Consider the following 244,610-nt stretch of genomic DNA (forward strand, 5'->3'; position numbering starts at 1 on the left):
TGCCACAGTCTTCTCCCACCCACAGGCAGGCAAACTTGACTTAGGAAGTTTCCAGCCCAGCTCCATTGATATGACATGCTGGTTGTGTCATTTCCTCCCTTAATTATGTTTGTTTCTGTTTCACTCTGTGATTGGACTGGAATGGGTTGCCTAGGGTTTGGGCTTCCCACTTCATTTTCTTCTTTCAGTTTGGAGGAAATTTGCAACTTCTCCTTATGGTGTGATGTGGATCACAATTATCTTCATGAAAAACTTCTTATAGCCCTATTCTGCCTTAAACCTCACTAAAGTCACCAAACTAGATTTGTTTATGGTTAATTATTGGCACAGAGTGGAACAGCTTCATCTGGAAATGCAGAATAGCCAGCAATCCTGCAGTTCCAGCATCACTGGGGAATTAAAATCCCCAGTCTGCCTGATTTGGAGAGGGAGCTCAAAGTAGGTCTTTCTGTGTGGATGCCCCCGTTCTGGCAGGGTGAAGGCGTCTGTCCTCAGCATTGAGGATAATAAGCATTAGACCAGGTTTGGCTCAAGACCAGAAGAGTGGGAGCATACACATATAATGCACAGGACAAAGAAGCCAAGCCAAAGAAAGCCACAGAAATCAGAGCTTCACTTTACTTTGCCTCTACCCTATCCACATCTGATCTGGCCACTCTTTGGCTGCTAGCCTGAGTCATCCTGGGCACATTTCCTGATGGAGCTGGGCTTCTCTTTTCCTCTATTTGTGCTCTGCAGCTCCTGAGGACAAGTGGCACCTCTTTTGTAGGGCTTGCCACCACAGGCACTGTTGTGAGACCTCTTAACGTTATCCTAAAATGCAGAACAGCCTCTGTGGAGGCTGTTAGTTGCCTGTAGAGACTTGGGATGTGTCTGAATGAGCTTGGGAAGAGTTATTGTAGGAGTTGCTGAAGAAATGCTCTTGCTGCTTCCTGAGCTGAATAGCCATCTGGGTGTCTGGGTGCTTTGCTGGCAAGGAAATGTGACATTTGCCTTTTTTCTCTTTAACAGATTTGGCCCTGGGGGCAAGAGACGAATGCTGTGATTTCTGCAGTTGGTGATTAGTTTCCCAAATCCCCTGGCAGACAGGCATAGCTACATATCTACTCTGAAATGTGCTGATGAGGTCCTGCTCCATCAAGGTGCTCTCAGAGAGTCAAGATTTGCAAAATTCTGGTTTTAATTTTACATTGTTTGAAGCAGGAATTTTATTTTCCCTTAGATGCATCCTCTCTTAAAACAGTCTCCACATACAAAACAGAATCCTCATTTTGAACTCCAGAAAGGGAGGGTGGGGAGGAAATCAGTCATATAGTCATAGTTGTACACCACCATTAACTCAATTTTCTGCAATAGCCAAAACTTTCCAAGAAACAGCAGTTGCAGAGCTCAGCCAGATAAACTTTCTCATTCTCAACTGTTAGATGCCACTGAGCACTGTAGAAAGAAAATATAATTCAGAGGGGCAATTCTGTGATCCAAGAAGAAAATACTTAGAAGACTCTCTTAGAATGGCTAAACTTCATCCATCACACAGAGAAAACCAGAGAAGGGGCTTTTACTCCCCATCCACCAGAGAAGGATATTTGTTTATCATAGAATATTATGGGTTAGAAGGGACCTCTAAAGATCATCTAGTCCACCCCACTCCCCCACCCCCCATCAAAACAGAATCACCTATGGCAATCTACACAGGAACACATCCAGGTGCGTTTTGAAAGTCTCCAGAGAAGGAGACTCCACAACTTCTCTGGGTGGCCTGTTCCAGTGGTCTATCACCCTCACAGTAAGCACGTTTCTCCTCATGTTGAGGTGGAACTTTGTGATCCAGCTTTACCCCCTGTTCCTCATCCTATTACTGGGCACCATCAAAAGCAGGCTATCACCTTCATCTTGACACCCACCCCTGATATTTGTAGATGTTAATAAGATCCCCTCTCAGCCTTCTCTTGTCAAGACTGAACAGCCCCAATTCTCTCAGTCTTTCTTCAACAGACAGATGTTCAAGTCCCTTAACCATCCTCATAGCTCTCAGACTCCCTCCGGCAGATCCCTGTCTCTCTTGAATTTGGGATCCCAAAACTGGATACAGTATTCCAGGTGTGGTCTCACCAGGGCAGAGTGGGAGGAGAGCCTCTCTAGACCTGCAGGACACACTTTTCTTGATACACCCCAGGACACTATTGGCACTCTTGGTCACAAGGCCACATTGCCATTCTATGAATAATTTGCTGTCCAGTAGGACTCCATGGGGCTGCTTTCCAGCAGGACAATCCCTGGCCTGTATTGGTGCCTGGTGTTATTCCTCCCCAGATGCAGGACTCTACACTTGTCCTTATTGAACTTCATGAACTTATGAAATACTTGCAGCATTGAGGGTCTTAGTATTGCTACTAAAAGGCTGAGACTTGTATCACTTTGCATATAAACCCCTTGACTAGAGCAAGTGGAATGGTAAATTCAAAACGGCCAAAAACTCTTGGCAGAGCCACAGGATGTTGCTTTGTTTGGGAAAAGTCAAGGACATGTGGCCTCAGGGTGAAGGGAGCCCAAATTCCTCTTAGGGAAAGGGGCAGACCTCTAAAAGCTCTCAGCACAAATACAGCAGATGACTGAACATGAAACAGCAGAAATAGCTTTCTGGATGTGTTTCTAGTCACAAGCTTTCCCATGATCTTTTTTGATTATTGAAAATCCCCTGAAAAATCTGGATTAGTTCCTAGTGCTCAGCCTAAAACTGCTCTGCAGGCCTACCTGTGACACAGCTGACTGCAAAGTCACAGCATCAAACACACACAGATGCTCTCCCACCATTGCTCTGCAAACAGACAGTGGAGGAGCCCCAGTCACTGTTGAGTCCCCATCATCACACACAGAGGTTCTCTGGTCTCATGGGTGGGAAAATACTACTCCTGATGGTGTTTGGACTTTCTGCAGCTCCAAGGACGCTTGTGGTGTTATAAATAGCAGCGGTGGGGCTATTAAAGAGTGCAGGGCTGTGACTAAGGCTCTGTTTGAATTGTGTGCTCTCTGCAGAGGATTTGGGTTTATTTCAAGAGTTTATAATCTTCCCTTCCTGGAGTTCAAGATGAATTTGGAAGGAAGAAGCTTTGCTTTCTTGTTTCATGAACTGGAATGAACCTGGTGCATTGAGCCTGTTGCAAATCTCTGCCCCAATGCACACCATGGTGTAAAGCAGTGTACTTCATACTTCTCCTTTTTTCTTTATTGCTTTAAAGTGTGCATTTCACCAGGCTAGCCTGAGTGCTAGTTCTCTGCCACCTGTCTCTGACTCTTACTCTCCTACATGTCATCTCTGTGTATAAAGGAGTCCCTTCCTCCTGAGAGCTGGAACAAAATCATGGAATGGTGGATCACCTAGTCCAGCCTTGCTGCTAAAGCAGGTTCTCCCAGAGCAGGTTGCACAGGATCGCATCCAGGTAAGTTTGGAATGTCTCCAGAGGAGACACTACAACCTCTCTGGGCAGCTTGTCACCCTCAGGAGAAAGTTCTTCCTCACATTCAAATGGAATTTCCTGTGTTCTAATTTGTGTCCACTGCCTCTTGTCCTATGCTGAGCACCATTAAAAAGAGTTTGGCCCCATCCTCTTGACTCTCACCTTTTAGATATTGATGAGCATTGGGAAGATACTCTCTTGGTCTTCTCCAGGCTAAACAGTCCCAGATCTCTCAGCCTCTCGTCAGAGACATGCCCCAGTCCCCTCATCATCTTTATAGCTCTCTGCTGGACTCTCCAGTATTTCTTGGCTCTCTTGAACTAGGGAGTCTAGAACTGGACACGATACTCCTGATGTGGCTTTACCAGGGCAGAGTAGAACCTCCCTCTTCTTAATGCACCCAGGATACTGCTGACTTTGTGGCCACAAGGGCACATTGCTGGCTCACGGCAAACTTGTTTTCCACCAGGACTCTAAGATCTTTCTCTGCAGAGCTGCTTCCCAGCAGGTCAACCCATGACCCATAATGGTGCATGGGGCTATTCCTCCCCAGGTGCAGGACTCTATACTTGCCCTTGTTGAACTTAATGAAATTTCCCTTTGCCCAGCTCTCCAGCCTGTCCATGTCTTGCTGAGTGGTGGCTGAAGGGAAAGAGGAAGAAAGCAGGAAGCTGAAGGGAAAAAAGCCTGTGCTGGAGGAATGTCTGAAGTTGGAGCAGGTGGTGTCTGATCTGCAGTTTGTGTCAGGTCACACTTAAGCATGGGAAGGTCTGAACTCCGTGTAGAGTGTAGCAAAGCTGCTTGGTGTCTTCATAGCTGGCAGGGTGCAGGCACAGATGCCATTGCCTTTGCAAGAACTCCCTGCAGGGGCATGCAGACCTGCTATGGGAGATGCATTAGAGAAGGAAGAAGTGAAAACTAGGATTTCCCTGGCGCACCTAGGAAGGCCTGGACCCTACCGGTGGGTGACACCAGCATCATGCTGACACTGGAGAGGTAAAATGCTGGGGACATGCCAGCTCTCTCCTGCCTCAAATGGCTATTGCCCCAGATACCTCTTTGAACAGTAAGCTCACTTGACAAGCAAAATTAGGAGGAAAAAAAACCCAAACAACATCACATGACAAAATCCAATGTAGAGGAGCTGATGCAGATTAGAGCTCAGCATTAAGTAAAATATTCAGCAAGAATACCTCCTGCTGGGTTAGCTTAAAAGTAAGAGGGGAAAAAAGCAAGTGTAAAAGAAGAGTGCAGATTTGCATATACAGATATGTAGATTTGAAAGACCTCTTTAAGGAGGACTCTAGGGTGATATGTGATATGTACAGACTGAAATGTGGACTGTTGGGAAGCTATGCAGATGTTAGTGTCTTTAAGGATTGGACTTTGGTAAAAGGTTTACTTATGTTTTTGTAAATATGTGGAGCTGAGAAACTCTGTTGGCAAGGATCTGATCTAGTGAGAAACAGCCAAGGGAGGAGATTCTGCCCCACTGCTCTGCAGTGCTGTGTCCAGCTCTGGAGTCCCCAGGACAATACAGACAGGAACCTATTGGAGTGGGTTCAGAGAAGGCCACAAAAATGACTGGGAGACTAGAACACTCTCTGTTAAGGAGAAAGGCTGAGAGAGTTGGTGTTGTTGAGCCTGGAGAAGAGAAGTTTCTAGGCAGCCTTATTGTGTCTTTCAGTATTTAAAGAGGGCCTATAAAAAAAATGGGGACAGTTATGTTAGCAAGGCCTATTGTGACAGGACAAGGGGTGGTGGTTTTAAACTAAAAGAGGGAAGATTCTGACTAGATATAAAGAAGCAATTTTTTATGTTGAGGGTGGTGAAACACTGGTCCAGGATGGCCACAGAGGTGGTAGATGCCCCATCTCTGGAAATGTTCCATGTCAGGCTGTTTGGGGCTCTGAAAAACCTGATCTACTGCATGTGTCTCTGGTTGCTGCAGGGACGATGGACTAGGTGACCTTTAAAGGTTTCTTTCAACTCAAACTATTCTGATTCTTCACGTTTTGATGGCTTTCAATGAAGCTCTCAAACCTTAGTAACCAGAGTAGAAATACCCATCATAAAACATAATCCTCTCAAACTAATGTAGAAATCCTCCCTTCTTAGTGAGATCAAAGCTGGCCTTTGAGGAAGCAAATAGGCATATTGGAAACATTTTTGACAAGCCATCAATGACTTTTTCCTCCAGTTTTACTGATGTGTTTCACGTAGACACTGTGTTATTAATGTGGCATACAGATGTTACCACTTGCACCCTACAAAAGCATGTCCAGTCAAGCAGAAATCTAGTTTACATACCTTGCCTGCTCCTTGCTGTGATTGTTTTGCTCTCTATTAAATGCTTGGTTGGACTGCTAATTAAAAGGCAAAGAGAGACTTTCCATTTGCAGTCGTTTCAGGGCCTTAATTTCCTTGGAGGCCTAATGGTGTGTGCTGTGGATGCAGCTCAGGCATTCACATCTCAGTTATCCTGGAAAAGCTCTGCAAATATGACAGTGAACTTAACACATGGAGCAGCATGAGAAGTCAGAGGGGCCAACTCCAACTGGTGGAGGAACATGATTGGCCTGAAAACATTTGTTCAAACAACCGCTACTGTGGCTATCCAGACATCCTCCCTGCTTCAGCACTGCACTTGCTCACAAGGGAGTGTCACCAGCTCAGGTCATGTCCCACAGCCTTGCAGGATGCTGAGCTCTGGGAGCATGCTTTAAGGTGGCAGCTGGTTCTGCTGCAGATGTGGGAAGTGAAATGAAGTTGCAGGAACTTGAAAGTGGAGATCACCAAAGGAAGTTGCTCTCTGGTAAAAAGTATATATCCAATGTGCTTGATTTTGTCTTTACTGTGCCTCAGTCCTGAGGCTCTTCTGTTCCTGTCATCACACAGGAGGTACTCCTGAGAGGGCTGCCCCTGAGCCAGTGGGATATCCCATGGGGGGAGGCTCAGTGGAGAAAATCAGCTGCCGTTTAAAGCTCTCAGCTTCTCTGCAAGGTTCAAGCACAGGCTTCAGGCAAGTGAGATAGTGACCAGGTTTGAGGGCAGATCCCAGTGCTGGAGGATTTTAGATAGGCACTTGGTGGCCTCCTTGTGTCCTTAAACATTGTGAAGGGCTCTGGAGGAGATGAGGAGTCTCTGCCAGTCTTGTTGATCGCTGTCCTCCAACCTCTTCAGTAAAACCCATGTGTCTGATCCTGATGCTGAAGAAAATCTATGTTTGCTCTCATGATGCAAGACAGGTGAGATCATTGCTCAGGGAGTGCCAGATAGTGCTGTAATAGCCTCATATATTCATCTTCTGATGTGCTAGTTTTGCTTAAGCTTCAGAAGACGACCTTGTTGTCACCTCCAAAGGAGTTTCTTTCAGAGAAGCTGTTGCAAATGGCAATATGATTTGCCTTCTGCTCTTTGCTTTCCAGGTAAGTGATTTTTAGATCAGGGCAAGACCCTACAGGCAGTCAAGCACTCCAGTGCTGGACTGTGATTTCTGGCTTGAGGGCTGCCTGCCACTGCCACCAGCTCTACCTGAGGAGGGCTGCGTAGCCATCAGAAAACACCTCAAATCCAAGCTGCTCATATGCCTTGCCTTCTTTCCAGCAGGGCAGAAGTGGAGGTGGGTTATAAGCAGAAAGGGAATGTATTCTGCCAGAGCAGTGCCAATGCTGGTTGGAATAGTTATTTGCTGGCCTTGAGATAACTGAAAATGTATTCACATTTCCTTGAGAAAAATGGTCTTGTGAGCAATGTCCCACTTAATGTCCCAGCTTCCAGGCATCAGAAGGGAAGGTAGAAAGATCCCAGTGGTCACACAGTCACCTCTAGGCTGGTGGCCGTCACTTCTTCTTGGTAATGCTCGCTCACTTCCCCAAGGACAGTGCAGGTGTCCAAGACAGTGGCCAAATGCTCTGAGCCTCTGTAGAAAGAGGGAGCAACAACACTCCTTCCCTCTGTGCAATGTTTGAGGCATGGGGAGGAGAGGCAGAAAACGTGGGATCTGCTGATGAAGAAACCGTCATGAGGGACCAGGGTATGGGTGTGGCCAAGCTTAGCTCAGGTTCCAGCTCTGTAGCCAGGAATCAGGAATGACAGATGTTCATTTGTGAGTACAGCCTCTATGCCATGTTCACGCTGATTCCAGGTCATTGTACAGATTTCAGCCAAATTTATGAGAAAGGAAAAGCTACTAATCATGCCCAGTTTACTTCATGCTATTCTAGTTTTGTTTACTACTTTGAAATAATTCTTTCCACTAGATCACTTTTGCTTTCCCCAAAAATAAGAACCTCCTGACCAGGTCACACATTTTTCTGCAACAATTACTGAGTTTGTTGCATTATTTATTTAGCTCTTTTTTTTTTTTTTTTTTTTTTTTTTTTTCTTCTATGTTGTTCATTCAGCTCCAAAATTTACATCAAGGAAGTGAAAAACTCAAGAGTATTTTTACCCCCCTACCTTTGAACTCCTGAATGCCAATGCAGCTGCAAATTTCTGTTTCATAAAAACAGATTCAAGGTAATGCAGCATGTAACTTCCTTTGTGCTAGGCTTAAAGTTAATGGAATTTCATTGTTTCACTCTCTTATGGTTATAGAAGTGCTGTCTTACATTGTAGTCTGCAAAAGCACAAATAAATCTGTGTGTTTATACCCCTAAGTCTTTCAGAGGGGAAAAAAAAAATCTTCTGAGGTTGCCCTGTCTGGGTACAGGAAATGTGGACTGAGTAATGCAAGTTAAAGAAGCAGCAAAACAGCAGTTCTGACTAACGTGATCTAAAACATCAAATGCAGTAGTAAAGTGGGCAAGAGCAGAGGGTTTAATCAGTATTTGTTCCAGTGTCTTGCAATGGATAATGTCACCATATTTCAAACTGTAATTGCTTTTGTCTCTGTTGAGACACATTTTATCATGGCACAAGCATGAGTAAATACTGTACTGCAGGTGATCCCCTACCTGGAATGTTTGTTAACCAGCTTTACCGGGTACTTGAGGATGTGTGATTCCTGCTGGTCAGGCAAAAGGTAAGTGTAAGAATAATGCTGCAGTCCTGTCTGAGCTGATTTACTGCACAAGTGAGTCTATCACTAATAATACAGCAAATGAAGCCAAGGAGAACTGTAAGACAAAGCAGGGATTTAAAGCAGCCAGGAAGAGAGAGAACTGCAAGTTGCAGCATAATTAAATCTTAATGTCAGATACAAAGCATTAAGGGAGCTAACCTCACAGCACGTGTCCATGCAGATTCATACAAAATGCTTGCCTGTTTCTTAAGAGTTTTGTTTGGCAGCTACCTCAATGATCCCCAAACACAATCTGAGCAGAGATCAAATCCAGCAAGTCCTTGGATGTCCCCAAGGACATACTTGGAAGTTGAGAGCTCTCAGCATCCTGCAGTGCCAATCTCCCATTTAGGATTGATTTGACTACTCAAACCATTAAAAATGCTTTGTTAATCATAAATCATAGATTAGGTTGGAATAAATCATAATTTAGGTTGGAAAAGACCTTTAAGATCATGAAGTCCAACTGTTAACCCTGCACTGCCAAGTCCACCACTAAACAGAGTCCCTCAGCACCACATCTGCATGTCTTTTAAATCCCTCCAGGGATGGTGATTCTACCAATTCCCTGGGCAGCCTGTTCCAGGGCTTGACAGCCCTTCTGGGGAAGAAACTTTTCCTGATATCAAATAGATCCATTTGGATAGATGAGCTTCATCTACTAGACGGGCACTCTTCCTGCCATAGGAACCTTCTTAGTTTATGCTTGTAAGCTGTAGTGTCACTGGAGAAGACCACATGTCATGGAGGATTTTAAAACAGAACAGTTATTAGTGACTTGAAGAGTAAAAAAGCCATTTCAACAGACATTTTTCTTCCAGAACTCCATTGTCACCACTCCCTGTTACTTAGCATCAGGACAGGACTCTCTTTAACTCCTGTATTAGGCAAATTGAATGCTGGTTTCTGATCTCCGGTGTGGCACTGCTTGAGGCCACTGGCTCTTGTGCTTAGGGTGATCCATGCTGATGGAGTTGAAAAGAAAGAGCCTTTAAACATGCCCACTTTCCTCCACATATCTTTGGGGTTTCTCTGTTTATTAATTATGCTTGTAGAAAAGGAATGGCTTTTGGCTTAATTTCCTGCTAGGAAACAAAAGTGGTTGCTGGGCAGGGGCAGTCTGGCTACTACAGATGAGAGCAAATTAAAAAAGTATTTGCAGGCTTGGAGAAGCATTCAGAGTTGGAAAAAGAAATAAAGACAACACAATAGCAATGCATGGACTTAAAAGCATAGAGTCTGTCTCCTTCAGAATGTTCACTACTCTCAGCACTAAAAATATTGTTAAAATAAAACCCCTGCTGCTGCCTTTGGAGGATGGTGTAGGGAGTGGCATGCATCATGGGGAAAAATGGGCCACAGGACCAAGCCTCTTAGAGTCATGGAATGGTTTCAGTTGGAAGGGACCTTTAAAGGTCACGTAGTCCAACCGCCTTGCAGTCAGCAGGGACATCTTCAACTATATCACGTTGCTCAGAATCCCAAACAATCTGATCTGGAATGTTTCCAGGGATGGGGTAACTACTAGCTCTCTGTCCATCCTGGGGCTGTGTTTCACCACCCTCAGTGTAAAACATTTTATTCTTTTTTCTTCAGATGTAGTCTAAATATTTCCTCTTGTAGTTTAAAACTGTCACTCCTTGTCCTGTCACAACACACCCTGCTAAAAAGATTGTTTTCATCTTTTTAAAGGCCTCCTTTAAGTATTGAAAGGTTGCAATTTGGTCTCCCTGCAATCTTCTCCAGCCAGAATGACCCCAACTCTATCAGCCTTTCTCCATAGAAGAGTTGTTCCAGTCCTCTAGTCATTTTTGAGGCCTCCTCTGGACTCACTCCAACAGGTCTGTATATTTCCTGTGCTGAGGACTCCAGAGCTGGACACAGCACTGCAGCTGAGATCTCACTAGAGTGGAACAGAGGGGCAGAATCCCTTCCTTTGACCTGCTGGCCGTGTTGCTTTTGATGCAGTCCAGGATGTGGGTGGCTTCAGGTGCAAGTGCACATTGCCAGCTCACGTGCAGCTTTTTACCCACCTCTTGTCCCTGCTTTTATTCACTATCTGAACTCATGTGGATCAGCCAAGACTAAATATAAAAACCTGCCTTAATGTTAAACCCCCATAGCCAACCACAAGGTTGATCTCCAGAAGCACTGAATCTTTGTAGCTTCTGTGGGAATCTGCTTTGTTCTGGTGTGAGGCAATCCCACATTGCTCAGCAAGGCTGAAGTTACTGATCTATTTTTGTTGCTGCTTTATGTCAATTCCCTATAAACTACTGAGTAGGACAGATGCATGAGAGCTGTGACTGAATCTCTGAACTAACAGAGTCCTACTCTAATACCAGGTCTAGTCAGAGAAGCTGCTGAACTGAAAATCTTCCTTGCTCAGAGGAATTAGATTGGTGATGTCCTGGCCAAAACACATTTGAATTATTTTTTTCCAGGTCTCCAGAAATAATTTTGTTTAAAAAAAACCCTTAGCAGCCATGTCAGCATTTCTGACCACACAAACTTTATCTAAGTACCTTGGCCAACCATGGCTTACATCAATGTTTCCCTGCTTGAAAACGAGTAGACATGGCACTTCAGAAGGTAGCTTAATGGGCATGGTGGTTTTAGCTTGGGCTCGATGATCTTAGAGATCTTTTCCAGCTGAACCAATCCTATGATTCCATGCCAAAAGGTCACCTGATTTGAGTAGAAACCATTTTATCTATTTTAAAGCTATGTTATTTTACACCAACCACAATAGTGGCTCTTTCTTTCCAGCAAGCAATTCTGAAAGATTTATTAGGTCGACTTCACCTGGGCTGTGCATCCCAGATAATTTTTCAACGTGATCCATGCTATCTCCATCCACAAAGAAGTTTTGTTACTGTAATAAATTCTTTTGGTTTCATCTTCTTAGAGTATTTCACTTGAATATCACATAGAAGAATTTAATCTGACATTGAATTTGGGTGTACCTGAATTCATTATACCTGTCTAATTTATATTTGATATAAAATGACAATAGCTTGAAGTTGTATTGACAGATCTTTATTGAAGATAATCACTCAACAGGAATCATTCTGAATGAATTAATCAGATTGAAAATTTGCTTCAATTTTCCAGCACTCCAGCTGTAAGAAATGTAACTCTGCACTTTTCCTTGGCTAAATTGTAGCTATAATTTTGTTTGAAACTCTTGAGTTCTTTCAGGTAAATTTGAGCTCCCCAGAGAAGGCTGTAACACCTAAGCTCAACTTCTGATACTGGATTAATTTGCAATTCAAGAGGATATTGCTACAGGCAGATGTCTCGCTCGTTTCCCTGGGATGGCAGGCTGACACCTGTTTCAGGGAGATGGTTTGGTGGGAGAAGCGGCCACCTTCCCTGCCATTATCAGGAATAGGGATTGTTCCCCATTTCTGGAGCAGGTGGGAAATATGGGGCAATGTCTTTCCCCTCTGCCCAACCCCAGGGAGGAAGTGAAGGAGCCAGGTTGCACCCTGAGCCCCTTTCCTCTAACTGTTTCAGACACTGACCTTCACTAAACCAATCATAGACTCATGCTTGAGCGTCTGCATAACTTGCTTTGGGATTTCAGAGGCCTTATGCTCAACACTTTGCAGAATCAATCCATAGAAATGAAATACTGCTTGTAACTTCAGTGGCTACATGCATTTTACCCTGCAATAATGCATTCTCTCACTTTTGATCTATTTCCACTATACTGAGTTGGCATGAGTGGAAGCTTAAAATATTCCTTCTATTTTCTTTATCAAAATTCATTTGGAAACATATGGTTGCTCTCCATTGTTTATTCTTTGTCTGGAAATTGCTGTGTTTGCTTTGGAATTCCCATAACTACTTCTAAAGAAATTTTCTTGCAATTATATTTAGCCAGGATAGTAAAAAACAAAACAGACAAAAAACCTAAAGGAGAAAAAAATTAACAGTAAAACAGAGTGGGGGAAGGGGAAGGGAATAAAGATGAGAACACAGCAATGCATCTGAGATGTGGTTGTGATGTGCTCACACAGAGAAGGAATTTGGTGGCCACAACAGCTTATATATGCCTGGCCTAGTAAGTGGTGTAATTGCCACCCAGACATGTTGAACTGGTGTTTATTTCATGTCATAGTCAAAAATTAGTTGAGTTGCAAAAGTGAGAAATGAAGAATAGGGAAGAGAGGAATATAGAGGTAGAAGACAGACAAAGAGGGAGCTATCATGCTAGGAAATCATATTGAGAGTGCTATGGGTAAGTTAATTCTTTCATAGACTATTAATTAAAGGTTTATTTCCTTGCAGAATTGTTATCCCAATGCCTTAGACAGATAAGATGGAAAGGATGGGGTAAGTGTAATTCACCATCCTGAAAGAAAAGCTGCTTTATATAATACAGTCCTTCCTCCCATGTGTTCTGTCTCTCTTGTCTCTCCCAGTAAAATGGTTCTAGATTCCACTCAGCATCTTGGAAATCATTTATATTATTGGGCTTCAGCTGGTGTATTTGTATTCATTTCCCTCTTTGCCAAATGGGATTGTTTATTAGGAAGCATCACAGCACATCACTGTGTAGTCATGTTGTTTTAGTTTGGCTGTGCTTGCTTCCAGCAAGTCTCAAAAATTTCCAGCTGCTTGTTCAAAGGGTCTGAGCCAGCAAATTATCAGTACCTACCTTAACATTGATTGCTAGAATTTTATATGACTCTTCAGAGATGTGCACCAAAGGCTGCCATAAGTTTTATATTACTGTTTGTATTTATTGGACTGGCCCTGCAAGGCTTTTCATGAGGGACTCCACATGCCAAGTGCGATCTCTGTGGGGAAGAGAAGAAGGTTGCCATTGCCTTGGAAGCCAAGCAAATGTTCTTTTCTTGTTCTTCACCCCCAGGATGCTAGGAGCAGCTTCTCTGCTTTTTCTCTTGTTTTGTTCTGCTGATTCAAATTAGGTTCTCCTCATTCATCTCATTGTGAGAGATAAGAGGAGCACTGGTCTTTTAAATCCACGCTGATTCCAAACCTCCTCTTGCTAGCACCACTTGGATGGCTCTGTTAATTTTATGATGATTTAAGTGAGAAGATAATCAATCTTGCTACTGCAGAAGTTGATAACAAATTTGCATTACCTTCTATCAGATTTATTTTCCTGTCCCTGTTATAGCATTCCTCTCCTGATTTAATTTGGTTTGGCAGAATTTCCAGTAGACCCTGATAAACCAACTGAATATATTTTGCAAATTTGCTCAGTCTTTCTAGGAACAGGAAAACATTGTGTAGGATAATGCAAAGGGATTTTCCACATTTAGCCTAAGCACAGGAGGACCATGGCTTCCAAAAGCCAAGTCATTCCTGTCTATAGAGAGCCTCATCCACTTGGTCTTCCTGATCGGGTGGTCTGTAGCAGAGCCCCACTATGATATCACCTGCTCCTACTTTGCCTTTAATGTTGAGCATATGCTCGAAGAGAGTTCTTCCTTGTTCCCCAAAGACAAAGTTCCATGGATTCCCCCTGGTCACTGGTGTAGAGAGCAACACCCCCCTTCTCTTTTCCCCTGCCTCTTGTTCCTAAAGAGCTTGCATCCACCCATTCCCATCCTCCAGACATAGGACCTGTCCCACCACATGTCAGTGATGCTGATTATGTCATAGCCCTGTAGGCTTGCCTGTGTCTCTAACTCTTCCTGTTTGTTTCCCATGCTACAAGCATTAGTATGGAGGTATTTAAGTTGGGTCCCCCTTGAAGCATACTGGCTCAAATTCCATTCTCATCCATTTCAGGTGGTCTGCTACTGGTCTGTGATTCTTCTTCAGGCCTAGGCCATCTGTTACTGGCACTGGACTCCGAGTGGTTGCAGTGGGATGGATTGAGGATCCCCTCCCCCATCTCTCTAGTTTAAACTCCTCCTCACTGAATTGGCAAGCCTGTGACTGAAGATACTCTGTCCCTTTTGAGAGGTGTATCCCATCAGCCCCCAGCAGACTGGATTACTCAAACTGAGTCCTGTGGTCTAAGTAACCAAATCCCTGGATGAGGCACCACTGCCATAAGTGTTTCTTTTCCCTCTTCTCCCCCCCCCCCCCCCCCCCCCCCCCCGATTTGTCTGGCCCTTCTGTGCCCCTTGTTTTTGACCAGAAGGATCAGTAAAAGGACTGCCTGTCCTTCACCACTGCTCCCAGTGCACAAACTGACAGCTCCAAGCACAGCTGCTTTTTCAGCTATGAACGTTCCCCCAAAAGAGCCTCTTGCCAGATATTTTTGTCTCAAATCCCTTCCCTGGTGTGGGTTTACCTGCCACTGGAGCTGGTCACTTTGGCAAGTGACCAATAGTGCTGGCTCTACCCTCACCACCTCAGCAGCCTGCCCATAAACTGACGGCTCCAAGCACAGGCCTGCCATTTTTGCAGGCTTCGAAAAGTCTTCTGCCAGCCCCTTACTGCCTCAGATCCTTTCCCCAGTGTGGGCTTACTGCCACTGAAGCTGCACTGTAGTGGTGGTTTCCTTTGGGTTTGGTATTTCACAGAACCATTCAGGTCGGAAAAGACCCTCAGGATCACCAAGTTCAACCGATAACCCTACTCTACAAGGTTCACCCCTAAATCATATCCCCAAGCACCACATCCAAATGACCTTTAAACACATCCAGGTTTGGTGATTCAACCACCTCCCTGGGCAGCACATTCCAATGCCTGACTGCTGTTCTGTGAACACTTTTTTCCTAACGTCCAGTCCAATCTACCCAGTCGTATAAACTTAGAATAAACTTTATTTAGAATAAACCAAACCAGGTTGGAAGAGACCTTCAAGATCATCGTGTCCAACCCATCAACCAATCCAACCCACCCAAACAGCTAACCCATGGCACCAAGCACCCCATCAAGTCTCCTCCTGAACACCTCCAGAGATGGCGACTACACCACCTCCCCGGGCAGCCCATTCCAATGGGCAATCACTCTCTCTGTAGAGAACTTCTTCCTAACATCCAACCTGAACCTCCCCTGGTGCAGCCTGAGACTGTGTCCTCTTGTTCTGGTACTGGCTGCCTGGGAGAAGAGACCAAGATCTGCCTGTCTACAACCTCCCTTCAGGTAGTTGTAGAGAGTGATAAGGTCACCCCTGAGTCTCCTCTTCTCCAGGCTAAGCAGCCCCAGCTCCCTCAGTCTTTCCTCATAGGCTCCTCTTAGCTTGAGGCCATTCCCTCTTGTTCTATCTGTAATTACCTGTGAGAAGAGACTGGCACCAGCCTCTGCACCATTTCCTTTCAGGTAGTTGTAGAGAGCAATGAGGTCTCCCCTCAGCCTTCTCTTTTCCACACTAAACAGCCCCAACTCCTTCAGTCACTCTTCATAAGAGTTACTCCCCAGGCCCTTCACCAGCTTCATTGCCCTCCTCTGCACTGGCTCCAGCACTTCTGCACTCACTCCAGCTTCTCCATTTGGTGAAATGAAAGTCAGGACAACCCAGAATACTTCAAAAGATGGACAGATCTTTTTTTAAACAGGTCAGTACTTGAGAAAGCAGTACATGACTGCGCTTTTAATTTTCTCCATGCTCTACATGTTTGTTTGAAGTGAACCACTTTACAATTTAAAGTGATTTTAGAAGAACAAGTCATGAATATGCCTTCACCAGGGGATATAGTATTGAGTTTTAGGTACCCTTTACTTGGAATGATGCAGCACACAGATTTCAGGGAGAGAAGATGAAGACAGCTGAGTTTTAGCAAGAATATAGATTCTCCTTCTTCAGGATATGAGGGAACAGCTGACTGCTAGAGCATTGGGAAAAAATTCCAACTACCTTCTAGCAAGGCAGCCCTTAGCTCTTCACCACAGAATTTCTTGTGTGATGCTACTCATGCCACAACAATACAATTCCCAGTAATTCTAATGGAAAACTTTAAGTCTGCATATTCTCACTAAAATATAGTTTATGCTTCAAAGAAAATATGTGACAAAATGCAGAGATTGAGATTTTGTCCTTTAAATTTTAGGGCTTGGCCTGTTCCACTGTGTGCTCAAGTTGAATTTGCCAGGATAGGATCTGAGTTAGAATAGAATAGAATAGAATAGAATCAACCAGGTTGGAAGAGACCTTCAAGATCATCGCGTCCAACCTATCACCCAACACCACCTAATCAACTAACCCATGTAACCAAGCACCCTGTCAAGTCTCCTCCTGAACACCTCCAGTGACAGCAACTCCACCACCTCCCCGGGCAGTCCATTCCAAGGGCAATCACTCTCTCTGTGTAAAACTTCCTCCTGACCTCCAGCCTGAACTTCCCCTGGCGCAGCCTGAGACTGTGTCCTCTTGTTCTGGTGCTGGCTGCCTGGGAGAAGAGACCGACCTCTGCCTGTTTACAACCCCCCTTCAGGTAGTTGTAGAGAGCAATAAGGTCACCCCTGAGCCCCTGAGTCTCCTCTTCTCCAGGCTAAGCAGCCCCAGCTCCCTCAGCCTCTCCTCATAGGGCTTGTGTTCCAAGCCCCTCACTAACTTTGTTGCCCTTCTCTGGACTCGTTCCAGCAAGTCAACATCCCTCCTAAACTGAGGGGCCCAGAACTGGACACAGGACTCGAGGTGTGGCCTAACCAGTGCAGTGTACAGGGGCAGAATGACCTCCCTGCTCCTGCTGGCCACACTGTTCCTGATGCAGGCCAGGATGCCATTGGCCCTCTTGGCTGCCTGGGCACACTGCAGGCTCATGTTCAGCCTACCATCAACCAGCACCCCCAGGTCCCTCTCTGCCTGGCTACTCTCCAGCCACTCTGACCCCAGCCTGTAGCACTGCATGGGGTTGTTGTGGCCAATGTGCAGAACCCGGCACTTGGATGTGTTCAATCTCATGCCGTTGGACTCTGCCCATCTGTCCAGCCTGTCGAGGTCTCTCTGCAAAGCCTCTCTACCCTCTAGCAGATCAACTCCTGTCCCCAGCTTGGTGTCATCAGCAAATTTACTGATGATAGACTCAATGCCCTCATCCAGATCATCAATAAAGATGTTAAAGAGGATGGGGCCCAGCACTGATCCCTGGGGGACTCCACTACTGACTGGCCGCCAGCTGGATGTGACACCATTCACCACCACTCTCTGGGTTCAGCCATCCAGCCAGTTCCTAACCCAGCTCAGAGTGCTGCTGTCCAAGCCATGGGCTGACAGCTTGGCCAGGAGTTTGCTATGGGGGACGGTGTCAAAGGCCTTGCTGAAGTCCAGGTAAACTACATCCACAGGCCTCCCCACATCCACCAGGCGGGTCACCTGCTCGTAGAAGGAGATCAGGTTGGTCAGGCAGGACCTGCCCTTCCTAAATCCATGTTGGCTGAGCCTGATCCCTTGGCCATCCTCTAAGTGCTGTGTTAATGCACTCAGGATGACCTGTTCCATGATCTTGCCTGGCACTGAGGTCAGGCTGACAGGCCTATAATTCCCTGGCTCATCCAACCAGCCCTTCTTGTGGATGGGCACCACACTGGCCAGCTTCCAGTCCTTAGAGCTTTCAGCCCTATCTTTCAAGGTCTGTGATAAAAAGCTGGACTTAGCAAGAATCCCTTGCATCACTATCTGTGTTTGAGGCAAGTCATTTGTGGCAGTGTGGATAGAATTCCAATTGATTTATCTGTGAATTTGCCTCTCGTTTTTATTGAAAAGAGCATTGGAATCATGAGGGTGGTGAGACACTGGGACAGGCTGCCCAGGAAGGTGGGAGTAGCCCCATTCCTGGAGGTTTTTAAGGCCAGGCTGGATGTGGCTCTGAGCAAGCTGATCAAGTGTGGGGTGTCCCTGCCCATGGCAGGGGGGTTGGAACTAGATGATCCTCAAGGTCCCTTCCAACCCTAACAGTTCTATGGTTCTATAATCAGCTTATGTTCTGAAGCATTTTATTTTGTGTTTGAAAACTGGACTTTGGAGTTGTATGTATAGTTTTGCTTAAACTCATACTACACTGTGCATGGACTTGCTGAGCTACTTTTGTGGTGATTCTGTAATTGGCAAATTGTTTTAAGTTAAATTTGTGAGATTCAAAATTATTTCAGGTGTTCTCCCTCAGACAAGCACATTCATACTGATAGAATTTAAGGTAATTTGAGTGATTTAATTGTAGAAAACCACAACTGTTGATCTGATAATGTGCTGGGCAGACAGTATTTCTCCAGATTACTATGGAGGCACTTTTTCTTACCTTGACTTGTACGAAGATGTTCCAGGAAACAGAGGGTTGATGTTGAGATCAGATAATATGAGGGATGTGTAACTACGGCACAATAATTACTTTCATATCAAATAAAGACTTACCAAGAGAGCAAAGGACATCTGTCTTGGAAATGTCCTATGACCTGATCTGGGATTATAGTACAGCATAACCTGTTAATCTGCATCTTTTTTTCCCAATGCAGTCACGCCAAATTATCAGACTGAAGTATACTGTTTAGTGGCAGCCATCAGAGAGTGTGCTAAAGATGTATTAGCTCTGAGGACTATACTCCATTAAAAAAATAAAATAATCAAACAAGCTAACAAAACCACCACCAAAACCCAACCAGGACTTCTCATGAACCATCCCCCTTACTCCTTAAAGAGGTCCAATCCTTTATTTGTCCTCACAGGAGTAAGGGCGAATTGCCACCGTAGGAAATCTGGGATTGGTTTATGTATATGTTATCAACCTCCTCCCACGCTGCCTGAAATGATCCAGTAGCTCAGTCAAGCCTGTCTGGTAGCCGAAACTTATGAGTCAGTTTTGCACTACTTGACCCTGACACCAGCAAATAAATCCCACGAGCTGCAAGGGACAGTTGAAGTGAGAAGAATACAAAAATGTATGACCAGATGAAGAGAGTTGTCTGGTTTGTGAGCTGAAGAAATACACCTTCAGGTTTTCCCTCTTGCTGAGAATGCAACTCTTAATCTTCCTGCTGCCACAGAAAAGCTTGGTCACCCTTCTCAGATAAAGCAGTCTACTTACCTCATCAATTCCCACTCACCCATTATTTATTTCACAAGTTTGAAAGCTGTCAGCATTGTGTAAGAACCATCAGCATGAATATTTGATGACCACAGCTGCCATAAGCATAACAAATCTGATAGACTGCTAGCAGTCTATTAAATATTCTGTTTACTCCATAAATGTACATTTTTAGAAATCTACTGAGAGACACTGTCCAAGGAGATTTGAAGCTGGGTAGTTATTATGCATCTCAGTTTTGAAAAGAAATGGTACACTGCTCTGAGAGTCTAATCAACACTTGCCTCTTCGGTGCATATTTCTACCTGTAATGAACACTTAGAACACGACATCGTTCTTCCTGTGGACTATTTATGGAATCATAGAACCTTTAAGGTTGGCAAAGACCTTTGACATCATTGAGTCTAACCATAAACCCAGCACTGCCAAATCACCACTATCTCAGTATCACAGTATAACTAAAGTTAGAAGAGACCTCGAGGATCATCGAGTCCAACCTATCAACACAGACCTCATGACTAGACCATGGCACCAAGTGCCACGTCCAATCTCCTCTTGAACATCTCCAGGGATGGTGACTCCACCACCTGGGCAGCACATTCCAATGACGAATGACTCACTCTGTGAAGGACTTTCTCCTCACCTCGAGTCTAAACCTCCCCTGGCACAGCTTGAGACTGTGTCCCCTTGTTCTGGTGCTGGTTGCCTGGGAGAAGAGACCAACCCCTTCCCGGCTACAACCACCTTTCAGGTAGTTGTAGAGGGCAATGAGGTCACCCCTGAGCCTCTTCCACTAAATTATGTCCTGAAGCACCACATCTACAGGTTTGGTGTTTTTGAACACTTTTGTGAATGGTGATCCCACCCCTTCCAGGCCAATTCCAGGGCATGACAACCCTTTTGAGGAAAGACTTTTTCCTACTATCTAACCTGGAGCTCCCTGGCACACCCTGAGATGGGTTCCTGTCATACTGTTGCTTGTTATCCAGGAGAAGAGACTGACCCCCACCTCACTACAACATCCTTACAGGTAATTGCAGAGAACAAAAAGTCTCCCTTGAGCTTCCTTTTCTCCAAGCTAAACAACTCCAGTCCCCTCAGCTGCTCCTCATAAGACTTCTGCTCTAGACCTTCTAACAGCTTTGTTACCTATCTTTGGACATGCTCCAGCACCTCAATGTCCTCCTTGTAGTGATGGGCCCAAAACTGAACCTAGTATTTGAGGTTTGTCCTTACTAGTGCCAAGTCCAGGGGAGATGATGACTTCCTTAGTCCTGGTCCCCACACTATTTCTGACACAAGTCAGGATGCTGCTAGCCTTCTTGGTCTCCTGGGCAAGGTTCAACAAAATGCAATGGCTTTTCAGTTTCTACTCTACTGGGATGCACTTGAAAGTCACTGGAATGTGCCTGTGCTTTAGAAGTTACCAGCATTTGAAGAAGGTAAAATAATTCCAAATGTTATTTCATGCAATACTTGGTTGTAATTGCATATTTTTGCGAGTCTTAATCCTGTTAAAACTTTAGCAGCTTTACCTTTATGCAAGAAAATCTCCCTGGATTTGTAAATGGAATTCTTCATGTTTCACTCTCTCTGTTTAATGCAGCCAAGATTCCATCTGCGCTGTGAATAACCAGCCCTTTCTCTTAACTTTTTGGAGTTACTTTTAGATATCAGAAATTTGCAGCCTGATTTCAGTTGTTTTTACTTTTATTACAAAACTCAAAAATTTGTTAATGGCTTCAATCAGAAAGCTACTCAGGAATGTTGGTAGGGACTGGTATTCAGCTCAGGGGTTATTTAAGATGCCAAACTGGGACAATGGGGAGAAGAAAGTTTGTCACTAATTAATTCTCCCCTAGAGAAGCTGTTTAGCTTTTTTGAAAACCATTACTGAAGTTGAGTGTTTAGTATTTCTGAATTTATTTATTCTGGCCCCAGGATGAAGAGAGCTTGCACAGGAGTCTGGGAAAGCAGGAATTAAAAATGGTCAGTGTACAGTCAGGGAATCGGAGCAGGCAGAGTTGGTTTTCCAGGAGTTACCAACAGGAGTACCATGCACAAATTGGTAGTTTGAAGTGATGTCCACTCTTCCCATTCCCATGGGAAAAGCAATAGCATTCTCTGATGTTTCTCTAGGGCTTTTTCCTAAAATCTACAAGACAGAAAGAAAAAAAAAATCAGTCTGGTGAAACTTAACTTGCAAGGTAAATGCTCCTTCAACCAATGGTTTCATGTTACAGAAAGACATTCTTCATCTAACGTCAGACTTTTCTGCACGACTTCCAGGTGAAGTCTCGTTTGACTAACTTGCAGTTAGATGTATGCAGTCCAAAAGCGCTGAACAATGGGCAGAATTTCCTGCACCTTGTTCTTGGCACTCAGCAAAAGAGATTAAAAGATTCCCTGGTTCAGCTGTGTCTGGCAAAAAGCAGGGCAGCGTTGGCAATCGGGATCCATCGCAACGTGTTACCTCTCTGGACCATGAGCCTTTTCTTCTTTGCAGACAATGGCTGTGGATCTCATTGAGCTGGATACTTTAAATCTGCATCTTTAGAAAAGAATGCATATTGACACCATTTTAATAGGGAAAACAATGTGAAACATTACAAAATTACAGTGAAGTACCAGTTGTACCTTTTAAAATGTTGGGATTTTTTTTCTCTCTCCTCCTCACCAGAGTTTCTAACATCACTCCAGGAGTCTGAAATTAAACCATTTCCCTGTTGATTTGGGTTGACATTTTCCAACTGCAAAGAAAGAAAAGAATGTGCTTTCCTTTTTTCTTCTTTTCCTAGCATTGCAAAAGCCCTGCAAGGATTCCCTTCAAAGAAATCTGATCAGTGAGTTAACACAATATGAAATGTTATGTAAAAGCACTGAGAAATATTCTCTCAGAAGCCATTTGGGAACAAAAAAGAGACAAAACCAAACGTTTCAGCCATCATTTCCAAAGGGGGATCTATCATTTTTATGATTATTATTTTTAGACTCAGTCTTTCTTCCTCATTCAAGTACATGAAAAATGGACTTTTCATATGTGTCTTAGGCCAGAGCCAAAGCTAGGAACAAGGTGCCTGTTGGCTCTTCAGCATTTGTTTTGGTGTTGAGGATCCTGCGGGAAGGAAGTAAGGCTAAAAGCAAGATTACACTTCAGAAAAGCAAGCTTTAGGGATTGACTTGGAAGAATCCTACAGAAAATGTTTCTGGAGAGAAGAGGGGTCCAGGAGAACTGGTGGATTTTTAAGGATTGCCTCTTCTCATCTCCAGAATGGTCCTTATCGATGTGCAGGAAATCAAGCAAAGGACAAACAAGGAGACCCTGACAAAATCGAAGTGTATAAAGGAAGTATGCAAGAGCTGGAAGTAGGTGCAGGTGACCCAGGAGGGACATAGAGCCACTTACTGAGAGTGAAGGGATGAAGAAAAGTCAAAGCCCATCTAGAGCTGAGTCTGGTGAGGGACATGAAAGAAAACAAGAAGAGCTTTTTCAGATACATGGTTAGGCAAAGCAAGATTAGGGAAAATATGGGCTTGGTGCTGAAGAGGGCAGGAGACCTGGTGACAAAAGGCACAGAAAATATTGAAGTTCTCAGTGCCCCTGAGATCAGAGGGAAAGTCCAGGATAGGGAAGACTTTCCCTCAGTGGGGGAGGACTAGGTTAGGATGCATTTTAGCAAATGACACAATCAAGTGAGATGCACTCTGGAAGCATTCAAAATGCAACTGAATAGGGCTCTCAAAACTGGGCGTGGCTGCCCTTACTTTGAGCAGGGAGGTTGGATTAGATGGTCTCCACAAGTCCCTGCCCACCTCAACAGTTCTGTAATTTCAGTGACATCAGTGTAATTTGGGTGAAGTACAGCACAAGTTGGAAATGCAAAATATCCTCCCATGTACTGTCACCTACAGTTGCCAAAGGAATTGCTGAGTGCATCACTTGCCTCTGAGGGAAGGAGCAGAAGGGGTAATGAGGAAGAGCTGCAGTCTGCCACCTTGTTCTGGCCTACAAGCCAGGGCAAGGATGTTTTGGTAGCACTCTCAGGGTTGGTGCTGTACTGCAAGCATCAGTGGAAACCTCCTGACTTCTGCACACCTCTGCCCCTTGCCCTGCCCCAACAACTGCCCAGAGGAACAGCTGCCCTGGGTGTTGCAATGGAAATAAGACTCGTGTGCAAGCAGTTTCCACACTCTGCAGAAAGTAATGCAGACTTTGGAGACTTTCAAGACCCATCTGGATGCAATCCTGTGCAACCTGTGCTAGATTCTGTGGCCCTGCTCTGGCAGGGGGGTTGGACTCGATGATCTTTGGAAGTACCTTCCAGTCCCTAACATCCTGTGATCCTTTCCCTGGCCATGATACTTGGTCCAGAACAGGTCTGTCATGAGGGAGATCAGGAGCTACTGAACAGAGTCCAGTGGAAGTTACAAAGAGGGTGAGGAGACTGGACTATCTCAGTGAGAAGGAAAGGTTTGGGAGACCTCAGAGAAGACTGGAAGAGGATCTAAAGGGCAAGTGCCTAGAGCATGCAGCCAGACACTTCAGTGGTGCCCAGAGACAGGACAAGGGGCAGGAGTCAAGAACTGGAACATGGGAGGTCTCATCTGAACATGAGGAAAAACTTCTTTGCTGTGAGGGTGATGGAGCACTGGAACAGGCTGCCCAGAGAGGTTCTGGAGTCTCCTTCCCTGGAAAGATTCAAAGCCCATCTGGAATGTGATCCTGTGCAGCCTGCTCTGAGTGACCTTGCTTTAGCAGGGAAAGTGGACTAGATGATCTCCTTGAGGTCCCTTCCAACACCCAGCATTCTGTGTCCAGCAGTCCTTCACACCCTCTTCCCATCCACCAACCAGGTTCCTCTCTACAGGCATTCCACTTTAGCACAGGGTAAATATTATTTAATCTAGTAAAATCCTTCCCAATAGCTCTAGACTAAAAGAAAGCAAAAGAAAGCCTCTGGCTAATTTTGCACAGTCGTTACTGAGAGAGTTAAAGCCATGGGGGATTTCATTGGCCTGCTGGGATACAAGTTAAATATAGGGGCACTAGGAATTTCCCTTCAGGCCAGATAAGTCCCACATAAAATACTTGAACTTTGCAGGCATGCACACCCCATAAGGCAATGCTGAGCATTTCATCCAAGTAATAACAGAGGGACCTCTTTCCAGTACTGCAGCAGCCCTGTGTGAGGGGGGCTGATTCCTTTCGTCTGTGTTTTATTCTTACACTGCTATGCATGAGGCCTGTCCATCATCCCTCCTGCTCCTGTCTGTGCATTTGATCCTTCCCAGCACTATGGGACAAGACTCACACTTAGTATTGTGTGTAGAATTACTTCAGAAATGCCACCTGGGTTACTCCATTTTCACCAGCATACATAGTATCATAGTATCAGTCAGGGTTGGAAGGGACCACAAGGATCATCTAGTTCCAACCCCCCTGCCATGGGCAGGGACACCCCACACTAGATCAGGCTGGCCACAGCCTCATCCAGCCTGGTCTTAAACACCTCCAGGGACGGGACCCCAACCACCTCCCTGGACAACCCATTCCAGGGTTTCACCACTCTCATGGTGAAGAACTTCCTCCTCACATCTAGCCTGAATCTCCCTGCCTCCAGCTTCATTCCATTCCCCCTAGTCCTATCACTACCTGAGATCCTGAGAAGTCCCTCCCCAGCCTTCCTGTAGGCCCCCTTCAGATACTGGAAGGCCACAATTAGGTCACCTCGGAGCCTTCTCTTGTCCAGACTGAGCAGCCCCAACTCCTTCAGTCTGTCCTCATAGGAGAGGTGCTCCAGCCCTCTGATCATCCTCATGGCCCTTCTCTGGACACCTTCCAGCACCTCCATATCCCTCTTATAATAGGGGCTCCAGAACTGGAGGCAGTACTCCAGGTGGGGTCTCACCAGAGCTGAGTAGAGGGGGAGGATCACCTCCCTTGACCTGCTGGCCACACTTCTCCTGATGCAGCTGTTACAGTTTGAGCTGGGTGCCAGGATCTGATTGGCTTTGTGGGCTGCAAGTGCATACTGAGAGCTCATGGTGGGCTTTTTGTCCACCAGCACCCCCAAGTCTCTCTCCTCAGGGCTGCTTTCCAGCCAGTCACTGCCCAGCCTGTATTTGTGCCTGGGATTGCCTCGACCCAGATGCAGGACCCTGCACGAGAGAGAATGACCTGAGAGAATGACCAGTTTATTACCCTATCTTTTAAAGTTCTGGAGTTTACTCATTCCCTAGAACTCTGGGGGAGGTGTTTATTCTGCTTGGTGCTCAGTGTAAAGTTAAATGACAAATAATTAAAGAGAAAAAGAAAAGCTAAAATAACAAAATAGACAAGAAAAAAGACTTTTCAGCTATATTTTCTGCTCCTTAATAAAGCAACCACTTGGTCTCTCCTAGCAGCACTCCTCTGGATAAATCACAGACCTTCATTCCCTGAGCTGACATCCAGAAGTCCCTGGAAAAATGTTACTGTTCCAGAGAAATTACTACATCTATGTAAGTATTCATGGATAGATAGCTTGCAGCCTGAAGAGGAAGGGAACAAAAGATGTCTGGTATGAAAGAGCAGGTCAGTGGAATTATTCCTAGAAACTTTTCAGATGTTTTTAAAATGAGGTCACTGTGTTAATTACTGCTTCTTGAGTTTTGTGTTTGTGCATGCTGGTGGGGTAGGGGAGGAGCCAGGCACTGTACACAGTACACAGTACTGGTGTGGCCACATCTTGAATACTGTGTTCGGTTTTGGGACCCTCACTACAAGAAAGACATCAAAGTGCTGGAGCACAACCATAGAAACTGACGCAAAGCTGGTGAAGGGTCTAGAGCAGAAGTCTTATGAGGAACAGCTGAATGGAACTGGGTTTGTTTAGCCTGATGAAAAGGAGGCTCAAGGGAGACCTTCTCACTCAGTATCACAGTATCACCAAGGTTGGAAGAGACCTCAAAGATCATCAAGTCCAACCTGTCACCACAGACCTCATGACTAGACCATGGCACCAAGTGCCACGTCCAATCCCCTCTTGAACACCTCCAGGGACGGTGACTCCACCACCTCCCTGGGCAGCACATTCCAATGGCGAATGACTCTCTCTGTGAAGAACTTTCTCCTCACCTCGAGCCTAAACCTCCCCTGGTGCAGCTTGAGACTGTGTCCTCTTGTTCTGGTGCTGGTTGCTAGAGAGAAGAGACCAACCCCTTCCTGGCAACAACCTCCCTTCAGGTAGTTGTAGAGAGCAATGAGGTCACCCCTGAGCCTCCTCTTCTCCAGGCTAAACAATCCCAGCTCCCTCAGCCTCTCCTCATAGGGCTTGTGCTCACTCTGTACAACTGCCTGAAATGAGCTTGGAGCCAGGTGGGGATTGGTCATTTCTCCCGAGAAACAAGGGGTAGGACAAGAGAAAATAGCCTCAAGATGTGCCAGGGGAGGTCTATGTATCGTATATTGGGGAAAATTCTTCTCTGAAAGGGTTTTCAAGCCCTGGAACAGGCTTCCCAGGACAGTGGGGGAGTCCCCATGCCTGGAGGTATTAAAAAGACATGTAGATGCTGTGCTTAACATGGTTTAGTGGTGACCTGTCTGTGCTGGGTTAATGGTGGGACTTGATGACCTTAAAGGTCTCTTCTAACCCAAATGACTTTGTGATTCTGCTGAGGGGTTAATGGAGATCCCAGATTCCACCGGACAGATGTGTATTGCTCCAAACAGCACCTGTCCTGGTAGCAAGATAGTAAGTGGATTAAGTACAGAACATTTCCCAAAGGAAGGAGTATGCTTGTAAGAAATGGGACTCATTAAACCTGATCTTTCCAGGGAATAAAGACAGACAAACAGTTCCATTAGCTTTCCCCCCTCCAACACACACATGTCACAGTGAATGAAAGTTCACAAGTAATTAGATACTGTAAGGACGAGGTGAAGTTCCAAGAGGATATTGATTATTATTTTTTTAAGTAGCAAACATATTTTCTTGCTTGCATTATTCAATACTCATTTACTCTTTTCTGACTGCAGAAAAACATGTTGGAAGCATATTTTTATTTGCCTCAGCCATACTGATGTGAGCAGGGTGACACAGTAGTGAGGTCTACGCCTAATGCAAGCACTTGGTTTAAGGACAGGCTGTAGGGCTGGGGCTCTTGTTGTAAAACTGCATCTGGAAAAGGAGCATTTTAGAGGGCTGGAGATTTTAAACAGGCTGGAACATTCTGTCATTTGGTACCTAAAGAATTGTAAAAGGATCTAAAATTTAGCAGGTTAATTAAATAAAACCTGTTTGAAATCTGTGCTCCTTCTGCATGGCTCAGAGGAACAGCTTTGTGCCTCAGTTCCTGTAGATAAAGAATTCCTTCCAGGGAGACATGTTTCTCCCTTTTTTTTTTTGGTGGGGATGTTGTCCACTTTGTCTCTGGGGGAGGTAAAGTTAATTAATAACATGACCAAATATGGAAAATCAAAATAAGCTAGCAACACCTACAACAAAGACAATGTCTTTGTAGAGTTCAAGTCAGGATTTCTTCCTGATGTGAATGTGTGGAAAAGGCCATACAAGCCTTTGGTCTCTTTGCTTTCTAAGCTGTATTTCTTGAAATGCATCACATAAAGTTTATGCTTGTTCTCTTTTAATCTCATTCCAGTAAAGTAAAAGCAAGTATTTTTAACCTGTCTTTATGCCTCCAGCTTTTGGTACTTAAAGGGAAGTGAGCTTAAAGTAATCATCTTGTACAACAAGGGAAAAGTTGTATTGTCTCAATCATGTCTTAGAGATTTTCTGTTTCAGAAATAGTACTCTGCAGCATTCTCCCTGTGCCTGCAGATATTAATAACAGTGTCCTTCAGAACCTGTCTATCAAATGCATTTACTGAACTAGCTGCAGAGTAGAATTAATTGAACCTTCCCCCCCAGTCAACTATCTTATCACCCATATGCAGTAGGTAAGTTGGGCAGCTGCTGTGAAAACTGAAGCCATCTGCATGTGTTCAGCAGTGATAAACAGAAGTAATGATTGTGCAGAAATGTTTCATGGAATCATACAATCATAGATCCATAGAATGGTTTGGGTTGGAAGGGACTTTCACAGGTCATTTAGTCCAACTCCACTGCAGTGAGCAGGGACATCTCCAAGTACATCAGGTTGCTCAGAGTCCCAGACAACCTGACCTGGAACGTTTCCAGGGATGGGGCATCTACCACCTCTCTGGGCAACCTGTGCTAGTGTTTCAGCATCCTCAATGTAAAAAACTTAATTCCTTGTATCTAGTTAGAATCTCTCCTCTTATAGTTTAAAATCATCTTCACTCCTCCTGTTAAAGCAGGCCCTGCTGAAAAGACTGTCCCTGTTCTTCTTATAGGCCACCTTTAAGTACTGAAAGGCCACAATGAGGTCTCCCCTGGAGCCTTCTCTTCTCCAGGCTGAACAGCTCCAACACTGTCAGCCTTTCTCCTCATAGCAAAGGTGTTCCAAGCTCTTGATTTAATGCAACATTCATTCATACTCACTTTATATTTCTTCTTCACTTGGTAACTCAGATACTTCTACAGGTGAAAATATGATGATTAAAACAGATGAGCAGACTAGAAACAAACCTGTTGGGCACCTTGCAGCCACCTTGTCTGCTGAGTGCAAGGGGGCACGTTGCAAACTTCCTGCAAGTGAATATGGAGTCATCAACAGCTCTGAGGTGAGCAGCAGCACATGCTGACTGGAATTATTGCAGTATTACTTGCCTCAGCCTGAAAACATCACAGCTGAGAGAACCAGGTGTCTGCATGTGCGTTCTCACCACAGTTTAGTTTGATCAGGTGCACCCAGAAGAAAACAAGCAGCATGTTAGCATGACCTCAGCAGAGAAAGCATCAGGTCAGCATCTGATCTGCACACCATACTATATGATGTTTTGCTGCTGCTCTGCCCAATTTGTTCTCTTCACTGCCTTCCTGCAGAAGTGCAGATGTCAGTTTTGCAGTTAATTGTGTCCTTGGAAGTGACAGACCAGGAAATTCTGATTACGATGCTGGTTTAGGAGGCTCTTCTCAGTTACATGCAGTCTGCATCAATCAGGAAAGCTGTGCCATGAAAAGTCATTTCATTTCATGGAGAATTTCAATATTGCAAAATCTGGTTTCATTCCAAGTTGGAATGAAAGCCAAGTTTCAACATTTTCCATGAAAGGGAAAACCCTTGGGGTCACTGCATTTCTGTCAGGCTGCTGGAAGCCTCCAGTCTTTCATCCCAGGGCTTTCCATGTGACTGGTAGGGCTGGGACCAGTGGGCTTGAAAACCACAGTATTTCTCACTTTCCTGGGAAGCTGCAAGGCTCAGAGATGGTGACTTAGTTCATTGTTCCCCAGCAGCCTGCTCTGTGATCTATGGAGAGCTTGGTGCTGTCACCCCAGCTCTGCTCTCCCTCCTCTGTGTGAGTTAGTCCAGTCTGTTGCATCTGTTTGCTTCATGGCTTTGGATTTCTAGAGGCATTCCCAAAGTTCAGAGCCTCTCTGAGCATTCCCTTCTGAGACCTTGGTATCCAGCTCTGTAGGGGTTTTGGAAGTGAGTGCCAAGTTTATGTGCAGAAACAGTGTAGCTCATTTGTCACTGGTGCCAGCTCAAGTCTTTGTCAGGGCTGAACTTGACCTCCATCTAATGGTTTGCTGTCACTGATGTAGATCCTGAGACTGGTGTCAAATCTCAGAGATTCCCTGATGGCTTAATCAAACCCTTTCCCAGGGCACCAGTTCTGTGGCTATTCTGGCAGATTGCCTCCTCAAGGACACATGATAACAAGATAACTGTGCATGAGCTTTCCAACCACATTCCCCGAGCCTTTCCCCCTCCCCATCCCTGCCATCACTGCCCCCTCAACACTGTTTATTTTAGGCAGCACAAGGGAAATACAGATCTAGGCAAAACAATACCATGTCTATGTGCCATATCATGCTCCAGTTTTCTCATCATGCTGGACATTCTTGAGTGCTTACTGGGGCTGTACTCTTAGGAACACAGAGCTCTCTGGACCTGACCCTACGACACAGCCCACAGCAATTTTCCTATCCTTTTTATGAGCTCTAACCCCTTCTTTCTTCCAGCATTAACATAAGAGTGATACTCATTGGCATTATTTTCTTTAGCACATCTAAATGTATTGAAAATGTCAGTGGCACATCAAGTGTCTTACCTGAAACAGACCTTCATCTCTCTTCCACATATACACACACTCCATCCATCCATCCATGCATCCATCCATCCATCAACTAAGTGCTAGCTCTGGTAAGTCTCTGAAAGCATGAGGTCATGTAGCAATCAACAATTGGGTGTTTTCTGTAATCAGTCTCTTCGTAGAATTCAGTGGAGATGAGTTAACATTCTCCAATGGACAGAAAATACCTCCTTCAGACAGATTCTGTCCACAGAGAACTATTCAATGATGTACTTTTGGTGCACTCCAAGAATGAGCTTCAGCTCCCAAGTTGAAGTGACTGGAAGAGGGGAAAATCTTTCTAAGGATGTGAAATGTTGTCACCATTCTCAATTTTAAATGTGTCTGAAGATAAGAGGTGCTCTGTTAGAATATCATGTGGACATAGACATACGCTCCACCTATTTCAAGAGCCAATGCCATGCTTTTAAGAGCCTTATCTGAGCTTCTTCAGCTTCACCTGGTCTCAGTGAGGGTTGATGGTGCTTAGCATTTGTGAAAAGTAGGCCTAACATGCCTATTGTTGGTTGTGTTGGTGTTTAGCCAGGAGTTACAGCCTCTCCCCCCTGCCTGCAGCTTTGGGCCAATCTGTTTTCTTACAACAACACAGAACAGTACTAAGAATGTTTTGTGAATGGTGGCAGACATTTGATGGAAACCTCCTTACGTAGGTCTGGATACAGAGCTGTTTTCTCTTTTCCCCTTTGTTGTTGTTGTTGTTGTTGTGTCTCATTTGACCATTGAGAAACTTTCTGTGGGAGGAAACCAGAAGAATTTAACTTGTTTACTTTGCCAGAACCCTGCAGGTTGCACAAGCTTATGGAAGTGGTTTATAAGTACTGGGAAAGCAAAGAAAAGATCCTTAACACTGAAGGACAATATGAGAGAAGAAAAGCTTGTGCTGGAAAAGAGGTGCTTCTATAGGGACAGTATTAATTTTTAGGGGAAATAATAGAGCTGTCTACCCCCTTCTTTTTAAAGACAGAGCTTTATAATTTAGTCAGCTTCAGATACAGTATGTCTGCTAGCCACAGCAGGGAACAAAAGTCAAACACCCAGAAAAATCTTCCCAGCTCTAAGGTCTTACAAGTATCCTTTCTGCAAGAGTCTGGGTTATTGAACTGATAAAAATCTGCCAGAAGAGGAATGCTATTTGAGCCTGAGCCTGCTCACCCTGAATTCAGTTGAAAATTCAAGCAGATTATTTCAGGATAATTATTATTGTGTTGCTTGCTTAGCTGCAGCTGGGATTTCCTTTTGCATAGTGTCGCCAGAGCTTTGCAGAATGTTTCCCAGCACCTTCTGTGATAATTGACAGCTATATGTAAACCCTGCTTATTGTTTCAGATAGCACATGTTCTTGATTGCATGGTTCAGATTAGAAGTGGTTTGAAAAATGGAAAAGACAACTAAAGCAATAAAATCTTTAGACATTTTTTGCTCATTCATTTTATATATAAAGTGTGTGTGTGTATATATATATATATATATATATACACTTTATACATATACAGTTTATATATATACACTTGGGTATATTCTCCTTCTGTCACAGGCATGGGAACCCAACTGGTGTTTAATGGAAGCTTTGTGAAAAAGCTGAGAAAAGACCATACTCCTCCAAAATTCAAGGAGTACTTTGACACTGGGGTATATATAAGCACATGAGATATTTTTTCTATCCAAAGGAATATTTTCTGTCTTATTTCCTTTGCTCTATTATCTTTGTTTAATAAGGTGAGGGCTAGGTTGTGCCACCTACATGGAGTGGTGTGGAGGAGTCTAATGACTGGCTTTCCTCAAAAAAATATTCCCTCAAGCATGCAGCCTGCCCCTAGATGACCCTTGCTGGGATGAAGTTTGAAGAGACAAACAAGACCTTTGAAGAAATTTTGCTGTAGGAATAAGAAGGGCAAATAGTTTCTTAAGGTTTTAAGTTCTAGGAGACAATGAAATTGACCTACAAAGACATAACAGCATTGGTCAGGGCTCCATGAGCAAGCTACACCACCTCAGAAGCAACTGCATAAGTTACCATACTGCTATGGCTAATCCCCACCTCAATTACCACAATGGAGGCTTTGCTAAAGCAGGTTTGAGGAGAGCCACATAGAGGCATGCAAGTAAGGCAGCAAGGTGACATGAGGAGCAGGTAGAGATGATGGAAAGATTGGGATGCAGACTCCCTTTCTTCATTAAAAGGATTCTTTCAAAGCAAGCTTGAATGGAGGATTGAAGGACTTCTCTTTTTTTTTTTTTCAAACTGGAAAACAAAACAAAATTTGAAACAGCATCACTAATGCAGCAGACCAGCAGTAATCAGAAAGCCAGAGAATACAGTATGACACTGGAAAAGGATTTATGCAGATGATGTCATTCTTTCTTTGAATGAATGCTATTAATCTGCATCTGAAGCATAAAACCATGAGGTAAGGGAATACATTAATTGCTGCAAGCTGCCAGTGTCTCTAGGTCACTGATTACCAATGTTTTTAGAGCCAATCTCTTAGCAGTTTTCCTCCCAGCCTTTGTTCCTGGTGGATAACTTCCACCTTTGTCCACTGGTTTGGTGGTTGCTCTCTTTTCTCAGGCAATCACTAGCAGAACAAGAGGACACAGTCTCAAGCTGCACCAGGGGAAGTTTAGGCTGGAGGTGAGGAGAAAGTTCTTCACAGAGAGAGTAATTGGCCATTGGAATGTGCTACCCAGGGAGGTGGTGGAGTCACCATCCCTGGAGGTGTTCAAAAAAGGATTGGATATGGCACTTGGAGCCACGGTTTATCTGTCATGAGGTATTAGGTAATAGGTTGGACTTGGTGATCTCTGAGGTCTTTTCCAACCTGGGGGGTGATTCTGTGATTCCCATTTTGGCTTTCCACCAGCCAGAGCCTTTTCTGCTACTTCATCTCCTGTATTCCAGGTTCCCATGCCTCTGCTGCTTTTGTTTACTGCTGGCTCCAAGAACAAGACCACAGACCCCAGCAGAACTTACTCATTTGGCCACTACACTATGCCTCATCTTCATCATGGGCACACCTTGCTGGTTGGGAAGTCCTGAGTTGCCTGGCTTGTTTCCATAGAGCAGCTGCAATGGCAAAAAGGAAGGTGAATGTAGAGAATCTATGGCACATTTTTTTCCACTACAACTGATAAAAGTGTGTGGAAGCTCTTTGGTTCAGGTGGGAGCTCATTATTTTGTTCTTCCAGGTTCTCAGCTTTGGCTCAGGAGGGAGCTCCAGGGGATTTTTAGAGCATTGTGTAAATGACCTTACAAAGTAAGCAATTAGCATTTGCTGAGTATGTCCAACAGTAGTAACTTATGTGAAGGCAATAGCACTTCCATGCACGTTTAAGGGGTCTTGGGTTGTTGTTTGCTTGTGGGTTTTTTTGGTCTAATTAGATGTACATCCCCTGGAGCAGATTCTTCTATGTATAAGTACAGGGAGATAACTGTTGGTCAATACAGGCTTTGTAGTATTAAAAGGATGAAGAGTCTTGGCTATTTTTATAGCCCTGTAACAGGAACAGTGTGGCCAGCAGGAGCAGGGAGGTCATTCTGCCCCTGTACCCAGCACTGGTTAGGCCACACCTTGAGCACTGTGACCAGTTCTCAGTTTAGGAAAGATGTTGAGTTGCTGGAACCTGAAAGGGCAACGAAGTGGGTGAGGGGTTTGGAGCACAAGCCCTATGAGGAGAGGCTGAGGAAGCTGGGATTGCTTATCCTGGAGAAGAGGAGGCTCAGGGTAGACCTTATTGCTGTCTACAACTCCCTGAAGGGAGGTTGTAGCCACGTGGGGGTTGGTCTCTTCTCCCAGGCAGCCAGTACCAGAACAAGAGGACACAGTCTCAAGCTGCACCAGGGGAGGTTTAGGCTGGATGTTAGGAAGAAGTTCTATACAGAGAGAGTGATTGCCCATTGGAATGGGCTGCCCAGGGAGGTGGTGGAGTCACCATCACTGGAGGTGTTCAAGAAGAGACTGGATGAGGCACATGGTTTAGTTGACTAGATAGTGTTGGGTGATAGGTTGGACTTGATGATCACTGAGATCTTTTCCAACTTGGTTCGGTTCGGTTCGGTTCTGTTCTATCCTATTCTATTCTATTCTATTCTATTCTATTCTATTCTATTCTATTCTATTCTATTCTATTCTATTCTATTCTATTCTTTAGTAAGTGCTAGGTCTCTTACCCCAAGGTCTGGCTTGCTATTTCCTGAGGACCAGAGCTCAAGCTCTGTATCTTAAGTTGTAAGCAAGCAAGAGAATTTTCTTTGTGCTCCCACTCAGGCCTACATTAAGGGTGACAAAACCAGACTGCTGCAGGAGCTAAAAACCCAAAATCTTCAGAGTCCTTCTTTCCATTTTTGGTAATCCAACTACCTGCTAGCAGAAAAGGAGTTTGGAGAGACAAAAAGTTGCGAAAGAGGAACCAGGGACCACATTTTTAAGGGATGACTGAGATAGATGAAGCTAAGAGGAAGATGAGAAGCTTGATAAGGAGATAGAGCCTAATGGAAGAGGATGAGAATGGAAACTGGGAGAGAGGAGTCAGAAATGGGTCACCAATGTGAGAATGGTTGGAAAATCAGACTGTCAGTGGGACACGGAGAGAGCAAGGCAGAGATGAGGCAAAAGACTGGAGCTGAAGGAGGGGTCTAAAGAGAGACCCTGGTGGGCTGAAAGACTGTTTAGGAGAAGTTTAGGGTGGAGCTGGGATAGTCCTGGCAAGGCAGGAGAAGGCAGAGAATTCATCCAGGGGAGAGAGACTGTACAGAAAAAAGGTATGCTGGTGAAGGACTGAAGGGAGGAAGAAACTCAGAGAGGTGGAATCATAGTCGGGCAAGGAGCCTGAGGTGGGGATTAACCAGACAAAGGCAGGAGGAAGGGAGGAAGAAAGGGATTTGGCTGACAAGGGGAAATGGAGAGGACTGAGGAGTACAGCAACAGAGAATAATCAAAACAGGAAGATCATAGTGGGGTGGAACAGAGTCAGTCAAGCTTGAGAAGGAAAATCAGAAGAGTATGTGCCTCTTGTATGTCTCTGATTCATCAAATCCAGTGTCAGCAAATAGCACTGAAACCCATTGGCAAATTGTGTGTGTGTCATACATGCACATGTACACAAATGCACACAGAGCTCCTGTCAGATACACAGGGCAATGGTCAGACACGTGGGAATTGTCCTTTGGCTCATATGGTAGATGTCTTCAAGAACATTATGCAGATTCCTGTGTGCTGGGGTACTGAGCGATAACAGACACTCTTAGGGGCTTTCAATGTGCCTTTATAAACCTCGGCAACAACAGTCATGCAGTTTGGGTTTTTTTTCCCCTTTATTAATATATTTTTTTAAATGTTTAAAAATATTTAAGGTTGCAAAATCCCCTAAGCCATGAGACTTATACCTTTAACTGCATCATCCCCTTGGTATTCTTTGTTGCTGAAGGTGCAGGATAGATCTGCTTTGGGACAGATTCAATGTTTACAGGGTCCCCTGCTTTGTTCACTATAGAAACTGGCAAGGAGACAGAGGACTGAGAAAGAAGATTAGAGACTGTCAGACCTGTATCTTGCCCTGGAAAAAAAAAAGTATCCTTGGTTCTGTTCTAATTCCTATATGATGTTAGTCAAGTTTCAACAGTCTGACAGCTTATTAAGAAAGTGTGATTTCTTCTATTCTGTATCACAAATTTCAGGCACTGATGCTTATGTTTGCAACAAAAGTCAATGTAAGTTGTTCCTCAAACAAGTAAAGTGCTGTACAATGCTACAGCTTCTGAAAAAAATCAAAGTGGGCATTTAAAATTAATGAACAAATGGATATTTGTGATAGTAGAATGGTGGGTGTTATAGATATTAGTAAGACTGTCTCCACCACAGGGTTTGAACAGCACCATTACTAAGGCTTTGGTACTATGCCTTGAGCAATACAGTGAAGAAGAAATATTGAACAGGAGCTCATTAATGGTGCAATCAGACACAATGTTCTGGCTGCAGCAGATCTCGTCTCAGGGGTTGCTGACCCCTCAGATCTTCTGGCAGAATTGCACGTCTCACTGTTCCTCAGTTTGGCAAAAGTTATCTGGCTTGGTGGGGGAACTGCTTTGCCTGCCCTTTAAAAACATTGATACCCCTTTCTTCCCCCCAAAACAAGGTCATTTGACAAAATTTGACTTAGGAAAGGACTGCAGATGGGGCTGTGCTGGCAGATCAGAAAGTGTGATTATATTCCTGGCAGAGAAGGGATGGTGAGGAGCTGGTGATAGAGTCAGAGCAATAGGCTCTTACTTGGGATGAGCTGGGATCAAAATGTCTGACCCTGCTCTGCTAGAGTCTCACCCTCAGCAACACACAGTGCACAGGGCAGCCTTCACCCAGAGTTAGGGAGCAGGTCAAGCAGCAATGGTTTCAAATTACAAGAAAGTAGGTTTAGACTAGATACAACAAAGACATTTTTCACACCGACGCTGGTGAAACACTGGCCCAGGCTGCTCAGAGAGGTGGTAGATGCCCAGTCTCTGGAAACATTCCAGGTCAGGTTGTTTGGGGCTCTGACCTAATTAAAGATATCCCTATAGATTGCAGGGGGGTTGTACTAGATGACCTTTAAAGTTCCCTTCATTGGTGTTCATTACTCATAAAACTAACTACCGAGCAGTGAGCTTTACAGCCTGAAGAGTGTTTTCTGAGCACATTTCTGTGTATAAGTATACATGGAAATATATGTTACATAAAACAGATGTCTGTCTCATGTGTGTATGACTTTCCACAGATACTCCACTAAAGTTTTGCTACCTTTTCTATGCCATACATTAAGAAATACTAGGGGCTGATGAATCAGTCCCATGGCATGGCCAAAATCACTAGGAGTCTTATCAAGTGAGCCCCACAAGGAACATTTAAATCCCATAGGTATTTTGGAGACACTGGTGCTCCTTAAATATTACCAGCTGCTCTGGACTGTTGGGTGAATGTTTGGAAAGCTTTCTGTGCAGATCCATGACTTAACTGTGTCTCTGTTGAAAGGGAATGCTTCCTTTAATCAAATTGTTGTGTAACAAGTCTTTTTCACCATGGGGTCACTAAGTACTGTGGCCTGAGTCTCTGCAGCAGAATACAGAATTAACCAACTTGGAAAAGACCTCAGACATCATCGAGTCCAACCTATCACCCAACACCATCCAATCAACCAAACCATGGCACTAAGTGCCTCATCCAGTCTCTTTTTAAACCTCCCCTGGTGCAGCTTGAGACTATGTCCTCTTGTTCTGTCACAAGTTGTCTGTCTCAAGATGACCTGTTCCATGCTTCGTGCATTAGAGCGCATGCACTTCAGCTGGGCTGGTGGTTTCACCCCTGACTCCAGCTTATCACCCTAAGACTCCTGTCTGGGGGGACTCGTTTCAGCCCCTTCCCCCTTCAAATCTGGTTTAAAGCCCTGTCAGTGAGTCCTGCCAACTCCCTTCCAAGGCAGGGGAGTGCAAAAAGAGAAATGTGGGATTTTTTAACCAGCTCACATTCTGAATCATAGACCAGTGGTGGACTTAATCTGGAGTCAGAAAGCTTCCCTTATTTGTGCCAGCTGCTGGTGGCCCCAGGAACAGTTTGAAAGCAGAAACAAACAGGCTGAGTACAGCAACCAAGCATCAACTGTCAGCAAGGATATCCTTGTCTTAATCATAGAATCATAAAAGGGGTTTTGGTATCTTAGAGATCATCCAGTTCAAACCTTCCTATCATGAGCAGAGATACCTCCTCCTAGACCATATTACTCAATGCCCTGTGCAACCTGGTTTTGAACTCTTCCAGGGTTGGAGCCTCCACAACTTTTCTGGGAGACCTGTTCCAGTGCCTCGCCTTATGCCACCCTCAGAGAAAACATAAGGAGAGAGAAGGTGCTCTGCTAACTTTGTGATAGCAAGTTAAGCAACTCCCCCAGAGAGAAGCTGGATGACTTTCAGGACACTTTGGATTGTCTCTGTTATTCCAAAAGTGCAGATATGTGGGCTGAGCTGGAAAACCTGTCCCTCTGCTCTGGTGTTCCTTAAGTGATACTCATGTATAAAATGCTTCTGGTTTGACTGAGGAGGATATACCAACTGAAAGGAGGTTGAACATTGGCAGAACTATGGTTTCTACCACCTGGTACACCTTTTCTGCACTGAAAGGAGGATTGAAAGGTGGTTGCATCTCAAGATCATTTTATGCAATTTCAAAAGAGAACAAGAAGTGCAATGCTACAGTGACATGGGTGTTGTGTGCAGGTCTTTAAATGGCTTACAAGATCAAGAGAGACTAGGACACTTTACCAGTACCTAAATCTTCCCCTAAGGGAAGTAATTTTGCCTATTGGGAGAAAAAGAATGCATTCTTCTTTGAAACAGAATAACTGGATTTAAAAATGGAAATGGTCTGCTGATAACCAATACCATAAAGCTGGGGAAAGCTTCCTGTGGCATGCTGGATGTGATAACCTGGAATAAATCTCCCTTGAAGGGACTATTCACATAGTTACCATTCATGCCATATACAAGCAGTGTGATTGATTTTTGTAATCCCAGACAGAAGTAGACTCCTCTGAAGCATTGTCAGCCTATGAAAAGCTTCCAAACACCAAAGCTGCTGCTGCAAAGCCAATGGGGTAGCCAGCTTCCAGTTCGGCATCTGCTGCCAATGTTCCATCTACCTAAAACTGCCATTATAACATAGTTAGAAAAGGTGTTTTTCATTTCCTGCTCTGCACTGATGTGTAGAGTTACTGTGTGCTGTTAGCAAATAAGTCCTGGTTTTCACTTCAGAAACAGATACCTTTTATTGAAGGCTGGATCCTGGTAGCCCCTCCATAACTACAGAGATGGAAAAAGGTGTGAGAAGCTGCCTGGACATAAATGTGTATGTATCTTGCTCTTTCCATCAAGCTTGGTTTTCTTTTTCCACTCTCCTCAGCCTTAGTTTCTCAGATGTGAGTCTCCTCTCCTAATATGACCATGCTCATGGAGTGTGAAAAGCACCACTTGCTGCATCTCCCCAGCATGTGAGAGCATTCCTGGATATGCTACAGTGCATTCCCTGCCCAGACCTTCTTTTTACATGAAACTGTAGGTGTAAGAGCTATGGGCTGCTCCATAGTTTCTAGAATAGTCCAGATCTCTTCTATTAAGACAGGCTATGCCGCATCCAGTCTCTACAGATCAGAGCATGTTTGCCACTCAGAGTGGCCAGAGTTCAGTGTGACTATGATTCATTTTCTCTGAAGCTATTTCAGAAAATGAAACTGCCCTTGCCCTCTCCCTGGATAATCCCCTTCTGCCAGTGGCCATGAATCACCCTTAAATAACTCTTCCATAGAGATAGTTTTGAAGCTCTGCTGAGTCATCTGTGCAATCTGGGAGGGTTTGTTGGTGCCACACCTGCATTGTCCAAAACAATCCAGAGGGAATTGCCCTGTGCAGCTGCTTGTGGTGTCCCACAGTGGTCACATGCAATACCCTGCACCAGTCTGCTTTGTCACCCTCCTCTTTCTCTTCAAATCTTAACACAGCTTTTGCAGCATTCTTGATTTCCAGGTTCTAGCTCAGTCAGGTCACAAGCACAGGTTTACTTTGCAACTGTCTCTGCTGGTTGAAGAAATTGCCACCCCAAGGTAGCAGTTACTGTTCCTGTGCCAGAGGCCACCATTCCCCACCTATCTGCCAGCTGGTGGAAATATGTTTGCATACACTATTTGCTTCTTTACCTAATTAACCTAGTTAACTTAAACCATCAAAGAAGACTCCCTGAACTAGAGCACATGCAGTAGAGCAGCTTAGGAAGTGTCCATGCAATTCTTGCTGCCGACGGAGCTGTAAACTCCATGTAGGACACTAATGCACTCAGCCATAGCTGAGAGAGTAAGTAGAAGATATTTATCCACAGCATTAAAACCTAGCTGAGTTCAACCTGCTCCAGTGGAGGTGGTTCTAGGCAAAGGGTGGGATTTGGAATACTGAAAAAAAAAAAAAAAAAAAAAAAAAAAAGAATAAATTCTAACATAAACCAAATTAAAATCCAATTACACAAATTTGCCACGAAGAGGGAAGAACAAATGCAATATCTGAGCTCTGTTCAAGGATTTGCATTTATATGGGAACATTTGCAAAACTAAATGTTTTCAAAATTGTTTTGGGTGATTTGGCCAGGAATAATTATGGCATAAAACCAGCCTGTACATACAGAGAAAGCCAAATTAAGCTGGGACATGAGGTAAAGGAAGTTACTCATAAGAATAATTATTTTGTATCTAATATACTACTTTTTTTTTTTTTTTTTTTCTTCTTCTTTCAGCATGACTGAAATGTCTTAATGCAGGATAATTAAAACATAACCTTCTCCCAGGAAACCAAGCATCTACAAGCCTGATCCTGTGAGTATATGTCTGCTTGTGCACTCTTTGTAACAACTTTGTAACATCCAGCTGGCGACCAGTCACTAGTAGTGTGCCTCAGGGATCAGTGCTGGGCCCCATGCTCTTTAACATCTTTATTGATGATCTGGATGAGGGCATTGAGTCCATCATCAGTAAATTTGCTGACAACACCAAGCTGGGGGCAGGAGTTGATCTGCTGGAGGGTAGAGAGGCTCTGCAGAGAGACCTCGACAGGCTGGGCAGATGGGCAGAGTCCAACGGCATGAGATTTAACACATCCAAGTGCTGGGTTCTGCACATCGGCCACAACAACCCCATGCAGTGCTACAGGCTGGGGTCAGAGTGGCTGGAGAGCAGCCAGGCAGAGAGGGACCTGGGGGTACTGGTCAGTAGTAGGCTGAACATGAGCCTGCAGTGTGCCCAGGCAGCCAAGAGGGCCAATGGCATCCTGGCCTGCATCAGGAACAGTGTGGCCAGCAGAGCAGGGAGGCCATTCTGCCCCTGTACACTGCACTGGGTAGGCCACACCTCGAGTCCTGTGTCCAGTTCTGGGCCCCTCAGTTTAGGAAGGATGTTGACTTGCTGGAACGAGTCCAGAGAAGGGCAACGAAGTTGGTGAGGGGCTTGGAACACAAGCCCTATGAGGAGAGACTGAGGGAGCTGGGGCTGCTTAGCCTGGAGAAGAGACTCAGGGGTGACCTTATTGCTCTCTACAACTACCTGAAGGGAGGTTGTAGACAGGCGGATGTTGGTCTCTTCTCCCAGGCAGCCAGTACCAGAACAAGAGGACCCAGTCTCAGGCTACGCCAGGGGAGGTTCAGGTCGGATGTTAGGAAGAAGTTCTCTACAGAGAGAGTGATTGCCCATTGGAATGGGCTGCCCAAGGAGGTGGTGGAGTCGCTGTCATTGGAGGTGTTCAGGAGGAGACTTGATGGGGTGCTTGGTGCCATGGGTTAGTTGTTTGGGTGGGTTGGATTGGTTGATGGGTTGGACATGATGATCTTGAAGGTCTCTTCCAACCTGGTTTGGTTTATTCTAGTTTATTCTAACTGAACCAATGGCAAGGGCGAGTCCTGGGGAGGGAGATTCTTCTCAAAATTGAGGCAATTTCAGGATTCGGTGTGGGCTCCAGCCTCCTGTCAGAGACTCACTAGTGAGAGCAGAGTGAAGGCAAACAGCATGTGAATTAAATTTTCAGTTGATTTTTAACTTAGGAAGGACTACAGGTGCCACCAAAGACAACAAATAATTGAGAGCAGCTTGGAAATGTGACCCTTGTGGGATGGAAAGATCAAAGGAAGAATCAATTTGAGGAAAACAGTCTAAAAGCGAACATAATAGGTAGTAGTGGGAGTAGAAAGCTGTAATGCAAAGAAAAAGAAAAGCTGTAGGAAGTGCAGAATAACTCTTTCCACATTTATTTTCTTATTTATTATGATGATGACTTGTAGCCAGGCAAACTAAAGTCCTTGAACAGACTTTGAAATATCCCGGAGGTAAATTTAAGGGCAGGCCATACTATTTTCAGCTTAAAATTTTTGTTCAGAAGTCCTTGCAATTCCTTTACTGCAGCTGTGGCTTTCTTTAACTTCTGGGCCTTCTGTTTGCTGTGTGGCATCAGATAAATATTTAGAGCTAAGGTCCATTCCAGACTTAGAGGATCAAAAATCAGAAGCCAGATGCTTGGAAATGAAGAGAAGAGCTTTACGAAACAGAATGTTAACATGGTGATGTACACATCTTTATATATACAGACAGATACATGTATATGTATGTGTTATATAAACAAAAATGGTTTGCAATTTCTTTTTCTCATTCTATCAGGGCCTTGAGAACATTTACAGTTCTTATTGAACCTGACCAGCCACATGTGAGACCTCCACCTGCCCTAAAAGGTTCAGGTGGCAACCATCATTCCTCTCCTGAGCTACTTCAAAACATGTTGGTCTCTAGCTCAGCCTGACTAGGGCTGGTTTATGGGCAGTCCTTTTCCCTGGAACAAAATGTGTGGACTGGTTTCCCATCCTGAACTTGGCTCTGTCTTGTCACTGTGGCCCTGCCTGCATATCACTGAACCACACTTATGAACTGGCTGGATTGTGCATCTACCCTACCACCATGGTTTTGCCTTATGGTCTAAATTCTTGGCTGGACCTGGCTACCATCTCTGGGCCTGTCCTGCTTAGCTTACTCAGGGCTGTGGGGCTGGCTATGGGATTAGCTCAGCTCCTGGCTTGCCATCCCATTGAGAACAGGCCCGCACTTGCAGTTTCCTGACTCTGCAAGTGTGTGTGTCAGTTTGTAGTGTGGCCAATGCTGCCAAAATGACAGAAGATGGTGAGTTCTGTCCATCCCACAACGGCATTCTAACTGAAGCCACTTTTTGTTTAATGAAGAAGGATCTGCCTCCAACTGGTTCCTCTTGCCCTGGAGGTAGGAAAGTAGAAACAGAAGGCACAGGTAAGAACGGAAGACTCTGACAGTGTTGCTATGATATCTCTGACACATTTTCAGATGTGAAGATCTGTGGTTCAGATTTGGCTAGAGAACTTTGCCCACAAATATAGATAATCCTCTGTGCAATGTTTCACCTCATTGGGTTTCTTCTCCATGCCATTGCTTGTCTGTGTAAGAAATGTGCATTGATGTGGTTCATGTGAATGTTTCCAGAGGTTGGTGTTTAGGTCATCCCTGTGGTTTATCAGCCAGAGCAATGCACTTGCAATTTACAGGTCAAGAGGATTGGGATTTTGCAGCTGATGGTATTTCTGCAACAACCTCCTGGAACCAGCTTTTGATCACTTTTTGTCACTGCATCCAGTCAACTCCACAACATCCAGGAATGGTTGTGGTCTCAGCAGTAACAGGACTGGGTCCCAAATCTGAAAATGAGGAGCAGCCATTTGCACCTCCATGTCCTCTCTTTGCTTCTGGGAGCTGCTTAAGAGATGTATGCCAAATGGTCAGTCAAGGAGGAGGAGGATGACAGAGGAGTGAGAGAGGCTTCAGTCCTTCCTCTCCTAACCTGAAATTTCTCCAAATTTGCATCCAGATTAGGGCAAGGAAGGTGGAACACATGTCTTCTCCTGCAACTTGTGTAGGGTGAAGTTGGGAGAGAAGTAATGTGGAGAACAATAAAGAGAGAAAACACAAAAGGGTAAGGTGGGCCCTGGGAATAGGGATAGGGAATGACAGAGTAATTTCAAAATGCAAGTGAAAAGGATGTTGAAAAAAAAATGCTTATGGGCAGCATGGAGGAAAAAGGGGAGGTGCAAAGGTGGGTACTATGAGTTTGGTCTCCCTAAACCAAACCGAAATGCTTACTTCAGTCTACAGGCCATAGCAGTGAAATGTTTCTACTTCTCTTGGTTTGTGTGATTAAAATGTTCTTGGCATCAGCTGTGGTTTTAATGTGATTGGTTTTTAAACATAATTAGAAGGGGTTTTACAGCTTTGTGTATTTGTATTTAAGAGACAACAAAAGTAATGCACAGTTGTGGTTTTTAACCAGAGAAGGATGTCTCAAGCATCGCACCCAGAATGCCACTACAGTTTTGATAATAATAGCAAGCATGGAGGAGCTCTGCAGAACTGGTTCTGAATTTTTGCAGGCAATGCTTCTGACTCAAAAAGCACAACCTGTGGCTGGTCGGCCCCATTGATCTTAGTGCCTCATTGTGCAAGTTGCTTGGAGGATCAGATACAGCAAATGGAGCCCTAGATGGGGGGAGGAGGGGTTCAGTATTATTTCAATTCTCTATGAAGTTTTTTGATTCAGTAACATTCACTTTTTCCATTTGGAGTTTATTGTGGAGGCAACAGGAAGATCATCAGGGGCTGTGGGCAGAGTGGTTCCACTAAGACAAGGGGATAATTCACATGCTCAAGTGATCCCTGCAAAACTTGATACAAGAAGCCCTTAAGTTCTGGCTTTCTGAGGATGCACTAGTGGGACTTCACAGACATGCAAATTCTTTCCTGAAGATAGGCACAGGAAAAATTACTCAACAAGGGAAATACGTCTCTAGAGAGGGATTCACAGCTGTGCTATGTACTCTTCCCCCTCTCTGCACTCTGGTGCCTGAAGCTTTCAAGGAGCTGAGCTGTTCTTTGTGTGCTCCTCTCCTATCTGTGCTCAGCCTCTGCCTCATGTGGCTGGGTCTCTTTATCTCAGCAGGCCTGGCTTCCACACTGGATTTTTTTCTGGTTAAGTATTGACCCAAGCCTTTGTCAGCCCCAACAAACTCAGTATTACTGAGTGAGTGCATGACATATTTAGGAGTTTACAGGCTGGCCAGCCACTTGTCCTGTAGGATTTCTATGGCAATAATAGAATTTATGTAGCTCAGAGGAACTTTGCCATCTAAAGCCAGTGGTGGATCTGATGTCTTAACTTTCACTTTTTGTTGGGTTGCCACGAGCTTATCTGCAGGCTTAATTGTGCTTCGCTGTCAGATTTTCCTCTTCATACTTACAGGCACATTTAATTCATCAGTATGGCTGTTCCACAGTTTGATCAAAATAAGATGTGTGTTGTATTTCTGTGACATTAAAAAGTCCTTAACGCTTGCTGTAAAGACATGGCTGAGGAATGATTCCCCTCTGAAGAAAATAATGTGCTTTTTCTGTTGTACCACTTCTTAAGCCAACAGGCAGCTTTGAGGCCTGCTGCTAAACCCTAGAGCATGTTTTGATGTTGCCTTTCAAGACATGACAGTGTTTAAATAGAAGATACAATCAGTTGTGAAATGTCTTATCTCTTTTGGTGAGAATAGGCTCCAAATAGGATGCGATGAGTCCCTGGAAAACTTCCTGGAAGGAATGCAACTTGCAGCTGGACCCGAAGGATCCTGAGAAGAGTGCACTAAGACAGCTTGGACCAACAGCCTGGCCAGGTGGGAAACAGGGTTGGGTGTTGGCTGATCCATGAAAAGCCAAACTCAAAACTTTTCTCTCCTTGCTGCAGTGAGAAGCTGGCCTTGAACTATGGCTCTTGTTCATATTACTGCTGCTCTCCTGTGCCCAGTTTTCCTCTGTCTTGTATGCTACATGAGTAATTGTTTATTGATGTGTGAAAATGGGTATAGGGTGCAGTCATGCTGCTGTGATAGGGTTTTGGAAAATGAGATCCATGGCTTTTTTACAGTGTCAGCCTTGTGAAATTTGGGGACAGCTGCAAGACTGCACGTGCTGTGTTTTCAACTTGCATTCATTTACTACAGTGTGTTTTGAAAATTCTCTACATTCCTCAGTGGAGCCTGATACTTGTTAGCCTTAGTTTAAAAAGATTAAAAACAAAACAAAAACAAGCAACCCCCAAATCAACAAAACCCCCGAGTCACTGGCTGCAGCTTGAGGGAATGACTTTTCGGGAGACCCCACAAATTATATGGCACTATCATTAACAGAGAGGCACTGAGATCACTCAAAGTAAAACCATACTTTTAGTTATTGGAGCTGTTTGGATTTAAGGAGGACTGAAGGCCTTTAAATGACAGAAACAGCACAGCTTACAAATAGTGATGCACCACTCCAAATGTTCTGTATGTCATTTGAATGCCACTTTGGAGTCAGGGGAGCAAGGCCAAAGGAACCTGAACCTTTGTGTTGATGTGTGCCTAATGATCTGCAATATTCCTGGTAAAGTAAACATCCCAGGAAGCAAAGAAATTTTAACTTGCTTGAAATTTTTCAGTAGAATGGAGACTTTTTTTTTCCTTTTTCCCCTCTTTGTGGATATTTTGTATTCACATTTATACTAGAAGGGAGGCAAGGGAAAACATTTCCAGAGAACATGATGATGTTTTGCTCATTTCCTTTAAACCCTGCCACATTTAAGCTCTTAAGCCAATTTAATGTGCTCAGAATGTGATGCTTGAAAGACCCCTCCCATATATGTTTGTGGCAAATCTAAGACTAGAATGCTGCTGGATGGCAAGAACACTTGGGGAAGAAGGCATGGGATTAAAGGCATTCTCACCACTTCTATATGTTAAAAAGTTTATGATTGAATCTAGGGCAAAAGCATGCCACAGAAAGCACCTTGGTGAGGCATGTTTGTGTGAAGTGCACATGCATCTTCTGTTTCTTTAACAGATAAAATAAAAGGCTTAGCAAAAAAATGCTGGCAAACCACACTGTATTTAAATGAACAGCTCAGAACCTAGAGCTACAGAGAAAGAAAGATCAGAGTGAGCTGAGGTGAAGGGGAAATGCAGTGGAAAATGTGTGTAACTTCATTAAAAAGCTGAGAGATGGCAAGAAAGCTGTCTAGCTCAGCTAGGAGTGAAAATACATGGGTGCAAGGAGTATAGGGGCTGCAAAAATACAGAACCTGCTGACCTACAGAGAAACAGTTCTTTCTGGAAAGACAGAAGTGATTTTTTCAGTGGAAAGATAAAAATTTTGGGACTTTCTTTTCATTTCTACATTTATGCTAGCTTCAGAGTGCCAGCCCAAGCTCAAACTTGCCTCATGTTTGGGCACAAGACTGTGCTCAGGGCTTTGGGTGTGCTCCATCTCAGGGAGGAGGAAGTGAGTCTGAGCTGGTTTAGTCCTTTAATAAATCCCAAACAGTATCATATTCTGCACTGCAGATGAGCCTTTCTCTTCTCCCAAATGCTCCATCCCAGATCTCATCATTCAGTGTGGCAATTATTTCCCTCCCAGAAAGGTTTAATGTCACATCCCACAAAGCTCTGATAGATGTGTGGTCTGCTGAGTACAAGGCATTCATCACATGGCTATGGTCCATCCTGCTCTTCATCCTCAGCAGCAGCATGGGCACGGCATGTGTCAGCTACTGGGGCTGCTTCTTAGAGACAAAGGCAGCACTAGCTTAACCAGTCTGGTTCAACTTTTCCCCCCTTTCCCCTCTTTTCCCTTTGGGATACCATCTCAGAAGGTTTGGCTGAGCAGGCAGTGTGGCCAGCCTGCAGAGTGCTAAGGATGAATCTCTTGCTTCTGGCCTTGTCACTGGAGGATGGTGCACATTGTGGGCATAGCACTAGTCTCACCAGAGTTTGCAGTACCAAAGAAGAGATATACAAGTGACCCTGCAAGGACTTTCTCCTCAGCAGCTGCTTCTATGGCTGATGCCAGTCTGTGGTGGTGGTTTAGGTAAGGTGAGAATTGCTTTCCCTGCCTGGAGGCGCTGTTACCTCCCTGGACAGCCCATTCCAGGGTTTCACCACTCTCATGGTGAAGAACTTCCTCCTCACATCCAGCCTGAATCTCCCTGCCTCCAGCTTCATTCCATTCCCCCTAGTCCTATCACTACCTGAGATCCTGAGCAGTCCCTCCCCAGCCTTCCTGTAGGCCCCCTTCAGATACTGGAAGGCCACAATTAGGTCACCTTGGAGCCTTCTCTTGTCCAGACTGAACAGCCCTAACTCCTTCAGTCTGTCCTCATAGGAGAGGTGCTCCAGCCCTCTGATCATCCTCGTGGCCCTTCTCTGGACACGTTCCAGCACCTCCATATCCCTCTTGTAATAGGGGCTCCAGAACTGGACACAGTACTCCAGGTGGGGTCTCACCAGAGCTGAGTAGAGGGGGAGGATCACCTCCCTCGACCTGCTGGCCACACTTCTCCTGATGCAGCCCAGGATCTGATTGGCTTTGTCTTTGCCTGCCCTCAGGACAGCATCTGGTCGTTGCTGACAAGAGAGAGTTGTGAGTATCTGGGGTGACAGCAACTGCTGGGGGAAAGGAGAAAAAACTTACCTCCTCCCACAGCAGCGGTTGCTGCCCTATCTCTCCAGCCATGCTGCAAGAGCAGCAAGCCTCGGAAACACTCTGAGATCATAGCAGGTAAGCCAAGATCCTCTCATTTTCATCTGAAGTGTGCCTCATCTGAAGAGGCACCTCAGAGCACAGGGTGCTAATAGGCAGCAGTCCTTTCAGCGAAACCTTTCTGCTAATTCAGCACAGACTACTTACGGAATTTCCCTTCCCTGAGAAAAATCTCAGCTTCTATAGAGAAAACAGCACTTGGCCTTGGTGGTTTTGTTTTCTTTTCAGAACTTCAGAAATTCCCTCCAAAAAATCCCTGAAGCCTTCCAGTTGCATGTCAGGATGTAATGTACAATATAAAATTCTTCCCCTTCGATGCTCAGCACAGTTCCATTTACCACAGCTGCTTCACAGAATTCTAGCAAAATTGCATACCATTCAGTGAGAGATTGATCATGGGGTGCTTAACAATGAATTATTTAAAAGTACCTAATGTATCATGGTTTCTTGAGAGCCTGGGGGGTGTGTGTGTATATATTTATACATAAAATACCTGCGAGCCATTACAGAATGCCAGCTGCCAAGCGCAGGGGTTTCCAGCGTAAATCCAGAGGATGTTTAAAAAGAGTTGTCCCTCCTGAAAATGCAGTGGAGTTGTAGAAAGAAAAAAAGCCTTAATAAAATTCTCTGTCCAGATACACAGTCATTTAGAGGGAATCTGGATCCAGGAGGGCTCCTTTAAGGTGAAATTTTAGAAGTCTCCCAGTTTTGCCAGGAAGGATTTTATTTCTCTGTGTTGCAGACTGCTGTGGCATTTTAGATCTTGCTGACAACTTTTAGAGAATCTCCCTCATTTGCAGGTTTCAGAAGATTACTATGTGCCTCCCACTGGCAATCTTGTGTGATACTTTGGGAAAAGCACTTTACTGAGTGGGCATGCACTTCCTTTTTACTGATGGAAAAGCAGAAAAAGATGAAGCGGTTTGCCCAGGATAAAAAGCCTGCTCTGCTGCCTTTCCCAAGCCCTCAGGACTGCCTTTTCTACCTGGCCAGGGAAAGTGACATCAGGCTGGGCTGAGGTGGTTCTTCAGGCCCTAGTGCTGCTTACTCAAGTTGAGCAGGGTGAAGAGTGACACCACCAGCTCACGGTTGCCACTTAGGTTGCTTTTTCAGGTGGCCTTGGGAATAACCTCACTGGGCCAGACTTTCAGTTCTGCATTTTGGTCCCTCACCCAAACTGACTTTGAGATGACCAATTTTATGTTCAGGGGTGGATCAGCTGGCACTGTCTGACATGCTCCATGCTTCCCTGGAGACTTATTTCATCTTTGACATGTCAGTGAGCCATTCTTATTTTGACCTTTGTGCTTGTTTGCAGAGGAAGGGCACCTATTCTATTCCTGTGGCAAGAGGGATGGATTTTCACACTGCTGGATGGGATACAGTTTGACTTCTGTTAGTAGAACAACAGTTTCCTCTGGTTCCAAGGACTACTTTGTTGATCTTCATTTCAGCTTGCATGATAGAGGATCTGTTTCAAACTTATTCAGGTCATTGCAAGGAGATGGATGACCTAGCACTTCCTTTGGCACCAGCAGCAGCCATGGTGGGTCCTTTATTCTTTGGCATCTTGTAGAGAAGGGCCAGCATCTGATGCTTCCTCCCTGATGACACAGGTGACAACATCCTGTAGCAGAAGCAGCAGCCACATGCCATGTATTACAAAGGTTTGCAATTGATCAGACTTGGTACACTAAGCTTATAGCACCTGCAGGATCATGTTCATATTGATGTGTTCAGGCTAATGGAAGATGTGATAATTAGCAAGTCAGAACCCCGAGTCTAAAAGCCCAGAAGATAAAACAAGCACAGTCTCTGACAAAAGAATCATCATCTCTTTCCCTAGAGAAGTACTAATGTCTGTCCTGATGATCCACTTTGAGGGACTCATTTGTTGATAAATCTCTAATTCTGAGGTGAATGCCATCTCTCACTCTAACCATCAGGGTGCAAACAAGCCAGGCAGCATGAAGGCAGGTTGTGCACTTACTTTTGCCTTCACTGGAGTGAATACTTTTGTTTCTTCCAGGCAGGAGGCAGGACAGGTTACCCACAGTAGAGAACTTGCTGCCATTGTAAGCCACAAGTGTTCTAGAGGTATAATTTAAGTGAACTCAAGAGGAAAAATAGCCCAAAGACAGTGCCTGTGGCTAAAAAGCTCAGACAGAAAGGGTCTCATGTCTGCAGAGTTCTGCAATGAGCTACTCTGCATCTTCCTAACATAAGGAAAAGCTTGTTTACTTTGACAGGCTGCCAAGAGAGGTTGTGGAGTCTCCTTCTCTGGAGAGATTCCAAACCCACCTGGACATGATCCTGGGCAACCCGCTCTGGGTGACCCTGCTTTAGCAAGGTAGTTGGACTAGATGGTCTCCAGAGGTCCCTTACAACCCCTACCATTCTGTGATTCCTGCCTTTATTTCTCCCTTGTGAAATAAGAGTATTCATTTATCTTCTCAAAATCTTGTATTAATTAAATGTGGTTTGAATAAAGGCCCTGTGAACAACTGAGACTCTGGAAAAAGTGGTCATCCTCTCTTAAGGTATGGTGTGGTCTGGACACAAAACGTAAAAGGAAGGTTGCAGTATGGCCAAAGCACTTACAGCTGAACACAAGGGCTGTCAGGGGAGCTCAATCAGGAGAGAAGGAAGGATATGGAGATGATGCAAGAAATATTTAATTGGATTTATTTGCTAAAGACATCACGTGCTGGCTCCAAATGCCAAACCTGATGGAAAACCCAAGCAGCGATGAAAAACTGCCAACACCTCTTTGTCACGGAGTCTGGATAAAAAATAATTAAACCACAAATGTCCCTTTCCTCAGTGCCAGAAGCCCAGCTCAGGATTTCTTCCCCTCCACTTCACCCTGAGTTGCTGGAACACATCAAGAGAAGGGCAATGAAGCAGCTAAGGGAATTGTAGCTATTCTGCCTGGAGAAACAGAGGTTTAAGGGAGACCTTCTTCCTATTTGTAACTCCCTGAAAGGAGGGGGCTACTCTTTTCCCAGGTAACGATAGGACAAGAGAAAATGGCATCAAGTTGTGCCAGGGGAGGTTTAGGTTGGGTATTAGGAAAAATGTCTACGGAAAATGTTTGGAGATTGGAAGTGGCTGCCCAGGGAAGTGGTGGAGTCCTCATTCCTGGAGGTGTTTAAAAAGGTACAGATATGGCACTTCGGGGCATGGTTTACTGGGCACGGTGGTAGGCTGATTATTGGACTTGCTGATCTGAGGTCTTTTCCAACCTTAATGATTCTATGACGATGGGGAGGAGGCACAGCGTTTACCGGCGTTGGCCATATCTGCCTGCCTGGGGAAGGGGAACGTAGCTCTCGGACGGGCAGAGTTACCCGGTACAGAGCACACACCCTGCGCCTAGGCACACACAGCTAATGCAGGAAACTGATCTCCGTTGCACAGCCCCCCAACCCCCCGCCGCTAAAACCCCGCGGGCCCGAGCCAAAAAAGGGGCGCAGCGGCGGCGGCGAGCACGACGCGCCTCCTCCTCGTATTTCCTCCCCCGCCCACTTCCAGCGGCGGAGGGGCTCGCTGCCGCCGGCTGCTGCCCGGGATGAAAAGTTAAACCGCGGTCAGGATGCGCGGCGCGGCGGTGAGTTTCCCCGCCGGGGCGCGGCGGGCCGGGCCGGGCCGGGGTGTCGGGGGAAGCCCGGGCGGGGAGGAACCTCTGGGAACTCCGCGTCAGCCCCGGCTTTCTGCGTCTGTGTGTGTGTGTGTGCGCGCGTGTGGCCGTGCTGTGCCGGTGCCCCGGGGGCCGGGCCGCGGCAGGGGGGAGCGCGACGCGACGGGGTGGAGAGGGAACGCGATTGTAACTTTCTGCCCTTAGGGTGAGGCGCAGCTTCCTAGTGGGGCTGCGTGGGACCCCTTGAGGAGACTTGCCGCGCGACGGCGAGGGCCCCCCCACTCCACTCACGGCTCCGGGACAGTGGCAGTGTCAGGCCCGGCCGCAGGGTCCCGCCCGCAAGGCGGTGGCGCGTCTGTTGTGCCTCGCGCTATGCCGCTGTCCCTCCCTCCCTTCCCCCCACCCCCCCCCATCGGGCCGCGAGGAAACCCCCTCGGTGACCCCTCCCCCGACCCCTCCTCCCTCCCGCCCCGGGAGGGGGTAGGGGGCGTGGCCGGGAGACCCGGTGACGTCACTGCTCCGGCCCCGCTTCCTGCAATAGAAAGTGAGAGAAGGTAAAACACCCCCCGCCCCCCCTCCCCCTCACCCCTCCCAATCACGGCCCGCGCCGCTGCCTCGCGCCCCTCCCCCCCGCTAATGACCGGGGCGCTAAAGGCGGGGGGGGGGGGAAGGGGCGGGGCGAGGCGGGGCAGCGCGTCGCTCCCTGAGGGGAGCCCGGCGGATGCGCTGAGTCCGCCTGTGCCCGCCGGGCCCGCCCCGCCTGTCAGGGGAGGCTCCCTCACCCACCCCCCCCAGTATTGTGTGTCCTTTACCCCCCTCCCTCCCCCAACACACACTTCGTCGTCCCGAGGGAGGGGGGGCGTCTGGTCTGGGGTCGGTCGGCTGCCGTGTAGGACATGGCGGGGGGAGGGGTCTGTCGCGGTGGGGGGCTGTGGAGGGGGGGCCGTGCCGGGGGGCGGCGCCTTGGCCGGCCCGGGGGGACGGTGCATGGAGGAGGAGAAGGAGGAGGAGGGGTGGGTGTCGGTGCCGGGTTCTGTGTGTGTGTGTGTGTGTGTGTGCGCGCGGCCGGGCGCGGCGGCGGCGCTGGGTCATGTTTGTGTTTGAGGTTGTCAAGTGAAGGAGGATCCCGGCCCCCCCTCGCGTTCCCCCCCACCTTCTCCTCTTCTCTCCCTCTGCCTCCGCCGCGCAGGGGTCGCCGCGCTCCCCGCCGCCGCCATCAACCGCCGCCGCGCCGGCCCCTCCAGCCAGGTTTGCAGCGGGCCCCGTGGTGGGGGTTGGTGGTGGGAGAAGGGTTCCAGAGGCGCTGTGGGGAGGTGGAGGGGCGGTGCAGGGCGGGACGGGCGCTCCCCGCTGCGGCCGGTGCCCCCGCCACAGCCGGTGGCCCCCTTTGCGCGGAGCTGCGGCAGGCACAACACAATGTATGCTCTGCCGGCGGGGGGGGTGGACGGGAAGGACGGCAGGCCCCACTTCCCCCCCAACCTCGGGCCCCGCCGGGCTGCCGCGGGGACTCCGCGCTGTGGCTGCACCCCCAGCCCCAGGCGGGCAGCGCTCGGGCGGGATGCTCTGTGCGATTTCGTGTGTCCCCCCCATCCCCTTCGCCTGCAAGCTTTGCAGCCGAGGTCAGGCAAGGGGGTGGGGAGGGTGGGTGCTGTGGAGCCCCGGCCCGACTCCTCCCGCCGCCGTCTCCGCTGGGTGCCGGGCTGCGGCCACCCCCCCACCCCCCCCCCGGCTTTCCCCCCTCTCCGGCATGTGAGCAGCGCTTTGTTCGGTGCGGCGTTGCAGAGGGGTTTTCCCAGGCTCCTCCCTCTTTATTCATTCATGTTTTTTTTTCCTCTCTCTCTTCCCCTTCCCTTTGCAACCCTGCTCGCACATACCGACGGCTCTCCGGGCCCCGCGGCTGCCTGCCTCCCCGCCCCACTCCCTGATCTACATTTTTTTAGGGGGGGCGGAGGGGATGTGACCGCTGCGTTGGCAAAGGCTCCTTTCTCCCTCTTCCTTTTTTGTCAAATTAAGGAGGGAACGAGTTTTCCCTCGGGTCCTGCACGGTGTGGCTGCCGTGGCTTTCACACGGCTATCTCATTCTCCCCCCACACACACCCCGAAAGAATGAGTCCTGCTGGTGCGCGGGAGAAATTGGTGGTTTTAAAGCGTAAATAAGATGTCATTTGTGCTGCAGGGGAGCATCGGGAAGTGCTTGTGATTTACGGGTACCTCGGGGGATTTCAAACTCCTGCTCCAAATAACTCGCATAAAGAAGTGACGGGTTTTATTATAATCTTTACAAATCTCAGCCCGGCAGCACCCTGAGTGAAGTGGGAGCGGTTGTAGGGGATACTGGTTGCTTCAAGCCTCTTCTCTGCATCTCCAGTTTGTGTCTGAGAGCAGGAAAAATGGACCTTGTTAACATCAGGTTTTACTTCATTTCTCAATCTCCCTGTTATCCTTGCAGATGAGGTGGTACGAGTGAATAACTTGACAGGCTGTGTGCTCTGGGTTTTGGATTTTTCCGTGTTTTTCCTTTAACGTGCAGTTATGCCCTAGTGAAGAGCCATTAGTCAGAATAACATTTTCCAGCTCCCCTTTGTGTCAGTTGCAGTCAGTTTTTTCTCCTGTTTGGGTCGTTTTATGCAGCAACAGACAAAAGAAACATTAAAAATTAACGATTATGTTCTTCAACAGCCTGTAGACTGAAGGGGGTGGTTGCAAGGAGCCTATTTTGAGTTCCATTTTTACACAAACGTGTCTTTAAAGCAGCCCCCCTGAACTGATACTTAAATGCTAAACATTCAATATACTTTCTCCTCTGAGAAGTGATCCTTAATCAACTTGTCCATGTTAGGGGCTGTTCTAAAATGTGTAATTTTCTGTCAAGTTTCTTCCTAGTCTTTGCTAAAAAATTAATCTGCTAACATGAGGTAGTATTACTGTTAAAAACGTGCCAGTTTAGCAGAGAATCAGTGTGTTAGGCTGTTAAAAGCATTCTCTGTTCTGTGATGGTGATCTGCATTGGGGCTTTGCTGGCTGCAGCCTCCTGTAAATCCAGGACTGTGCCAGGGCAGAAACTTGCTGTGCAACACCTTGCAGGTGGGTCAAGAGCCAGTGTGGTTTGTGTACCCTGATACTAAAGCAGAAATATCCCTGGGGGTAGTTCTTCTCGACTTGCACACTCCATGTAAGGAGCCTGGAGGTAGCTGATGTTACAGACAGGGTGGATTATTGCTGATACGGTGTGTGTTTGCCCTCCACTCTGCTCTCCCCCCACCTCGATCAGTGTCTCAGAGCCTGATGTGAAATTCTGTTTAGCTTTCTGGATTTATCTGCATGGGACACGAGTTGTTGGAAGACATTTTCTGGCTAGAAAACAGCTGACAAATGTGGAAAAGTGTCAGTTTTTTTCATGCTTCCTGAGTAGTCCCAAAAGGAGTTTCCCCCTCGTGTAGTTTCCTTAAGTCATTGGAACATTTAACTCTCTAAAAGGATAGGTGCAGAAATATTTTTTGCTCATCACTAATTTCCATAGCAATTTGAGGACAAAAGGGACCAGATAGGTATCTTTATTCCTTATTAATGCACAGATCTCATAATTTTTCTTTCTCTTCTTTTAGCATACAGCTTAACTGAACCCTTTCACAAGTTCATGGAGCTGCTGTCTCTCTGCTTGCTGTACTTTTCACTTCTGAGAGGAGAAAGCGGTGTATGAGATTACAGGAAAATGCCTCGGACAAAGCAGATACATCCCAGAAATCTGAGAGGTAGGTAGCTCTCAGCCGAGAGAGAAAAGCTCTTGGGAAACCCCTTTGCAGTTTCAATTACAAGGTTAAAGGAATATGTATTTCAGAAGTCTGGTTTGATCCAAAAATAGTTTGCGAGCAAGTTTTGGGAGTCGTCCTTGAGATGGCTCAAATTTTGAGAGCAAGAAGTAGTAGAGTCTGTTCTTACTCTCGCAGTCTGTGTGCTTGACAGCAGTCTTTACATCCTCAAGCTTATAGCCATAACCAGCATGAACTTCGAAAATGCAACAAAGGTGTAGTTTGCTTACCAGAGATTTTACAGTTGAGATATTCAGGGAGATGGGAAACGTGTAATGTAGAAGCAGCTGGTAGTTGTTTTTCTTAATAGTAATCAGTTTGGCTTGCTTTTGAGGGGATCAGACTCTCCTCCCATGCCTGCCTCCTTACTGTTTATTATCTGTTCACCCATGCCGCCTCAGGCGTTGCTGGGTTTGACCTTGGTCGCCTCGCTGTCCTGCCTTTGCAAGGCTAAATGGTAGCTTGTTGGCTCTGGGAAGGAACAGTCAGGCAAGTGACCTACTCCACAAACTGGCAAGCTTACGTGTCCAGGCATTTCCTTGAACAAAATCCCAGTGCACTTAACCGAGCCCAGGACTGGCTGATGAATGCAAGAAATCTGATCCTGTGGTTATTTGTTACTGTCTTGGTAGAAGTGGCCCCGGAGGAATTAAATGAGGGGAAAAAATACAGGTCATTTGATGAGCAGACCTATATGTCAAGGGAGAACATGCTTCCATCCCCACCCTTGTATGCAGCTTTCAGGAGAACATGCTTCCACCTGTGTCCTCACACGTAGCTGTCATCAGCTTTTTTAATGTGAGTTTTACAGTTGCAGTAGGGAGACAACCCTTCAAAGAGCAAAGCAACGACAAAACCACAAACATCAACATGGTTTTAGGGGCAGCAACAGCTTCTGGTTCCAGTTGTAAATTTTCTGCCAAAATCCAACAAACATCTGCATGTGTTTTGGTTAGTTTACAGCCGAGAGGCTCTCAGGCGCTGGGGCTTACAGTTGTATCCAGGGCCTTGTGTTTGGGCACTGTCACCACAGCTACCTCAAACAATCTCGGCTAGAGAAGATGTTTTTGCAGGGGCTTTATTCAGGAAGTGCTGAGTAGCATTGTTGGGAGTGATGGGTAAGCCTCTATCGCAGATCAGAAATTTCATGTTTAAGTGATGCCATTTCCTCCTTCTCACTGATGGCGAAGCAATAAATTAGAGCCCAGTTTTTAATACTGCCGCTTACCAGGTTGCTGACATAGCTGAGCTTATTGTTTTCCGATCAAATATGAGAGTGATCTAATTTAGTACTCTGTCTGATATCTCCTCTTTTATTGCTTGAAACTCAATAGGAGTTAAGTCTGTTGTAAAGCTTTCTATCCACTTAAAGAAATGCATTTAAAATAAATAATCTAATTAAACTCTTAATTGTGGAAGAAATAAACCACTTTTATAAACCACTTTTCCCCCCCCTTGCGTAATTTCCCCAGTTGTTTAGCTTTTATTGTCCCCTGTAATAGCAGTTTTCATCAGTTCCTCTTATTCCACAACTAATGGAGTCCTTGAATGAATTAAGATGGGTTAAATGCTGAGAAGGGAAATAGAGGTGTACAGTGAGCCTGTAATTTGAAATTATGCTGGAATGGTTGAGTGTTAAAACTATGCAGGTACTGCAAACTTCAGCACATGGTGAGCATGGATTGCTACTATCACGGGTTATTAGAGATGAAGTGATTTGAAGAATCAGTTTATTTCTTGTTAGTTATGCCCTATTTCCATTTTTAGTCCAGATAATGAGGAAAACTAAATTTCAGGTTCTTTAGTCGTTTTACCAGGCTCTGAGAATATTGCAGAAAATATTTGCTTAAACCCTCTTTTTTTTTTTGGCTGGGACTTGAGGAAGCTGAAAGATTTCACAGGTCTGTTTTCTGACAGCTTATTTTTGTGTATGCAAAGTTAGACCTATCTTAAGATGACACTTTTAACTATTAAAACTTTAAAAAATGTGGGTTTCTTAGCGCTGTGATTTAATCCATGGTGATTAGCACCCATGATAACTAAAGCTGCAGAAAGAATAGATGTGGTTGAGTGTGAAACTCTATAAACTCTTACAACTTTTGGAAAGCAAAGATGTCAGATTAAGTAACCTCTGTTTTTAGGTTGAAAGATATTTTTAAGTTGTCCAACCCTGATTGTCACCTTTTGTGCTATGCACAAAGAACACTTCATGGCGTTACCTGGCTTTTCCCTTCCTTGTCTCAGCTCCTGTGGTTGCCCCATAGCAGTCAGATCGCCAACAGCTTTGACTGGACTTTTCCAGAGCCCATCAATGTTTAACTTTTTTGAGAGATCACTGTTGAACAACCCTTGACACTCCCTATCCTTTTGTGGGTTGCACTTGCAGTCCGAGTCAGCTTGGAGAATTAACAACCAAGTCCAAGAACCTAAAGTATTTTCCCCTCAGAAAAACCCTATCATAATCCCTCTCTCTCCCCCTCCAAAACCACACAGAAAAACCCCACCATAAACACTCCCCCCACACACTGCCATTAGTTAATTTGAGGTTTGCTTCAGCACAGAAGTAAGTGTTGAATGGTTTAATATTGCCTGTGTTTACCGTAAGCAGCCTTTTTGTCTGGGGGAAATGAAGTAGCATTGTTTAATATGGAGAGCTAAATTTAAGCTTTTGGCAGGAAACCTAAAGGCTGCTCTTCTTGCACCATGGCTTGAGTTTTCTCATTTTGTACACTTCTGAGAGAGCTGACAGCCTTTGGCAGATCAGCAGTGGCTCTGAAGTATCATGATCAGTGAAGATGTTTGGGTTGTGGGGTTTGGTTTTTTATGTGCTTAGGCCTACTTCCTTCTTGGGAGTCTTATGAGGAGTGGCACAGGGAACTGGCATTGTTTAGCCTGGAGAAAAGAAGGCTGAGGGGAGACATTCTTGCTCTTTACTGCTGCCTGAAAGGAGGTTGTAGTAAGGTGGGGGTTGATCTCATCTTCCAAGGAAGAAGCAGTAGGACAAGAGGAAATGACCTGGAGCTGTGCCAGGGAGGCTTAAGTTGAACATTGTGAAAAAAAATTTCTCAAAAGTGTTGCCAAGCCCTGGAACAGGCTGCCCAGGAAAGCAGTGGAGTTACCATCCATGGAGGGATTTAAAAGAGGTCTAACTGTGGTGTGCTGAGGGCCGTGGTTTAGTGATGACCTGGCAGTGCTGGGTTAAGGGTTGGGCATGATGCTCTTAAAGGTGTCTTCCAACCATTGCAATTCCATAACGGTCACCTCCTCCTTGGCTTTCACTCTCTGTTTATGGATGAGTCAATATTGTGCTTACTAACTTGATTTTACAGCAGGGAAAAAACCCTCTATCAAGAGGACAGGATATGAGAAGCATTATTTTGCAAATAAAACCCAAGTAATTAAATTAGTTGGCCATTTGTTTTCATGACTGTGTGTTAGTGACATGGCTTTACTGGCTGACTGTGGCAGAATAAGCATGTTGTATCTGAAAGGGACCAAGACGGCATTTGCTGTGCTGTGCTGGTTCCATAATGGTGTTTTGTCCTGTCAGCCTTCCCTGCTCCCTGCTGCAGTGGGTCCTTAGGTGTACAATGTTACCATTGCTAAGTGCACCAGTTTGGTAGGGGGAGTTGTGCACAATGTCAGGCTTTGTCTTTGGACTGACTTAACAGCTGTGGTCACTCCCACAGCAGGGATGAATGGCTAAAATTTGAGGAGTCATGTTTTGCAGGTCTCAAAAGGATATGGCCTGGATTCATATGCAAATTCTGCGAAATGCTTAGGAGTTTCCAAGGTGAAGGTCAAAGGCATGATGAGGAAAAGCCCAACATGGGTTACCTGCCAGCTGTATGATTGGAATGGTCTTGAGCTCTTACCTATTAAAAATGCATATCATGTTGCTAATCAAAAGCATTATCACTACCCCTCCAGAAAATGAGTGTGTTGCAGAAGAGGAAAATACCTTCTTCAGACATCCAGAGGATGTCTTCTCTTAATTTACTTTGTCATATGAAGCTTTAGCTCACTAAAACTAACAAAAAGACTGCTTTGCATGTGGTTACACCTTGTATTTATGTGTCCAGCTGATACATAGGTGTAACAAAACCTCTCCTGGAAGCCGTAATGTATTCCCAGAAGTACAGTTATGGTAGAGTGGTGCTTTTAGCAGGGCTAAGTGGGCTTGGTTTGTTGTCAGATGGTTGTGAGGATGTAGAAGGCAAGAGAACTCACGTTTTGTTTACCTACAGGTATCCTGTTGCAGAGTTGAAAATGAAAACCTGTTTATTATGTGTACAGTGTTTAGCACAGTGCTCTGCTTCCCCAACACAAAACTGTTCCAGAAACGTTTTGAACTTTGTCTCTTTCTAGATAAGCTTTTTGTCATTTTTAAGAAGACAAGTTGTTGCTGTTTCTGTTTTTCCTTCTCAATCAATTTTTTTTTTATTTGAAACAGATGTCAGACAGGGGCCACAAAGTTCCACAGCAGTCTCCAAATCTTTTGACACTTTGCATTTGATAAGGAAATGCAAGTATAGTACGAACAACTTTGCAGTCATCTGAAAAATGTGCTTAAGCTCGCTAGAAAGCTGGATATATTCTGGGTCTTAAGATGCCCAGTCCTTCTGGACATTGTAAGTTTGACTTCACAAAGAGTCTGCAAGTTGGTTTAAAATTGTAATGCACTTTCAGTATTGAAATAGGCTGATCCACACTGAAAGCTGACAAGTAGATAACTCTTTTTAGTGTTTGGTTGTGTAGTCTATAAAACTTGAGAGTTGATTGGCCTGCTGTGCTTTTAGTTCATGATTTGCATCCAATGACTTAAAACCCAAACCCAAACAAATGCTGAGAATTCTCAAGGCTTACTTCTGTAACTTGTGCTTGCTTGTTTCAAAAGAAATGTGCAAGCACAGTATTGACTTCTGGGTTTGGGTATAGTTTCTGAAACAAATAGTTTCTAATTCTCTACTAGAAGGTGTTTCTGAGGGTCTGTTGAGTGTTAGCACATCAGAAGTGCTGCTGCTCCATGCCTGTGGGCATCTGTAAAGATTCTACGTGTGTCTGGCTCTGGCCAGCCTGATCTAGTGTGGGGTGTCCTTGCCCATGGCAGGGGGGTTGGAACTAGATGATCCTTGTGGTCCCTTCCAACCCTGACTGATACTATGATACTATGATAATTTCTGGACAATGTGTGAGATGCAGAACAAGAAGTCAGTTTTGTCTCTGACTTTGAGAAATAGCCCTTGATTTGGCAGCAGTTCTTGGGTTTGTATATTGAATTCTTGTTTCTGTAGATCCAATAGTTTCATGTAACTTCTATGAACTAAATTTGAACCACAAGCTGTCTCAGGAAGGTAGGGAGAATGCATGGCCGCATTGGTGTGTCATCAGCTGAAGTACCAGCAGATCCATCTGTAGTGCAATGCATAGACTAGGTCTTTTGTTGACCTGAGCCTACAACAGACTTGTAGACCACTCTGTGCCTCCTATTTGTCATCTGGGATGTGGTGTGATAACGATTATCTGTTTTTGTTATACTTGTTGAGACTGTAAGATCTTTAGGCTGTTTCTTAGGGTGTGTATGTTTCAACGTCTCGCCCACTAGAGATCACCTTGGCTGAAGCACTTGAATTGTATTGAAATGTGAATAATGTCTACATTTATATGTGAAAGGATTGTCTAAAATACACAATGTAAGACAGGCTGGATTTAAAGCTGTAGTTTACCACCCCCCTCCCTTCACCCAGCCCCTTCCAGTCTTGTTTGGTGTTCCCTAAATTTGTGTGTTTTCAGCAGAGTCTAGTCCTGTTCATGCACAGGAGAGTTGGGGCCTATGTAAGTGGCCACAGGTTGCAAGAAGGGAAAGAATAGTAGGGCAGATAACACCATTCATTATTGTCCTGAGACAACTGCACATATTTGACAGGATGAGGAGTAGTGGCTGCAAACTGGAAGAAGCTGGATTTAGATCAAACAGTAGGAAGAAATTGTTCCCCTTGAGGGTGGTGAGGCACTGGAACAGGTTGTCCAGAGAAGTTGTGGAGGCTCTAAGTCTGGAAGTGTTCAGAGTCAGATCGGATGGGGCCTTCAGCAACCCGGTCTAGCAGGAGGTGTCCCTGCCCCTGGCGGGGCGTTAGAACTGGATGATCTTTAAGGTCCCTTCCAACACAAACCATTCTATCATTCTGTTATTAACTGTGTTTAATTCCTGCCTCTACCACTGAGTTTCTTTTGTGAGACTGGGAGATTCTTTTACACCAAAACTCAACCAACTGCCATTTTCTGTGCCCTGCATTTTGGCTGAGTTGAGATGCCCAGGCACAAGTTCTGAGTTTTTGCAACTGCACAATGTCCACTGTGGCTATGGTTTGAGCACAAAATGCTGCAAAAATGCTAAGTAACTTTAAAGAAGGGAGAAAAAAAAAACAAAGAAGAAGAAAGTCAAGATCTAAGTGACTAGATCCAAGATTAGCCAACACTTTATTGCTAATCTTTTAATCTCTCTATATTTTGTGCCTGTAAATTGGAGATGCTGGTACCACATCAGCTTCTAAGGTCTCAGAAGGTAAAGTTGTTGTGAAGCAGACACTTGGTGGCTAAATAATGGAAAAGATGATGAAGAAATTGGTAGTAAACAGAGCCAAGCAGTGAGCACAGCTCATGTTGTGCACTGGCTTGCGTAAACACACTTACTTTGGGCATTCTCCAACTTCCTGCTGCTTTGCTTTCACCATCTTAACATTTAAAAGGTATTCTTAAAGGTTACTTCCTAGCTTTTAAAATACCGAACTAAAACCCCAAGAAATTCCACCCTGTTGAACCACTGCACTTCTCCTGTGAGTCATCCGTGCCTTGGGACCTCAAGTTACAGGGCAGGCTCTTGCTGTGTGTGAGCTGTGCAGCACGGTGATGTACGTGGCACAGACCAAGCGCTGGAGAGGGGAGAAGGAAATCGCTCTGATCTGGGAGTGCTGATCATCCTGTGGCAGAGTTTTGAGCTGTTGCTGAGAAAGTCCCAACAGCCAGGAGGGAATACTCACTGTGGGGGAAGCCTCTAGAGAGGAACATCTTTAATGTCATCATTTCCCAGTTGGTTTCGAGACCGTGGATGACTTTAAGAATTTTAATGTACTGTTAAGCCAGCAGGAAACTGAACTGGTCTCAGCTGGCACCATGATTGAAAAGAAAAGAAAACACTTCTAAAATTTGGCATAGAACTTTCATTCAGAATGAACAAAATTGGGCTAAGATTTAAGCAATTAAATAGAGGTCCAGCAAACCGAACTTGATGGTAGCTGGCACTGACAGCTTTGAATGTGTATTTATAGATTTCTGCATGTGCACGTGAACTGTTTGGAAAAGAAAATGGGGATAATGCAAAGAGAGTCAGCTGGATACAGACAGTTGCAAAAATAGGTGCTTTCAGAGAGAGCTAAAATTACATGAAGAAAAGGGATAATGGAATGGTATTCCAGGATTGCAAAGGGCTACCTGCAAGATGATGAAAAGGAGAACTTAGTTCTGTTTTCTTCATGGTGGAAAACAGCAAATTGTATTTTTCGTGGAGTATAAAATCATTATCATTGCAGTTAGAATCAGGCTTGAGCTGCAAGAAGTTGGTGAAGGGTAAGATAAAAAAATAATAACTGAATTCATACAGACATGAGAAAAGCAGCAGTGAAAGCTTGAAAGCTGTGTGTAAGCCAGTTAGATTTATTCCAGAGTACAGTGAAGTGGAAACAGCACAGGCCTGTAATTCTGCCTCACCTTTACATCTTGTGTCTTCTTTATTGCTAATTGAGCGTGGAGTAAAAAATGCTACAGAATCTGGCATTTACTGAAGCATGAGCTCCAGGGTGTTAGGAAGGTCATGAAAAATGTAGCTGTGGAAAGAGAAACAAAAAGTAAGATTTCAGCAGTTGCTCTTTCAAACATTTCTATTAAAGCAGGCAGTTAGCTTGGGAATGAAACTGAGGCCAGGAACAATTGCCCTTTGTAAGATCCCAGCTTTCTTATGAGTATTTAGAAGAATACCACTTTGTGTTTGTTTGAAGTTCTTGCATCACAGAATAGATGTTGGTTTGCTATAAGGGAACTCTCTTAATGTAGAAGGTGTGTGTCTCTGTTCCTGAACCCGCCTTAAAAACAAACACCAAAAAAAACCCCAACCCATCCTCTGTTTCTAATATGGAACTATTAAATATCAACATGCAAATAGCAAACTCCTGGATAGGCTGGAGAAGCTTGGGTAAGAGCCTCTTTGCAGGTTTATGGCCATCTACATCTTAAGTGGCTGTTAAGAAAAGGGTGAAGGCTTATGGTCTTGTGTTTTCCTTAATTGATTGGTGGGGGCTGGAAGAGACTTCTGGCGATCATCTAGTCCAGTGCCCCTGTTTAAAGCAGAATCACATCCAGGCAGGTTTGGAATCATAGAATCATAGAATTAATGAGGTTGGAAAAGACCTCAAAGACCATCAAGTCCAACCTGTCACCCAACACCTCATGACTACTAAACCATGGCACCAAGTGCCACGTCCAATCCGCTCTTGAACGCCTCCAGGGGCAGTGACTCCACCACCTCCCTGGGCAGCCCATTCCAATGGCTAACAACTCTCTCTGTGAAGGACTTTCTCCTCGCCTCGAGCCCAAACCTCCCCTGGCACAGCCTGAGACCTTGTCCTCCTGCTCTGCAGGGGAGGAGACTCCACAACCTCTCTGGGCAGCCTGTTCTGGTGCTCTGGCACTCTCACTGGGAAGAAGTTTTTCCTAATATTTAGGTGGATCTTTCTGTGTTCCAGTTTGTGCTTGTTGCCCCTTGTTCTGTCACTAGGCACTGCTGAAAAGGGTCTGGCCCTGTCCTCTTGACTCCTGCCCTTTAATTATTGATAAGCATTGGTAAGATCCCATTTCTCATTTTGGTCTTCTCCAGGCTAAACAGTCCCAGGTCTCTCAGCCCTTCCTCCTAAGAGAGGTGCTCCAGTCCTCTTGTCATCTTTGTAGCCCTCCCCTGGGCTCTCTCCAGTAGTTCTTTCTCTCTCTTGATCTAGGGAGCCCAAAATGGGACACAAATCCAGATGTGGCCTCACTGGGTCAGAGTAGAGGGGCAAACAACCTTCCTTGACTTGCTGGTCCCACTTCTTAATGCATCCCAGGATACCATTGGCCTTCTTGGATGCAAGGACACAGTGCTGGCTCGTGGCTAACTTTTTCACCAGGACTCTCAAGTCCTCCACAGAGCTACTTCCCAGCAGGTCAACCCCTCACCTGTAGTGGTGCATGGGTTTGTTTCTCTGCAGGTGCAGGACTCTACACTTGGCGTTGTTGATCTTCATTAGGTTCCTCTCTGATCAGTTCTATCCCAATAAACTTTCTTAGAGCATTGCTACCATTTAACAATACCTTGTTGCAATGAATTCTCTGTAATTAAAAGGGCATCAAAGGAGCATAGTACTGTTTTCTTTAAACTTGTGTTGTGCCTTAAGATGCTTGGAAGAGTTAGTGTGATAAATACTTAGCTACTGCTCCAGGCAAGGGTTCTTGGGGTGTGGGGAGAATTCCCAGTCCTTGGCAGGGTGGACAGGCATGCAGCACCTTGCCTAGGGAGCTCAGTAACAACACAGGCATGTTGCATGTTAGGGGTAGTGGCTGTTGGACCTAATGCTGCAAAATGTCTGAAGAGGTGAAAACTGTCTTTTTCTAACCACAATCAGTTGTTATCACCAAAACAGTCCCCCTGAAGCCCACCTTGTTATACTTGGGAAGTGCCGGTTTTGAAGGTTGGTTGTTTTGATTGGGTTTTAATTCTGAACTGATTCCCTTTCATGGCTTGTATTTTGAGTTTCTTCTTGCCATCAGGCAATTTGATTTCAGATTGCAAACTGCTGTAAATATTTATGCTGGAAAATGTAAAGGGAACTTCCTAGAGCTAAACATTTTCAAAGAGCTGGTTATACCAGTACTTATTTCCTAGACTTGTTCTTTCTTTGGTGTGCTGGACTTCTGCAGTAAGCACTTTAGTTCGGTAATGGCTCATGAGCTTATGGAGGGAGAAACTCAGGCTCTTACTCAGTTGGAAAAGTAAGATTTTCCTTGCTGTGTTAAAACAGATGAATAAACTGGACTTTAAATTTCCAAATTAGAGGAGTTGGGTGATGCCAGGTTTTTCCCTCCATTTGTTTATATGTATCTGAACTCAGAATATTTACATTAAGAAGAAAGAGAGGAAAAAACCACTCCTGTGACAGATGTTTGAAGCCTTCAGTGACGCATTTGTGGGGGAAGTGGGGAAGCTCTAGTTCAGTGGGCAAGGCAGTACCATTTGTTTTTATACAAAAGCTTTTAAAATTCCCCTTAAAGCTTCTCTAAGGATGAGACTGTTCAGAGAATATGCTGACTTGGCAATTTCCACCTGACCTTTGGCGGCGGACTGAAGAAGAAATGTCTTCAATGATCCACAGGTTGTGAAAAGTGGAGTTTTTGTTAAGATAAAGTTGGAGCAGTCTGTGCTCTTTAAAGCTTCATCTTTGACTTAAGACTCTGTTGATAGTTCTGTAATTGAATCTGGTTGATGCAGTAAACTGAGTGTAACATCTTTCATTACCAGTTGAAGCAGCAAATAGAAAATAACTGTTTGCATGTTAAATACCTTGTGAAATTTCCCCCCCCTGGATTCCAGTTATTTAAAAGATGTGTTCCCACCAAGTCCACTTCATAACTCCTGGGGCAGACCTCCTGGGCTGAAATAGCACAAGGCTTGGACCAAGCTGTGGGGAGGAAAAGCGGTGGTTCAGCAGGAGCCTGTGGGATAGCGTCGCTACAAAACAACCATGTGTGTGTTCCTAGTTACCTATGAAATATGTGGCTTGTGCCCTGCCAGCTGTGCTAGTCATGGAATATCCAGAGCACACCACATGATTTCCTCTGAGTTTTGGCTTCATTTTGGGGTGTGGAAAGTAGGTTAAGTTAATGTTGAGTGGCATTGTTTTTAACTGCTGAGCTCTTCAATCAGATGGAAGACTGAACGCTTGCTCCTACCCTAAAGCTTGCAATGCAATCACAATAAGGAGCCAGGAAAAAGAAAGAAGTGTTTGGAAATGGCATTTAAATATGGTTGTTTTGCTGTTCCATTACCTAGAAGGAATCTAGACACTGTGCTTTTGAAGGGGAATGCATGTTCCTTGCACAGTAGATGCAGAGCTTCAACTTTTCTCCCTGCTTCAGGATTTCTAATAGAAAGCAGTATTTTTGTCTCAGACCTATGAGGGAAACACAATGGTGTATGTGTTAATTGTGTGTAAGAGAATTAATTGTCAAATTGTTACTAGCAGAATACCCAATATGCCAAAATGTTCCTGTAATTCTCAATTGTCAAGAGGCAGAGCTAAGTGTGTACACCAAAATAGTTCAGTACCTCAAATCTGAAAAGGGAATTGCTCTCTTCAGTGTAAGGGCAACATCTTTGTGCCTAAGAGGCAGGTGAGGAACTGTGAAATACTAAATTTGTTGCAGGGCTGATTTTAGTAATCTTCAAACTAATCTTTCTGTGGCGTACTCGGAGGACTTGCCAGGTTTGGCTCAGGTGTTGCATGCATTTGCAAGGGGAGTGGGAGACAGTGTCCTTTTCCCTGATAACAATTTATGGAACATTTTATTCCATTTTCCTCTGTTTGTTTGTTTGTGGGGGTTTTTGGGTGCATGTTTTGTTCCGTTTTGTTCTGGTGGACAGCCGCCTGAACATGAGCCAGCAGTGTGCCCAGGTGGCCAAGAGGGCCAATGGCATCCTGGCCTGCATTAGGAATAGTGTGGCCAACAGGAGCAGGGAGGTCATTGTGCCCCTGTACTCAGCATTGGTTAGGCCACACCTTGAGTACTGTGTCCAGTTCTGAGCCCCTCAGTTTAAGAAGGACATCGAAACACTTGAACGTGTCCAGAGAAGGGCAACAAGGCTGAGGAGAGGCCTTGAGCACAAGCCCTATGAGGAGAGGCTGAGGGAGCTGGGATTGTTTAGCCTGGAGAAGAGGAGGCTCAGGGGTGACCTCATTGCCCTCTACAACTACCTGAAAGGTGGTTGTAGCTGGGAAGGGGTTGGTCTCTTCTCCCAGGCAACCAGCACCAGAACAAGGGGACACAGTCTCAAGCTGCGCCAGGGGAGGTTTAGACTCAAGGTGAGGAGAAAGTTCTTCACCGAGCGAGTCATTCCTCATTGGAATGTGCTGCCCAGGGAGGTGGTGGAGTCACCATCCCTGGAGGCGTTCAAGAGGGGATTGGACGTGGCACTTGGTGCCATGGTCTAGTCATGAGGTCTGTGTTGATAGGTTGGACTCGATCCTCGAGGTCTCTTCCAACCTGAGTTATACTGTGATACTGTTCTTTCCTTGTAAACTCTGTATCTGTGCCAATGAAATATCTTGCATTTAATGTAGAACTTTGTGTTATGCCCAGCTCTGTGTCCAGAAGCATGTTTGAAACTAGTGGGTTTTTTAATGTGCTTTTTCAATATTTGTTTTGTTTTGTTTTCTTACAATTCTGGAGTGTAACCTGAAACAGTGATGAAACTTCTGGAGATACCAGAGGAATTGTTGGTCTGTGACAGGATGATTTTACTTTTATGGAGAGAAGGAAGCTGGGGGGAGACTTCACACTCTACAACTACCTGAAAGGATATTGGAGCCAAGTGAAGGTTTGTATCTTCTCCCAAGTAACAAGTGATGGGAGTAGAAGAAGTGGCCTCAAGTTGCATCAGGGGAGATTGAAATTGGATGTTAGAAGAAGCTATTTCACTGAAAGAGTTGTCACCCACTGGAATGTCTCCTCAGGGAGATATTTGAATCCCCATTCCTGTTGTTGTTTAAAAGATGTGTAGAAGTGGTACTAATGGACATGATTTAGCATCAGACTTGGTGGAGTTAGGTAGTAGTTGGACTTAATGATCTGAAAGCTTTCTTCCCACCAATACAATTCTGTGATTCTCTTCTCTGCCTGCTTCTGTCAGCCTTGTGAAACACAGTTTGACTTCAGTAAGTTTGGTACCAGGAGTGCTGTAGAACTCAGTACCATCCCTGTTCATGTGTATGAAATCCATTGCCACAGTGGTAGAAAGCAAGCCAGGTTTTGTTATTTGGCTGTTAAATACAGATCTGCTTCCCTGTTGAAACTGTCAATCATCTTTCTCTTAGGCTCATTAATTAGGCTCATCGTTAGGCTTGCTCAGGAGCCCTGCAGTCTTAACAGTTTATGATTTTCTGAAGATTTCAGTTGTCTTGGTGTGTCATCTGCATATGCAAAAGTACTCTCAGGGCAAACTGAAAATCCCTGAAGAAGCAGGCTGGAATCTCCTGCTTGGGGCTTTTGCTGGAGGGATCCCATACACTGGAGTGGCCACTGTAGGCAGACTGGGACACGTCATAGGGCTCGTGGGAAGTTTTCACAGGCATCCAGGTGGGATGTGGCCTTGGCACAAACCAAATTTTAATTATTAATGGTTTTCCAGTGTCTTAGGGCTGCCTTCTATTGAGCCTTTCCAGAAAGAAGTGAATAAATAGCATATTCTTCTTCTTTTTTTGCAAGTGATGTTTCCCTGTGCTTTTGGTGTTTGTTGTTGCTTTTGGGTTCATGTGTTGGTTGTTTCTTGTTATTGTTGTTTGTCTTTGTTTGTTGGGTTTTTTTAATGGGGTGGGGTTGGAGTGAGGTGAGGTTTTTTTAACTCCAGAGTGGCTTCCAGTTCTCACTCTCTGTGATTATTGCTTCTCTACCATTCTGCCTGCTAATGCAAATACAACCCCACAGCCTAGTGGGCATCTGGGAAGCAGGCAAATTCATAGTGTCATCTTATTCCCCCCTGATTATTGCTCTTGTTCTTAAGCCTCACAAAGCTTTGCTGTTGCTTACATCTTACATGCTTCAGTTTGCTCCCTGAGCAAAGTTGTAGGTATAAAGAGATTTATACTGAAGCAACCCAGAGTTTACATGATGAGGACTTAAAAAAACACAGTTAACCAAGTGTGTTCTTCAGGAGCAACATCTTTACAGTGCTTTGGGAAAGCAATACAAGAAACTGTCTAGAGAGCAGAATATTAAGAATCAAGGTTCAGAGGTTTGAAAAATGTGATACCTGTCTGTAAGACACTCAGGAAGCAATGCCCAGTAATGGATTTTGGTGGATCTGAAAGTTGTTATTTTAGGCAGTATTTCTGTGAACAGTGTCTCCAAGATGAAAGAACAAGTGTGAGTGCGGTTCCATTTCTCACAGGTCTATAGAAACATGTTCAGGACTGTTAGGAAATGCAGGGGAAAAAAGAATGAATATTAAAATATTTTCCTAGCTGTTACAGTAACTTTTGTATTTGCTTTCCTTTTTAATTTTGTTGTTTGGTAAAAGTCTGCCATTTCCCCATTTTGTAGGAGATTCACATTCACATTCTAGCCACTTTGTTTTGGAATGCTCAACCTCAGTAAAATGCTGACCAAGTTAGCACTTTAACTCTCTTATGTACCATCTTGGACTGTCAAAGGGAGCTTCAGTAGAGAGAGGGTGTGATGGGCAGGCTGGTGTGCCTCATGTGCCTCGCAGCCTACTCTGTTATTACAAGAGGACACAGTCTCAAGCTGTACCAGGGGAAGTTTAGGCTCAAGGTGAGGAGAAAGTTCTTCACCGAGAGAGTCATTCGTCACTGGAATGTGCTGCCCAGGGAGGTGGTGAATTCATCATCCCTGGAGGTGTTCAAGAGGTGCCACTCAGTGCCATGGTCTAGTCATGAGGTCTTGGGTGAGAGGTTGGACTTGATGATCTTTGAGGTCTTTTTCAACCTTGGTGATACTGTGGTACTGTGATTATGTCTGTAGCATCAAGGGTAAGAGACACATTGAAATCACTGAGCTGTTTTCTTGCGAACCTTAGTTTGTTGCCTGTGGTCAGCCTTATGAAATAAAAGCATATAAGTGCAGCTGGGGAATTTCTGATTTTCAGTTTGGCAGGGAAATCACAATCTGCACAGCATGGCCAGCGACAGGCCGAGCTGACTGCTGCTGGCCTCCTGTCGTTGAATGTATTAATTATACAAAGCTATTTGAAAATACTTAGGAACAGGGAGGAATTGGAACATTAATGTCTTATTGGTGGAAAATAATGGCCTGGAAAGGATGTAGTGGTCAGTGTTTTACAGAGCTGAAAGTTTTTGGTTAACCACATATTTCTGCAAGGGCATTCAGAAATTTAAAATGTTTTTAAATCTACTGATGCAAGGAAAAGGGGCAGAGGAGACCCAGCCTGATTTTAAGCTAACAGCAAAGGTTAATGGAGATGCACAATTATATATTGATGACCTGCAAGTTAATTTCAGTCTCTCATGTCTAGTAAACACCAGTGTAAAACAGCTCTCTTGAGCTGATGTTATAACTAATCAGCTTTTTATCCAAGAGTGTTTCAAAACACAGTTTTGGCAGCAGTAACTAGGATGCTGTTTTCCAGCAGAACCCCCAGTAAATGAAAAGGAAGCTGGGAATCAGTGTTGATTAACGGATCCCCATTCTGTTATTTAAATGTTTACATCCCGGTTAGCATCCATGCTGCCTTTAAACATGCGGTTTGACTGCAGCGAAATTCAAGGCATGAGGAATGGAGATAGTCTTTTACACATTCACAGAATTAACCAGGTTGGAAAAAGACCTTCGAGATCATCGAGTCCAAGCTATCACCCAACACCATCTAATCATCTAAACCGTGGCACTAAGTGCCACATCCACTCTTTTTTAACACATTTCCAGGAACAGTGATTCACCACCTCCCCGGGCAGCCCATTCCAATGGCCAATCACTCTTTCTGTGAAGAATTTCTTCCTAACAGCCAGCCTGAACTTCCCCTGGTGCAACTTGAGACTGTGTCCTATTGTTCTGTCGCTGGTTGCCTGGGAGAAAAGACCAACCCCCACCTGGCTACAACCTCCTTTCAGGTAGCTGTAGACAGCAATGAGGTCTCCCCTGAACCTCCCCCAGGCTAAACAACTCCAGCTCCCTCACTTGCTAAATGCTGAGGATGTAAGGTAAAAAACACGCAGATCTGCCAGCTCCCTCTGCCTTACAAAGTGATACCTACATGGCTGATACTTCTATTTAATTATGGGATTTTGTGGGGTTTCTTAAGCAGGAAAAAGTGTGTGTGAGAGAAAGTTGGCTTTATTTTGTTTTGGAGATTTTGCAAATTCTGCTTGGCCTGCAACAGACTTAAATGAAGGTTTAATGGAAAGATTAAGACTAATTGTCTCCTGCTCCTCCTTTTGTTAAAGAAAGCTGAGTGCATACAGAAGTTTGTGAGATTTTTCTGGATTGTTTTGAGAATTACCAATTTATGAGAGCATCTGATCATTTGAAAGCTGCATTTCCACTGTGATGTTTACTTCATATGTGTGTGGAGAACAGTTGCTATTTCTTACGTTGTTCATAGTGGTGGGGGGTTGGTGGTTTTTTTCTTATTTTCTTGTAAAAGCAGTGATTCTGATAACAGGTTTTAGGTACTAGAATGTAGTAGTTTGCTTTGCAGACTAATTTTGGCTTCAGAGTGGAGACTTTTGGCCAAAAGAGCCTGTACATCTTTCTGGGTTGCAGATCCTGGCTTCCTGAAAGACTTGACTGATTCACCAGGAAGGTTGGACTGCCACGTAAGCACACCATAAAAAAATGAGCATCTGACAGCTCTGTGGCTTAAAGCAGCGGATCTGACACAGGCATATGGAAAATTCATGCAACAGGGATACTGTACCAAAACAATTTCTGTAGAGTGGCAAAACCCAATCCTTTCCCTCCCTTCCTCCCTCCTTTGCTTTCCCATAACTCTGTTTTTGCACTGCTTGCTTCTCACCTTTTGCCTTTTAAATCATTCCTTTTAAAAAGCTGACAGCTTACACCAGGATCAAACAGTTCCTCAAAGCATTTTTAGGCAGAAAGATTGAATTTTGAAGAAGAGTGTTCACTTAAAGATAACATCAGGAAGGTGGGATGCTTTGTAAAAGCCCTGCTTCCTCTTCCACTTCTCCAAAAGGAGGGAGCATCCTGCACTCATGTTGGAAAGGGAATTCCTATCCAGGATAGTTTAACTTTCTTTTCCTTTCCACATACCTTTTCCTTCCTCCACCTGGTATATTTTTCTTGCTTTAGTTTTGATCTCCTCTGTGAGGTTTTGTATTAGTCTTCTACCTGGACTTGTAGAACAGAGAGTTCTGTTTCCACTGAAGGGTCTCTATTGTTGCTGAACTGGCAGAGGTTTTGAGAACTGTGAAAGGATAGAAAGTAAACATAGGCAAGCAACAAAACAGAGCAGTCACCCTTCCCTCACAGCAAGCAGGTCTGTAAGTGATCTTGCCAGCTTATTTTGGTTTTCTTTCTTCCCCTCCCCCTTTCCTGGCTCAAATATTTTCAAAACTGTTAGACATAAGCAGTACCAAACCCAAGGAATTCACAAGTGTCAGGTGTTCCCAAAGCACTTGTACTCTGTGCTTTCACTATTGCATTGGTGTTGGAATACCATACATGCAGCCAGTTTTCTTCTCTCTCTGCTAGAAGAAAAATGAAGAAAATAGCTGGAGCTGACTCAGACATTCATCCTGTCATTTTTCTCTGTCCTCCTTGGAGTCATCCAAAATCATAACAAGGCAACAGTAACATTTTTCACCAACTGTCATTGGAGCTTCCATGCTTTTTTTTTAATTTCTTTTCACTTCTTTCACAGACCTTTCAAAATAAGGTATTGCTGTTACAGCTAGCACAAAGTCAAGAAGCAGAGGCACAGGAGGATTGAGAGACAGCTTAACCAAGGTGTGTAGACACCTACTCTTCTAAAGCCTGAGGAGCTATTGAGCCCAAAGACTCCGAGTCAGGCCCTGGAACAGTTGTTTAGGGTCATGCTGAGGAATGAAGCCAGGTCTTTCCTGGTGGCTGCCATGAGTAGCAGTGGTCACCACTGACCCAATGTTTTCAGCAGAACCCTTTCCTAAAAATTTTCCTCCCCATGTATTTTTGTGTCATGTATTTGTGCCTGGCACTATGGATTGTAGATTAAAGAGATACAGATGTGTTTGTCCAGGGGGCTGTATTGTGCTGTGCCAGCAGGACATGGCTCTGAACAGCACCAACAGTTCCAGGAGCTGCCCAGTCTGCTCTTCCTTTTTACAAGTTTAATCTCAGGGAAGCTCTCTGTGGTGAATGAATTATTGAAATAAAGTGCCTGAAGATACAGTTAGACTTCCATTCATCCTGAGAAGTAATTAACAGTTGGGTGTCTCACTGCTGGCAAGTAATTCCCTTCAGTAGTGGCCATGTCCTCTGTGTCCCTGCAACTGCGTTTGTGTGTCTTCAGCTAGGCTGTTGCAATGATTATGGCAAACGTGTTCCTGAGCACACAGATCTGTGTGTACCATGTGCAGTGGACTAGGGGCTCATTTCTGAAGCATTATCCCAGCATGTTTGGGGAAGCCTGGCCCTAGTTATGCACATGCTGTACACTTCTGATCTGGCTGCAGCCTCTGTGAAGCAACTACCTTCCTGCCTGGGGAACCACACTAGCCTAGGAACCACAAAACATGAATCACAGGGATTAGAGCCTCATGGTAAAATAAAGAGAATAGACTTCTGGCTGTCTAAAGGTTGGAAAAGTTGTTCTCCATCACTGTTGCTGCCTCTGTGCCTAGGAGTGCTGAGGAACTTGTCATGACACTGCATGGTAGAAGCTGACTTGGGTTTATCCTTAATGTGTGCCTGCCTGAGAAAAGTGTGTTTGCTAAACAAATTTCTAAAGGTCTGGTTTGTTCCTTCTGCTTCATATGTAAATCCCAACGTGGGAACTGCAGCCGTGCTTACTTAGCATTTTAACAGTTGTGGAAGGCTGATGATGCTGCAGCGTGGGTGCGCTGCCTCACTGTGTCCCACCAGTGGTGAGGTGTGTGGAAACCATCCAGGAGGCTCCTCACGGGTGGAGGAAGGGACTGTGGCTCTCCCAGCACGTTACTCCTTTGCTCCCCTGGTAAAACTCTGCCGAGTAAACACATTGCTCTGCTTATTTTGGTGCTGTTACAAGCTATCCTAAATAATCATTTTAATAACAATGCAGACCTTTTACTTCAAAGTGCATTGGAAAAAAGCCAGCTGATTTCTTTTTCCCCAGAGACAAATCCAATTTTCCCGCCCATTTTCTCTCTTCAGAAGCCAGAGCACAGGAATCTCTACAGTAATGCTCTTCTTCATGGTGCTTGCTTCATCTCCCTCCTAAATAACTCTGCTTCTGTGGTGGTGAGGAAGTACAGCAGTGCTCCAAGCTCCAAATCCTCCATACAGTCACAAAAAAAAGCATTAGCCTGCAGTTCAGTGGATAAATACATTCCCCAAGGAAAACTTTGTCCATACCTGCCTGTGTCTGACACCAGTGTTGGAGTATGCAGCTGAGAGGAAGAGGGGGTAAATATTCCAGCTGAGTCAGCTTTGCTTCTTCCTGATTATTCCTTTCTGTTTGTGCTGAATGCCCTTAGAGGTTATTTTACCTGCCTTTTCAGTTTGATTTTATTTTTTAATACAGAAAAATGTTCTCCAGAGTATATTAACAGAGCATAGCTGTGCAGCTAAGACAAGAACTGGAAATCAGAAAAGCAGATTTGTGGCTTTTCACTCAGTATCGATTCATTTTACATGTACTCCTGTCCTGTGTTGAGCTGAGACTTTTACTTTGCAGGAAAAGAGTGGCATGCACTCATGCCAAGAGCATAATTCCTAGTTCTTTTCAGCAGGTGCTTAAACACATTTGTAAATTCCATCTTATAGCTGAGCAATTCGCCCTCTACCCTCTGTATGTAAATTCAGCGTGGAGGACACAATGAGGGGTTTGAGTGCATAAATGATACCTTTTTATTTGCAGCGTGGAATTCCCATTGAGAGGCCAGGCCTAAAAATATCAAATGTTTCCACAAACAGTTCCTGAGCACTGTGTGTTGAGTAATGCAGCTACAACCAGGGACACAGCTTCTGCTGACAATTTCCCGACTGCACACAGGAGTCCGAGCTGAGCGGGTTTATATATAGTTTTTATTACTGGTCATACTCTCTTACCAGAAATCCAGATGTGCTTGAATCATGCAGCAGATCCCTGACACAAAGTGAGTGTGGCTGTGGGATGAAGGGTTCTTTTGTGTACCCTAGAGGATATGGGAACTTCCAGTTAATGACTTGAAAATATTTTCTGGCATGCAAATGAGCAAGTTAAGGCATGTAAACAAAAGTTGTCAGACTTCTTTTCAAAGCAAGCATTTGAATTACATGCTATTGAAGTCAGAGAGTTGATTTAAAGAAATAGTTTTGTGTCAGTCCTCTCCTCTTCCAGTGGAGTGCTTCAGTAAATAGATACTTTAAAAAACCCAAACCATCCAACATTCTCAGTAAATGACAGGGAAAAGCCAAAGGGAGTAGAGAAACTTTAAGAGGCAAGCAGTGGTCCTTCTAAAATAGTAGAAAATCTTGTACCAGGGGACCTGAAGTGCTTCATTTTAGGAATGTTTCAACATAACAGAAATTTTTGAGTGGCTGCTAATTAGAAATACAAAGTTCAGCATGGAAGCTAATAAGCTTATGAGTTCAGCCATTTCTTAGTGCTCATAGCCAGTAGCTGTACGGGCATATTTATGCAGCATTAAAATCTGCCCCCTTCTTTTTTTACCCTGATGCTGCCATACTGTACTTGGAAAAAATCCAGGTGCGGTGATTGTGGAGTTTCACATCAAAGTATGCTCTCTCCAAATTAAATCCCTGCAGAAGCAGGTGAGTGGTGTAAGGAATCTGGGGTTTGCAGCAGCATACATAGACTAATAGAATGGTTTGGGTTGGACAGGGCCTTTAAAGGCCTTCTGGTCCAACACCCCTGCAGTGAGCAGGGACATCTTCAACTCGGAGCACCTTCCAACCTGGCCTGGGATGAGGAATCTACCGCCCCTCTGGCTAACCTGTGCCAGTGTTTCATCACTCTCACTGGAAATTTTTTTTTTCCCTAGCATCTGGTCTAAATCTCTGCTCTTTTAGTTTAAAACTGTCACCTCTTGTCTTGTCTCCACAGGCCCTGCTGAAAAGGCTGTCCCTATCTTTCTTACAGACTCCTTTTAAGTACTGAAAGGTTTCAATAAGGTCTCCCTGGAGTCTTTTCTTCAGGCTGAACAACCCAAACTCTCTCATCCTTTCTTCATAGCAGAGGTATTCCAGCCCTCCAGTTATTGTTGTGGCCTCCTCTGGATCAGCTCCAACAGGTCCATGTTTTTCTGTGCTGAGGACTCCCAGTCTGGACACAGTTCTCCAGGTGTGGTGTCACCAGAGCAGAGAGGCAGAATCCCCTCCTTCAACATGCTGGCCACTCTACTTTTGATGTAGCTGAGGATACAGTTGGCTTCTGGGTTGTGAGCTCACGTTGCTGGCTCATGTCACAATGAAGCTGGTGAAGGCTCTGGAGAACAGGTCTTATGAGGAAGAGCTGAGGGAACTGCAGTTGTTTAGTCTGGAGAAAAGGAGGTTCAGAGGAGTCCTTCTTGCCCTCCGCAGCTACCTGAAAGGAGGTCGTGATGACATGGGTGGTGGTCTCTTCACACTAATATTAAGTGATGGGACAAAAGGAAACAGCCTCAAGTTGCAGCAGGGAAGATTGGATGATAGAAGAAAGTTCTTCACTGAAAGGGTTATCAAACAGTGGAACAACCTTCCCAGGAAAGTGGTTGAATCCCCATCCCTGGAGGTGTTTGAAAGATGCAGAGATGTGGTGCAAACAGACATGGTTTAGCACCAGGCTTGGTAGATTCAGCTAATGGATGGACCTTAAAGATCTTTACCAACCAAACAATTCTGTGATTCTGTAAGGGACACTTTCTGAGTTAAGCAGTGGCTCAGGTAGGCTGGGGATGAGTGGGGCTGTTGGGCCAGAGGCACTGGTGGCAATGCTGGGCAAGGTCAGGTACCTTTAAGCCTTTGATCTCTGTGGTATTTAATGGCACTCTTTTAAATCCTGATAAAACTTACTGTGCATGATGTTTGTGCATACTAGTATTATATATATATTTTTTTTTCTTCCTAAAGGTAGTAAAGATGCTGATAGGTATTTCTTTGTTCCTGAGGCAGGCATAGTATTGATACAGAAGTGGTTTCTCTCGGGGCATCAGAGTCAAGCCTGATTTACGTTGTTTCTGTATTCATACCTATCCTTCTAGGCTTGTAATAGTATCTGGAATTCCCAGTTTTCTGCAAACAGCTTTATTATTAGATGTGGGCTTTCTGAAGTCTCTACTCTAGGTTATCTTCAATTTCATGGTGATATTGAGGGCACACCTAGCAGCCAGACAGCCCAGATTCTCTCTCTCTCTATATATATATATGTAGGGGAAAAAAAAAGATGGACAGGGAACAGAGACAGAACAAGAGGTTATGGAGGAGAGGAATCAGTCCTGGATAATTTATTTACCTACATGGGAAATTGTTTACATCTGGTTATAAATGAAACTTCCTTAGAGCTTTCTCCAAGCTTGATTTTTTTTTTTCTATCTGCCTGAAATAAAGACAATAGAGAAGGATAAAACATTACCCCAGAGACTGTGGAGTAGATTCTTGTAGAGGTACAGATGATGCTGTTCTGGTGAAGATTATCTTTAAATTACTGATACACTTGAATAGCAGCTCTGAAGATATGATGTAGAAGAAAAGGTAAGGATGAAGATAGATGCTTGATGAAAAATGAACCAAACCCCCAAATAACAAAACAAACCCCCCCCCCCCCCAAACAAACAAAACCAAGCAAACAATCCCTGCCCCCCAAAGCCCCCAAATTAGATCCAGATGGGGAAAGTGGGATCTGTGTTCTTGATATGGAAAGGCTGTCCCGTGGTTATCTTTGGGTTTTTTATTATTTTCAGCACAGTGTGAGGAGTTCTATGCTGCATTTATGTATTGGAAAGGAGAGCAAGAAAGTAGTAATGAGGGTGCTGCTGGCGTGTTGTGTTTGCAGTAATTTACAGCATGACTGCTGTGCTGCCCTGAAGGACAGAATATAGCCTTTGTCCCCCCTCAACGTTAGCAGAAGCAAGAGTGATGAATGCAGTTGGCAAAGGCTTCAACAACAGAGTTCCCATTCATGGCTGCAGAGTAGTTTGTGTTAGCAGTGTTACATAAGCCATTTGTGGTATAACTCAGGACATTGCACAGGATAATATTGGGCATGAATATCCATCTGTTATACTAGACTTTGAGAAGGAAAGAAAAAAAGATGTATTATTGCAGTCAGTTGCTGGTGTAGGGCTTCAAAAACTAGTTGAAGTGTTACAAGCCATTTCCGTGGTGACATTGTACGACAAGTGCTGGAAGCAGTAAGGAGCAGGGGGACCCACAAGAAAGGTGGGGACGCTCTTTTTAGCAGGGCCTGTTGTGACAGGACAAGGGATGATAGTTTTAAGCTAAAAGAGGGGAAATTCAGATTAGAAGGAAGAAATTCATGACACTGAGGGTGGTAAAACTCTGGCCCAGGTTTCCCAGGGAGGTGGTAGATGCCCCATCCCTGGAAGCGTTCCAGGTCAGGTTGGATGGGGCTCTGAGCTACCTGATCTACTTGCAGATAGAATAGAATAGAATAGACAGGTTGGAAGATACCTTCAAGATCATTGTGTCCAACCTATCATCCAACACCACCTAATCAACTAAACCATGGCACCAAGCACCCTATCAAGTCTCCTCCTGAACACCTCCAGTGATGGTGACTCCACCACCTCTCCGGGCAGCCCATTCCAATGGGCAATCACTCTCTCTGTGTAAAATGTCCCTGCTTGCTGCAGGGGAGTTGCACTAGATGGCCTTTAACAGTTCCTTCCAACCCAAACTATTCTATAATTCTTTTACTGCAACAGACATGCTGCTTGCACAGAAATACTCAGTTTTACCCTTTATGAACCTAAAGGGTATAACTGTTTTTTGTGAATTATGCACAGATTGGACTGGTAAGAGAAAGCTTTTTCTGACACTACTCTGTGAGTTACCAACCTCATGGTGTAATGGTGTTTTAGGGGGGGTGCAGGAACTATAAAGAAGATGAGATTTTTGTCATTGAGCTCTGAAAAGTTGTGGCCATTAGGTATTATGTTTCCTGGAAGTAAGCCCACCTGCCTTTCATAATTATCATTGTGCCCAAGGGTATGCAAAATACTGTTTAGGAAGATTTTGCTTGCAAAGGGAAAGGAAGAAAAAGAGCAAAGGAGGAAAAAGAGCAACTGAAATACATCAGAAGTTGGTGATACTGAAAATATTGCCTTGCCATCCTGACTATTGTCAGCCAAAGAAATAAATGCAGCTCAAGTGATGGGTCTTTGTTTTAAAGGACTTAAAGGGGGGAAAAAGAAGTGAAAGCAGGCATTTCCCAGAGTCCTGCATTGCCCTTGCCTTTGTTTTTTTCTGCCCTTTGCCAGAGAGAGGCACTGGATATTGCCTGCTTGGCAAAACATCTTGCTTTTTCTTGGCGTTTGATAGTGCAAGTCCTCAGTGTGACCTTGCAAAAGCAACTGGAGGTGCTGGAGAAACTTCAAGCAAAACTTGGTTTATTTCAGCCAAGTGGCGGGTTAGGTTCTGAGTTAGCACAAACAAAACATTTAAAGTGTAACAACAAAGTACAGACTCAGGGACTGTTGTCATATATTTTATTCAACCTGTTTCTCTAGGATTTTGTCCAAAGTGTTTTATAGTTACAGAAATCTGAGGATCCAGCTCTTTGTGGGTGCTCTGTGCCTTTATAATGCTTCCTAAGGAGGAGCCTTTTCTTCAATTAAAGGAAGAAAGTTTAAGTTCATATTTTTGTTGATTTTGTTGTTGTTGTTTTAAGCTCCTTTCTCCCCCCTCCCCCCCCCCCCCCGTTTTCTTGCGTTAGTTATATGGCAATCGAGATGCTGGCAGTATCATATTCTTTAAGCTTATCTAGGAATGAGTCTTGCTGATGAGGTGGATCCTTAAAATTCCTGTGTCTGTCTGTCTTAATTCAGCACATCATGTACTAGAAGAGTTTCATTGCATCATGTAGCACTTTGTCTTCTGGAGCTATAACACTTTATTACCATTATGCATGACATGAATATGTGTTGTTAGGTTTACTTAGAGACCAAACCTGATGTATTAAATCGATGACAAATTTGACCTTGGGGGGTGATATTTCTAAATTGTCTTCAGCTATCAGCTTCTTCTACAGTTAGTCACTTTTTGGGGCTCTGGCCATCACAGTGGTGAATTCGTGAAGACAATTTGGGACGCTGTTGTAACCACAAATAAATGTATGTGGGTGGGAAGTGGTGGCAAAAGTGCTAGTCCATTTTGTAGAATCATAGTTCAGGTTGGAAAAGACCCTTGAGATCATCATGTCCAGCCATTAGCCCTACTCTACCAAGCGGACCAATAACCCATATCATTAAATGCCACATCTAAATGACCTTTAAATGCAATCAGGGATGATGAGTCAACCACCTTCCTGGGCAGCTAGACCAGTGTTTCAGTGAACAATTTTTAACTAATGTCTAGCCTAAAACTATCCTGGTGCAGATTGAGGCCGTTCCCTCTTGTTCTATTGCTATCTTGTGCTATCTTGTTCTGTTATGTGTGAGGAGAGACCAGCACCTACCTCTCTATATTGTCCTTTCAGGTAATTGTAGAGGGTGGTAAGGTCTACTGTGTCCAGTTCTGGGCCCCTCAATTTAGGAGGGATGTTGACTTGCTGGAACAAGTCCAGAGAAGGGCAACGAAGTTGGTGAGGGGCTTGGAACACAGGCCCTATGAGGAGAAGCTGAGGGAACTGGGGTTGCTTGGCCTGGAGGAGACTCAGGGGTGACCTTATTGCTCTCTACAACTACCTGAAGGGAGATTGTAGACAGGTGGATGTTGGTCTCTTCTCCCAGGCAGCCAATACCAGAACAAGCAGACACAGTCTCAAGCTGCACCAGGGGAGGTTTAGGTTGGATGTTAGGAAGAAGTTCTATACAGAGAGAGTGATTGCCCATTGGAATGGGCTGCCCAAGGAGGTGGTGGAGTCACCATCATTGGAGGTGTTCAGGAGAAGACCTGATGGGGTGCTTGGTGCCATGGTTTAGTTGTTTAGGTGGGTTGGATTGGTTCATGGGTTGGATGCCATGATCTGGAGGTCTCTTCCAACCTGGTTTATTCTATGTATTCTATGTCTCCCTTCAGCCTCTTCTTCCTCAGACTAAACAGTCCCAGTTCCCTCAGCCACTCTTCATGAAACTCATTCTCTAGGCCCTTCACCAGCTGCTTCTTTGCACCCACTCCAGCAACTTAGTGTCTTCCTTTTTCTCGGTTTGGGGGCTGTAAAATCAAAAATACCTGCTTGAATCACTTTATTACAAAGCAACATTCATTCCTTGTACATACAACAGAGTCTTCTGTACTTAGGCCACACACACACAAAATAAAGAAAATAAGGGGGTTTTATTTTGCATTTGGAAACTAATTTTAAGTTAAAGGAGATACAAATGTAAAATTCAGGGAATACTGCAGATCTGTGGACCTCCTCTGGGACAAAAAAAGTACTCTGTGTCTGTTCAGCTCTGCTCACTTTTAAAATGGAATGCTTCATGGTGAATAGCTACTAGTTAGGCTTTGAGTGTGTGGAATTTGTGTGTCTTACTTGGGTTCCTATGGAGGCATTGCCCAAGTATTATTTCCATATCAGATTTCAGGCTGAATATTTCCAGTCTACTTGTTTTGCAAGCACCTAAAATTACTGTAACTGAGAGAAAGGAAGAAAGTGTAGTTTGTGCTTTTGGTAACAATATGTGTGTAATCAGCACCTCCTGGTTAATGAATTAGTTGGCTGTTTCTTTCATACAGAAATAGGAAGGAAAACTGCTGGGATAATCAGCAAGTATTGGCAGAGGGATTCAGCAACCTATATATCAGTTAATATTGCCTTTTAAATAGTTTTCAAGTAAACTAAATCAGAATTTTGAATATGTCCCCCTGTGTGATCAATTATTTTCCACAAGCTAAGGCAAATTAAATACTATAAAGTGTGCAGCACTTAATTACTTCCTTAAACCTGGAGGAAGCACACCGAATGGTTTTATTTCCCTTTTACAGTGCAGCTACAATCTGCAGAACAAACTCTTTATTTTAAAACACTGAACATATTTGAAGCCTGTGAAACCTCCCCAAGAAGTTTTCTGTGGTGTCAGTAGAAATACCTTCCTTTCTTAAATGGTGATAAGAATGGGTTCTTTGTATAGATATCTATTGTGATTGTAACATAGTGAGTAAGAAGGGTGGGGGTTGGAAGGGACCTCTGAAGATCATCTAGTTCAACACGCCCTTGATAAAGCAGAGTCACCTAGAGCAGCTTGCCCAGGATCACATCCAGGTGGGTCTGGAGTCTCTGCAGAGGAGGAGACTCCACAACCTCTCTGGGCAGCCTGTTCCAGGGCTCTGGCACCCTCACAGGAAAGAAGTTATTCTGTGTTACAACTTAGAGCTCATTGCATAGAGCTCTCCCATTGTTCAGACACTATGAAGTAGATCATAGAATCAGTAAGGTTGGAAAAGACCTCAGGGATCAAGTCCAACCTGACTACTCATGACTAGCAAGTCATGAGGCTCTGGCTGGTGGAAAGCCAAAATGGGAACCACAGAATCACCCAGGTTGGAAAAGACCTCAGAGATCATTAAGTCCAGCCTATTACCTAATAGCTAACACCTCATGACAACTAAACCATGGCACCGAGTGCCACATCCAATCCCTTCTTGAACACTTCCAGGTGGTGACTCCACCACCTCCCTGGGCAGCCCATTCCAACGGCTAACAACTCTCTGTGAAGAACATTCGCATTAGAAGTAGATCATAGATGCATCAGAAGAGAATAAATTTACCTTTGGTGATGACTACAAGTATTACATTCCAGCAGCCAGACTTGTCTTTAAACGTTGCCTTTTACCAGCTGAACTGAAAAACAAGCCAGAGTGGGCCTGGGGCTGTTCACTGAGCAACAAAGAGAGGACAGTGCATGGCTGGCCACCAAGTGATGGCCATCCCTTCCACACAGCAAGAGGTGGAGTAGGTTTGAGAGGAAAAGGCAGTGGCTGAAAAGCTGTGCCTCTGGCCCTGGTCCTCTGCTGGGCTTCCCAGCCCCATGGTTTTCTTTGGTGCAGATCTGCTTGTGTATAACCCTACATTTTCAGTAGAGGCAGGGGAGGGAAGTGCTGGCGAGGAAAGGAATTAGATGCTTCTAGGACAGGCTGGACTTCAGTATTGTGGGGAGAAGCAGCCCTCTGGAGGGAACCCTTGCAGGGGATGTTTGATACAAGCTTCCTCTTGTTGACATGTAGACAGATACTCCTGCTGCTGGCAGGGGCTTGGAGCTTTTGGGGTTTGGGTTTTTTTGTTTGTTTGTTTTGGTTGGTTATTTTTATTCATAGAACCAACAATGCACTTTTGTTTAACAAAAAATCCAAAATGTTGTGTGCTTTCCATCTTGGTTACAACATAACCAAAGAGAAAACCAAGGAGCCAGCCAGCTAGCTTGGAGCAGGTCTGTTTTTCCCTGTTAGGAAGCCTCACTGCTAGCACTTCAGCTTTGTAGGGTTTGTTATTTGCTGTATGTGAATGTGAGACACAAATTCCTCTCTCAGTTGTGGCAGCTGGCAAGCAAGGATGCTGGTGCTGGGGAACAGGGGCTCCTCTGCTGACAGCCAGGCTTGCCCTGTCAGGAAGCTGATAGCAGACCGAGAAGGAAGCCAGGGATCATGAAGTGCAGAAGGCTTTGCAAGCTGGGGCTTTTGGGAGGATCCAACACCTCTGCACCAGTCCTGATGTGTGAAGGTAATGTAAATAATTTAGAATTACGGAATTGTTTTCATTGGAAGAGACTTTTAAGATCATCAAGTCCAACCATTAACCCAACACTGCCAGGTGCACTGCTGAACCATGTCTCGTGGCATGGCATCTGCATATCTTGAAGCCCATTCAAGGATGGGGACTCCAGCACTTCCATGGGCAGCCTGTCCCAGGGCTTTCCTAATGTTCAACCTAAGCCTCCCCTGGCACAGCTCAAGGTTGTTTCCTCTTGTCTTATCACTGGTTCCCTGGGAGAAGCGACCAACCCCCACCTCACTACGACCTACTTTCAGGTATCTGTAGAGAGCAAGAAGGTCTTCCTGAGCCTCCTTACCTCTGGACTAAATATGCCGGTTCCCTCAGCTGCTTCTCTTAATGACTTATTTTCTAGACCCTGCACCAGCTTTGTTGCCCTTCTTTGGCCACACTCTAGCACCTCAGTATCCTATTGTAGTGCAAGACCCAAAAACTGAACCCAGTATTCAAGATGCATCCTCACCAGTACTGAGTACAGAGGAACAACCCCTTCCCTAATTTCAGTATGACTTCTGAATCTCTGTCTGACTTTCTGTTGGGAGATGGATACCACATCTCTGAGTTGTACTGGTCTGGTATGACCACTTTACCCTCTCTGCTTTATTAGAATCCCAATAATAAGTCATTTGTTATTTTCTGTTTGCCAACCATACTGCCCCTTCTGTAAGAGGTTTGGTAGTGAAGTAGTGAATTGTAACAGCATTTTATCACATTAAAAACAAGTTTCTGGAAGCACTCAGAATTGTGGGAAGGTGTTTTTCATTTGTTTTCTAGTACAGTGCCAGAGCTAGAAGAAGCCATGCTGTGTATTTTGTAATAAAAAAAATAAGACTGCTTTGAGATACAAGCAACTGTAGAAGTTGGGATCACCAAGACAAAAGATAAGGCCCACACAAATGACAAAAAAAAATAGAGTCTGACTGTGTTTGTACTCTTCTCATGTCTGAAGGCTGCCAGATTATAGATGCCATCTTTCCTTGGAACTAACCAATGCTCTCTGGCATGATTTTTACTTCCCCTTATGTCTATATTTGAAAAAGCATATGTATAGTCCCTAAATGAATATAGTGGTTAACAAGCTATGGATTGCAACCCACAAAACATATTTGCTAAAGTAAGTTTCATAATGCCTAATGACAAACAAACACCAGAGCTACAAAAACAGGAATATTGCTATAGATGAACATGTTTTGTATGTGAGAGAAGCTGAATGAAAAATCCCCCACTGAGTCTTCCTTGAGCATGTTCCTTGCTGTTGGATTTAAGTTACTGCAACTCTGGGGACAGAACTTGGTTCTTTTTGTACATATTGATGATTTCCCTGGTTAGACAGGACGCTGCTAACCGGTAGGAGCAGCCCACTGCTGCTGTTACACAAGGAGTTTTCATCTTTGCTACTCACATCCTAAGGAATTACAGCCTACAGTGTTCCCCTAAAGTAGTGTCCAAAGAAAAGCAATGAGGCTGGTGAAGCAACTAGAACCCAGCTCTTGAGGAAGTGCTAAGGATGTTTAGCCTGGAGAAAAGGAGACTGAAGGGAGACCTCACTCACTACAGCTCCCTGAAAGGAGCTTAGAGTGAGGTGGGGTTTTCTCTTCTCTCAAGTAACAAGTGATAGGACTAGAGAAAATCACCTCAAGCTGCACCAGGGGAGGTTTAGGTTGGATATTAGGAAAAAATTCTTACCCACATGGGTTGTCAAGCCCTGGAAGAGGCTGCCCGTGCAAGTGGAGTCACCATCCCTGAAGGGATTTAAAAGACATACAAATATCTGACATAGTTTAGTGGTGACTTGGTAGTGTGGGGTTAATGGTTGTACTTGATGATCGTAAAGGTCTCTTGCAACCAAAATGATTCTGTGATTCTAAAGCAGCATTGGTCTATAGTCAGCAGCATCTCTCTTGTTCCTAAAATAAATGAGGCCATGAAACATTTTCAAGCCCTCTGTGATGTGTATGGTGTGCAGGCAAGGGGATGTGATGCTTGAGCAGGTTGGTGAAAGATTGCAGTGTCTGGAGATAAAACACTACCTTGCAATCAGTAAATCACTCCCAGCTGATGGTCATTCTGGGGAACAGGTGGGGAGTGGACCCCAGCAGCAAATTTTACCCTGGTCTTCAAGGGCAGATTGCCATGGGTGCATGCAGCCCTTGCTGCCCAACTCTGGCAGCACTGAATTCAGGAGCTAATTCAGCTGGTAATTGCTAAATGGAACACAGCACTAAATTGGAGGTTTGATTACAAAACACTAACAGTAGAGTTCTTAACCTCGGGTGCTCAGCCTTGAGCCAGAGCTTCCTGCAGTTGGCTTAAATGATTATATTTATTTTTCTTCAATTAAAAAGGAACTTGAAATGTATTTACTTGCTGCCTTTCACCTGATACATCATATTGGCTTCTTCCACATGATTGCACTGCTGTGAAGGTTTGGAACCTAAGAAGAAAAAAGTGAGATTTCTGTAGCCTTTTTACTTCCTCTATCGACTCCCTGAGGAAATTATCAAACACTGCCAAGGTTTATGATGTCATTAAAGACTTAGTAACACCTTTTAGAACTGCCTAATGCTCTGAGTAGGAGAAGAAACTCAGTTACAGCGTGTTGTGTAACCATGCACATGGGCTGGCGTATTCAGAAGCAGAATTTAAAGTCTGTTTTTTCAAACTAACTTTTGGATGCCTTGATAAAGATGGGAACCTCTGGTAAGAGCAGTGGAAAGTCTTATATTGGCAGCACCTTCTCCTGATCTGAACTGCACCTTGGGAATTTTTTAATGGGGTGGTTTTTTTTTTTTGGTTGGTTGGTTTGGTTGTTGTTGGTTTTCCTTGTTTATTCTTTTTCTTTAATTTTGGATAGTAGTTTCTCAGCAGCTTGTGGATTCTGTTGCACTTTATACGTAGGAAATAAGACCGTTTTACCTACCTGCCTTTGGTAAAGCAGCTGCTGTAGAATGGGCACCCTTCTCCCGGGTTTTAGCTCATGAAGTTCTCTAGTTTGTGTTTAAGAAAACAGCTTTCCACATGCATGCACACCTACTCTTTTTTTTTTTTTCCCCATTCTCCAAGAGTATTTGTTAGTTAACTGCTGTGGGAACTGTCTGTGGTTTTCTGATAACCTTTATACAAACCAGGAAGACGTGGCCTTTCTCATTTCACAATGAGCTGAGGCATGGCTGCGAGGTACTTTCCAAATGAGCGCAGCATGACCTCCCCTGTGGCTGCCCCACACCAACCTCACTCTGTCAAGCTGCTTTTACCCTGTCAGGGATGTCTCCCGAGGCCAGAGGCGTGCACAAACACAGGGTTTTGGCTACTTCAGAGAAAAGGAGGATTACTGTGACCAATATAAATAAAAGTATGACCAGAGTTTAACTTTCTGTTTGTTTTCCTTGGAGTTTGGAGTGTATGACCATATAGAAGCTTTCCAATAAAGCCCAGTATTGCAGTGATCCTTATGCACCTGCATGGAACAATGAAAAGAAAGGAACTTTTCAGTTAAGCAGCTTTGGTCTTGGCTGTACAACAAAATCTAGGTGTCTGCCCAGTGGTGGTTCTGATAAATAGTTTGCCAAAAGCTGCTGTAGCTAAACTCAACAGTTGATTTGCACAAGATGTGACTTCAGAATAACTTGCTGAAACTTAGTCGTGCATGTGCTGTGGACAAGGCTTTGCTAAGTGTGTAATGTAATTATTGAGGTATTCTGCTCTGCCTGAATTGTCTTCTTGGAGAGCTTCAGTTCTTCAAAAACTGCCTGTTTGACAGGGGCTCAGGTTGGATGGGGTTCTGAGTAACCTGATCTAGTTGAAGATGTCCCTGCTCACTGCAGGGGGGTTAAACTAGATGACCTTTGAAGGTCTCCCAGCCCAAAACATAGTATAATTTCCATGTTACCAGTAAAAGGAGAAGCCATAGCAACATGTATGTATGGAGGCTGAGATCTTCATGAGAACTGCAGTCTTATCAATTATCGCCAAGAAGTCCGAACCAGTTTTAATTTGATCCTGGAGAATGTGCTTCAGCCCTGGACTTTTCTCATAAGCTGTACAGTAAAAGTCAGGATGAGTGCATCAGGGAAGGTCCAGGCTGTGGGACACAGCAGTTCCTAAGAATGCTCAGTATAAAAGCAGGGAGGCTGCAGCCATGCAGGTCAGACCAGGGACCTTCCAACTCCAACAGTGCTCAAGAGAAAGGAGAACACAAAATGGTTCAAAGCCACCTGTGTTGTTCTCTGACTTGTGCTTTGTCCCATGGAGGCACAGTAGCTTCTGTTCCCTCATTTTTATGCTGTTATTGCAATGTCTGTGTTATTAATGAGTATTGTTAAGTGTTTGCATTTAGTCCTCTTTTTTCCCCAGCCAAAGGACTGAAGTTAATTTGGATAAAAATCACAATAATCTTTCACTGGGAAGGAAGAGGAGGTCAAAACATGGAATATTTTTTTCTGTAGTTAGTAAATCTGATGCCAAAAGGATTTTGGCAATAATGCACTGAAATTCAGTGTGGGTGTCAAGGTTATAACCTGATGGAGGCTAGCAGATAGCCAAGAAGTGTACTTGTACGTGCAAGACATTGATATTAACACTGCTATTAATGCTAACATTTGCTTGCTAGTATTGGTGCCCACTGAAGTCTGGCATGTTGCAGTCCAAGTCCAAGGAAGCCCTTTATATGGGGCTTGCTCCTGCCAGGATACTTAGTCGTTTAGATACATTGTAGTTACTGTCACTTACGAGAAAAAGCATTTCAGTCACACACGCAAGCCAGTAAGTCAAAACCTGAAGAGAACAAACTTAGGTATACATATTCAGTTGGCAAAGAAATATAGCCAGCAGCCCCACAAAAGTTCAAGAGACAGAAATCTGCTGGAGAGAGTCCAGCGGAGAGCCATGAGATTAGGGGACTTGAGCATTTCCCCTATGAGGGGAGACTGAGTTACCTGGGACTGTTTAGTCTTGAGAACAGTTAGAAGGGATCTGATCAATGTGTATAAACATGTGAGGGGTGGGTGTCAAGTGGAGGGGGCCAAGCTCTTTTTGGTGGTGCGCGGTAATAAGACAAGGAACAATGGATACAAACTTGAATGTAGAAGCTTTCACCTCAACATGAGGAGAAACTTCTTTACAGTGAGGGTGGAGCAGGCTGCCCAGAGAGGTTGTAGAGTCTCCTTCTCTGGAGACTTTCCAGACCCATCTAGATGCATTCCTTTGTGGACTACCCTGGGTGATCCTGCTTTGACAGCGTGGCTGGACTAGATGATCTCTGGAGGTCCCTTCCAACCTCTAACATTCTATGACTCTAAGTTGCTTTTCTGTGTGACCTTTTTGTATTCTTTGTGCAAAAAAGCCTCAGCTCAGGAGATTTTTGTGTGAAGTGTTAGATAAATTTGGTTGGGTTTGTTTGTATGTATTTTCTTGTAGCAGTACTATTTTTGTAAGCTCCAAGAAGTGGTGGGTTTTTTTTAAACTTTTCCCCAGTCTCTTTATTCCACTTCACGAATGGCAGGGTTACTTGTGCAGTGTCCAAGGTGGGTACCTCTGCAGAACACCCCCCCTGGTGTTTCCTTTCTGGAAAGAGGGGAAATCCTCGCTCATTGAAACAATTTGCCTGCCAGGTTGGACAAAAAACTCTGGGTTCTTTGTTGTGGGCTAAAATCCTGCAAAATTTTCACCACTGTGTTTTTTCCAGTAATCCCAAGATTGTTTGTTCAGCTGCTTTTATTCAGTGTAGCACTTAATGTGAGTGCTTGGAAAAAAAGAGAAACGCTGCAAGCATGGAACTAGCTTACTTAAAGTTCTCTGACATATGCACCTTGATTCCAGTGCCTTTCCTGTTCACCTTGTTGATTTCATGTGCGTGTAAAGGAGCGTGTCGTGTGTGTGTGAGGGACATCCCAGGAGGGATGCCAGCAATGTGTGCTCCTGAGTCAGCAGAAGTTGCTGGAAAACGGACAGGAGTGTGGTAACTACTGCGTCGAATGCCGCGGTTTGCGTCGTGTTGTCTGATGCCGATTATGGCCTTTAAGCCCCTACTGACAGCCGCAATCCCCTTGTTTATGAATCTGTTTCTAAATGCTTTCTTTTGGAGAGTCACACAGCTATGACTGCACCCTGGTTGGTTTCAACATTTGCTCGTTAACCTTAAAGGAACTCTCTTAAAACCTGCTACCCCACACTGCTTCCATCGTCAGCAGGAAAGGGAAGGGCTTAACAGAGCTGTGCAAGGGTGGATTTGGGAGCAGATGGGACAGGCGCTCCATGGTGGTTGTAAAACCACTTCAGCAAGTATCTTAGAATCATAGAACCGTGGAATTAAGTTAGAAGAGACCTTTTAATGGTTGAACACCTGCCCCCTATTTACACCACAGTGAAAAGAAATCAAGTTGCTCAGGGCCCTGTCCAGAGTGTTTCCAGGAATGGGGCATGCAGCTCCTCTCCATGTCCAGAGTGTTTCCAGGAATGGGGCATGCAGCTCCTCTCCATGTCCAGAGTGTTTCCAGGAATGGGGCATGCAGATCCTCTCCATCCAGCCTGTGCCAGTGTTTCACCACCCTCACTGTAAAGAAATTTCATTCTTATTGTGAGGGTGGTGAAATGCTGGAGCAGGTTGCCCAGAGAGGTGGTGGATGTCTCATCCCTGCTACAGCATCACCCTCTTTATTTTAAAATGATGTCTGAGCCAACTATTAACTGAAGTGGCCAAGAACTGGGTTGAAATCATAGAGTGATCTTTGGGGACTTTATTTCTCCATTGGTCTTTCACTTTGGGCTATTCTGAACCAACATTTTAAGAACTGAATAGAAATAAACGTTGTTTAATTTACCACATTTTTTCCTACTTGTGCTATGGTCTGGGTTAGAGGTTTTTGGGTTCAGAATCTAAATTCTGAATCCACAAAATATTACACTTAGTAACCCTACACTGCTTCTGTCCTTGAGTGTGTGCTCTGCTGTGGAGGGATAACCAGCTGTGGAACTGACCCGTGCTTCATCGTTCAAGGCCTGTGCGTCAGTGACTACATGATTTGTTGTTTAGAGTCTTCTGTGATCAGTGCTAAAATCTGAGTTTGCAGAAGTGCTGAGTAACTGCTGTTTCCCTCTTATTTTGCTTTAAATTATTCAAAAAGATGCTTGTACAAAGCTGTGGGCGCCCTGCTGTATAATTAATGCTACAATAAAACCACAGCAGCATTAAAATAATTAGTCATAAAGGAGCTCTACCCGTCTGCTACCTACAGAGAAAATTCCATTCTACCCTCTCATTGCTCTGGAATCGTAGATCCAGGTCTCCCCATGAACTGGAGGTTAGAACAGGTATCTCTTGCTGACTGTTGAGATTTGAGGGGTAAAAACATCAGGAGCAAAGAGCTCTGCAAGGGAGGAGAGCACTCTGAATGGACCAGTGGATGCAAGAGGAAATCAAGGCTCTGCTCTCAGGATGGTGGGATCTGTATCCATAGGATTTAATGAAGGTGCAGTGGGGATTTAGCTGCATGTGGAGCAAGGTGTTGGTGTCACCACAGTGAGTTATATAGCTACCATCTTTTCCTTAATTGGTTGTAAAGAACTGAAGGGATTTAAAAGACATATAAATATTTGACATAGTTTAGTGGTGACTTGGTAGTGTGGGGTTAATGGTTGTACTTGATGATCTTAAAGGTCTCTTGCAACCAAAATGATTCTGTGATTCAATGTGATCTCCTGGTTGTGGCTGAATTGTGAACTTTTTTGATTGGCACACTAAAACCAGGTTGGGTGAGACCTTGTGCAACCTGGTCAAGGATGTGTGCCTGCCCATTGATAGGAGGGTTGCAACTAGATGGTCTTCAAGGTCCCTTCCAACCTAAACTGTTCAACGATTCTATGAATACATTTGATGCAGAAGTTGGAAGTTAACAATGATTCCTTTGTGTAGCAGTCCCTTTTGAAGAGCCTTCTGTCTACATGAAAACATTATGCAGAGGGATAAATTCTGCTTTTAAGTCTGTATTTTATGTATAAATGTCTTCTGAATCTTTTCAGCACAATATATGTTAACATAAATATTTACATATGAAAAGGAAATAGGATTTTGAACTATTTACTTGAATATTTAAGTATCCCTGTCCTTGTTTGATGTAATTTTCCCCCTCCCCATCCAAACAACCAACAGAGAACTTCAAGGATTTGGCATTTCACTCCCTTCTCACAGTAATTTCAGTCCTTGAGTGCTGATACTTGGTTCTGTCTTTGCTGTTTGACATTGAAGGTTCTCAGAAAGCTTTTGCATCCACAGCCACTGCTCAGGCACTGTTTGGCTGCTTGTTTAAAGTCCTTGTTTTAATTTTTATCACAACACTCACTAAACCATTTCACATCTTAGTTTTTGGGATAGAAAATGTGTGGTGTTTTCAGCTCTAGCTGAAAACCCAGGTGCTGTAGCCAGCAGCCCCATGACAGTGTTGTGACCTGGTGAGAAGTTTTTCCCCAAGCCTGTCTGAGGACAGCAGTAATGGTGATATTCACCTCACCTGAACCCAGCTTAGTACCAAGTACAAGGGAACCACCCGGGCCACGCACTCACAACCACCTCCAGCCCTTTGTGAGCTGCGTTGTCTCATGTCAGGCAACACTGTTGTTAGTTATTAAAGGCAACTTCTCATGTTGGCAGCCTGCTGGACTGTCTTCTGAGCCTCAAGGCTTATTCCACCAAAGCTCAAGAGAGATGTGCCTGCCTTAGCTGTGTGCTGATGCTGTGAGTCAGATAGGGGTGATGTGAAGTAACAGGCTACTCTTGATCACAGTATTATGTTACTGATTTAAGGGTCCCAGCAGATTGTAGTTCAGGAGAACAGTGCATTGGATGATGCATTTAAAACCTCAGCCTGGTCACAGTGAGCAGAGACACTGTTTGCTGGTTGCCACAGCTGGACCTGTGATAGGGATACACTATGAACTTGTAATGAATCCTATAAATCCTGTCATTACTTTTTAATGTAGCAGTTTTCTATTAACCTCATGCTCAGCAGGAGCCTAAATACAGCTTAGAACGCTAGAATGGCTTAGATTGGAAGGGATCTGAGAGATCATCTACTCCAACCTCCTTGCCATGGGCAGGGACACCTCTCAACTAGATTCAGCTGCTTAAGGCCTCATCTAGCCTGGCCTTGAACACCCCCAAGTAGGAGGAATCTACAACCTCCCTGGGCAGCCTATTCCAGAGTCTCACTACCCTTGTATTGAAGAGCTTCCTAAGATCCAATCTAACCCTGCTCTCCCTCAGCTTCAAACCATTCCCCCTTGTCCTGTCTCTAGACACCCTCATGAACAGTCCCTCTCCAGCCTTCCTGTAGGATCCCTTCAGGTATTGGAAGGCAGCTCTAAGGTCCCCCAGGAGCCTTCTCCAGACTGAACAACTCCAGCTCCCTCAACCCATCCTTACAGCAGAGGTGCTCCAGCCACTGGATGATCTTTGTGGTCTTCTCTGGCCTCACTCCAACAGCCTCAGAAACTCCTCCCTTTTTCACTGTCACATATTAAGACTATGTGGCCTGAGCAGGCAGGACATGTATTGTAGGAAAGAACTTTGATTTGGTCCACCTAAGGAGCAAGCAGCATTGAAACTCACCTGGAGAGCCAGCAATAGTGCAGGGTGAACATCCATCCTGTTGTCATCTGCCGTGGAGCATCTGGAAAGTTGTGTCGTAAATGCTCTTGTCTCTGATCATCTCTGCAGGATATGCTGTGTGACAGGACAGCTTTGCTTAGGGGCCTGTGTCTGAGGGATTGTGTTGAGTCATATGCTTGATTATCTAAATGTAAATAATCATTGGCACATGTTAAGATTTGGATGTCATTGGATGGAGGGGTTTAGACTTAGGCAAATGGAATTATTTTAGATATATCTAACACTGTAACATGCTTGCTAGCTTTGGGGTTTTTTCCCCCCCAAGACAGAGATAGCAGATGATAATAATAAGCAAACAGAGAGGATTATGCAACAAGGGGTTATTTTAATCATTGTTTTGGAGAAGTCAGGCCAGAGTGAGGTACCTCTTAGAAACAATCTATCTCACTGATACTTTTCTTCAGCTGATTGACAGCATCTCAAAAAAACCCCAACAGCTGTGGAGTTTTCTTTCAGTCACTGCAACAGATGTTCCAAGCATGTTGTTCCTCTGTTAGGCTTCTTTTGTAGTAAAAATACTGCAGTCTAAATATAGTTTAAACTGACTGAGGTAGGTACCTTTTTTGTTTCAAAATGGCTATGTACTTGATTTACATCATAGTGCAACAGGACAAAACCATTGGAAGGCTGTTGAAGACTATTTCAAACCCAGGGAGGAATTTTTATTGAATTGTATTTAATGTGGTGACCTCTGAAGATCACCCAGCCTCCCTGCTAAAGCAGGGTCACCCAGAGCAGAATGCCCAGGATCACATCCAGGCAGGTTTGGAATCACCTCGGAGAAGGAGACTCCACAACCTCACTGGGCAGTCTGTTCCAGTGCTTTGTTATCCCTCGTAGTAAAGAAGTTTTGCCTTGTGTAGCAGTCTGGATTAGGATGAACACTGTATAGCTTAGTGAACTCTTCTTCCCCTGTTCATTATTTGGAAATACCTTTAGATAAAAAAATGGAAAAAACCCAAACCAAATAACAAAAAGCCTTACTTAAATAGCTCTTTTTTTCCTGTATCTGCAGTGTTGTTTCTTGTGACAACTGTATATGACATGTCAGGAATACACAGATCTTGTTTTCCTTGTTGTTTTCAATTGAAAGAGTTTAGCAAATGGAAACAGTTGGATTGGCAGAGATGAGAAACAGAAAAGGCACAGTGCAGATACACAATATAGCTGGTTTTCCTTTGGGGAATTTGGGAGGTGAGAAGGCTGTGGCCCTTACGACTCTCAATCCCTTTGCCAGTGAGTTCCACTTCAAAGCTCTTCTCTGTCATGTCTCCTGCTTTTGGAGACCACTGAGTGAGCTAGCAAGATGATGCAGGCTGAGTTCTGCTGAATGTGTTGGTGGCAAATACCTCCTAATTTTTATTCCCCCCCCCCCCCCCAGTTTGTATCTAGATGTCTGGTTTCTGTTCATGAGACTCATTTATGGAGAGCACTGAGCTGGGAGCACAGCTGTCTGCCCAGGGCCAGGTCACAGTGGTATGACAAAGCCTTCACAGGAGAGATCTCAGTTCATGTACACTTTTTTTTTAAAGTCATTTGGGCCCTGCTATGATCTCACATGAGGAGACATTTTCTTCTGGATTTGTTTCACAGGTTTAGTTGGGGTCATTCATACTGACATGATACTAGTGTGATGTTACTAATGATGAGTAACAGTTTCCAAATGAAAGCCTGAGAATATTCAGTCAGGCTAAGTGAGGCTTGGAGAAACCTGGTCTAATGGAGGATGTCCTTGCCCATGACAGAAGGGTTGAAATAGGATGATCTTTAAGGTCTGTTCCAACCCAAACCATTCTATGATTGTAAGACCCTAATTGCACTGGCGTGTGTCCCTTATGATTAGAGCTGTGATTCTGGTTAGTCACACTGATCGAAGGAGCTCTCTGTTTAAATACTGGCTGGCTGAAGCTTTCTGCACCCTCTTTTTCATGTCTGACATCAGGACATGTATACAGATGAAGCTGATAAGCTGCAGTGTCTGGGATGAGGTGCTTTTAGTTTCCAAAAGTGGTGAGTAGAGCAACCCTCGGACACAGTTCAAGGTTTATTTCATCACTTGGACTTTCACTCCAGTGGAAGAGAGTGTGATTTCAGCTTTAGAGAGTCTCAGTTTTCACGTCCCTCATTGCTTTGTAATCTCATTTTGTTTCATTACTAGTTAATTTTTTTAGTAGACTGTTACAATGTCCTCCAAGAAGGCAATCTAGGGAAATACAGATGCTGCAATCTCCAGTCACTAATGACTGAAACCTGAAGTCACTAATGACCTCATTTTGTGCCCCGTTTTGGGGGAGGAGACGAAGCTCTTTTGTAAGCACATGCTGCCAGGTCATTGCTGTGAATCAGGTGGCAGTAGAATCAGCCTCTTGAAGGTCCTGCTTTTGCAGGAAAACTTGCTGGTAGTTGACTTGAGCATCCAATGTTGAGCCTTCACAGGAGAGAACAGTTCACTTATGGTTTGCCTTGAAGCCATTTGCGCCCTGCTATGATCTCACGGAAGGAGACATTTTCTTCTAGGTTTGCTTTACAGATTTGGAGTTAGGATCATTCATGCTGATCTGTCTTTCCCTGGTTTCAAGCTTCTCTGTGCAGCAGTGGTGATTGTTGGTATTTAATTATTCATGTCTCCATATTACTTGTGTTGATTCAGTGCCCATAGGTATTTAAGCTGTGCGAACAGTGAGCATCTAATTTCTGCCCCCTTTCTGCAGCGTAAACAGAAGTCCTGCAGCATTCATCTCAGGAAGTGCTTTATAAAGTTCATAGGTCATCTTACTATCTGTGAACAGCTGACTGCACTCTGATTTTTTTGCAGCACGATTATGACCTTCTCTTAACTATTTTTATGAACTATACTTTTGAAAGAAAATCATGACCTTACTTCTTGAGTTTGCTTTCCTGTTTGAAGAGCTGTGCAGGGCACGTCAGGACAGCTGTGACACTGAGGTTCATCTCTTTTATCCAGCTTCCATGCCAAGATATAGGAGCATGGGGAGACCTTTATATCCTGAATTGTAAATTAATCATTTAGGGACAGACATCTGAGGGTTCTTCTTTATAGCTTTGTCCTTACCCATTTATAACAACAAGGTTTCCAGGAAGTTGAAGATGCTTTTAGCTCAGGATTTACCAGGGCAAATTACTGCAAGTGAGAAGAGGTAAAGTTTCTTGGAGATCATATAGTAGAGATGTTCCTGCCTGTCCATAGCATTCAGATATAGAATCGTAGAATCATTTAGCTTGGGAGACCTTTAACATCATCAAGTCCAAACATTAACCCAGCACTGTCATATGGTTAATAAGAATGGGTAACACCCTGACCTTACCATAACCTTCTGCACTGGTATTTTGCCATCTGTCTCAAGACCTGCAGTAGAATGTTTGAATGCCTCTCACAAGCCCTCTTACCAAGACTATCTCCCAAAAAGGAAAACAGAAGAATTATGGAAAAGTGTTTTACTTCAAAACTGTATGTTATAAAATTCAACCAAGATCTTAATTTTAGCTTCAGCAGAGCCTAAAACTGGCCCAAACCGTTTGCCGAGGTTAATTTTTCTATACATATGAAGCAAATGAACCAATACTTTCATAGGTGGAGCAGAATATTTCTAGAAGGGTTTGGGAAAGAGCCACAATCACCAGTTCAGTAGTAAGCAAGCTTTCTTCCCCCAACAAGGGATACAATTTCTTTGTAAGAAAAGACCACTGGATTGCTCTGTGGAGAGGTGCTTGGGGTGCTGTGAAACAGAAGCTGAAGCCACTGCAGACACGACACCTCCCTGCTGAACATTAATGAACTGTAGCATTTATATGTGAGGTTTGTGGCTGATTATATATGCTTAGCTGGTCAAAAGTTTTTCAGAGCATTAAGGTCAGGCAGTGTCATTTGTGGAACAGGCAAAGCCCTCTGTCCATGGCTGTAACAGTGACCTCATTTGAACTGATAAATAACTGTCTTAGCTACGACCTTTAACAGCTGAAATATGTTCACCATCTACAGCATTGTAAGGCTCACTTCAAAAGATACAGTGGAGAAAACATATGTGTGTATGCACTGCTCTGTATGATGCTTTCTGGCTTGTAACAGCACATCAAGAGAATTCCAGAGTTTAGGAGTAGTGGGGCAATCAGTCTTTGTGTGCTCACTTTCTTCCTTGTGAAAGGGCAACATCCAGAGGGAGGCACAGTATTGTGCAGCCTGTTGATGGGAAAGAAAACAAGAAAACTGACAAAATGTGAAGTTGTTTTATCCTCTTAATGTATAATAAGAGTTATTTGCTGTTTGCATTCTTTAGTTTCATTTGAAAGGCAACAGGTGATACTAAAATATAATGAGGGCAATTCATTTTCTTGGTTCACAGTGGCTCAGATTTAGAAGGGTGGAAAAAAACCCCACTTAATAAGCACAGTGCTTAAGGGCTCCTGTGTAAGAATGTTACTCTTAACCTTCAGCAAATGCTTATGGGCTGCCCTGAATAGTGTAATGGGTTTAAGCACATGCTTAAGTATTTTCCTGAAGGAAGACCTGAGTGTCTTGGCAAGGCTTATGTTACAGCTTCATTTACCTTTATCATAAATCCCAGCACCAGGCGCAAACTTTCCTTTCATCCTTTGGCTGATAGCTGGGTGTATAGATTTTTCCACCTCTGTTCAGCTTGCTTTCTATGCCTCTCTTGCTGCAATCTGATCAGCCAGGGCTGACCTTCAGTGGTGCTCCACATGGGCTGGAGGCCCAGCCAGCATGGATCCAATTGCACGATCAAAGTCCACACCTTGCCTTTCATCTGCCACTCCTCTGCCTTCCCAGGGTTATTAATTTGAAGAAGATGAAATGTACAACAGTTTGCTGCTGCAGCCGTTAACAGGCATTAGGAAAGGGAATTGTGTGTAGTCATTTTTCCGTGGTGGGAGAAGGGATTGGAGCGGGTTAAACCTGCACCAAGCACCTGTTGGTTGGCTGTGGGAAATGCAGAAAAAAAGGAAAAATGCCATAAGCAAACAAACTAAAGCCCCAAACAAACAACAAAACCCAAAATTTGCCCCAAACAAAAAGAACCCTCAGCCTGCAGGCTTCTTCAAAGGGCTCAAACTAGAACACAGGAGGTTCCATCTGAACATAAGGAAAAGCTTCTTTCCATTGATGGTGACAGAGCACTAGAACAGGCTGTCCAGAGAGGTTGTGGAGTCTCCTTGGGAGAGATTCCAAACCTGCCCCTGGACGTGATCCTAGGCACCATGCACTGGGTGACCCTGCGTTAGGTGGGAGGTTGGACTAGATTATCTCCAGAGGTCTGCCATTCTTTGATAAGGTCTGACCTCAAGCCTTTTTTTCTCAAGGCTGAACAGACCAAATCCTCTCAGCTTTTTCTCATATGGCAGTTTCCTGGTTAGATCATCCTCATGGCTCTTGCCTGAACCTATTCAGGACCTGTACAGCAGGGATCAAAACTGAACTCAGTATTCCAGGTATGGGCTGATCGGTACTGAGTGTGAGAGTGCTTTATCTCTGCCCTTGTCTATGCAGCCCAGCTTTCCCTGTTCACTCCTGTTGAGCATTTTGTCCAGCAAGATCTCTGGGTCTCTGTTGCACTTCACTTAGAGAGTGATATTGTACAGTTCTGAATACGAGGGAAACCTGCCTTCTGGTGAGGGTGCCAGAGCCCTGAAGCAGGCTGCCCACAGAGTTTATGGAGTCTCCTTCTCTGGAGACGTTCCAAACTCGTCTGGACAGGATCCTGAGGAACCTGCTCTGGAGGGCCCTGCTTTAGCAGGAGCATTGGACTAGGTGATCTCTAGAGGTCGGTTCCAACCCCTACCATGCTGGGATGTTGCGATTCTCAGACTGGGGGGGTGCAGAGCAGTGCTGAAATGCGGTGAGATCGAGGGTGGGATCTGCAGGGGCCACCGGCCCGTTTGGCAGGTCTCGGCGCGCTCCTCTTGCGTAAGAGGCTGCCCGCGTTGCCTGTCGCTGCCGTTGCCATGGCGAGCTAGCGGGGGAGGATTCCTGGGATCCATCCGTAAGCCGGGGAGGGAGATTATTACGTCTTAAACTGGCACTCCGCTGTGCCTAACATGATGTGGCAGGGTCGTGCAGGTGTCCCGGGGGGGTGACCTGGGAGCCAGCCAGCAGCCCCGAAATGAACTGTTGCAGGCATCGTTTTGAATAAAATAAAGCTGTGCAGGGCTTGAGGGTGGCTCTTGGGGTAAGAGGATTTGGCACATTTGCATGGGGAGAAATGCTGAGAAAAATACCTGAGAAAAATAGTGCAGGACTTTAGGGGAGATTGGCATCAGGTACTGGGTGGTTTGGATGGGAAAGGGAGGCAGTCATGGGTATTTCTGGTGTCTGCCGAGAACTGTCTGTCACGTGCTAAAAGAAGAGCCTTCTAATTGTTATCTGCATATTTTATTGTCACAGATAGTTGTTAGCATTTTAAGCCTAAGCTGTACATATAAACATATCCTGAAAATTCATAAGCAGTAAGCAAGCAGTAAGTCTAAATATTAGCCCTTGATATATTAGTTGCTAGCTAGCCTAGATCAAATCATTGACAGATGTCTTTAACATGAATGGAAGGAATGACAGAAGAAAGCATCAGTGTCTGGTTTGGTAAGTTTTTTTTTTCTCTGTTGTCTTTAATTATTAGTGTTTTAGTCTATTTCTCAGTGTCACAGTGGGATCAGTGGCTGCTGGTGGGGTCTCTGTGCGCTTTTGAGCTTAGTGCTACTCATTGCATGCTTGAATTCCTAGAAGCAGGTGAGAATTTATGGCATCCTGTCACTGGGCTCCCTTCTTTTTTTGGTACCTTTAGTGCAGACAAAAACTTCATGAATTGTGATGTTTGGTTTTAGTTTTGTTAAGGTGATGAATTGCCTGGAAGAAAACATGAAAAATACTGGATTGTAAAAGTGTTTCTTAAGAGAACCAACCCTACCTGGGTTAATAGTAATATCAACTGCTAGAAAACAAATAGACGGGGGGGGAAGAATCTGAGTAAACTTAACATTTGTGAACAGTTTTACAGCAGTGGAATAAGAAAAGTGTTGGGATGTAAGAGAGTGCACTGCTGGGAAATGAGCTTGCATTACTCCCACAGTGCATCTACTGTACATTAGTTATAACCCTGTTGTTTTTGTTGTCTGCAATTAATTGAGTAATTTCTTCCAGGACTGAAACTGCAGGTTGAGCATGTTTGCTCTGAAAGACTGTCTGAATCGAGACAGCTTTTGCTCTTGCCGTATTAACAAGCACTCACAAAGTACATTCTGTGCACTGTGCTTAGGAATTCCTGAAAGGTATCAGTGGGGGTTAATTCACTGTTACATAAACACCCAGTAACGGCATTTCACTATACTGGAATTGCTCAAAAATAGTTATTAGCTTCCAGGCTATTACCAGGGGAAAGGCTCTGTTTAGTCTCTGTCAACAAAGACGTTTTACTTTTGCAGGTATTATTTGTATGAAAAAAGACAGATATTGACCACAAGAACGTTTTTACTTTAATGCTTTAGAGTTATTGCACAAGTAGGCAAAGCCTAACCTTGGGCTGTAGATTTAGCATTGATTTTTTTTTTTTTAATAGCTGGCGCAAGATCTTTATCTCCCAAGTTGTACTGGGAGTCGGGGGGGGGGGGGGGAGGGTGGGAGCCCAACAAAATCACAAGCAAGCCAGTTTGCCAGAAGCTGAGGATTTATTGCATGAAGACATTTGAGAAGAGCATTTTGCTTCTTTAACGAGCAAAGCCTACCTGAGCAAAGCTCTGTGTGTGCAGATCTTCTGAAAATGATGAGAGCTGGCAACACGTGAAGCTGGAAGAACACAGCTATTCCAAACCGTGTGAGCGCAGGGAGCCAGAGGGTGGGATTTATTGCAGCAGGGTTATGCAATAGTTCAGCTCACTCCAGGAAGGAGCTGAGGAGAAGTTTTTGAGTGACTGAGTGCAGAGGTGCCAGCCTGTCACTGGCAGGTGGCAGATGTGCCTGCGGTCCTTATTAGTTGCTTCTCGTTTTGAAATGGCCCATCAGGAACTGGCTAGATGCTTTTGTTGTTGGAGTGTTTATTTAGCAAAGCCGGCCTGGTACCTGTTGAAGGAGCCTGCAAAACTGGTACTGCCCTAAAGAGCAACTGCTGTTTGCTCAGAGAGCTTGGAAGTGTTTGGATATGAGAACTTTGCTTACGTTTAGGCACCCTCAGCTGCCCCAGACTAGCTTACAGCTGTTCTTTTGGGGAAGTGGAAATAGTGCTTCTGCTGCATTTCTATAAGTAGAGAGTATGGTGAGGACTTTTGGGGTGTGTGTGCTATTCATCTGTCTTTTGCATATGCTTGATGTTCATTAATCATTGACAACTACTTTCTGAGAGATAAAGTAACTTATGCTGTGGTTGTTTTGGCTGTAGGGATTTGACTCTTGTTTATTTGAAAATGCAGTATTGTTCTGCATCACCAGCAGTTGTTTACTTAGGCTTGTAAAATACATGGCTTTGCAACAGTGTTTCTTTCCCTCCCTTGACCCTAAAGTAGTTCAGCCTGAAACTTGGTAAGTTAATTGCAGTTACCTTGGCAAAACTAAAAACAAAGGAAGATGAATGAAGCTTGACCTTAAGATGATTTTGGATAGGCTGCAGCTGAAAGCATTAATTGCTGCTGTTTTGGCAGCTACCTTTGCCAGGATAGGGTTTCAGTTGGTGATTCCCCCTTGAAGGAAGTGAGATGTGTCCAGTTGTCTGCTTTGCTTCTGGAGCCTTTCTGAAGCTGGCTGGATTTGTGAGTGGTCTTAATTGGTGTTGTGCAGATCTGCCTTTCAGACATTTTCACTTCCCTGATCTGGAACTAATGTCAGCTTATCTCTCTGTCTTTATTTTGCTATACATGTGCCTGTCACAGGGAATTAAGTGTTTGTGTGCAGCTTAAAAATGGCAGATCTTTACTGCAGTCAATATAATTACAATGGAGTTAATGACATCTTAAATTAAGAAGAGTTTTTGTCCATTTGTCTGTTATGTACCATGATTTGATTATAAATCCCAGCAGAGCCAGTGGCGCTAGAGATGATACATGACAGGATACACAGTACATGCTGGAAGATCAGCTATTAGTGTTGGTTCATCCAGTCCTGACTCGTATTGTGAAAAGGTATTGAGGAGGCACCTATAACCTAACTGTGCAATTTATCTAGAGGGAGACTGCAGAAGGAAAACCAAGCACAAAACTTCCTGTTCATGTGTTTGGAAATCCTTTTGCACTGTTAAACCTGACACTGTAAGTTTGTGTAGCATGTTTTACTAAAAGTGATCTTAAACCTTTGCAGGTTGTCTTTCATCGAGAAGGTGGGTGGTACAGGGAGAGTGAAAAGCAGGGATAATGCTTTTGAATCTTAATGAAGATCATTCTGCCTGGCTAGCCAGAGGGGAAATGGCAAGTGGGAGGCTGAGCTGGTTTTAAAGGTACCACGAGTTGCATTTGGTGTGATCTAACTGTCCATTTCACAGGATCACAGGATGTTAAGGGTTGGAAGGGACCTCTGGAGATCATTGAGTCTAACCCCCGCTGCCAGAGCAGGTCCATAGAATCTAGTGCAGGTCGCACGGGAATGCATCCAGACAGGTCTTGAAAGTCTCCAGAGAAGGAGACTCCACAACCTCTCTGGGGAGCCTGTTCCAGTCCTCCGTGAGTTCTTCCTCATGTTGAGATGGAACTTCCTGTGCTGTAGTTTACATCCATTGCTCCCTGTCCTATCACAGGGCACAAGTGAGAAGAGGCTGTCCCTTCCTTCTTGACACCCAGCCCTCAGATATTTACATACATTTATTAAATCTCCTCAGTCTTCTGACTAAAAAGCCCCAGGTGCCTCAGCCTTTCCTCATGCTCCATACAGTTTTGGTCTTTACTCTTTGGGTTTCGTATGTAGCAAAGTGTATGGTCACAAACCAGTTCATGCTGAGCGTAGTAAGATTTTATTCTGGTTGAATATCTGTGCTTTATTATAGGTCTTTATTCTCACTGCAAGATAAATATCAGGGGTTTATTGCTTAATAATAAGTTTTATCTTTAAAGATCGTTTTCCAAAAGATTAGGATGGGTTGTTACTTCACCTGGGAGTTATGAATGTGATTGTTGAGAGCACTTGGAAGATGAATTAAATGAACACTGGTTTAATTGGCAGGAGTTTTGCCCTCAGCTTCCGTGGGAAAATTAGAATCATATAATCACAGAATGGTTTGGGTTAGAAGTGAACTTTAAAGGTCATTTAGTCCAGCTCCCCTGCAGATAAGCAGATATCTTCAGCTAGATCAGGTTCCTCAGAGCCCTGTCCAACCATACCTCAGTATGTTCTATGTAAGTAGTTGGCAGTAAACTGTCTAAATATCTCTGTAAGACTTCATGTGTGCACCAGCTATGTTCCTTAGGAATACAAATTGTCTTCCCAATAAATCTTTGGAGCATGGAAATGTTGTTTTACTGACTAGTGGCAAGGCAGGCAGGAAGGTTGTGCTGGGCACCAGTATAACTGGCATATCCCACAGCAAGTTTCTTAACCCTGAAACCAAACTATTCTGTCCCGTAACGAATTCCCTCTCACATTTCACCCTCACCTCTCCAGCATCATCCCACATTCTCTTCTGCCTTTCCATCACTGAGCCATGCAGTTGAGAACAAGCATTCCCTTCCCTTTTCCCACTCACCATGGAAGAGGGAATTTTGTGCTGCTGGTAGGCATCTTATTACCTGCCTTTGTTTTTTTGTTGCTCCATGCCTGGCTGCTTTCCAGCACAGTCAGTCCTCGCTTTCATCTACGCCCTGGGATTCCAGAGGAACGATGAAGAAGCAAACCTTTGTGTGAGATTTGGCTGGTTTGCAGAGTCCTTTGCCACAGGGGAATGGAAGTCATAACAAGGGAGTTCCCACAGATAGGTGGATGTTGTGGGATTGTGCCAGGAAGTTTTGAGTTCCTAGTAAATTGTAAGATGAAATTATTGTTCTCTTAAAGTCCTTGGGAGCTTCATAGTCAGCTGGAGCACAGCCTGAATTTTGATTAAGAAGTATGAGCTTTCCTGGGTTAACCACTTAAAAAAAATACATATTTAGGCTTTCCAATCCTTTGCAGATGTTCAAATTCAGAGGTAGGGCACTTTATCTGATGTCCTCTGTTTGTAGCATATTGATGGGGAATCAAATGCTTATCCAAGTTTGGAGCAAAGGCAAAGGCATTTCAATTTTGTGTAATTTATTCCACACAACAGAGAAATTTGAGGGATGGAGCACTTCTGCTATGAGGAAAGGCTGGGAGTGGAACTTGTTCAACCTGGAGAATAGAAGTCTCCAGGTAGGCCTTATTGCAGCCTTTCAGTATTTAAAGGGAGCCTAGAAGAAAGATGGGGACAGACTTCATCAGGGCCTGCTGTGACAGAAGAAGGGGTGATGCTTTCAAAGGAAGAGGGCATACTTAGACTAGATAAATGAGTAATTTGTTTTATAGTGAGGGAGTTGAAACACTGACACAGGTTACCCAGAGAGCTGGTAGAAGTCCCATCCTGGAAACACTTCAGGTTGGACTGAGCTCTGAGCAACCAGATCTAGTTGAAGATGTCCAGGCCCACAGCAGGAGAGTTGAACTGAATGACCTTTAAAAGTCCCTTCCAACCAAAACCATTCTATGATTCTCTTGTGTGTGCCTGTGTAGCATTTTAAGGACCAAGTGTAGCATTTTGAGATCTGTAATCATGTTTATAGCCTTACCGTGGATACAGCATTGTTTGTGCCAAAAGCAAACCCTATCTCTTGAAATTACCCAAACCAGGAGTGCTTTCAGAATGAGTCCTCTGAACAGCAATAAATTGGCTCAAATCTTTTGAGTGTACTAAATCCACGCTTAATAAATGTGTGCCTCAGCCATTCCTTGTGGGTAAGTCAGATGATCTTCAGAGTAGATTTGCACTCTGTTCAAATAGCTTCAATTAAAGCATATTAAAATTAGGTTCATAGATCCCTGGTGATAGTTAGTTTTAGAAGTGTGCTTTTGTTTTCCTTTATAATTTGTATTTAATCTGAAAAAGGAACGAAACCTAAAATCAGAAAACTCAAACCTCGTAGCATTCCTGTGCGTTTGCTGAAATGAAAATGTGTGTGTTGAATCAGAGCTTTGTTGTTATAAATCTTAAATGCCTTGGTTTTAATTTGACTTTTCAAAGTCTGCAGGGCTTTTTCTTTGTGTAAATTAATTAAAAAAAAAAAAAAAAGAACAGGAACACACATTTGGGTAAAATGTTTTGGGGTATTCTTTGAGAAAAGAGGAACATGATCGTTGTGGAAAACATTTCGCAATGTAAAACTTGGAATCACAGGACCAGTTTGATTGAAAAAGACCTCTAAGTCCAACCATTCTCTAACTCTACCAAGTCTGATGCTAAACCATGCTGCTCAGCACATCTCTGGGTCTTTCAAACACTTCCAGAGATGGTGACTCGACCACCTTCCTGGGGAGCCTGTCTCAGTGTTTGAGAAACCTTTTGGTGAAGAAATTTCTTCTAATAGCCAACCTCAGTCTCCCCTAGTACGACCTGTGGCCATTTCTTCTCATCCTAAACTTGCTGAAACTCATATTTTCCATGAATGCCTTAGATTTTGGTAATGAATTTCTGACAGAAAATTGTGGGTTTTGGTGGATTTCCTCTGGCAGCATCCTCTTGTCACCAGCCTACAAGTTTCCTGGAGAAGGCAAGGCCCAATGTAGGCTGGTTTAAGCTATAAAAACCGAATCGACTGCTACAGCCAAGCAGTGCTCACTGTGCTCTTCAGTAACATTTGAATGGTGAAAATGGCCCAAAGATCAGTACTGTAGTGTGTCCAGTGGGCTAATATGGCCAATGACATCGTGTCTTGTGTCAGGAACAGTGTGACCAGCAGGATGAGGGAAGCGATTGTTCCCCTGTACTCAGCACTGGGGAGACTGCACTGTGAATACTGTGTTCAGTTGTGGGATCCATACTACAAGAAAGACATTTAGGTCCTAGAGTGTGTCCAGAGAAGGGCAATGAAGCTGGTGAAGAGTCTCAAGAACAGGTCTTATTAAGAATGGCTGAGGGAACTGGGGTTGTTTAGCCTGGAGAAAAGAAAAGAAGGCTGAGAGGAGACCTTCTCACTCTCTACAACTATCTGAAAGGATGTCACAGTGAGGTGGGGGTCAGTCTCTTCCAAGTAATGAGTGATAGGACATGAAAAAAATGGCCTCAAGTTGTAGCAGGGGACTTTTAAATGGGGTGTTAGAAGAAACTTCTACACTGAAAGGTTTCTCAAACACTGGAATGGGCATCCCATGGAGGTGATTGAATACCCATCCCTGGAGGTGTTTGAAAGACACAGAGATGTGGTGCTAAGGTACATAGTTTAGCACAAGCCTTGGTAGAGTTAGATAGTAGTTGGATTTGATGATGATGATTTCAACTAAAATGATTAAAGCAAAATTAATTTAGAGTTTCTTCTTGATATCTTAATATCTTATTGAAAGTCCCATTAGTAGTAAGACTCTTATGTACCTTCACAGTACATATCCCAACCACGAGGTGTTCATTTTGCTCTGATTTGATGGAAATACATTACTTGTTTTGGGGGAAATTGTCAGGATGACATGCCATTTAACGCTTTTTCCTGCCCAGTACTGACATATATTGACTCCCTTTCTTAAGGCCTAGTGGAATTTTAAAGGCCATTCTATGCTTTGATATGCTTCATCCACTTCTTGGTACACAGGATTTGCAGTATGATGGTAAAGCCCCTTTGATAATACAGCACAGAGATGCTTAATGGCCTGTACAAGGTATTCCCAAAATGTGTTTACTGGCATGTCTTACTTCTGTTTTTCTTTGGCACTATGCCTCAAGGAAGCTTTACTGTCTGACTCTTTGGTTTCAAGTTATATTTAGAAAGCAAGGAATTGTACATAAAAGCAGCCAGCCATCTTAAACCCCAGCTAGAACTGAAATATTACAAATAGAATTTGGATTTGCTTTGCCTGAGCCTCGTTGAATTGTGTGAGATGGGAGTTGTCATATCCCACTGCATATCTTCAGCAATCAGCAGTGTAGCAACAGTCTGGTTGGTTATTCACTTTTTATTCTCTCTCCCATAGATCTTATGTCAACAGCATTAGGGCAGAGTGTAGCTTGCTTAGTTTTAATGTATCTTTCTTGGTTGTACAGCTCAAAACGTGAAGAATTTTATGAAGGCTGCATTTTAAATCTTGACATCATATTCATTCTTGTTCCTATTAAAATGTCCCACAGACAACTTAACCTTTTTCTTCCACTTGCAATAATGATGAGGACAAATATTTGTCAACATCTTTTCAACCTCAGCACAAGGAAGACATAGACTTGTTGTGGGGGTCCAGATAAAGCCACAAAAATGATCTGAGGAGTGGAGCAAATCTACTATGAAGAAGGAATTAGAGAGTTGGGGTTTTTCAGCCCAGAGAAGGCTCTGAGGAAACCTTATTGCAGCATTTCAGTACTTAAGGGAGGCCTAGAGGAAAGATGGGGAAAGACTTTTTAGGAGAGCCTGTTGTGACAGAACAAGGGGCGATGGTTTTACACTGAAAGAGGGGAGATTCAGACTAGATACAAGGAAGAAATTTTTTACAATGAGGATGGTGAAACACTGGCACAGGTTGCTCAGATGGTAGAATTCCCATCCTGGTAACATTCCATGTCAGGTTGGATGGGACTGTGAGCAGCCTGATCTAGTTGAAGTTGACTGCAGGGGATTTGGACTAGATGATCTTTAAATGTCCTTCCAAGCCAAACCATTCTGTGGTTTGGTGATCCTAATGGTTTGTTTCACTGTGCCTTCCATATCTATAAGGTCCAAGGATTTGTTTCCCCCTCTGCCCTCACTGGTGAGTTAGCTAGGGTTGGGAATGTCTCTGCCTCTTTCTCTGAAGCAGCCCCAGTGGTAATGTGCCACTGTGGAGGTGTCACAGCCAGCTTGGAGGGCCACCTTGAAAGCGTGCCAGACCCACTGCTGTTTACCACTGTAAAATGAGTTGAAGTTTAGGAAGAATAGAGTCAAATATGTGCTGTGAAGTGGCAGCCAGGACATTTGTTTTGCAGGGAGGGCATGCTTGCTGAACTGAGTAGCTGTCTTGTATCAGTCTGGGAGGCACTTGATGATCTGCCATAGCAGGAGAAAAGTGCACGAGTCAAATGGAAGAGGTTCTTGTGCATGTTGAGGTCTCTTGTGAGTCTGGAGCTCAGTCTATGTTCCTATACATAAAGAGAGAGAGAGGCTGCCAAGCAATGAATGTCTGCTTTATTGGGGTACTGATGGTTGTGGTGCACCACATTCAGATATTTTCTGGGGCTTCAATTACAGATCTTAGTCTGGGGGATAAAAAAAAAGTTCTAGCTGCAATAAACCTGATTTTTTAAAATAAAATAATAATAATACTGAAAAAAAAAAGCTTGGAGCGCTTTGGGTGTGTTGAGTAATTGTGTACTCAAGAAATGAAGTTACATAAGTGAGGACACTCCTGTAACCCTAGCCTGCCAGGAAGACAGCGCTGCAGAGAATCCACTCATTGCAGAAGAACCTCAGGAGGTGGAAAAGGGAAGAAGCTTCACCCCTCACGCTGTATTTATCCACAAAAAGAAGTTGTCTTTGGCACGTCTCCTTGGCCCCGGAGGAGTTCCAGGTTTTTATCCTGTGGAGCTACTTTTTTCTTGTCGCTGTTGTGGGTAGAAGTTTCTTTTTCCGTCGTGGACGGGGAGAGGTTGGTATTTTCCGTAGTTCATCCCAAGGCTTCGCCAGCACCAGTTTGAAGAGTCCAGGTAAGCTCCTTCTGGAGTGAGAAGTAAAGTCCTAGGCAGCAGCTCTGGTGGCTTCCATCTCAGCACTGTTTGATGAGAGAGAAAGAAGATGCAGAGGCAGAGCAAGCAGCAGAGCATAGCATGTAGGACGCTAGGTTGGCTTTCCCAGTTCGGTAAGAAAGACTCAAGCAAACCCTGAACAGTGGAGAATGATCTATTCATGCTTGCCAGTGTGCTTTGAGGGGAGTTATAAAAGGAGGATTCATACTGGACAAAATCAGGCAACACTGCATTTACTAAGTGTGCACATTTTCAGTGAGCTTAGTTTATGGGATGTACGGACAGGCCTTGCTGTTTGCTTACATGTCAAATTTGAATGCATGCAAAACTTTATTTCACATACTTCTTTGAAATGTAATTTGATTTTACTTCACAAGTTAATTTGGGGCTGTGCAGCAGATCAGCAAAGATATTTTATACTTTGCTTAATTTAGAAAAATGACCTTTCAGAGCAAAATACTGTGCTTGTCAAAAATATACTGATTAATTAATTTCTTGTGATGCCAATGTGTTAGCTGACTTTTGAGAGCAACCTTGTAGTTAATGAGTTTTATTTTTATCTTAGATCTGTTTGATTGTAGTGTCTCTACAAATCAAGTCACTTTACTAGCTTTTATGGTTATAAATACATAGCAAAATTGGGAAGAGGAAATAAAAAGATTAGGAGAAAGGAAAAAAAGAACAAACCATACAAAAAAAAAAACAATTCCTGGCTGCAAGGTACCTGGAATTTTAAACAATAATTGCGGTTCTAAGATCAGTACCCTCTCCAATCCCCAACTCCAACCCTCCCCCCACAAACCACCCTTGCAAATAGACCATCCTTTTATTCTGATTTTAATACAAGCTCTGCTGCATGTGACAGCAAGGTTGTCTCGAATTAGAAAGTGGTAACTTCATTTCCACAGGCTGAGTCGATGACTTTCAATTTGTCAAAACCAACAAGGATTTTGAATGCCGCTTCAGTACTTCTTGTAGGTTCCTGATTGCTTAAGAGTGATTTATGTTTAGAAGCTATTCTTGCTCACTTTGACAAAGCTGGCAACTTCAGTGGGTTTATTTGTGCTGATAGAGTGAGAAAGATCCAGCTTCTGATATAAATACTTTAGCTTTCTGCTTTCTGGGAACTATTTCTTATGGCTAATTATGCAGCCTTAAAAATGTGTACATTCATACACATATGTAGCGGGAGAGGTGGCAGTTTAGTTTGCAAACTACTGAGCTTCGTTTTGCCTGTCAGTGTTTTTAATTTTAATTTGAGTCAGAACAATCTCCAGAATGTTAAGAGAGAGCCAGTTCAAGAGAGTTAGAGTCAGGCCACATCCATTGTCACATGGAGCTTTATGTACTGTGTCTAGGCAGCTGTTAGTGGAACATCGGTATATTTGAATCTGTTGCTTTAGAAGTTATGGCTGGTTTGGTCAGAGTGGTCCTTTGAGGTTGGTTTGGGCAAGGAAAGATGGCAAAACAGGATGTTTGTGTTCTTGTGAGCCATCAGCTGTTAAGACTCAGGGCAGGTAATGGGGAGGGTGCTTGAGATGGCTTAGCCCGTGGATGGGCTTGGGAATGGGTCTGTGGAAGCAAAAACACTGCAAAACAAAAATCCCTTTCTCTGCTTGAATTCTGATGGGTTTAGATGGAGTGGTGCCATATTCAAAGCAAATAGCTTACAAATTGAAAAGTTTGTGCTGGGCAAAAGAAATGCTGAAGGGTCTGTTCCAGGTCTTCTTGTGACTAGAGCTGAAGTGTTTGTATCAGCAAATGAGACTCTTGAGTCCAGAAGCCTAAAAGGTTACAATTTGTGTGAAATGCAAGAGTGAAAAGCTAAAATGCAGGACAAAAATGCATGCTTTTAGCTCCACCATTAAATTTGAGCAGGGTTTTATTTTTCCTATGTTAGAAATGTCATCTTGATTTGGGGTTGAGTATTGCATTTGGTGAAAATAAGGTTAGCGTCAAGTTGCTGTCAAAAGCAGAAGAGCCGCTGTTGCTGTTGTGTTTTGGTTTTCTGTGGGGGTGGGCAGATAGTTACTGTCATGTTTTGGTGGCTGTAGTCAGGTCACTCAGAACTAGGCTCAGGTGAGCCTTTTTGGTAATATCACAAGTATACTCTCAACTTTGCACCAGCAAACTTACTGTAAATCTGTGTTGATCTCTTTTTGGGTGGTGGTTTCTCAGAATAGCTTTAGTTATTGTTGGAATGGTGGCAAGTTTGAAGGGTATTGCATGCATGTAATGGTATTTCATCTCAACCAAAACAAAGGATGTCAGTTTCTAAAGCAACCAGAATTATTTTTAACTCTTTCCTCATTTTGTTAAAACAAACCCAGAGTGATTCATCGGTATCCTGTCTCAAAGTGGCCCCCGCAAAGTGCGTTAGAGGGAGAATAACAAGTGGTTCAGTGGTACATTTTGCAGCTGTGGACTACAGTGTTTGGTGGGATTTTTTGAAGCTTTCATGCCATGCAATTAGTAGCTGGTTGATAGTCTGAAAATCACATTTGGTCTCCATCGGGAACGTTACCTGTTAGCCCTTACCAGGGTGTGTTCTTCTTAATGATGTGGGTGTTGAAATTCCCTGGTACACAGCTTCAGTATTTCATGACAGCAGCCCAAGAGCTAATAAATATGTCATTTGTGTTTCAGAGGGTTTCTCTTTAGTCTTTCCAAACAGAATTGATCAGTGAATTCATTTGCAGTGGGAAAGCTGAATCTCAAACATGTATTTTAAATAACTGCCTGCAAGCAGGGAGGAAATGAGAGCTGAGATAAACTGCTAAAACAAAACTGGTGAGAAGTTCATCTCCCAAGACTTACATCTTGACATTAGAAGTAAGAGTCATGAGGTTTCAATTGGTTGGTGGTTGTTTTTTTTTTTTCCTCAGTAGTCCTCAGTTTGACCTTCCTTATAACATTTATTATTATTTAATATACTCCTCTTATGGCAAATATTTTCCATCTCTTTGTCAATCAGACTGCTCTAATCTTTTAGACTCTTCTCAGATTAAATCATTTGCAGGCTCCTAAGTATTCGTACTGCTCTTTGAGCTCTCTGTTTCTGAAAGAGCTGTATTATTATCCACCATATTTTCCCTGAAGCAACCCAACATTTTATCTGCAGATATCACCTCTTCCCACGAAGAATTAATAAAATAAATCAGCAAAGTGCCCAGGAATGAACCTTGGACAGCATGTGGTTATTTTCAGAGAATCATCACAACCTGCAGGTCAATTTCTGGGTGCCACACACCAGCAGGTCATAAACTGGATGTATGAGTAGTTCAAACGGATGCAAGGATTTGATCTCTTTGTTTCTCTCTCTGTTTCCATGTTATGATCATGACTTTTTGCCTATGCAGTTTGTTGCAACGCAGCATTACAAGTACAAACGCTTTTCCATAGTCCACAGTTCAGGCTGGGTTGGGTTGTCTTGCTCTAGCCATCCTGTGAGGAGGTGACTCCTAAGGAGCCATAAGATGGACTTCAGTTAAAACTGTGAATTAAATCAGGAACTTACAAACTATTTGCATGCTCAGGGCTATATATCCTTTTAATAATTTAATAATGATACCTCTCAGTGCCAGTTTTACAAGGTTTTTCTCACTGAATGCTGTTGGGTTTGTCTCTGCCTTTTTTGTGCTAAATTTGGAGTAAGATTTTTCCCAAATCATTTGTTTACTGTAGCATGTGAAGTAATGAAACTGCAGCCACTGAAGTCTTCAAAATGATTTAGTGGGAGTGTGAATATGTAAATTTGATCCGTCTGATAATTGGTAATTAAGGTCAGATTATGTTGCTGAATCCTGGTGGGAGTTGTTGATGAATACCTGTTGAGTATTCCATTTGAATAAAACTTAATTTCTGAAAGTTCTTAATAAATAACACTGGCACAGTTTAATACAGTTGGAAGTAACTGCTAAATGGGATAAAACAAATTACAGATACTTAAATAACCCACACCAGAAGTCTAACATGAATAGGGGTGGTGTTGACTTGTGGGGTGAAGTGGCTTTGGGGTTTTGGTTTGGTTTGATTTTGGGGTTTTTTTAATTGTTTTTTTGGAAGTATTATATGCTTAAAATTTATTCTAAATTACAAAGCCAAAAGCCAAATACCTCACTGCCTATGAAAGAAATTGGTTAATCCTGCCTCAGGATGAACCTGAGGTTACTTGGTTTGTAATGAGGAATTGTAATCACAGAAAATGAGAAGCTGGACAGAAAGTGCCAACGATAGGAACTCATCAGGGTCATCTTCTCTGTGAGTATAGATTTTAATAAAGTTAGTCAGCATTAAAATTTTGTCCAATGTTTGTTTACAAGGGAGTAGAAATGGGATATGATGTGTCTGTGGTGACAGGTTGGACTCGATGATCCTCGAGGTCTCTTCCAACCTTAGTTATACTGTGGTACTATCACAGTATCACAGTATCGCTACAGTTGGAAGAGACCTCGAGGATCATCGAGTCCAACCTATCAACACAGACGCCATGACTAGACCATGGCACCAAGTGCCACGTCCAATCTCCTCTTGAACGCCTCCAGGGATGGTGACTCAACCACCTCCCTGGGCAGCTCATTCCAATGACCAACGACTCGCTCGGTGAAGAACTTTCTCCTCACCTCGAGTCTAAACCTCCTCTGGCGCAGCTGTGATTCCTCTACTCTTTGAATTGAGATCTAAAAGTCTGAACTGATCTCTCATAGTCTCAGGAAAGGGAAAGAAAAAGGAGGAAAAAAAAATTAATTTCAGTTCATGATTTCTCCAACATAGACATTTTATTTGCTTTGTGTTTTACTCCTTCTATTTTCCTTCTCCCCCAGCCCCTATGCCCCACCTACCCCCTTTTATCCTGCTCTTTTTTTCTCCTGTCTTTTTCTTCACCCTCACCTGTTTGAACATTGAGCAAAATATTTGCCAATGGTTTTGGGAACCAATATGAAAGAGAGAGAAATGCTGTCTAATATGTGTGCATAATCTGATGTCTTCCACAAGCTGGAGGCATCACAAGCCTTTGGCTGCCTGCGATTCATGTGGGAAATAGCAGATATGTGCCTTTGGTTGGTGGGTGCCCATCTTGTCCTACCATTCACAGCCTTGAGTATGAGCATTAGGGGAATCTGGTGACAGTGGAGATGAGCAGGAAGGTCTTGCTGATGTGATTTTTTTTGACCAGGAGGGAATGGCAAGAGAGGAAACCTGAGAAGAGATTGAGGGGCAGTGAGCCCAGCCTCGCTCCCAGCCTGCATTGCAGGATGCCATCAGGAGTAGGTGTCAGATTGACAGCTGTGGGTTTCTTTTTCCCTCTTCCACCTTTTCACTTTGCTCATGTGATGCCCTTTTGTATATGTTAGGCATGGTTGAAATGTTTCTGGTGTTTATTAGGGCTCTCATAAGCTTTAGTGAGGAGTTAGTGAAACCTTTTCCTTTAGTACAGCTCCAGGTGCCTAGGTCATGGACACTCAGACTGCAAACCTCCTCACAGAAGAGACATTAAAGAGCAGGAGAGGTGGTCCAGTCAGTCCTGTTCTTCCCTCATTCCCTTCTTTGTGCATGCAAAATTTCCAATGTTATTTTTCTTCTGTTAAGCATACACTGATTTTGTCTCAGTTATTCTTTCTTTGGCTGGAAATGTGGAAACTTTGAGCAGGAATTCGGTTTAGATGAGCTGTTGAAAAAATAATTGAGAAAAAAAAATATTCCTGTAGATAGGTAAGGCACATTTAAACCAGAACAACCAGATTCAAAGTGTACATGGGGAAAATGGCATTTAAAGGCTGAATAGTCAGAGAAATTGGGGGCTGATTCTACAGTCATTAATTTTAGTGCCACTAAAACAATGTCCAAGCAGACATGTTAAAAACAACCCCTAAAAGCCATTCCAGGGTCTTATACGGGGTGCTGCACTTTGGCTACAGCAATCCCATGCAGAGCTACAGGCTGCGGCTGGAGTGGCTGGAGAGCTCCCAAACAGAGAAGGGACCTGAGGGTGCTGATCGACAGCCACCTGAACATGAGCCAGCAGTGTGCCCAGGGGGCCAAGAAGGCCAATGGCATCCTGGCCTGCATTAGGAATAGTGTGGCCAGCAGGAGCAGGGAAATCATTGTGCCCCTGTACTCTGCTTTGGTTAGGCCGCACCTTGAGTCCTGTGTCCAGTTCTGGGCCCCTCAGTTTAAGAAGGACATCGAAACACTTGAACGTGTCCAGAGAAGGGCAACAAGACTGGGGAGAGGCATTGAACACAAGCCCTATGAGGAGAGGCTGAGGGAGCTGGGATTGTTTAGCCTGGAGAAGAGAAGGCTCAGGGGTGACCTCATTGCCCTCTACAACTACCTGAAAGGTGGTTGTAGCCGGGAGGGGGTTGGCCTCTTCTCCCAGGCAACCAGCACCAGAACAAGGGGACACAGTCTCAAGCTGTGCCAGGGGAGGTTTAGACTCGAGGTGAGGAGAAAGTTCTTCATCGAGCGAGTCGTTCCTCATTGGAATGTGCTGCTCAGGGAGGTGGTGGAGTCACCGTCCCTGGAGGCGTTCAAGAGGAGATTGGACGTGGCACTTGGTGCCATGGTCTAGTCATGAGGTCTGTGTTGATAGGTTGGACTCGATGATCCTCGAGGTCTCTTCCAACCTTAGTTATACTGTGATACTTGGTTTGCATTTTCATTGTCTAAGCAGCACATTCTAATAATTTCTTCTCCCCTTCACCATATTTTCCAGAAGTCATTCTTCCAACAAACCAACCCCAAAAAATATCTTTCTGGGAATGAGTTAATGAATTTGGACACAAGTCTTTACATTCTGTTGTGGCACAAGGGTCAATTTGTGTAAAATAGTGTAGTATAGTATCAGTCAGGGTTGGAAGGGACCACAAGGATCATCTAGTTCCAACCCCCCTGCCATGGGCAGGGACACCCCACACTAGATCAGGTTGGCCAGAGCCTCATCCAGCCTGCTCTTGAACACCTCCAGGGACAGGGCCTCAACCACCTCCCTGGACAACCCATTCCAGGGCTTCACCACTCTCATGGTGAAGAACCTCCTCCTCACATCCAGCCTGAATCTCCCCACCTCCAGCTTCATTCCATTCCTCCTAGTCCTATCACTTTTTGTTAAAGGACGAGAGAAAAAGCCCCAAAAAACCTGTCCGAGGATTTTAAGTGACTGAGCGCTCACTGTGCTCGGCACAGCTATTGAAGCCTGCAAGCTCAGGGCTGAATTGTTCCCTTCCAGAGGCAGGATGGGAGGTTGGTGTTTGCAGCAGCTTGCTGTGGCTTTCTCCCACACGTTCCTCACCGCCTCCTCATCTTCAATCAGACGGCGCAAAATTGAGTGTGAATTCTGAATAAAAAAGGAAAAAACAGCTGGGTGATGTTCAGCTTGCAGAGTGACAGCGTTTTGGAGGTGTAGAAGAAGCAGGCAGTTAATCATCTTCCTAAGCTTGCAAGGAGAGAGAGAAAATCTCACCGGGGAAGCTAGAAAAAAAACGGGGAAGAAGGATGGGGTTTGGATTTGGTTTGGATTGAACTTTTGTGGTTGTTTTGGGGTGGGTTTTTGTGAGGTTGGTTTCGGTGCAGAAAGCACAACAGCTTGTTGTTCCTTGGCACCAGAAACTACTTGCGGGGCGAGATGAATGTGAGTGGGTCTCACTGTTCAGCATGTTAATAATGCATTTGCCTCTTTGCTGTCTTATTTTTTTCCTGTTCTTTATTTACTAAACACAACCACCTCAGCTTCTTGTAACAACTTTGGGGGTTTAAGTATAAAAATGAATGAACTAAACTTACAGTGGCAGCATTCCAGATTTCTTTTTCTCCAAATCTTATTTCTTCTCCTGGGGTATCTTAGAGATAGCCAAAGAAGAGGGATGCCAGTAAGATGCTGCAGCCTACTTTCTTTTATTTCTTTATGAGGAATTTATTACATTTTAGCAGGGAGGGGGAGAGAGAACAGTTGATTTCTTTCAGGTTTGCAGCTGATTACCATTCAGGGGGAACAGTAAATGTTTTACCAACATCCAGACAAAGAAAGAAAAAGAAACAAATTTTGATCAAGACTCTCCTTTGGAAGAGTCATTGACTGTTTCACTGTTTGATTCCAGCTCTTTATAAACTCAGCCCCAGAGCAGACCTCCTGAGGCTCTACTGCAACATGGTTTTGTTTGTCAACAGTGGTTATAAATGATGCATCTTTGTCTCTGCTCCCTTTTACCAGATTCGTATAATTTGAGCAATTTTGACTTCTTGGAGCAGTCAGGGACAGGGCAACGCTGTCCATAGCAGATGAGTTGGGGTGGGCAGGGTGCCTGCAGGTGGGATTTGGAACAGGGAGCCCGCAGAAGCAGTGTCCCCTGGGGCTAGCCTTTGTTCCTGGGACCAGCCAGAGCAGGCATGGAGGAGGAGAATACAAGATGTGATCTGGCTGCACTGGAGACAGGTTTTGACAAGTGCCCTGGGACCAGCCCAACCCCACTCTGAGCGGAAATCCTTCATTTAATGGGACTTGGGGAAGAGAAGCAGGGGAGATGGAATATGGCTTGTGTGGTTTGAAGGTTGACTCAGCTTAAAGCTCAGCACAACCTTAGCAGGCTGGTGTGTGGTTGTGAGCAGAAAATAATCCCTTCATCATAATGTGGTCATTTGTGACTCAGCCTCCTATGACAGAATACTTCCAAGTCCTGTTTTTTTTCCTGACGAAATAGATACCTGTTCATATGGGAGGTTACTAGCTGACAGGACACAGGCTGATTCTGGGCTCCAGGATGCTTTTGTCCCCTCCCTGGGCAAAAAAAAACAGCAGTTGTCTTGTACAGCCTTGTCTTACAAAGCTTATCTGCCATTCAGCTCCTGAATAAGCAACTGAAGCAGGAGGACATTGAGGTTGTTACAATGCCAAAGGGTTATGGTGTAGGGCCTGTTACCGGGTACTCTTCTGCAGGGTCAGTTTGCAATTTCTACTTTCATTAATGATTCATGATGTAGTAGCTCCCTTCTAATAGTTCTAGAAAGTAGTCAAATACCAAAGCTGTGGCATTGGAGACCTTACTGCAGCCTTTCAGTACTTAAAGGGGGCCTAGAAGGAAAATGGGGACCTGTTGTGGCAGGACAAGGAGTGATGATTTTAAAAAGAGGGGGGGTTTAGAGTAGATACAAGAGCAACATTATTTACAGTGAGGGTGGTGTGGTGAAACACTGTCCCAGATTGCTCAGAGAGGTGGTAGATGCCTCATCCCTGGAAACATTCCAGGTCAGGTTGGACAGGACTCTGAGCAGTCTGGTCTGGTTGTGATCTCCCTGCCCACTGCAAGGGGATCAGACTAGGTGACCCTTAAAGGTCCCTCCCAGTCCAAATCATTCTCTGTAATGTAGCTTCACCTCATCCCAATTTGCTGGGAACATATTGGTGAATGTGTGATCTATTTTTCACAGAATCACAGAATGCCAGGTTGGAAGGACCCAAGGATCATCTGGGCCAATCTTTCTAGGTAGTAGTATAATGTAAATGGGATGGCCCAGCACCCTGTCCAGCTGAGTCTTAAAACTGACAAGTATAGGGGAATCCACTGCTTTTCTTGGGAGATGTTTCCAATGTCTTCATGTTCTCATGGTGAAAATTTTTCTTCTGGAGTTCAGTCAGAATCTCCCCCAGCAGTAACTTGTTATGTATTACCCCTTGTCTTTTCCACATGACTCCTTGTAAAAAGGGAGTCTCCATTCTCCTCATAGCCACCCTTCATATACTGGTACGTGGTAAGAGGTCTCCCCTAAGCCTTCTTACCTGCTCAAGATTGGGCAAACACAGTTCTCTCTGCCTTTCCTCATGTGGCAGGTCTTCCAGGGCTCTCATCATTCTCATGGCCCTTCTCTTGATGTGTTTTTTATCTTCCTTTGATACAGAACATCTCCCTTACATAATTGATTTCCTCCTATGTGCTGTCAAATGCCCCTTTCCTTTCCAACGCTGTTCCTTGAGTAGTGTGGCAAATGGGGCTGATACAGGGCAATCAGCCCACAACTTCCTTGTTTTGCTTAGGGTCCACCTAACCCTGTGTAGAGTGTGTGCACTTTCTGGGGAGGTAGTTTATCCTTATTCCTCCCGCCATCTTGGATGGGAATGGACCATGGACTGTTGAACATCCAGTGGATCAGTCAGATTAGGCTTAGTTTCCCTCTCAGATCTTGAGGTAGAGGAGATCAGCAACATAAATCATTGAAATGAAGCATCGGCTTAACACATGTATTTGCACCCTCACTTTGTGTTTGCCCTGAGATACATTTGTAAGCCCCTGAAAGTGGCTGAGCTCCAGTACATGGCTGAGGCATGCTGTTAGCAAGAAAATATCATATCCTTGTGCCTTTGCTTAAGTTGTATGTTTCAGGTAAACCTAGTTCTGCATCGGCTTGTGTTGACTAGTTTCTCAAAGGCATTTTTCTTTCTGTCAGTTCAATTTCTGTTGTTGTTTTTCACTTTAAAGCTGCAGCTAGCAGCATTTCACTCAGCATATAACAAAAGCAAGGCAAGGAAAAGAATGGAAGATTGCTATGGAAAAACAAATTTGCAAAGGCCACAGAGCAAGGTTTAGCATAACAAGTTCATAGCAGATTTTCCAGGGGTTTGGGTTTTTAGTGCCAAGACCTAGCGATGTCATTATGACTTTTTGTTGGACTGTATTGACAAACTTTGGGTTGTAACATTAAGACTTAATGAAGTTCTTGGGGAAAACAAAATGCAAGCAGAAAAAAAAGAGAGTTAAATTAGTGAAAAGCATTAACTTTGCATTTAATGTTTAGTTATACAAAAAGAAGGGCTTGACTTTGAATCACACAAGGACAGAATGTTAGGGGCTGGAAGAGACCACAAAAGATCATGCAGTCTAACCCCCTTGCCAGAGCAGATCACACAGGAGCGCATCCAGGCAGGTCTTGAATGTCTCCAGAGGGGAAGACTCCACAACCCCCCGGGCAGCCTGTTCAGTGTTCTGTCACCCTCACAGTGAAAAATTTTTTTTCCCATGTTTCCATATAACTTCCTGTGCCTCAACTTCTACCCATTGCCCCTTGTCCTGTCATTGGGCATCACCAAGAAGATGCTGACACTCCTCTTGGCACTCACCCTTTACATATTTATAAACATTAATGAGGTCACCTCTTAGTCTGCTCTTCTCCAAGCTAAAGAGCCCTCAGCTCCCTCAGTCTCTCCTCATAAGGAAGATGTTCCACTCCCTTAATCATTTTTGTGGCTCTGCACTGGACTCTTTCAAGCAGTTCCCTGAGGTCTTTCTTGAACTGAGGAGCCCAGAACTGGACACAGTATTCTAGCTGCAGCCTCACCTGGGCAGAGTGAAGGTGGAGGGGATCTTCTCTCAATCTGCTAACCACAGCCCTTCTAATACAGCCCAGAATGGCATTGGCCTCCTTGGCCACAAGTGCACGTTGCTGGCTCATGGTCAACCTTGCATCCACTAGGACCCCCAGGTCCTTTTCTTCTTCACTGCTCTCCAGCAGGTTAGTCCCCAACCTATCCTGCTACATGGGGTTGTTCTTTCCCAGGTGCAAGACTCTACACTTGCTCTTGTTGAGCTTTATTAAATTTCTCCCTGCCCAGCTCTCCAGCCTGTCTAAGTCTCACTGAATGGCAGCACAGCTTAAGGGGAGAGTGATTTTTTGCAGCCCTGTTCAAAGTGGATTTGCCAAATAGCATAACATGTCAGCTGACCTTTGGTCTGGAAGAAGTCCTTAGCTGTGTGTTAGAGACAGTCCACTTCTACAGATGATGCATAAAGATGCTTCAGCACTGATAGGAGCTGGGGAGGAAGAAGTGGGCAGGGTGCCTGGAGGTACCCAGAGGCACATTCCACTGTATGCAACAAGGGGACCGTGGTGTTTAAGGGGGCTGTGTTTTAAAGGCAGGTTGGATTGAAGGACAAGGTCTTAAAGAAGCAAGATGGAATATCAAGAAAACTTTCCCCGGCACACCTTAGAAGAAAAATCTCCAGTGTGTAAGCTTTATGGAGAGGCTGATATTTACACATCTTGCAGTCAATACCTTTCCTTAGCAGACAAACACTGCTGGCCAGCTTACAGTTAATAAAAATGTGCCTCTGTCAGTTCCCATTCTTGTGAGTAATCTGGGAAAGGGCCTGCATAGTGAGGTGGCAGCGTGGCTGATTTGATGGAGTTATCCACAGAGGTGAAGATGAAGATGCAAATGAAAATGCAGAGGATTTCAATGGCATTAGGATGCTGTGCAAGCACATTATAAATGACAAATGAAGTTCAGTGCAGATAAATGCAAAGTGATGTCCACAGGAAAAAATACTCTAACTTTTCATTTAAATTGAGTTGCTTGTTAACGCTTGGGCATGTGTTCTGAGGGTCATATATTTGTCTGGAGAAGTCAACTGCATGCTCCCTAGCTGTCAAAAAGTAAATAAAGCGTTAGGAATGTTTATGGCAGCAGTAGAGAAAAACATCTCTGTCACAGTAGTGTCTGTGGTGTGTGTTTATCCTGAACAGCGGGTGCAATTCTGATCTCTTTCTCCCAGTTCTCTTTCCTCCCTTCACTTCCACCTCCAGAGAGGATAAAACACTACTGCAAAAGCTGCAGAAGTCTCAGTCTGTGGAACAGCTTTTGTGTAAGGAATAAACCTAAAGTGGATTGAAGCCCTGCAGTCTGAAGGAGAGAGATGTGTGTAGGTCAAAGCACACTTGGGGAAACTGATGTAGGAATGATCCATGGGACCTGTGAGGCTCAAATACAGTTTTAGGGGGTTGCTTCAAGAGCTGCATCATTGTACAATCTGGGTGTACATTTGGGTTGACTTGTAGGCTTTTGCTTTCTTTCCCCTCCCCCCCACCTCCCCTTTACCCAGCAGTACCATTTATTGCCCTCCTTTATATCAGGGTAATAAAAAGAACATTGGTATCTGAAGTCCTACTAAGGATCTAATTATTTAAATCATTTCCATCACAATTTCTCAGTAGAGAGGTACTTGTGAAGGTATGCTAAGCTTAGGAGAATTAAGCTGGTTTCCAGCAGGGTTGTTGTTACTTCAGATTCCTTGCTGTTGAATTTATCTCATTACATGATTTATGCCTTGTAAACTCTGTAGCGTTTGAGAAACAGAGGAAGAAATTACACAGCAGCTTGACCCCTGGGAGAACTTTAAGAAAGCCTCCCCTGTTGTCTCAGGTGATGAAACATCAACTCTTGATGTTGTTCTACCTGCTGAACCAGTTTTGTACCTTTCTGTGTTGGGCAAGCCCTCCCTCAGCAGCTTCGAAGTTGAGGACAAGTGCTTTCAGAGTACCAGAAAGATGGCTGAGAAGTTTTCCCCATGTTTGGCTGGGGAGTGGCTGGCTCCACAGTTTGCTGTTTGCTATGGGATCTCTAGTTGAGAGAATAGAGACATTGAAGACACCTTTTTTGGGGGCAGGGGGGGCACACACCTGTGTTGTTATTTTTACATATGTTTCTGGTGAGTGGAAAAGTTGTCTGCTTCTGTTGTTTGATGGTTTGTTTGTTTGTTTTTTAAATGCTTGCAGGTATTTCACTGGCATTTATTTGGTGTCTGTGACAGTGTTTTATAAATAATTGAATCCATGAGAGCCATAATTTTTTTCCGTTTTGGGGACATCTGATCAAAGGTCCCAGGGGAGGGAACCTGTATCAGTGTGGAAAGTATGAATAAGCCCTTAACAACAGCTTGGAGAAGGTGATGAACTAAAGTAACTTGTGGCTTTAATATTTTGCTATAAATTTAAACCCCAATATTGGGTTCAGTATAGGGGGAACTAAAGAAAAAGCCTGAAAGCTGAATTTAAGCCTGAAACAGTGAATACCTTAGAGGCTGTTAAGTAATTATTAAGCAGATTTCAGTGATAATAATCAGCCTGTCCTAGGTATACAACTAGCATTTGGCAGCCAGTGCTGTAGCCAACAGCAAAGCAGTGGGGTAATTATTGTGCTAGGGGGCTGATTAGGAGCTATGCAAATGGGACTGCAATCAGTGCCTATGTTTGTGCTTGGGAACAGGAGGGAGAGAAGGTGTGAATGAATTATCTCTGGTGGCACAGCTTGTGCCTCCCAGGAGGACACATAGGGTGTAGGATCAGGGCAGGTGCAAAAGGGCCAAGCTGTGAAAAGGGCCACACTTGGATGGTGGCTTACACAGGAGGAGAAGGTCGCAAGCAGAAGATAGCTGTGAAGATGCTTCACCTGCTCTTCTGAATTTTTGTGCTTGGCAGCTACTCTGCCTGTCTCTACAGGTGCCTCATGGTTTGCTGTATCCTTCTATAAGGGACAGCCATCCACAAATCCCCTCTTGCACCCCCTCGTGTTCTCTCTTTAATGAGTTTAAAAGCCTCACAATAAAAATTCAAATCATGTAAACAAAAAGCCAGTCAAAAGTCCCCCAGTCATAACTTGGTGACCCAGGGCCTGAGTTTGGGTTCCTCTGCAGCTCCCTCATGTAATTTATGCGCATAGACCTTGTCAGCTTCATCAGGAACTCTTGCAATGCTTGAATATTTCATGTGGTGGCAAGGGTAAAACTATTGTATGCTTAGTTTCTGTACAGCCTCTCCACCAACTGTTTTATTGTGTATACAGGATAGCTGTTCAGCTCGTTGCTGATACCAATTTAATCTGCAGATTACAGATTGCCTTTGCAAACACTCCAGCCTCTTTGTTTTTTTCCTTTCTTTTTTTTTCCCCCCCTCCCTGAGAAAGAAGAATAATCAGAGGAGGGTTTTTATCTTCCCTTCTCAACGGGGTTATGTAAAGTATCTGTCACGGGTTCTTCAGTTTTAAATGCAAATAATTATATATGGCAGGGAGCATGATGAACATTCAAAGTTGACAGTAAAATGAAAATGCATAAAATTTTCCCTGCAAAACCTATCAAACAGGTCATTAGTCAAGGTTACAATGACTAATAGAACATTTTAAGATGTTTTAAATCTCATTTGAGCTGCTTTGAAAAAGTAGTTGATAGTTTTTAAAAGGACAGCTGCTCCTGCATTGTCTTAACTAGTTGCTGAGAGTTTTGAGTTCTCCTAATTTCTGAGGGGTCTTTTTCCCCCCCTACTCTGTATGAGCAGTCTGCAAACCTGGTAGCATCTGACAAGCTGAGAGTTAATCTGTTTTACCTTGCCTCTTTGGTAGACTGGGGGCATCTATGCTGTCAGTTATCAGGCTCAGTCTTTGGCAGCCCACTAAGCTGCAGTGCTGTGATTTGCTAAGCCCCAAACTGAGAAGAAGAAACCACAACACGAACCATTTGTCAAAGAGAGTCAAGTTCCCACACTGCAAAATTACAGAGAAGATGCAGGGACTCTGCTTCCTCATCCCATCTCTTCCTTTTAATATTCTGCGCTCCTCATTAAGCTGGAGAAGGGAAATCTGCAAGGACAGAATCGTAGAGTCATTTCCTTTGGAAAAGACCTTTAAGATCATCAAGTCCAACCATTATCTAGCTTTACCAAATCTGCTCCTAAACCATATCCTGTAGCACCACATCTCTGCATCTTTTAAATACCTCCAGGGATGGAGATTAAACCACCTCCCTAGGGAGCCTGTTCTGGTGTTTGATGATAACACTTGGCAGTGAAGAAGTTTCTTTTAATACCCAACCTAAACCTCCCTTGGTGCAACCTGAGGCCATTTCCTCTTCTCCTATCATTTGTTACTAGGGAGAAGAGACTGAGAAGAGTGGTTTCTAATTAAAACCAGATTTTAATTTGAGTGAAATACCTGCCTTGTCCTATGGGTTTTGTGAAATGTCTTTTTCCTGTTGTTCACCAGCTTTGTAGGTGTTCATTTTGTGGCAGGAAAGCAGTGGTGGGAACTCTGGACCATCCAAGGCATAGAATCATAGAATGGTCTGGGTTGGAAGGGACTTCCAAAGGTCATCTTCTCCAACTCCCTCAGCAGTAAGCAGAGATATCTTCAACTAGATCAGGTTGCCCAGAGCCATGTCAGGCTCAAATACCTCAAATATCCTCAGGTCAACTAGCCCTTGCACCTCCTGGCTGCAGGGTCCCCTTCTTCTGCAGTGAGGGACAGTGCTGCCAGCCCACGGTGCAACTGGGACCCACTGCCTGAACTCTGCTGCCTGGGTGTCAGGTTTGCAGGCAGAAGATGCTTGTGTGCAGGGGCTTGCCAAGGGATGGCAAGAGGCAGCAGCATCCTGCCAAGTGCCCCCTCCAAGCTGCACCATGCTCTCATTTCACCTAATGAGCTCCTTGTACAGACAAGAGTTTTGGGTTTTTGGTTGTTTTGTTTTATTTTTAAATAGCTGTTTAAAGGAAGTCTTGGGATTCATCTTACCTAACTGAAAGACATTAGGGCTATGGTATTTGTGCTTTAGCAGGTTGTAATGAGCCTGTCCTCCTAGCAAGAGGGGAAAGCCAAGAATTTAATCTTCCTCACCATGTGGCACAGGCATTTCTGCAGCCGGTAAGACTAACAGCATCCTGCCATATATTAGAGTGGCCAGCAGGACTAGGAAGGTGTTTGTCCCCCTGTACTTGGCACTGCTGAAGCCATGCATTGAATATTGGGTTCAGTTTTGGGCCCCTCACTACAAGAAGACCATTTTGGTGCTGGAGCATGTCCAAAGAAGCGCAACAAAGCTGGTCTAGAGCACAAGGCTTATGAGGAGCAGCTGAGGGAACTGGTGGTGTTTAGCCAGGAGAAAAGGAGTTTCAGGACAGATCTCACTCTCTTCAGCTACCAGAATGGAGGTTGTTGCAGGGTGGGGGGTGTCTCTTTGTACAAGGCATAGAACAAGAGGAAGTAACCTGAAGTTGCGCTAAGGAAGATTTAGGTTGGGCTTTAGGAAAAATGTCTTCCCCAAAAGGGTTGTCAAGACCCAGAACAGGCTGCCCAGGGCAGTGATGGAGTCCCCATCCCTGCAAGTCTTTAAAAGGTGAGTAGGTGTGGTTCTGCTGGACACAGTTTAGTTGTGACCTGGCAGTGCTGAACTAGCAGTTGGACATGATGATCTTAATGATATCTTCCAACCAAGCTGATTCTATGATTCTATCATTCTCTTCAGCCACCCTTGGAAGTGTGCTGAGCTTGCACTGTCGCCACACAGTGCCACACAGGCTTCATGTGGCTGCTCTTCCTAGTGTGGGCACAGATGCTCAAAGTATGAGGCTTCCTCCCTCTGGAGAAGCTGTGAATGGCTCTGGTGAGATGTGGGGATGGGGGCTCTGGTCTCTCCATGTGAAATCTGAGCACTTCTCTGCCACTCTACCACGGCTCTTTTGCTCAGGGTATTTTCATTTATTTGTTTGTTTGTTTTATGTAATAAGTGCTTTCAAACACACATCTCATCCAGTGGAATGCAAAGCACGTTGTTACTGGCACCTTAGGCTGGTGGCTTTCAACAGAAGATAGATATTTCCACACAGGCTCTCAGCCTCATCACTTAGTGTCTGAATTTAAGCAGCGATGGAAAATGCAGTGATTCGAAATTGCATCAATGTTTTTTCTCAAGCTGTGCATCCCTCCTCCACCCCCAAACAAGAAAACCCACCTACAATTCTGGTTTTAATAATCATACCCAATTTCTGTGCTCTGATTGCGTGAGTGCCTTTCAGCTGAAGCATATTGTTGCCGCAGTTCTCTGATGAGCGAGGGATGCAAGTTAAAAACAGAGTGGTCTCTGCCTTTGTGTCCAGTGGGGGAAAAAGAAAAATCCCATGGGATTTTAAGATTGCTTTTCAAATGTCTTCTGATACAGTGAGGTAAGAGAGAGTGTGGGGTTTTTTTTGAGAAAGCAGGAAGAAAAACTGTTGCCATCTGAAGCTGTTTTGCAGGAGGTATTTTTAGAATGACTCAGGCCTGAGAGTTGTTCTTGTCTTCAGCTGAAGGGGGAAAAAAAGAAATGCTGACATTTTCCCTCCAGTTGTTTTGGTTAAATATTTGAACATGTAATCCCAGCCTTTTGGGCAAGATAGGAGCTTGTATTTTTGTGAAGTGTTGATGATGTAGCCTGTTCTTAGCATCCAGCATGGTGCAAATCTGCTGATTTTCTGCTTATCCATAGAGTATGTGAGATTTTAAAATAACCCAAACCACTGCCACCACCAAAAACCAAACCAAACCCAACCAACCAAAAAAACCCCAACAAAACTCTTTATATTGTTTAGAATGTATTTTTTCTGTCTTCAACAAGAAGCCCCAAACTCCCCTTTTTTACAGTGTTAGCACTTTTTACAGTGGTACAGACACATGCAAATTCATATCATGAAAAATATTCCTGTTTGGGTGCTTTGCATAAGCTTAATGAACACTTCTCCTCCACCACCCCTATGGCAGCTTTCCTAGCAGCTTAAAAGTCATCCTGCTCAGTGACTGCTCCTTCAATCCTGTGTGAGTTGTCACTGTACAGCATGGATCATTCAGCAGCACAAAGTCATCAGGGCTCTGCTGAGGGAAAAAAAAACAGATGAGAAAACCAAAACAAAAGCCACAAACAAACCCACAAGTGGAAGATTCCTCTTGCTCCAGCTTAAACCGCTGTCAGAAGTTACTGGTTTCACATTTTGCAAACCTCACACTTTCCAGCATTTCTGCTTTTCTTGCTGAAATTCCTTCCTGAAGTGGCTATATAAATGAAGACTTTCAGGGTTGTCTTGAAATGCATTGCTAAGTTAATGGCTGGACTCTGAGATCTTGGAGATATTTTCCAATCACGGAATGGTTTGGTTTGGAAGGGATCTTAAAGATCTAGTTCCAATCCCCCTGCCCCCCATGGGCAGGAACACCTTCCACTAGACCAGGTTGCTCAAGGCCTCATCCAAGCTGGCCTTGAACACCTCCAAGGAGAGGACATCCACAAACTCCTGTGTAAGCTGTTCCAGTGTCTCACCACCCTCACTGTAAAGAATTTCTTCCTAATAGCCAGTTGAAATTTCCCCTCTTCCATCTTAAAACCATTTCCCTTTGTCCTCCTATTGTTACAAGCCTTTGTAAAAAGTCTTCCCACAGCGTTCTTGTAGGCCCCTTTCAGATACTGGAATGCTGCTATAAGGTCTCCCCAGAGCCTTCTCTTCTCCAGGGTGAAGAGCTCCAGCTCTCTCAACCTGTGCTCATAGGTGAGGTGCTCCAGCCCTCTGATCATCTTCGTGGCCCTCTTCTGGACCCACTCCAACAGTTTGATGTCCTTCTTGTGTTGGGGGCCCCAGGACTGGACACAGCCCTTCAGATGGGGTTTCACAAGAGCTGAGTAGAGGGGAAGAATCACCTCATTCACCCTGCTCATCACTTTACGATTCTATCTTCAAGTGTGTATACATTGATATACTGATATCTTTTAATAAAACAAACATAAAGCTCTTTATAAACTACATTTTATTTATGGTGTAATTAAAATCTGTGAGGTTGTATTTCTCATTGAAGATCCAAAAGAAAGAATGTAAAGCTGTTGAAAAATTTGGCTCCTTTCTTCATTTAAAACCTCATCACAGCACCACCCTTATCTAGCTCAGACTGTTGGTATCCATTTAATGATCTCTCGCAGCAGGAGGTGTGTAAAACAAGAAGCATATTTTGCTGTGTGCCAGTCTCCTTCCTTGCATTCCTGAAAAGCACAGTTACATTATATATTTAAAACCCTGAGGAATTTGATGATATTTCCACACAGCAGATGCCTGCTGGGAGAGCTGCATTGGACAATAGCGTGAAAAGGTTTAATCTTGCTGTAAAAAAAGCCATTGCACCCATGTTGTTTCATTTTATTTTACACACCTGCACAATATGTATACTAAGGTATTTATTATTAATTTAGTGCATACATACAATACCTACCTACAAAGCCTTATTTGTGCAGTCAGTTAAGGAAGAAAAATAAAAGCTTAGGAACTTGAGCAAGGAAAGCAGAAATACTGAAAAGAGTGAGGTTTGCAAAATATGAAACTAGTAACCCCTGACAGCGATTTAAGAAGCAACAAGAGAAATCACAGGCTGTATTGTGTTGGAAGGGACCCTCAAAGGTCTTCTTATCCAACCCCCTGCAGTCAGCAGGGACACCTCCAACTAGATCAGGCTGCCCAGGACCACAAGTCTGATCTTGAATGTCTCCAGGGACAGGACCTCAACCACATCCCTAGGCAACCTGTTCCACTGTTTTACCACTCTCTTTGTAAAGAACTTCTTCCTTATGTCCAACTTACATCTACCCTGCTCCAGTTGAAAACCATTGCCCCTCACCCTGTCACTACAAGCCCTTCTAAACAGTCCTTCCCCAGCCTTCATGTAGGTCCCCTTCAGATACTGAACTGTAGCTACAGTCTCCTTAGAGCCTTCTTCAGGCTGAAGAGCCCAAATGATTTCAGCCTGTCTTCATTTGTGGCTTTGTTTTGGTTTGTTATGTTTGTTTTTTTTCTTCTTACTGGAGTCCCCATCCCAGTGTCATGAGATGACTTTTTCCTGCTGAGCAAATTGCCCTGTGTGTGTATTAAAAAACAAACAAACAACAAACCCCAACCCAAACCTATCTTATGATGTTTACCTGTACTTTGCTTTTTTTGTGGTATGCATCTGACTGGAGGAACCAAGGGCTGGCTCTGTGGCTTGTTACACCACTGTGGTATAGAATCTCCTCTCTATACAGCAGCACATATGGTGATTTCCACTTTTCCCCCTTTAGTAAGCACTTGGTGAGAAGCATCTCATCTTAAATGAGGGTGTGTTTGTCACTGTCATCATTTGCTTCTAGATGTGTGTTACTCCAGAAGGCTTTCTGGCTGCAAGGCTGGAGATGTTAGAATAGCTCTTCCAGTAAAGTAATCAAGATATCACAGAATCACCGAGTGGTTTAGATTGCAAGGGACCTCAAAAATCATCTACTCCCAACCCCCCTGCCATGGACAGTGACACCTTCCACTAGACCAGGTGGCTCAAGGCCTCATCCAAACTTCCTTGACCTTCTCCAGGGAGGAGGCACCCACAAGCTCCCTGGGCAACCCGCTCCAGTGTCTCCCCACCCTCACTGGAAAGCAGCTCTTCCTAATATCCAGCCTAAATCTCCCCTCTTCTGGCTCAAAGCCATTTGCCTTCATCCTGTCACTACAAGCCCTTGTAAAAAGTCCCTCCCCAGCTTTCCTGGAGCCCCTTCAGATCCCGGAGGCCTCCCTGGAGGCTTCTCCAGGCTGAACAGCCCCAGCTCTCTCAGCCTGTCCCCACAGGGGAGGTGCTTCAGGCTTCTGATCGCTTCTGTGGCCTCCTCTGGAACCTCTCCAACAGTTCCATCTCCTCCTTGTTTTGGGGGGCTCCTGAATTGTACGCAGAGAGAAGCTTGAAAGTGACCCATGTGCCCCTGAGAGGCTCCAGAGCTTCCTCTCTGGCTCCCTGCAGTGCCCACCACAAAATGGTGGCCAAGCCCCTGCCAGCCCCTCACAAAATGTCTGCTCTTGTGTCATTTTATGTGTTAGAAATTTTCATTAGTGCCATTACTGTCTCTTATCCTATAGTAATATTACTTACTAAATTATTACTTACTAATATAATTGCTAAGTAAGTAACATTCCAGTGATAAAGAATTGTTTCCTTTGTTAAGTTTCCAGATTAGGCAATTATATCTTCAGTATCACAGGTTTAAAACAGAAATGATACTAAATCAAGTGAGTACTTGGTTTGATGATATTGTTTGCAGTTAATAGAGGACTCAGCAGTTTTCAGTTCCTCCTGGGCTTTGCAGGTGGGTTTTGTGTAATGTGGTTTTGAGAATCTATAATAATATAATGAAAGAATATGCTATATAAAATATATACCCCAAATAATGAAATAATTTGTTTTAGAATGTTTCACACATGGATAATTTAATGGGACACAAGAGAAGGAAATGGCTGGATAATATAAATTCTGTGTTAGCTGGAAATGGTGGTTGGTGTACATGGGGGTTGTCAGAAGAGCCAGGGAGGCTTTTGGTTTCTCCGAGGTTATCAGTTCACAGCCTGTACTTCTCACCTGCTCCAGGGTGGTTATAACTAGCAGGGTAGGATAACTAACACAGCTCTTCTTCCCAGCCAGAAACATGGTGGTTTAGCATCACCCAGCTCTTCCTTCCAGCCTGAAATGCAGCCATCCGTAAGACAAGCTGTCCATAGAGGATCTATATAGCTGTAAAATGCAGCAGGCTGGACATTTTGTACAATGATGCTGAACATACTTTGGTGTGATAACAAGAGCAGGTAGCTGTGTGATAGGGGTTGTTACAAGGATGTAGACCTCAGTGACACATTTAGTATGACATTTAATACCCATGCTTCATTTGCTGTCAAAATTGGTACTCTTGGTTTCCAGAATCAACACTGACTTTTTTCAGTGTTCACGGTGCTTGAAATTGTTCTGCATAGAGATACATCCATAGGTATGAAGACAACAAATGTGGTGAAACATCGGCCCAGACCACCCAGTGAAGCAGTAGATGCCCCATCCCTGGAAACACTCCAGATCAGGCTGGATGGGGCTCTGAGCAACCTGATCTAGTTGAAGACGTCCCTGCTCACTGAAGGGGGCTTGAACTAGATGATCTTTAAGGTCCCTTCCAACCCCAAACATTCTGAATCTGTAACACATTGAGGAAACCTCACTGGGAGATTCATGACATGTAGGAGAGTTTCTGGCTGTGTACCAAGCATGAGTTTACCTAGTTATTATTTCTGTTATCTGTGGGTTTTGTTTGGGATTACAGTCTGACAAAGCAGCGGTTGGGAGTTTCTGATAGAGACTCATGACTTTTCTAATTAAGAGCGAGAGCATTCAGCTAAGGAGATCAAAGCATTTAATCTTTCTGGCAATTTAATGCAGCATACTTCCAAAATACCTCAGTAATTTTTTTCCTGTAAAGTAGGATGCTTGTGAAATTAAATGCATCCATTTCATGTAGCATTTATGTGAAATATGCAGATAATTCTTTTAATAGTGAAACCACAGTTGTCCATCTACTTAAGTATAAATTTTGCTGACAGATCTTTTATGTCCTCTCAAGAGATAAATACAATATAATGTGCCAGTCTATGGTTTTGATTGCATGCAGCTCCATTTACAGGGTTAGTTTCTTGCTGCTTAGTTTTTTTCCTGTAAGTTCATGTATTTCAAAGCTGTCATGCAGCTTTGTAGTTGCTTATTCCATTACCTTACTGTAAAGACATAATCTGTGGAAAACCAGTGTGAGATTATTAGACCCATTTTTCTCTAATAGCATTAGTGGCACATGTATGTAGAAGGTGCTTTGTTTATGTTTCCTCTTATTTTTGTTAGAAATTGTTATTTATAGCCCTTTCTATGCAGAAATTCCTCCATACAGACAATATTTCAACTGTAGCTGAAATCCAGGAAGATATTAACTATCAAGTCTTAGGCCTGCATGGCTGAGCTGGTGAGGGGTTAATCTCTGAGTTGTGTTTGTCTTTGGCAGGTAAAACAAGCCCTATGAGGAGAGGCTGAGGGAGGTGGGATTGTTTAGCCTGGAGAAGAGGAGGCTCAGGGGAGACCTCATTGCTCTCTATAACTACCTGAAAGGTGGTTGTAGCCAGGAAGGGGTTGGTTTCTTCTCTCTAGCAACCAGCAGCAGTGCTAGAGGACATACTCTCAAGCTGCACCAGGGGAAGATTAGGCTCGAGATGAGGAGAAAGTTCTTCACCGAGAGAGTCATTAGTCATTGGAATGTGCTGCCCAGGGAGGTGGTGGAGTCACTGTCCCAGGCGGTGTTCAAGAAGGGATTGGACATGGCACTTGGTGCCATGGTCTAGTCATGAGGTCTGTGGTGACAGGTTGGACTTGATGATCCTCGAGGTCTCTTACAACCTTGGTGATACTGTGATACATCAGTACAAAAGAAACCGAGTATAAGATGTCTCTTTAAATATGCCTGAAAGTCTCATTAACCTTAGAGGAAGAAGGAAGAAGTTTCTTCATTTACTCAGACACTTGGAGGTCTGTCCAGTTAGCATCCTCATGGGATGATTTTGATGCATTCTCTGGGACAATGTGCAAGAGAGAAATTACTGTGCTTTAGTGAACAGGGAAACCTGGTGCTAGTTTTGAAAGGCAAGAATGCAGAACTGGAGTGAGCTGAACAAAACTCAGTCTTGAAACCTGTGAAAAGGACTTCTTTCAGTTAGAATTTTTTGGTCAATGCTCAATGATATACCTGAGTGGTTCAGCTCATAAATATTAGAGAAGTCATTTAAGCCCACTGGTTGAAGAAAGGACCATTTCCTAGAAACTTTGTGTTGTACAGCATCAGTGAGTAAAAGACCAAGTCACAGCCTTGATGCTCATGAAGAGATGAGAACTTTGCAGAACTGTCCTCCTCTTTCTATGTATGGTAGTCACGAAGTCTGGTATTTCTTGAGCTGGAGTAGCAGGATCGGAGAAGTTTAGGATGAATCCAGTTATGTTGTATTCTTTTAAAGTAATTTTAACTAAAACCTGACCCCTTCCCAAGAAGAAAAGCTGCTTTCACAAGTATTTTGGGAAATGATCAGTTATATCTGAAAACCAGCTTAGATCTTGGTCAGGTCATAGCTTGATGTGGAGCTCAGCTTCTCCCAGTGCTGCTGCTTCTTAGCAACACATTCTCTTATCCTGAAGCCACTCAGAAGAATGTTTTCTACAAAAAAAAAAAAAAAAAGGTTCAATATTTTCTTCATTTCAGTAGTCCTCTTTTTTCTTTTCATGCTTCTTGCTCCACACATGCAGAACAAGGTGCCTCCTCTCCATCATAGAATGGCCTAGGTTGGAAGAGACCCTAGACATCGTAGAATTGTTTCAGCTGGAAAAGACCTTGAAGGTCAAGTCCTACCATTATCTAACTCTACTAAGGCTGGTGCTAAACCATGACTCTCAGCACCACATCTGTGTCTTTTATATACCTCCAGAGAAGGGGATTCAACCACCTCCCTAGGAGCCTGTGCCAGTGTTTGAGAACCCTTTCAGTGAAGACGTTTCTTCTAATATCCAACCTAAACCGCCCCTGGTGCAACCTGAGGCTGTTTCCCCTTGTCCTGTCACTTGTTACTAGTGAGAAGAGATCAACACCTACCTGGCCCCAGCCTCCTTTCAGGGAGTTTTAAAGAGCAATGATGTCTCCCTTCAGCCTCCTTTTCTCCAACCTCCCAGCCATGGGCAGGGACACCTCTCAACTAGACTCAGCTGCTCAAGGCCTCATCCAGCCTGGCCTTGAACACCCTGTGGGTGCAGCAGCAACAGAAACAAGGTTCCCTTCCTGACAGCAATGTGTTAGGGGAGCAGCAGGTGATCTGTGAAGAACAGGATGAGAGTGATGACTCAAGGCCTCTTTTTGCTCCTGCTGTGTGTGTGTCTTTGAGGTGGTTTCACAGAGGAATAAGCACAGGGCTACCACTCGGCCCCGCTGCTCCCATCTGACAGCATCGGCTTCATCACTTCACGTCACAAATCCTGTTTCCTGTTTCTGTTGCTGTGTTTAATGCCACGTTGTCTTGTTATAAGAGCTTTTTTTTCAGGAAGGTATTAAAATACTCTGTAATGCACCATGATACCTATTCCAAAGAGTCCCCTGACTGCAGACATTATTATTGATGGTACAGAGCTGCTGTGGGATTAGCTGCTGGCTGCAGATCCGATGCCAGTGCTTTTGTTTCCGCAGTTCCGTGTAATTTAACACGTCAATAGCCTTGCTGGTAGAAAGAAAAGATAACATTTTATATGGCTGTATTACTCATAATGTATCACACATTTATGGCTGAATGGTATCACTCCCAGATATAAACAGAGAGTTCAAAACCGATTCCAGGAAATTGCTTCCTAAAATCTTGCTCTTTTTTTTTTTTTTTAATGTATGAATTTTAATAATGACTTCTCTTTCTTGCAGACAAAATTGAAGAAGCACAAAAACAACTTAATGGAACAGAAGACCAACAGAGAGGTAATAAATAAACCCCAAAAATGAATCACAGAATGATTTTGGTTAGAAGAGACCTTTAAGATCATCGAGTCCGCCCACTAAGCCAGCGCTGCCGGGTCACCGCTAAACCTTGTCCCTCAGCACCACACCTACACATCTTTTAAGTACCTCCAGGCATGGGGACTCCATCACTGCTCTGGGCTTGACAACCCTTTTGGGGAAGAAATTTTTCCCTCATGTCCAACCTAAACCTTCCCTGAAATAACTTGAGGTCATTTCCTCGTGTCCTGTCACTTGGGAGAAGAGACCAACCCCCACCTTGCTCCGAGCTCCTTTCAGTTAGTTGTAGAGAGCAATAAGGACTTCCCAGAGCTTCCCCTTCTCTAGGCTAAACAATCTCAGTTCCCTCAGCCACTCCTCACCAGACCTGTTCTCGAGACCCTTCATCAGCCATGTTGCCCCTCTTTGGATGTGATGCAGTATCTCAATTTCCTTCTTGTAGTGGGGGGCCCAAAACTGAACCCAGTATTCAAGGTGCACCTCACCATTGCCCAGTACAGGGGTCACACTATTGCTGATTCAGGCCAAGATGCTGTTGGCCCTTTTTTGCCACCTGGGCACACGCTGGCTCATATTCAGCTGGCTGTCAACCAGCACCCCCAGGTCCTTTTTCACTGGGCAGCTTTCCAGCCACTCTGCCCCAAGCCTGTAGCATTGCATGGGGTTGTGGTGACCCAACAATCCTATGAAGTAGAAAAATCCTACATTAAGATTCTAGAGGCCTTCCTGCATCATTGAAAAGACTCTGCTGGGCTGGGCACTAGATGAGACCACAGACATCTCTCTCTGCAGATCAGAGGTTGTGTGCTGAGGCACAAAGGCTTTCTTGTAACCATTTGTGTGTTTGCCTTGACCTTGATGAGGCTCATGAAGCCACAGCATTAAGGATGTGCACAAGTCACTGACTACAGCCTCTGCTAACCATTGATTTACTTAATCATTATTAACCATCACTGGTTCATGGCAAGCAATATGTGGTGATTTCTACCAGGTGCTGAAGAGAGATTGATCATCACAGGTTATTTCAAGAAGCAGATGACCTGTGACAAACTAAATGTGTGTGTTGGAGCTTAGAAAGCTGATGGAAAGTTGTTGCATTTCAAGGCTGACTGGCTGGCTGCAGTGGTACCTGTTTGGTTGTGTGCTAAAGCTCATCTGCACGCCCATGGAGATGCCTAGAGAGACACTGTGGGATACTTTGCTGTACTATTACTGGGCCTGTCACAGGAGAGCTGTGAAAGATCCATCTGCATAAACCCAGAGGAGCATAGGGGAAAGTAGAAACCCAAAATAAGGACTCAAGAGTAAAGGGGACCCTGTCCAGCCCCCTCATATTGCTGTCCCCTGAAGTCTCAGTCCCAGGGTCCAGGTGTGAAAACCATCACTGTGAGTCATGGGCAGCAGCTCTCCAGGTCACTTTTTGGACTAACAGCCTTGCTAGCTGGGATTGTGGGACACATTGGGGGATACAGGGGTAAAACCTTTGGGGACTGCATGGAACTTATGGAATGTCTAGGAGATGAACCAAAGATGGGAAAACTAAGGGATTTAGGTAATACAGGAAGGAGCAAGTGTGGGAAGTAGAGTGTTACCTGAATAAAAGGGTCAGTATGCATGCGAGCAGGGGCTGGCCAGGATGCTTGTCTTGCCATGTTCTGCTTCTGACCAGCACAGTCTGTCCTGTCTTCTTAAACTCCACCTTCAGCTGTTTCCCAGTAAGAGGTTCTTTATGTATAGGGAGAGGATCTGTGGTGTAGCGAGTGTGGATGTGATTGCCAGGAAAGGTCAAGCCAGATGAGCCAGGGAGTAGATGGAGTGGACTAAGGGTTGAGTTTGGATGGGTTTGGAGGTCTCTGAGTCTGAGGGTCACTGCTGGTCTGTAGGGTTAAGAGCACTGAAGGATGGCTGTAGGGAGCAGAGACCAGGGCCCCTGGGTAACCTGGTCTAGTTGGGGATGTCCCTGCTGTCTGCAGGGAGGTCAGACTAGATGACCTTTGGAGGTCCCTTCTGGCCTGGACTATTCTGTGAAGTCCTGGACATCTCTGACTGCATGTGCAGTGCAGTGGTCTGTACCAACAACTGGAGCAGGGCTGCAGCCTTGGGCAGTCATATGTCCAGGTACTGGGGAGACTGGGATCTGTGAGGGGCTACTGAGCATACTGAGTTTCTAAGCCAAATTGCTGCTGGGAGCTGCTTGGACATGTTGATATATTCCCACTAATGGACTTCTGTCCATCTCAGCTGCATCAGGGAGCAGGATGTGGTGGGTAGTGTTGGCATGAGTGCTCAGAGTGTTTGTCTGGGATCTGTGTGTCCAGCCATATGTGTGTGTACATATCTATGTAGGTATGTGGTGTATGTCACGTGTGTGGTCTGTCTGCATGTCCCTGTTGGGAAAACGTTTTTGGCCTTGCTAAGTAGTTGGACCTGGGAGCACAGGGCAGCTGCAGCCTCACTTCTCTTGGGTGACTGGATTTGGCTTGAGATACTTTCTTCCACCAGTACTTCGTCAGTGCTTCCTCTTCTTCTGGGTGGACATTCACTTTTCATTGTAGTGAGCTTTCCTCCTGGGCTGTGACACATCTGGAAGCAGTGCTGTAAATTGTCAATGCTCTGTCCTGGAATCAAAGTTTATTGTCTTCTGAAACAATGGACATAAAAACTTTTTGAAGTTTAGAGGACAGAAGAAATACCCAAGTGGGTCTCAGCAGAGTCCATCTGGCCCAACATTCAGCCTCCAACAGAGGCAGCAGGATATACTGTTTAGGGAGAGCACATAAACCTGGCCACTTTCTTTAGTACATTCGCCTCATACTGTATACAGATACTGGATTAGGGCTATCTACCTCATACCTTTAGGTATTTGTGGAGCTGTTATCCATGTATCCTTTTGATTAAATGCAGTCTCCATCCAGTATTCTCTGGCAGCGAACTGCAGAAGTTCACTACCAATCACATACAAAGTACATTATTTTAGCTTTTTTTCCTCAACATCCCATTTTTCTTCAGTTCTCAGCAGGTGTTCCCTGCTTCAAGCATTGGGTGATTTAAGTAGCACATCTGCAGTCATCTTATCCACTGCCTGCATGATTTTATAATTCTCAGCTGTATCTTGCTTAGTTTTCTTTCCTCCAAGCTCATGTCTGGTTTGGTTTGTCCGGGAAAGGTTTGATAGAAACTATTATATGCACCAGGACTGTGAGGTTGCCTTACATATTTCTAGAAGGTGGAAGATATCTAAGTGTCTGGATGGTAATAGAAGTCCTTCAAACATTTACAGAGACTTTGCAATAAAGTAGACCTTCTGCTAAGTAGTTTTGACCTATTTTTGTTTCGTTGATCATAGATGAGTGGTGTTGTCTTCCAAAGATAAAAAGCTTGGCATGTAAAGTGTACCTGTCTGCTCTTGTTTCTGTTGGTCCTTTGGAAGGGGATCAGGGGATCATCTAGTCCCATCACCCTGCTAAAGCAGCCATCTGGGTCATGTCTCAGATGGGTTTTGAATCTCTCCAAATAAAGACACTGCACAACCTCTCTGGGCAGCCTGTTCCAGTGCTCTGTCATCCTTGCAGGAAAGAAGATTCTCCCCATGTTTGGATGGAACTTCCTCTGTTCTAGTTTGTGCCTGTTGTCCCCTGTCCCATCACTGGGCAACAGTGAAATGAGTCTGGCCCCATCCTCTTGACTCCTAAGCTATAGGCATTGAGGCATTGATAAGATTCCCTCTGTCTTCCCTTCTCCAGGCTCAATAACCCCAGGTCTCTCAGCCTTTCCTCATCAGAGAGATGCTCCAGTCCCTCAGCATCTTTGTATCCCTCCACTGGACTCTCTCCTTGTCTGGAGAGCCCAGAACTGGACACAAGATTCTAGTTGTGGCCCTGCTAGGGCAGAGCAAAGTGGGAGGAGAACTCCTCCCAGTCTGCTGCTCACATTCCTCTTAGTGCACCCCAGGATACCATTGGTGGTCTTGTCCACAAGGCCACATTGGTGGCTCATGGTGAACTTGTGGTCCACCAGGATTAGTCCTTGTCTGCAGAGGTTCTTCCCAGCAGGTCAGCCACTGCCCTGTACTGATGCATGGGGGCACCGGTAACCTAAGAATATTGAATTAATATTGCTCTGGGCTGTTTTTTTTGTGATGGGCATGAAGATGATCCAACTCCTGCTTTCAGGTGTTTTTTCCTCATGTCACCCAGTAATTTCATTGCACAAAGGAACAGAAATCCTCTAGTGTAAGTTTAATGACGTACCCTAAAAAGGATGGGTTTCTAAAGATGCATGGGGTGGTGGCACTCAGCTTTCAGCATCTCAGATTCAAAGAGATCATTGCTTAACTTTGGGCTGCTCACCTAAGTCCATGTGTGCCAATTGGAATAGAATAGAATAGACCAGACCAGACCAGACCAGGTTGGAAGAGACCTTCAAGATCATTGTGTCCAACCTACCATCCAACACGACCTAATCAACTAAACCATGGCACCAAGCACCCTATCAAGTCTCCTCCTGAAAACCTCCAATGATGGTGACTCCACCACCTCCCCAGGCAGCCCATTCCAATGGGCAATCACTCTCTCTGTGTAAAACTTCCTCCTGACCTCCAGCCTGAACCTCCCCTGGTGCAGCCTGAGACTGTGTCCTCTTGTTCTGGTACTGGCTGCCTGGGAGAAGAGACCAACCTCTGCCTGTCTACAACCTCCCTTCAGGTAGTTGTAGAGAGTGATAAGGTCACCCCTGAGTCTCCTCCTCTCCAGGCTAAACAGCCCCAGCTTCCTCAGTCTCTCCTCATAGGGGTTGTGTTCCAAACCCCTCACCAACTTTGTTGCCCTTCTCTGGACACGCTCCAGCAAGTCAACATCCTTCCTAAACTGAGGGGCCCAGAACTGGACACAGGACTCGAGGTGTGGCCTAACCAGTGCAGTGTACAGGGGCAGAATGACCTCCCTGCTCCTGCTGGCCACACTGTTCCTAATGCAGGCCAGGATGCCATTGGCCCTCTTGGCTGCCTGGGCACACTGCAGGCTCATGTTCAGCCTACCATCGACCAGCACCCCCAGGTCCCTCTCTGCCTGGCTGCTCTCCAGCCACTCTGACCCCAGCCTGTAGCTCTGCATGGGGTTGTTGTGGCCGATGTGCAGAACCTGGCACTTGGATGTGTTCAATCTCATGCCGTTGGACTCTGCCCATCTGTCCAGCCTGTCGAGGTCCCTCTGCAGAGCCTCTCTACCCTCCAGCAGATCAACTCCTGCCCCCAGCTTGGTGTCGTCCGCAAATTTACTGATGATAGACTCAATGCCCTACATTTTTATGTAGAAAATTGATAGAGAAATTAAAAAAAAACCTGAATAAAAATAATTGAACAGCACATTTTGGTGTAGAAAATTGGTATACAGGTAACTGAGATGATAAGGTCACTCTTTCAATCCTTAATGAAAAATGTCCTCTGCCATATTCCTCAGTTTCTTAAATGTCTGTGTAGATAAATCTTTTTGACAATATAAAGTAAGCAAAATTATTTATTTGAAGCTTTGAGAGTCTGAAGGTCACTAGAAAAAAACAAACAACAGAAAATCCATGGTTTGAGCTAACCAGGTAAACAAAAATGTGCATGTATTCACAGAAATTAATTTGACTCACAGTCAGATACACATGAAGCATGGCCATGTCTTTTTCCTCTTTGCTCATTTATTTAGCCTTTCAGCCCATCTAGATCAGTTCAGATTTGTTTATTTCCTCCCTCAAATGAATAGGGAACATAATTTTGTGGAATTCACCATGAGTTAACACTGCTCTGTCAGTAGTGGAGCTGTCAGTGGCACAGTGTATTAGCAGGGGGAATGTTTTCCTCAGTTTAAGCATGCCTGGGTTTCTGCTGACTGGCATTGTGCACTGCTCAGTTGTAAGCTTATGCATGTGTGGGATTTAAGTTAAGTTTAATTGCCTACAAAACAATATGTATTTCACACCTCGTTTTGCCATTAGCTGCAGTAATCCAATTAGGAGCAGATTGGAATAGGACTCGATTAAACAGAGAGGAGACAATAAATGAGCAGGCATAACAAGTTTGTGAACTTTGGTTATTTAGTATAAAGTTGCAACTGGAAAACCTGCTTCTTTTTTTTTTGAGTGATAGTCCACAAATACATTCTCTTTCCAATCAGCGTTCATGATCCTCTCCAGTTTACCAGTTCTCATAGAGTGAGTACACATTTTAGAGCACCCACTTGAGCTGAAGGGATCAAGTTTGTCCTTAAACTGTGTGAAGGTCTATTTAGCACCTATTTGAGACTGTCACTTGCCTACCCACCAAATTACTGTACTTTCTAACTTGGTCATTTTCACGTTCCTTGATGAGTTTTTTCAGTTTCTTGCCTATGAATGGAGATACTGCATGTGGAATTTGAAGACTCTGTGTTTTACTGCATCTTCCATCTCAGATCCTGACCATAGCTGTTCCCTTCTTGGCCTTTGAAGATGAATTTCTAAGTTGCTCTCACTTCTTCCAGAACTCCAAGCAGTTGTGACAGATCTGTCATGATGACAGAGTTCCCTTGCAGCAGTACCATGTTTATCTGGATGTTAGGAAGAGAATCTTTGCAGAGAGAGTGATTGCCCTTTGGAATGGGCTGCCCGGGGAGGTGGTGGAGTCACCATCATTGGAGGTGTTTAGGAGGAGACTTGACAGGGTGCTTGGTTGCATGGGTTAGTTGATTAGGTGGTGTTGGATGATGGGTTGGACGCAATGATCTTGAAGGTCTCTTCCAACCTTGTCTGGTCTGATTCTATTCTATTCTATTCCATTCCATTCCATTCCATCCCATCCCATCCCATCCCATCCCTGAAATAATTTCAGATTTTCACACAGATTAGTTCTCTTTGCAAAGTCTCATGCTTTGATATTGGAAGTGTCCTCTTCATTTGCATCCTGAGGTGAAGAAACATTGTTGGCAGGTCCAAGAATTTTGTCTGACTTGATCAGTTGTTAGGTTGTGGCCAGCAGGTTGAGGAAGGCAATTCTGCCCCTCTACTCCACTCTGGTGAGACTCCACCTTGAGTACTGCATTCAGTTCTAGAGCCCCTATTGCAAAGAAATATATGGATGTGCTGGACCACGTCCAGAGGAGGGCTACAAGGATGATCAGAGGGCTGGAGCACCTCTCCTATGAGGACAGACTGAGAGAGTTGGGGCTGTTCAGTATGGAGAGGAGATGGCTCAGAGGAGACCTCATTGTGGCCTTCTGAAAGGGGCCTACAAGAAATTTGGTGAGGGACTTTTTAGGATGGCAGGTAGTGAAAGGACTAGGGGGAATGGAGCAAAACTAGAATTAGATAGATTGGATGTTAGGAAGAAGTTCTTCACTATGAAGGTGGTGAGACACTGGAACAGGTTGCCCAGGGAGGTGGTAGAAGCCCCATTTGTGGAAGTTTTTAAGGACAGGCTGGATGGGGCCCTGAGCAACTTGATCTAGTGTGAGGTGTCCCTGCCCATGGCAGGGGGGGTTGGACCTAGATGATTTTTGAGGTCACTTCCAACCCTGACAATTGTATGATTCTGTGATTCTAAGTGGTACTGGGCTGTCAGTATTTACTGAAAAACCACTTAGACAGAACCATTCAAAGCCCTGGTTGGGACTCCAGCAAGGTCCAAGCAACTTCTGAGATGCTGCTGAAAAATACCTTTATATCCAGCCTCTGTCATGGGGCTACTTAAAGCCTCCATCTGCATTTCTGTGCGTGCTGACAGGTCTCTGAAGCCTTAAGGCTGACCCAGCATTTGGTGAAGGGTCTCTACAGTCACTGTTTGCAAGCAGTACTGTAAGACTCTCTGTTCACTTGCTGTCCACGTACAGCTGTGCAGAACCACCACATTTGAGCTGTTGTGGAAAGAAAGAGTAAAGAAAGGAGAGACTACGTTCCAGCAGCAGCTACTTCTCTGAGATGCACAATCCACAGGCACATATGTTCCCCTCCCACACTTGCAGTCCCTTCAAAGCGGCATGTTGGTGTGGAGGAGAGGCAGCCGAAATTAAAACGCCCTTCACCTTGTTTGCCCATCTGCTGTTTTTTTAACTGGGAGATTATTTTTCCAGTAAATGGAATGGTGCTGAGAGGTAGGTGAGCAAGTTGGCCATTATAAAAGGAAGCATGGGGTTTTACTTCAGAGATGTAGGTTTTGCTGCAGATTCATGGTAGGCTTGCTTTGTCTTTTCCTGGGGCGGCTTAGAAGGGGAATGGTTAGCAGGTCGAGAGAGGTTCTCTTCCTCCTTTACTCTGCCCTGGTGAGGCCACATCTGGAATACCGTATCCAGTTCTGAGCCTCTCAGTTCAAGAAGGACAGGGAACTGCTTGAAAGAGTCCAGTGCAGAGCTGCAAAGATGATTAAGGAAGTGAAACATCTTCCTTATGAGGAGAGGCCGAGAGAGCTGGGTCTCTTTAGCTTGGAGAGCAGGAGACTGAGATGACCTCATTAATGTTTATATGTGAAGGCTGAGTGTCAGGAGGATGGAGTCAGGATCTTCTGAGAGACACCCAGTGTTAGGAAAAGGGGCAATGAATGCAGGCTGGAGCGGAAAAGGTCCCACGTGGGTGACAAAACACTGGAACGGGCTGCCCAGAGAGGTTGTAGAGTCTCCTTTTCTGGAGACATTCAAAACCTGCCTGGATGTGTTCCTGTGTGACCTACTCTAGGTGGTCCTGCCCTGGTGGAGGGGTTGGACTAGATGATCTTTCAAAGTACCTTCCAACCCCTAACATTCTGTGATTCTGTTTCTTCAGAGTTCTTCAAAAGCTTCCCTTCCTTATCATCCCTCTTGTTAAATGGGTGCATGCTGTTGACCGTTATTGAGGGAGTTTCAAATACTTTGCTATAAATACATCAGCCTTCTCCCAAGATAACCCAAAATGTTGCATGTGTCTTACCTCAAAGATTCAGGCTCTTTTTATGTTGCCATGGCCCAGCTTACAGCTGACTCTCATTAGCCCACCATCTGGCCTCAAAGGAACAGCCAAGTACCTTCCTTCTTCTCCCCTCCCCTCTGGTATTCCCCATCCTGCTTCCTGCCACGGCACCTCTCCCTGCCAAATAGCAGGTGGGAGCCCTAGATGCTGGTGAAGTACCCTGCTCCCTGGGTCATCAGCTGTATTCCTTCATTCAAGGGAAATAGGGAATGGGACGAGATCAAAGAAAGCTCTGGAACCGTGGTGATAAACAGCTCATGCGTTTTGATTTGCCGGCCCAGAGTGACTTCATGCTCCGCAGATGTTTCCCTGAGTTTTTGCCGTAGGTCTGCAAGCACATGAGCTTTCTGGATCTGTGCTGCTGTGGGACCCACATACTCTCATTAGTCCAAACCATTTTCTTTCCATGTTGTATTTGTAAAGATCTGTGCCTTACTTTTTGGGCAAGGCATGTCACCAAGATCCAAAGTTTCCTTTGATTCTTTTCATCTTTCCATCCTTATCTTCAGCAAGCATATGGGCTACAAATACAGTTGCTCTAAGTGGAAGTATATAATCTTCAAAAGTTGCAAGCAGCAGTAGTGTCCTGTTTGCCACTTAAGGCTGGTAAGAGGATTAGCTTGCCTTTTTATTTTGCTGTTGACATACACCAGAGCTACCTGCCTCTTGCTTCCCAAACATTCCAGACTACAAGCCAGCAGTGGTAATTCATGCAGTCAGTTGTGCATTTTCCTGATGTCTGATTTCATAGAGTGTTTGTATCTATGTTACAATATGTCAATACGTGTGGCTGAGAGGTAATTTACTTCAATTGTTCTGTGCACATCAAACTGTAAGGCTTTAAATTGAGACTGAGTTATCTCCATGAAATATTTGCAGCAGCTCAGACAGCTGCAAATGCAGCAACTGTTTTAGTCTGTAGCTCATATCATACAAGGATCTCACATGCTCATGAAGTCCCATCTATTCTTAAAATCTCTGATGTTTTTGCATTGAGGGAAGTTGTGTGCTGCTCTTAACAACGATGACTTGAAAGGCCCTTTCTGACTTCAGGCACATTCAGTGCAGGGTTTTGTGCCCATGAAAGACGGTGAGAAAATGCTCCTGACTTCTGTGGGGGCAGGAACAGCCTCTGATATCACTTAACCTCATTTTTCTGTACTTTTGTCTAAAATAATTGAGTCCATTTTGATGTCTCATTTTACCAATAGGGACAAAACTGATACAAATGAGATGTTTACGTGTTCTGTGCTCCGAGAAACAACGTCAGAATGTGGGCTTACCAAGGGATGTTTTCAGGCTCCTGTAAACCTCCTGGGTTGTGAGTCAAAGACTGTATCTGTTATTGCTATTTTAATTCTCTTTGGTTGGTACATTTAGTTTAGACTACTAGCAGCTGAAATCTGCTCAGTAAATCCACTGCTGGTGCTAGACACAGCAAGAGCTGGTATTGTTTTGACAGGCAGACAAACAGATTTACAGTTTTACATTGAACATTTCATCCTTTGGAGCTATTATGAGAACTTGGTTAAAGCATTAATGGGATGTTAAAGTAATAGTATTTTGACTCTTCCTGACAAGTATAGCAGATTTTTTGAGTGACAGTTCAGCAGAAGAGATCCCAGCCTGCAAGTATGATTTTCAAAGGGACATAATATGAACTAACTTTGTAAAACAATGGTGGAAGAAGCATCTTCCTGATTGCAAATGGAAGGTAGGTGTTTTAAATTAGGGTACATCACTTTGTTAAATCAGTGGCTGTGTTTGCAGATGCAGTAACAATTTGAGCTTCACCTCCTTACAGTGAAAAGAAGGATTTGCACTGTTTTAAAATCTGAGGCCAGAACAAGCTTGGGTTTAGAATCATAGAATCATCAGGGTTGGAAGGGACCTCAGAGATCATCTAGTTCCAACCTCCTGCCATGGGCAGGGACACCTCACACTAGACCAGGTTGCCCAGAGCCCCATCCAGCCTGGCTTTAAGAACTTCCAGGGATGTGGCTTCTACCACCTCCCTGTGCTGGGAGGATGCTGTGCAGATTCTAGAAGCTCACCTACACAGGTGTAGTAATGGGTTGCTAATTTTATCTGATTTGAGCTGGGAGCAAGCCAGTTGTAGAAATGTGAGATTTTTCTCTTGTTAGCTTCCTTGTAGCCTGCCTTGCATATGAGTAAAGAGTGGGAGGGTTTTTATGTTTTCCAGATACTCCTTTAGCTCAGGGAGCTGTTAATTTCCTTTGTCCTCCTTCTAAAGGGAAAGTATAACATATAAATGGATAGTGAGTTAGATGCGGTGTGCTACTTTCTGCTAGTTAGATGCTATAGGCTGACCTGGATGGAGTCTTTCATAGGAATCTCCTAAAAAGATGCACATATGTCTGTGTGAGAGGGAGAAAAGAGAGACTGTGGACAACTGTGGAAAAGGGCAGGTGAGGATGGGAAAAGCAAGGAGCTGTGAGGAGCTCAGTGGGACCTCCAACTGATGTCAAATCAAACCCACCCTGCTGGAGATCATCCTTTCCACCTCTAGCACACCAGACTGAGCTTTCAGGATTAGAACATTCCCAGTACTGCATTTCCATCAAATCAGCTTCTCCAGCTTTTGTCATGTTCACAGTGCTACTTAGTCCTAAAATAAATGCCTGCTGCGTAAGTCTTTGCCTGTTCATTTTGCCAGAGCTCCTGTTCTGATGAGACCTTACTTGGAGTACTGCATCCAGCTTTGGAGTCCTCAGCACAACAGGGTCAAGAACTTGCTGGAGTAGGTCCAAAGGAGGCCTGTGATCCATGGGCTGGTTCACCTCTGCTATGAAGAAAGGCTGAGAGAGTTGGGGTTGTTCAGCCTGGAGAAGAGAAGGCTGTGGACAGACCTTATTGCAGCCTTTCAGTACTTCAAGGGGACCAATAAGAAAGATGGGGACAACCTTTTTAGTGGGGCCTGTTGGGACAGGACAAGGTTTGATGGCTTTAAGCTAAAAGAGGGAAGATCTACACTGAATATGATTTATTTATTTTTTTGCACTGAAGGTGGTGAAACACTGACACAGGTTGCCCAGAGAGGTGATGGATACCCAATCCTTTTAAACATTCCAGCTCAAGTTGGATGGGGCTCTGAGCTGTCTGTTCTACCTGAAGATGTCCCTGCTTACTGCAGGGATGTTGTACTAGATGATCTTTAAATGTCCCTTCCAACCCAAACCATTCTATGATTCTATTCCTTCCCTTGTTCTAAATAGCACAGTTGTTAAGTCTGAGCTCTTTGCTGTTCTTTGTTTCTCCAGTTGCTACAGGCAGTGTGGAAATCATTTCACTTGAACCATGCTTTTCAAATGGAAGATTATGTTAAAGAAATGCAGAGAGTACAACTAAGTACAACTAAGGAGCTTGTTCTGTCATTATGTGCAAAGATAGTTTAGTTAACATCTTGTTCCTTTCATTTCTTGTGGGTTGTTTTTTTCCCCTCTGAGACTCATGTTTGGGACATTTTATTCAGTATCTCGTTTGACCAGATAGCAGTTGCTGTTCTTTGCTGATAACCCTGAAAGTGGTGGCTGTTTCATGAGCTCTTCTAGAATTCTGTTTTAATGGCCTTTCTTTTTCTGTATGTTAGGGGTAGGAGTTCTTCTCATGACTTGCTGCCCAAATCCTACCTTTCCAGTGGCAACTGATAATCCTTAAATTGCAAACAGATAATTTAGTTATGAAAGTATTCCTAGCATTCCTTACATTTGAGGAGGGTTTCCAGGTGTCCTTGAGGTATTTCCATTAATTTCTGGCAACATCTTCTCGCTAACTGGTTATGTTCAAACAGCTTTATTCTTACACTGAAAACTGGATGGAACTGGTTTCTAATTAGGCTTTGACTACCTGCTCTTTAATTTGCCTTTGAGGAGATACCCTGACTCTTGTCATGGTGTTGGAGTGCCTATGAGGAAGGTTCCTCTACCCCTCTACTCTGCTCTAGTGAGGCCCCACCTGGAATACTGCATGCAGTTCTGGACTCCCCAGTTCAAGAGGGCCAGGGATCTACTTGTGAGAGTCCAATGGAGGGCTGTAAGGATGATTAAGGGAGTGGAGCACTGCCTTATGAGGAAAGGCTGAGAGACCTGGGGCTTTTTAGTCTAGAGAACAGAAGACTGAGGAGATTTAATAAATGTATATAAATATCTGAGGGCTGGGTGTCAAGAAGGAAGGGACAGCCACTTCGCACTTGCACCCTGTGATAGGACAAGGGGCAATGGATGTAAACTACAGCACAGGAAGTTCCACCTCAACATGGGGAAGAACTTCGTTCCTGTAAGGGTCATGGAGCACTGGAACAGGCTTCCCAGAGAGGTTGTGGAGTCTCCTTCTCTGGAGACTTTCAAGACCCTTATCTGGAGACTTTCAAGAGGAGATTGGACGTGGCACTTGGTGCCATGGTCTAGTCATGGGGTCTGTGTTGATAGGTTGGACTCGAGATCTCTTCCAACCTTAGTTATACTGTGACCCATCTGGATGCATTCCTGTGCAACCTACACTAGATTCTATGGTCCTGCTCTGGCAGGGGGGGTTGGACTTGAAGATCCCCAGAGGTCCCCTCCAACCCCTAACATCCTGTGATACTGTAAACATCTCAGGCTGGGATTGCTGGTGATGTTTGCTATCATAACCTTATCTCTTCTCCTGCTCATAGTCAACATGCTTTATCTTCACAGCACTTGATGGTGATTAGTTCTCTCAGGTGGAGAGGGACCTGGGGGTACTGGTTGGTGGTAGGCTGAACATGAGCCTGCAGTGTGCCCAGGCAGCCAAGAGGGCCAATGGCATCCTGGCCTGCATCAGGAACAGTGTGGCCAGGAGGAGCAGGGAGGTCATTCTGCCCCTGTCCACTGCACTGGTTAGGCCACACCTCGAGTACTGTGTCCAGTTCTGGGCCCCTCAGTTTAGGAAGGATGTTGACTTGCTGGAGTGTGTCCAGAGAAGGGCAACAAAGTTGGTGAGGGGCTTGGAACACAAGCCCTATGAGGATAGGCTGAGGGAGCTGGGGCTGCTTAGCCTGGAGAAGAGGAGACTCAGGGGTGACCTTATTGCTCTCTACAACTACCTGAAGGGAGGTTGTAGACAGGCGGATGTTGGTCTCTTCTCCCAGGCAGCCAGTACCAGAACAAGAGGACACAGTCTCAGGCTGCACCAGGGGAGGTTCAGATTGGATGTTAGGAAGAAGTTCTATACAGAGAGAGTGATTGCCCATTGGAATGGGCTGCCTGGGGAGGTGGTGGAGTCGCCGTCATTGGAGGTGTTCAGGAGGAGACTTGATGGGGTGCTTAGTGCCATGGGTTAGTTGTTTAGGTGGGTTGGATTGGTTGATGGGTTGGACGTGATGATCTTGAAGGTCTCTTCCAACCTGGTTTGGTTTATTCTAAATGGTTTATTCTAAATGGTTTAGTTTAGTACTAATGCTTCTGTGTAGATTATCATAGAATCATAAAGTATCAGGTTGGAAGGGACCTCAAATATTATCTGGGCCAATCTTTCTTGGAAAAAGCATGGTCTAGGTAATATGCCCAGCAGCCAAAAAAGCAGAGTTGGTAAATGGTTGTAATGCAGACACAGTATATAAACCCCTTTGGGTTACTTAATACAGTAAATATTTTAGGTTTTTCGCTGTTCTTGTGCTGATTTTCCTCTATCTTTCAGTGAGGTACTCAAGTCCTGTGAAAGTTTACAGTGGCTCAGGCTCTTCTGCTTTCTTATGTACATTATGCTGGGCAGGAAAATAACTCTTTTTGGAAGGAAAAAAAGAATTTACTTTGGTCAGAGATTTTCAGATGTGCTGAAATGTTGCATTTGGTACCTGTTCATGTATAGATATTGGCATTTTGTAGCTGAGGCTCTAGGGTTACCTCAGTGGTCAGATGGTTATTGCTGTTTGATCTTCATGGTCTTCCTCATTGAACATGCTGTTTTAATGACTAAAAATCCGGTGGTTGTTACATTCTTCACTTAAGCCAAGAAGCTAAATGCACAAAATGGGGCCAAGCTCTTAGAAAGCTTCCTCTTGAACTAGCACAGGGCAGTTATGCCCTTATAGCCCATCAGAAGTCTCGCCATCAAGGCTGTCTTGACATAAGTAGCCATGATTTGAAAAGAAGCTGTCAGAGAGACAGCCCCAGACTGCAGCTTGTCATTTACTCTTTACCTATCCCAAGGCCAAACAAGAGCTGGCAGGCTCCTGAGTCTGAGCTGAAACTGTATCACAAGGAAGCTCCCTGCTAAGTCCAAGGTGCATGCCTCTGGGCGAAGGTGTCTTCCTTACCTGATGCTGAAATGGTATTGCACAAGTCAGAGAGCTAATCCCCTCTGCCCCCGCTTAAGGATGTCACAGCATTTCATTGGCTGCGTGAAGAGCACACCTTTGTGGCTACACCTTTAAACCTATAATTTCATGTGTGTCACTTGCTAGGTCTGTGTATTCCTGGGGAAGAACTTTCTGTTGTTTGAATTAACAGGCAGATCATTTCTGTATCTCTTTACCCTTGGTCAATCCAGGAATTTATTCTGCTCTTTCAGCTTTAGTGTATCTTTGGAACTCAAACACTGGTGAGAGGTGAGAGAGATGGTAAGATCATAGTATCATAGTATCAGTCAGGGTTGGAAGGGACCACAAGGATCATCTAGTTCCAACCCCCCTGCCACGGGCAGGGACATCCCACACTAGATCAGGCTGGCCACCGCCTCATCCAGCCTGGGCTTAAACACCTCCAGGAACGGGGCCTCAACCACCTCCCTGGACAACCCATTCCAGGGCTTCACCACTCTCATGGGGAAGAACTTCCTCCTCACATCCAGCCTGAATCTCCCCACCTCCAGCTTCATTCCATTCCCCCTAGTCCTATCACTACCTGATATCCTGAGAAGTCCCTCCCCAGCCTTCCTGTAGGCCCCCTTCAGATACTGGAGGGCCACAATTAGGTCACCTCGGAGCCTTCTCTTCTGCAGACTGTACAGCCCCAACTCCTTCAGTCTGCCCTCATAGGAGAGGTGCTCCAGCCCTCTGATCATCCTTGTGGCCCTTCTCTGGACACGTTCCAGCACCTCCACATCCCTCTTGTAATAGGGGCTCCAGAACTGGAGGCAGTACTCCAGGTGGGGTCTCACAAGAGCTGAGTAGAGGGGGAGGATCATCTCCCTTGACCTGCTGGCCACACTTCTCCTGATGCAGCCCAGGATCTGATTGGCTTTGTGGGCTGCAAGTGCACACTGAGAGCTCGTGTTTGAGCTTCTCGTCCACCAGCACCCCTAAGTCTCTCTCCTCAGGGCTGCTTTGCAGCCAGTCACTGCCCAGCCTGTATTTGTGCCTGGGATTGCCTCAACCCAGATGCAGGACTCTGCACTTGGTCTTGTTGAACCTCATGAGGTTGGCCTGTGCCCACCTCTCCAGTCTGTCAAGGTCCCTCTGGATGGCCTCCCTTCCCCCCAGCGTGTCTGCTGCACCACACAGCTTGGTGTCATCAGCAAACTTGCTGAGGGTGCACTCAGTGCCACTGTCCATGTCACCCACAAAGATGTTGAACAAGACAGGTCCCAGGACTGATCCCTGAGGGACTCCGCTTGTCCCTGGCCTCCACTGGGACATGGAGCCATTGACAGCCACTCTTTGGGTGCGGCCATCAAGCCAGTTCCTTATCCATCTAGTGGTCACCCATCAAACCCATGTGTCACCAGTTTGGAGACCAGGATGTGGTGCGGGACAGTGTCGAAGGCTTTGCTCAGGTCCAGGTAAACGACATCAGTTGCTTGCCCCATGTGGGGTCTGAGGTGCCTCTTGCTCACTCCCACATCATCTTTTGTTTAAAATATAAACAGGTCTATTATTTCAAGAAGATATTAGTTGAAGGCAAGAAATACTTTTTCCTGTCCCCAGTTTTACCTTCAAAGCAACAATTCACTCCTGTTAATATAGAATGAGTGGAAGCAGTAGATTTAAACTTTAACATTTGTACTAAATGGTACTAAATGATTAAATAACATTTTCATGTACTTAACTGTTGCATGCTTTTGGTAGCCAGTAATGGGGATATTTCCTGGAAGGTATTTAATTGAAAACCAGTAAATGGCATACAAATAGATTAGCTATAAAGCAATTCCAGCCACCTCTGTAGTGATGTTAAAGCACCTTGTGGGGAACAATGGAAGCTTTTTGGATTGCTTTGGGTTTTTTTTGAGGTGAGCTGAAGTGTTCACAGAATTTACTGATGTGATTTGATGGTAGAAGTTGTGAATGGGAAAAGGAGTTAATTAACAAGAAAAGCAGAAAAGCAGGATTGCTGGGGATCCTATTCCCTGTGCAGCCAGAGAGTGTTTCTGGTATGTGTTCTGATCCAGATGATATAATAAGATGAAGACCTGCAGAAGCTTGTAAACAGTGAACAAAAGTACTTTGCAGACTTTCAACTTCATGTATTTCAACCTGAAGACAATGGAAACTGATTAAAATGGTGATAAAATGACTGTGATGAAATAGCTTCTGTTAGAAAGCAACTGGGTTTGGGGACAAGGGGAAAGCAGTGGATATCATATTGCACCTTGAGTTTAACAAGGCTTTTGACACAGTCTCCCACTATATTTGTGTATCCAGGTTAGAGTGTGTCTGGACTAGGTGGACAATCAGAGGATTAATAAATCTGATTTCAACACATACAACACATTCAACACATACCTTGCATCTAGGTGGGAGGAACCTCTGTGGGGAGACCAGCTGGGCACTGACTGGGGAGTAGCTCTGTGGAAAGGCTCTGGGGTTGTGGGTGGACAGCAAGCTGGGCTTGAGCCAGAAGCACACCTACCAGCAAGGAAGTCCTGCAATTTTATACAACTCTCTGTAGAGTCACTTTCTGCCCCTTTCTTCTTCTCTCTCTCCCTTCCCAGCTGGCTCCCTTATCTTTGCTAATGTGTGGGAGCTGGGTCTGGAGCAGCCTGGCTGGGGCTTGGAGCTGGCAAGCTGATTTTAGCTGTGTCACACAGGTTTGGTATGGGGGGAGTAGTAGCAGGGAGGCATGGCAGGGGCATTTGAGGCCTGGATCTTCAGCTTGGTTTGGTGGAGGTTGGAGAAAGCTTTAGCTTAATGGGCTTCTGTGTTAAGCCCAGACTATGGATTTTGTGTATTTTATATGCTTTGCACTGCAGCATGTAGTTTGTGAATAGCACTCAGTAATACTCTGTATTTCTATCCAGTCCTGTGTGGAGTTTAACTACTTTGAGAAGAGTTAGACAGCCTGTTTCACTCTGAAACTGAGACAGTTCCTCTACTCAGCAGTCATTAAACCATGTTTAGATATTGTGTCCAGTTTTGGGCCTCCCCAGTGCAGTAGGAACATCAAAAACCTGGAGCGAGTTCAGCATTGGGACACCACAACCATCAGGGCTGGACCACTTGCCCTGTGAGGAGAGGCTGAGGGACTAGGAGTCAGCCTTGAGAAGAGGTGGTTTTAGAGGGATTTACCTTGTAGAGTCAGGCTCTTCACAGTGGAACATGGTGAGAAGATAAGAGGCAATAGGAAGAAGCTGAAGCAAGAGTGGTGTGGACTGGCTTGTCCCCCACAAGGACAGTCAGACGGTTGCTCACAGGGGATGTGTAAGACTTCCTGGAGGCTTCCAAGAGCCTACTGACAAAAGCCCTAAGAGCCCTGGTCTAACCCTATAGCTGTCCCTGATTTGAGAAGGAGGTTGGCCTAGAGACTGGCTCAGGTTCCATCCCACCTTCAGTACCTTGCTATGAAATACCAGTTTTTCTACTTGGGAAACGTTCTTAGTGGTAGATCTGCTGTGTGTGACTTCTTGCTGGGTATATCAATATCCATTTTCTCTGCAATGACTTTTAATAATATGTGAACTTGAGGTACAGTGTTTTTATGGCCTTACCAGGGGGTGATGGCAGAGAGCATTAAAATTTAATTTGCCTTTATGAAAATGTGTGCTGTAATTGAGGTTAATGGCACCACTCAAGTGAGTGCTGGTCCGCATATTAACACGGGAGCACCTTTCCTGCAGCCTGTGTTAGTAGAACTTTGGCTATTTTGGTTAATAATAACAATTTATGCTAATAAAATAGTCACTCCAATATGAATACCTGATGTGAAATGACCCTTAAGGAGGATTGGGAAATGTCTGGCTGACAGCCAGTACCACACCTTTGATGGGTCATATAGCAACCTAGAGCTTAGTGTTGTCTGCTAAAAACGCCCAAGAAAAATAATGGTGTGTTTGCAGGCAGTCTGGAATCACAGAGTCATAAAATCATTATGGTTGGAAGAGGTTTTTAACCTTGTCAGGTCTAACGGTTAATCCAGCACTGTGGGGATACTACTAAACCATGTCCCTCAGCACCACATATACATGTCTCTTCAATCCCCCCAGGGATGGAGACTCCATCACTGACCTGAGCAGCCTGCTCCAGGACTTGACAACCCTTCTGAGGAAGAAGTTTTTTCTGATGTCCAGCCTAAACCTCCCTTGGTGCAACTCAGCACCATTTAATCTTGTCCTACCACTTGTCACCTGGGAGAAGTACTGACCCTCATCTCACTACAGCCTCCTAAAGTTGCAGAATGAGATCTACCCTCAGCCTCCTTTTCTCCAGGCTAAACAATTCTGGTTCCCCTAGCTGCTTCTCATGAGACTTGTGCTCTAGACCCTTCACCAGCTTTGTTGTCCTTCTTTGGATACACTCCAGCATCTCAATGTCCTTCTTGTAGTGAGGGACCCAAGTATGAGTAAGTCTGAAACCATGCTTACCTTAGAATCATAGAATGGTTTGTGTTGGAAGGGACCACCAAAGATCACAGTATCACAGTATAACTAAGGTTGGAAGAGACTTCGAGGATCATCAAGTCCAACCTGTCACCACAGACCCCATGACTAAACCATGGCACCAAGTGCCACGTCCAATCTCCTCCTGAACACCTCCAGGGACGGTGACTCCACCACCTCCCTGGGCAACACATTCCAATGATGAATGACTCACTCTGTGAAGGACTTTCTCCTCACCTCGAGCCTAAACCTCCCCTGGCACAGCTTGAGACTGTGTCCTCTTGTTCTGGTGCTGGTTGCCTGGGAGAAGAGACCAACCCCCTCCCGGCTACAACCACCTTTCAGGTAGTTGTAGAGGGCAATGAGGTCACCCCTGAGCCACCTCTTCTCCAGGCTAAACAATCCCAGCTCCCTCAGCCTCTCCTCATAGGGCTTGTGTTCAATGCCTCTCCCCAGCCTTGTTGCCCTTCTCCGGACACGTTCAAGTGTTTCGATGTCCTTCTTAAACTGAGGGGCCCAGAACTGGACACAGTACTCAAGGTGCGGCCTAACCAAAGCAGAGTACAGGGGCACAATGACTTCCCTGCTCCTGCTGGCCACACTATTCCTAATGCAGTCCAGGATGCCATTGGCCTTCTTGGCCACCTGGGCACACTGCTGGCTCAGATCATCTAGTCCAACCCCCCTCTGCAGTCAGCAGTGACATCCTGAACTAGATCAGCTTTCCCAGAGCCCTGTCAAGCCTCACCTTGAATATCATAGTATCAGTCAGAGTTGGAAGGGACCACAAGGATCATCTAGTTCCAACCCCCCTGCCATGGGCAGGGACACCCCACACTAGACCAGCCTGGCCAGAGCCTCATCCAGACTGGGCTTAAACACCTCCAGGGATGGGGCCCCAACCACCTCCCTAGGGAACCTGTTCCACTGTTCCCCCACCCTCATAGTAAAGAACCTGTTATTAACATCGAATCCAAATCTGCTCTTCTCTAGCTTGAAGCCATTGCCCCTTCTCCTATCACCACAGACATTATCCATCCCTTATGCACTGGTTGTATATTTGCTGATACGAGCAAAAGGACATTGGTGTAGATTGGTGTAGGGAGCTGGGATTGTGTAGCCTGGAGAAGAGGAGGCTCAGGGGTGACCTCATTGCCCTCTACAACTACCTGAAGGGTGGTTGTAGCCGGGAAGGGGCTGGTCTCTTCTCCCAGGCTATCAGCACCAGAACAAGGGGACACAGTCTCAAGCTGTGCCAGGGGAGATTTAGACTCGAGGTGAGGAGAAAGTTCTTCACCGAGCGAGTCATTCGTCATTGGAATGGATTGCCCAGGGAGGTGGTGGAGTCACCGTCCCTGGAGGCGTTCAAGAGGAGATTGGACGTGGCACTTGGTGCCATGGTCTAGTCATGGGGTCTGTGTTGATAGGTTGGACTCGATGATCCTTGAGGTCCTTTCCAACCTTAGTTATACTGTGATACTCTGAACACTTGACCCAATCTCTATCAGGCTGCCTTAGCCTTTGAATCTTTGAATCTCAAATCCTCCTTTTTTTCTTTATTTTAATTAATGAATGTCAAGTTGTACTTTATGTACAGCTCAAGTGTTTTTAAGGGTCTGGTCTGTGTGAACTGATGTTCTCCAGGATGTATTCCTAACCATAGATTAAGCCTACTGAAAGAGGTTTTTCAAACATGGAGTGCCCCAAATTGTTTGACTTGCCTCCTGACCTCTGAAACAGGGAGTGGCCACCCTGTGGCCATCTCAAGAAGTCTGAAGTTAGGAATCTGAAATGAGACTTTAGAATTGTTGATGATTGACTTTCAAATCCTCTCAATTTGTGCTTAAACTTAAGCATGGCACTTGGGTTAATATTCAGATCTTGCTGTGGACTCATTGACCGTAAGCATTTCCATCGTCGTGTGTGTGGTTCATGCCATCAAAGGTCGTTGGAGAGGGTTTTGTGCTTTGGAGAAACTGTACTTTTTAGGAAAAGTATTTACAGCTGTTAAGACTCATATAAGGCAGTGTGAAGCTAAAGAGGTAATATAATACAAAATGAAAGTTCAGTTACTCCCTGCTGTGTTGAATGTAAGTTCTGGTGGCCTTATGTTTGCCAGCAGGACTTACTTCTTTATCTCATAATGATGCTCTTTACTTATTCATGGGTGCAGACCCAGTGGGGTGACTTGTGAGTGCTTTTGGTAATTTTGGGGAAATCAAAAATAAACAGGTATTGGATGTCAGGAATTAAAGAGTGTTTTGAATCTGTAAAGGCACTAGGAAGCTGAGCTTTAATCAGAATAAGATCCTTAATAATGTTCTTTCTCTTGAAAACCTTCCATCTTTGGATCACTAACATGGTTAGGCGCCAGGGTAATCTTTTAGTTATATGTTTGAGACCTAAATTAGTATTTGAATACTTTCAGAAGAGGCTTGATCTTAGTTGCTGTGCCCTGGGAGCCACATTTAGGAGCTAAAGTTTAGGTGTTTGGGTTTGAAAATCCCTCTGTATGTAAGCCTACAGTGATGATTTTAGTTCTGCAGGATAAAGTGAGTATGTGATGGAAATGGTTTGTGTTGGAAGGGACCTTTAAAGCTCATCTAGTCCTACTTCCCTGCAGTGATCAGGGGCATCTTCAACTAGATCAGACTGCTTAGTGCCCTGTCCAACCTGACTAGGAATGTTTGCAGGGGTGAGGCTTCTACCACCTCTTTCTGGGCAACCTGTGTCAGTGTTTCACCATGCTCAGTGTCAAAAAAAAAAAAAGTCTTCTATCTAGTCTGAATCTTTTAGTTTGAAACTGTACCCCAATTGCCCTCTCACAAGAGGCCCCACTAAAAAGCCTGTCCTCTTCTTTCATATAGGCCCTTTAAGTACTGAAAGGCTACAATGAAGACTCCCTGGAGTCTTCTCCAGGCTGAACCACCCCAACTCTCTCAGCCTGCACTCATAGCAGAAATGTTCCAGCACTCTGATCATTGGTGTGGCCTCCTGGACCTGCTCCAGCTGGTCCATGTCTCTCCCGTGCTGAGGATGCCAGAGCTAGGCCCAGCAGTGCAGGTGGGATCTTGCCCCAGAACAGAGCAGAGGGGCAGAATCCCTTCCCTTGACCTGCTGACCACACTGCTTTGGATGCAGCCCTGGATGCAGTTGGCTTCTGGGCTGTGAGCACACATCACCAGCTCATATCCAGCTTTTCATCCACCAGTGCTTCTATGCAGGGCTGTTCTCAATCACATCATCTCCTGGCCTGTATACTGGAGATTGCCCCAGTCCAGGTGCAGGGCCTTGGACTGTAGGGACAAGGAGTGGTTGCTTGCACCATGTTTCGCAGAGTAGCACTGAGGGAGAAGGGAGCACACTGCCTTGCTTTGGTTCTCTCTTACTCTCTTTTTTCATTTCTAAGTGCAAACACGTAGGTCTATTACAAGGGAAAGAGAGTAGGTGTTGTAATAACACGTAGGCTTGGAGACAGGCAGTTCTGGAAGTTACTTAAACAAAACCATTGAGATCATTTTGTCAAGACACTGTCTAGTGCACCAGTAAATACTTTGGAAGAGAAAATCAGATGGCTTATACCTTTCCTTTATTTGCTGCATGAGTTACTCTGCCTGATTGCTATCTACACCATTACACTTGTGTTCTTTTGCTCTATTTCCTGATCACAGAGCAGAGTGAAGCAGAGAAATTACAAGTGAACAAAACCATGTTTAGAAACTTTTTCTTGTCATGTTTTGAGTGCAGAATTCATACTTGAAGCAAAAGAATTAAACAGAGAATCTTGAGAGCAAAACAGAACAAAGCCAAGCAGGCAAAGCAGGGAAGAGATGCTCTAGTGTCCCTTATGAAAAAGATACCTTTTACACATCTGGTTGAGATGATAGCTGTGCTCAACAACACCACTTGAGATAAAGGAGAGTTACCACCCAGCAATGAGAAGGGCTTTGTGATTACAGAGGGAGAGGAGTGCATGGAGAGGTAATGAGAGAAAGAAAAGCAGATCAACTTCTTGGTGTGTTTTGTTTTTACATTCTCTTTGTTCAGTGGCAGCTCACTAATGTGGATACAGAGCCCTGGCTAGTTACCATGCTCCTGAAAGTCTTTAGTTCCAAAAGGCAGAGGAGTCTTTAGCATTCTGGGATTGATGCTTTCTGCTAGTTCTGTTGCTGCTGGAATTATTGATGGAGTTGATCTTTGTGCAGGCATGTAGCTGTAGATTAACAAACGTGTCATGAAATATCTTCAGCATAAACTGTGAATACAAAGCCAAGATCTATACACAAGGAACAAAAAGCTAAAAGGAAGTGAAATTAAGTTGTCAGGGATTGTTGGTTTTTTTTGTTCCCTAGAAAAATGTGTTTGTTAGTGAACATGGGTTAAGGATTTCCATTAATGATAAGGATTTCTAAATAGTTCAGGAGTAGTGTAGAATACAGGGTGCTGGTCAATGGTAGGCTGAACATGAGCCTGCAGTGTGCCCAGGCAGCCAAGAGGGCCAATGCCATCCTGGCCTGCATCAGGAACAGTGTGGCCAGCAGGAGCAGGGAGGTCATTCTGCCCCTGTACACTGCACTGGTTAGGCCACACCTCGAGTACTGTGTCCAGTTCTGGGCCCCTCAGTTTAGGAAGGAGGTTGACTTGCTGGAGTGTGTCCAGAGAAGGGCAACAAAGTTGGTGAGGGGTTTGGAGCACAGCCCTGTGAGGATAGGCTGAGGGAGCTGGGACTGCTTAGCCTGGAGAAGAGGAGACTCAGGGGTGACCTTATTGCTCTCTACAACTACCTGAAGGGAGGTTGTAGACAGGCGGATGTTGGTCTCTTCTCCCAGGCAGCCAGTACCAGAACAACAGGACACAATCTCAGGCTGCGCCAGAAGAGGTTTAGGCTGGATGTTAGGAAGAAGTTCTATACAGAGAGAGTGATTGCCCATTGGAATGGGCTGCCTGGGGAGGTGGTGGAGTCACCATCATTGGAGGTGTTCAGGAGGAGACTTGATGGGGTGCTTGGTGCCATGGGTTAGTTGTTTAGGTGGGTTGGATTGGTTGAAGGGTTGGACATGATGATCTTGAAGGTCTCTTCCAACCGGGTTTGGTCTATTCTATTCTGTTCTATTCTATTCAAAATTTGGTAAAGTCATTGTCAAGAAGAGGTTTTGCAGGATTTCCTAGATGAACACAGCGAATTCAACCCACAGCTCCACCTCTGGAATCATAAAAGCTGTAGAAACCATAGTTATCATGATTCCTGTAGACTGCAGTTGTGTTGGTATAGAAGCAGCACAATTAACAGTTGTGAAGACTAAAGAAAATGACTTTGTCTACCTAAAGCCACACATGGCTTGCCTTTGTCTAGCCTTTTCTCTTTCCTGTTCAGTTTACCAAAGAGTTTTTTATGGTTTGCTGTGTATTGAACCATATTTTTTTCAAACGTAAAGCAGTAAATAGTTTATGGAAAATTCTGATCTTGTAGTCATAATGGATCCACATTTTTAGTTACTTGATTGGTAGATTTGGTGCATGTTTACTTTCTTCAAGGCTTCCTTATGAGGAGAGACTGAGGGAGATGGGTTTCTTTAGTTTGGAGAGGAGGAGACCGAGGGGTGACCTCATTCATGTTTGTAAACATGTGAAGGGGGAGTGCCGAGAGGATGGGGTCAGGCTCTTCTTGGTGCTGCCCAATGACAGAACAAGGGGCAATGGGTGGAAGCTGGGGCATAGGAAATTCCATGTAAACATGTGGAATATTTTTTTCACTGTGAGGGTAACAGAACAGTGGAACAGGCTGCCCAGGGGCTGTGGAGTCTCTCTCTCTCTGGAGATACTCCAGACCCCCCTGGATGCGTTCCTGTGTGATCTGGTATAGGTGATCCTGCTCTGCCAGGGTGGTTGGATTAGATGATCTTTCAAGGTCCCTTCCAGCCCCTAACATTGTGTGATTCTGTGATATTCTGCAATGCATCTCTCAGCTGTGTGGATTTTCAGGTTACTAGCATTGTGCAGCTTGAGTGTGTTTGTTCCTCTGCACTAAATGGTTCAAACCCAGGACTAGTAGCAATTTCATATTCTGAGGCACCAGGAAGCAGCATGTCATTTGATTGTTCAATTCCTGCAGTAGAAAACACCTTAGTCTGTTTTGTGTAAGTCTGTCTGCTCAGATGCTCACAATTCCTGGCACTCCTTCCTTTGCAGCCATGTGTAATCTGCTCAGCTCTTCCTCTAGTGCTCTGCTACAGACACCGGCGGTGTGATTGGTGTGGAGGTGTGATTGTGATGGGATGAAAGCTGCAGTGTGTGCATAAAGGAACCAAATTACTTACACTCAATTAGGGTGGCTGTGCTGCAGAGAGATCACCAAACCATGGCTAAAAGCAGCCTTTTATATAATTACCCTGTTATTTTCTCTTTGATTCGTGTGAAATTGGGTTTTGTTGTTACTGAAGAAAAAAGAATTGCAGTAGAGTATGAATTTTAAAGAAACCATCATTAATACTGATGAGAGCTTACAAGTGTGAGCTTAACATAAGATAACTTACAAGATAATTTATAAGTGTAAGTTTAATTGTGAAGAACTGGAAAAGTCCAAAACATCATGATGGAAGACAGCCTGACCTTGACTACCTTCAGTCTAATATGAATAGGTTCATTTAAAGGTTAATAGAAAAATTGCTGCAGAAATGTCTTTCTGGATGCACGAGAGGAGCACAAAGTCCCCATAACTGGGATTTAAAGCCAGTAGTTCTGGGAAGGGATTTGATCATTCTTTTCATGGGAGTGCTGAATATGACAAGAGTCTGTCACTCTTAACCATTAAACTTCCTTTAGTAGGGCTGAGAAAGGAATAAGTCAGGTTCTGCAGAACTTCTACATTTACAATACGTTTGACATGTAGCTTTCAATCTTTCTGTTTGCCAGGAAAGCTGAATATCCATTCACCCTAAACAAATACATGTCTGCATTAAGTTGGCATCGAGTTGAAAACAGGACTCTGAGCTTCCAAGTATCTGTCATTAGCGTACATCTCAGTTGGGTTATGCTCAGGCACAGAGGAAACAAAACATCTTCCTGCCTGCCTTTGCCTACTGGTCACTTTGCATTCTTTTCTGCTAGATAAGCTTCAGGCATTGCCTGGATTTACTTTTCATGTAGCAGGAATTTCACCCCGGGACTCATCAGCTCTTGTCAGATGCGTTGGCTTTCCTCCCACCACAGTATAGAAGCCAGCTGGTGTTTGTGCAAGAGGATAGTCTTCATGCCACTCAAAAGGGGGCCATAGGGTTGATGGGTACTGGGAAGTCTGAGCTTTCTCCGCTTACCTCCTTATAAAGTGGATTGTAAGAACTCTGTCTCTTTATTGCATTGTCTTAAGGCTGTTCTTTGGTGAGGGCACACCTCAAATACTGGGTTCAGTTTTGGGCTGCCCACTACGAGAGGGACATGGAGGTGTTTGAGCATGTTCAGAAAGGGCAGTGAAGCATCTGAAGGGTCTAGAGCACAAGGCTTATGAGGAGCAGCTGGAGGAACTGGGGTTGTTTAGCCTGAAGAAAAAGAGGCTCGGGGAGACCTCCTTTCTTGCTCTCTCCAACTACCTGAAAGAAGGCTGTAATGAGGTGGAGGTCAGTCTCTTCTACCAAGTAGCAAGCAATAGGACAAGAGGAAGCAGCCTCCAGTTGCACCTGGGGAGGCTTAGGTTGGATATTAAGAAAAATTTCTTCCCCTAAACCATTCTCAAGCCCTGGAGTAGGCTGTCCAAGGCAGTGGTGGAGTCACCATCCCTAGAGGGATTTAAAACCCATGTAGATGTGGTGCTGAGGGACAAGGTTTAGTGATGAACTTGATTGTGGTAGGTTAATGATTAGACTTGATCCTTCTTTTTCAACCTTAATAATTCTATGATTCTATGAATCTCTTCATGAGTGACTCTATGTGCAGGTAACCATACTACACGGAATTACTCAATACTACTTCCCAAAATGTGTGGGCAGCTGAACCTTTGCGCAGACATCATCCCTTTAGTCATATCAGACTCTTCCTTTGCTTTGAGTATTGGCAATCAGATACGGTTTTGGCTAACAGCCTAATGAATGAGTTGTGAACGCTTGAGAAATTTGATTTGTATCCATTTAATATTTGGCTTCCTCTGCACTACTAATGATGATAGCTGAGGCGGCGGCTATAACTGGGTGTATGTTACAGAAGAAGTAAAACAAGTTAAATAATTAGCTAACAGATTAAATGTCACACTGTTGAGGTAGACTACGGTGTGTTAGTAAACATCAGGTATCTATTAAAAACCCCAACTTGTAAGTGCCAGCACTGAATTTCAGTCTTTGTGGGATTTTTTTGTTACAGAGGAAATTGGACTCTCCAGACATACATGCTATAAATTTATTCTGCTGAATAATCTCCCAGTTCTTTTGCTCTTCACTACACTTCTGAAACTCTGCCTGCATACCTGCTTAAAAATCAGCAACAAGTGTAGCTAGTAATGAAGTAATTCAAATTTAGTTGATTTTGTTTCGTGATGCACAAATAGAAAGTCATTTAAGTGTGACCGATTTTATTCATCTACAGTAGTTGCTCATCTGAAATGCTATTGAAGTTCAGTAATTGGAACTCTGAAATACAGCATTTGACAGATGGTGTGGGTGGTTGTGCCGTTTCCATGATAAATCTACTTACAAATATAACCATGAGGAAGTTGTCTTCATTCCTTGACTACAGCAACACAGAGATGGAAAAAGTGAGAAACAGGACATGAAAATGGATTTGTGTCTCGGTTCCTCGTTTTCCTGCTATGATGATTTGAATTTTTAAACAATTGGAAGAAAGAGATTTCGTCTTACTTTATCTGAAAAGGAGCTGCTATAAATGCTAAAATATTCCTTCAGTAGCCTTTCTTTTCTTACATTTCTTTTGAAGCTTTTCACACAGTGAATTACTTGGGTAATGTCTTACAGCATCAGTTAAAAAGCCTTGCTCTTCTAGAGGGAAACAAAATAGATCTTTGCTAAGATACATTTACTGTTGAAAATAATATTGGAGGCTGGAGGGATGGACAGTTCCATTGCCCCAGGGCTTGCTACTGAAACTTAAGAGATGATAAATGGTAGGAATAAAAATACGCTGCATTACCCCGTTCTAACATTCTTTTTTATTCTCTTTGTGTTTTAGCAGAAATCACTGATGCTGGTATTAGAGGAACCCAAGATACAATTAAAGGTGTAAAAAGAAAAAAGATTGTGACCGAAAACCATTTAAAAAAAATACCAAAATCACCTTTGAGAAGCCCTGCTGAAACCAAGGTTAAGCCAAGCGTAGACCCTTCACCGCTAAAAGCTCATCCAGATGCCTCCAAACACACCACGGCACAGGATCACTTACCCTTGCAAAATGGAAATCAATGTACCAAACAAAATGGGGGAGTTCTTATTAGTGAGATAAGTCTTGAAACAACCAAATCTGAGACATCAATGCAGACAAAGCTTTCTGTGACACATCAGTCCTTAGATTTGGGTAAACAGGCAGGGGAGGATGCTGATGTAAGCCGCCTGAACTCACTAGAGAAGAAGTCTCTCTCAAACTCCTCATCAAGTAAAACAAAGACTGACAGTAATGAATGTATTAATTTTGTTGATTGCAGTACATCGTCCCCATGTACACGTACTGCGTTTGATGTCTTACTAAAAGCTATGGAGCCTGAACTGAACACCTTAACACAAGAGTGCCCCCCTTATGGGATGCAGATAGAGAAACTCAGACCAAATAAAACTGTAAGCACCTCTTCTAGTCTCACGTCCAATACTATGAGTGTCCAGAATCAGTCCACATTGTCACAGCACGAGTCTGCAAGTGGAGCTCACTACTACCCCGGTTCATTAAACAATGTGCATGTAGCAGCAGCAGCCAAGACTGGACAAGCACAAGGCCAGCCGGTTTCTCATTCACAGGACCTTATTACTAAAACCAGTCAGCAAAATCCCCAGGTTGTTATGTGTCCAAGCTTCACTAGATCGCTGGTGCAACAGCAGAGTCAAGAGAACTCCAAGCTCCAGCAGATATACAGCATAGCAGTAACTTCTTCTGTTGTTCACACCTCATCTTCCACTGCAACTCAGGTTTTCGCTCAGAACCAGTTGATAGCTAGCTCTTCACCGTTGTCAATTAGCACATCGAGTTCAACACACTTGTCTATAGGTCCTGTGTATAACTCAGCCCAGATAACATCAGTTGTAAACCATGGGGTAGAACAGAAGCCTAAAAAGCTAGGGAAATACGTCTGTGAGTATTGCAATCGGGCCTGCGCCAAGCCCAGCGTTCTCCAAAAGCACATCCGATCCCATACGGGAGAGCGACCGTATCCTTGTGTGACGTGTGGGTTTTCTTTTAAAACCAAAAGCAATCTGTACAAGCACAAAAAGTCTCATGCACATGCTATCAAACTTGGGCTTGGCCTACAACCAGATTCAGGTGGTCTCTTCTTATCCCATGACTCAGACAAAGCACTTAGCATTCATTCAGATGCAGAAGAAAGTGGTGAAAGTGAAGATGAAGGCACTGCTGATGAAAGACAAGATGATCAGGAGCTGGAACCTGCACAAATAGTGAAAGTTATTTCAAATACAGAAACACTGCGGAAAGGAAGCCCTGCTCCATTAAACAACCCAGATTGTATAGCAGGGGACTCTTCATTACATGATGCAGAACCTCAAGTAAGGGCAGCTTTACCAAAAGTAGTAGTTCATCCTGTAAATGTCTCTCCATTAAGGGCTGATAGCCCAAAAGTTACAGAACCAGCACCGGAGCTTGCTGCAGCACAGAGAAAGGGAGATTTTAAAGTGACAGCTCTTCAGTCAAATTTAACACATACAGCCTCAGTCAAGGAGAATGACATAAAGCAACATCACAAACCAGAAACAGGCCTGTTAGAGGACCAGCTGGGATCTGCAGTAGGAGCAATGCACGCTCAGCTCCAGAGACAACAGGCAACTGATGGTTCCCAAGATCAGCAGGGAAAAGGTCTTTTGAGCCCTAGAAGTTTAGGTAGTACTGATTCTGGGTATTTCTCTCGTTCTGAAAGTGCCGATCAAACAATGAGCCCACCAGCTCCTTTTGTAAGAGGACTGTTGACCTCTGAGAAAGAGTCAAACAAAAACCTGCCCTGTGTGCCACGAGCAAGTGGCATGGTAGCATCAGTGGTACAGACTGTGTGTGCTGAAAAAAATCTGATCCTTTCTGGCCAAATGCGACCTCCTATGGCAACAAAAACTCTTGAGGAACGTATCTCAAAATTAATCTCGGATAATGAAGCTGTTGTGGATGACAAGCAGTTAGATAGTGTGAAACCAAGGAGAACTTCCCTTTCAAGAAGAGGAAGCATAGATTCACCGAAATCCTACATATTTAAGGATTCTTTCCAGTTTGATTTAAAGCCTATGGGAAGAAGAACTAGCTCGAGCTCTGATATACCAAAGTCTCCTTTCACACCCACTGAGAAATCAAAGCCAGTTTTTCTTCTTTCTGTACCATCCCTTGACTGTTTACCTATAACAAGAAGTAATTCCATGCCTACTACCAGCTACTCAGCAGTACCTCCAAATGTAATACCTCCCTCTCATCCCCTTCGAGGAAGTCAGTCATTTGATGATAAAATTGGCTCTCTGTATGACGATGTTTTTGTATCAGGACCTGCTACCCCACTGAACCAAGGCGGGCATCCTCGGACCCTTGTTAGGCAGGCAGCAATAGAAGATTCTTCCACTGGTGAAAGCCAGGTTCTTGGACCGATGCGATCTGTAGAAGAAAATTATCTGGGGTGCAATTTATCAAACGAATCTTTGTTACAAAGAAGCAAATCCCTGGCACAGGGTTCAAATTTGGAAAAAACAAAGAAGTCCCCTCAGGTGCGAGGCACAATGTTTGAGTGTGAAACCTGCAGAAACAGATACAGAAAACTGGAAAATTTTGAAAACCACAAGAAATTTTACTGTTCAGAGTTGCACGGACCTAAAACGAAAGCAGCAATCCGAGAGCCTGAGCATAAAACTGTTCCGAACAGTACGCAGCCTCAAATTCTACACTACAGAGTCACTACTTCAACGGGGGTCTGGGAGCAAACACCCCAGATAAGGAAAAGAAGGAAAATGAAAAGCGTTGGCGATGATGATGACCCCCAGCAAAATGATGTGAGCGTACCCTCAAAGAACACAGAAGGCCAAAGCAAGCCAGCAAATTCTTCCAGTCTGTCAAAACACAGTGCAACAACAGTGGTAGGGTCACAGCAGCCAAGCAGCCTTCTACTTCAGAGTTCCCAAATTCAGCTTGTGGCTCGAGGCACAGATCAGACTACTGAGACAAAGACTACTCCACTCATTGAGAAGCAAGCAAGTACAGCTGTGCAAGAAAAGGTGGAGTTGAAAAGACAAGGAACTGGCATTTCAGTGATACAGCACACCAATTCACTGAGCAGAAATAGCTCATTTGAGAAATCGGAGTCATTTGAAAGAGTATCACCCTCATCTTCTCAGGAGCCCAACAAGGCTGCAAAGCACCATTCTTTGAACACAATGGTAATCCAAGAGGACAGACATCCTCATCTGAATACCCCACAGCATCGTCAACCCCTGTCATCAGAAGCACCTCGAGGGGAAGTTCAGGGAAGCCAAATAGTTCCTAATGAGAGAAGTGTGCCACTGCAGCCATCAAGACTTGTTCGCCAGCATAACATCCAGGTTCCTGAAATACTGGTCACGGAAGAGCCAGACAGGGATCAAGAAAACCAGTGCAGTGATCAGGAAAAGACAGAAAGGTTTAATTGGCCACAGCGCAGCGAAACACTGTCAAAATTGCCAACAGAAAAGCTTCCGCCAAAGAAGAAAAGAATTCGCTTGGCTGAAATGGAGCATTCTTCTGCTGAGTCAAGTGTCGACTCTACGCTTTCCAGAAGCCTAAGTCGGGAGAGTAGCTTGTCTCATGCTTCCAGTTTCTCGACTTCACTTGATAAAGATGAAATTTTGAAGGCTGAGAACCCTTCCAAAGCAGAGCCTGTTGCTAAGTCATTAGAATTCCTCATGATTCCTGCTGGCTCACACACACTGACACTGCCTGGACCTCATTACCGTGAAATGAGACGTGCCGCCTCAGAGCAAATCAGCTGCACGCAGCCATCTATGGAGGTTGTGGACTACAGGAGTAAGTCTTTTGACTGTGGAAGCATGTCTCCATCAAAACCTATCCCAGTTGTGGAGATAGCCGCTCCAAAAGTATCATCTGCAAATGGAGTTACTGGACATGTGCCTTTGCTAGAAAGGAGGAGGGGGCCGTTTGTAAGACAAATCTCTTTAAATATTGCTCCAGAAAATCATCAGCCTCAAGTTAAGTCAACTTCTTCATTTCAGCCAGCTCATGTGACAGATGTGCCCACCGGGCCATTGCACAGGCTGTCCACCTCTGGCAAGTCTGCAGTGGAGTTTCCTTCAAGTACTCAGCATTCACAGCCTCACTCCAGGCCTCACTCGGCAATTCAGAATTGTAATCCTGTTAGCCTGTCGGCGGTTCAGCAGCCTCTAGATCACGTGGTGAGTAATCAAGGACAGCTATCCACGACTCATCAGGCTTCCCAGACATCTACTAAAACATCAGCCCAAGGGGAACAAGGGAGCACATCCACACTTTCTTGTCGTCCTGATGAAACAAAGGATTGTTTTGCTCCAAAGTATCAACTTCATGTTAAAACGTTGCATATAGGTCAGCCATATTCTTCTAAACTGCTCAAAAATACTTCGACTCAGGCTGTTCAAAGTCAAGTTGCGGTGGACCAGAATGCATCCTCCTTTGAACTACAGACTAAACTGTCTGACATGTCTAATCCATACTCTGTGCCTCCTCTAAAGCAGATTGTCCCTAATAACTGCAGCAGTCAAATCCACCAGATCTCTCCCTTTGTGGTTCCCGTCCGGATTCACAGCAGCATGCCGTCTTACGGCTTTGCAACTGTTACACCTCTGCCTCACATTCTGGTGACTCGGGATCAGGTCAATCAGTCTGTTTGCAAAACAAATGTTGTCACGGTGCCAACGCTCGAAGGCAAAACTCAGCTGCCAAATTCTCACAAAGATCATCAGAGGACTTTGCCAAATTCATTTGAATTTGAAAATTCACAACCAGAAAGTGGAACCAGAAATTCACCTTTGTCAAACTCTCTGACTATTATTCAGAAAGTGCCAGTTAGTGGACTGTTCCCTCAACCAGAAGCCACAGCGTCAAGTAAACGAATGCTTTCCCCAGCCAACAGTTTAGATATTGCCATGGAAAAACAGCAAAAACGTGTTAAAGATGAGAGTGGAGCTGCCTGCATGACGGATGCTAGACCACTGCATTCACTGAATATTAGATCTAATGATCCTACTGGTAAGCAAAAGAAACCAGTTTTGGTAAGACAGGTTTGCACCACAGAGCCTCTTGAAAATCACCTCTTAGATCCTGATGGTGTTCCACAGCATGAGAAGAGCAGCAAAGCCAGTACTTCAGACCTGATGGTGCCAGACCGTCATTCATCTGATGCTGGGGTTTCAGAAACCCTAAAGGAGTCACCAGAATCTGAGGACCTTAAGTCTTCAGCATCATCAGTATTTGTAGTTAGAAAAGCATCTGAGCTGTCTCCAGTGAATAATCAAAGTTCTCTTCTCAAGGCTGCAAGTAGCAGTCAAGAAAGAAGGTCACCAAGTAACGGTAGTGAAAGCAACCACATCAACAGCCAGGGCCAAGCAAAACCTGTAACTACTCTGGCTGCCATGAATGCAGGGGAAATGCAGAGATTGTCATTTCCAAGCCTCAAGACCACAACAAGTTTTACCTGGTGTTACCTCCTGAAGAGAAAACCATTGCATCTGCTGCAAAATGATCAGAAAATCTCAGCCTATTCTACATGGACCATCAGTCCCAACAATCCCAACCCACTTGGTTTGTCAACAAAGGTAGCTCTCTCCCTTCTCAATTCCAAACAGAAAGTTGAGAAACCGCTGTACACTCAAGCAAGAACTACTCATCCCAGGTCTGATGTGTTGGTCTATTCAAGCAAGTGGAAGAACAGCTTAACCAAGGTACTTAAGCTATGCTTGATGTGCACTGATGGTTTACAGAGGATTTGCTTTGGGATGATGCTCGTTCATATTTTAGAGTGCAATACTCCTGACCCACATCATAATATGTGCTTATTTATTTTAGTTAGATCAAGCTGCTAAAAAGATCTTAATTCTATTAAGAAGCCTGTTCAAAAGGATTTAGGTCTTTTCATGGAAATTAGTTCCTGGATTGAAATCTGAATATGAAGCTTTCATTGTGGCAGGAGTGTGTTTGGCTATTTTTTAAAGGCAAATGGTAGGTCAAAAATAGTCTGGATATAAATACTTGTGGAGCAGTTTTAACTTAAACCAGGTTAACTTAAGGTCATAATTGTGCATTTTGCCTTGAAAGTCAGCTGGTATGTTCTGTTACAAAGTTCTGTTATAAAGGAGTGCTTAGCCCAAACAGGTGACCATCATGAAAGTATTTCTCACCATCACTGATCATCTAACTGTGAGAGGAGCAGTGTACTGCTTCCCTTCTCCCACCTAGGTTAATCAGTGGTGTGAAATACTGACAAAAATAGCAAAGTTTAAAAGAAAATGACAGCTGTCATATAACCCCTGACAACTTCTTGGACTAATACAGCTCCAAAGATGACGTTAAACCATGTGCAATGGAATGTATTCCAAGCAATGTTTATGACCCACACAAACCACTGCATCATTCCAGAGTCAGATGTGGCAGAGCAAAGAGGTCACTTGGTGCTTCCTCATCTGTCTTGTGGCTGGACACATGATCAGTAGTTCACTCACTGGACAGGTTTGTTACGGACAGGTCCAAAGCTGTGCTGGTTTGTGCTGGATTTGGTGTTCCTTAGTGATCGAACCGTGTCTGTGAATGGTGGTTCTCTGTCCTGTAGTAGGGTAAGAACTGTCCGTGTCTATTTAATGGTCCCAGGACTAGCTTTTATTGTCCCACCTAGTGAAGCTTTCTGAAGCATATTGTTCTTTCTTTGCTGTGTACACTGTGGCTTTGATGAAAAACCTCTTTTTGAAGCTGACACAAATGGGACTTTAGCCATGGACCTCTACAGAATCCATCATGACACAGCAATGTATTGGGGCAGGGGAGTACACAGTCTCAAGCTGCTCCAGGGAAGGTTTGGGCTGGAGGTTAGGAGGAAGTTCTACACAGAGAGAGTGATTGCCCATTGGAATGGGCTGTCCAAGAAGGTGGTGGAGTCACCATCACTGGAGGTGTTTAGGAGGAGACTTGACAGGGTGCTTGGTTGCATGGTTTCGTTGATTAGGTGGTGTTGGATGATAGGTTGGACACAATGATCTTGAAGGTCTCTTCCAACCTGCTTTATTCTATTCTATTCTAAACACAATCAGTTTGTCCTAATCCTGCAGTCTGCCAGAAACAAAAGTGCCATAAACAAAAGTTCCAACAAAAGTTGCCAGGCATTGGGCTGGGAATTGGGGTCTGTATGGCCAGCAATTGCTCTGGAGGAGAACATACCACAGCCTTGGGAAAACGTATTTATGTTGACTTTGAGTGACAGAGATGGTTGCTGTCAAAGGTCATGCTGGTATGCTCTCTGTGTGCTAAATGTTTTGCTAAGATATGAAGTCATCAGTGGGGAAAAGAGCAATAGGATGAGAAACTGTGAGGGGAAGAAATAGTTTCAGAATTACAGTGGGAGCTGAGAAGGTGGAGTAAAACCCATCAGGCCAAAATAGCATTAGAGGTAAACCTGATGACACTGAAATTAGTGGGAGACTTTGCTAGCACAGTTGTAAGGAAAACTGGCCCATCACTAGGGGTTAATGTTCACAATAGGGACAGGGGAGTCCTGTAAAGCTTTATTTGAATAAAGGGAGAGTCCATGGGACAAAAATCACAGTATCACAGTATCACAGCATCACCAAGGTTGGAAGAGACCTCAAAGATCATCAAGTCCAACCTGTCACCACAGACCTCATGACTAAACCATGGCACCAAGTGCCACGTCCAATCCTCTCTTGAACACCTCCAGGGATGGTGACTCCACCACCTCCCTGGGCAGCACATCCCAATGGCTAACAACTCTCTCTGTGAAGAACTTTCTCCTCACCTCGAGCCTGAACTTCCCCTGGTGCAGCTTGAGACTGTGTCCTCTTGTTCTGGTGCTGGTAGCCTGGGAGAAGAGACCAACCCCCTCCTGGCTACAACCACCCTTCAGGTAGTTGTAGAGAGCAATGAGGTCTCCCCTGAGCCTCCTCTTCTCCAGGCTAAACAATCCCAGCTCCCTGAGCCTCTCCTCATAGGGCTTGTGCTCAAGGCCTCTCACCAGCCTTGTTGCCCTTACGGGCAAATCCCTGTGGGATCTCTCAAATTGCTGGATTCTGTGTTAGTGCTGTACCTGAACATGACTGGTTCCTCATTTTATTTAAACTTTCATTACTTTTTCCAGCCCCTCCCTCATACACTTCCTGAGATGGTCTACTTAAATAGTGCTAGAGAGATTTGAAGATGTAGCCTTTTTTTTTTGGTACATAGTCAAGTGATTCTATTCAAGGCAAGTATCACTTTAGTTGTGTCTTTGACTCATGGTGGGTTTATTTTTAACTAACAGTCTATCAGAGGAAATTCTCTGATAACAAAGCTACTGCGTGCCTCTTGAAGAGCAGATTTTGTCTACAAACAAATTCTGTTTGGAATATAAATAATGGTTAATAATATTTTGAAAAATATTTTGACAGCACCCTTTCAAACACTCTAGGAGTACTTAAATGGTTGTAATAGGCAGCTGTCAGGTACATTTACAGTGCTTCTGCCACAAAAGAATCACAGTTACTAATCTTTCTTCAGTCTTTCTTGCTGCTGTTGTGAATGAAGCACAGGAGCATGGTGAGAATGAAGAGTTCTTAAGCTCTGCTTGCAGCTGATTTACAAGCTTTGCTCAGAGCCATTATGAAGGAAGAAAGTGTAGTGAGAATGCACCAATTAAAGTTTAATTGACATCTCAGATTGAATGAACAAGGTACAGGTTGGCAGATATTAAACATTTCAAAGACCTGCTATGACCTAATACCTCCAGAGTTTGTTTGCCTTCCCTTTTAATGATCCAGGCAGTGGGATTTCAGCTGCTTTCCAGGATGCTGCTGCTGCTGTTACAATATACCTTTGTATTACCAGTCTCCAGTTAGACCTGCTAATGGCATAGTCAATGCCAATGTGGAAACTTCCTCACAGAAGCCACGTGTAAAGGAAGCAAAAGCTGGAGTTCCTCATTCTGTTCAGGCCCAGTAATCCTACCATTCTCTCCTGTTTGAGATTGAGTCTAGAAAGAGTTGGAGGTCCTTTTGGATAGTAATCATAGAATCAACAAGATTAACACTCCATTAAGAAAAAAAACAGAAGTAGCCAAACAAAGGTAACAAACAGATTAGCAAATAATTTAAAAAGATAATGATCAGTTTCCTTCCCAAAAGCTTGGTGAGTTCCTCAGTTCCTTCAGGAACCACAGTTCAGATTAGAGGGCTCTGAGCGTTGTGTTTGCTCAAGGAGTTTGCACTTTTTAACTCTGACCTGACACAGAACTCTTAAGTGTTGATATAATCTGATCTATAAATAATGATGAAAATGCAGCACTCTTGTGCCTGACTTCCTCTCTTGGAGTCCCTTTCCAGAGTGATATGGTGTATTCTGCTCATGGGGCTTTAACTGCTGGTCTTCTCACCAAGATAAAGTGACTTCCTGAACAGTTGCTGGATTTCCCCCCAGAGCTAAGTTGTGTTTACAGAGCTCTCATGCTGCTGCCTAACTGCTACTAATCACTGTCACAAAAAAGGCAATTCTTTCAACAATAGATGCCATGGGAAATGAATAGACACGTGAATGAAATGCAAACAATAAGGAACCCTGGGGCTGTGTTTGCTCTTCACAATTCGCTGCTCAAAGGCAATAGGTGAAGTTGCCATGTTCTAGTGATTCAGAGAACAAACCACAAGATGTTATTGTGAAAGAAGCTCCTGGAGTGGGAACAGCACATTAAAATCACAGGATGTTAGGGGCCAGAAGGGACCTCGAAAGATCCATCTAGTCCAACCCCCTGCCAGAGTAGGAACATCTATACCAGATCACAAAGGAATGCATCCAGGTGGGTCTTGAATGTCTCCAGAGACAGAGACTCCACAGCCTCCCTCGGCAGCCTGTTCCAGTGTTCTGTCACCCTCACAGTGAAAAAAAGCTTTCCTCCTGTTTCCATGGAACTTCCTATGCCTCAGCTACCACCCATTGCCCCTTGTTCTGTTATTGGGAATCACCAAGCAGAGCCTGACTCCATCCTCACCCTTTACATATTTATAAACATGAATGAGGTCACCCTTTAGTCTCCTCTTCTCCAAGCTAAAGAGCCCCAGCTCACTCAGTTTCTCCTCATAAGGAAGACTTTCCACTCCCTTAATCATTTTTGTGGCTCTGCACTGGACTCTTTCAAGCAGTTCCCTGTCCTTAAACTGAGTAGCCCAGAACTGGACACAGTATTCCAGGTGCAGCCTCAACAAGGCAGAGAGAGGGGGAGGAGAATCTCTTCACCTACTAACCACAGCCCTTCTAATACACTTCAGAATGGCATTAGCCTTCTTGACCATGAGGGCACACTACTGGCTCATGAAATGTAACAGGAGGTTCACCTACATGGAAGAGGCTTCCTTTCTCTCCCTGCTCTTTTTCTTTTATTTTTCTCTTTATTATTATCTTTCTCCAGTTTTCCTTCCTGAAGTCAATGGCATTTGTATCAGGAGCCCTTCACAGAATCACAGACTGGTAGGGGTTGGAAGGGATCCGTTGTGATCATCTGGTGTAATCCCCTTGCTAAGAGCAGGGTCACCCAGAATCACATCCACGTCGATTTAAAATCTCTTCAATTAAGGAGACTCCACAACTTCTCTGGGCAGCCTATTCCAGACTTCTGACACCCTCATAAAGAGGTTTTTCCTTATGCTCAGGTAGAACTTACTCTATTCTGGTTTCAGAGAATCACAGAATGTGAGGATGGATATCATCTGGACCAATCTTTCTAGGTCATAGTGTAGTTTTGCATGGCTCAGCACCCTGTCAAGCTGAGTCTTAAAACTGACCAGTGTAGGGGAATCTACTGCTTCTCTTGTGTGATTATTCCAATGCCTAAGTGTTCTCACTATGAAAAACTGTCTTCTGGAGTTCAATCAAAATCTCCCTAGGAGTAACTTGTACCCATTACCCTTTGTCTTTTCCATGTGACTCCTTCTAAAAAGGGAGTCTCCGTCCTCCTGGTAGCCACCCTTTACATACTAGTACATGATAATAAGATCCCCTCTGTCTTCCCTTTGCCAGGCTAAAGAGCCCCAGGTTTCTCAGCCTTTCCTCATCAGAATGAGGCTCCAATTCCCTCATCCTCTTTGTAGCCTCCACTGGACTCTGCAGTAGTTCCTTCTTTCTTTTGAACTGGAGAAACCAGAACTGGACACAGGATTCCAGATGTGGAGGGGGAGCAGAACCTCTATCAACCTGCTGGCCACACTCTTCTTAATGCATCCCAGAATACCATTGGCTTTCTTGGCCAGAGGAACACATTGCTAGCTCATGGTGAACTTGTCCACCAGAACTCTCAGGTCCTTTTCCAAAGAGCTTCCTCAAGCCCCCACATTGATGCTGGCTTCCCTCTCTGAAGCAAATCAGTAACATGGGCAGTACCACAGGGTAAAGGTTTTCAGGCAAGAACAGACTAAAGAATGGAAAATTTCTCCTAACTGGAAGGCTTTCCTTTCTTGGATGATGTGCCACAACAGTCCAGTTCACCACTGGAAAGTAGTTAAATGAAGAAGATTTTTATGTGTAAACTAGTGAAAGTTTGAAGATGTTAAAAACATTCTCCTCAGGTGGCTGTGTGCCAGTGAGAAAAGTAATAGGACTAGGGGGAATGGAATGAAGCTGGAGGTGGGGAGATTCAGGCTGGATGTGAGGAGGAAGTTCTTCCCCATGAGAGTGGTGAAGCCCTGGAATGGGTTGTCCAGGGAGGTGGTTGAGGCCCTGTCCCTGGAGGTGTTTAAGCCCAGGCTGGATGAGGCTCTGGCCAGCCTGATCTAGTGTGGGGTGTCCCTGCCCATGGCAGGGGGGTTGGAATTGGATGAGCCTTGTGGTCCCTTCCAACCCTGACTGATTCTATGATACTGTGATAATATTCTAATCTAAAATTGATTACTTTTATGATTCTGGTTGTGAGCATTTTTTTTTTTTCCAAGGGAGGTTGTAAAGTACTAGAAGCATCTGCTGAACTCTGGGCTCTGGGCAGCCTTTAAAACAGGGGTTTTGTCCCCAGTTTTATACCAGTAATTTAAGACAGTGGAGTTAAATGTGAGCAGAGTGAGTAAAGTAGAAATGAATCATGGTCCTTGTCGCCGTGAGAGAAGAGAGAGAATGCTGTGTTAGAAGGTGTTAAGTAATTGTGGGGAGGAACATTTTGCAGCACTGAATGGTCAAGTTCTCTTTGGCATCATTTTGGAATGTTTCCTAAAAACTAAAGTGACTGCTATTTCATTGTCTGTGGATGTGATTTGGGTGACACAGACTTGGAGGTTTCAATTAGAGGATCTCAGTAACAACAGCATTTTGCCTGTTTAAGGCACTGAAGGAACTGCTGAAGTAGCATGTAGGCAGTGAATTGAAGTGGTAAATATTGGGTAAATATTCATTTGAACACCTCTCTTACTTCTGCATGTATAACTGTGTAAACAGAAAGAAGGGGCCTGGGAAAATCCAGAGGTGTTCAGCCTTGTGTTTGTTTATGCACATGGTGCATTTATTATAATGCTCTTTCACTATGGGCTAAATACTTTGGAATAATTTTTTCCTGTGTCTTTTCATTCTTGAAAATTAAACCTGGAAAGAACATTTAATATTCAAGATTGAAAGATCAGGCACTCAAAGGGTGAATTATTCTAGCTGCTGGGGGATAGTTGTGTGGCATTGAGTTTATTGTACACAGTCTGTATTTTCCACTACTCATTTCTTGCTAAATTACAAATGTCACCATGTTGCTGGTTTGCAGTGGAAACAAAAGCAATTCACATGCCAGGTAGTGTCAGGAACTAAGCCATGGCTGAGTTGCAGTTACTGAAGTAGGCCCCACTTCTGGTATCTCTCATCCACATCATCACCTTTCACCTTGTATGAAGTGGGTAGATTTAGATCGGATGTTAGGAAGTTCTTCACCATGAGGGTTGTGAGACACTGGAACAAGTTGCCCAGGGAGGTGGTAGAAGCCCCATCCCTGGAGGTGCTCAAGGCCAGGCAGGATGAGGCCTTGAGCAACCTGATCTAGTGGAAGGTATCCCCACCCATGGTAGGCTGTTGGAACTAGATGATCTATAAGGTCCCTTCCAACCTAAACCCATCTGTGAGTGAATGAATGAATGCTTTTACTCTGATCTGTGTTTGTTCCCCATCAGCCACATTTCTCATTAGGTGAGACTTAAAGGTGGTGGTTGAGACTCTATGAACGGCTACAGACAAAGACTAGATGTTAGAATGATGTCACTCTCCAATATATGTAATGACCAGTGTAATCATCAGGCAGGCAGTGAAGCCATTCCTCTTGCCAAGAATTCATAGGCTCATAGAATGTTTTGGCTAGAAGAGACCTTTCAGATCAAGTCCAACCATTAACCCAGCACTGCTAGATCACCACCAAACCATTCTTCTCAGCACTACATCTATACCTCTAAATCCCTCCAGGGATGGTGACTGCAGCATTTCCCTGGGCAGTCTTTTCCAGGGCTTCCCCTTTGGGGAAGAAATTTTTGTTAATCCCCAATTCACAGGCTTACAGCATTGAATTTTACAAATGGAAAACATAAGGCCAGACTTTTTTTCCCCTCTCATCATTTTATTCACTTACAATAATGATCAAATGTGGTAAGTGTGCCAGCTACGTGGGTAGAGCAGTTTATAAATACAAAAGTAATAACTGCTGGCTAATTGGATCATTCTTTCATTGTTGCCCATTTTAGAAATACACTTGGAAGGAGTAGATTTTAATTGGCCAATGTTGGAGGAACTCATCCTCCTTTAAAAAAAAAATCAAATCAAATCAGGGGAAATGGGGGAAATGTAGTTTGGTTCTGCTAGACAAGTGGTATGCTTTTTTTATTGCAGTTTGGGGATTAAGTGTGGAGTCCTGCTTTGGAAGTGTTCCAGAGCCCCTGTTAATAACCTCACCAAATATAGAACAGTCAATTTCCACATCAAAACAGGGATACTGTTTGAAAAATATTAGCAATCAAAACCATTGCCTGTTAGTACCTTCCCTTGGTACACCCCTTCTTGCACCCTTCTCCTCTTTGCTGTGCCACAAAGCAGCAGTTTCTGCCAGCCATGTGGCACTTCTGGGTGGTGGGTTAGTGGGTGAGACCTGAGGTCTGCAGTGGTGAAAGGAAGAGCTGTAGTGGATAGCAGGCAGCGAGAGCTGGAGATGTGCTATGGAAGTGTCAAGACAGGAGCAGTGAGGGGGAAGCATGGATAACTGGTTGTGCACTGAAGCTGCCCCCTTTCTGTCAATGGGGGACGTGGGGGGCAGCGTACCATGTAGCTGCAGAGCCCTCTCTCTATGGTCCGGTTGCTGCATCAGAGGAGTAAAGCTGTGGCCATTCAGGAAGCACCTCAGTTTGATTCTCTGTAGAAGGCTCTGAGATAATAACCATCAACTTCACCTTCTCAGAAGAAAGAAACATGTCTCACTGCAGATGCAAAGCATTCCTAGTTTCTTGCAGAGCCATAATCTCCATACGGATCTGCCAGTTGACAAATAGCCAACACATATTAGAAGTTTAGTAAAAGGCATCTCTTGTTTCATGTAACTTAACTGTTTGTGTGGTTTGGGTTTTTTTCTTAACCAGTTATAATTGTGGCTTTTTTCATGCTTTTATTCATCATAACTTGCAGGTTTGACCAGCATCTGAAAGATACTAATTTTAATGACATGCCTATCTTGTTTTCTTTCAGCGAGCATTGAATAGGAAAAAAATGGCTGCAAGTGAATTCAGCAATAAGGAAAACTCTGAATCAAGCACTGAGCACGATAAAGAAAACTCCTTTATCAAAACTGAACCAAGAAGAGTTAAAATATTTGATGGAGGGCAAGTGTTGTACTTTGTATATTAGAGATTGTTGGGAATATGTATTTTTTTCCTTGTTTCTAGACTTTGCAGAGGTGTTGGTTCCTGTTTATTTTAAATAGCAGTTCCCATACTGGGGTGTGTGAATCTTGGGTTCTGTTTCCAAGATAAACGGAAAGTCATCAGAAGTGTGGAGCCATGAGAGTTATGAGGCAGTGTAATGGAATAAAGAACAGTAGGCAGTGCCATTCTTTTTTCCCCCCCAAGAATGATCATGAGTCAGCATTAAAGGCAGCTAGATACAACCATAGGTGTAAATTCTTTCCCTATATTTCTCTTACATGATAAATAATACCTATAAAGTTATACAGATGTAACCAAAGAGGAACTAGTCCAAAGACGAAGCAAAAGACTGCAGTACAGTCTCTGGCAGTTCACTGTGGCATAAGGAGGCTGGAGAATTCCTGATGTGCAAAGTGCCACGGAAATATTTACTGAGAGTCGTTGTCCACACACTGCAATGCTTCAAATCATTTTCTTTGTATGAATAACAGCTGCCTCAGCCAAAGTGTTGTGCCATGTACAACATCTCCTAAAACTGATTTTTCAGTAGAAAAGTGCCAGTGACACTTAGAAAACTTCTTAGCACAAATGGTGCATATTTTATTGTTCTCACAATTGGTGGCAAGCTCTGAGGCTTTCCATTTTATTTCCCAGTTTGAATCCGGTCTAGGCAAATATTTAAGCTATTACCAGCTGCCCAGGTAAAACATTGCTACGTGTCTCCACTCAGATCCAAAAGCTGCAGGGACCAGGTCACCAAAGCTAAGCTAGGCTTTAGCTTTGTCCTTGAGCAGAGAGAGGAGGGTGTCATTGAATCTGAATGACTGTTTCCATAAAGAGGCAGTCCCAGCAGGCTGAGTCCCGAGCACATTGATAGGCAATTTCAAAGACCATTGTAACTGATGCTCCTTTTCTGCATCCAGAATGCTCAAAGATGCTCTTTTAAAGCTCCCTCATGATGCCCAAACCTGCTTCCAGGAACTGATGCTTTAAAAAAGTATCTTCCTGTTTTGTGAGGAGGAAATTTGAAATCTTTAAACACTTAATGTCCAAGAGTGCCTTTAGTAAAAAAGATCGACCGTTAGTCCTAGACCAATCCATGACTGCCTGGTGAAAAGCCTAGTTTAACAAGCGCACACGGAAGTGGAGCAGAGAAAGAGCACGATTGGTTTTGTCAGTCATTCCTTTTCATCTGTTATATTATCTTTCTAGTTTCTGATAGATTAGGATTTCTAACCAGAATATTTTCCCATTACAACTTCTCTTATGGTACTCTTACCAGGTACAAGTCAAATGAAGACTATGTGTACGTTCGGGGGAGAGGGAGAGGGAAGTATATCTGTGAAGAATGTGGGATACGTTGCAAGAAACCCAGCATGCTGAAGAAGCATATCCGCACACACACCGATGTTCGTCCTTACCACTGCAACTACTGCAACTTTTCCTTCAAAACTAAAGGTAGGGCTACTTCTCTGGCTGTTTCCTCCCTTTTTTATTTCTGCTTTTAAGTATGATTCTTTTCTTCTCACATTTGGCTGTTCCTAAGCTAAAGACGTTGCCTCTCGCTGGAGTTTTGTTGTCTAATGCTTCTAATATTTGTAGTTTCTGATTTCCTTCTTTTCCTTTGTCTTCTGTATGTTTATTCAGATAATCACATCCTTATATGAATGAACTGTGTGGCATACCATGGTGGGTAAGAAATTGGAGCATAAAAGGAAATCATGTGGGAGTATGATGAAAGTAAGGTTAAGACAAGTGAGCTGGTTAGCTGTTTATCCTAGCTAGGGATGGGAATACAGAATTTTAAGTCCCTAGTGGTGATCTTTTGGAGGTATGACATTGACATATATTGTACTCCTGCTGGCACTGGGAAAGAAGTTGGCATTTCTTAAATCACTATATTAAAATGGGTTTTGTACTCTTGAAGAACCAAGTTCACTTTGCACTTGACCCAAATATGGACTACTTTTTAAATCCTGTTTACACTAAATACATAGAATCATTGGAAGAGACTTTGAAAATCATCAAGTCCATGCAAGTATTTAAATGCATCCCAGTTTAAGCAGGCAGCACATGAAACATTGCTAGATCCAGGATTCAGAATAACTGGAATAGATGAGGAGTTCATAGCCATAGTGCTTCCAGCAAAAATAATTCCAAGTAGTAAAATTTTTCTTGGCTTGGAGCATCATTTAGCAGTAATCCCCCTCAGCTGCAAACTCAGAAACATTCCTAATTTTAGTGGGTTTGAGATTACTCAGCAGTTGGGTGGAAAACTTCCAAGAAATAACCCAGTGCTACAGAAACTGGGGTGGATAGTCTTGGGATGGGGTCAAACCCTAGCACCGCATCCTGACGCACTGGGTCATTGTGTCACCTTTCAGATGAAATGCTGGACTGTAAACCCAATGAATTCTGATTATGGTTTTTGCAGAGTAAACATTCTAACCATTCAAGTAATTAAGTTCTATCCCTTTGAAATTCTCCCTGGTTTCAGTTGTAGCAGATACCTGGACTCACTCCCTCTTCATAGTTACTATGCCTGGCTGTTGCCTTTACTGCTGTCACAGTCAGTCACTTGATGGCATGCTTGATGGTTTGCAAACCACCCTTCATGGCAGGATGGCACAGCCAGTAACTTCATGCAGCATGCAAAGTTGGGAAATTTGCTCTTTCTGAGTCAATACAATTATATTGCTTCATAACAATGGATTCAAAATTTGGGTTGAATTGCTACCTTTATATCAAAGCAGGAATAAATTTCTCCATAACCACAGAAGAGTCGCCATGTCACCCATGGCAATTTCTCCCACTGAAATACCTCAGCTGAGAGACTCTAGGAAGGTTAGGTATAAAGTAATAATAGACATTTCACAAAGCAGCATAATTTGCAGATCTCTGATCTGCTCTTAACCTTTCCTTGATGACATTTGCCAGATTTTCTTTTCAAAGGAAGAGAGCAGCCTGCGAGGCCTCTCGGCAGTTACACGTTCGCTTTTGAGATCCAGATCAAATATGCTCATGCTCTGATTTTGAATAAAGTGAATCTGTTTGTTTAGGTTGGCAGTGAAAATGATTACACTAAAAATAGAATCCATCAAATGCTAAAAGAGCTGCAAGATGTGAACTTTCTCTTCACGCGATAGTTTTCTGTCAATACAACTTTGAAGGCTGAGTCAGCCTTTTTTTCTATTTTGCCCTGAACAAACGAAGGATCTTCTACACCAACACAAAATGCATCACAATCCTGAGCTAAAATTTCCATCCTATCCTATTTTGTCTCAATAAACAACTTTGTGAAGTGTAGTCGGAGAGCTCATAGCGTTCAGGGTGGTGAATCTGCCACAGGCCTTTGCAGCTGGCATCGAGGGGCCAGGATCTGACAAGTGTGAAATCACATTATAGAAGTGGTTATAAATGTAGCTGAATAAGATCTAGAGATGTTGAACATACAACTGTACAGTCACAGAGCAGTTAATTTTTTTCACTTTTTCTCAAGGAAATTTAACAAAACATATGAAGTCAAAGGCACATAGCAAGAAATGCATGGATTTGGGAGTCTCGGTAGGCATAATAGATGACCAGGATGGAGAAGAAGAATTTGGTAAGAAATTAAAACCTTCTTTCTTTACTGCATTTTTTTGTTATTTATTTTGTCATCCCAGTTTCTTATCTTTTCTTTTGCAAAGCTTTTAAATTCTTGTACAGGGAAAAGACGCAGAGAGGAAAAAAAACTTAGGAGCTAGTTCGAGGGAGCAAGAAATACTGGCAAGGCTCACCCAAAGCATTGACAAGCATATGCTAAAGATAAATTGCCGCTCAATTTTTCAGACGGTGTTATGCAGCTTGACTTCGTCAGTTTCACAGATAAATATGGCAAGACTGAAAATACCAAAAAAGCAGCTGTTTGCCTAGAAGAAAAGGTAGTCCAATGCAGTCTTCCTCTGAAAAGAGCTGTGCATGAAATTGTCACGTGTCTGAGACGCACACCTCATAAAAATTCTATCACTAACATGCCACCCTAGTCACAAACATGGTGCTGAGTGCTTTGCAAGGAGGGTAAGGAGAAACAGGGGAAAGAATAGAATTATCAACAGAATCATAGAATCGTTTGGGTCAGGTGGGACCTATAAAGGTTCCCTAGTCCAGCCCCTTACAGCATGCAGGGACATCTTCAACTAGATCAGGTTGCTCAAGAGTCCCATCCAGCCTGACCTGGAGTTTTACCATGGACGAGGCATCCAGCACCTCTCTAGGCAACATGGGCCCCAGTGTTTCACCAGCCTCAGCATTTAAAATGTCTTCCTTCTATCTAGTCTAAATCTCCCCTCTTCTAGTTGAAAGCCATAGTATAGTATCATAGTATCAGTCAGGGTTGGAAGGGACCACAAGGATCATCTAGTTCCAACCCCCCTGCCATGGGTAAGGACACCCCACACTAGATCAGCCTGGCCACAGCCTCATCCAGCCTGGTCTTAAACACCTCCAGGGATGGGGCCCCAACCACCTCCCTGGACAACCCATTCCAGGGCTTCACCACTCTCATGGGGAAGAACTTCCTCCTCACATCCAGCCTGAATCTCCCTGCCTCCAGCTTCATTCCATTCCCCCTAGTCCTATCACTACCTGAGATCCTGAGAAGTCCTTCCCCAGCCTTCCTGTAGGCCACCTTCAGATACTGGCAGGCCATCACCCCTTGTTTTGTCACAACAAGATAAAAAGACTCTCTCCATCTGTTTTATGGGTACCCTTTTAACTTCTGAAAGACCACAATAAGGTCTTCCAGGAGCCTTCCAGCATGGAGGTCTGTTCTCCTTCATAAATAATTGGGCATAAATCAGCTCATGGAGATAATTTAGAAATTATGAACATTATTCATCGTGACCCGTTCTACTACTCCATTAGTGATGATAATGTTAGCAGAATTAATGTATTTGCTAATAACTGGCATTCTGCACTGCCCACATCCCAAGACCGCTCTGCTGAAGAAAAGATAAAATGGAGAACAGTCAAAGAGAGCTAAATGGGTTCATGTGGGTTTTGCTCAGTGTGGTAAGATGTAGCTGCACCAGATGCAGAAAGATGGAGAACAGGATCGTGTGTTAGATCTTGGCATGTCTCAGTGCAGTGGTGGCGTTTCCTCTTTCCCCAGCAGGGAGATGAGTAGTGTTGCCTTGCCTTGTAGAATTTTTCTTCTGTCAGTGGAATAGCTTATTAAATCGTGGATGAAGTTTTAAGAAAAGAAAGCAGTGGGGATCTTTATTTAAACAGGAAAGGGCAGGAGAGATGAACACACTTGCTCCTGCATGACAGCCGCGAGCAGAATGAGCGAATCAGCTTGGATCTAATTCTAAATAATGCCGGGAATGTGACTCAGCCGCTGTGATTCACTCGTGCACTAACTATGAAGAAACCTGCATTTTCCCTTTTTTGGCATCCTTCAATATATTTCTTTTGGGCAAGCTAAAACCACATTCCCCTTTTCAATTTGACGTCCCAAATAGATAACAGAGAAGATAAGCAGCAGTACAAATCAGTTTCCTTTGCCCAGGGAGCAACAGTTTCCATTAACGTTTTCAGCCTTCACTGACAGAAAACTCATCGCAACTTTTTAAAGCAATGTTCTGTAGCTCTCAACCTTTTATTTAGTTTTGTAATCACAGAATCACAGAACCAGTTAGGTTGGAAAAGACCCTCAGGATCACCAAGTCCAATCAAGAACCCTACTCTAGAAAGTTCACCCCTAAACCGTATCCCCAAGCACCACATCCAAACAACCTTTAAACACAGCCAGGGTTGGTGACTCAACCACCTCCCTGGGCAGCACATTCCAATGCCTGACCGCTGCTCTGTGAAAAAAATTTTCCTAAACCTACCCAGTTGCAGCTTGAGGCCATTCCCTCTTGTCCTACCACTGTGAGAAGAAACCAGCACCAGCCTCTCCACACATCCTTTCAGGTAGCTGTAGATAGCAATGAGGTCTCCCCTCAGTCTCTTCTTTTTCAAACTAAACAGCCCCAGCTCCTTCAGTCACTCCTCATAAGATTTATTCCCCAGGCCCTTCACCAGCTTCGTTGCCCTCCTCTGCACTGGCTCCAGCACCTCAACATCTCTCATGTATTGAGGTGCCCAAAACTGAACACAACAGTTGAGGTGTGGCCTCACCAGAGCTGACTACAAAGGGACAATCACCTCCCTACTGCTGGACACAGCATTTCTAATCCAAGCCAGGATGCCACTGGCTTTCTTAGCCACCTGGGCACACTGCTTGCTGATATCCACAGCTGAGCAGGTATTTCCATTTCCTAGGAACTGAAAAAATTCTATTGATTGATAATCAATATTCCCAATGGCACACATTAAAAACTGCATTTGTGGTTAGAAAGTAATGGGAAATGTCTCAAATGTTAACAGAGTTATCTGTAACACCTGGTAGAAAAAAGCCATTTCAAACCTTGGCTGAAAAACTATGCAACTGAGAGTGAGTCTCTCTTTTTAACATAGCATGTACAGGTGTGTGTAACTGCAGTATAACTATAGTCTGTATTCCCTGAACTGCATCCTATGTTTCAGCATAGTAATTAGTTAACAAATTAAATACTCTCCTTTGGAAAAAAAAAAGGCAAGACAAACATTCACCAGGATTTGCTATGTAATCCATTCAGTTCTTCCAGAAATCAAACTTTAAAACCATCATGCTTTTGTTTGTTGTATTTGGTTATTCAGAATAGAGCAGGTAGCACTTCCTTCTTTAAGTAAGAACCCTGAAACAACAAACAACTCGGTGATAATAATCCCAACCTTTTCTAAGCGATCTGGCTCAGGTAGCAGTATGAAAAACCAGCTGTGCCTCACAAAGCTCAGCACAAAAGTTCCATCCAAGAAGCCAGGGTAATTAAGCTCTTGATAAACACCCGTTTGCTGCAGCCAAACCAGTTCAGCCTCTCCAGCTGCCACGTTACCCAGGGCATTTACAATTACCCATGTAAATTTAGTATGTAACTGTATGCTTTAAAAGCGTGATTTCATCTCTCAGCTCACCTAGCCACACTGGAAAGTACTTCTCATGATAACTCAGAAACTTGCTTGTTGGCCTATTAAGGCAAAGTGTTGGGGAGTGGGGAAAGACGTGAAGTATTTGCATACCTGATGGTTTAAGGTAGGTAGTTCTGTTAGCCTCTCCAAAATCTGGTCCATGCTGATTTTTTGGCTCTGTTTGAATGTGGTTGAATATATTTATTTTTGAGGTGTCTAGACAGTCTCAGTTAACAAAGTGACTTCAGCCACCATTGCAGCTACCATCAGCAGATGAGACCAAGCTGGGTGGTCTGATTGATATGCTGGAGGGGATCATCCAGAGAGACTTGGATAGGATTGAGAGGTGGGCTCTTGCCAACCTCATGAAGTTCAACAAGGCCAAGTACAAGATCTTGCACCTGGGTCAGGGCAAGCCAAAGCACAAATACAGGCTGGGTGATGAGTGGCTTGTGAGTGGTCTTGAGGACAAGGACTTGGGGGTGTCAGTTGATGAAAAGCTCAACATGAGCCAGCCATGTGCACTCGCAGCCCAGAAGGCCAATTGTATCCTGGGCTGCAAGAAAAGGAGTGTGACCAGCAGGACAAGGGAAGTGATTCTTGCCCTCTGCGCAGCTCTTGTGGAACCTTACCTGGAGTCCTGTGTCTAGTCCTGGGGCCCCCAACACAAGAAGAACATCAGACTGTTGGAGTGGGTGCAGAGGAGGGCCACAAACATGATCAGAGTGCTGGAGCACCTCCCCTATGGGGCAGGCTGAGAGAGTTGGGGTTGTTCAGCCTGGAGAAGAGAAGGCTCTGGAGAGACCTTATAGCAGCCTTCCAGTATCTGAAGGGGGTCAAAAAGAAAGCTAAGAGACTTTTTCCAAGGGCTTGCAGTGACAGGATGAAGGGAGATTTAGACTGGATATTGGGAAAAAAATCTTTACAGCAAAGGTGGTGAAAAACTACAATGGGTTGCCTTGGGGGTTGTGGATGCCCCCTCCCTGAGGATGTTTAAGGATGGGCTGGACAAAGCCTTCAGCAACCTGGTCTAGTGGAAGGTGTCCTTGCCCATGGCAGGGGCCTTGGAACTAGATGATCTTTAAGGTCCCTTCCAACCCAAACCACTCTGAATCTTGGAATTTGGCTGCCCTTTCCTCAGGGCAGCACAGCAGAGCTTGCATCTGGAAAAAGCACCCCTCTGGCCTCTAGGGACAGCCAACAAGAGAGTCCTAGAATCCTTCTGGTTACAAGAGACCTTTAAAATCATCATGTACAACCATTAACTCAGCACTGCCAGGTCATCATTGAACCATGTCCTTCATCACATCTGTATATCTTTTAAATCCCTCCAGAGATGGGGACTCCACTTCCCTGGGCACCCTGTTCCTATGTCCAATCTAAATCTCCCCTGGAATAATTTGAGGCCATTTCCTCTTGTCCTAATGCTTATTGCATGTGAGAAGAGACTGGCCCCCACCTTGCTAAAACCTCCTTTCAGGTAGTTGTAGAGGGCAACAAGATTTCTCCAGGCTAAACAGCCTCAATTGCCTCAGCTGCTCCTCATAAGAGCTGTGCTCTTCACCAGCTTCATTGCTCTGCTTCAGACATACTCCAATACCTCAACGCCCTTCTTGTAGTGAGGGCCCCAAAACTGAACCCAGGATTTGAGGTGCGGTCTCACTAGCACTGAGTCCAGGGAGACATTCACTTCCCTCGTCCTACTGGCCACATCATTCCTGACATAGCCAGACTTTGGTGTTCTAAGAAATTATGTCTTCAAACACAGATGCTTTTGACTTCAGGAGTTGTGTGTTTGTGAAAAATTATCTCCCTCTTAGAGACTGGTCTGCCCAGTCCCACCTCTTTCCTCAGCTGGAAGGCAATGTGAGATTCTGTAGAGGAAGGTGCTGAAAATCTGATAAGAAATAATTAGGACCTCAGAAAAAAACAACTGTCTTCTTCCCACAGGCCGTGTGAGATTGGCCTGCTTCCTGAACCATACAATGTCTGTCTGTCTGTAACCAATTTGTTATCTGAATATTTGGAATAGTGATTATTCCTATGGCAATTAAAATGTCTGCACTTTTGCTTGAAATTACTGAGCTGTGTGTCTTCCACCAGACTTAGAATTAGAGGATTAGGCAGAAATCTAAGAGACATCAGCCTTTTATTTACTAAGGGATTTTGCTGGGTTGTATTTTTATGTAGTGTTTTTAAAGCACAGGCAGTCACAGTTATTGAATATATTACTTTATGGTTTGACACGAGGAATCAGCTTTGACCTCACAGCAATAGATATGGATTGAGTTAGGAGGGCAAAATTGAGCATGATCCTGAACACAGGCACAGATACATCCACACCCCACACACCCCGAGCTTGTTTCTTCAGTAATCTAAGAAGCTGAAATTCTGTTGTGCTGTAGCATCTAGGGAAAAAAGAAAGATGCTCTCTAGCTGTCACAGACTATATATGATCAGAGCTTTTAACATAGCATTCTTTGTATTTGGACTTGTCATCATTTGGGTATTAGTAAATACTTTCTGGCCTGGCTTTTTGTATTCAAAACCATTCCCTCATCCATTTATCTTTCATCTTCTGCTCTGTGGAATGTCCTTATCGCCAAAATACAGGGTTACAATGTAAGGAATGTTAATATCTGAATTAAATTGTCAGATGAGCTGAACTGTTTAGGGTGACAGGCTGCAACTGGGGATATCCTCCGTGGCCATGCTGACACAGTATCTTACTGTGAGTTCTCAAAAACCAACAAGGGTTTGTCTTCAAATTAAGAGAGTTATGAAATTATAACCTGCAATAGTTCATATGTGAGCTAATTAATGAGCACTATTGTATGCCTGAGCAAACTTGCACAAGATAGTTATTCAATATTGAAATCAGTAGACGGGCAGAATTTATTTAAATGGTCTCTACAGAGAAATTTTATCCCAAAATATTCATTACTTTCCCAGGGAAGAGACCTAATTGTAAGGTTGAGATATCTATTTATACATACACACACATATATATATATGTATATAAAACCCACTTGCACTTTCTGCAGTATTAAACAAACCCTTCTGAAGGTACAATGGTTCTAAGTTAATGAGCTATATATTGCTTAGGTTCTAAGTGAGTTTCCATAGCTCTCCATTAGCTTAATCGTGACTCAGTTTGTGTTTTCAGTGCACCTGCATTCCAGGAGTGAAAACAAAGGAAAATCTTTGCCCTGATACCCCCCTTTTGCAAACAGAATGGAAGGCTGGTCCTATAGAGCTTACAAGAAATATTTTTCTAATTATTTTTTTTTCATATTAGTGTCTAGCCTTCAACTAGATGCACATTAAACATGCTGGAGCCCTGTACCTACTGCCTGGGAACAGACTACCTAGTGCTAGGGTTGATTTACAAATACCCAGGTTACTCAGGGAGGCTTTGGTGTAAATAATCTCATTAACCAGAGGATACTCTTATTCTTTTGGTTAGTTTCCATGCTCTTAAGAATGAAAGTCCAAAACCTGCAGGGTTTTTTCTCATTTCTGAGGGGTGCTGGCTATTACCAGTCTGAATTTAACCCAGTAGATGTCACTGTGAGTCCTGTTTCAAGGTGATAAGCAGTGGACAGTAGCTGAAGCAAGACTGAAATTGCTCCAGTAAAGATCTAGAACAGCCTTAGATGAGGAGGGAGCAAGTTTGGGTTTAGATGCTAGCACTGGTTCACAGGACTTTGTTCCACAACCACTGAAACAACTTTATAAAAGGATACACCAGTCTCTTACAAGACTAATGCAAGAGGTGAAAAGCAAGCCTAAGCTTGTAGTTGTTAAGAAAAACATGGATGACATAGAGACCTTACTTACAAATTGATGGTAATATGATGGCATACTCAAAAATACGTCTGTCTGTATTGGCATAGTGTGTGTTTGATGGAGAATAGGTAATTCAATATTAAATGCTGTTATGTAGTACTAATCCGTAACAATTTGAGGCAACAAACACTGCTTTGTATTACTTGGGTGCTAAAAGACAATACATTTAGATGGAAATAGAGAGTGAACAAACAGATACTTGGTAAGCTGTGTATTGAATCTGTATGAGTAGAACTAGTAGCAGTCTTATAGTTACCTGTCCCTTTGCTATAGGAGCATGTAAAACTTCAGCAGTCAGCACTTAGATTTTTCAGGTCTTTCTTTTCTCCCTGGCAGTGAAAGAGCAAAACCAAACATTTTCACTCTTTATGTGAAAACTTACTTAAGTATGATCGAATTATAACCATATATGACAGAGTTACAAGCCACTGAACTTTTATCTTTGGATTTCATATAGAAATTGCTAAGTCTTCAGCAGTGCCTGGTAAGTCATAGAACTATAGAATGTTAGAAGTTGGAAGGGACCTCCAGAGACCATCAAGTCCAACCCCCCGTGCCAAAGCAGAATCACCCAGGGTAGTCCACACAGGAACACATCCAGGTGGGTTTTGAAAGTCTCCAAAGAAGGAGACTCCACAACCTCACTGGGCCACCTGTTCCAGTGCTGTGTCACCCTCACTGTGAAGAAGTTTCTCCTCATGTTGAAGTGGAACCTTCTATGTTCCAGTCAGGTGATCTGATGTACTAATTGGTGATAATATCATAATTAAACGCTTTGAGATTCTGAAGAACTAATAGTTTGCAGTTTGATGATAACAAGGTGGCCATTGTTAAAACCATACACAGTAAGGATTCCTGCAGGAATGAAACAAAGAACTTAGAGAACATTAAGTATTTCAGTTGCCTAATTCACGCCATCACAACTGGAAAAAGCAGTTCATGGACTTAGCAGCCCCAGGCATTTCACTAATGGACATACTAGGATGTTGTTAAGTCCAGCTAATGCTATTGTGTTAAAGAACTTGAAGCTTTTTCTTTACTCTGAAAGGTAAAATGTCAATATAACAGAGCTTTAGCCAAGAAGCTCATTAATGCCACATGCACAATAGAGAGCTTGTTAACTAACTGAGGGCTGAGTGACAGCAAAATCAATTAAGGACTGAGATGATTTTTGCCCATTGTTTGTATACACTTACTTAGGATTTTAAACTCATTTTTATGACATACAATTACAGCTGGCATAAGTTATAACCAAAAGTTATGCCCATATTTCTATTAAATCTCTATTTCTATTAAATCTGCTTTTTGTGGAGTTCATGTTTGTAGCCAACAGCTCCTTTCTCCTGTGAGGTGCAGGACTAAGTGTGTTGCTAAGGGTTTAAAAGAAAAGATTGCAGCAGTTGACAGGGGATGAGTAGCATTCGCTACTCGTCTAAAAACCCTCCTTGTGCAAGATGGAGGCGATCTTGAACAGCCTTTCTGTTAGAGGGGGGAGAGTTACAAATTTGCAAAAGAAGTGGTTTTCATAAAGGTTTCACTTAATGGTGGGAAACTTTCTTCCTGCTTTCTTTTAAAAAACACCATAATCCTGTGAACTTTCCTGCCAAAAGCCATTTCTCCATGTGCTAGTAGTGGCCTTTAAATTTATGACACATGCTTCATCCTAAAACATCCAGCGTTGCTTTGCAACCTCATACAAAGTTGAACACAGAAGTCATTTTGTTCCCTTTGGAAATGCAGTCAGTTGTAGCTATATATATCAGCTACACAAACATATGGTTATAATTGTGCTTAGTTTAAGACAGGAAGCAAAGAATTAATTTTTCCCCAATTAAACCTGCAAAGGAACTTTAGTAGGCTGCATACAATTACAAAATGGATCAAGGCCAATATTACTTGGTTAACAAGACAGTGCTTGGAAAGAACTCATTCACCCCAAGGCTTCAATTTGATGCCTCATTCACAGAAAGACCCACAACCTGCCTGAGTCTTCCACCACTTAAAACTCCTCGCATGGGATCCTCTCACAACTCCACTGATTTCATAGAATCATAGGATTGTTAGGGTCAGAAGGGACCTAAAGGATCATCTAGTTCCAACCCCCCTGCCATGGAGCAGGGACACCTCACACTAGACCAGGTTGCTCAGCCTGGCCTTAAAATCCCCCAGGGATGGGCCACCCTCATGGTGAAACACTTCTTCCTAACATCCAACCTGAATCTACCCATGTTTATTTTCTTTCCATTCCCCCTAGTCCTATCGTTACCTGACACCCTAAAAAGTCCTCCCCAGCTTTCTTGTAGGCCCCCTTAAGATACTGGAAGACCACAATACGGTCTCCCCAGAGCTTCTCCACACTGAACAGCCCCAACTCCCTCAGTCTGTCCTCATAGGAGAGGTGCTCCAGGCTTCTGATCATTCTCATTGTGCTTCTCTGGACACACTCCAGCATGTGGATTTACAGTGATGTTTAATTGGATCACTAATTAGGAAAGCTTGGGCATCTCTTGTTTCATCAAACATGCACACAGGTATAAAACCCAGAGCAGAGTGTTCCTTTGTGCATCACCAGAGCAGAGCAAGTCAGAAATGGGGTTTTCTCATCTGACGGTTTGCAGCAGTGTGTGGGAGTAAGGGAAGCATTTATTGCTGTCACCTCGCCCACACCACAGGCTCTGGCTCCAGGTAACCGTGCTTAAATAGAGGCTGGCAAATGCACAAAGGGTGGAGGTAAACAGGGAAACAATAGAGGGAAATGATATCCCACAGAGTCCTGCATGTAAGGAATTTGTGCCCCACACAGGGTTCCCCTTCCTCTTTGCATGGTTTTATTCTGGAAATCCCAGAGGTATGCAGAAAATGTCTGCAGAAGCAGCATTTGCTAGTCAGTCCTGCAGCAGTGGTAAATGTTGGGTTTGATAAGAGAGAGTTTATTCTCAATCAGGGCATTGTTTGAGTGTGTGTTTTCTTTGCTTTACAAATGTGACAAGTCTAATCACTTCAGGTAGTTTCTCTTGCCAGTGGAGACAGTCGCCTGTGATTGACATCAACTGTCATAGAAAATTAAGATTCGTGTGGAGGGAGGGAGGAAAGAACAGAAACAGTAGGATTTCTCAGAGAATAGTCATGCAGTGTTGGTAAGTAGACCAAAATTAAAGACTCCAGACTGAAACCTGAGGTTTTGCAGTGCCCTATGCATTATTTAAAGTGTTGCATGGGGTTCACCCTTTGGATACAACAGTTCAAGTTGGGAGAACTATGGATGGACACTCTAGAGAGGAAGGTGCTCTTGTGGCCAAGAAGGCCAGTGCCATCCTGGGGTGTATTAGAAAGGCTGTGGTTAGTAGGTGGAGAGAGGTTCTCCTCCTCCTCTACTCTGTCCTGGTGAGGCTGCATCTGGAGTATTGTAACCAGTTCTAGGCCCCTCAGTTCAAGGACCTCAGAGAACTGCTTGAAAGACTCTAGTGCAGAGCCACATCTTCCAGAGTGGAAGATCTTCCTTACAAGGAGACACTGAGGGAGCTGGGAGTCTTTAGCTTGGAGAGGAGGAGACTAAGGGGTGACCTCATTCATGTTTATGAATACAAAAAGGATGACTGCCAAGGGGATGGGGTCAGGCTCTGCTTGGTGATGCCCAATGACAGGACAAGGGGCAATGAGTGGAAGGTGAGGCATAGGAAGTTCCATGGCAACATGAGGAAAAAAAATGAGGGTGACAGAACACTGGAACAGGCAGCCCAGGGGGATTGTGGAGTCTGCCTCTCTGGAAATATTCAAGACCCAACTGGATGCATTCCTTCGTGATCTGGTGTAGGTGATCCTGCTCTGGAAGGCGAGGTGGACTAAATGATCTTTTGAGGTTCCTTCCAACCCTTAACACTCTGTGATTCTGTGTGATTTGTTACAGAGACATTGAGGGAAGTTATTTCCCTTCATAAATGTTAACATATGTAGAAGTCCTAACATTGTAGATTTGTTTGCTTTGCAAATGAATGACGAAGAAACACTGTTTGTGTGAAGAAGAGGAATGACAGAAGTGCAGGAAAAAACACCAACGTTTAGTAACTCCATGTGGTATTGTTAACAGCATTTGTAACAATCCTCCTTGCCCCACTTTGGGAACGGGCCTTACTGAATTCATTGTTCCACTAAACTATCTTTTCTTCCACGAACAGCTTTGGCTGGAGATGAGAATTACAAAGGAAGACTATTTAAAATTCTAAAACATGTTTTTGTTAGCATCCTTGCAATGACCCAGGGGGACTGGGGGTATTTTTAATTCATGTCTGCTGTAGTAAGTGTAGGAAATCTATATTTTCCATATTTAGCTAATGTACAAATTGCTGTGTAGGCAAAGAGGGGCAAAGTCATTACAGAGGGATTTTTTTCAAAGAAGCTATTAGTCTCACTCCTAATTGCCCTGCTCATTTGAAACCAGAAAGGCTTCTTGGTGGGTAACTTATTGAGAAGTAACTCAATTAAACCCATTTATTTTACCTGAAGGTCAAGATACTTGTTTTGGTCTTGGTAATGTCACAGCCTGAAGCACGGGTAGCACATTCAGATTCTTTTAAGGGTCTGACTTTTCTTCAGAATAGTTTATTTTGATGGTAAATCACCATGTAGATTTCCTTAGAACAGGATCTTCTGAGATTTTACCTAACCAGCCTTTGTTAGTTTTGCAGAGCCAAATGTTTTGGGTTTTTTGGGGGTTTTGGTTGGGTTTTTTTTGGAGAGCTTAGCAGACAGCCCTTTAATCAAAGATAAAATATTAATGCATCCAAAGCATTTTGTCTTTTCTAAAACATGATCCCAGACAGTCTGGTTTGGAATCACATACAGCAGATGGGATTTTCTGTCTCTTTAGTAAAGACTATTCTTTCTTTCCAAGTTAAGTTATAAAAGAAGGAGGAGAGCTGCAGCAGAGCTGTAGTTTGTAGAGAAATTTACCACTGAACAGCAGTTTGTCTTTGAGATTGGAAGTCAGGAGGGCTTCTTCGTGTGAGCAAGGTCTCATGCATAGGTAAGTTTTGATAGGATTAGGGCTGTCTTGCCTCTTAAGGACATCTTGGGTGAGTCTGCTCATAAACCTTTCAAAACATTAGCAAAGAAATCTGGTAAGGTCTAATTTTGGTCTCTTTCGCTTGTTAACGAGACAGATTCCTGACTAACAGCCCCCAGTCTTTCTGTTTGCATCCTACAAAAACCTTTGCAGCAGTGATTCATATTAAGTACAAGGACACCCACTTATGAGTCAGAACCAGCTAGAGAATATCCCACCACTAAGGTTGGCAGACCAGCTCCGTATGTCGTCATGGGGAACTTAATGAACCAGGAATCTGCTCGCTTCTCCCCAGGCAAGAGAGTGAAGGGTGACTCCGAGCAAATGGTTACAACAGGCTTAAAAGAAAATAACCAAATCCAGAAGGTTAAAAACAAGACGGAAGCAGAAGATGAAAGATCATGTAGCTGTCAAATATGTAGGCTGGAAAATGAAAACACGGAAATCTGCCCTGTTGCTTTGATGGAATGGGATGGGACTGAAAAATGCACGTGCCATGTGGCTTTTTGGTGTTTCTAATTACTCCCTCTCGCCTCCCTCCCAATCAGTTGGGGACCTCCATTGACCTACCTTCTGATTCCCACTTTTGCAGGTGAGAAGCAAAGATTTGGCTACGACCGGTCAGGATATGATGTGGAGGAGTCTGATGGGGCAGATGAGGATGACAATGACAATGAAGATGATGATGAAGACAGCCAGGCTGAGTCAGTCCTCTCCACAACCCCCTCAGTGACAGCCAGCCCCCAGCATCACCCCTCTCGACATAGCCTGCCAGACACTGCCAGCACTGATGAAGACATCAGACTGCCAGACTGTTTTGCTGGGGTTCACTCGGACTCTATGGATGGTCTACCGAAAGCGCTGCTGACAAAGATGACCGTCCTGAGCACAGTGCAGTCAGTTGGCACGACCTCCAGGTCACCAGCAGAATTCACCCATCAGGAAGCACATGAAGCCCAGGAGAGAGGAGCAGGCCCCCGCAGTGCTAGCGTGGCACTGGTGGGTGTTGTTCCTACATCTCCAGGTCGCCAGATGTCTGTGGATTACCCTGATCCAGAAGCAGCCTTGGGCCACCCCTTGATATCAACTGCAGCTCTTACAAAGGTAGGAGTGTATGGCTCTGGGGGAGAGAATGGGATTTTAAATCCTCTTTATAAAGGTATTTTTGGAGATCAAAGATCAAATTTTTGCCTTTCCCTTTGTGCATAGAGTGGTTGGCTGATGAGTGTAAAGAAGAGTTGAAAGTAATCAAAACACAGATGTGTGGGACTCAAACAGCCATGTTGTAGGAGCACTGCTTTCCAAATTCTTAGTTTTGATTGTATTCTCCCTGAAAGGAATAATTGTAACATGGTGATTTCAGCTGAAGTTGGGAGCTGATAGATCATATTTCAAATAAGAAGGGATGTAACAGATGTGTAGAATGAATGCATGGTGGTGGGTTTGAAGTTTTCAGAGGAAAAGGATAGAATTCAGAGGTCATTTCACTCATGAAATACGACGAGAGAATCATTTTCCCAAGGGAAATTAATCTAGTCCCAAATGTTTTTTGCCTTATTGCTGTTAAAAACATTGTGCAATTGCTTATCTCTCCTCCAGACTTGCTTACTAGTAGAATTAGAAAGAGCACCAGATGTTCAAAGAAGCTATAAGATTGTTCTTGCACAATAACAGAAGGAAAGGCAAGACCTGAGTTCCCAGTGCTCTCAATTTTTAATTCAACTGAAAGACCATTTTGATCAGAAAATGGTCAGTTTTGCTCATGCCTGTTCTAGACACACGACTGTTCCAAGCAGTGTGCAGAAAAATGTGGTCAGTGTGCGAGGCTGCAGGAGCATTCAGTAATTTTGGTGACGGTTGTCTTTCAAACTCTGCTGAGGAAATCTCAGAAGGGAACTGGCAGGTGTTAAGCCTTTGCAGTTCAGCAATGTTTTAATGGGCTGCACTGGGAACAGTACAAGTCACTTAACAGATGGACCCTGACACTGACTCTTGAGAGTTTTGAATTCTTACTGCAGACCATGAAGGTGTTAAGAACTATCCAGAATAATTCAGTTGAACCAGAATCACAGAATAGCTTAGGTTGGAAGGAGCCTTAGAGCTCATCTACTACAAGCTCCCCACCCTGGGCAGGGTCGTCTCAGATTTGGCTGTGCAAGGCCTCATCCAGCCTGGCCTTGAACACCCCCAGGGAGGAGGCGTCCACAAACTCCCTGGGCAACCTATTCCAGAGTCTCACCTCCCTCATACTAAAGAACTTCCTAAGATCCAGTCTAAACCTACTCTCCCTCAGCTTCAAACCATTCCACCTTGTCCTATTGCTGGACACCCTTACGAAAAGTCCCTCTCCAACCGTCCTGTAGGAGCCCTTCAGGTATTGGAAGGCAGCTATAAGGTCCCCCCAGAGTAATTACTGCCTCCCCTGTAATGAGTCAACATGTACAAAGAGGGTATGTTTGCAGTTAGAGAAAAAGAATCATCAGGAAGTTTTCAAAAGTATACACTAAGTAAAAATTGAATCTTAAGTACTTAGTGGGTTGGGGTTTTTCCTTGAAAATCTACACTGGTTTTTTACTGAAGTTATGATCATGAGATTGTTGACAAGGAGAAACAGTAAAAATTATTGCTGCATAGGTGGTCAGCAGGTTGAGGGAGGTGATTCTTCCCCCACTACTCCCCCTACTCCTTCCTTTCTTCTCATTTCCTACCAGCCGTTTTCAAAAGCATTTCTGTTAGTGTTTTGGTTTTGTGCCTGCTCTAGAGACTTCTCAGAGTTTGGTCAAGCCCTCAGAATTACCTTTTGGGACTACATAAACTAAACTAAATAAGGTTGCACAACATTTTATGTGTTACAAATAAGCCTGCAACAAAAAGATAGCGTGAGATTGCAATTGAAGTTTGAGACTTCTTGGCTTAAGAGTTTTTTAGGGAAGGAGTTGCCTTGGTTGATAGCACAGCACAGGGTTGATAAGAAGAAAAGGGAGCAGTGTGAGTTTGAGCACCGGATCAGAGCGAGCTGAGGCAGCAGTGGGATGTGGGTCCTACTTCTCAGTCCAGTATCCACTTGTCACCGCTACTTTTGTGGGTGCTGCAGTTGCCATCCATCTCTTGTCACTGCTTATCACCCCTCTTCCGTATTAGAAGCACCTACCGGCAAATGTGCTGTGATGTAGCCTCTGCCTGCTGGAGGCTGTAATGGCTCCAGGAGAGGAACTCAGTGCATCAAAAACGCCAGCTTATGCTTATTCAACCTTCTTGCCTGAAATGATTTCCACAGAAAACACCCCTCCAAAGCCTTCTTCCTCCTTAAAAAACACATAAAAAGGATGTTCAGCAATGTTTTCAAGTGCCAGTGTTCAAGAGAAATTAGCCAGGGTAATTAGGGGAGGAAAATTCAATTAGTGGGTGAGGAAGGAGCTTGGAAAAGAAAGGAAGGAAATTAGTTCATTGTTCAATCTGGGCAGCGTATACTGTGAACTAATTTGTTGTTTTTGCTTAAAAGGGAGGGTAGGGAGCCCATCCAGCTACCTTGTGTTTTCATTTCATTCAAGGATAGTGGTGGCCACTGCATTTAGCATGCTTATGTCATTTTCTTACAGAGCACGCCATCCATCAGCTCTCCCTCCTCACCCGTGGACCACAGCATGCAGATGACAGAAGTGACACCCTGCACTGAAATCCCAGAGGAGAAAAACGTCACTGAGCCCAGGGCTCCTCAGACTCACCTCTTCAGCCACCTCCCCTTGCACTCACAGCAGCAAGCCAAGGCACCCTATGGCACAGTGCCAGTTGGGGGGATTCAGGTGGTCCCTGCCGGCCTAGCCACCTACTCCACCTTTGTTCCCATCCAGGCAGGGCCGGTGCAGCTGACCATCCCCACTGTTAGCGTGATTCACAGAACTACCAGCACCCTTGGTGAGGTGGGCGCAGTGGCACCCGGCACCACCGCAAATCCCATGGGAGTTGCCGAGGTGAACAGCGTTGTGCCGTGCATTCCCATTGGCCAGGTGAGCGTGCCGGGCATCCAAGGTCTTGGCACACCCAGCCTGCAGCCTCTGCCACCACTGGGCATGGAGACAGTGAACATCTTGGGCCTGGCGAACACGAACATCGCCCCACAGATGCGCCCATCAGGAATTACCCTCAACGCTGTGGGTCTCCAGGTTTTGACTGCCGGCACAGCCCCACAGGGCAACCCCAGCCCACAGGCCCACATTCCCGGGTTGCAGATACTGAACATTGCCCTACCCACCCTCATCCCCTCCGTTGGCCCTGTCAGCACTGAGGGGCAAGGAGCCTCTGAGGTGCCTGCCTCAGGTGGCAGCAAAACCTGTGAGACCCAGCTGGAGCCAACTCCTGTTGGCTTCCCCACCTCAGAGGTCAGCCAGGCCAGCAGGGTTGCTTCTCCTCAGGCAGGCAGCCAGCAGTACAGCGGGAAAATCCACGCCGAGCCTGCCCCGCCAACTGACTACGTGCGACTCAACGGTCCAGGGAAAGCAGATCCTGAAAAGACTGACCTTGTGAAGTCCACCAAGCCAAAGCACGACGTCCCTTCCCTCCAGGTGAAGAGGGCTACCCCAGCAGAGTCTCGCTCCAAGGCAAAACCTGACAAGTTACCCAAGTCCCCGCTCCACCGAACTGTCTCCCCGGACAGACAGGTACACAGGCCAGCCGCCCTGCCCCGCCGGCAAAACACAGTGCAGTTTAGCGATGGCAGCAGTGACGATGAGGATAGACTTGTCATAGCAACCTAGTTTTGGGGTTGTTGGTTTTTTTCCCTTGTGTTTTTATTTTGTGGTTTTTTGTTTTGTTTGGTTTTTGGTTTTTTATAACACTTCCAGGTTTCTTTGCAAACCTTCCTTTCCTTAAAGCACATTTTTTTCTGACACAAACCCATTACTAATCTTCGTGCAATCATGAACTCTTGACCAATAATTGTTGTTTCTTGTCAGCTCCAGCCATTTTTGTACATGTTGTATAGACAATTGTGCCTTTTCGGAGTTTTATGTTTAGAAACCTGTACAGATTGTTGAATATATATATATAAAATATATATATATAAAATATGTATATTAAAACCAGGTAGTTGCTTGTGTTTAGTAAGTAAACATCCTCTGTCAGATAAATAAAGGATTAAATTATATGTTGCACTGTTAAATGTAAATTTTTATGGCTGTGGGACAAAGTTTCTGTGTACAGATCTAGTATGTAAAACTCCATATTTATTGTATCCATATTAGTCTTGGAAAAGGGTCTGTCCATCTTTCTTGTGTAAGACGGTAGCTTTACACTTTAAAGAGAAATACAGTATCTGTGTTATGAAATATTACAGTAAAATTTTGTTTACTGACTTTACCATTGCTTACGTTGTGCCTTCTTGATGCAGCCCAGTAGATGGAGAGGTGCTTGACTCCTTCCCTTTACTGTACCCTTCCAGCTGCGATCAGCTTGAAAGGATCTGGTGGTGGTGTTTGCCCCCATGGTTCCACCTGCCACGAGAGACAGAATACACCCTTCAGACTCACTTGGAGCAAAACCTTCCATTTTAAAACATCCGGTGATGGCAAAGCGGGGAGGGAGTCCTCCAGCTTTTTGTAGAGCCAGCATCCATCCACCTCGTGTTTTTAACACTTCCTAACTAAAATCTGAAGGCTTCCCTGAGGGAAAATAGCCTAAGGGTCAAGATGAAATATTTTTTCATTTGTAATCATGAACTATAAAATCACTTTTATTGACATTAAAATGTTGTTACACAAGCAAGGGATAATTCTTTGTGTGTTCTCAATTGCAAAATCTGCCCTTCAGTTGGTGAAAGTGCCACTGCTGTAATGAAGGTTTGGCATCACCATCAACTTCTTATGAGACTGCATTTCAGGTGATCACCATTTACAGGCAGACAAAGCTGATTTCTCCCCAAATATGACTTTGCCTTGTCCGTGCAGGGCTAAAAAAAGGCACAAGAGGCCCTACACAAAAAGTAACGTGCCCTTGTATTAACAGATCTGTCATTATGGGCATTCAAGACATGGATGGATCCCGGCATAATGACATGTAATAAAATTCTCTTTGCATGTAATGAAAACAAAAATTTACTACGGTATTCAACTACTGCAGGAGACAAGTTTCACATAGAATCATAGGACTGTCAAGGATCGTCTAGTTCCAACCCCCCGCCACAGGCAGGGACACCTCTCACTAGATCAGGTTGCTCAGAGCTCCATCCAGCCTGGCCTTTAAAACTTCCAGGGCTAGACATTCCTAAGAGTTTCAAAATGACCTAGGATTCATGCTGTAATTTTTAAATGGGCAGTTTTCTGCCGTGTCCTTGCATCACCTTCTTACAGACATTTATAAATCTATTTTTACAAGCAAATTCTAGCAGAAAACTGCAAGATGTAAGTTAGAAGCACTTATGCTTTATGGAAATAATCAAGTATGAAACAACTGGAAGTTAAGGGTGGAAAGCAAATAGAAGAAAGGAAAAAAAAATCAGGTTTGAACCTGAATGTGAGCTGGGCTGTGTTGTTCACAGATTAACTCCTGTACCCAGCTCAAAGATGTAATTCAGACCTTGTACTGCTCGCATTCAAGAGCGGCACTACCCTAGATCCATTTTTAACTTTACAGTGGCTTTTGTACTATACTCACATTGTACTCATTACATGATTCCATTACGGCGTGTTGCAGAACTGTAGGCGATGTCGAGTGAGCTTTATTAACTTGCAGGAAGAGCACTTCAGTACCAGAAAACCCTTTCTATTACTGTGATTATCAGCCAGGTGTATTAATCCAGCAATTAGAAACGCACATCCTAGCAAGGAGAAATTACTCTCAGCTCAGACACGACTTGCTGTAATTCCTTACTGTGCAGAGCCTCACTGAGGGCCTGAGCACCTGAACCAAAGAGCACACTCAAATCACACAACTTAATGAGAGTTAAGAGTCCTCAGCACCCCACAACATCAGACTTCAAATTTGTGAGTGTCTTACGTGCAACCACTGTGTAAAATGTCACTGTGCATCTGTATGTTCTTCCTATGAACATGTAGTGATGTCAACGTGTCTTATATCATCATCATTTATACCAAATGTGTGAAATGACCTGAACCAGCCAGAGGAAAAAAGATTGCTGCACTCCATATGCTTTGAGAGCCTGAAACTTTTGCTAGTGGAATCAAGTGAAGGTTTATTATTAAGTGAAGGTTATTATTAATACACTTAAGAAACTTCGCATTAGTTTTGGCTTCTTTAAAGATGGACACTTAAGTAAACTAGAACTATGTTAATTTAATTTGAGCATATATGTCCCCAGCATGAGAGAAAAAAAAGAGATGACTGGATCAGATAGGCTTACAGCAAAGCAAAAGGAGCTAAAATTTGGAATGCTGTCACAAGTATTACTGTTGCTTTGAATGTCGTAAGGAAGCAGTGAGTAAGAAATTCCTGTTCTACATGCCCTGAAGCCCTGATTTTGCTAACCAATTAGCAACCCCAGAGATTTACTATATACACATCTGAAATATGTACTTGACTAGCAATTTGTGGTGTGCTCATGTTCTAGGAAGTCCCTAATTTAACAGGAAATCAAACCTTGTGAATCAGGTGATCTACCTGTGTCTCTTCTCTGTTCCAGGTGTTTCGAAGACATCAGGGTCAAAATATAGAAGCATTACCTTGAAGAATGAGAATGACAAGGCAACAGATATGTCATTAAAAGGAATGTTAAGGCGTGTGTCATTTGGTAAGTTAACAGCAGGACAACAGAGGGAAAGGACCAAGAGACTGGGTACTGATGGATAGGGAGCAATCATCACACTTAGCCAGGCAGAGCAGATGAGCTGTATTTGAAGCAAGATCTCCACTAACAAGGAAAAGATTAGTGGCTAGTGCAGATATAGCTAACCTTGTTCAAAATGGAGTTGAGAGCAAATCATTCCAGAAGATCAGTGTGGTCCTGAACATGCTACAGGTTCCCTTCCCTCTAGCATGTTCCACATGGATATTCCTTGAGGTACCTCTACAACTTGTGCAACAGGAATTTAAAAACCAAACAAACAAAACCAAAACCCAACAAAAACAACAACAAAAAACCCAAACAACCAGCTAGGAGTGTGACCAGACTTGAGGGAAGGTTAAACTCCATCTCTCTCCTCGGTTAGTGCCTAACAGTTTCATTTTAATCCCACACGTAACCAACATCTATACTGTACACCAGCGTTCATGGGTGTCCTACATCAGCACAAGCCTGTCACCCCTGTATTAACAATTGCAGTTTCATTCTGAATGATTTCATTTTATTTTAAAGGTGGTGTATCTTTATTCTCTTGTCCACAGTGGGGAAATGGCACTTTTTTCCCCACAAAGTTCCTCCTGTTCCAGTCAGTAGCGAACACCTCAGAGATCTGCCAGAGCAGGATTAGGCTGCTCTTCAAATGGTGTAAATTGCTGCAGCTGAATTGGAGTAAATAGCACTGGAGCTGTTTACTCAGGGATCAACTTTTAACGCCTCTGTCAGACACTCTCTGGTAAATCCAGCACAGCTGTTTAAACAATAAAAGGCCAGGGCAAAAGTTGCTCTGCAGTGCACCCGGGCACAGTCTGGCATCCTCACACAACCTCATCAAGAGCGTGCAAGTGGGTGCTAGCTAAAGGCTGGGCACAAACACAGCTACGGTAAGGACACGGTTAGTTTCTGTGAGATAAGTGTAGATGTGTCCATGTTATCTGTCAAAACTCCTCTCTAAAGAGGAATTAAATGATAGCCTGTAGCTCTTTCAACTCAGACCTCAACTGATTTCTCATTTCAGTGTGATGTTTGCTGGTGATGTGGGGATCTGGTTTTGAGGACACCACGGTCCCCAGCTGTCCATAGTGGGTTTGGAATGGGGACTCAGTACTAAGTGTGTCTGCATTCCCTGTTTAATAAGCTACAGCATGACCTACCTGTGACTTCTTAGGACAAGACCTAAACCAGATACAGCCATGTTTGCTGTAACTAGCCTTAAATCTCTTGAGCTGTAGCATTACATCCCTAAATCCACCTCCCAGCTGGGCCAGAGCTGAAATCAAACAAATGTAGCAGTTTCAGGGATGCCCAGCACTGCACTGAATACTGTTGCTGGTCACACTTTTGCACCTTTCGCTTCTCAAGCAACTTGCTGTAGGCTCACTTGGTTTAAGATCATCAAGTCTGACCATTAATCCAGCACCACCAAGCTTAAGGTTTCTGTAAATCATGCCCTGAGACTACTGTGGCCCACAGCTGGTCCCCATCAGCCAGTCCCCATTAGCCAGTACCCTGCCAGAAAGTCTGACTGCAGTGTTTTGCACACAAACAAATTCAAATGTGCATTGTGTGTGTTTCATCTTGGACAACATGCTTGGGCTGAACACAGCTTGGCCTACTCCAAACCCAAAGATATACCATAAAACAAAGACATAAGACTTTACACTTAGCTAAAACACTCTGCATAGATTTATCTTGCCTTGAATTTGCTGACTTGTATGTTAAACAGAGTATCAAATTAATTTGTTGCTGTACAGCTTATTCCAGAAGTCCTCCAATTTTTGCAATATAATCCTCACTAGCTTTTATAAACACTATAGTTTAAACCTGTAAACTGCCTTTCCAACGTGTTTAACATGGGGATGGTTTCATCAAAACAGAATATAAAATGGTCAGTTTCAGTGTGAGTGACTTTCCAAAAGCCAGAAAAACCAGTCTACAAGAAGGGGTTGCTCAAAATAGCCATCAGTTGACTTCTCTGACAGGCCACTGCTTCAGTTGCTCTTGAAGGATCCTCTGAGACCAGTTACATCTCATAGCAGGGGATCCTTACCTTGCTTTCATGGTTTATAATACAACAGGCGTCATCCGTCTTCAGTGGCTGTTGTGGTCAGTCTCCAGTTGTGAATGTTACATTATGGATGTCTTAAACCTGACTAGAATTGTCTTTCCACATCTTAAGGAATTTTTCTTTGCTTAGGGTCTCAGCACCTATGGATGGCCAATTTTAATGCTACATAAAACCCAGAGACTTACACCACATACAAGCCCATTTACACCTTCTGTCTTTGAGGATGAGACCACTGGCTTAGGTGTAGACACTGGGTTGCTACCTCTATTGCTGGCTTAGGATAAAAACCAAGATACTTTAAAATACTTCACATTATTAGGTAATTTTATGAGGAATGTCCGTGGGTGGATGAGCAGACAGCAACAAGGATGTAGCAGCATGTAATTAACTGATTTGATGTTCAAGTTATGTTCCAAAAATGCTGAATAAAAAAAAAAAAGAAAGAAAAAAAAAATCCTTACAGCAAAGATGTTGCTGGTGTCACGTTTGTCCCTCCACTTCTCCTCTCTATACTGGCCAGACTAGTCAAAATGTTAGGAGGTGGCTGGTGATTTTGAGGACTCCATGCGAGATCTAAGGAAACCACGCTGGCTGGGAGATGGCAAGACTTTACATTCCTGCAGTTCAGCCATGGAAACAAAACTTGTCTAAGATGAGTCAATTAGCCAGGCATGCTTAGTTTTCTTTGGTAATAGTAGGCTTGTTTTCCCCAATAAGGTCAAATGTTAAGGCCTGTTTGGTTTTGCGTCTGTACTCTTCAGTGTATTTAAAAGCCATTACCATGCATAAAGCACTTGTGCTAGAAGCAGGCTAACTGAAGGCTGTTTGTACAGTCACATACTCCTAGCAGTTCCCTTTTTATGTTTAGTCAGTGTGGCTACAACAGCCCTCTGGGCTTCAGAAGTCCCAGTTGCAGGCCACTCACCTATAAGGTGGTTTAATGTTGACACATAACTAACTGATGGTTGGATTCCTCCTGATGAGAAGCAAAACATTTGACAAAGGTGACAGCTGCATCTCACATACAGCAGTCTGAAAGACTGAGAGAGTAGAGGTTGTTTAGCCTGCAGAAGAGAAGGCACAGGAGAGACCTTATTGCAGCCTTTTGGTATAGAAAGGCCTAGGGGCCGAGAAGAAAGATGTGGACATTCTTTTTAGCAGGGCCCGTTGCAACAGGACAAGGAGCAATAATTTTAAACTAAAGGAGGGGAGATTCAGGCTAGATATAAGGAAGACATTTTCCACAATGAGGGTGGTGAAACACTGTGCCAGGTTGCCCAGAGAAGTGGTAGATGCCCCATCCCTGGAAACACTTCAAGTCAGGCTGGCCAGGACTCTGAGCAGCCTGATCTAGTTGAAGATATCCCTGCTGACTGCAGGGAAGTTGGACTAGATGACTTTTAAAGGTCTCTTCCAATCCAAACCATTCTATGAATATCATTGGCCATTAAGAGTCATTCACCACCCCAGCAACTCACTGCTCCAGATGCATCCAGGAGTTCACACCCCACTGGTCTCCACAGTGCTCATCCCCTTCCCAGCAGCAGCAGTTCCAGTGTTGTGGGGGCTTTCCCTGGGATGCCTGGGTGAGGCAGAAATGGTTTTTCAATGTGTATGTGCAGTAAGGGACCAGCTCAGAGGGAGCATCACCACAAACATCAAATTGCATCCCAGGAGGAGAGGACCATGGTGCACCAATAGTGATTTTACTCTGCATGGGGCCTGGTGCAGGTGTAGGTTTTAAAACAGGAGTTAGGCACCATCAACAGGAACTACCCAGACCTGAAGCAGCTAAGTGGAAAGGCACCACTTGAAACTTCTCCCTTCCCATCTTTTATGACCAAAGCATATCAAGTCAAAATGAAAGGTGCCTTTTAAGGCACCTTTTGACAGAAATTTTTGACAAATCAGAAGGAATTTTGACATGAAACTAAAATTCTCCATTTGAATGGGAAACTGCTACAGCTTTTTTCCTGCTAATACTCAAAATCTCCCCAGCCTGGGCTGCTGCCCTTCTGGCACCTGGCTTTCCTCCACAGGACCTAGCAAGGCAGTTTGTTTCTGTGAAGCTCTTCATGCCTCAGGCACACTGTGTGCAGAGAAATCACACCCTTGAGACAATACAATCATAAGGGCTTCATTCTGAAAATCATAGCATCATAGAATAATTTGGGTTGGAAGAATCCTTTAAAAGTCATCTAGTCCAACTCTCCTGCAGTAAGCTGGGACATCTTCAACTGGATCAGGCTGCTGAGCCCTGTCCAACCTGACCTGGAATGCTTGCAGAGATGGGCATCTATCACCTCTCTGGGTGCAGTGTTTCACCACCCTAATTTTCCCCTTTGATCTAGTCTAAATCTCCCCACTCTTAGTTTAAAACCATCACCCCTTGCCCTGTCACAACAGACCCTGCTAAAAAGTGCGTCCCCATCCAACGCTTTAGCCTAGGCCAGCTGCAGGCAGTTGTTGGCAGAAACAAAACCAAGACAGAGAGCAAGAAACCAGGCTGCAAGACAGTGCAAGCCAAGGGGAATATCGTCCTGCGACCAGGCCATTGGGCTGTCCAAGCCCAGAAATGCATCATCCTCGTTCTTCAGCCCAGTTACCCAGCATTAGGTGTGTCCCTGGTTTGCAAACACAGTCAAGGAGCATGTTTTCATCTGCACACCAGACAGTTTTGTTCTACCCAGTGGGTGGTTCAGAAACCATTTTTGACACTTAGAGGTTTAAGCTGTGTTTCTCTGTTTATTCCCATACCTATAATAATTTACAACTCTTTCTTACTTACAGCATTTCAGAGCAGGAGCTCACACACCTAATGCTGACTGATTCTGCTGGACTGGCTAACTGGCACCCCTGTGGATATCTTGTTTTCCTGTGAATGGTTGTTCCTCCATACAACATCCTCAAACTCTGATTAAAGATCCAGAATGTATTAGCTATGAAGACACCAGACAGCTCAAGCAGATTAGAAAAGACACACACAAAGAACTGCATCCCAGCTTCTTCCTCCTGGCATGGGGAACAGAATCCTAAGCACTTGTTACAAAAGAACCAGTAGAAAGGCAAAGAGACTAAAAAATGATAGAGACACTGGAAATTTACCCAGTCTTCTACAAATTATCCCTTCTAAGTATTTGCACTTTTGTACTTACTTAATTCTCTCTTGCAGTTGGAAACTCTTCAGGTTTGATCCTCATCTGATGGGGAAATAACATCCGTTAAGCTTCGGCGAGAGCTGCACCGACTACATCAGTGGAGGACTTGGTGCAATCCAGTTAAGCCTTGCACACGAATTAAAGGAACACAAAAACATGTGGTCTGGGTTATTTTCAAGTTTATGCATTCTGCTGCATTCTTGATGGGTTTATTCAGGTTTCCATTTAGCTAAATGAACAACTGAAAAGATCCTGCACCAGTGAAATGCCAAAAGCTAAGGTCAGGAGGTCAAACTAGATTATCTTAACAGTGTCTTCCCCCCTTGCAATCTGTGAACACAGGTTTTGTCTGATAAAGCAGCTGAAGTATTTCAGTAGCATTTTGATGTTGAAGATTGCACAAATCATTAGTCTTCTAAAAAGACTCTCCTTTTAGTGGATGCCTTTTAAGCCTTATGTTGAAGAATAAGAGCTGTTTCACCTAAAACAGTGGGCAACATGTTTGGATAGTCAGAGAGACCATTTTTATGGGAGTGGTTGAACAATATATTGTGTTTTTTCAAGAAGTTGTTCTTCCACTCAGTGGAAATAGCTGAATGAAGGGCCAAAGGACTGTCCTTTTTCTCTCATTAAGCCCATCTAAAAGAGAGATAAAATGTGCTGATCTTGCAGCTTAGAGTGGACTCTATGAGGCTTTTGGTCCTAGACTTCTAACATTTCTATTAACCTTCTGTACTTGGAGGGGAAAAGAAGCATGCTTAACTTGATGTAGTGTGAATGATGATTTGAAGGCAAAGGAGGGACGAATACCCAGCAGGAATATACTCACCAAAATCATTAGATCTGCATATTCTTGATCAGTGAAGTTCTGGCAGAATTAAGAATGTTATTTTATCCAGTGTAGTTCGTCCAAGTCTCTGGGTGGGATTCAGCTGTTGATGTTTTCCTGGAGGAAAAAAGTCAGCAAGTTGTTCTGAGTTGTTCTCTGCCCTCAAAAAAATCCTGATACGGGAGTATCAGCACGTGGCCCAGTTGTGAGAGGCATATGAACTGAGCCCAAAATTCATCCCTTGCTGCAGCTCTCCTGGCTGGGGCAGCCACCAGGGCCACCGCAACCGTTCAAGGGAGGTGGGACTGGGTTTGGAGGAACAAGGGCCAAATAACATGAAAAAGATTCACCTTCTGCCTAAAGATAGCAGCCTTGACATACAGCCCTAAGGACAAATGGTTCATCTCTTTGTTTTACATAGTTTTTGGTATTTTTGTTGTTTTCACTACCTTCTCCTATGGATGCATTACATGTGCAATTAGTAACACACTGGCAATAAGAACTGATGGTTTCCAACACTTCAGAGGAAGAAGAGGGGCAGTTTTTCATAGAATCATAGAACGATAGGGGTTGGAAGGGACTGAAGAGATCACTGAGTCCAACCACCCTGCAAAGCAGGACCACTTAAGACAGGTCACACCGGAACATGTCCAGATGGGTTTTGAAGATCTCTAGAGAAGGACACCCCACAGCCTCTCTGGGCTGCCTGTTCCAGTGCTCCATCACCCTCTCAGTAAAAAAGTTCTTACGTCGAGATGGAATCTCCTGTGATTGTGTTTATGTCCATTGTCCCTCATCCTATCACTGGGTACCACTAAAAAGAGACTGGCTCCATCCTCCTGAGAGCCACCCTTCAGGTATTTGTAGACATTGGTAAGGTTCCCTTAGGTTGTTGGTCTGTCCCATATGGAAAGCAGTCTGCAGGAGTCAGGCAGGCATGCCAGAACATAGGCTTCAAATACCAATGGGCATGTAGGATATTGTAGCTGGTGCTTTGCCTCCTCCCTGGCAGCTGTGAGCGGCTGCTGGATTTTTAACCAGGTGCTAGTTAGTGCCTCAAAAGAGTTCAAATTTTTCCTTTATCCTCTTAGGCACCATTTATTGAGCACATTTTGTTCATTTTGTGTGTACAATAATGCAGTAGTCAGCCTCACTCTGGAGCACTGACCAGACAATAAAGCTGCATAATGAGGTGCTACATCCAGGGGGAATCAAGCTAGAGCTGGGTTTGCACATGTCCCTCTAACAATTATCTTGTGAGTTTCTGGCAGTGACATAGAAAATTGAGCCATCTGAGAAGAGGATGTACTTTCATGCTTTGGAGGATGAAGGAAAACACAGAACCACAGAATGGTAGGGATCAGAAGGGACCTCTGGAGACCATCTAATCCAACCCCCTGCTAAATTAGGATCACCCAGAGCAGGTTGCCCAAGGTTGCAATGTCCAGGAGGGTTTGGAATTGCTTCAGAGAAAGAGACTCCATAACAACTCTGGGCAGCCTGTTCCAGTCCTCTGTCCCTCTCAGAGGAAAGACATTTTACCTCATGATCAGGTGGAACCTCCCGAGTTCCAGTTTGTGCCCATTGCCCCTTGCACTATCACTGGACACCAATGGCTCCATCCTCTTGACACTCATACTTCAGAATACAGAATAAACCAGGTTGGAAAAGACCTTCAAGATAATCAAGTCCAACCTATCCCCCATCTAATCAACTAAACCATGGCACTAAGTGCCTCATCCAGTCTTGTTAAACACTTCCAGTGATGGGTATCTCTACATATTGATTAGAATAGAATAGACCACACCAGACCGGAAAAGACCTTCAAGATCACTGAGTCCAACCTATCGCCCAACACTATCTAGTCAACTAAACCATGGCACCAAGTGCCCTATCCAGTCTCTTCCTAAACATCTCCAGTGATGGTGACTCCACCACCTCCCTGGGCAGCCCATTCCAATAGCAAATCACTCTTTCTGTGAAGAATTTCTTCCTAACATCCAGCCTAAACCTCCCCTGGTGCAGCTTGAGACTGTGTCCTCTTGTTCTGGTGCTGGTTGGCTGGGAGAAGAGACCAGCTCCTGCCTGTCTACAAACTCCCTTCAGGTAGTTGTAGACAGCAATACTGCACCCAAGAAAAGAATACTTCTTAATGCACCCAAGAAAAGAATACTTTCCAAATAATTGTTTGGGCCACAAAATTAAGACAAAACCTGGCCTCGGTGTTGTCATGAATAGTCTCCTACTACCTTCAAGAGGGCCAGGATTTCATTCATGGATTTTAAAGGCTGGAGCAGAGTGAGTATCTTACAACAGAGTGTGGGTATTTCTGGCACAACAGGGACTGGTGTTAATGACACCAGAAAGTGATTGTCCTTTTTTTCTTCTTTAAATCTGGCATTGCTCCTTCAAGCAAATTCAAGTCTGATCCATTTGCATTTCTACGTATCATTAACCCAGACACCTACTGAAGGGCCTAAAGCTTGTCTCTGCTAGCAAGACTCAATCCTGCTAATGCTCTTTTCCTAATGCACTGAGGGTATCTGGAGTCTCTCCTTTTGAAGCTGATTCGCTATTTTGACTAATTGCTTCTGGTAACAGTTAATAGCATTTTGCAAAGGCACTTCATCTGCTGACAGCAGATTGATGCAAGGAAGGGACACAGTTTGCTTTTGCAAAGGGAGCATCGGGAAACCCATTACCAGCTTCATTAATCTGTTAATAATAAAATTAAAGTACAAGTAAAATGTGACAAATAGGGTTCTGTTGTCAAAGTCACTCTAACAGGAGGCTGTGAATAAAGGTCAAAACAGACCCTGATTTCTGCTGTGTTTTAATAGCAGAATCAGAAGAGAGCGTTGTAGAAACACTGTAATTAATCTGGCAATACTGTAATTGTCCCCAAATGACACAGGAAGAGTTTATCAAGTGATTGAATTTTTTTTCTGTTCTTTGAGAGCATTTACAAAACCTGGAACATAAAGCTTTGTCACACAACATTTAAGTGCTAATCCAATTTCCCAGGAAGCATTCAACAGTGTGGCTACCGTAGATGGGTTTATTTCCACTGCCTGCATACTTGCAGCTGCTACCTCAGTCAAAACCCAAGTTTATGCCCCAATACAGGGGAAAAACAAGAAAAGCCCTGCAGGTGCAGATCTTCTAGCAGCAGTCACAGAAAGGGAAGCGGTGGAGTCAGTGGAGTCTCCAATCCTGGAGGAATTTCAAAAATGTGTAGATGTGGTGCTGAGGGTTGGGGTTCAGTGGTGACCTGGCAGTGCTGGGTTAACGGTTGGACTTGATCTTAAAGGCCTCTGCCTTTAAGATGATGATCTTAAAGGCCTAAACTGCAAAACAGTTCTATGACATTGGCAACAGGCTTCATTGAAGAGCCAAAATAAGGCAGACCAGACAGCCTTGCTCTGGCAAGGACAGGGTTGGCCTGTTTAAAATCAAACCTACAGAACATCAGCTCACTGCCCACCCCTTCTTTTAAGGCTATCCCCCAAACCTTTCAGTGTCCCCTGCACCTCTTACCTCAGCTTTCCCAGTCACATCCTAAATCAGCAGAATATCTTAGTCTAACTTCTACACTTAAATAATCCACCTGCTGGGATTTTCAGTTATTACCACAGAAACAAAACTGCTAAGAGAGAGACTGACTCCAGCCTCTCCAAGGCATGGAGAGAGAAAAATGTCCAATTTATCTAAGTTCCTGCTTATTGCAGTTGAGCAATTGCCCCAAAAGCAATCAGTCAAGGAGGATAATTTGAGGACACAGCTGCAATGAACGGAAGGCTCCCTGCAGTCTGGCAGAGCAACCATCTGCTGGGAGCACCTGAACCAAAGGCACACTTTTTAAAGAGCCCAGCCAGGCAAACAAACAGATAAACATGTTAATGTGAAGTATTTGAAGAGAATGGCTCATTAAGTCAGGCAGGATGAGTATACCAAAACCAGATAGCTCTATTTTAAAATTCAGCAGGAGGAAAAGGCCCTCCTTTGGGTTCAAGCAAGCCAAAAGGAATCTGTACAATCTTCTCCTCCAGTCATTTTAGGGATAATCTCAGACCACAAAGAGACCAGATTTTCATTTTGAGAAGCACCACATGGAATTAGTTCTGCCAGGAAAAGAAGCAAGGGGATGGGGAAGATAAAGAGGAGGGAAAGGAGGACAGGCCTGGAATTTGCAGTTATTTGTAGGAGCTGTGAACAGCATGATGAAGAATTGCCCCCATGGTGATGGGCTAGGGTCCTGGGAAAGGCAAGAAGTCTGGTGCAGATGCCCATCAGTGTGAAAACGCCAACAGATAGAGTGGAAACTGCATATAACCTGGGATTAAAGGCCAGGAACTGTTTGAGTTGCTAGGTGAGCTCCTAAGCAGAGAGGCAGAGTATGGGAGGAAGCAAGAGGAGCAAGAAGTGCTTACTGCCACCCATCACAGCACACCAGTCATGACAGTCATCCCAGTTTCTGTGATGGAGACTAAGTCATAGCTATCCTGCTGCACAACAGCTTCAAGTTCCTCCTGCCCATGACGCACACGTAGCTCAAGTGCATGGTGTAGATGCACTTGAGCTAGGCTATCAATTTCATTGGCATGCCACTCCTAGGCTCATCTCTAGTGAGGATATTTTTACCTCCTTCCCCCATCAAACCTTAAAGCTCTCAATGTGCCCTGCCAATTCATGGGTAAGAATCCTATTTCCCCTTTGAGATAGCTGGACTCTATCTGTGGCCAGCAGGCCTGGTGCCATGTAAGCCTCCCCACGAACAAAGAAACCAAAGCTCCAACAGCACCAGCCCCTGAGCCATGTGTCTACTCCTGTTCAGTATTCCTCCCAGCCACCGAAGGGATTGTGGAAAACACTACCTGTGCTCCTGATCATTCAGTCAATTGCCCTGAAGTCCCTTTCGACCCCTTTGGAAGGTCTCTCCACAACGTCATGACTGCCAACCTGCCTAACCAGGGCCAGACCAGACCAGGGAGTTTCCTTATAACTACGCCAGGTCCCAGGGAGGTGGCAGGCTTCCCTGTGGAATGCATCTGGCTGGCAGATTGAGCCCTCAGTGCCATTCAGAAGAAAATCACCTACAACTAGTCTCGGTTTTTTCCCTTAACTGAGGCAGACACAGCGCATGAGCCTGACTCACCCTAAGCAACTCCGTGGATGGATCTCTTTCTACATCCCCATGTGCCTGGCCCTCAAGTCCCAGAGCGCCATATCGTTGTGTAAGGGCAACTGGGAAGGTAAGGGAGGCTGGGAGAGGACTCACCTGCTGCCCTGCGCAGGGACCTGTTTCTACTCCCCCCTCCCCGCTTCTTGAGTCCCCCTTCTGTCCGGTGGCAAGAGGGGAAGGGACCCTCCGCTTCTTCTGGAGACGGTATCTGCCGCCTTTGCCTCAGACTGTGGCTCCACCTCCCTCTCATAGTCCGTAGCACTTCTCACCACCAGGCAGCTCACTCACCTGGCCACGCCACACACCAGTATCACCTGGCTGAAATGGCAGCTACCCCGGGGGCTTACCTGCCGCCGCTCTGGTCCCCGCCTGCTCCGAGCCAGAGCCGCCGCTGGGGAGGGCTCACGCTTCCCGCCCCAGGCGGTGCGGCAGGGGCAAGCTCCCTCCCTCCGCCTGCACCTTCGCCCCGTGGCCGCGCGCTGGCCGCTTCAGGAAGGCTCCCCCGGCGCAGTCGGTCGCGCAGGAGCCCTTGCCCTGGGAGACTTCCGGTGACTTTAGAATCACAGAATCAAGCAGGTTGGAAGAGATCTCCAAGATCATCGAGTCCAACTGATCACCCAACCCTAACTAATCAACTAGACCATGGCACTAAGTGCGTCATCCAGTCTTTTCTTAAACACCTCCAGGCACGCTGACCCCACCACCTCCCTGGGCAGCCCATTCCCATGGGCAATCTCTCTCTCTCTTTCTGTGAAGGACTTCTTTCTAAGATAAAGCCTAAACTTCCCCCTGCGCAGCTTGAGACGATGTTCTCTTGCTGATTGCCCAAGAGACCAACCTCCACCTGGGGGATATTAGGGGAGGAAGCAAGGGGACCTAGGGGATATTAGGTTAGCTAGTAGGAGACATTTCTTCACTGAAAGGGTTGCCGAGCCCTGGAATAAGCTACTCAGGGAAGTGGTGGAGTCATCACCCCTGGAGGGATTTAAATGTGTAAATGTGGTGCTGAGGGATGTGGTTTAGTGGTGACCTGGCAGTGCTGGGGTAATGGTTGGACTCGATGTTAAGAGTCTCTTCCAAGCAAAATGATTCTGTGATTCCATGAGTCTATGATCTGCAGCATCACAAGAAGGGGAGCTTCTTACTGCTGTTGCCTATGTAGAAGACCCTGCAGCTGCCTGCTGTAGAAGCAGTCATGCCCCAGGCTTCTGTCCCTTTTATATAGTATATGCCTCTCTTATAATTGCTTTCTCTTTCTCCTTTGCAGAGTTCTGCATTGTAAAATATTAGCAATAAAATTCCCGTGTTGAGAATTAATATTGAACAGGGATGACCTCAGTCCAGGATGCCCAAGCACAGCTCCTATAGCCCAGTCACTACAGTGTAACTCTGGAATCAGCATTTGCTCTCATTCCAGCTCTGTATTTTAATTCTTCAAAAGCAGCAATTGTAATAGCAAAACCCTGGCCTTGATTTTTAGGGTGTCTCTACGCTTTTTGAACAGAATGTCAAGAACACACAGGATGAGCTGTAACCAGCCCAAGAGAAATCTGGCATCTATGGATTTAACAGTTTCATTGCCACCTTCTTTCTCTCCTCTTTAGAATGCAAAATCTTGACTAAAAGGCATTTTTAACCACAGTTTATGTATCCTGTCACTCTCTAAAATACATTTCTCCATAAAGATAAAAGAAGATGCCAGAGAAAAACTCTGCCTTTGTGTTCCAGTCCTCATTGCTGATGGCCAACAGCACTGAACTTCATTTTTTATTGTCTCTTCAGACATTGGATAACAGAGCACAAGTACCATTCTGCATAAAGGATTTGGCTTAGTATAAACAAAGCAAAGCACCATTTGCTTCATGTTGAAAAAGTGGAGATCAGAGGGTATATTTAGAAAGTTAATTGCCTTTTTTTTAAGTCATGTCAGGGTTTCAGCACTGTGCCCATAATGGAGTTAGAGCTTTTCTCTATTGCTCTGCACATACCCTCTACACAAAACCGGGTGCCTGCAGCTCTACAGGTTTTTCTTTGAACTATGCCACGGAACAGCAAGGCAAGAACGACATCAAGACAATGGGGTTGGGGCTTCATGGGTGGACAAGAAATGGGTCCTACAACTCCAAGAACAGGGCAGGATCAGGGGAACAGCCCAGAGTCTACATCACTGGACAGGTCCACCACAGCCAGAGGTCCAAATTCAAACCAAGATACCAGCCCATGCTTTAGGATCAGGGTCACAATGGTCCATGGCCAGACAGCTGCAACCAATGCAAGTGGGGCTGAGCACCAGAGCCTCAGCTGAAGATCAGTGTTCAAGCTAAGCATCTGCATGCTTACAGAATCACAGAATCACCAAGGTTGGAAGAGACCTCAAAGATCATCAAGTCCAACCTGTCACCACAGACCTCATGACTAAACCATGGCACCAAGTGCCACATCCAATTCCCTCTTGAACACCTCCAGGGATGGTGACTCCATCACCTCCCTGGGCAGCACATTCCAATGGCAAATGACTCTCTCCATGAAGAACTTTCTCCTCACCTCGAGCCTAAACTTCCCCTGGCACAGCCTGAAACCGTGTCCTCTTGTTCTGGTGCTGGTTGCCTGGGAGAAGAGACCAACCCCCATCTGGCTATTATGCCAGGCTCATGTATCAGAACAGCTATCACAAACAGTTCCATACAATCTAAATGGCAGCTCTATCTCCCCTGAGAGGTTCTTTTTCAGCTCTCCAGGGCCTCCCACGTTAAAACAAAATGGTATGAAATAAAAAATAAATAAGCTTTTTGCAACAAAAGCAGTCTGCTCAAGTAAAAGTAGAGAGAAGAATAGCTGCTGGTAGTTTGGAAAACCAAGCTATGAAAGGAAAAGCCCAAATAAGGGGTTTTGTGGGGGGAGAAAAGGGCTAATTAATCTGAGAAAGAATAAAGAAGAAGCAAAAAGCAAAAGCTGGAAGTTTAAGTGTTAAGTGTAAGATATGTGTTGTTACAAGGATGGAAGGGAAATTAGGGTCCATAGCCAATATGGGAACAGTTTAATATGGGATGTTCTTCATTCCTTTCAGTCTTATGTCAATATTTGGATAACTTTCTCCATGGTTCAGTCAAAACTGCTGAGCTTGATGAAGAATTTATTGAATGAGACTCTTTGGCTTGTATTAAACAAAAGATAGAGTAGAGACTCCTAATGCTCCTTGTGGCTGTAAAATTTATGAGCATATGAACTTATGGGACAGGAGTTTACTTTTAAGATCCCAGTCTGTGGCTGGCTGCCTGGCAGGGGGGAATGATGTATCACCTAAAGGTATATGTGTTGGACACTGAGCCACTACTGCTCTCAAAGCTCTCTGTCACCACTATCCCCTGCTAGGAGCTGGACCCAGATGATTATTTTCAGCAGATTTTCTAGGGGAGAATTTCTCTTCTAAAGTCCAAGTCTGAAACCTGCCATGATTTATGTGCCTGACACACTGCAAGTAGTGCCACTGAGATATCAGGGAAATGGTCACCAACTCAATCACAAACCATAAAATTAGGAGTGTATCAGGTCAAAGGGACAACTCAATGCTGCTAAGACTGAAGTTCAGCAACATGAGTCTTTGAAGCTTCAGGACCCAGAAGTATCCAAAGAAGTATAGATGACAAAATATGACTGAGCTCTGTTTTGCAGTAGGGACCACTGCGGGCTCTTAAGCAGTTTAAAAATATAGAGTGTGCCTTGATGCTGAAGGCATAAGGGAAGCTCTTTTGTGAGAAAAGATACTAATAATTGCCAGATGGGGTTTCCTCTTCACCAGCAGAAGGTAGCACGTCTCCCAGGCTTAGCAGGAGCCCCATTCAGCTTCCCCCAGACAGTAACACAAAGCTGTACAGTAGGGGCATGGGAACAGGTCTGTGAGAAAATACCACTGGTGGCAGGCAGAAGCTTAAAATATCAGTATCCTTGTGCCTGGAAGATGGAAGGTGTCATCAGAGCCAGGAGTGTGTCTGGTCAGGAAGGTTGTGGAGTCTCCTTCTTGGTAGAGAGATTCAAAATTCACCTGGACATGATCCTGTGCAACCTATGCATCTAGATCCTAGGTCCTGTGCTCTAGGTGAACCTGCTTTAGCAGATGGGTTGGACTCCAGGATCCCCTGAGGTCCCTTCCAACCACCACCTCTGGCCACAGAGGATAGGAAGAAAGGTGGGACCACTTGGGTCAAGAGATCAGGGGTCAGCATGCCAGTCTTAATTTTATTTTAGCTGTAAGAGTCTCTTTCCTCATGACATTTCCTCATGTCTTCCCTAAGTATCATAGAATCATAGAATTGTTAGGGACCTCAAGGATCATCTAGGTCCAACCCCCCTGCCATGGGTAGGGACACCTCACACTAGACCAGGTTGCTCAGAGCCACATCCAACCTGGCCTTAAAAACCTCCAGGGATGGGGCTTCCACCACCTTCCTGGGCAACCTGTTCCAGTGTCTCACCACCCTCATGGTGAAAAACTTGTTCCTAACATCCAATCTGAATCTACCCATTTCTATTTTTGTTCCATTCCCCCTATCATTACCTGACACCCTAAAAAGTACTCCCCTGCTTTCTTGTAGGCTCCCTTAAGATACTGGAAGGCCACAATTAGGTCTACACAGAGCCTTCTTTCCTCCAGACTGAACAGCCCCAACTCTTTCAGCCTGTCCTCACAGGAGAGGAGCTCCAGCCCTCCAATCATCCTCGTGGCCCTTCTCTGGCCACCTTCCAGCACGTCCATATCCCTCTTGTAATAGGGGCTCCAGGACCAGACACAGTACTCCAGGTGGGGTCTCACCAGAAAGGAGTAGAGGGGGAGAATCTTCTCCCTCAACCTGCTGGCTATGCTTCTCTTGATGCAGCCCAGGATGTGGTTGACTTTCTGGGCTGCAAGTGCACACTGGTGGCTCATGTTGAGCTTCTCATCCACCAGTACCCCCAGCTCCTTCTCTCCAGGGCTACTCTCAAGCCAGTCACTGCCCAGCTTGGCCGACCCAGATGCAGGACTTTGCATTTGGTCTTGTTGAACCTCATGAGGCTGTCATGGGCCCACCTCTCCAGCCTGTCAAGGTCCCTCTGGATGGTACCCTTTCCCTCCAGCATGTCTGCTGCACCACGTCTTAGTGTCATCAGCTAACCTGCTGAGGGTGCTCTCAATGCCACTGTCCATGTTGCCAACAAAGACATTAAGCAAGACTGATCCCAGTACTGATCCCTGAAGGACTCCACTTGTCACTGGCCTCCCGTTGGACATAGACCCATTGACAGCCACCCTTTGGGTGCAGCCATCAAGCCAGTTCTTTATCCACTGAACGGTCCGTCCATCAAACCCATACTGCACCAACCTGGAGGCCAGGATGTGGTGTGGGACAGCGTCAAAGGCTTTGCTCCGGTCCAGGTAAATTATGTCAATTGCTTGGCCTTCATCTATTAATGTTGTGACCTTGTCATGGAAGGCCACCAGGTTTGTCAGACCTTTTTTGGATTTGCCCTTGGTGAAGCCATGCTGATTGTACACAATCACTTCTTCGTTATTCTTCTGCATCAGCAGTGCCTCCAAAATGATCTACTCCATGATCTTACAGGGCACAGAGGTGAGACTGACTGGCCTATGGTTCCCTGGGTCATCCTTCTTTCCCTTTTTGAAAATGGGAGTTATGTTTCCCCTTTTCCAGTCAGTGGGGACCTGCCTGGACTGCCAAGACTTTTGGAATATAGTAGAGAGGGGTTTAGCAACCTCATCTGCCACTTCCCTCAGCACTCATGAGTGTAACCCATCGGGTCCCATGGACTTGAACACTTTCAGGTGCTTCAGATGGTCACGAACCTGATCTTCACTCACAATGGGCAGTTCCTTCTTCCAGCCCCTGCCATTATCTTCCATTATTCTGGGAGTGTGGCTGGAGCCCTTGCCAGTGAGGGCTGAGGTAAAGAAGTCATTGAGAACCTCAGCCTTCTCCATGTCACTTGTAAATCTATGTTTATGACATTCAATACAATCACTGTGCATTGGTATCAAGCAGTTGCTTTTAAAAGATAATCTTCTCCTTCCTATTATTACCCCTTTATTTCTTCTGCTGTTTTTCTTTGTGAGTTATATGGGGAAGAAATTACAGCTATTTTCTCGAGGTTTCCCTGAGGAACCTTGTCAAAATGATCAGTCCTTTTACTAAGATTTCCTATACAGATTGAGCAGAAATAAAACAGAATAATTAAATGGCTCCTGAAAGAATTCAGTGACTAAAACCCTGGGGGGAAATAGTAGTTCCATCTATGCCATTGTGAAAGCCTTTATTGCTGCACAGCGTTTCTGTTCTGCAGAGGGTCTTACGGTGGCATCCCCATCCCCATCAGATCTGAGTGCTTTTCAGCCGTGCAGTTAAGTGACATGATGAGCAAGTGTCGTCTGTTTGTTCTCAGAGCCTCTCCCCACTGGGAGAAACCTGTGTGGTTGAGAGCCTTGTTCAGCAAGTACATTGCTTTTGTTTGAGGTGTATTTTTATTCTTGTTTTTAGTATACTTGTTATCATCTGTTTCTATTAAAGATGTTTAGTGGCACTTGGGGAGTGAGCATGCCTCTTAGCTGCCCGGTCTCCTGAGTGCTTTGTTCTTCAATAGGAGATTGAGGAGGAAAAGAGTATTTGGAAAAGTTTTTCTCAAGTTAGAAATCAGAGCCTGAATTTCACACCAGCAATAGAGGTAATCTGTGCTTACAAACGGGCACAATGGGTAACTTCTTCGTGGCTTGCTCTGTTATGCAAAAATATCCTGCACCCCTGCAAAGTTATGGTTACCACAGCCCCAAGCACAGTTGCAGCATGGACACCTTCAACTTCACTTGTCTTGGGTTTTTTTGTCTTTACGAAAGCACGTGAGGGCTCCTCAGCTTTGGAATTTGCCCTTCTCATTGTATCAAACAGTCCAAAGCTGTTTAGTTTCCTGATTGTCTGTTCCTCCCTCACTTCTCAGAGAGTGAGAATTAATGGGTTCAGTCCTGCAAGACACTGATGTTTCTGGCATGGGTTCAGTAAACCACTTATGCAAGTATTTAAATTTTAACCACACACAGGAGCTGAGTCACTGAGGATTCTGGTGGAATCATCTTCCCTGACCCTATGGCCTGACCTGCCAAGATCCCTCTGACTCCCATGCTGCCATAACTTGGGGATGACCTCAGCGCACGTTTGTTTGTCCTGGAGTTCAAGGAGCGTATGAGGACTCTTCTGGATCTGCCTCAGGCTGCCTGGCCCTAAAGTTCAGGTCACTGCAGAGCAGTCATGAGGGAAAAGCAGATGGGATTGGCTCTATGACTTTGTTCAATGGCAGCCAACCACCTTGGCCATGAATCCCTCCAGGAACCTATGTCATGGACAGCCTCCTGGGACAGCACTCTCTTTTTCACTGACCCACTATTCTTTTATTATTATTATGTACCTTTTGGAGGGGTTTTGTAGCACAGGGACGAGAGGCTGGCATCATGGTTTGGGCACTCAGGCTTATGGAGACCTGGACCTCAGTGGTTTCCTCCATGTCGTAATGGTGAAAGGAGAAGTCACTGTCCTGAGCAACACCTTTGGTATGAACAGGAGCTCTCATGAGTTCTTTGCTCTGTACAGAAACAGCAACAGAACTCATCTTAGACATGATCACTCAGAAAATGTATAAACTACTAGAGGCAGCCAAAACTGACCCATCCTTTTTTCTTGAGGGGGGTGGGGAAAACAAGCTCCAGTGGTCCCAATTACTCTGTTTGCTAGAAAAAGTATTTTCATGTAATGACCTCAGCAGGGAGTGAGCAGCTCCTTTTGTGTATTAAATTAAAATCTCAGGGGCAGCATTAGGCCCTGTAATTTGTATTTCTCAGATGCAATTTAAGTCTTTCATAGAAAAAAAAAAAGTCATAATAACTGAGCACTGTGATACCCAGTAGATTCATTTTCATGTGAAGGAAGAAAATAGCCAGCAACATGTTAACAAATTCCACAGGGAGACAAATTGCAATGATAAAAATAATCTGACATGTGTATTAATTAGCAAATATGTTGCTTTATGCATCACTGAAAAGAAAAAGGCTGTGTTAAACACTTCCTTTATATTAAGATAGAGGTGGGGGAAAGCTCCCTAGCCTGCTCATTAAGAATGCAGCACATGAGCAATTGCCAGAGAACAGAGGCCTAAAATGATGTCTCTTTATATCTTATTTAGAAAAAAATCCCATGTACTGGGAAGGCTGCTTGCCTAAGTTGTCATCACTTCTGATGCATTAAATTGACTGAGGAAAGGAGAGTAGTCTGCATGAGTAACAATGAACTGCAGAGAAGAACATAGCTTCCTGTGCAAATAACGGATGCTGGATCAAGACTCGTGTTTTGAGAAGCACATGTATAATTTCCAAGGTTTTGGGGCTTTTCCAAGAACTGCCTGTGAGTGGAGGAGAACCCCAAGCCTCAGGAAGCTTCCTCTGCCTGCGTCCTGGGAGAGCATTGGTATGTTAGAAAATGTCAGCAGAAATGGACCTTAGACACTGCTTAGTCCCTAGGGTGGGTAGACACTTTTTGATGGGAAAAGCAGCATTCCTTCCCCTCCAGCTGGAAACTTTATCTCATACCATTGCTTACTAAAGCACACAAATAGAATAGAATAGAATAGAATAGAATAGAATAGAATAGAATAGAATAGAATAGAATAGAATAGAATAGAATAGAATAGAATAGAATAGAATAGACCAGGTTGGAAGACACCTTCAAGATCACCGCGTCCAACCTATCATCCAACACCACCTAATCAACTAACCCATGCAACCAAGCACCCTGTCAAGTCTCCTCCTGAACACCTCCAGTGATGGCGACTCCACCACCTCCCCAGGCAGCCCATTCCAATGGGCAATCACTCTCTCTGTGTAAAACTTCCTCCTGACCTCCAGCCTAAACCTCCCCTGGCGCAGCCTGAGACTGTGTCCTCTTGTTCTGGTACTGGCTGCCTGGGAGAAGAGACCAACCTCTGCCTGTCTACAACCTCCCTTCAGGTAGTTGTAGAGAGCAACAAGGTCACCCCTGAGTCTCCTCTTCTCCAGGCTAAGCAGCCCCAGCTCCCTCAGCCTCTCCTCATAGGGCTTGTGTTCCAAGCCCCTCACCAACTTTGTTGCCCTCCTCTGGACACGCTCCACCAAGTCAACATCCATAGATGCCTGCCTCTGCGGAAGCTCACCTCTCAAGGAGAAGCAGAGCCTCTGGTAGGACTCTCAGCAATACCTCTCAAAGCTGTGAGTGTTTCTGTGCAGCTGTGATCCGGATATAAAGCCACAAGCTGATATGCCAGGTCAAGGAGAGGGAAAATATGGCTGGGTGTAAAAATGGGAGAATAGAAGAAAACACAACAAATCATTTATCCAGAGAACAGATACAGTCTTCACACTACACTGCAGTTCAAGTGACAGTAAAACATCTGGCAGTCTCAGAGGACAGTGGCTTTGCCAGTACATTAGCAGCTTTGCCTACAATAATTTTAATTATGATTTTAAGCACAAAAACTGTTTTAGCAGGATTCATCATCTGTTGTTGAAACATTTTCCACTGGAACTCTTGGTTTTTGCAGTCCCTAGATATTTACTGCTATTAACACATGAAAATATGCTTATCAGTCCCATCCAAAACATATTTTGCTACATACAAATGTGCTACTTGATTTTTGTACTTAATCATCTACAAATAGGCAAACTAAGACCTAAGCCCATGGTATACATGGTATACATATAAACCATGTGTATATCAAGTACAACTCTTTGATGTGTCAAAAAAACCTGAGAAGAATAAGTTTCCTGGTTGTTAGGAAATTGAACTGAGGCAGAGTATAATTTAAAAGCAGAACAGCAGATCAGGACTATATTTTTCTATATAGAGTTGTGAAGGATGGAGTTTGCAAGGGGACATGGCTAGTGGGTGATGCAGCTACACTAGAAAAATTAGCTGGAGTAGACATAGCTGTAGAGTGTGGGCTCTAAGGTACAGGTTATGCATCTGAGATAAGCTGTACTGGCAAAAAATAACTATGCCTCTGGTAGAAGTCTCTTCAAGAGATAGCACAAACTGAGTAAGACCTAACAAATGGAGATGTGGCCCAAACTATGCAGTTAATTCTTTAAAGAGGGCCCATGACTCACCATCTTAATCTTTTGCAAAGTAGTGAGTGAAAAGATTTGTTCCAAAATTATGAAATTGTTTTTACTAAACTCTGTCATATCACTTTATCCCCAGAAAGCTGCCTGGAAAACAACAGAGGAAGTGTAGCCTTCCAGTACCTGAAGGGGGCCTACAGGAAGGATGGGGAGAGACTGTTTACAGAGGCCTGCAGTGACAGGATGGGGTGCAATGGCTTCAAACTAAAGAGCAGAGGCAGATTGGATATCAGGAAGATGTTCTTCATTATGAGGATGGTGGAACACTGCAACAGGTTGCCCAGAGGAGGCTCAGGGGTGACCTCATTGCCCTCTACAACTACCTGAAAGGTGGTTGTAGCCAAGAGGGGGTTGGTCTCTTCTCCCAGGCAACCAGCACCAGAACAAGGGGACACAGTCTCAAGCTGTGCCAGGGGAGGTTTAGACTCGAGGTGAGGAGAAAGTTCTTCACCGAACGGGTTGTTCGTCATTGGAATGTGCTGCCCAGGGAGGTGGTGGAGTCACCATCCCTGGAGGTGTTCAAGAGGGGATTGGACGTGGCACTTGGTGCCATGGTCTAGTCATGAGGTCTGTGTTGATAGGTTGGACTTGGTGATGCTCAAGGTCTCTTCCAACCTTAGTTATACTGTGATACTGTGTTTGAAGCCTCTTCCCTGGAGATACTCAAGGTGAGGCTTGACGAGGCCCTGGGCAGCCTGATCTAGTTATCATAGTATCATAGTATCATAGTATCAGTCAGGGTTGGAAGGGACCACAAGGATCATCTAGTTCCAACCCCCCTGCCATGGGCAGGGACACCCCACACTAGATCAGGCTGGCCACAGCCTCATCCAGCCTGGGCTTAAACACCTGCAGGGATGGGGCCTCAACCACCTCCCTGGACAACCCATTCCAGGGCTTCACCACTCTCACAGTGAAGAACCTCCTCCTCACATCTGGCCTGAATCTCCCCACCTCCAGCTTCATTCCATTCCCCCTAGTCTTATCACTACCTGAGATCCTGAGAAGTCCCTCCCCAGCCTTCCTGTAGGCCCCCTTCAGATACTAGAAGGCCACAATTAGGTCACCTTGGAGCCTTCTCTTCTCCAGACTGAACAGCCCCAACTCCTTCAGTCTGTCCTCATAGGAGAGCTGCTCCAGCCCTCTGATCATCCTCGTGGCCCTTGGTGATGTCCCTGCTGACTGCGGGGAGGCCAGACTGGATGAGCTTTGGAGGACCCTTCTGGCCTGGACCATTCTATGATTCTATGTCCACAAACAGTGGAGAAGCTAGCTCCTGTTTGTTCAGGCCAAGGCAGCTGAAGCCACTGGAGGAAGAAGGGGCAGGTTGTTATCACACTGATAGGCCTGATACCAGGTACTTCTTTTGATGATTGCACAGGATATTTGCTTTCTTTTTCTAACTGTGGATACCTTAATGTCAAGTTTTGTCTTAGTTTAGAGTGAGACAGATGCTCTTTTACCTCTTCCAAAAGGGGTAAAGAAAAATGCTCACACAAAAGGATTGGATAGAATTGGAATGTTTAAATGGAAATGCTATTCATAACTACATAAAACAGCACAAAGCATGTAAAATACACAAAATCCATAGTCTGGGCTTAACACAGAACTCCATTAAGCCAAACTTTCCCAAAAACTTCCCTTTAAACCAGGCAAACAAACCTAGGCCTTCATGTCCCAACCCCATCATGCCTCTCTCATGCCATAGCAAACCACTGTGACACAGGTAAAATGCAGCTTGGCAGCTCCAGCCCCCAATTAGGCTACACCAGGCCTAATTGGCAGCATTGCCACGGCTGAAATCAGGCCTCCCCTGCAACAGATAACAGCCTCTGCATCCTCCTGGGAAGAGAGAGGCAGGGGAAAAGGGAAGAAAACTGAATCTGCAGCCAGTTTTATAGGGATGCAGGACTTATGGGAATTAAATACACTTTCTGGTCCACCTCCTGGACACTCTGGACCTCCTGGAGGTCTGTAGCTTTGTGGTTCTTAAAGACACCTAGCTCCTAAACCACCACAAGTTTATACAACACCGTTTATGCAGATCTGATCGACAGGTTGTTTCCACTGTAATTTTCTCCATCAACTTGCACTAGGAGAGCACCAAGGAACAACTCCAAGGACCAAGAAATAGGTGAACTGGCAAAGAAAAGGGCCAGTGTGTTATATAGGAATTTCTTTGTAAGCAAGAATATTAAAAGGATGAAAATCAATTCATAATGAATTCAGGAGAGTCTCTCTACGTATTTTAACTGCTTAGTACCATCTCACTGAAGAGGTACTCCAGGCTCAGTGATGCACACTGTTACACAAGCAAAGCACTCCAGCATTGATTTTTCTCTTGCAGAGGATTATGAATCAACATGATTTAAGCAACTCCAAGGCTGAGAGTAATGACCAGCCCCTGAAAGTTTAGCCAAGCTCAGGAACTTTCTGGACAGAAGCAGTTTCATATCAGTGTTTTTAATTACATGTGAAGACACAGATTGCCCATTAATATTTAACCTCCAATTATGTTTTTAAGAGGTTTCATTACTGACAAAAACAGTTATAGCATGAAGATGTGTGCAGAAGCCTAAACAAAAAAAAAAATTGCTTTATTCCCCTGCAGCCTTTTCAGGAATGTTTCCTTGAATGAGCATGGTGAAACACTGGCACAGGTTGCCCCCAGAGGTGGTGGATGCCCCATCCCTAGAAAAATTCCAGGCCAGATTGTATGGGGCTCTGAGCAATCTGATCTAGTTGAAGAGGTCCTTGCTGACTACAAGGTTTGGACTACAAGGTTTGGACTACATGACCCTTAAAGATCCTTCTCAACCCAAACCATTTTATGACTCTCTAAGTGAGCAGATCTGCCAGAAGATCTGCCAGAATGAAGCTGGAGGTGGGGACATTCAGGCTAGATGTGAGGAGGAAGTTCTTCACCATGAGAGTGGTGAAGCCCTGGAATGGGTTGTCCAGGGAGGTGGTTGAGGCCCCGTCCCTGGAAGTGTTTAAGCCCAGGCTGGATGAGGCTGTGGCCAGCCTGATCTAGTGTGGGGTGTCCCTGCCCATGGCAGGGGGGTTGGAACTAGATGATCCTTGTGGTCCCTTCCAACCCTGACTGATACTATGATAGTATGGAGGTCAGAGGGGCTAACACATGCACAATCACTCAGGTCTCAGAGACTTGTGAACCTGATGATATGCTTATATGCTTCAAGGGCCTAAACTAAAAAGCAAGTAGCTGCTGCTCTGGCTTGCACCTAGAGGCACTCAAAGGACACAATTGCAAAGTAGTAGTTCTGAGGTGCAAGAGCTGCAGCAGGCTCCACGCTGCGCCTGCATGCTGCAAGCCTTGGCTTTCCTGTCAGTGGGACTGAGCAGAAGCTGCTCCAAGGCATCCAACACCTGCCTGTTGTGCAATACTTCTTCCTTAGGCAAGAGGAGGGACTAATCCTCTCCCCGCATATCCCTGAGAGCACAAATACAAACCGTAGCTATGGAGCAAGCATTTAGTGCTGGAATCATGGATGAATTTTCTTGGCCCTTGCCCTTCCCACTGCGGCAATCAGCAGCTATTTGCTCTCTGTGATGGCAGCCAAATTCAGTGACCTTTTAAACAGCAGAAAGCCATGCAAGGCCCTCCTGGGGCTAGCAGAGTTTGTTGTTCCCTCTCCAGAACCCCACTACCTGCCCCAAGCTGAGCAAGCTTTTGAATTTCTTTTCTGTCTCCTCTTTCCTCAAAGCTCCCTAGAGCTGTCCAGATGTGCTGATACCATCCAGCAGGCCTTGCATAACTTCCCTCCTGAAAAAAAAATAATATTAAAAATAAAAGTGCTGCAGTAGCAGTTCCTAAGGAAATTTATTATTTTAATAAGATCCTCTGAAGCACTCAAACCCAAACTAACAGCTGTTCAGAGACCAGGCGTTCTCCCTGAATTCATTGAATTTCTGGGTGAGCATGGACATTTGGGATATAAACGTGGAAACTTCTAAAACTGAAGCCCCAGAAAACATCCAAACCAGATACAGTATCTTGATGAAGTTGAAAATTGAGTTTTGCATTCAGCTCCCTGTTTTCTTTTCCCTCTGGACAGGAAAGGAAAGATCACTGGGTTATTACTCTGTTACTAATGGCACCAAATAGCTTCAGATATAACACAAGGAAATATCTTGTGTTAGACTTAGGGCCAAATTGCAGGGGTACACCAAGAAACTACACAGCCATATTCTCCTCTCTGCTTCCTGTTCAGCCTCTGTAGACTCACTGTGGTACTTCTGACTTAAACCAGCACAAAAGAAAGGGAAACCAGTCCCAGTACAGTGGGGCTATGGCAGGACCCAATAAAGCCCTGTGTGCCAGGAAGGAGGTGTGCAAGCATCCTTCATGGGTCATAAAGCAGTGACTAGCCAGCAGATATGAAATGAACTAAAAGATATTTCTTCACTCAAGTGAGCCACAGAAAATTGCTGTGAGATCTTTTATCACTAAAATTCATCTATTTTCAGTAAACTGGGTAACTTGAATGGATAGCTGCTATATTCCAAAGGCACCACATCTGGCTAAGGAAGCCTTTGAGTCATTCAGTCATGAGATTGTCTCAATCTATTCCTTTCCCTGTTCTTACACCCTTTCCTAGGAATCTGCCTTGGGATGATGTTGGAGGCTTTTGATTTGACCCATTATAGCTGTCCCTGCATGCAGAAAGAGACTGTGGTAGCATGACACCCTTCCCATAACAAAAAAGCCAGACTAGAACAGGATGCCTAAGGGATGTGAATGGAGGCACATGGGATTGGAAGAGATGCAGAATAGCACCTGGGCCCTGGAAGGCAATGAGCAAGGTAAGACAACCCTTTGGGACAGGATTTGACCCCAAATCTCATGTGCCTTTTTGGTTTCCTGATCCCACTGAAGAGTCCCAAGACAGCTCAGCCCTTCCTGGGTTTTGACTTCAAGGTACAAGCTTCAAAGGCTTGCCAAATTTTCAGTTACTGTCTTTAAACACAAAAAGTGATCAGGATGATATTTACCATGCTTAATTTAACTGTATCATTTGTCATTAAGCCCAGACCTTTTATACAGCAGGTCTGCAGTATAACTGCCATAGACCTGTGCCATCATCCTTTACAGGTACGCAAATGAGCATGAGAACTAGCTGCTGCCTTTGCTCACACAGAAAACAACTATGTGAGATGTAATGTCCTCAGAAACTGTGACCCTAGCAGAGTTTTATTTGTAGAAGGAAAACAGACAAACTTTCTGTGTTGTTTAGGGGAACAGCCATGCCTGTTCAAGTCCAGCAGTTATATCCTTGTGCAGAGCTGTGGGATGAGCTGCTGAGATAACTCTGCTCCTCTCTGTTCCCTTGGGTGAATGTCTCTCTTTTGGGTTGGATTGGGTATTGCCTTCCTCCTCCTCCATGTTTGGCTCTTGCACTATCACACAGTGAATACAGAGCTGTGCAGCTGCTCTCCTCAACTTTTCAACTTCCTTGCTATGCATTCCCTCACCAGCAAACTTTCCCTGGAACAGAACAGGAGAAAGCTGACAGTCCTCATAATGCTGCTGGAGTGCCACTGTGTTCTTACCTAAAGCCAAGGGAACACCTCAGTATATTTTCACATCTGGTAGTCAGCCTACCACAGAGTCACTCGGTTTGTATAGTGCAATTGTGAGTGATGGGGGGGGGGGGGGAACTTTCCCAATTCCAATATCCCTAAGCCATCTTTCTGCAGGAAAAAAAACTTTAGTATATACTTAAATTTGAAAGCAATGTTCATTTCCAAGGAGTTCAGATAACTACAAGCCTTGCCTGAATATAACAAGCAATGTTCTGAGAAGAGCCTGCATTTCCTCCACGCATGAGTTTGAAGGTGAACTGCAGAAGGAAGCATACTGCCCATTGGAATGGGCTGCCTGGGGAGGTGGTGGAGTCACCATCATTGGAGGTGTTCAGGAGGAGACTTGATGGGGTGCTTGGTGCCATGGGTTAGTTGTTTAGGTGGGTTGGATTGGTTGATGTGTTGGACACAATGATCTTGAAGGTCTCTTCCAACCTGGTCTAGTCCATTCCATTCCATTCCATTCCATTCCATTCCATTCCATTCCATTCCATTCCATTCCATTCCATTCTATATTGATCTGTCTGTGTAAAGAGCTAAGCCCAGAAAAAGAAATATGGACTAATTATTCCTCTCCTGCACCAGTGTGAAATGCTTTTAAAGAGCCACTTCCAATCCTCTTATTTCAGCCACTTGTGACAGAGGAAGCCAAAGAGACAGCAGGGCCAGGCTGGAGACAAAGCATGGTACCCATCTTGAAAACACAGGATGTGCTCATGGCTCTGGATGAAGCCAACTGAACCTCCCTATGGATGTGCCATTAGCTAGGTTGCTTCCTTCAGGGACTCAAAATTATGTGTGCTGATTCAAGGCCTGCAAAAGGCATCCTTGCACAGCTTTCAGTGACCATACTGCAGCAGCTTTAGGAGCTGCACAACTATATCTGACCTTGGTTACAAGCTGTAATTTTCTCTTTTTCAGGTTTCTTTTCTTCCTCTTTTAGAACTGCACAATCCTTTGGGTCTGCCAGCTGCAGTGAGAGATGAAGGACTTGAAATAAGGGAAAATAAGTCCAGGATATTCCTGTTTATTTATCATAAAAGCCTAAGTTTGGATTTAGCCCTGAAAAACTTTTAAATTGCAAGTCTAATACCCTTGTCAAGCAGCGCCCTGAAGAAAGCATAGCCCCAGGTACAGCCCCGTGGGAAGAAGGAGCCAGGGCTGCCAGCCAATTACCCAGCCCACCAGAAAAGCTGCTACAAGCTCTCAAAGCATGTCCAAGGACAAAAACAACAAAAGGTGATCTGGTGGAACTGGGATATGGAGGAAGAAAGAGGAACAGATTATTCCAGAAGGATTAAAAGGTCAGAGGAGTCGATGTGGAGAAGTCAGCCCAAATCCACCCAAAGCACTCAGCATGGGATCATCTGAACAAACAAATCTAAGGGCTAATCCTGTTCAGGAGAGCAGTGCATGTCAGAGATGTTCCCTCTCCTCCCATTGGGCATGCCCTGCATCAGGGATAACTCGCATGAGGACCCTCCTCAGATGTCTCTCCAGCTGTGACATCATCTCCTCTCTTGCTCACTCCTTAAATGTAAATACATGGAAACCTGTAGAGGCAAAGAGGAAGCCCAAGGGCAAATTCTTCCTCCCCATACCAAATACAGGACATGGTCATTCCTCTCAAGAGGAAGGCACAGCAGGAAAGAAAATAGCAAGCATTCCCAGACAACTCCCCTCTTCCAAGGCAGGAGACAGGGAGCTGTGCTACTCCAGTGTGAAGGGGACATATATAAACATACCAAAAGCAGGTGGGAGTTAGGGTATCTCAGTTCTGTTAAGGGTTGATGCATGGCTATGGGTAGCAAACAGGTTGCTTCAAAACAGAGAATGCATTCTGTTTCCTAGTAGCATAGTGGAAAAGGAATAGACATGATGAAGAGTCGTGCTGTGAGCATCCTAAGGCCATGAACTTCCCTGGTGGATGTCCCTCACCGTAAAGATGTAAAGAGAAGGACCACAAATTGCTTTCTCAACACCTGACAAAGTGTATCCAATTCCAATCCCTTATATTGCCCTTCCTCACAGCTGGACACAGCTCTGTACTGTCTACAGGCATCCATTGCTCCACATGTGTTTCCAAAAGTTGCTTCTGCCACACACATACAATTTTCATGGCCTTCAGGTTAGCAAAATAGGCTGCAGAGCAGGACAGAACTAGGCAGCTGCTCCCACTGATGACCCACCAGCCTGCTCATTTCATTTTCTCTTTGAACACTCCAGTCTGAATGGTATAGACAGAGTTACATCTTCTTACAGACATCAGTTCTCCAAATTCCAGGGCTTTTTATCATCCTCAAAGCAAAGCCACTGGTGGTGTTCTTCAGGATTAGGGGCTTGACCCACAACAGCTTTAAATGAAGGTGTCTTAGGTGTTGATAGAGTCAAAGTGGCATTTGGATGAACTGTAGATGTGGCTGTTGCTGTGTGAGATCCCTCTAGTTCTAGCAGTGGCTCCTGTGCCTCAAGCAAATACACTTTTCTTGCAATACTTTGGTGAAAAGGGCTCAGCAGGACTGCCTGCTTTGCCCCCTCTGCCACCCTGTGAGAGGCATGGTGGGTGATGTGGCTGCTGGCACTGGGAAAAACCCAAACGGAGGCGACTGCTCCTCAGCTCCAGGCATTAAAATCTGAAGCGAGGCACCACCTAGAGGCCTGTGGGGCTGTAGTAAAGCTGGAGAAGATGATCAGGGCCAGGCACCAGAGCCTGACAGTTCTCACGTTCCTGTTCCTTATTTTATCAAAAGAAGTTTATTACTTTGAACAATAAATTCAAACCTGGAAGCCCTCTGAGAGACCTAGCTGTGGCCAGATGGTCTGGGAGGGGAAAGTCAGCCAAGAGCAAAAATGGGTGGGATGCTTTAGTTGCAGTATCTTCATAATCCAGGCAAGATGTGCTCAGTTCATTGGTAACTTGTTCTAGGCTCCTCATTTGGTGACAGTCCAAGCCTTCATTTTTGGCTGTTAAACAAAAGCATTTTTTTGCAATTGCTTGTTGTCATCATAGGACCACAGAACCACAGAATGGTGGGGTCTGATAGGGACCTCTGAAGATCATCTAGTCCAATCACCCTCCTAAAGTGGGGCCACCCAGAGCAGGTTTCCCCAGTTGCCTCCAGGTGATTTTTTAATTTCTCCAGAGAAGGAGAGTCCATAACCTCTCTGGGAAGCCTGTTTCAGTGTTCTGTCACCTTCAAAGAAAAAATGTTCTTCCTTATGTTCAGATGGAACTTCCTGTGTTCCAGTTTGTGCCTGTTGCCCCTTGTCCTGTCTCTGGACACCACTGGAAAGAGTTTGCAGTCATCCACTTGACATCCACCTCTTACATGATCATCACTGACAAGATCCCCTCTCAAGTCTTCTCCTCTCCAAGCTAAGCAGCAGCAGGTTATCACCCACAATAGCATAGTTTTTTAGTCTTAAGTATCTGAGCAGCCTCTCCAGGACAGAATGGACCAGGATTATAGCACTGCTGAGGTACTGGTCTAGTTGGGGATGTCCCTCCTGCCTGCAGGGAGGTTGGACTACACGACCTTTGGAGGTCTCTTCCAGCCTGCACCATTGTATGAAAAAGCTCTCTCTTCTCTTCCAATGTAATTTCCTTTGGGACCTTGATGTTGAGTTGAGTTCCCTGCACTGAACCACCTGGGCTTCTATTCTTGCACTCAGATACACTGTTCAGAACCTGGAGAAAAAGTTCCCTCAAAAAACACATCCATAAGCCTTCACTTTCTGCCACCTCCTCATTTTCTCCTTTTCAGGTTGTTCTTTTCCTTTTTGAAACTCTTTTCTTCCACTATAAACCTGTAACCCCCTTCTCCCAAGAGAGAACTTCAAACATAATTGCTAGGTCTATGAAGGCAGAGGTGATTTTGTTGGTTTCATGTCATATAGTATGCCTCACAAAGTTTATTGCACCACTGCTGTCTGATACTCTATTGAAGTATCTCTCTATAATATTAACTATTACAACTGGAGACTAGCCCTGGATCCATTTTTGCCTCCAAGCTGATAGTCTTCTACACCTGGTCTCCCTAGAGCTATTGAAGAAATGTCAATAGTCACTCTCAAGACCCAGAAAAGAGAAATTGCCTCAACTCAGTGAAGTTCCTGAGTTCTGAAGTTTATATGCTGGGGACATACTCCACAAGGTGGGTGACCACAGCCTAGTGACTACATTTTCATCTGAGCCCAGGAACATTCACTTCTATTCTTAGTATCCATGAGGATGCAATACCTCTGTCTGGTTTTGGCAGGGCTCAAGAGAATGGGGCCAGACTCTTTTCAGTGGTGCCCAGTGACAGGACAAGGAACAGCAGACACAAACTTGAACACAGTAAGTTCCACCTAATCTACAGAAAACCTTTTACCTTTGAAGGTGACAGAGCACTGAGAGAGGCTGCCCAGTGTGTAGAGTCTCCTTCTCTGGAGAGGTTCAAAATTCATCTGGATAGGACCCTGGGCACCTTGATCTAGGTGACCCTGCTTTAGCAGGAGGGTTGAACGAGATGATCTGCAGAGGTCCATTCCAACCCCCATCATTCTGTGGTTCTGTGTGAAATACTTCTGTCGTGTATTGGCACCTGACAAAAGGAGACACATCTGACCCTTGTTGTGCAAATACCTGAGCATGTGTTTGAAGGTATTCTCAAAGTCAGTGGAACAGGTCACACAGTTAACACCTCTGGGCACAGGATACGTGTTCAAATGAGCCCAGCAACTCAGACCTTGCCATTTCAGCTGCCATATGGGTCTTCTGTTGCAACTGTCTCTCTTTTAAAGCCCTTGAATGCATATTTCTTCCTCATGCCCTCTTTTAGGCTTGACCCCCTGAGGTTTTCATGTTTCTTGCTTCTTTCATTGTTCACGCTGCCCTGGGACTAAGTTAAATGTCAATGTTCCATTGCCTAGAGGGTGCAGGACTTTGTGGTTCCTTCATTGCTCAGCTGTATTTGTCATGCAGTGTGCCAACATGCCTGCTTCAAGACTCCAGGCTGTCAAACAACCTTTGAGAAAATCATGCCCTTGGTGATAAAGCCAAAGAAAAGGGGAGGGCAGGCTGGTTTTCTTTTAAAGAAGAGCAGTTTAGATGGCACGCAGCTGATCAGCGCCTGCTTTTGCTGCACTGTTCTTTGCTACAAGGCAGCGTACGGCAGGTTCCCTATCTCCAAGCAGCAGTTTACCGTAACTGTTCTCCGGGAGTTGGAGGAGGACCAGAAGACTCCGGCTCCAAGGTCTCCTTCACCAAACGCCTCGCACCGCTGCCCTCTTTCGGGGAGGCCTCGCATTGCAGCCCTCGGCTGGAAGGGATTCTCCGTGCTCCCAGCAGAGCTCTTGGAGTTGGGGAATGCTGGCAGCCGTTGCTTATTTCCCAGAATTTCTGGCAGTGCAGTGCCATTTGCAAGGTCCGGAAAGCCAGGGGATTTATTCCACATGAGATCCCACTGCTGGGTGCTGCACATGAGCAGACAGCATGCACTTGCAGCCCAGAAGGCAAATCACATCCTGATCTGCAGCAAAAGATGCATTGCCAGCAGATCCAGAGAGGTGATTCTGCACTTTACTCTGCTCTGGTGAGACCTCAACTGAAGTGATGAATAGAAGTTTGGAGCCTTCAATATAAGAAGGATATGGACCTGATGAAGATGGTCCAGAGGAAGGCCACAAAAATGATCAAGGGGTTGGAGCACCTCTGCTACAAGGATAGGCTGAGGGAGCTGGGGTTGTTCAGCCTGGAGAAGAGGATGCTCCAGGGAGACCTAATAGCAGCCTTCAGTACCTGAAGAGGGCCTACAGGAAGGATGGAGAGAGACTGTTTACAAAGGCCTGCAGTGACAGAATGAGGGCAAATGGCTTCAAACTAGAGTAAGGCAGATTTAGATTGGGTATCAGGAACAAGTTCTTTACTACGAGGGTGGTGCAACACTGGAACAGGTTGCCCAGGGAGGTGGTTGAGGCCCCTTCCGTGGAGATATTCAAGGTAAGGCTCAATGAGGCCCTGGGCAACCTGGTCTAGTTGGGGATATCCCTGCTGAATGCAGGGAAGTCAGACTAGATGAGCTTTGGAGGTTGCTTCTGGCCTAGACCATTCTATGATTCTATGATTTTCTGTCAAGCACACACATAGCTTGTGAGCTCTTAGCTGGAAAAGACTGCTTCCTTACAGTGAAAAGCTCATTGTAAGAAACATTTTACACAATCCCAAACAAAATGCAAGGAACTGTTTATGAGAAGTGACAGAATGAGGCACAAACAGGAGTGCTGGAACTTCCATCTGAGCACAGGAAAGAACTTCTTTCCTGTGAGGGAGACAGAGCACTGGAACAGGCTGCCCAGAGAAGTTGTGGAGTTGTCTACTCTGGAAAAATTCCAAATCCACCTGCAGGCAGGGAGATTGGATTAGATGATGTCCAGAGGTCCCTTCTAAACCCCACCATGCTGTGATTCTGTAATAGAAAACCTATGAATAGTAACTGCAGCAAAAGGTAGGAGCCATGAGGTGCCCTGACCCTTCCCTTCAAAGGCTGTGGCAGAAAATGAAACAGGCATCAGCTAATTAACAGGCAGTGTAATTTCTCTAGAAAAAGGAAGTAGGGATTTCTTGTTTGACTAATCCCACACCAATTTCCTGTGAAGATAAGTGGATTTTCAGAGGGTCACTTTGCCCTGTTGCTTTTGAATTCCACTTTGCCAGCAAAGCAAGCTGCAATTAAATAGGCAAAGCTTTAAGCTGTGTCGTATGGCCCTGTATGTTGTATGGCCTCAGGTACCAGCAAAGGAAGCAAGTTTCCTATTACACAAAATGTGTGCACTTGCAGCCTGCAAAGCCAATCAGATCCTGGGCTGCATCAGGAGAAGTGTGGCCAGCAGGTCGAGGGAGGTGATTCTCCCCCTCTACTCAGCTCTAGTGAGACCCCACCTGGAGTACTGCCTCCAGTTCTGGAGCCCCTATTGCAAGAGGGATGTGGAGGTGCTGGAACACGTCCAGAGAAGGGCCATGAGGATGATCAGAGGGCTGGAGCACCTCTCCTATGAGGACAGACTGAAGGAGTTGGGGCTGTTCAGTCTGGAGAAGAGAAGGCTCCGAGGTGACCTAATTGTGGCCTTTATCATATGTTTGGTGTTTCTTGTGTTGTGCTTGGACTTTCTTGTAATCAAGTGTCATTGTTCTAGAGGAAAGTGTGATTTTAAAGTCATTTTGAAAAACAGGAACAAAACTATACAGACAATTCATTGCTGAAAGGTACTGAAAACACAGTGTTAAACTTAGTTTCAGGCAGGTTTGGACCCTCCTTACTATTCTGCCCTCCTAAAGTAAAACAGAACCACTTTAACTCCATTTCAGCTGGCATCAAGCTAGCTCAGCATTTCAGACAGTCTTTTTGCTAGAAAAAACAAGTGAATCTGCAAAAACTTGTGGAAACCTGGGCTGCACCAAAAGAAGGTTGAGAGAGGAGATTCTATGGCCTCTACTCCACTCTGGTGAGCCCTAACCTGCAGTAGCATGTCCAGCTCTGGAGTCCTCAGTACAAGGCAGACATGGGCCTGTTGCAGCAGGTCCAGAGGAGGGCTATAAAGATGATCAGAGGGCTGGAACACCTCCCACATGATGACAGGCTGAGAGAACTGGGGTTGTTCAGAAGAGGAGGGTTGGGGAGGTCTTGTCACAGCTTTTCAGTGCTTAGAGGAGGCTTATAAGAAAGATGAGGAGGGATTCCCTATCAAGGAGTATAGCGATAGGATGAGGGGTAATGGTTGCAAACTGAAAGAAGGTAGATTTAAATTAGATATTAGGAAGAAACTCTTTATTGTGAAAGTAGTGAGGCATTGGAACAAGTTTCCAAGAGCAAGGATGGATGTCCTATCCCTGGAAGAGTTCAAGGCCAGGTTGGATGGGGCTTTGAATAACCTGATCAGTTGAAGATATCCCTGCCCATGGCAACGGGGTCACAATGAGATAATCTTTAAGGTCCTTTCCAACCCAAAGCCTTCTATGATTCTATGTTCCATCAGTTGATGGCTTAAACTCTACTGTATGATACATACAGTTCCTGTTTTCACAAGACTCATCCTAAACCCCTTAAGAAACAGCTGTGCCTGCCTGTGTCTGTTGAAACTGAAACCAATACTAGAGTTTTACAGCATAATCCTGTGAGGCAGGGTGGGATATGCTTATCTTTAACTAATAAGAAGATGTCATTAAAAATTGTGAAGAGATGACACATGTTGAGAAAAAAAATGACACTATGGAGTAATTCTTAAAGCAAGAGCTGCTCTCACACAGTTGCTTCAATGCTAACAGGGAAACTACTACTCAGAGTTAGCTAATCCAAACAGGATTAGTCAAAGGACAACAGGTGGCATGTACAGTACTGGTAGTAATAATGGCAAAAGTCTTCATCCACAAATTACTTTGTCAAAACCCTGCATTTGCTCTGCATTGTGCCCTACCAGCCCCTCAGACCAGAGGTCCCACATGATAGCTTTCTTATTGAGGCTTCCACCACTCCAGCTGTATGCTTAGAACTATAATGCTGAACACATACATTGCCTTATTTTTGCCGCTGCAAGTAAGTCTGCTTGGAAGAGTAAGAACAGAAAAGGCTGCCTGGAGGCATCAAGCCTCCAAAGGGATTCCCAGTGGTACCAGCTTAGGTTCTGCTGAGTAGCCAAAATGGAAATGGCTGGGAAAAATTCCTAACAAAGGCATGCCTCAAGCATGCTTAGTGAAAGCAGCCAGAGAAGCTGGCCTCATTCCTGTATTTCATATATGGCAAATATCAAGACACAGCCCTGCTAGGCATCTTGGGCTGTTAGCTGCTCACAGGAACATGGACCCCTTCCCTTCCAACGGTTTCTCACCCTGTCCTCTTCCCAGGCAGTATGTTGTGTGCAGGTGGCAGTGCTGCCATGTCACTTGAACACAGGCTTGTTCTTATAACTGAAGGCAGAGGCTGGCAAATGTAAGGTGATCTTACCTTAGTGCTGTTCCTGTTTTCCTAGCCCTTGCAGGTAATGAAATCTCTTTCTTGTTAATGTCACCAGTGAGTAACTGCTGTAACAAGCCCTGGCTCTGTGTGGTCCATATTTTAGAGAGAAGGGGAATCAGGAAAAGGAGACCTGCAGGTTGAAATTAAAATGGATTTAATGAAACAACCAAATTAATATCAATATTAAGTATACAAAGTTAGATTGAGTCCACCAAATGCACAGCAGTCACAGGAAGGCATTCTCCAGGAAAAGGAAGAGGAGCAGGGTCATGAGCAACCCGTGCAAGAGCAGGACCCCAAGCAGTAAGTCCCTTCCTCAGCAAACTTCCTCCTTTCTACTGTGGCATTTCTGGTCTGGGATACACCTGTAGACAGCTCAGGTCAGCTGCCTTGGCTGACTCAAAACTGATCATGGTTTGCAGACCCTGGCTGGCTGAGGATTCTGTCCCAGCAAAACTAAGACACCATGTTTTCACACTTCTAGAAGACATAATTCATACTGCTTGTATTTGGAATGGAGCTGAAGACCACAGAGAATTTTATTTTTCCCCCCCCAAAACAAACTTAGAGTCCAAGCATATTTGTGAGAATACATTACAGTCTTTCAGCAATCTGAGATTTTCTAGGCCAGAAGTGAAGTCTTTGCCTTATAACTTCCACTAATATTGTCAGTGACATGAGAAAGACTCAGCTAAGAAAATAAAATCCAAGTTAAGCACCACAAAAGAAACTTTTAATGCTGAAGGGCAGAGGATTGAAATCCTTCTGTGTGCATGAGCCTGAACTACTGCAGCAGAAATAACCTCTCACCTGAGTCTGTGGGTGAGGTTGTCCTCCTGGCACCATGCATGACATTCCTCTGTGGTATGTCACCTTCGTCATCCATGCAAGGCCTGGGAAAGAGGGCTGTGGTTATCTGCTTTGTATTACACCCACACAGCTTAATACTTTGCCTTGCTCCTGATATTCTACATGCTGCTCCTGCACAAATAGAGCACTTCCAGCACCCTTGTGGGAACTGGGCACTCTTTCTTCCACAACCCCCAGGCAGAGATGGGCCATAAAAGCAGGGGAGGAGTTCCCGTTAACTTTCACCTAAAAGTTACATTCATTCTTTAATTCCAGACTATTTAAAGCCTTTTCCCTTTTCCCACCTGATGTTGGAAATTTGGCTTGGCTTCCAGCAAAACATTTCCCTGATGCTTCCAGCTCTTTGTTGTAGTAAGTGGGAGGAAGGTTTCACAACAGTGTCTCTGAAGTCTGAATTTTTGTAAAATGTCCTCTGATGTTTTTATCAGTAACAGATTCAGCCCTGGGATAAACTCTGACCTTTGCTCAATAAAGTAGATTTTGTCCTCTATTTGAGCTGGTTTTGAGCTGGGTTTGATTTCTGTGCTTTAAATGGTATCTAGTCACTGCCACCTGGTGCCAGGACATGCACTGTCTTGGAAGAGCTTTCTTTTCTCACCTGATGATGGCTCTTCTGTCATACAGCTGCCAGAGTGCTGTGTACAGCTCTGGAGTCCTCAGCTTAAGGACATGGACCTGTTAGAGCTGGTCCACAGAAGCCACAAGAAGTGATCAGGAGGATGGAACACCTCTCCTTCAAAGAAAGGCTGAGAGTTGTTCAGCTTGAAGAATTCTCCAGGGAGACCTTATAATGACTTTACAGTACTTAAAGGGGGGGCTGTAAGAAAGATGGGAACAGACCATCTATTCCAACCTCTCTGCCATGATCAGGGACATCTCTCAATTAAACTCAGCATCTCAAGGCTTCATCCACTCTGGTCCTGAACAACCCAGGGAGGAGGCATCCACAACCTCTGGAGCTGACTCCAGAGTCTCACCACCCTCATACTGAAGAACTTCTTCCTAAGATCCAATCCAAACCCACTCTCCCTTAGCTTAAAACCACTCCCTCTTTTCCTGTTGCTAGACACCCTTATGAAAAGTCCCTCTCCAGCCTTCCTGTAGGATACCTTCAGGTAATGGAAAGCAGCTATAAAGTCTCCCTAGAGTCTTCTCTAAGCTGAACAACCCCAGCTCTCAGCCTCTCCTCATAGCAGAGGTGTTCCAGCCCTTGGATCATCTTTGTGGCCCTCCTCTGGACTCACTCCAACAGCTCTGTGTCCTTCTTGTGAAGGGGACACCAGAACTGGATGCAGCATTTGAGGTGGGGGTCTCACAAGAGCAAAGGAGAAAAATCAGCTCTCTTGACCTGCTGGCTACACTCCTCTTCATGCAGCCTAGGATACGATTTGCCTTCTGGGCTGCATGAGCTTGCTGCTAGAACATCTCAAGCTTCTTATCAATCAATACACCCAAATCTCTTTATTCAGAGCTACTCTCCACCCACTCTGCACCCAGCCTGTATTTGTGCCTGGCACTGGCCTGACCCAGATGCAGGACCTTGCACTTTGACTTGTACTTGAAGATGTCCCTGCTGACTGCAGAGGGGTTGAACTAGATATTTTTCAAGGTCCCTTCCAACCCATTCTACAATTCTATTGATTTCTTTCTAGTTTAAGTAGGGTTTTGCACATGGAGTGAATTTTGGAAGGAAAATGACCATTGGTGGTACTGGGATGGGGAGAGGATCCAGACACATGCTACAGACAGCTGGGGCTGAGGTTGCTGGATTAGTGGCTGACCTTCCTCTTCTCCTCAGCACTTTAAGAGGTGTGTGAGTGTAGTGTGAAGCACGTACCTCTGTCCTTTGATAAACACAATTAACTGGAGATGGGGAGAAAGGAACAAAGCTAGTTTGCAAGAAATTCTGCTTCTGCCCAAGGACTTTTGTATCTGTAAGGGGACTTAAATCCATTGTAGGCTGGTTTGTGGCAGATGAGAGTAAGGTCATTTCCAAAAAGCCTAAATTAGTTAGCACCTTATGTATGAAGGAGGGGGAATTTCTCTGCCTACTCTTGTGTAAGAAGAGGGATGGGGGGGACCAGATAGGCCCTAAAAGGAAAGTAAGGTGCAAGAGGGGCAGCAAGTGAAGGAAAAGGACAAGTTATACAACTTTCTGCTTAATTGAGAATTGTGTTTCGAATCTGCAGAAAACAGCTTGTCGCTCCCCTTGTTCCCTAGACAGAAAGGCAGTTTTACAGTCTCCTTTTATTGTTTTGCTGATAAGCAGGCATTGCACATTTCTGACACTATACAAAATGTCCTTTAGAAAACTCAGTCAGTGCCATGGCCTTTTTTAGCTGGAACATTATAACCAGAGCCTGGCTGCCAGCTAAGATTTCACTCTGTAACAGGGTGGCTCAGCTGTGGCTCGCCAAGATACCCCAGCTAGAAAGGGAAAAACCTGCTCCAGGAGCAGGCAGCTTCAACCCCTGCTTCCACCCTTGCCCAAAGGGGCAGGACTGCAAATAGAGCACAAACTTCCCAGCCCATGGGGCAAGCTCACTTGGCACATACCAGGACAACCTGCGGAGTACATGACACTGTGTGATCATGAACGACTTTGTATTTCCACTCTGCAAGTGCTGACTGACAGCCAATGTTTGGTCCTGCTCTGCTTGGCTTAGAAGACCTCTGCTGTGACCCCTAATGTTGGATTCCTACTATAAACAGCTATGAGAGTGATGTGATCATCTTTCTTTGGCACAATGCCCAAAGGGTCTTTCTGCATGGCATGGACCTGCCCAGTACCTCCCACTGCCCACGGAAGGGTCAGGGGGTTACCCCTTCCTGGGGGAAACCAACTTCCAGGCCTGGCAATCCTCCTGGCCTGAAATGACCCATCCAGGCTACTGGCAGCCAAACACAAATTTGTTTTTCCACTACTTGAACAAGAAACAGGAATAGCTTCCTTCTGGTTAGGCTCAAGATCTGCAAGTAGAGCGATCAGAAACTGCTGAATCAGAAGATATGGATTTCTGACAACAATAATATTTAGGAATTCTTACCAAAAAATAGATGTGGAAGATAGTTTTGTTCAGTCAGGAAAAAAGAAAAAAAAGGGGGGGGAAAAGAACAGCACCTTGAGAGGTCTTTGCAATAAGCTTGGGGCTTTTGCTACTCAAAGGAAACACGGGTGCAGTTTTTTCGCTAGCTAACAAAATACTTTCTAACAAGGCATTTTGACCGAGCTGAAAATAATCTCACACCAATGTGAGTCATTT

At 44.6% G+C, this 244,610-nt stretch overlaps 1 protein-coding gene and 2 long non-coding RNA genes across 11 annotated transcripts; 2 read left to right on the top strand and 1 right to left on the bottom strand.

The window, feature by feature from the left end:
* The first annotated feature begins 38,751 nt into the window (after window positions 1–38,751).
* LOC137455776 (uncharacterized) lies at window positions 38,752–45,965 on the top strand. The gene is made up of 3 exons (XR_010990906.1): window positions 38,752–39,563; window positions 40,995–41,073; window positions 45,852–45,965. It is a non-coding gene; the product is annotated as an uncharacterized lncRNA (long non-coding RNA).
* Window positions 45,966–52,399: 6,434 nt separating this feature from the next.
* Window positions 52,400–210,008, top strand: HIVEP1 (HIVEP zinc finger 1). Of its 6 annotated transcripts, XM_068166882.1 has the most exons (11): window positions 52,400–52,477; window positions 56,113–56,259; window positions 136,615–136,668; window positions 165,625–171,551; window positions 180,544–180,677; window positions 182,002–182,177; window positions 184,219–184,323; window positions 197,258–197,769; window positions 200,265–201,323; window positions 204,299–204,406; window positions 209,313–210,008. In XM_068166882.1, exons 2-10 carry the CDS (start codon window positions 56,220–56,222, stop codon window positions 204,341–204,343), a joined length of 8,052 nt encoding a protein of 2,683 aa, XP_068022983.1. In that variant the 5' UTR covers window positions 52,400–52,477; window positions 56,113–56,219; the 3' UTR covers window positions 204,344–204,406; window positions 209,313–210,008. The 6 variants fall into 6 exon arrangements, with proteins under 6 accessions (XP_068022983.1, XP_068022978.1, XP_068022982.1 ...); XM_068166877.1 differs by lacking the exons at window positions 204,299–204,406; window positions 209,313–210,008 and having other exon boundaries at window positions 200,265–202,020; XM_068166881.1 differs by lacking the exons at window positions 204,299–204,406; window positions 209,313–210,008 and having other exon boundaries at window positions 165,628–171,551; window positions 200,265–202,020.
* LOC137455786 (uncharacterized) lies at window positions 192,112–241,372 on the bottom strand. 4 transcript variants are annotated; one of them, XR_010990911.1, is made up of 9 exons: window positions 241,288–241,372; window positions 240,466–240,607; window positions 210,510–210,626; window positions 209,678–209,806; window positions 204,277–204,338; window positions 203,314–203,476; window positions 202,022–202,154; window positions 199,817–199,970; window positions 192,112–192,458 (listed from the first exon to the last, which is right to left on the bottom strand). It is a non-coding gene; the product is annotated as an uncharacterized lncRNA (long non-coding RNA). The 4 variants fall into 4 exon arrangements; XR_010990909.1 differs by lacking the exon at window positions 192,112–192,458 and having other exon boundaries at window positions 198,911–199,970; XR_010990910.1 differs by lacking the exons at window positions 192,112–192,458; window positions 199,817–199,970; window positions 203,314–203,476 and having other exon boundaries at window positions 202,071–202,154.
* Window positions 241,373–244,610: the final 3,238 nt, after the last annotated feature.

Source organism: Melanerpes formicivorus, unplaced genomic scaffold, assembly GCF_026170545.1.
Source record: "Melanerpes formicivorus ecotype bairdi unplaced genomic scaffold, bMelFor1.0.p_v2 SCAF_109, whole genome shotgun sequence".
NCBI classification, from domain to species: domain Eukaryota; kingdom Metazoa; phylum Chordata; class Aves; order Piciformes; family Picidae; genus Melanerpes; species Melanerpes formicivorus.

Coding starts and splice junctions, on each gene's coding strand:
- HIVEP1 (XM_068166877.1), top strand. CDS start 56,220: ATGCCTCGGACAAAGCAGATACATCCCAGAAATCTGAGAG. Junction 56,260..136,614: donor ACATCCCAGAAATCTGAGAG/GTAGGTAGCTCT, acceptor TCTTTCTTGCAG/ACAAAATTGAAGAAGCACAA. Junction 184,324..197,257: donor GGATGGAGAAGAAGAATTTG/GTAAGAAATTAA, acceptor CCACTTTTGCAG/GTGAGAAGCAAAGATTTGGC.